General features: G+C 43.2%; 7 protein-coding genes, 2 long non-coding RNA genes and 1 pseudogene across 13 annotated transcripts; 4 read left to right on the top strand and 6 right to left on the bottom strand.

Moving 5' to 3' along the window:
• Window positions 1–34,481: 34,481 nt before the first annotated feature.
• On the top strand, window positions 34,482–40,839 carry EIF2B2 (eukaryotic translation initiation factor 2B subunit beta). The gene is made up of 8 exons (XM_090271174.1): window positions 34,482–34,713; window positions 34,834–34,954; window positions 35,104–35,252; window positions 36,141–36,304; window positions 36,944–37,039; window positions 37,625–37,762; window positions 38,947–39,013; window positions 40,261–40,839. Exons 1-8 carry the CDS (start codon window positions 34,551–34,553, stop codon window positions 40,416–40,418), a joined length of 1,056 nt encoding a protein of 351 aa, XP_090127300.1. The 5' UTR covers window positions 34,482–34,550; the 3' UTR covers window positions 40,419–40,839.
• Window positions 40,840–41,896: 1,057 nt separating this feature from the next.
• LOC150017057 (uncharacterized) lies at window positions 41,897–44,023 on the bottom strand. The gene is made up of 2 exons (XR_016510089.1): window positions 43,201–44,023; window positions 41,897–42,254 (listed from the first exon to the last, which is right to left on the bottom strand). It is a non-coding gene; the product is annotated as an uncharacterized LOC150017057 (long non-coding RNA).
• A 2,383-nt stretch (window positions 44,024–46,406) lies between these two features.
• On the bottom strand, window positions 46,407–72,733 carry MLH3 (mutL homolog 3). The gene is made up of 9 exons (XM_090271175.1): window positions 72,025–72,733; window positions 69,472–70,242; window positions 58,809–58,880; window positions 57,482–57,593; window positions 56,298–56,457; window positions 50,360–50,383; window positions 50,194–50,272; window positions 47,785–47,936; window positions 46,407–46,801 (listed from the first exon to the last, which is right to left on the bottom strand). Exons 1-9 carry the CDS (start codon window positions 72,674–72,676, stop codon window positions 46,679–46,681), a joined length of 2,145 nt encoding a protein of 714 aa, XP_090127301.1. The 5' UTR covers window positions 72,677–72,733; the 3' UTR covers window positions 46,407–46,678.
• Window positions 72,734–76,709: 3,976 nt separating this feature from the next.
• Window positions 76,710–82,047, bottom strand: ACYP1 (acylphosphatase 1). Of its 5 annotated transcripts, XM_090271181.1 has the most exons (4): window positions 81,922–81,987; window positions 81,655–81,770; window positions 81,448–81,545; window positions 76,710–77,131 (listed from the first exon to the last, which is right to left on the bottom strand). In XM_090271181.1, the coding sequence occupies exons 3-4, from the start codon at window positions 81,529–81,531 to the stop codon at window positions 76,916–76,918; spliced, it is 300 nt and encodes a 99-aa protein (XP_090127307.1). In that variant the 5' UTR covers window positions 81,532–81,545; window positions 81,655–81,770; window positions 81,922–81,987; the 3' UTR covers window positions 76,710–76,915. The 5 variants fall into 5 exon arrangements, with proteins under 5 accessions (XP_090127307.1, XP_090127304.1, XP_090127305.1 ...); XM_090271178.1 differs by lacking the exon at window positions 81,655–81,770 and having other exon boundaries at window positions 81,892–82,047; XM_090271179.1 differs by lacking the exon at window positions 81,655–81,770 and having other exon boundaries at window positions 81,922–82,046.
• A 4,265-nt stretch (window positions 82,048–86,312) lies between these two features.
• On the top strand, window positions 86,313–90,764 carry ZC2HC1C (zinc finger C2HC-type containing 1C). Its single transcript, XM_090272098.1, has 3 exons — window positions 86,313–86,555; window positions 87,246–88,593; window positions 90,198–90,764. Exons 2-3 carry the CDS (start codon window positions 87,265–87,267, stop codon window positions 90,459–90,461), a joined length of 1,593 nt encoding a protein of 530 aa, XP_090128224.1. The 5' UTR covers window positions 86,313–86,555; window positions 87,246–87,264; the 3' UTR covers window positions 90,462–90,764.
• A 3,026-nt stretch (window positions 90,765–93,790) lies between these two features.
• Window positions 93,791–130,291, bottom strand: NEK9 (NIMA related kinase 9). The gene is made up of 22 exons (XM_090271182.1): window positions 129,955–130,291; window positions 127,162–127,339; window positions 122,933–122,988; window positions 122,321–122,391; window positions 120,988–121,093; window positions 119,227–119,358; window positions 117,562–117,672; window positions 116,723–116,787; window positions 114,525–114,575; window positions 113,885–114,077; window positions 111,874–112,018; window positions 111,029–111,229; window positions 110,793–110,839; window positions 109,468–109,623; window positions 108,052–108,160; window positions 106,933–107,094; window positions 103,928–104,098; window positions 102,881–102,940; window positions 100,323–100,531; window positions 99,040–99,207; window positions 97,676–97,888; window positions 93,791–96,282 (listed from the first exon to the last, which is right to left on the bottom strand). The coding sequence occupies exons 1-22, from the start codon at window positions 130,171–130,173 to the stop codon at window positions 96,160–96,162; spliced, it is 2,946 nt and encodes a 981-aa protein (XP_090127308.1). The 5' UTR covers window positions 130,174–130,291; the 3' UTR covers window positions 93,791–96,159.
• Window positions 130,292–137,611: 7,320 nt separating this feature from the next.
• On the bottom strand, window positions 137,612–183,763 carry TMED10 (transmembrane p24 trafficking protein 10). Its single transcript, XM_090271183.1, has 5 exons — window positions 183,491–183,763; window positions 163,353–163,464; window positions 156,903–156,976; window positions 138,806–138,932; window positions 137,612–138,372 (listed from the first exon to the last, which is right to left on the bottom strand). Exons 1-5 carry the CDS (start codon window positions 183,713–183,715, stop codon window positions 138,251–138,253), a joined length of 660 nt encoding a protein of 219 aa, XP_090127309.1. The 5' UTR covers window positions 183,716–183,763; the 3' UTR covers window positions 137,612–138,250.
• On the bottom strand, window positions 152,644–155,168 carry LOC150017063 (eukaryotic translation initiation factor 1 pseudogene; annotated as a pseudogene).
• On the top strand, window positions 183,276–210,531 carry LOC150017064 (uncharacterized). Its single transcript, XR_016509863.1, has 2 exons — window positions 183,276–183,844; window positions 210,398–210,531. It is a non-coding gene; the product is annotated as an uncharacterized LOC150017064 (long non-coding RNA).
• Window positions 210,532–257,633: 47,102 nt separating this feature from the next.
• FOS (Fos proto-oncogene, AP-1 transcription factor subunit) lies at window positions 257,634–261,067 on the top strand. Its single transcript, XM_090271184.1, has 4 exons — window positions 257,634–257,938; window positions 258,705–258,956; window positions 259,381–259,488; window positions 259,619–261,067. The coding sequence occupies exons 1-4, from the start codon at window positions 257,798–257,800 to the stop codon at window positions 260,258–260,260; spliced, it is 1,143 nt and encodes a 380-aa protein (XP_090127310.1). The 5' UTR covers window positions 257,634–257,797; the 3' UTR covers window positions 260,261–261,067.
• Window positions 261,068–288,358: the final 27,291 nt, after the last annotated feature.

Consider the following 288,358-nt stretch of genomic DNA (forward strand, 5'->3'; position numbering starts at 1 on the left):
CTTTATGAGCCTACTACAGGCAAATTGGAGAGTGGCCTAGAGCAACATTTCCTCCTGGTCCCAGGAGGAGGAAGAAATGCTCCAACTCCGCACGGGTGTGCTGACAGCATTCCTCATGTGTTTTGTGTGGGCCGTTAAGTGTGACTGTCAGGAGCCACCTGTGCTATGAGTTTCTGTGTGGTCTGGGTGTCTGTGTGTGTCTGCTGTGTGTGCAACTGTCACTCATGTGGGGATCTGATCTCTCGGTCTCTGCTTGTGTGATTATGTGTGTGTATGTGTCCACTGTGTCTCTAGGTGTGTTTGGATATGTGTCCAAATGTGCATTTCAGTGGGATTGTAAATTTGCATGTCTTCCTGTGTCTTTGTGTGTGTGTCTTGCTCCCTGTGTGAATGTTTGCACCAGCTTCTGTGTGACATGGTGTCTCTCCCTGTGCATTTGTGGGTGCCTTCCCCTGGTCCTCAAGTATTCACCACCCTCTGTGCACAGCCCCCTGACTACAAGAACCCGGAAGCATTTGAGGTCATGGGTTGGCCCAGGCCTGGGGCTGGTGGGCAGCTGTGGGAGAGGAGGGAGGCCTGAGAGGCAGACACTATGGTGCACATTCCAGTGGGAAGCAGGGAGGCCAGGGCAGCCCCAGCTCTCACCCCAGTGACCTCTGCGTCCGCTGCCTGCCCGCCCACCCACGAGAGGCTGCTAGCGATGCTGCCCCACTGCCTGGCCATCCCTAAGGCCAGAGGTCCAGGAACCAGGGGCCATTTACAAGTTAGCTAAGCATGAGCTGTAAAGACCTTACTGACAAGCTCCAACACGCTAGGATTCATGAGGCAGACACACTCCTTCCTGGGCTTGGGATCATGATGGAGGGTGTCTGGGAATCACTGTGCATGTGTGTGGAGGTGAGTAGTTGTATGTTTGGATCATATGTATTTGCCCATAACATCTGTGCATACATAAGCGTGTTCATGTGTGTCTTTGTTTTGGATTTGGATTTGTGTATGGGGGCATGGGCATGTACATGAGTGTGTGTATTGAAGTATCTGTTGTATATACTTGTCTATAACCGAATGTTTTGACCATTTTTTATAGGGCATATTTGCCTATAACTGTGTAGTGATGCATTCATTTTTTCAATTGGCACATATTGCTTCAGCCCTACTGTGCTCCAGGCACTGCCCAAGTTGCTGGGCATGTAGTATGGAGGTTCCCTTAAAGTTTACGTTCATGGGAGGTGGGGGGTACAGGTGGCTGGGGGTGCCGCAGCTCTCCCTTTTACACTCTGAAGTGGACTCAGAGTCTGGGCAATGTCTGCAATCCCTGCAGTGCACGTCAGTGTTTTTGTCACTAAACTGGGTACCATATCCTTCCAAACATGGCTTCTTGAGTTTTGAAATGAATTAGGTAGGGTAAATGGGAGAAGCCAATACGACCCCCAAATGTAAATGGATTTGATAGAATTTTCCTCTTGTCCACATCCAGTCTAGGGTAAGTGTGCTGGTGGCTCTGCTTCCCTGAACTCTGGCTTCAGTCCTTACCAGCCGTGTAAGCTCAGATAGCTTCCTCTGCTTCTCAGAGCCCCAGCTGCCTCCATCTAAAGTGGAAATAATAACAGTACTTACCTCATAGGTGAAGACTGCTAAAGCACCCGGAGTGTGGGAAATGGCAGTTGTTAGGCATGATTTCTAATGAACTTTTGATTCTTATTAGAGATACAGAAACACTGTAGTTACAGAGCAGAGTCTTTGTCATCATGGGATGAAACAGAAAAGAAAGAATCTCTTGCTTCTGCCAACTGCAGAGGAGCAAAAGGATGGGGGCAGGATTTGCGTGTGTGTGCATGCACATACGCATATTCTCACTGTCACCGTCCAGGCAATCAGGCATCAACTGTCATTGAAGCTTCTGAGTGAAGTCAGGTGCTGAGTCTATCTACTGACCAAGTCAGTGTTCACAACTCAACATTTAACTATTTGTCATCACAATCATTTTTTGTTGTTTTGGGGAGAGAACTAATATTTATTGAGCACTTATTATGCGCCAAGCAGTGTGCTTGGTGCTTTAAACACCAACTCATTGAATTCTCACAACAAACCTATGAGGTAGGTTTTAATTATTCCCATTTTGAAGATGGGAATAATGGAGGCCCAGGGAGTGTAAGTAATTTGCCCATAGTCACTTAGTTACTAAGGAAAGACAGGGATGGATATCAACCTAGTCTTTCTCCAAAGCTCTTTCCAGTGAGCATAAGCTCTCTCTACCGTCCAGATTGCAAACACCTTGAAAGTAGGGCCAATGTCTCAAAACTTTACTGGATCTTCCCCTTGCTGGAACAGGCTGGCTGTTTGACAAACTCTGACATGTTGATATGTGGGAGTGAGAAGCCATCATCCCAAGCGTGGAGCTGACCATGTCACAAGGAGCAAATGCAGGTAAACACTAGGGTCTAAGCTATAGAAACAGTTTGGTCCATGACAGTTGTCATCCTGAGCAGCCTTGAGTTCTAGTCCTGCAGACTAAGCTGCCAGGCCAGTCCCAGCCTCCCAAGGCTGCCCCGAAACACAGTGCTTCCCACACCTTGCATTAGTCATGGACTTAAACTGAAATATGTGCCTGAACCCATCTCAATTTATTGGGTTTTGATTTTGACTCGTTTTCCCATTTTGGCTTAGCCTCTTCATGTCTGGATCCCCTGAACGATTTCCCAACTATGATTTTGCCTTCTCCTTTGATGACAGTTTGGTATCTGGTGCTAGAACAGTGTCTCAGGTGACCCTGGGTTAGCTATTCTCTCTGACCCTGTCCCTGAGCCCCAGACCTGGCTGGCAGGGAAAGCGGCGGTGGGCAGTGGGGGCTGAGGGCCTTGCCACTCTATAGGCTAGACATACTGTAGCCACCTGCTACCCAACGTCACTGGCAAGAAGATGCTTGGTGGATCTTCTCAGCCTTTTCCTGCTTCCTGGGCCCCACAGATCCTCAACCCTGAGCGCCTCTCTTTCTCTTCATGCACTTCATCCAGGCAGGTTCCAGGGGCCACCTTGACCACCACCACTGGGTGAGACGCTCCTCGTGCAGGTTCCCGCAGCACCTTGAATTGTCCCTTCATCCTGGGAGCTGGCTGCCAGTCTCATCATTACCCAGCTGCTTGTCTATCTTCCTGAGGACTGTAAGCTCCGAGAAGACACTTGTTCAGCCTTGGGTCCCCATCACCTTGTGCAGTGCCTGGCACATAGTAGGGGCTTAAATAGTGTTTGTTAAATTGGGCCAATCCTCAGAGCACTGTCTCCTCTCCCCACAGAAACGCTGACCCAAGGCTGCCCTTTCTTACCCAAATGCCCTTCTACCTTCAGAAGCAGGCCTTCTAGATCCTACGCGTGAGACAACTTGGGTGGGCTTCTCTGGTGGGGCAAGAATGTGGGCGGACAACTTCCCGTTACTGTGTAATCATGCCCTGGGCTGGTCACCGCAGCCCCACCAATCCCCAGGGGGCAAGGCTCATGCCTTGGGCTGGAGACCAGAAGCCGATGGGAGGCCTGGGGTGTGTCCGAGTTGGAAGGGAGATAAGAGCCAAGGCCCCAGGATGACCAAGTGGTTCCCAGGGACAGGAAACAAGATGGCACCTACCACGAAGGCTACAGACAAGGGAAGCTAGGCAAGGGGCTGCAGCCTTGTCTCAGGCCTTTGGGAACTTGGCAGCCAGGGCCGGGTTCTTCGTGTTTTCTGTAATTATTTCCCTTTTGTTCTCCCTTAGTATTTAGTAAATCCCTTTGTGAAAATGCCAGCTGGTCTCAGCTGTGCTAAGAGGAATGACAAAGGGGTGCTCTGTGCATTCTTGTCCCTTTGCTTTAGTGGAGGGATCTAGCTTAGTGGTGGCAGCAAAGTCAAGGACCTTCAGGGGCAAAGGGAGGCTCTGGGGCCACAGCTAGCACCTCGTGTCCAGGAGCCTCCCTTCCTTCAGGATCTACCGTTCTCTGGCCCAGGCTGGATTGAAACCACAGGGGCTGGAAGGCCGGCCAGTCGAGGCTGCTTTGAGGGAGGGCATTTGTTCAGGTTCCAGTGGAATCCAAATCCAGAGGCCAGACACCTGCTGTGCTCCGGCTACCTGCCCTCCCCAGCTGGGGGCTCCTCGGCTCGCTGCTGTCGCTGTTGTCGAGGAATCAGGCTCATGAGCTGGGGCCACAACTGCTTCCCCTTCCCGCCCTCACAACTCAGGTCCCTTGCTAAACCGTGGTCCCCGCCTGCCCTCTGCCCACTGGGAGTGGACACTCAGCTGGTCCTTTCCCAACTGCAGGGACCCTTCACGTCCTCATTTCCTGTGAGCATGCCCCCCGCCCCTTTCTCCTCCCAGACCCTCCTCTCCATTGCCTCTCTCAGCTGCCCTGGTGAGAGGGGCCGGGGAGACCTTCCTCCTCGGGAACAATCGCCCCTTTCTCTCGGTTGTGTAAGTGATACGCGAGGAGAGGAAGCTATTTGTAACTAATCGCCTGTGATGTGGAACGGAGCTTTCTGAGAACTGGAGAGCCTGCCGACAGGACAGCTCAGGGCTGTCCCTCCTCTGTGACAGCTGGGTGGTTGGGGACGGCAGGTCACCCGTCTCCTCCCCCACTCTGCTGGGGCAGCCTGAGGGAGGGTGGCGGTGGTAGCTCCTGACCGTGTTTCACTTCCTACGTGCTAGGCTCTGTGCTTGACACACTCAGTACATGGGAATCTCCCATCCTCCTGCAAGGGAAGTATTGCTGCCTCATGTCTCAGGTGAGGAAACGGAGGTTCCGCGACAGGAAGTGACTCAAGCAAGTTCCCTCAGCCAGCAAGCAGCAGAAGGGAGAGGGGTGGGCAAGGAGGTGGTGCCAGGCAGGGATTACGAGCTGCCCTTCATAGCTGTGTGATCTTGGCCAAGTCTTTTTGTTTTTGTAACCGTTGGTATGGATTAAATGAGAAAGCAGAACTTAATCAGTACCCCTGTGCCTGGTACGCTGTAAATGCTTAATACTCCAGCTATTACGATCATTTCCTAGAGAGAAGGGAAAGAAGGGGACACATTACTCCCACCAAGCTTCAAGCAGACCCTGCTATGGTCACCAGGACAGTGGTCATCGTGGTCACCATGGATGGCAGGAAAGCCATCCCAGAGGAAGCAAGAGTTCCATGTTACTCCTGTGCCCTCTGAGGGGTGGAGCCAACCTTGGAGACCTCTTTCTCCATAGAGTGGGAAATGGAGAGAAGGTGGGAGAGAATAGGGTACCCACATCCATGGGACCCCTTCTCTGTGGTAGTCCCAGTCACACAAGAGACAGAAATACTTCAGTTCAAAGGCAACCACAGATAAGGACGAATTGGCATCTGAGGGACCACAGTCAAGATGCAAAGTACTACAGGAGCATAAAGGGTAGTGAAGATGCTAGAGTGTGTTGTATGTGTGTGTGTGAGTGATCAAAATAAATGTTGAATCTCCCTGGCCTGGGAACCCTGACCGTCCCAGGGAAGAGACCCACCCAAAACTGGGGAAATTCTGTGAAAGGGGGAAGGTGATGGGCCCTAGAACCAGGGCCTGAGGTTTCTTGGAAAAGTTCTTAATGCCCCAGCCATGTCAAGGTGCCAGTGTGACAAATGTTCTCTCTAGCTACTCTCCCAAAAAGAACAAAGAGCAATGTTTGTTTTCTGGGTGGCCACTGAAGGATTTCCCTGAGCACCTGGAGATGGACTTGTGGGGAAGTGGAGGAAAACAGTAACTGAAAGATCTGTCCCCACCCCCACCCCCGCCTCAGGACACTGTGCCCAGAAGCTATAGAGTCCAGGGAAGCAGCCAGTCTCGTCCAATGGCCTTCGCTCGGGGTCGCAGAACTCAGGGTCACAGAGCCCAGGGGTGGCGAGGGGCTTCTGCTCTTGTCGGAAATGATCTTGTCTCTGTCATGGGTTGAAAGGTCAGTGGAGACAGTACAGACTAAACATTTCCTAATTGGAACAGTGTGACTCTGGGTGAGGATCCCTGCGAGGGCTTGTATCTGGTCCATTTTAATGTCATCCCTTAGAGTGTTAGCTCATGGTCAAGTTGTCATTCCGTACTTCACAGGGAGAAGTCCAGGCCTCATGAATCAGCAGGACTCAGAGCTGAGGAGAGGAGAGAGCTGCGTCTCCTGTGGGTCCGTCAGTCAGTGCTAGCCCCTGGGCTCTCTGCTGGGGACACCAAGATGATGCTGGCCCTCGAGGAGCTTCCAGTCCAGTGGGAAAGGCTTACTGTTCTCTTAAATAATACAATACCCAGCCTGTGCCAAACAAAGCCCTTCAGAGCCTCTGCTGCAGACTCCTGATTGCCGGCAGGTGAGTGGCTCTGATGCTCAGACAGCCTGCACTCTCGAGGACCTTCGGGCATGTGACGGACAGAGCATTCCAGAGACTTCCACGGAGTTTCCACAGAAGGGGCAAGAAAGGCTTCCCACGGAGGTGGGAAGGCTTGGGCAGCATCTCGCAGGATGAATCGAAGTTTATCAGGAATCAAAGGGCAGAAAGAGCATTGTTGTCAAGGGGAGTAGTTCAGTGAGATAGGAACTATTTGGGGGACATTGAGTATCCTGGAGGGGCTGGACTGTGTGCAGGGTCGGGGAGGGGCTGTGCCTGGAGATGAAGCTAGAAGGTTGGGGTGAGATTGTGAGGGGCTTTGAAGACCATGCTGAGAGTTCATAGTTTATTTCACTAGGTCCAGAGAGCAAGTTCTTGAGCAGGGGAGTAACATGGCCAGATGTGCATTTGGAAAAACAACTCAGAGCAGGTGGAGGATTTGGCCTGGAGTCAGGAAGACCAGATCTGTTGTTGTTGTAGAGCTGAGAGTGCTCTGAATCAGGACAGTGGCTATAGGACGAGATGGGATTGGGCTCAATGCCACACAGATACAAGAGTTCATGTCCAGACTTCTTTGGAACTGGCTATGACCTATGACTAAATTCTGGCCAGTCCCTGCCCCTTAGGGCTTCTTAGGATTCTGGTTGTAAATGGAGGTGTTGGGTTTGACCTCTGGGAAATCTCTTTAAAGGGAAGAGCATGTCTGACTTCTCTCTCTGCCAAGCTTTTGCCTGCAACTCAATTATGATGGTAGGAACTCTTGCAGTCATCTTGGACCATGAGGATGAATTATAAAGAAACTGGATCCCTGAAAAGTTTACAGGATTGCCCTACCAGCCCTGGCCTACTTTCATCCATAATTATTTTATGTGTGGGGGATATCAGCTTCTATCTTGTTTATGTCACTGTTATTTTGGAGTTTACTGTGAACATAGTGCTGCTCCATATTTTACCTTGTAAAGGTGAGAAAGTGAGTTCCACAGCTCTATAAGAGTTTTATTTAAAAATGAATAAATAAAAGATTGCATTCTTCCATGGCTTATCCTGGGGAGTGAGTCATATCACTGTTTCCTGGGGAGAATCAGGGCTCTCCCATCCCCTCTCAGTTCGAAGCTGGACTGAAGAGGCCACTGTTAAGGACACAGATGTTGTGGCCCAGCAGGGCTGGACCTGCCTCCCCAGTCGCATCCCCCTCTTCCCAGCTCTCATCTTCTCCCAGAGAGCACAGGAAGGAAACTGGGTTGGGGGCGCGGGGTGCAGAGGGGAGCCAGATCAGTTCCTCTTATGGTTGGATTCCCAGGGGTGGAGGAGACAGAAAGTCTAGTGGAGACTTCGGCAGACAGACAGCGGACCTCCAGCTGGTCCCTCAGGCCTCAGGCTCTCCTATGAGTCAAAGAACACTTGGCTGCTTCTCCAAAGATCCTCCCCTGACTCCAGCTCTTCTCATTTGGGGAACAGAGGCCTCGAGTCTATAGTCCAGGAGATCCTCAAGGCCAGGACTGTCCTCAGCCTTGGGAATAAGGGGCTGGGGTGGGGGTTGGAGGTACAGTTGGGTCTGGAAGCTGACATCTGCAATTCCACTCTCTAACCTTTCAGCTCTTTTTAACTTTTTGTCAGAAAAGCTTTGGGAAAGTTCAATTCTCCCGGATTATGAATCAAACACTCTAGATTACATCATGCATCCTGAATCACTTCCATATCTTTCTTCTGGGAACCTATTATTTCCCCCAGAATCTTCATTCACTGTCCACAAGATCCCCAGGTAACTTTCCTCTCTATTACAGCTGAGAGAGCTCAGGTGAGAAGGTTAAAGGACCTACCCAAGGCATTCAGCAGGTTACTCCATAAAACACTGAGCAAATGCTCACTGGTCCTCTCTAGAGTCCCCATGTCCTCAAGTAGGAGAACGCAGCATCCGCTTTGTACAGGAAACCTGTCTCCCATCAAAGCAAGCCTAGACCCTTGGAGGTTGGTCCTGGAGGAAGAGCTCCTGGAAGAGCTGCTGGAAGTCCGGTCTCTGCCCTTAGAACCAGATTCACCTTCCTTTGGGGTGTCTCTGTCTTCCTGATGCCCATGCTCCCACCCTGCTGGCCCCTGCTGGTCTTGGAAGAAAGGAGGAAAAAGACACAAACACCTAGGGAACGGGAATGGGACACTGTCCAGAGCCTGAGATGTCTGCCCTTCAGGGTCAAGAGCTCTATTTCTGGCCTGCACTTGCCTCCACGTGGACAGCTCACTTGCTAGCCCGCTACCTGGGGCTCCTCTTCCATTCTGCAGCCTCTTCAGGGTCCAAGTCCAAAGAACACTGTTGCCAGGCCCCTGCCTGGTTGGGCCTTTCAGCTTAAGGCTGGCTCTTGTGCCAAGAGACCCACTTTCCAGAGCTGGTCTCAGCAATGCTTACCCCTCCAGGGAGACCCACCTCTTACACCTGGGGTGTGGCCCAACAGTATAAACCCAGCCGTTTTGTTTAAATGATATACATCTACTGTAGAAAATACAAATTAGCATAAAAAACAAGATAAAAACCACCCAATTTTCGCAGTTACAAAACAGTCACAGGGATGTGAAGTATGGCACAGGAAATAGTAATATCGTCATGACCATGTATGGTGCCAGATGGGTACTGGAAATATCAGGGGAACACTTTGTAAAGTATATAATCGTCTAACCACTATGCTGTACACGTGAACCTAGTACAAAATAATATCGAATATAAACTGTAATTGAAAAAATAAATAAAGCCCTGGCTGCTGTGGCTCAGTGGATTGAGCGTCGGCCTGCGAGCCAAGTGTCGCTGGTTCGATTCCCAGTCAGGGCACATGACTAGGTTGCACGTCAGGTCCTCAGTTGGGGGCGTGAGTGAGAGGCAACCACACGGTGATGTTTCTCTCCCTCTCTTTCTCCTTTCCCCTCTCTCTAAAAAAATTAAAACAAACAAACAAACAAACAAATAAATAAATATTTTTTTAAAAAGAAAGGAAAAATAAATAAATAAATAAATCACCCATTTTGTTACCCAGAAAAAAACCCCTGTTATTATTTTGTTGTATATTTTCAACTTTCTTTCTATGCCTGTATATCTTTTTTGTATAAAAAGGAAATCCTATTGTTTTGTAGCATGCTTCTTTTCATTTAACCATATTTTGGTAATGCTTTTATTAAAAAAAAAGATGTTATTTATTTATTTTCAGTGAGTGGGAAAAGGAGAAAGAATGAGAGGGAGAGAAACATCAGATGGCTGCCTTGAGCGCTCCCCCAACTGGGGACCTGGCCAGCAACCCAGGCATGTGCTCTGATGGGGAATTGAACCGACGACCTTCCGTTTCACAGGCCAGTGCTTAATCCACTGAGCCACACCAGTCAGGGCAATAAAGCCTTTTCATATCAGTAGGAAAAATTCTACAGTCTTGCTGCTGAAAGTGTGGTCTGGGGGCTAGCAGCATCAACCTCCCCTGGGAGCTTGTTAGCCCATTCAGAATTTCAGATCTCACCAGACCTATTGAATGAAAATCTTCATTTTAACAAGACCCCCCCTGGTAATTCTTATGCACCTTACATTTGAGAGTGTAGCTATTTGGCACCATTTTTAATGGTTGTACTCATAGGGAATACTTATCACTGGGTGACTGTTTTTGTTCAAATCCTCCTATCATTGGACATTTAGGTCATATCTAATGTTTTCTCCATTATTAACAATGCTGCAATGAGCACCTTTCTACAGATTTGTTGCTTTTGTCCCTTAACTTTCTAGAAGTAGAATTTCTGGGTCAGGAGCTTTTGATGTCATTGTCAAGTTGCCCTCCAGGAAGGCTGCTTCTGTTTCCACTCTGCCCTGAAATGTCCAAGAGTGCTGAGACCCCTGCACCCTGGTGGTCCTTGGCGTTACCATGCTTTTATACCGTTGCTGTTAGAGCTATGAAAATCATATCTCAGGGGCGGCTCTGGATACATGTCCTTGACTGCTAGGCCATCGAGTTACACATTTCTCCATATTAATACTGGCCATTTGCCTTTCTTTTGATTGTGTCTGCTGAGGTCTTTTCTACCCCAAGCTCATCGAGATTGTAAAAGACGTTGCCAGCGAGGCTGCCGGACGGGTGGCCTGAGCCCCGTTCTGGTGTTAGAGCCCCGCACACCCTGGACGCTTGAGTTACTGCCTGCCTGAGGGCACAGTGGGCTTGGGTCCAACTCAGACTCAGCCTGTCCTTCTCCTGGGCCCCAACCTTGTGCTGGGTCCAGACACTGAATCGAGGGCCCTGCCAAGCCCCTGCCTCCTGGCCTGGTGAGGGCTGAGTGCTGGTGGCCACCCAGGATGGTGCTGTCAGGCCTGGAGGGGCCCTCCACCGTTCTCCAGGCAGGCCGGCAGGCCAGGTGTGCTGGGGGGAGCTGATGGCTAGGACAATTCAGGGAAGTGACCCTGCGCAGTCCCAGAGCTCCTGCCCCAGCAAACATTGTGAGCACCCACTGGTCACTGTTGCTGAGGCTGCTGATGACTGCGGCAGGAAGCCGGGCTTACTCAGCCCCGGCTGCAATGCTGCACGTGGCTGTGTTTGCTGCCTCCCTCCGCCCAGCTTTCCGCTCAGGCACAGCTTGGCCAGCCAGCAGCTGGGGGAAGTGGTGCCTGGGGAGGAAACAGTGGGACCGCCCCACATCCCCTGCGAGGCTGCACCTGTGCTTTGCTGGCCCTGCCACCTGTTGCTTGAGTGGGCACGCGGCCTGCCTGGGCCCTTGGCCCAAGGCAGAGAGAGAGGTGGGGCTGGGAGATGGCAGGGGTCCTGGCCCCATGGGCAGGCAAACTTGGAGTGAGACTCTGCTTTGACATCTACTGAATGAACTGCTACTCTCCACAGCTGCTGGGATGTATATATTATTATCTCCCTCTGACAAACAAGGGAATCAAAGCTCAAAGTAAGAGTAGCAATGGCCTAACCCAAGGATGCCTTACATGGTTCCAGGAACTGTGCCGAACACTCTGCAAATGTCAACTTATTCAAGTCCCAAGAACAGTGGGTATAGCAGCAGACACATTTTTGCTGAGGAAACTGAGTCACAGAGAGATGAAGACACAGGTTAAGTTCACACAGCCTGTGAAGGACAGACCTACGTGTCCGATTCCGAAGCTCACATCCTTAACTACCTCCACCCCCACCACCCACCAAGTGGCCCTTCCAGAGCCCCAGACTTGGCTGAGAGTAGCAGTGGAGGAAGTAGAAGAGGCCAGCCCCCTGCCCTGATGGGATTGTTTCTGTGCCGGCCACTGTCCCCACAGGAGCATCTAAGCTGTCCCTCCTGTGGCCCTGCTCCGTGGAAGTCACCTGACCTCGGGCCTCTGTCTTGCCATTTTCTTCTGTGTCTCCTTCCCCCTACCAGGTGTCCTTGGGGACAATCTCAATGCTGTGTCCTCTGGCTGTCTATCCTGCTCTTTGATGCCCTGACTCTAGGTCTTTTCAGCTCTTCCCTCTGGTAGGCAAAGGGGAGCAAAGAGAGAATTTGCATGAAATGTGGCAAACAAATCAGGCACCCAGTTCCCATGGACAACAGAAAAGGGGCTCCCGGCTGGGAGCTGAATGGGTAGAGGACATAGCAGAAAAAAGGGAGGGAAGAACATGTTCAGGGGCTGGTGGCCCATGGGACTGGGGTCTGGACGATAAGAGCTGCCTGTTCCCCAGAACAACGGAGGGCACAGCAGCTGTGAGCCCCAGGCTCTCAGCCTCCTTTCCTTGTGCACAGTGGCAGTGGAAGCCCCAGGCTGCCCGGGGGCTCAGCAGCTGTTCCTGCTGATGCAAGCTGTTGGCTTCAGGCGGATGGAGGGTCAGAGGGAGGGGGGAGCTGTTCTCAGAGTGAGGGTCTCTGTGTAAGCCTGTTGACAAGCTTTCAAGTCTGCAAGATGTGACTCCAGGTTCTTAACCAGATTAATTTCCGTCCCAACTGGGTCTCAAGGCCAGGTGTCTAGGCTTTTGGTAATCAGGATGGAGTCCAACTACCAGCTATTCTGGCAACCTGTACCTCTTCAGGACCACACTGAGTGGCTTAGAGCCTAAAGCCCAGGGGACCAGGGGCTCAGAAGTACGCGGCGATCAGCAAGCTGCTCCCGCAGAGACCCTACAGGGCAGAGCCCAGAAAGGGACCCAACTTTGGCCCAGCCGCTTCCTCCTAGTCCTTGCCTCTTCCCGGCAGTGTCTCCTGGGTCTGGCCTAACTAAGCTGGGCTTCAGCCAAGCTGGCTGGCCTCCAGGTGGATTTGGGACAGACAGCTGGGATGTGGTGTTTCCCGCTCTAAAGAGATAGAGGCTGAAGATGAGGCCAAGGTGGAGACAGAGCCTGGAGTGCTGAGCCCGCAGCTATGGGTCTCAGCAGGACAGTGGGGTCACGGGTGGATGGGTGCTGGCTGAAATGTCTTCAGTCAGGTCTCCCAGGGAGGACATGTACCAGAGAGTCAAGGCTGAGTGGCCCTCATTCTTTATCCTGCTGCCCCTGAGACCTGAGTGGATCCCTCTGGAAGGTCTGCTAGCTGGCCCTGATGCCCTTCTGTGAGCTTACCCAGTGGCTCTCACTCCTCTCTGGGGTCAGCCTGCCCCAGATAGCATCAGGCACTGTCACTTGCACATTTTTGCACATCCCAGTGGACTTCGTCATAGCTGCCTAGACTCCTGCTTCCGGTGTAGACACTGTGTTCAGCATCACAAGACAACCTGTTCTTGACTCTAGGGAGCACGCATGAAAGACGACACAGCCCTTCTCTCTGCCCCCAGCTGCCAGGTTCCACTTTGGCCCTTCTTCCTGTTCTTTCTCATCTGGTCAATTCCTATTCATCCTTTGAGGCCCATGTCAGAAGTAAAGATGTTCCTGCTCTTCCCCATCTGTTCCAGGCAGAATCGTTCATTTCCCCTCTGTACTTCCTTAGCATGAAGCTCTGAGTGAACGAAGCCTCCAGAAGCGCTGATCTGAGTTCACTCTCCTGCTCAAACATTTTCCCTGCCTCCCATTACAGAAAGGCCTTTTGTACTTTTCAGCTTCATCATCCATCTCTTAGGCTGTGCCGGAGAGCCCTCCACTCTCATCAAAAGGTCCCCTAGCTCTCCCCCAGACTTGGCCTGAACCTTTTCCTCTCTGCTGCCCTGCTCAGGCCATCCCCTCTTCCTGGAAAGCACTACCACCATGCTTACCTATTGAAATGCTACCCACTGTGCATGGCCTGGGTCTCCTGGTTCCCTTGGAAGGTTGATGCTCCCGAAAGGACAGGAGAGAAACCTCCCTTGGGATCCCAGGTTTCCTTCTCCACCCCTTCCTCTGCTGCCCAGAGCCAATGGCTTGTGAACAACTCCTATCATATATTCCATTATTGGAACCATGCAGCAACTGACAACCTTCCATTAATATCTCATGTGAGTGCACACGAAGCATGTCATGGTGTGTGGATGAGTATATATGTGCTCATAGGAAGATACAAGCAAGCATGTCCATGAGGAGTTATGTGCATTTGGCCATGTGTGGGAATGTGTGGAAGTGGGTGTGTGCATGTAAGCCTGTGCAGGTGAACTTGTGCCATGTGCCAACATGTGCATGCAATGTGAACCTGTATGGGTGTTTGGGTGTGTGGAAGGTGTGTGCTCAGATACCCAGGTGGATCTACGTGAGCACGTGGGTGGACGTGTCCTTGCATGCTTCCTTCTGCCCAGCCCGGGGCACAGGGAAGGCCAAGGCCAGTCTGCCTTTTATATACCCCCAACCTCCAGGGCAGCGAGGTGGGGCTGCCCACTGCATCCCAACTTCTGGCAGGGATAAATGAAGTATTTCTGTGAGGTTTCCGTGCATGGTGAACAGCAGCTGTGAGTGGCAGGAGTCTGGCCCCGTGGTGACCTAGTCCCTGGCCTCCAGCTTTCAGCACCCTTGTCCCCCATTGAGCTGGCAACCAGGACTAGGAGGGCTTAGGAGGGAGTCCAGCAAGAGATAATGACTCTTCTCTGGTCCCCAGGCAACAGAAGCCCTCCCTGGGCCTGTGAGGAGCTGCATATCTTGGGTCCTGACAGTGGGGATGGTGACAGTGACAGGGTACCTGGAGAATGCCAGGACTCTGGCCTTCTTTCCTCTGGGGAGTGAACTCTGAAGGAACAAAGCAACAGGTTAATGTTGAGGGATGGCCCCTTTCTGTGAACTCACTTTAGATAGAATAAGGAGACACAGGTTTAAGGTACAGCCATGGAAGTTAGGCTAGCCCTAGGGGAGGCACGTCCTTCACTGACAAAGGCCACATAATTTCCATCCACAAAGACCCCCACAACAGCATCCATTTCCACCCGCAGGGCTGGTGGAGGGGGTCAGAGGCAGGAGACTGGCCTGGATGACCTTGAGAAGCCCCTCCCCGACACTGTCCTGGCTCTGTCCTCTGCAGCCGCAAGGGGTCCCAGAGGGGTGTCTAGGGAGAGAACTAGTCAGGTGCCCTTCTGTGCACTGCTCCCAAGATCCTTCTCCCCACTCCTCCCTCTGGAACCTTCTTTTCCTCCATTTCCTGCTGTCCTCCTCCCATCTCTAAGTGGCTGCCCCAGCCTTGCCCCCAAAGTGGCCTCCTTACCCTCTCCCTACTGCTCCAAAATTCAGGAAAGAAGCCACAATTTCTTCCTAAAGACTATCCCCAAAGACCCAGCCCAGCCCTGCTTGGTCCCTGCAGACCAGCCCTGGGCCTCCCACCCACAACCCAAAGAAGGGGTGGTAGAGGTCCAAACCAGGAGGGGCACCCAGGGAGACAAGGAAGATGGCAGATTCGGTGGGCATGGAGGTCCTCAGGGAGTCGAGGCTGCTAAGTGTGAGAGTACGCCCTGGCTTGGGTCAGAGGGGCCTAGGACCCTCCACCTCCATGCTGGGGTCCCCCTTAATGAGGGGATTTGGGACCCTGCCTTGCCTTTCCTGGTGGCTTCCTCTTGCTTCCTAGTAAGTGACCATGGAAAGGACACACAGAGGGTGGATGTGGAGGGAGGATGGGTGCCCCTCCACACTCTGGGCTCCCTTCCTCCTCCTACTGAAGCTCCTGTGCCTTCCCTGGGAGGTCTGACCCAGGCAAGCCCAGGGGTGAGAGGAGGAGGGGGTCATTCGTCGTCGTCGGCAGCCGTCCGTCTCGAGAGACGATGGCGTAGCTTCCTGAGAGTCTATCTGCACCGCCGAGAATGACTGTGCAGTCCGATTCGGGAGTGACAATCCCTGCCACACATGTTACAGGTGAAGGCAGATGGCTGTTGTTGCTGCTGCTGACGCTGCTTCCGCCTCGATCTTTTCTGGACCGCCTCCTCGTTGCGCGCAGCCTCCGCGCGTGACGTACCTTGCCTGACCGCGAGCCTCCAGGCTAGGCGGTCGTCTGCTTGTACTTCCCATGTGTTGAGATTGATGGAGCATTGTGTCATGTCCTTTTTGCAGATGTCTTTGAACCGCAGTTTTGGGCGCCCTGTCATCCTCTTGCCTTCTGCTAGCTCGCCGTAGAGGAGGTCTTTGGGGATACGGCCTGCATCCATTCTTTTGACATGGCCGAGCCACCTGAGGCGTCTCTCGCTAAGAACTGCATGCAAACTGCACATATTGGCTCGCTTCAGCACCTCGGTGTTGGGGACCTTATCCTGCCAGGCGACATGCAGGACGCGTCGCAGGCACCTCATGTGGAAGCTGTTGAGTTTCCTTTCGTGCCTTGCGTAGGTGGTCCACGTCTCGCTGCCATAGAGGAGAGTGCTGAGTACGCAGGCTTGGTAGATGCGCAGTCTGGTTTTCTCAGTGAGGCTGGAATTGTTCCACGCTCGCCGGTTCAGTCTGGCCATAACTGTGGCTGCCCTGGCGATTCTCCGGTTGACCTCCAAGTCGACTGACAGAGAGCTCGAGATGGTGGACCCGAGGTAAGTGAAGTCGTTGACAACCTCCAGGGTGTATCCGTCGATGGTGATGCATGGGGGAGTCCCCGTGCCTTGAGCCATAACATTCGTCTTCGTCAGGCTGATGGCTAGTCCGAACTCCTTGCATGCATGGGAAAGGCAAGTGACTAGCTGTTGGAGTCCCTCTTCGGAGTGTGATGTCAAAGCTGCGTCGTCGGCGAAGAGCATCTCACGGATGAGCACCTCTTTGACTTTGGTCTTGGCTCGTAGACGGGCCAGGTTGTAGAGCTTGCCATCGGATCTGGTGTGAATGAAGACACCCTCGCTGCAGTCCTTAAAGGCGTATTGGAGGAGCATGGAGAAGAAGATTCCGAACAGCGTAGGCGCGAGGACGCAGCCCTGCTTTACTCCGCTGCTGACTGGGAAGGCCTCAGAGGTTGCGCCGTTGTAGGACACCGTGCTGTGCATGTTGTCGTGAAAGGACATGACCACAGCAAGCAGATGTGGTGGACAGCCAATCTTCCGTAGCAAGCTGAAGAGTCCGCTTCGACTGACCAGATCAAACGCCTTCGTGAGGTCAATAAAGGCGAGGTAGAGTGGTTTATGCTGCTCGTGACACTTCTCCTGCAGCTGGCGTAGGGAGAAGATCATGTCCACTGTTGAGCGGCCAGCTCTGAAGCCACACTGGGACTCTGGGTAGACGCGGGAAGCAAGGGTCTGCAGGCGGGCAAGAGCGACCCGGGCGAATACTTTGCCGACGACGCTGAGGAGAGAGATGCCCCGGTAGTTGTTGCAGTCGCTGCGGTCTCCTTTGTTCTTGTACATGGTGATAATGTTGGCGTCTCTCATATCCTGGGGGATGTAACCCTCCTTCCAGCAGAGACAGAGTAGATGGTGGAGCGGCTGTAGCAGGACTGGTTTCCCGCTCTTTAGGATTTCTGGAGGGATTCCGTCGCTTCCTGGTGCTTTCCCGCAAGCGAGGCGGTCGATGGCTTTGCCGAGCTCTGCCGCAGTAGGTGGGGTGTCTAGCTCCTCCATGACTGGTAGGTCTGGGATGGCGTTAAGAGCAGTGTCTGTTACGGTGTTCCTCGTTGCGTACAGCTCGAGGTAGTGCTCGGTCCACCGCCGCATTTGCTGTTCCTGGTCAGTGATGACCTCACCTGTCTTGGACTTAAGGGGGGCGATCTTGGAGGGGATTGGGCCTGTTGCCTTCTTGATACCCTCATACATTCCTCGTGCATTGCCTATATCGGCGGCTTCCTGAATGCTTCTGCACAGGTTTAGCCAATAGGTGTTGGCACAGTGGCGGGCGGTCTTCTGGACTTTGTTCCTGGCAGCCCGTAGAGCTTGAAGTGTACTGGGAGTGGGCGTGACCTTGTAAGCCAGTAGGGCCTTCCTCTTAGCCTCGATCACGGGTTCCATTTCTTCCCAGTGAGCCTCGTACCAGTCAGCGTTCTTCCGCTCTTTCTTCCCGTAAGCAATAATGGCGGAGTTGTATATGGCATCGCGGAGACGTGGCCAATTGGATTCGATAATGTCATCTGCCGCCACTCCCTCGCCGAGTGCATCTTCCATCTTGTTGATGAATTGCTGGGTCTTAACTGGGTTGCTGGCACAACTGGTGTTGATGCGTGGGCGACCCTTCATCTTGGAGTGGTGCAACCTCTTCGGCATTATGCGCACCTTGCTTACCACGAGGGCATGGTCCGTGTCGCAGTCTGCACTGTGGTAGCTGCGGGTGAGGAGGGTGCTGCCAATATCCGTTCTTCTGGTGATGACGAGGTCAAGCTGGTGCCAATGACGGGAGCGGGGGTGCCTCCATGACACCTGGTGGATCTCTTTGCACTTGAAGAATGTGTTTGTCACGCACAGGCCGTGGTGACACAAAAGCTCAAGCAGTCGCTGACCATTCTCATTGATCTTTCCTCTCCCAAAGTTTCCGAGGCAGGTGGGCCAGGCCATGTGGTCGGCTCCTACTCTTGCGTTGAAGTCTCCAAGGAGATAGAGAGCGTTACTTCTGGGAATCTTGGATAACGCTTCGTCCAGTGCATGGTAGAACTGTTCTTTCTCTTCGGTGGTGGCGCAGAGGGTTGGGGCATACGCGCTAAGAATGCTGACTGGGCCGAAAGTTGTTGACAATCGGAGGGTAAGTAATCTCTCTGTGCCTCCTGTGGGTGGCTCTATGGAGTTAACAAGCGTGTTCTTCACAGCGAACCCAACACCGTGCTGTCTTGGTTGGTCCGGAGACTTCCCTTGCCAGTAGAAGGTGTAGTTGGTTTCTCTGATAGTTCCGTTGTCGGCCAACCGGGTCTCCTGTAGAGCCGCAATGTCGATGTTTAGTCGTGCCAGTTCCCTATCGATGACAGCGGTTTTCCTGGCACCCTTGATCCACGGAAGGTCTGCAGTAAGTCCGGGGCACATGGTCCTGATGTTCCAGCTAGCGAGGCGAAGAGCCGGAGGCTTCTTTCTTGTTGTTTGCTTGGAATTAACTGGTGCGGGTGTTTTGTGGCCCACTTTTCGAGAGGCGCCTCTCTGATCCCCACGCACCCAGTGGGGCAGGCGAGCCATGGCGAGACGGTAGCTGTCCAGTGAGGTGCGATGACCTCTCCCACCGTCAGAGGAGACCCCTGGCGCTCGTTTCCTTCGCCAATCGGATGAGCTTATAACCGGTATCTGTCTCCTCCCGTGTTGAGTCGACATCTTGCGATGACGCTGGAGTGTCCTCTCAAGTGAAACTGAAGCTACAGAGCCTGGGCAGGATGATATGGAGGGTCTGCTGTTGCCCATGCAGCAGACCCCCCCTCTCTTCGCAGCTGAAGGGTCCAAGGGAAAGACAAAGTCAATACAGCTTGGCTTCAGGTGCGCCGCAGGAGTTGCCGGTGTTGACTACAATGTCAAACCGCCTTAGGGACTCCGGCTCCGGATTTTCTGTCGGGGTTTACTCCCTTAGCCTTTCCCCTGAAGAGGTATGCCGCAAGGCAGCGGAGGTTTTTTGGGGTCAGAGTTTTCCTTCTCTGATTTTAGAGATGTCCTTCCTCTTTCCTCCTTTACAGTCTTGAGGGCAGCATTTACAGGCTAAAATAGAAAACTGGAGGGGGTCATTAATCACCATTATTTATTATTTCTTACATAACGGGTGTTATGAAACATGGAACCTTGTACCAGGCACGACTGGGAATACGTGAAAGTTGGTCCCTGCCACTCAGAGCTTCCCATGGGACAATGAGGTCAGCTCAGAGTCATCCAGAGACGTGCAGACCAACCTGGACAGAGGAGTGCAGGCCAGACTGGGCTCTGGCTGGAGGTGCGTCAGCCTTACTGTAGCTGCCCCCCTCTACCTCTGGAAGCCCCGAGGTAGGAAGGAAGCTGAGTTTGGGGCCCCCTGCACCATAACAGGCCCAGATCAGCTCTGGCTCCAGGGTGGCCTGGGTCACAGCTGGAGTTGTCACAATATTGACCCAGGAGGAGATAACATCCAAAGGGCTTGGAGTCCCAGTCGGACAAGGAGGGGAATGTCGCCAGAAAAGATCCCTGGCCCCCAAGGGGATCAAACTAAATGGGGCTATAATAGGTCTCTTCCAGCTCAGATTTCATGGGTAATTGGAAGCAGGTCCTGAGTTGCGCTGAGTGGGCTGGCCCTAGTGGCCTGCCAGGGACTGAGGCTGGCAGGGGATGCTGCCTCCTTGCCACCAGGGCTTCTGGATTCTCTTACTCTGCTTTGGAAGTGCTGCTATTTTAACCCCTTCAGGGAAAGAACGTGGATAAGGGAGTGGAGAAAACTTGAGCCAGAGTTAGCTTACAGGGGAAAAGAGAAGCAAGTACTGAGTTGGTCATGCACTAGGCCTTCATTCATTCATTCATTCATTCACTCAACAACCCTGTATTAACATTTAAATCTGGCAACAACCCTTTAAGATAGAACCCTTACATTATTAATCACAAAAGAAGTGCATTCTTATTGAAGTAAAATTCAAAAACTATCAAGGGATAGTAAGTAAAAAAGTGAAAATTATCCTCGCTTCTACCCATTACTCTGTCCCTCACTCACCGCTCCTGCAGTTTTCATTCAACAATACGTCATTAATATCCTTCCAAGGCAGCGAGTTGAGAGGATACTTCTCACTCCCATTTTAAAGATGAGAAAACTGAGGTACAGAAAGTTTTCATGGCTGTCCCAGGCCTCATTCCCACCTTGACACAATTTCCAGCCTCTTTGCTGGGAGGGCGGATACGATGGTGCAGAAAAGCTGGAAAAATTCTGAGGGAGAGTTGAGATGGAAGAAGAGGGATGAAGAATGAGAAAGAAGCTGCTGGCAAAGGAGGGGGTACAGGGTCTGCCTGGAGTGCAGTGGTGCCCTCCGCCAGTGCTCCCCAGGAGCTGTATATTCAGGGGCAGGGACCAGGGGCACCGACCAGGGGCCTAGGGCCCTGGAGGCCTGGGCTGGGCAGGACTGGGCAGCTGACAGTGGAGGGGTTTTCAAACCAAACTTGGCAAGAGGGAAGGAAGAATTGCATTTCAATTGCCAACATGCCTGGAGTCCATATATGCCCTGCTTGCCCTCTCCCTCGGTCTCAAGGGACACTTGTTGCCTAACACCATTGGTGGATGCTGGCCAGTACCCCTGCCTGCTAATGCTGACCAGATGGGCCTGTGTTCTCTCTCTAGGGCTATCGTCCTACATTCCCCTACAGCCTCCAGCTACCTGGTCTCCAGCATGTCCACCGCTAGAGAGGAGCATTCCTTATGCAGCCAAAGTCCTGAGTGGCCAGGACCAGCTCTTATGCACAGAGAGTTCAGGGCACTCCCTTGAAGGAGGTAAATGAAGTGAAAATCAGGTGGGAGGCAAGCCCAGCCTGTGCCCCAGCCTGCAGTGTAAACAACACAGGCTCTGAAAAGGTCGTGACCCCGGGTCCCCCACACTAGACTCCTAGCCCTCCTCCTGCTTGCCTGGGACCTCCAAGGAAGGCCACTGAAAGAACATAGAGGATGGGTGGGGAAGAAAATATCCCATGTTCCTTCTGAGCGGGCACACGCATGCACGGGCACACTCACAAGCACGTGTGCTAATGCAGGAAGGGAGAGTGCAGCCACGCATAGCACCGCCGCCCATCACAGGTAGGGTAAGGGATGCCACCAGTACACGTGGGGGCATGGACCGGGGGGCTCTGGAGAGCTGTCTATTGCTGAGACTGGAAAAATGCTCCAACAAGTACCACCCGGACCTTGGAGGGGACCACAGAGATTCTCCCATGAGGCACTCAGACCAGTTGGGGAAGAGGAGACTGATCTTTGCCTGTCAGCATCTTTGGCAAACCTCCTTTGTGCCAGGCACCATGCTGGGCCTGGAAGTACACAGTGCACCTGTGAGGCTTGACTTGTAGCAACCATCACTGGGTATGTGGGAAAGAGGGCCCTACCCCCAAGAAATGGGCCAGTTCCTTCACCTGGGGTTGGCTGAGCAGTCACTGAGGGGCCTCGGAATGGCCTTTGGCCAAGCTGAGGCCATGCCTAAGATATAGACCATCACCCGCTCTAGCTAGTGCCCAGCTTACAAAGGGCCTGGGAAGGCCTAGGTCTCTTCCCCATCCCACCTCCACAATTCTGGCCCTGGCTGGAGCCCCAGAAAGGAAACCACTAAGGAGGATTGAGTGTTGATTCACAAAATAATCCGATCAGCGCAAACAGTTACAGCACACGTTGTTCCCCATGCGGCCCCCTTTCCTGCTCCAAGACCCTAGTGACTGTGGGCTGGCAGGCTGGGCCCCTGCCAGGCTGTGAGGCCAATTACAGTGACTTAATCACCACGGTGGCGGTGGCGACACAGCGTGTTAACAACTGTCTGCCTATCAGGCTCCTTCCTGGGGAGCCCGGGAGGGGATGACCCCTCACAGCTCTCTTCCAAGAAGCAGGAGCATGGAACTGGATCCCAACAGTCCACCGTGGCCGCCAGCCAGGGTAACGCCTGGCTCCTCTCACTGCCTGCTGGCCTCATGTGTGTTTGCCCCTGCTCCTCCTGCCTGGGCTGAGGGCCCACGAGGACAGGCCTGGGGACTGCACATCCCAGGGCACTAACGCCATTGCTCCCTCCCAGCCAACACTGCTGCCTACAGCTGAGCCTGGGGAGGCAGGGCTCCCTGGCAGCCAGAATAAATTAGGTGCCCGGACATTGAGGTCTACTAGGCATTTCCTGTGTTGGCTTTGGCTGGTGAGGCCAGGCCAGTGGGCCGCCCTCTTGACCCCAGCAGAGTCAAACAGGCACGTCCCAGACTCTGGAGCCCACTGACTTCTGCTCTGCGCCCCACAGGGAATCCTGTTCCGGAAAAAAAGATCACCCCTCCCTGCCTGGGTTCCCACTGAGCTGCCTTCCTTTGCCTTGTAGGGTGCTCTGACTGCCTAGGGCCTGGTGAACCCACAACCTGGCTCCTCTCAATGCCTGTTCCTCAGGCTCCGGAATGGAGCCCATGGAATTTGCAGATCTCTGAGCCTCCCAGCACCTCCTGGATGTGTGAGAGCCTGCAGCATTCAGGCCCCTAAAAGTGGGGTTTAGCTGGCGGCTCTAAATGCCTCTGATCTCCTGCTCCCATTTGTCTGTGGAATAACTTCTCCAGCCCAAGGCTGTCCTTTGCCAGGACCCCAAGGAGCCATGGACAAGGAGGCCGCGCTGAAGATTGATGTCTGGGCTTCAGCTTGTGAGCTCCCATGCCCGACCCTGGAAGGGCCGGCTTCACCTGCAGGCTTCAGCATTGCTGGCTCGGGTTCCTCAGCCCATGTTTTCTTTGGCTTCAGGTCTCGGGGACACCAGATTTTCCAAAACAAGATGACATCGTGGTACTTATTTCCCCCCCAAACAGAGCCTGTAACATAATCAGGCTCTGTGTGCGCAGCATGGTCCCCAGCTGCCCCCTCCCTGGTTGCCTCCATCCCTGCCTGTCCCAGCCAGGTCCCCTTGGGGCATGAAACGCACTCTTCATTCCCAGTGGCCAAGGATCTCTAGCCTAAGATTTGGCAAAGCCGGGCAGAAAGGGCAGTGCCGAATCCCAGCCCCACTGACCATCCATAGCCCATAGCTCATTCTCTCACTCAGCCCAGGGGGCCAGCAGAGCCCCTGTAAGAAGAAGCAGGAAATGAGAGTAGTCTTCAGTGCAAGTTCTGGAATCTCAAACACCTGAATAAGAACCCCAGCTCTACTGCCCACCGGCTGTGTGCCTTAAACAAGGTATCAATGGTTGTGAAACTCAGTTGCTCTGTCAGTGCAATGGGGACAGTAGGAACATCTATGGCACAGGGTTTGGGCAATCAGTCAGTGTGTCTAACCTACAGGAAGCCCTCAGTAAACTGGTACCATTGCCACAGCCATCTCTGTGCACGGGGTTGGGTGAGCAGCCACTAAGGGGTCAGAGAGTGGTCCCGGGCCAAGCCTACGCCACACTTAGGACGGAGGCCCCGCAGCCCTACTGCACCAGCTGCTTCCTTGCACCAAGCTGGCTCTGCGCTGCCATCTCTCTGAGTAGGCTCCAGGCCCAGCTGGGTCTCTCTTGAGCCACTGTGCCCCACAGTCATCAGGAACTTGCCATCTTGATTAGACAGGCCAGCCCACCAGGACAGAGCAGCCCCAGGGGCATGGGAGGATGGTTGGGTACCTTGAATCTCTGCTTGTGGAGGTCTCTACCTTTCTCCAGAGAGAGTGCTCAGAAATTGGCTGAATGTGTGTGTGAAAGAAAGAAAAGGCGCTTCACTGGCTACATGGAAGATCAATAGGCATAATTTTCCTAGAAATGGGGGTGATATTTATCAAGACTGAGGAGTGTTTATCACCTTGATGAACAATTCCACTTTTGGTACACTTCCTTGGGAAATCATCTGAAATGCTAGAAGTTAGGCAGGACTGCAGGAGGGTCCATAAAAACTTCTACGGTGTCATTTATAATTGAAAAAAAAAAAAAGATACCTTAGCATCCAATGACAGGAGACTGGTCAAGTATATTATGCTATATCCATTCACATCAGGAAGCAAAGAGTAAGCACTAAAGTTTGTGTTTAGGAAAAAATTTTAATGATATGGCAGCATCTGAGTAAAAATAATTAAGATATCTAACTGCTGACATAGTATAATCTTTTAAAAAAATGTTTATTTATTTATTTATTTTAGAGAGAGGTGAAGGGAAGGAGAAACAGAAGGAGAGAAACATCAATGTGCAAGAGAAACCTCAATGGATTGCCCCTCTCTAACACCCTGACCAGGGACCAAACCCGTAACCCAGTCATGTACCCTGACCAGGAATCAAACTGAGCACCTTTCTCTTTGTGGGATGACACCCAACCAACTGAGCCACACCGGTCAGGGCAGTATAATCTTAATTATATGGAAAAATAGTTTATGAATGGATAAACAAAATGTGACATACATACAGCTTTAAAGAGGAATGAATTCTGACACATGCTACAATATGGATGAGCTTTGAGGACACTATGCTAAGTGAAAGAAGCCAGGCAGAAAAGGGCAAATACTGTATGATTCCACTTATACAAGGTACCTAAAGTTGTCACATTCATAGACACAGGAAGTAGAACCATGATTTTCAGGGGCTGGGGGGATGGGGGATTAGTGTTTAATGAGCACTGAGTTTTAGTCTGGGAAGATGAAAAGTTCTGGAGCTGGATGGTGGTGATGGTTGCCCAACACTGTGAATGTCCTTAAGGCCACTGAACTGCACACTTAAAAGTGGTTAAAATGGTCAATTTATGTCATGTATATTTTAACACAATAAAAAAGAGGTCATAGGGAAATACATCAAAATGTTCTCAATGAATAGTTTTGAGTGAAGGGATGATGGGTGATCGTTATTCTTTTTAGTTTCCAACATTTTGCCCATAGTGAATGAGAATTTTTTGTTTTGTTTATTGTTTGCTTTAAGGATATTTGCTCCAGGATCTCCCAGGTGTGTGCAGGGCGTTGGGGAGGGGAGAGGCTCTGTCAAGCTGCAGCTGGAAATGGCACAGCCTGCTGGGGGAGCGCTGGCGCAGAGAAAGCCTGGGGTCTCCTCTGAACTCTCCTCTCCTATTCGATGGACTCTTCCTCTGACTTCTCTCCATACTCTAGGCCTGGCCTGGGGGCCTCTCCCCAGGAACAGGACAGTCACTAGCTTGAAGGAGCTGCCCCAGTCCTAGTGGGAATTCGGACTCAGGGCTTTCTCAGACGGTCAGTACCCGAGACGCCTTCCTGCTGCTGCTCCGCCCCAGCCCAGCTGCAAAAACAACAGCCCGGACCCGAAGCCCTGTGATTGCAGCCCAGAGCCGAGCCTCAGTGTGCAGTGGAGTGGAGATGGGGCCTGCCAGCCCTCAACAGACCTAGGACAGCGGTGCTCTTGGGAGGCTGGAGGGTTTCCTCCCCTGGGGAAACGTGGCTCCAAGGTGTGCAGAGAGGAGATAGGCTTGGGGAGGCCTGAGGGACTGAGGCCCGGCTTTGCCCAGGGCCTCCCTAACTCCCTGGGGACTTTGGAGGCTGAAGATAGAGGGGGAGGAATACAAACCACTTGGGAACCCTCTGAGCCAAGCCGTGGGCAGGAGGCGGCACCACCGTGGCTCCCAGGCAGGCCAGGGCCAAGGCTTTCCCACGGGGTGCAGCTGGTCCCTGGGCTCCAGGAAGCATCCACTCCAGGGCAGGGCCTGTGAGCCTGGGGAGGTTCTGGGCAGTCTTCCCTTCCGAGGGTTGAGGCTGGCAGGAACGGTCAGAACCCACCAGGACTCTTCTCTGTTCACCCTCGGCACCATCAGACGTGCGCTGGGCATCCTAGCAAGGCCAGGGCTCAGCTCTCAGAAACCTGCCTCTCAGCTTTCTCAGCTGCCGCCTCCTTACTTGTGTGACAGGGGAGAGCCAACAGAACTGATGTCACCAACGTCCATCAGGTCTTACACGGGTGGAAGCCTGGCCCTTGTTTGACCCCTGAAGGTCATTCCTCCCACTCTAACATGAAGGGTGTGGATGCCGTGGAATTAGGAAAGTCTCTGGACACATCCCTGGGTGAGAATCAAAGCTCTGCCCCACCAGTTCTATAGCTGGGCACATCACCTAACCTCTCTGATCCTCAGCCTCCTCCACTGTAAAACGAAGAAGTTAACGTTGACCCTGCCACGTTTTGGAAGGTTTGGATGTAGGTGCTCACTAATGGGAGGATACAGTGATTCTTAGTCAAGCTCTCCAAAGTGCAAGAAGCTGAGATCTGAAAGACCTCTCTGAGGTCAGGTTGCAGCTTCTCCTCCCGTGCTGCATCATGCACAACATAGAGGGCACACTTGAGCATCCCCGCTTCCACTCTGGCGGGGAACCAGTTAAGCGAACTACACTCTGAAGTAAGACAATAACTGTTGTTAGGGATGTTTCTGGCCACAGGCATCAGGCCAGAGATAGGCACCCTTCGGGGGACGGAAGGGAGCCAGGTGGGAGAGGGCCAGCCTTGGGCCTGTGGGAGCCACCAGCAGCCTCTGTCTGCAGGTTAGTTGCTGTGTCACTTTCATGCTAAGAGTGGCAGGAAGATGCTCAGACCCAGGGCACAGGCCTCCTGATGGAGACATCCTATCATGCAAGGTCTGTAGCACCCTCAGGTAGTTCCAATAACTGATTTATTCTTGAAAGAGAGGAGTTACAGAAATAAAAGCTGACATTGTTTTTCTCTGGATTATCCAGTCTTCAAAATTACAACCAGCTCTTTATTAACTACACTCAAATCACCTTTTATAGAGATTTAAAAAAAATTGTTTCAATTATATAATGGGTATCCAGACCTACTGTTATAAAGCTCACTGGCAGTACATCTCTAAATCTCTGCGATGATTCCCACTTTCAAATGTTACTGTTATCATCATCTCCATTGACAGACAGGTTAGGAGGCGTAAACCTAAGGTCTGAACTGAGATCCCTAAGACTTCCAAACCCAAAATTCCCAACAGTTTAACATGCAACCACACTTCTACCATAGCCAAGAGGTTAACTGGCTAGCGGGCCATGGTCTCCACACTTTTTACCCCCAGAATCCCAGACAATGTGTTTGTTTGTTTGTTTGTTTTTTGTCTACCTATGTGTTTGGCCAATTCTCACTTAGGATGGACCTATCAGTTGTGGAATAACTAATCTCTTGACCAGAACCAGCCAACTTCATAGGGGTGTTTAGAAACCAAAAGAGGTAAGGAATATGAAAGTTTTTAATGAAAAGGCAAAATACTCTAAGTGTAAGGGATGAGTTTCCCCTAGTACAGGGGCTGTTTTCCAATATGCAATGTGGTGCTTGGTATAAAGATGCTCTGACTATTGATTACATATTGAATATGTTGATCTATAAAGAACAATTGTTAATCTGCAATTCTAATAACAATAGGGGAGTAGTTTTTCTAATCACATGCCCTGTACCGCTACCTGCATCTGTCATTAGAAAAATTTCCCTCCAAATTCCTAGCAGTTGACTATGTTCAAGTGGCTGGGAATCTCAAGAACAGAGACAGAGTCTACCAAAATATAAATTCACATATAGGTCAAGATTAGCTTCTAGTCTAGCAGAATCAATCAAATCATAATGAACTCCTACCTTGGCTGAAAATAGAGTTGGGTTCCCAGGAAGACTAAAGAAAGGCTTAAGTGAAGCCTCCAGCAACTCAAAAAGTTAAACCAAAGCGAATTTGTTGAGAAGTCCAAGGGTAGCTCTATCTTCAGTCCTGGCTAAGTCTAAGGGCTTACATCAGCTCATTTCAAATAAACAACTTATTTGTTCTTTCTCTCTCACTCTAAAACTTGACTCTGCTTGCTTCTGCTTGTCCTGGAGAAGATGCCTGACTTTCTTTTGCAGACAAGCTTTCTCCATGAGGCAGGAAAGTTGGCCACTGAGTCTCAAGTCGACCTCCTTACAGCAGATAATCTCAAGGAGAAAAAACTGCTTTCTTCTGAGGTCTGTATAGCAAATCGCAGGGAAGGACTGAATGGCTTGGCACAGCCAATCAGCTTGGAAGTAGGGTGACTGACCAGACCTGAGTGGTGTGCCATCCTTGTGGCTAGGGGCTGCTTGAGGTATCAGGTGGCCCTGGGATTGACAGTTCCACCTGAATGACATGGGATGAGGAGGGGAAGTTCCCAAAGGAAAAGGGGTGTTCAAGACAGACAAAAACAACAGGTGTCCGCGACAATAGCACTTGTTCTCAGGTTGCGTAGAGACATGACTTATTCACCAAAACAATCAGATAAGGATAAAAACAGTAGTGCGTTCACATGCCCGAGTGTTAAGTCAAAGCTCTTCAGGAAAAGGAAGTGATCCGATGGCCTTAAAGGAGATTCTTTAGAACAGGAGGAGAAAGACACAAATATTTTTGTCGATCTTCCTTCCCCCAGTTGAGAATTATCATAATAATCAACTTATTCTCCACATTAAATTTGGAAACTTTGATTTGATAATTATGAAATTGGGACACTTTGGAAAAATGAACAAAATCATGTTCCTGGTTGAAAAATGGGCCTGATGAAAGATTTATTTTTCTTCTTTTTCTTACAGGTAATTTTTCTTTCTGATTAAAAATGGGACATTTTTGTTGTAGAAATTTTGGAAAACACAGAACAGTACATAAATGAAAAGAAAAATTACTGTTGTATTTGTTAGGATTGGGTGTGTCTGCAAGTGACAGAAACCCCAAGATAGCAGTGGCTGTAAACAAGACTGAAGTTTATTGCAGCTACATGAAATCCAAATGTCCATGCTGGTATGGTCGTTCTACTCCACAGAGGCCGCAGGAGGAGAAGGAGATCTACTCCTTCCAGCTCACTACTCTGCTGTTCCTGCACTGTGGCCTGCATTCTCATCATCTAAGCTGGCAGAGCAAAGAGAAAGGGATACAGAGGTCAGGGACTCATGGCAGCTATTTCCTAGGGAAGGTTTTCAGAAGCAGCAATACGACACTTTCCATTGGTAAGGACAGAGTTATGTGGCCACATCTACCTGCTGGGGAGATTGGGAAATGTCTTTATTCTGGATGGCTATGTGCCAAGTTCAAACTCTATTACTATAGAAGAATGAATTTTGAAGTAATTAAGGGTTTCTAATAAACCTGTAACACACTACCTAGAGGTAATGTGTATGTCTTGGTATATATCATTTATATACACACATATCTACCTCCTACCCATACCTAGATAGATAGACAGATAAGGAGATATATGTAGATAGAAGAGACTAAGTAGTCTGTTTTTGTTAAGAACAGAAAACCTTTCTAGGAACCCCCAAACAGACCTCATTCATATCCCACTAGCTAGAAAATGGGTTACCCTACACCAGTCTGTAAAAAACGAGAAAGAAATTACTATAATTGGCTTAGGCAAACCAGGATCTATCCATAAGCTAAAGCCACTTACTATCTTGACATAAATGAAACAAAATCAGTTATTTTAATAAGGAAGAAAGAAATGAATATTGGTTGGACAACCAGAATGTGTATCATACATCACATAAGAAAAATGGGTAAACCATATATACCAGCAATTCATAAGAGAAGAAATACAAATGATAAATAAACATTAAAAAATGTTCATTATGGTCAATGATTAATGAGAAATGCAAATTAAAACTAATTAAAAATTTTTCTCTATCAATTTGGCAATGATGAAAAGAATGATAATCACTTACAATAGCAAAAAATATATAAGGTGTGTAGAAATAAGTCTTACACAAGATGTGCAAGACCTATATAAAGAAAATTATAAATTTTTACTGAACCATATTAAAAAAGACCTAAGTAAATGGAGTTATATACCATGTTTATGGATTGGAGGTTTTGGTATCTTAAAAATGTCAATTTCTCCTCAAACTGATTTAGAGAATTAAAATTAAAAGTTCAATAGCGTTTTTTTTGAGGAATAGACAAGTTGTTTATAAAATATGTATGGAAGAGAAAAGACTCCAAAATTAGTCAAGACACTCTTTTTATTTACTTATTTTTTATCCTCACCCAAGAACATGGGGTTTTTTGTATTTGTTTTTTATTCCTTTTAGAGAGAGAGGGAGAAAGGAAGTGAGAGGAAGCAACATCAATGTTGGAGATGTTGGTTGCCTACTGTACACAGCCCAGACCAATTTCATGGGCACCTAGATTGGGGATTGAACTCACAATCTAGGAATGTTGTCTGACTGGGAATCGAACCTGCAATCCTTTGGTTACTGGACAACACTCCAACCAACTAAGCCACACCCGCCAAGGCTAGTCAAGATACACTTAAGGAAAGGAATATAGCCCTGGCGGGTGTGGCTCAGTGGGTTGAGCACCAGACCGTGCAAGGAAGGGTCACTGGTTTGATTCCCTTTCAAGGCACACGCCTGGGTTGTGGGCCAGGTATGGGGCAACCAACCAATGTTTCTCCTGCACATGGATATTCTTCTGTTTTTCTTTCTCCCTCCTATTCCCTCTCTCTAAAAAATAAGTAAAATCTTTAAACACTTATATATATACATATATATATATATATATATATATGTATATATATATGGTACTGGATTTTTTTTACCAGATAAACAAAACTTAAAAAAAAAAAAAAAGACAATAGTAATTAATGTGACATTGGTTTAGTGACAAATTGAGTAATTTTTATGGATACTTTTGTGGATTAAAATTTTTGTGGATAATTTTGTGATAATACTTAAATGATCACACCTCCTCCGCACCTCCCTCTTTTGGTCTTGTTGCCTCCATACACTCCATAAACACAATAATAAAAACTATCAGCAAGAATTCTTACTCTTGACAAAATAGAGGGCCCTAAAACAGACTCACATTATAGAAACTTGACATACTACAGTGGTAGTACTTAAAGTCACTGTAGAAAAATAAAAAATGAAAATAAAATTGGATCCTCACCTCATACTTTATATAGAAAGTAATTCCAAATAATGTGTAAAGACAAAATTTAAAAATATTTATAGGAAATAGAGATTATGTTTATGACTTTGGATTAGAAAGGAATTTTCTCAATAAAACACAAAAGGCATTAACTATAAAGGACATTAACTATGAAAGACAACATTGATACATTTGACCATATTAAAACCAAAGAAAATAAAAAAACAAGCCATAAACTGAGGGAAGATATTTATAAGACAAATAACTGGAAAAATATATGAAAAATTCTACAAATATATTAGAAAATTATATTTTTTAAAGCCAAAAGAGGGACTTCTGGTCAAGATGTAAGTGTAGGTAAACACAGCTTACCTCCTAGCACAACCACATCAAAGTTACAACTAAATTATGAAAAACTGTCACTCAGAACCATCGGAAATCAAGTTGAATGGAAGTCCAATAACTACAGAATTAAATAAATCACATCCATCCAGAATGGTAGGAAGGATGGGGATGTAGAGACACAGAACAGGCTGTTCCCACACCCGCATGTGATGGATAAAAATTTGGGAGGGATATCTCAGGACGGAGGGGTCCCAGTCCACACCAGGTCCCCCAGCCTAGGGTTCCACTCCCAGGAAGATAAGTCCCCATAACTCCTGGCTGTAAAAACCAGTGGAGATTGGGTCAGTGGAAGAAACTTCTGGATTCCCAAGCAGTTCTTCTAAAAAGACCCACACACAGACTTACTCAGACTCACTCCCTAGAGCTCCAGCACTGGCGTAGCAGCTTGAAAGTCACCAGTGGCATACAGGGAGGAACTGAAGTTTCTGGCATCAGGGTGAGAGCTGGGAAACAGCTTTCTCCCAGACAGAAAGGTGGGGAGAGACCATTGTTCCTCTTCTGAATCTTCTTCCCACAGAGCCACAAAGCCAGTAGGTGGGTGCAATAGCTGAAACTCCATCAACCTGGCTCACACTTCTTGCCCTGCCCTTGTGATTCTCTGAGGATTTGCCCCGCCCAATTTACAGGCCCACCCAAGCTGTTAACAGTGGCTTTTCCATATGAATGGCTTGTCTTGGCTCATGTTTCACATTTTCCTAAATTCTCTCAAACAAGCAACAGCCAGCCTCAGCGAGCCCCCAGCACTGGTACCTCTTTCTAAGTAGCTCCAGTCCCAGCACTAGCAACAGCCAGTAGGTTTACAGATGTAATACAAATAAATAATACAATGATTAATACCTAATAATACAAGAATAAACTCTGTTTCATGTACTCACAACTGTAAACCTACCTTTGCCTCCCCCTGTATTTATTTAAATTGTGGTAAAATATACACAACATGAAATTTACCATTTTAACTTTTATTGAAGTGTATGGGTCAGTGGCATTAAGTACATTTATGTTGTTGTGTGATGTAAATACACATCTGTCATCCACCTTCCATCTCTAGGACTCTTTTCATCTTGTAAAACCAAAACTTCATATCCATTAAACAATAATTCACCCCTTCCTCCAAACTCTGACAATCATCATTCTTCTTTCTGTGTCTATAAATTTCAGAATTTTAGTTTTTAACTTGTAAGATGGGTCACAGGTGCTCATTTTATTGTTATACTTCATAATGTATATATATATATATATATACAAATACACACACACACAAATATATATATATCTCACACATATATGTACATATTTTTATATTTATAAATAGTATGTGCCTAAAAGAATAAATGACAACAATATCCAAAATTGGCCAGGTCATGGTAAGTGCTAACAAGCATGTAAACTGATGTAATTTTAAAGACATTTAAAATTAAACATGCAGTACAATTAAAAAATATTTTATGGCTGTTGGGAGCTATTGTGTTTTCATTTTGGTTTCTGGTTATTCATTGCTAGTGTAGAGAAATATAATTGATTTTTGTCTGATGGCCTTACATCCTTGCTAAATTCACTTATTAGTCCTAGGAAATTTTTCTTGTTCTTATTGATCCTCTGGGATTTTCTGTGTAGTTGATAATGTCTTCCATGAACAGGGAGTTTTTTCTTTTTTCAATTCCCTCTGTATATTTTTAATTTTTTTCTTCCCTTGTTGCAATGGCTAGGACTTTAAGTATGATATTGAATAGGAATGATGGGAGTAAACATCCTTGCTTTGTTCCTGATCTTAGGAAGAAAGCAGTCTTTCACCATAAGTTTGATGTTAGGTGTAGGGTTTTGTAGATGCCTTTTATCAAGTTGAAGAAGTTCCCTTCTATTTCTAGTGTGTGAGTTTTTAAACATTAACTGGCTGTTCAATTTTGTCAAATTCTTCTTGCATCAATTGATATGAACATGTGGTTCTAATTTTTAGGTTGTTAATGTGGTTTATTAAATTGATTGATTTTCAAATATGAAACAGCTTTGCATTCCAGGTTTAAATTCTCCTTGGTAATTATGTATTAATATTTTTATGTATTGCTGGATTTGATTTGCAAATAATTTGTTGCAGAATTTTGCATCTGCTGTTCATGAGGGATACTTGTCTGTAGTGTTTTTTTCTTGAACTATCTTCTGATTTTGGTATTGTATATCTTTTCAGAGGGCAACCTGTCAATTGTAACAAGTCTTAAAAATGTATGTGTGCAAGGATTCCACTTCTAATAATTTACCTTAGGGAAATAATTAGAGATTCTCATTACACACAGATTTTGTGTTCAGCTAGCCCTGGATTTAAATAGAAATGCATCCCCTGCAAAGTGCTTAGATTCTGTGGCTCTGTTTTCTAATCCATAAAGTAAGGGTAAGAGGACATACCTCAGAGTTGCATTAGATGAGACAATTCACAAACTGTAAGCTTTCAATAAATGGCAGCTCTTGGTATTGTATTATACTGTACAGCCTCTGTAGTCTGTCCAAATGACAGGACATAATCTTTGCTCCCATATTAGCTCATACTTTGAATCTCCTTATTTTTGATCTTGTTCCTGATCCCTCTGTCTTATACTAGGTATGCTAGGCGCTGGGAACACAAAGGCAAAAAAGGTACAGTCCCTGACCTCAGGAAGCTGAATCTGTTAAGACAAACACAGCATTTTAAAGGGGGTGGGGAGGGTCTGCCCATGGGACAGTGGGCCCCTGACGCGCCCACCGCAGCTAGGGGACCAGGAAAGAAGGCCGCAGCTTCTCCAGCGTAGCCTCGGGTAGTATCGTCAGCTGAAAACACAGGCTGTTCCCATATCAATGAGACTAGCCACTCTCCTGAGGACTCTCGAGTCTCCTCTTCAGTGTCTGAAGAGCCAACACAGACCAGCTCCGCTTCTGTCCAGAGACAGATGCTCAGTTGTACCCAAGTGGAGCTCCACGTCTCTGATTGGCTCAGGCAGCGAGGGGCGTGGCCTTCCCGCTCCCAAACTGAAGTTTTTCCCTCGGAGCGGAAGCGACCTGATCCGCTCCGGAAGTGCAAGCCCCGTGCTCTTGCTGGAGTGGATTCTGCCGTTTTAGTAGCTTTTTTCAAGATGCCAGGAACCACAGCGAAGGTCTCGGAGTTGTCCGAGAAGATCGAGAGTTTCGTTGAGGCTCTGAAGCGGGACGGCGGGCGGCGCAGCTCCGAGGACATGGCTCGGGAGACCTTGGGGCTGCTGCGCCGGATCATCACGGACCACCGTTGGAGCAACGCAGGTAAGGCAGGCCTAGCTCCATCGTGTCCCTCGCCAGTTTCCGTTCCCTATTGCCAGGCGGAAAGGCACACAGGCCTCACTGCGTGCTTTTTCTGCTCACCCTCTGTGGCTTGGACTACAGGGGAGCTGATGGAACTGATTCGCAGAGAGGGCCGGAGGATGACGGCCGCGCAGCCCTCAGAGACCACGGTGGGCAATATGGTGCGGAGAGTGCTCAGGATCATCCGGGAGGAGTATGGCAGGTCAGGTCGACGTCCGGGGCTCCGGTTTGGATCTAGTGACGCTTTTTCGAACGATCCTCTATCTCCGCTTGGAGCCTTTATTGGAGCCGATCAGGCCTTGTTACACATCACACCGCCTTCACACCTTCTGCGTTGTGTTGCCTCCACAGACTCCACGGACGCAGCGACGAGAACGACCAGCAAGAGTCCCTGCACAAACTCTTGACATCGGGAGGCCTGAGTGAGGATTTCAGCCTCCCTTACGCCCAACTCCAACCCAACATCATTGAGGCAATTAATGAGCTGCTTGTGGAACTGGGTAAGAGTCCTGATCCCTGGCTGGACAGGACAAGTTGCAGAAAAATGAGAGAACAACTGAAGACCCTCGGAGTTGTTCATCAGCAGAGTTGGGAATAATTAACACTCTGGTTCTCAGAGGTTTCCCCTCCATCCTCGTTAGGAAAGGGTGGAACAGGTGGTAGAGCTAAGATAACCCTCTCTACATTTCCTTACAGACCAACCCGTTGTAGACTGCTAATCCACCGTGGCACAGACTCCATTAGGACAGGGATTTATTTTCATTTTAAAGAAGATGAGCCCCCCCCTAAAACCATGGCTAGTAGACCATCCCTAAACTTCCTCTTTAATTTTTGTGCCTGCTCACACCACCTCCGTTCCCCTTGTCTTTGTGATCAAGGAGATGTACTGATACTTCAGGGGAGGAAGAAGCTGGGACTGTGTGCACTGAGCTGCTGCTTCCAAATTCCTCCATTTTTCTTCTGCACTCCCTCTCAGGTGGAAGTGTTGTGGCCACCTTTTGGAGGGTTGCTTTTTTTTTTAGGGGGTAGTTCTGTTTACCCCACTGTCAGCCCTTTAGGATTTCCCAGATTGGGCCATTTCTTGCCTGAAGTCACAGTCTTTAAAATCAGTTGTAAAGGAGCGGGTGTCATGGCAGGGCAGAGGGCTAAGTTGATGCAAGGGTACTGCTGGGAAAGGGGGCAGCCTAAGAACTTGGGAGACAGAAGATCTCAGAGGAGCAGGGTGTTTACGAAGTGTGACATTTTGTATTAAGTTTGTAAACCCTGTGCTACGAGGGTCAGCTGGGTGGGCAGACTTATGGGCATACATTCCATTTTGTGCTCTGTCATGTCTATATATTTGGCATGGCAGTTTCATGTTTTCCTTGGAAAACTGACTGTTCTTGCAGAAGGGACAACGGAGAACATTGCAGCCCAAGCTCTGGAGCACATCCACTCTAATGAGGTGATCATGACCATCGGCTTCTCCCGAACAGTAGAGGCCTTCCTCAAAGAGGCTGCCCGGAGGAGGAAATTCCATGTTATTGTGGCAGAGTGTGCTCCTTTCTGCCAGGTAGGGGGATTGCGGGAGTTGCTTAGGAAAATGAAAAAATGAGGAGAGAATAAAGGAGTGATAGATGGGATCCATGTCAACTTTGAGTTGATAAGCAAGACATTAAGAAGATAAAGTAAAACAGTAAGGGAATTTTCAAGTTGTTCATCCTGTGAACATTCTTAAACATTGGTTTAAGAAAGTTAGATGAACTGCTGAGTCCATGAAAAGGTAAACATTGGTTTTTTTCAGGTACCAAAATAGGGTAAATTACCTTGGGGATGACTGAGTCTTGGTCTGACCTCAATCCCTAGGTAAATAATAGGTTTCAAAAAAGGAAGTATGTCAAGAAGTGGAATGTTGTAAATAAGGAGCCAGGACTCGCCTGACAGCGATGGCTGATTATGCAAACAAGTAGTATTTCCAGTTTTTGTGGCTGCTCCGGGGCTGCAGTGGAGCATTAAATATTTATTGGCTTCCCCTGGGCTTCCTTGCAGCTTACCAGAGAACACCCACCACAGGCAGAAAAATGAGTTATGTGTTCAGATTTGTGTGTTGCATATGCCCAGTATCACAGAATTCCCCAGATCCAGTCATGTTTGAGAGGTCTTTCCCTGTCTCACACTTTGTCCCAGCATCAGCCTTTCTCTCCTGCTGCAGGGTCATGAGATGGCAGTCAATTTGTCTAAAGCAGACATTGAGACAACTGTCATGACTGATGCTGCCATTTTTGCTGTGATGTCAAGAGTCAATAAGGTAGGTGTATTTGGAGTTACATTGAATCAATGAGGATTATATCTCTGAAATATTGATTTTTATTCTCCTTTTTGTAATATCCATCAGAAGACTCTCTAGCACCTTTAGAAAGTACATACATGGGCCTTTTTGATCTATTAACTAAATTCTTTTCCCTTTCTATCTTTGTTCTTCATTTGGAATAACCTCATTTTGGTTAAAGCATTGAAAGAATGAAGTGGGACTACTCTAAGCAGGTCAGCTACTAGGGATCCATTAAGAGGGCTCCCCCCTTATGCTCAGAAAGCTTGGTGGTGATGGGTGGAAAATGAGAACAGCTCCCTGCTTCTCAGGAGGTGTGGCATATAGATTTTTAGAAGACAAAGCTAAAAGCAGCCAAAATTGCAGTTTCCTGTCCTGTATTATGTTCACACTTTCCTTGGGAACCCACTTTTAAGCTAGTATGTGTGGTCCTGAGCCTAGAATCTCTTACTCTCTACTGCTATGGATGCCAAGACCCAGGCCTAAGCATTTAGGCTCTTGTGCCCAGTGGTCCTTTTAAGGCTTTACCCCCAGATGGCTCACATTTTTCTTCCTGTCTCAAAGGTGATCATTGGCACAAAGACCATCCTGGCCAACGGGGCCCTGAGAGCTGTGGCAGGAACTCACACTCTAGCATTGGCAGCAAAACACCATTCTACCCCGCTCATCGTCTGTGCCCCTATGTTCAAGCTTTCCCCACAGGTATGTCTGTCTGCCTTTAACCAACAGAGAAAAGAAAGCCAAAGTGTAGGCTTGCTCTCTGGGCCTTCAACCTACTCACTCTGGGGCTTCTTTTTATCTGCATTTATTCAGTGGATTAGATCCAGAAGAGGCTGGAAAAAGCCAAAGGAGTCTTGATCCAGGAAAAATAATTGATATTTATAACCTGTCAGCTTTAAGAAGTCAAAATTGTAAGGTCAGGACAATACATAGTTGGGGATGGCCCATTGTTTACATTGCCACCACTCCTCATCACCCTGACCACTTTTCAAAGTGCCAAACAGGTTACTGTTAGGAACATACAATTTGTTTTGTTTGTCTTAGTTCCAGGTTCTGTCCTCTGAAGCCTGAATACAAGCAGTTACTAAGTGAAGAGTCATTTCATTAGTGAAAAATATTATTTGCTTTGAAAATATCAGTCTATTTATAGGTCTCTTTAAAAAATGCGTATTTATTTATTTTTAGAGAGAGGGGGAAGGGAGGGATAAAGAGAGGGAGAGAAACATCAATGTGTGGTTGCCTCTTGTATGCCCCTAGCTGGGGACCTGGCCTGCAACCCAGGCATGTGCCCTAACTGGGAATTGAACAGGTAACCCTTTTGTCCACACCAGCCATGGTGGTCTCTTATTTTTTTAATTGAGGTATAATTCACATAACATACAATTAACCATTTTTAAAAGTTCAGTTCAGTGACTTTACTGCATTTACAGCATTGTGCAATGATCACTCTAGTTTTAAAACTTCTTCATCATCCCAGAAAAACACTCTGTACTCATTAAATAATTTTCTCCCTCTCATCTCCTCATAATCACTAATCTGCATTCTGTCTCTATGGGTTTGCGTATTTTGGATATTTTATATAAAAGGAGTACAATGTGTGCCCTTTTGTTTATGACTTCTTTCACTTAGCGTGATGTTTTCCCGGTTCATCTGAGTTGTAGCACAGTACTTTGTTTCTTCTTATGGCTGAATAATATTCCTATGTATGGATATACCACCGTTTGTCTATTCTTTTGTTGATGGGCATTTGGGTTATTTCTACCCTTTGACCTTTGTGTACACATGTGTACATGTTTCTATGGGGACATGTGTTTTTTATTTCTCTTGGGTCTATACCTAGAAATAGAATTGCTGGGTCTATTTTTTAAAAATATTTTCTTTTCCAGTTTCCCAATGAAGAAGATTCATTTCACAAGTTTGTGGCTCCTGAAGAAGTCCTGCCTTTCACTGAAGGTACAGAAGAGTGTGTGTGTGTGTGTGTGTGTGTGCGCGCGTACATGCACGCAAGCACATGGTGTGTGTTTTGGTCTTTTGGTTTTGGTTTAGTGGTCAGTGGGATTGTATGATGCCAGGTTGTGCTTTTTATCATACTTGTGGGGACTGTTCTCTTTAACAGCTTAGACTGCCTAGAGACCTGATCTAGTTTAGGTTCATTTTGTTCTGAAACTAATATATTTTAGCTGAGTTATGGGGGCCACGGTGGGTTGGATCACCCAGCATTGATTGGGTTCGGCTTTGCACATTGTTTGGCACAGGCAACAACCCAGTGAGAAAGGTACTTGTTTTTAGTCGCTGTCAGGAATCATTTTGGTGACGTGGCTGACAGAGGAAGCAGGCTCTGAAATGTTCCTACTTATAAAACTTGCCTAGAACTTGGATACCTTTGTGTGTTGAGGTCCTTCTATCTGACTTCTGAAGGCAGCATCTGTGTTTAGTGAGCCTCATCTACAGTTAACATTGTCATAAACACCCTCTGGGAGCAAAGCATAGTATTTGGGGTGGTAATTCTTAAGTTGAATAACTTTATCTATTTATTTAAACATTCTTGCTTTTTAGAAATATTTGTATCTGTTGAGCAGCCACTGTGTACCTGGCACTATTCTAGACACTAGGGATATAACAGTGAATACTATGGGTAGGTCCTGCTCCCATAGAGCTTACATTCTGTTGCAGCAGATGGACAAGAAAATGTCAGTTCATGGGATGTTTTAGGAAAAAAATAAGAATGATGAGGTGGAAAGTGGCTAGGAGACCACCTTAGATGGGGGGGTCTTAATGAGATGACTTTTCACCTGAGTTCTGCATGCATAGGGCCCCACATGAAGATCAAGTCTTTGGTGCCGAGGGCTTGGGTTGGGTGCCTACTTAGCCAGTTGGGAAAAGATGGCCATATGGCTAGAGAAGAATGAGCAAGAAGTAGAGTGGTACGATTTGTAATTAGTGGAGTGTGGTGGGGAGTGGCCAGATCTTGAAGGCTGAGATCCCAAGTTTGAATTCTAAGGGCTAAGAAAAGGCATTGAAGAGTTTTAATCAGGGAGGATTGTGATCTGAAGTTGTCTGTCGTTGTCTGCATTTTGCTACAGCTTCCTTTCCTTGGGATAGCAAGTATGTCTGCATTATTGCGCCTAGAATCTATATTCTGCTTCACCATTAGAGCAGGATCCTCAGTTTTATCTTTATCACATGTGATTGCCTTTCAGGGGACATTCTGGAGAAAGTCAGCGTTCATTGCCCTGTATTTGACTATGTCCCCCCAGAGCTCATTACCCTCTTTATCTCCAACATTGGTGGGAATGCACCTTCCTACATCTACCGTCTGATGAGTGAACTCTACCATCCTGATGATTATGTCCTGTGACACCACTCGTCCTAAGCAGAAGCTGCTTAGGCCAACACACAGTGGAGAGGACACTTCAGTGCCACCGCCGGAACTCATTTTCCTTGTAATGGGGGAGTGAACTGGAGTCATCCTAAAAGACTGGATACTGTTTCCTGCTGTTTTAGTCATCCCATTAACAAGGATGCCCATCCAGGACTGGTTTTTTATTTTTTCTATTTTTATTTTATTTTTCCCTTTCAGGTCTTAACAGCAGCAGGGTTTGACCTATTGATTTTGGAGTTTCTTAGTGACCTGGGGTATCTGTTTCAGGAAGTTAAACTTTCTGGTTCACTAGTGTGTTAAACATAACACTGAATAGCTTGCTGGGATACAGGTTTTTGCTCAGAAATGGCGACCACACCTTTTCGTGGACTGTGCCAATAAAAGCTGCTCGAAGGTTCCTGAGTTGGTTTATTTATTGTTCTGCTCTGAATGAACTGCCTGAAACAGCAGCAGCAGAGCCCTTTTCTTGTTTTCATAGAGGGCTGTAATTAGAAGTAACAGGCTAAAACAGAGAAATACAAATGGAAGTATTTACAGTTTCCTTTATAATTTACTGGAAATGGCCCCAAACAACTTGTTAGTAATATAAGATGGTGGTTCCAAAACCTCTCTGATCCTCAGAACCATCTGGGAGCTTAAATAAACAAACATTCTTGGGGCTCCATCCCAGACCCACTACATCTGATCTCTGGGGTGGCACCTGGGGATCTGTTTAAAGCTCCCCAGAAGAGGACCCTCTCATGTAGTGTTCACAGGACTGTAAACTGGTACAGTGTTTTCTAGGGCAGTTTTGAAACTGCACTTCTAGAATTATTTGTACAAGCACACAAGTATAGACGAGACTGTCCATTGTAGCAGCTGTAATGTCAACAGCCTAAGTGTTCAGCAATAACATTTTGTATTCTGTTTGTTAAAAGCAAGAAAGGCTTTAAAATAACTATGACATATCATGGAGCATTATGTGTAATAGAGGTTTCAAAACAGTGGCTTGAGGGCCGTTTCTGGATTGAAAACAGTTTTGGCTGCTGTTTCACCCAGTATTTAATTTGAATTAGTTATAACTATTTAAATATCTGGAGATTGCACATTACACAAATTTAGATTTCTTGATTCACTTGAGAACTGAGAAGATTTGGCAATTCTGGATCCACATTCCCAAGTGACAGCAGTTGGCTAGAGTTGGGAAGCTTCTGATTCCATTAGATGGAAACCCTCCAGTTTTCTGCAGTTCCTCCTGGGTCCATTTAACTTATTTATGTTATCTGCCTAACCCCTGTAGGCACTTGATATGTAAGCCTTGTGTTAATATGACAGATTTGTAAGGAAGTCCATTTCATATTGTTAGTTACAAACAAGCTGCAGAGCGATATGCATAATACCCTTCATTAAAATGAAACATAACATGTACTCACATAGGATAGAAGTCTGGAAGAATAACACCAAACAGTGGCAAGCAGGAAGACATCTAATTTTATTGAGTATGTTTATATATTGTTTCCATATTTTATGTGTACTCCTTGAGTAATGATATTTTTTAGAAGTCTCTGCAGGTAAACCAAGTGATCTGTGTGTTGGGCAGTACTGGTCTCAGGCAGGCGTCCAAGGCAGACTTGCGTGTGCAGGGAAACCCCCTGGAGTGCTTGTCACAAAAGCTGGCCTCCTGCCTCTTGGAGTGTGGGTGAGGTGGAGCGAGCACCCAAGGGATTTTAACAGGTGATTTGGTAACCACACTTGGGTTAACACTGGCCAGAAATACTCTATTCTTTTGATATCTACTTCAGATAGATCTTTGCCATAGGGCTTTTGTCTTTCCTGAAGGAGGAAGAAAACAAGATCTGAGTCAGTCTAAAAGACTGATCTAAAAGTCCTATGACTCAGAAAAGCCTGACTCACTTGGGTCTCAGTCTGTCAATTATTTCTCACAGCATCTAAGACCCCAGGCTTTCTCAGTGAAGTGGCTTATAGCTGCCAATTACCAGCAATTGTCTCTGAAGGCACCAATTCTGACAGCAATTCACTTGGGTATAATTGTGTGGTCTGGAGTAGGAGCAGCAGTGAGTCAAGGAACTAAAATCTGTTTCTGGCTCCAAAAATGCTTTATGATACTTGTTCTTTGTGCATCTTAGTCTCTGGGTTTAAAATTAGCACCAACATCCTTCCCAGGCATAACTGAGGTGGATGAAGGGTAGAGGCTCTCTCTCTTGGGCAGCTCCTACAGTGCCTAGAACAGAACTACATAAATGCATATTCTTTAGAATCTTTAGGACCTCAAGAAAATCCCACAAAGCTATTTATATGCCTCACTTATTTTCTATTTCCCTCTCTCCCTTTTCCTTTTTGAGGAAGCATAAATATTGGAAAGGGAGAGCCTGATCTGAACAGGGAGAAACTGGGTGTTCTGTGTTGACTTATTCCCTATCAGCCTTTGTGCCCACCTCACATCCCACCTTTGCCGGCAGTACCCAGAGACTCGTAAAACAAAACCAAACAAAAAAGCTTTTAGCTTAGAGATAATTAATAGAAAGAGGATTCCATGGATGGGAAAGGCTTCCTATGCCAAATAAGCCCAGTTAGATAACTTACTTAATACAGTTTATAAAGACACTTTTCCCACGGTTCACATCTTCCAGTTTGGGCGGAGGGCAGGAAAGGCACAATTCTTGGAACTCAAATAAGGAACAAAAATTCCTAATTTAGCCTCAGAAGAGAAGTCTCTGAAAAATACTCTACCAAGAAAAACTTAAGTGTAAAGTGATACCTCAAAAAATGCCAGTACCCACAGGATTGTGTTTCACAGATGTGCTTCAAAGCCATTTCTCAAAGCCATCTGGTGCATCAGTGCGTGGGTTAACGAAGGCTGCCAGACGTCCAGTTCCACCGTTGAGCTAGACGGCTCTCTAATACCCATATGTAGAACTTGGCACATCAGGACTGCTCTGCCATAAAGACGGTACCAGATGGTGATGTGATTACTGTGAAGGCCCCATACTATCCACCTGTCCTCGAAAAACTCCCTCTGCAGATGTGCACCTCTGACACAAAGGAGCTATTTTGAAATGTGCCTTGGAAGTGTTTTACATCTGGACCGCTTTGCTTTGAATTATTCTTTTCATTCACCAAATAGCTGTTCCAGGACACTGAGCAAGTGGCTAAGCAATTATTAATGAAAAGCTACAGTCTAAGCTTTCAGTCTTCTTCACAACACTCCCACAGTGGAGGGCAGCCTTTGAGCCCAACCACATTTGAAATGATGATTGCTTGATGCTTATATAAATACTGGGCTGAAGAGAAGGAGCCTTTCAGTAGTTTTTTTTTTTTTTTTCCCCAGGCATGTTCCATATAGAATTAAGGCCTGCCTAGAAAAAACTTGACCAAGATTCCTAAAATTCATAATTTATGTTAAATTCTGCAATTTACTACTACAAAAGAGTGGTGATGAGATACCTTGAATAATGATAAACTAGTAACGGTAGCTAACTAAACCACTTTTTTATGGGATAGTGTTGTAAGGATTGAAATAAGATATACCGTGATACCTCAGCTAACAAGTGACCTTGCTAACGAATTTTTCGGCTAACGAATGTTTTAGTGGATGCGCGCACTAACATAAAGCGGCAAACATGAACAGTCGGGCCATTCCAGGACCTTAGCTTTTCCATCTGTACGTGTGTGACAAAGAAATGAGCCGACCACATCCCACAGGGGAGACACACCGACCCGACTTGGTTGTTTATGTTCGAGGCAGTGAGCAGTGAGACGCCTGATGACATAAGCTGCTTCGGGTTTGAAGGCGATGCACTGTGACAGTGTAAAGATCATCAGGTTTTCATTCTACTTTCCATTCCCCTTCATCCATTTGGGTGGCTGCTCATCTCAACCTTTGGTGAGTTTTTGCCCTTTTATAGTGTGCTTTTTACTATTTTATAAAACTTATCTTTAAATAGTGGGCAGCATCCAGAACGAATTAAATGATTTCCTATAGAAACCTACGGGAAATCACGTTTTGATTAATGAAGATTTCAGCTAATGAATGTGATTCCAGAATGAATTATCTTCATTAGCTGAGGTATCACTGTACATGGTAACTATTATTCTTGTTATTGGAGCTAGAAAATTTGGATATCACTCTCAGCTTACTACCTATGTGATCTTAAGACAAATAACAATATTTTTCAGCCTTAGTATCCACCCTCTGTAAAATGGGAGAATAATAGCACCTTATCTCATGGGTTACCAAAAAATTCAAATAAGAGGTATGTAAAAATTATTTTGTAAACCTTAAAAATTCTGAAAAAGATGTTGCAATGAGAATTTCCACTTTTGTATTTCCTAAACAAGACAGAGCAAAACCCTAACAGGCAATAATAAAAGTAATGTTAGTTTTCTTGGCTATTAGGTTGGTTTTATACTGAGTTTATAAATTATTAAAATAGGATAATTATCTCATACCGATTGATTCAGGCTAGCTAGGAAAATTGGTTACATAATTTATGGAGAACTTTTTCTAATCTCTTATTCTCCAGAAAACAGTGGTTTGGGACTATAGTAAAATCTTTTGAAATTACATCCGATCATCCTAATAGAAGAAGTATTGTAATACTTTTTTTAATCCCATAAATTGGTCTGACCTAAAAAGATCTTTAAAACTCCCAGGACAGCTGGCCTCCATGTAGCTCTGGAGAGTGGAGACAGAGGTCCAGAGGCCACCACACCCAACTGGGCATGCAGGCAGAGCCCCTGATGGCCTTGTAAATCCCCTCTAAACACTCCTTTCTAAGGTCATCCTTCCTGACTATGAAACCATTTATGCATATTTAGGAGAATAAAGACCATTTCTAGACAGTGGTGCCTATTCTTCAGGGTTCCAATTATATAATTCTGCAAGAATCCTCTTGAACACCAGGTCCGGGCTTTTCCCGAGCCTTCTCTGATGAACACACTAATGACACTTCATTGCTCCTGTAAGATGCAATGCAGGGCTGCTGGCAAACAAACTTCTTCCATGAGCACAAATTTGTTTCCTGTATTTAAAAATGAAGAAAATAATTCCGCTGATACAACGGCCAATTTGGGCAGGCTGGTCAGGAAATATAAAAGTGGAAATTCTCACTGCAACATTTGTTTTCATTGTATAACATCCCAGTTGCAATAAACATCGCCAGCTGGGTTTCTTTCTTTCTTTCTTTTTCTTTTTTTTGCCTTTTCTCTCTTCTATAGGACTTTAGTCTATTTAGTTTTATTAACCAGAAATCAGGTCATCTAAATAGGTGGGGGACATACAAATTAAAAGTGGCATAACAAGCATTTGCAAAAAGATCCCAAATGAAATTATGAGGCCATTAGCTACGTATACTATAATAAAACCAAGATATAATTTGAAAGGGACCAAAATAACCCTTGTCTCCTGAACAAATGTAGAGAATACATCTGGTTAGGTTGAAAGGATAAATGCTGCATTTTGATATGAAAATGACTTTCACACAGATACTTTATAAAGTACAAAAAATCATATTTTTAAAAAATACAAGCTCATAGTACTTTCATCATTTTTCTGGTCTGGGATATGAACAACAGCAAAAACAAAAGAAAAGAAAAGGACTTTAATTTTCTCTATTCTTCTATCCCTGTCCTTATTTCTCCTTATCAATAGTTTTTTATCCCTGAAGCAATCTAGCTATAGGTCTGATGAAAGACTACAGAAGGCGTCTTTATTGGCTGTAGAGACACTCTAAGTCTGAGATTTAGAACATAAGGAAGCAGCAGAGGGACATGAAGGAGACTGAAGGAAGGGAGGGGACAGTGGAGCATAACCCTGGGCAGTCTAGGAGGGTGGACCTGATTCCTGGGAGTTCAGCATCAGGTAAATAAACATTAACACAAATTATGAGGCTGGAAAAAATTCCGCACACCCAAACCAAAAAAACCCCACATCTCACCCCAAGAAAACCACAAACTAACCAACCAGACAATTAATCATTACATTTTATCCCTAAATAAGTTACAAAAAGTAGATAATAAAGGGCAACCTCCTGTGTCCATGGATACAAATGAATGAAGTGTTTTTAGGCTTGAGTTTCATCTGGCTACCCAACTAGATGGATCATCTGCTCAGGGAAGACAGATATGCTTCTCCGGCTGGCTTGGCCAAGACCCTGCGGTACCTGCTGCTTATGCTCTCTGCTCAGAAGCATATAGTTAGCATCCCTTTGGTTCCTTAGAGGTCAATAATTCTGTTCTCATGGTGGCTCACAAGGAGGCATGGATGCGTGCAGACTTTGCCTTCTTTCACAGCCTTCTGCTTTTCCAAAGAGGTGCCAGGCCTGGGCCATTTTACGAAGTTTTGCAAGATTGGGTTTAATCTATGGGAAGAAAGAGAATAACTCCAATTACCAGTATGAAGAGCCAGGTAGCATATATATACTTCTTAATTATGGCTATTCAAACCTTTTTATAGATTTCTAATTTCTGGATTCAGAAAAGATGATAGATTTCCTAGGATAAGAGGGACTGAAAAGTCTAGATTCCCATCTCTTCAGGAATAAGGACAAAACTTTTCATTGTCATGTGAAGCAAAAAGGCTTTAATGGTGTCAAATCTACTGGATGAGTCAGAACACATCAGCACCTGAAAACTCCATGCAAGAAAAGACTTTCTAGCCCTCACAGGAAAGGTAAGCAAAAGGAAAGGTTTTGGAAAGCAGCAGCACGGACAGTCCTATCATGCTCTCATGTTGTTCTATTTAATATTGTAACAAGGACAGGAAATGTTCTTTAATTTAATTCACTCGGTCTTTATTGGATTAACATCATTGTTTGTGGGGTGCTGAGTAATCAGGGCCAAAGCCTGATGTGGAAATCTCCTAAGCTTGGTTCCCCCGCACTTGATGATCCCCAAATCTTAACTCTGGAGGTACTTGGAGATGGCTACCATTTCCAGCAAGATCACCATTTCCAGAAAGTACCATCAAGCAACTGGCTGTTAGGTTGCATTTGCCAGCAGTGAATTTTGTTTTTTGTACCAACTTTCTGTAACCCCAAGGAACTTCTGCATCTATCAAACCTAAAGCCAGTAGGCAACAGATGTTCAGAATATGTCAAGTCTGTACATGTGTTAAGCTTAAAAAATACTACGGTATCATGTGTATAATCTGACAGTTCAGCCTAAGCTCTATTTTGCATTTGAGCTGGAAGCTGAAATGGTGAGACTTGACATAAAACTCCCAATGTGTAATTTTTTTTTATCTCCCCTTTTGCAAAGGATTAAGACAGATTATATTTGAATAGGATCTGAAAAAGCAGCAGCAGCTAAACTTTGCTTTTTCTTCTGTTAGCCATTATGGTACCTGTATTTCCTGCTCCAAGTGGTCCATGTCAGCCAGTGGCAGCATAGATGGTCTGCCATGAGCACACTGGAATGGCAGATGGCACTGGGACAGAGCTTCAATGAGACGGTAGCTCTCCTCTAAGCTCAGGCCATCATTAAACTTAATGGCCCCTAAATGAAAGACGGAAACAAGAAGGTAATGGTGTATGTGGTGGGAAACCAGTGCTGACTCTGGGTCAGAGCCAAGTATCTAGGAAAAGTAAAATATTTCTGAGGCTTCGTTCATGTGACTTCAATACTTACTAGGATTTCATTTTCAGAGTTTTTCTCAAAGAGCAATATAGTCACCTATTTCTTACAGGTGTATGAAATCAAGGTCATCTTCTGTCCATAACCTATCTGTCACGAAGATCTGATTGTTTCCTACAAGGTCTATTTCATTTGCTTCTTTTTCCTATTTCCATAATAATCTTCTCAATCTAAACTCATGCATACATTAACTTAGTCAACAAATATTTATAAGTGTACACTTTGTATTAGGAGCTATGCCAGGTAGTGAATGATATAAGGATCTCCACCCTCATGAAGTTTATGATCTAACGGGTCTAACAGGTAAGACAAACATTCAACAAATAATTAACAATAATTTAAATGATATATAAACAAAATATTTATATATAAATATATAAAATATTTTATAGTATATATTTATATTATAAATAATAAGTACTGTAAAATGTAGGGTATGAAATAATATGTAATAGAAAAACCAAACCCAGTTTGGGAGATCAGGGAAGGCTTCCCTGGCAAAAGGACATTTAATCTGAGAATAAGAAAGACCAGAAGGAATTGCAAAGGCATTTCAGACAGAAGAGGCAAGTGCAAAAGTGCAGGAACAGAATAACAAGGCCAAGGAAGCAGGCTAGAATGTAAAGGCGAGGTGGAGAGTGAGGAAACTAAAAAGGTAGGCGCCAGAAGCCCTTTGCAGACCATGGTGAACATGGAAGAATTTTTTAAAATTTTATTTATTTCTTAGAGAGAGGGGAAGGGAGGAAGAGAAGAAGAGAAACATGGATCGGTTGCCTCTGGCGCCTGGCTCACAACCCAGGCATGTGCCCTGACCAGGAATCAAGCTGGCAACCCTTCATTTTGCAGGCCAGTGCTCCGCCCCTGGAGCAACACCAGCCAGGGCTGAAGAGTAAAATTTTTATCCTAAGAGCAATGAATAGTTTTTCTTTTTTAAACCCTTACCTGAGGACATATTTATTGACTTGACAGAGAGAGAGAGAAACACTGATCAGCTGCCTCCTGCACAGGACCTAGGTATGTGCCCTGACTGGGGATCAAACTTGCCACTTTTTGATGTATGGGACTATGCTCCAACTGAGCCACTCAACTAGGGCAAGCAATGTGTAGTCTTGACACATTTTAGTTAAGAGAATGACACACTAAGAGGGATATTTCAAAAAGATCCCTCCGGGTGCTGAGGGAAGAGTAGCTGGAAGCAGAGCCAGAAAGGACATGGGAGACTAAGTAAGAGGGCCTGAGTGGTAAGAACTGGGGAGGTGGCAGTGGAAACATCACATCAGACAGATTTAAGACACACTCTGAAGGCAGAGGTGATAAAATTTGGTGATCGGGTACATATAAGAAGACGGGATAAAGGGGGAAGGAGTTTAGGATATTTACAGGAGACAATGAGTGACTGGTTACTAAGCTAGGAAAGACAGGAAGTGAAGAGAGAAGGCTGATGGAGAGAGAGCAAACGGACGGAGGGTGTCAGTAGGCTGGACACCCCTTTGTGGTCAAATGATAGTTGCAGGGGGTTTTGCAGCTGTCAGGATCCCTAAAGTAAGTTCCTCTGAAACCACATTCTATATTTTATCGTATTACCCTTCTCCTTAAGAATCCTCAGTGATCCTAATGCCTTCTGTAGGAAATCGAAAGGTTTTATTGTGACCTTCTAGGCTTCTTTCTCACCAGCCTGATTTATTGATACACTTTGCTGCACCTCATATAACTAATTTGTGCCTTTGGGTCTCTGCACAGGTTATTTCTTCCCCCTGTAGTGAACTTTCCCTCTCAGCCTATGAATCCATGTCCCTCTGTTCATTCAAAACTTGACTCCAAATGTACCTCTTCTAGGAGCAACTCTTCGACTCATATAAAACTATAATCAATTAATAATACAAGAATAAACTTTGGCATACTCACAACTGTAAACCTGCTTTTGTCCCACACTGTATATGTGTTGGTATTTTACTTCGTAGCAGTAATTTTTTAGTGTTCATTTTGAGTGCATTCAGTTTCTTGATCTAAACTGTACCCTCCCAAAGGCAAGTAGTGAACGTGGCTTCCACTTTCACACTCGCTGAACCCCTGCCGGCGCTTAGCATGCAGAGGCGCCCATAGCTGTGCTGAGTCTCACCGTGGCAGGCTTGAGATGCCAGCACCTTCTGGACAGTCAGGGGCAGTGTCCCTTGGATGCCTCCTGTGGTCTGGAGCAGCTAATGCATAAACATATTCTTTATTAATGGGCAAAGGAAATGGGACAATGGTGTCTTTTGTGTGAGGAACCCCAAATGAAAGTTTACCTCTACTTGTTCTCGAAGAAATTCCTACAAAACAAAAAGGAAAACAGGCATTAATCAACTGTTATGTTATACTTGCCCTTTGACAGTTTACAAAATATCCCAATTTTCTTCTCTAAAATATGCCTCCTGAAGGAGAGTTCCAGCAATACAGCACTTAGGTGCAAATAATTTATTTGTTGTAAAGCATTTTAAATTTGAAATACCAAGACAAGTGACTAGAACTCTTATTGAACAGAGAATATATTTAGCTTCTGAAACTTTCTCCAGAGGTAGCACATCAACTTGTGAGGTTATGTAACTGGCCTTGATGATTCAACTGATTAAAAATATCAGGGAGGCATCTCACTAAGAGCTGGTCTGTTTGTATTCACAGTCTCCACCAGAATCAGTGTAATATTACACAGAAACAGAATAAATATACAAGAATGATCATCACAACTGTGCACTCAGTATAACACTTGCCTAAATGTCATAAACATAAGTAGTCACTTGAGTTTCCACAGGCTTTTCTTTTCTTTCTTCTTCTTTTTTTTTTTTACAATTCCCTTCAGGTCAAAAAGCTTACTTTCTGAGACTTTTTGTTGAGAAGTTTCTCCTCACTACTATGTCTCTGTCCCAAGGTGGCCTTTTTTAAAAAAAAATTATTTACTTATTTTTAGAGAGGGGGGAAGGGAGAGAGAAAGAGAGGCAGCGAGACAACAATGTGTGAGAGAAACATCAATGTGTGGTTGTCTCTCAGATGCCCCCAACTGGGGACCTGGCCCGCAACCCAGGTATGTGCCCTGACTGGGAATCAAACCTGCTACCCTTTGGTTCACAGGCTGGTGCCCAACCCACTGAGTCACACCAATCAGGGCCAAGGGTGGTCTTTTTCACAGTTATATCCCTGCAGGTATTAATATTTACAAAAGGACTTTAAAGAAATTTAAAGCAGACACTATTTCATGCTAACAATTTGATTAACCTCTGGATGTAAGATATGGCACATTTAATAATTTTTTTGTAAGAAAACACAGGATTTCTTTACTCCTAGAAATGCCTATGTATAAGTCAGCTTCCTAAGATTACAACATGGTAGATTTTCTTTTTAAATCAGACTTGGAAAATTCTCTCCCCTCCCTCATGTACACTCTAGTCCACCATGTTTATAAATGAGCATAGTTACAAAGAGCTGGGTGGCAGATATTATGCATTTTTTAAAAGCCATGTATTTTTCCAAACCTAAACAGATCAAACCTAACTTCTTTGCTATTCTCTTTTGTGCCTGTATATCTGGGACTTGTAAAACAAGTTTGTAAGCCTTGTGAGGGGGAGCTAGATCTTAGTCTCTGTTCATTTCATATTTCAGGGGTTCAATTAATGCTAGCTAATTTAAATAATATTAAAATGGCTCATTCATCAGGCTAGAGGCTGGACCTTTACAGAAAAATGTATTAGTGATCTTTCAACTGCTAGGGTCCAAGTAGCTACCATTTTCTTAAAGACTCCCAAGACTATTCCAGCTTCTTCCAGAATCAACAGAATCTCTCCTGATCAGCCTGACTTAACATAATCAAGATTTTCTGAAACCTTAAGCCTTGTTTCAATTTGAAGTAAAATCCTTATCAGCAGTCTTTGAAAGTCACTTTAGGAGAAATTTTTATTGTAATTTTCTGGTTACATACTTAGGGACTGAATTACAATAAAAGATTCTAACTAACAGATCTTATCTTTCAGATTTAAGACAATTTAGAGGGGGAGCCTTGGAAAACAGCTATGCTGGGAGAAAAGAGCGATGCTGAAGACAAAGCAAAGGTTGTCTGATCAAAGGGCGATTTTGGAAAGGGTAAAATCAAGGCACTCCAAAAGCTAGCTCTTTTTCTGTATGCAGCCCAAGCTGTTGAAAGACTAGTGTACTTAGCTCCACTTCCCCTCTTCACTCATTCCGACCCAGAGCGATCTGTCTGCTGCCCCACCCCACTCCCAGGAAATAATTCCACAACGTAGCCAAAGTCCTCATGAGAGCCACATCCACTTGCTATTGTTGACCATTCCCTTCTTGCTTAAAACTTCCCTTGGCTTGGCAATATTACTTTTCCCCAATTTTCCTCCTCCCTCACCGACCAAATATATTCAATGATCCTTTACAGTTTCTTCTTTTCAGCAGTAGCTTTCTAGACTTCAGTTAAAAATATACACCCTGAATGCTGGTGTCCCACGCACTCCACCCTTTGTTCTTTTCTCTTTTTATTCTTCACACATTCCCCGGACAATCCCACTTCCCTTAGACCCTTTGCCAGCTTCTGATATTATCAAAATATTTATACTATTAACTCCCAAAGAGAGATGGGTAGCCCAGACTTCTTTGCCAAGTGCTAGATCTATACATCTGCCTATCTACTGGACAGACCCACATGACGGCACATTCAGTGTATCTGAACCTAGACTTAGACCAACTCCTCAGACAGGTGTACTGCTGCTCCTCTTCCTCCTCTGCTATATTTCTTTTTTCTGTCAAGGGCACCACCCTCCTCCAGTCACGCAAGTTAGAACCCTCAGAATCATTACTCATGTGTTCTCCTTTATCCCTTTTATATTCTATTGCTTACCAGGTCCTCTTGATTCTACCTTCCAAATTATGTTTCAAGTATGTTCCTCCTCTGCATTACCAATGCTATTGACTTAGTCCAGTTCTCATCCTCTCCCATTTGAACCAGTTTGCAACAACCTCCCCACTGCCCTCCCTGTCTCAGATCCTTCCCCTATCAATTGATCCCACAATTTATTCAGTAAATGTATCTTCTAATTTTTATATTACTAAAGTAATTCAGATTTCTATAAAAATGGTACACTAAATTGATGTGAATTTGCCTGTGCTCCAAACAGAGAGAGCTAGAGATGAAGGAGTAAGAAACCATAATGAATAAAATGGGACATCGTGAAAAAAGAACTGATAAATCTGAAAAAGTACCAAAATTCTGGGAATAAAAAACACAGTGAATGAAACTAAAAAACAAACAAACAAAACTCAATGGACAAGTTAAACATCTAATTAAACAGTAGGTGACCTGGCTGCTGTGGCTCAGTGGATTGAGCATCAGCCTGCGAGCCAAGTGTCACTGGTTCGATTCCCAGTCAGGGCACATGACTAGGTTGCACGTCAGGTCCCCAGTTGGCGCGACTGAGAGGCAGCCACACAGTGATGCTTCTCTCCCTCTCTCCTTTCCCCTCTCTCTAAAAATAATTAATTAATTAATTAAACAACAACAACAACAACAACAGTAGGTGAAAAAGAATTTAATTCACTGGAAGATAAATGAAATTTCCCAGAATACATCACAGAGAGATAAAACAATAGGGAACAGAAAACAAAGCTTAAAAGACATGGAAAAGAAAAAGATAAGGTTGAGTACACATCTCACAGGGTTTCTAGGAGACCAGAAATGAGGGAAGAAGCAATGTTTGAAGTGATAATAACTACATTTTCTAAATTGAAGAATTATGATTAATCTCAAGAAGGAAATGAAAATAAATCTATGCAAAGACACACACATCATAGGACCCTGGCTGGTGTGGCTTAGAAGTTGAGCACCGGCCTGCAAACCAAAAGGTAGTCGGTTTTATTCCTAGTCAGGGCATGTGCCTGGGTTGTGGGCCAGGTCCCTGGTTGGGGGTGTGTGAGAGGCAATTGATCAATGTTTCTCTCCCTCTCTTAAAATAAAATAAAAATCTTAAAAAAAAAGATACATCATAATGAAATTGCAGAACACCAAAAACAAAGAGATAATCAGATTACCTAAAAAGTAATGATGATTAGATTGACAATGGACTTTAATGGCAAAAATAAATAGAATGTCAAAAGTAATGGATACTATATTTGAGTTGGTGGGGGAAGGATTGGTTTTTGTTTTTAATTAAATATTTTATTTCTTTAATATTTAATGTTGAGATTAGTGGCCTCTGATGTAGATTATGATCCTGAAGGATAAGTCATTCCTTCAATAAACTAAACAATCCCCTTGCCACCCCCCCCCAAAAAGTAATGGAATATTTTCAAAATGCTTAGGGGATAATTGGCAATATGGAATTCTATTTTTATCAAGGCAGTCATGCAAGTGTGAAGGCAAAATAAAGATATTTTCAAATACAGTTTACCATGAATGGACTCTTAAAAAAAGAACTTTTAGAAGATTTACTTCAATAAAAAGAAACTGAACACAAAGTAGGATGCAAGAAGCAACAGTGAACAAAGACTGTTAAACATTTTGATTAATGCAAGTAAATACTGACTGTAGCCCTAGCTGGTGTGGCTCAGTTGGTTGGAACGTCTTTCTGTAAACCAAAAAGGTCGTGGGTTCGATTTCTGGTCAGGGCATATGCCTAGGTTGCAGGTTTGGTCTCTGGTCAGGGCATGTACTAGAGGCAACCAATCAATGTTTCCCTCTCTCTCTCTCTCTCCCCCCCACCTTCCTCACTCTCTCTAAAATAAATAAATAAATACAAGTACATCCTCAAGTGAGGCTTAAAAATTAATGATTACCAGGGGAATTAAAATAGGCAACAACATGGAGAGATGGGAGATTTTTGTGCAGTTTAGGAAGAAAAAGAAACAAATTACTTTTAAACTTTGTTAGATATACAAACTCAACTTCTAAGCCAGTAGAGGGGAAAAATAAAAGAGAGAGAGAGAGAGAGAGAGAAATGAAGAAAATGCTGCCCTGGCCAGGTGGCTCACTTGGTTGGAGCATCGTCCCATGCACCAAAAGGCTGCAGGTTTGAATCCCAATCAGGGCACATACTTAGGTTGCAGGTTCCATCCCCAACCAGGGCACGTATGGGAGGCAATCGATTGATGTTTCTCTCTCTTTCTTTCTCTCTCAAGTTAATAAACGTCTCCTCGGGTGAGGATTTAAAAAAAAAGAAGAAAACACTAATAGAAAACAGAAAAGGAGAAAAGAAAAGGTAACAAAGACAAAATAAATCATGTTTGTTGTAAAAAATATATATATATACCTTGTTTCCCCGAAAATAAGACATCCCCTGAAAATAAGACCTAGTACAATTTTTTTCAAGCTTAGAAATATAAGGCCTCCCCTGAAAATAAGACCTAGCAGCAGTCATTGCTACAGCTCCCCTCAAATTCTTGATGGAATTCACAGTTTGGCTGGTTATGCTGATGTCTGTGATGACATGACTACAGTATATTAATAAATGTTGATTTTTTTGTTCAACAATAAATGTGAATTGTTATGCATGAAAAAATAAGACATCCCCTGAAAATAAGACCTAGCATGTCTTTAGGAGCAAAAATTAATATAAGACACTTCCTTATTTTCAGGGAAACATGGTATATATAAGGTAAGAAGTAATGGTCCTCTTCAATACCCATAATGCCACATCCCAGCAGCAGCTTTCTAGACCTTTACCAAAACATAGACGTGTAGTCATATTGAAAATGCCTACTACTTAGCAGAATATGCTAAATTCCTTTATGATTTGGTCTTGACAACCTATCTAGCCCCATCTAGTCCCACTGCTACCCCATATATATCCTAATTTGAACCATTTGGTAGCTCCCTAAACACAGGATCTGCATTAAGTCTCTAGTTAATTTGTTGCTCTGTCTAGAATGTCCTTCTCCCCTCCTCTGTATTTCACAGGCTCCTGCTGTTTTACAAGACATTTTCTAAAAACAAAAACCAGCTTTTCTGTGGCAGTTTCCTTGTCTTCCACCCTCCTCCATAGCACTTTTGAACATACTTCTATAACATTTCATTGTGATATAAACACTTAAATATCCTTCTTCCTCACCTTAAGCTAATTCATCTTTGACTCTCTGGGACCTGGCACACAGCAGGTGTTTCATAAATGCTTATGGAATACAAGATGACTATAGAGAGTTTCTAAACAAAATAGGAGGTTACTATCACTAATTTCAGCATCTGGAGCTATGCCTTACCTCCACAATACTCTTGGTCACAGTAGGTCTTCCTCTTCGAAGTTCATTGGCTTCTCTTTCTACAAAACAGAGTGGTACTTTTCCTACAAGGACCAGAGAATCACTAGTGTCTGGAAATATGATTCCAAGGCCCAGATCTTCCAGATTTTTGTGGTAACACCTAAAGGGATAACCTCCAATGTAAAAATATTCCAACTTCACATAGGAAAGCAATACTTCATTCACATTTCAGTACTGGTTCCAAACACCCAACAGTCTCTCAAGAGTTGCCACAAGCTTTGTACGTTATAGTGCTTTTCTCACATTTATGAGTATTTGTTTAGAATTTTATTATTAAATTTCCTTTTTGAATTACAGTAACTTTCTTTTTTCCCCCTCTTTTTCATTGAGAGAATCAATTTAGTTCTAAATCTTGTTCCTAAGTTTTTATTCTTCACTGAACAATTGCTAACTTTTCGTGCAGGCACTTGAAGCAGTTTGGCACAAATAAAAGGCCTGAGTGTGTTTTGAATCACCATTAAAGCAAGGAGGTAATTAATAGCTCCAGGAACTAAGACGTCCTGATTAAGGGGATGTAAATAAATGGATCTGCCTCTAATATAAATTATGCCCCAGGGGAAAACATTTATTGGCAGTGGCATATTCCCAAACCTGAAATAAATGCAGAGACAATTCCTTTTTTTTCATTTCCACTAATCTGTGCTGTTCAAAACTTGGAAAATGTCCTATCTTGTTATTCATTATATGATTTGCCCCTTCCTTGCGGCCCACTGTTTTACTTTCTTCCTAGTATGATTATAATGAAAACTAAGAATCTAGAATGCACCAAGGCAAAGCATAATGGAAGCAATTACTGCAGTAACTTTGCTTTCAGAAACAGCGCAGCATAAACACTGACTGTTCCAAGAAATGATAAGAGTATTCTAAGCCAACTGCTGGAAAAAATTATCAGGGAAACTCTGTCCTATTCTCAACAGCTGTGATATAGTAGAAAGAACAGCATTTGGAGTCAGAAAACCTGCATCTGAGTGCCTGCTCCACCACTTAATCATTGTTATGACCTTGAACAAGTCATATAACCTCTCTTAGTCTCAGGAAAAAAGGAACTATAACTATGCTTATACCTCACAAAATTGTTGTGAATATTTACACGATCAACAGCACATCCTCGTGGTGGTACTAACCGTAAGAGTCTCCTTTGCTCCTCTGTTACTTTTATTTCCAGCGGAGGATTTATCGTGGAAGCCAGTAATTTCTTCCTACCAGAGCCTTGTAGCTGTTGCTTCTCATAGGACTCTATAGGGAGAAAGACGAATGGATTAAGAGCAGGAAGTGGAGTCTTCCAGATTCAGATAAAAATGAAGCATGGTAAGGCACAGCCCTGTGACTACTATAGTGCTTAGCAGGGTGTTCAATGTACAGTTTTAGTTAAGCCTTGAGATTCAGTCAAACTACTGAATATCCAGACTCTTTATTCATATTAGCAGTATTTTCAAAAATAAAAACTATAAGACAATCTTTTATTCAAATGAACAATGTGTTCCTATAGATAGTCAATAAATGTGCTTTTAATAATGCGGGTTGCTGAGGAAACAAAATGGGTTTACTATACAGTCCTGGAGCTCAAGAAGGCCTCCCCATTCCTTCAGAAGGGTTTCCCAGTATTTGAAGAGACTTAGTATTACTGTTCTCAAATGGTCCAGGGACTATAGCAAGGAAGTTCTTACTTTATCTTTTCCAACAATTAGGTTTTCATTTTACAAGAAAAGTGAACATGGAAGTAACGTCATTGCCATTCTAGTTGATAAAATATCTCCGCAGGTCCTCACCTAACTCTTTGACATTAGGCTTTTCATTACTTGACCACAGGAGTAAAGATTTTCCTTGTATTTTACCTCTTGGGAACATATTGCTTTATGATGAGAAAAAATGATTCCAAAGTTAAAAAGCACATATTGACTTTGGAAGAATATATAACAAGTTAGAGATACTGGCTGCCTCTGGGAAGAGAAACTAGGTGGGGTGAGGGACAAAGGTAGAGAGAGGCCTTTATTATATTTCCTTTTGTACCTTTCAGACTTAAACCTATTTGATTATACTACCTATTCAATCACAAAATTTAAAATAAAAACAATTTATCAGGCCTTCTGAGCTGCTGGTGGTCCTGCCTGATGAACTGTGAGGAAAGTATTCCAAGATCACGTGGGCACATGGCATATATTTGTGCTGGGTGTCATAATGAAGTAGCCTAGTGCTTAGACACCCAGTCCTTAGGGTTGATGATAAATATTCAGCAAATATATCTTTGATGATGTAAGATCCACATATTTGAATTAGTAAAGTGAACTACTACATTCTTTCAGTTATAAAAGAAGCCAAACCAGAGGACTTCAGCTTAAGTTTTTAAACATATAATTCATTTTCCTCACAACAGTCAGTTAGAAAAACTTTCAGGTATACTAATTCTGCTGAGGAGTCTCAAATCTCTTCTAGCCCCAAACAAATCCTTACCAGTAATAAGCTGCTCCAAACGGACACGCTCATGGGCAGCATGCTGATCCACCAAGACTAGCAAATTTCCACCTAGAAGATTATTAAGGATTTTCAAATTAGCAGATCAAGACTAAAATAATCATGTGTTGAGGGAGAAAAAGGTTAATTCAAACTACTTAATGAGGTGAGCATAAGAAAAACATATTGAGTAGTAACAACTGTCCTTTTATTTCCTAAAAACGTGAAATTATGGGGAAAAAATACAACAAATTTATCTCTGATAAAAAACTCTTTAGTTCATTAGTATTTCATTTATAAAACAAGGTAAAAGCCCTACATTTTAATCTTTAAATACTAGTTTTGTTTCATTAATTCAAATTTGATACAATGAAGGATCATTAAACAATACATTATTATAATCAGCTGACCTTGATTTGCAAGCTACTCTGGAACCCATGAAGAATATAACCCTACCGTGCTTTAGATCAGAGGTCAGAAAATTTTTTTCTGTGAAGGACCAGAGAGTAAACATTTTAGGCTTTTGGGACACATGGCTTCTGTCACAATTACTCAACTATTATTCATTTTGAACCAAAGCAGCCACAGACAACATGTGAATATTGTAGCTGTGTTCCCATAAAACTTTATTTATGTATAATTTTAATGTATCAAGAAATATTCTTTTGCTTTTTTTCCAACCACTTAAAAATGTAAAAACCATTGTTATATACCTGGCAGTAAAAAAATAGGTGATGCCTGGACCTGGCCCATTGGCCACAGTTTGCCTTGATTTAGAATGAGGCTTCTCAAACCTCGATGGGCACACAAAGCACCTAGAGATCTAATTAAAATGCAGATTCTGATTCAGTAAGTTAGGGTGGCACACAAACTGCTGCAATTCTAATAAACTCGCAGGTAACGACTATTTACAGACTTTGACTAGCAAGGTGTTAGGCGGCTAGTGTAAGAGAGGAGGCAGGATGTCCTGGCCCCAAAAGTCAAAACTAATCTTTTTCTTATCGACAGGAGGGCTGATTCTCGCTTAGATTACTACATCTTGTTAGCTTGTAATTGTAATTCTTTTGGCCAAAGAGTTGAGGTTTATTGCTACTGATTAAATTGAAATAAAAGTTCTCCTCTTGAATTTGATTAACATAGATAATACTTGTTTTCCCTGTTTCTACTAAAAAACTGTTTCTATGACACTATCAAATTCATGGCATGAGAGCTTAAGACTTAAAGAAAAAGGAAATAATTTTTCGGACAGCATGTTCAACCACAGGAACAGGCCCCCAAATGCTGAATTTTGAACTCCTCTGAGGATAGGAGGAGTTGCAGCTGGTTGTGATGAATACTGAACATCCTGTATTGGGCAAGACAATGGAATAAATAATAAATCGTGAGGGAGTAACCTCAAATTTGAAACTAGAGCCTAAGTGAATTACCAAGAGTCAGTGACCCTAAACGAATCAATCTTGTCTGTACCTGACTCTGGAGGGATGGTTTATAGTTTTAAATAGTGTTCACAAGCTTTTTCATTCCTTGAATGAAGCAGAATATATGAAGGTAATTCACTAATGCTGGAAGCTGTATTTTTAATATTCCAACACAACAGAATACAAGTTTCATATGGGCAAGGATTTCTGTCTATTTCCAGCATGTGTAACAGTAACCAGGTACATAATGGGCACGCGATAACTATTTACAGAATAAATAAATGAATCCTTATTCTTTAGGGTATCATAACTGAACAACTTATTTTACTGTAGGTGGAAACATTCAATAAAAACTGCCAATATATAACAATAATTTCACTATAACTTAAAACAATAATATATTTGTCCTTTACAAAAATATGTGCAGATATTAAAATATAAGTCAGTCCACTATAGAAATAGGTTGCTTTTGATACTCATGAGCAACAGTAAAAACACATTTTGATTTAGAAAAATTTATTTATCTAAGAGCACTCTTCGGTGGCAGCTAACCAATACAATGATAATATAGAATCTTAACAGAAATTTCAATAGGTTCCTTTTATTTCTTTGAACATCTATAGATTTTGTAGCTACACCCACCTCAGACACCATTAGTTGAGATTTGAGTATGTTTACAGAATTCCAGATAATCAAAACTTAAGAATAAAATCTATTCATTTTCTAGAAACAGTAATATTATAATTTGACCTTCACTAATTCCATATTTATGATAATTATGACAAAATTTTGGTTAACTGGCTTTTGATCTATCATGGCATTTATTAGGAAAGCCTACATAGTAAACAGGACAAAGCGGAATATTCTGAAATACAAAGAAAATGAACTGCTTTCAAACTTCAGAAGCACTTGCCTGCAAGTCTCCCCATCTGGAGCCAACTCCTCCACCTGTGCTCGGGGCTCTCAGCCACCCAGGCCTTTCCTGGAACCTTACAGTATCAGGCATTGCAAACATGCTCAAGAATCTCCCGGTTTAAAGGAAAAAGAAAAAAGCCTTCTCTCACCCTCTTTCAGTCTCCCTCTGTCATGGCAGAGGTTTGGCGGTCTCTCCTTAGAGAGTCTGTCAGCATCCCTGCCTCTTCTCGGAGACAGTTCTCACTTGAAGGCCCTGACTTCCACTGTCACAAAATTGCAGATCATTTTGGTCCTCATCTTATTTAACCCCTTGGCAGCATTTACATGAAGTCTCGGCTTTGCAACGCAACCTTCGTCTGTTTTCTTCCTATTTCTGTAGCTGTTCCTTCACAACATCTTTTGCTGGTTCACCCTTTTTTGACTATCTATTAAATGCTGAAATTATGCTGGATCCGGAATCTCTTCTCCTTACCCTTCACTCTTTTTTAGGTAAAGTTACACCTGTAATTTCAATGACCAACTTTATGCTGACAACTCAGACTGGTCTCTCCATATCAGAATGCTTTTCTAGTCCCAAACCTGTAATAAATATCCAACCACATTCTTGCCATCTCTTCTTGAACACTGCAAACAGATTTCAGACTGAACTCATGATTTTCACTCTCTGCCTGCTTGCCATCCAGCCTCATGATGTCCTGCAACATCTACTGAGGTAAGAGATCAGAAAACCAGGAGTCGTCTTTGATATATATACCTTCCCCATATCCGAACCATGACCAAATCCTGTCGACTTGATCTCTGAAATATCTTTCCAATGCATCCACTTCTCTCTAGTCCACCCTGGTCCCAGCCACATGGCAATATTCTCCTGACAGGCTCTCTGCAGTTACTGGGCCTGCAGCCCCTCACACCCAATCCACTCTCCACATTGCAACCAGAGCGTCGTCGTCGGCAGCCGTCCGTCTCGAGAGACGATGGTGTAACTTCTTAAGAGTCTATCTGCACCACCGAGAATGGCTGTGCAGTCCGACTCGGGAGTGACATGGTATCTGTCTCCTCCCGTGTTGAATCGACATCTTGCGATGACGCTGAAGCTACAGAGCCTGGGCAGGGTGATATGGAGGGTCTGCTGTTGCCCATGCAGCAGACCCCCCCTCTCTTCGCAGCTGAAGGGTCCAAGGGAAAGACGGAGTCGATACAGCTTGGCTTCAGGTGCGCCGCAGGAGTTGCCGGTGTTGACTACAACGTCAAACCGCCTTAGGGACTCCGGCTCCGGATTTTCTGTCGGGGTTTACTCCCTTAGCCTTTCCCCTGAAGAGGTATGCCGCAAGGCAGCGGAGGTTTTTTTTTTTGGAATCAGAGTTTTCCTTCTCTGATGTACCCTGACTGGAAGATCGAACCAGCGACACTTAGCTTGCAGGCCGACGCTCAATCCACTGAGCTAAACCAGCCAGGGCAACCAGAGCAATATTTGCAAAATGCAAATATGATGTAACATGTGCCACCCAGAGGCAGATTAAGATCGGTTGAGGCCCCAAGAGCAGAAGAAAATATTGGGCCCCTTAAAAAAAAGAGACAGGGAAAATAAAAATATTTATTTATATGCACAGAAAACTATTTTTAAAACCGTAAATGAAACAAGTACATATCCACAAACTAATTTGCAGGGCCCTTCAGAAGTCGGGGCCCAGGGCATGTGCCTGGTGCGCCTGCCATTAAATCCACCTTTGGTGCCACCACAAAAATAACATCAGAAAACCAGTAAAAAAAGAAAAGAGAAAGCTTTCAATTGCTTCCAGCTGGTGTTAGGACAAAGACAAACTTGAAACTGGCATTTCAGATCTGGCATTCTCATCTTCTTGCTCTCACTCCAGTTGCACTTGCCCTACTGCCCCTCACAAAGGAGAGGAAATCACAGGTCGCAAGTTACTCCCTGGGCCAAGAATACTCCTCCCTTTCTTCTTTTCCTACTTAACTCATACTCATACTCCCAATCTCACCTTACCAAGACAGCCTTCCCTGACCTCCCTGACTAAATCAGATCTCCCAATACTTGTTCTTAGAGCATCTTGTTTCTCTGCTCCGTAACACTAGCCAGAGATATTTAATCTAATTATCTGCTTCTCTTCCATGTATCTTTTTCCCACCATTGTATCCCTAGGGCCTAATACATTCCTAGGTATACAATAGGCTCTGAATATTTGTTGAATGAGGTAATATTATTTATAAACTATTATTGTTTTATCAAAGCAGGTCACCAAGAAATTGTATTTAGCCTTTGATAAACATAGTACAGTTCATTATATAAGCTTTCTATTATAAAGGGAATGCATAAAAACAATATTTAAAAGTCAAACAATACAAAATATTTTAAAGTAAAACATGAAATTCCCCCTTTGCCTACTTCCATTCTCACTCCCAAAGTAACTACTGTTTAATAGCTTAACATGTATCTTAGATATGTATATCTTATATATGTGCATGTTTATAAAACTAAATGTGCTTTAAAACTATCATTTCATAGTATTAATTTAGATTGGTTTCCCCTAATCTTTCCAAATTATTGCAATGGTGTTATATATTTAAAAAAAACCTTAAAGGGAGGCTGTCAGAAGAGTAGCTGGTTATTAGTCAAGGCTAACCTCCATTCTTACCTGCCTCACCATTCTCTTCAGTCTTAGTGCTCATTAAACAGGCAATAAACTTTTTATCCACTTGCTGGAGAACCTGCCATACATTAAAATAAGTGGTACAACATTAAATAAAAATTAACAAAGGCTTATCTGTATAGAAAGAGAGAAACTGTATTTAATTTAGAGTTGTTTGCATTATAATTTTTGTAGGTGCTGATGAACCTGAGGCAATCATCAGGAAGGATAAGGGAACAGGCAAGCAGAGCGATGGGAAGACATGAAAGGATACATACTGGGGCATCTAAGAAGGATGTGCTAACAAAACTTTAGAGTCGACCTCAAATGTTCCCAACAGAGGACTCTTTTTAATGTGTAATATAACCTGAGCATTTTTAATATGACCAGAGATTGCTAACAAACAGAGCTGAAATAAACTTTAAAAATTTATACAAAAGCAAGGAAAAGCATTTTGGAAGAGCTACTCCATTAAAGCAGTAAATTAAAAAGCCACCTGTGGCTTTAGGCCTTGGTGGCTCCTCTCTGTCCAGGTACTGATAAGGCTCCCCTCACACCCCCCAACCCACACCACTACCCCAGGGCCCATTTTTGGATCAAGTGACTACGAGTTTACTTAACCCCTGCTTTGTCTAACCTCCTAATTTGTTCCTGTACTGAAAACAAGGACACGGAGATGTCCTGAGTGGTACAGAGAGAGGGCAATCTAGAAAAGCACATGAGACAAGAGGTCCTTTTTAAAATAGAACTCCTCAATCTAGGGCATCTCCTAAGCCACGTCATTTATAGCCTCACAAAATACAGGGTTGTTTAAAAAGGGACATTGTTGCACATTTAAGGACAATGTCTTTGCAGTACTTCGTTGATTTATAAATTATTATCAGAGTATAAAGTCAATATATAAACCTTGAAACTGTGAGCCTGAATCCATAATTCATCCCTCCAAACCTGCTCACACTACTAAGGACATTTTTTTCTTTGTAATTAATTTTAGTCCTTTTCTTTTTCTCCTGATGATGAAGTTTCAGTAAGATTTTAAAAAACACACGTGCCTCAACCAGGGTGGTCTGTATCATTCAATAAATTCAATTTCACAAGAGTTAGTCTAGCTTAGGCCTTATATATATATTTCTTATGAGGTTTCAAAGTCAATCTTTTACCTGCATTGAATGAATCATGTCTTTGGTGAAACGATAAGGATACAAGATGTTGTGAATTTTAACTGCTAGGCTTTCAGCCTGACCACTGCTTACATCGACAGCCACCTAGAAAGACCCAGCACAAGTACCATTTAGATTTAAATTTTTATGTCTGCAGAACTGTTTTACCAAAGGCTCAAAGTGTTTTAAAAACATTCATTTTCACAGAACCTACTAGAGGTGGGTTGAAGTCAGAGAACTTAAAGAAATTCAAAAGGTTCTGTGAACAAAATGACTAACAAAAACGGATAGTATTTCAGAATAACAATTTGTCTAGGCTCTGTGATCAAGTCCTTAAGAATCAATAATTAAATGCTCATCTATTCCTCATCCTCATTACAACACAGTACATTCTGTGATAACCCACTGAAGAGAGAACATACACTCAGTTCTAATGATGAACTGTTCCTCCAGTAGAAGATTCACTACTTTATTTAATAACAGTTTTTATTATCACCACCCTAAATACTCTGCCAGAGGTTTTTAAGAGTGGTAAACACTTTCACTATTCCCACACTGATTGCATGTTGAATCCAAAGTTACAGCTGAGCTCCCAAAATGCTACAAATTCTGATTCCTCCTTTCTACATTAAACATTAATTTCCAAATAAATTCTTTGGAAACATACCCACTTTCCATTCATAATTACAAGTTAGTATAGTCAGTCATGCCCATATCCAACATAAATGAAATCCAAACTTTAAAATAACAAGCAAAGAAAAACTGCTACAGACCCACCTCTGGATAACGGGCAAATACTGGGTTGTCCCATTCTGAGAACAAAGACTGAAGCGACTCTCTACCAACAGCGTCACCCACAGCATCTAGTGCAAAAGGGGACAGGTAAAGTTGGCATCGACAGCCTTGGGGAAAAAGGTGAATGGCTGCTCATATTTGGTGTGGTACAGTCTAAAGACCACAGATCAGACACATTGTTCCAATATACTACAAAGGCTCAGATAAAATCATTTTGATCTGTTACTTTTAACTGGAGTTGATGACTGTATCTTCTGGCAAAATAGCTTTTTCTCTAAGCTCTTTTCAAGAGATATTTCAGAATACAAGTCCAGAAGAAACTGGTTCAAATTAGTAGCCTCACTTCCTTTAGTGAAAAATATACCTTATCTATTTTTAGGAACAAAGAAAAGAAAATAAATGTCTAGCTTTTTTTCAAATATAAGAGTATTGCTTACATGAAACTACTGCAATATGGAGCACAACTCCAATCTTTAACAGTAAGAAACAATTTCTCAATCACAAGACACCACAGACTGCATAATCACCCAGGACTGACTTGAAGTCTGGGAAAGTAATTTCTGATCTAAATGCATGCACAGAATCACTTAGTTCTGCTGTTAAATAGGACCGTGGGGTGTTCCTGGTTCCAGTAAGGCACAGCTGGCACTGATCAAGCTTAATAATACAATCCTGCTTTGCTTTTTCTTTCTTATTTATTTTTTTAGTTAGGTGGTACACTATGTACTAGCTGTTCCAGCCATCTCTGTTATTGCCCCTACCTCTGTTAGTCTGTCTCATCACAGTCCTCTCTTCCAGAGCTCTAGGAAGGAAAGGAAGAACAAGGTCGCTTCTAAAAGGATGACACCTGTACTGAGATCCTAAATGTAAAAAAGAAAAACCTAGACATTTGAATTCGAAATTTAAATAAACTATTAAAAATTAAAATATCTTTCTGTACAAACTGAATCAAGACCTAAGGCAGACTACTAAACACTAGACTGAGAGTGAAAACTTCGTTAATGAAGTTGCTCTGCTGAGTTAGGAATCTACATTAATGCTTAGTCCCATTATCCATTTGTACCTGTCAGAATGAGGACTTAAATTTTGTACCTGATTCTCAGTGGGGGCAATTTTGCATGGGGGACATATGGCAATATCTTGAGACACGTTTGGTTGTCACAACTTGGGTGAGGGGTGCTACTGGCATCTCGCAGAGAGAGGCTACGAATGCTGCTAATATACTACAATGTATGTACAAAGAATTATCTAGTCCATAATGTCAAGAGTGCCACAATTGAGAAACACTGTGTTGAGCATAGAGTGGTACATAACTGTCATCCTTCACTATGGAGTACAACCTTCACAAATCCCTGATTTATATGTCTTTTATCCCAATACATGTATCTATTATAACATTTATCTCATCATGTTATAATTATATTTAGATGGCTATCTTCTATCGCTTCTCAGCCTTTTGGCTAAGATCAAGTGTAGATACTTACCTTCTCTAATAGACTATAAACTCCTAAAAGCAAATTCAATTAATCTGCAGTGTGGCAGGGCCTAGCACTGTGTGAACAATCAATAAATGAATAGGCAAATGAATAAAAAGTTCTCAATTTAAACTCCAAAGTCCAGTAAGATCTGGCCCAAAATGTACCCTCAGATTTGTGTTTTAGAAACAATGCTGAATTTGACAGTTTTTTGAACAGGGCAAAACATAATGAGACTATTGTTGCAAAAAGATAAATCTGTTGGACAAAAACTGGAGAGAGATTAGTTCAGAATGATAAAATTACAGTAGGAAGTTAGAGAAACAGAGAATCAGAGAAACATCAATATGAAAGAAGCATCGACAGGTGGCCTCCCGTACATGCCCTGACTGGAGATTGAACCTGCAACCTAGATATGTGCCCTGACAGGGGATCAAACCCACAACCTTTTCGGTGCATGCGATGATGCTCCAACCAACTGAACCACCCAGCCAGAGGCATCTTATGTTTTTATGTGTGGTTCAACAATGTCTTAATCTCCTGCTATACGTCAGCCATTTCCAGAAAGGTAACATTACATGGGAATGGAAGGTACTTAGGAGCCATCATTTCATGGAACTTGTTTCTATATCCAAAATATTTCATTTTTCATTATGAAACTGAGTCAACATGACCCTCAAAAGTTAATTACAAGACTTGCTAATCCAGAAAGTTAAGTAGGCTGAAGTTTTTTAAACATCTCGATTTATTTAACAGGAGCAGATGTTTATGTTGAGTATGGCAGACAACCAAGATTTTCACCTTTGTTTAGCAAGAGCCATCTCAGTTAAATGTAATCCAGTTGCACTTCAGGAAGGTGAGGTGCCAGTTCTTCAGATTTACCTCTCATAAGCACTCCATATAAATCAGGACATAAAATTACATAGATTGAAACACATGGGTCTTTAAGAGCAACCTGATAGTCTCAGGGGCACATTGAAAGAAGAGGGTTTTCTCCTATTTAATACTCTGAAATTTACTACAGTGATTATTTTTTTTCACAAGGAAATAAAAAACTGGAACCCATTGAAAAATAAAGGTCTTATTTAATCTTAAATCAGAACCTCCTGCCAGAGACATTAATCCTAAAGAGAAATTATAAGTTAATTTGCAATTACAATCATGTAATTTACATTCTTTGACAACATTCAAGACTTTGAATATGGATGCACACTTAATGTTTATCTTTCTGGTACAAAACCAAGATTATAGCCAGATGGAAATCAGCTTTACCATCTCCCAACATCTGGCTCTAAACACACTGCCAAAACAATGTCACTTTTAATGTTGACTTGGATCTGAGAACTCAATCGAGTCCTAGCTTAGGTTCTGATGTAGCCTTGTGGTATGATCTAAAAGTCACACTATTGTCTTCCTGAATAATAGCTACTTACACAATAAATAGATCAAGTGGATTAGGATATGGATTATAATCAAATACATTTGGAAAGTATAGTTATGAAAGTACATATTTGATCTATATTCCACAAAAATTATGATGAAGTCTTATTTCCTAAAAAAACAAACAATAACAAAAACATACCTATAGTACTGTACTGAGCCTTAGGTTTTACTGGGAAACCTAGGATGATTACAGGATCATTCTGGCTATTTACCTGGGAGCTGCAGAGAGCAACTTCCATAAAAATACTACACTGGCATTGCAGGTGCCTTTAAATTCCTAGCAAAGTTGTCTGTTTGGGAGAGAGGGGAAAGTGGGCTAGGGAAGCACAGTGGATCTTCTGTTCTATTAATAGTACCATTTCATTCAAAACTAGCTCGCCCTGACTGGATGGCTCAGTTGGTTGGAGCGTTGTCCCATAAACCAAAAAAGTTTCAGCGTCAATCCCCAGTCAGGGCACATACCGAGGTTGCAGGTTTGATTCCCCGTTGGGGTGGGTATGGAAGGCACCAATTGATGTTTCTCACATCAATGTTTCTCTCTCTCTCTCTCTCCCTGAAATCAATAAAAAAATATCCTTGGTTGAGGATTAAGAAAATAAATAAAAACTGTCTCACATATATACACCATAGACACATCTATGTACACTTCCATTCTATAAGACTTTCATTGTATTTCTGCATTTAAATAGTATTAGACCTAGAGAATCTTCATATATCATATGACACATTTTATAATTAAACTTCAAAATGTTCTATCTGCTGAGATAATCTTCAAAAGCATTTCATGCCAGTGAACACCACGTACTTACCATTCTCAAGTACGACATCCACAGCCACAGTTGTCAGGTCCTTAGTACAAGTAGTCCGAACATCCTCAGTAGGAGCAATGAAGGTGCTAAGTCCAGTTATTTTGTTGATGTAAACCATTCTTCCAAGGGCTATATCAAAATGCTGCTGCCAATCCAAAGAACACGTGCTTGACTCCTCATTTTCCGAACAAGTTCTTACTGTAGATTCCTCATTCTGAAAATAAGTTCCATTTGGATTGGCTATGGAATTGTCTATGTGATTCATTAACACTCCACTGGAAAAGTTAGGACTTCCCACCTGTTGTTCTGAAGCTGTAAGAACATCTGAATCTTTACTATTAACTGCAGGATTATTATAGGGTAATAGCAAATTTGTTTCAGGCATCACAGAATTCTCCACTGTACTGTTATTAGAACATGTTTCACTGTCTTTATTGAAGGAATTATCCTGTGTGACAGAGTCTGATATTGGGATAATGACGCTCTCTGTTCTTTTATGTTCATTTTTAAACAACATACAAGAATCTAAGGATGACCCATTGTACAAGTCACTGTCTTCCCTACTGGAATCTGATTGTGGACGTTCAATAAAATGACTCATCATCTCCACTGTTTCAGTCTCTCTTTCAGAACCTTTCATTCTGGATAACTTAGAGGCTAGTGATTCAGGTGACTTCTCAACATCTAAAGGTTTTCTGCTAAAATGAGATAGATCCTTCAGCGTTATAGAATTTTCTTTGAAGCAAGGCATCTGTTGTTCTAAACAGTCTTCTTTCTTGGAGAATAGAGAGTTATCTGAATAAAGGATGTGACTTTCTGGTTGACAACTACTATTTGAATCATTATGTTTCATAGTAGGTATTTTACACATATCAAAGTTGTCTAAATGGTTTTTGTCTCTCTGTGTAATGTCAGGTTCAACTTGAGGACAGAGATTAACAGTGATTTCAAAATTATTATTTTCCTCCACTTCTGTATTCAGGGGATTCTTAACCTTCCCATACTGCCTCTTGAACTTTTCTAAAGATCCTAATTGTGAATTTAAGCTTAGCTTTTTAGGGGCTATGGGTCTGGAGGAATCAATCAACTTATTTTTTCTCTCACTATCATTATACCAAGAATATGGAGTTTTTGGTATAGGTTTGTTCTCTAGCCTATAACTTATGTTTGATCTGCACGATCTTTTGTTGGACAGTTGAGCAAATTCTTTAGTTAAAGTGCTGGTTAAGTCTTTAATATTTGAAGTCTCATTCGAATGGTGTGTTCTATTTCCAAATGTTTCTTTGGCACTCACAGGACCGGGATGAACACAATTTTTAAATAAATGTTCTGTTTCAGTTGGTGTAGTTTGCTCACTCTGTACCACATAAGTTATAAAGCCAGTGGAACATAGCTTAATTTGCCCATAACTAAAAACGTTTATTCTTCCACAATTACTAGGTTCTTTTTTAATTTTCTCTTTCTCCCACTGAGCACCATGTACTCTCAGTAATGTTGTCTCAAAAGGCAGAGATTGGCATCCAATTTCAGTATCACCTTTAAATGTCTCTAGTTGATTCTGAATTCTATTATTTTTCAGGATGTCAGCAGCTATGCCATTAACAGTAGTGCCTACTTTCTGTATTTCTAGATCTTCTCCACTCTCCTCAAAGTGATCTGTCTGAAAAGGGCTTGCAAACATTTCTGAACTGGTTCTACATGGATTTTCTGAAGAGTGAAGTTCCAAGCAAGATTTTTTATGTTTCTCATTTTCTCCCAACTCTGAAGCTTCAGCTCTCTCTTGTTCTAAGATGCTTGATTCTGAGCAAGAGCTATCTTTGTTTTGTAAAGTTGACTCTGACATTTTACTCTGACCTGGGCCCTCTGATTCATACATATTCAAAAATGAATCATTTGTCCTTTTTCTGATAGTTTCTGAATCCCCAGGATTCTGTATGTTTATGTTTTCTATAGCTTTTCTTTTTACAGCTTTTGATTGCAAATTAAATATTTCATAGGAATCCAAAATATTATTACATGCTTCTTGGAAAGTGACCTGGTCACACTTCTCATCAGAGGACACATGCTTCTGAAGAGTAGCACTAAATAAACTAAAATCATTTTCTTCACTGAATTCCTTAATGTCCTCACCTGATAATTCCACAAATAATTTTTCTTTCTTTAAAAACTTCTTCATTCCTTCCTGAATGCAAACCAAAACAGTATCCCAGTTCTGAAACTCAATCAGAGTTTTTGCTGGCTCTATGCATACATCATATTCACAGAACTGGCACTGCACATTGATTACATATATCCCATGGAGTTCTGAGTTAGACCGATGCCGAGGACTTGAACTCATTTGCCTACTGGCAGAGCCATTTTTTGGCTTGCATATAATACTTTCTTTCCTTAATAAAAAGTCAATGAGTTTATGCAACTTCGTCCTTAAAATCAGCCTTTTGTTTACAAACAAAAACTGCATATTCTTATTATAATGGGCTTCAGAGCTGATATAGCCACTAAGTTCAAATTCCTTATATTTAAATTTTATTTCTCTTAACTTTTGGGACTTACCTAGTCCATAAATTTGACAAAATCGGGAACATATGTCTTTGGTTTTAGGGAGTTGAAGAACCATGGAACCAGAAACATCATTTCTCAAAGAGAAGGAAATGGAAGGGTGCATGAGTGAGAGGGCTTCAATCCTCTGCCTAATCTTCTCAAACTCTAATCTAGGATCCATGCATTTCCTCCTCACAGGTAACTGATAAAACAGGTTATACACTGTTACTGTTGTCCCAGCACTTGGCCTAATCAAGGCAGCTTCACAAGCTTTCAGGGCTTTTCCATTCTGAAACAGTTTCATAAAAGTTTTCATTGTCCTGTTTTTCTTGGATGAAATTTCCACCGCACTGGCCATGTCAGCTATACTGGCCAAGGCCTCCCCTCGGAAACCATAAAACCTCGGGTTCTCCAAGTCCCATAGAGAGTTGCATTTACTAGTAAAATAACGATTTCCCACCTTGTCTATATCATCGCTCCCTATCCCAAATCCATTATCTACCACTTGAACTTGGAAGGTTTCCATATTCACCCTCACAGCCACACATTTTGCTTCAGCATCAATACTGTTGAGGGCAAGCTCCTCCACACATTGGCCTAAGGAGCATATAGCCAAACCAGAACGCAATTTGGCTTGTACTTCATCTGACAAGCACTTGATCATGGCAGGTAGAAAGCTGGTGAGAATGCCAGGCTGTGATTTTCTTCTCTGACTGTAAATAATTGCCTATGGGAGAAAAATAAAACACACATGCACACTCTCAAAGCTTCAGAGTTACACAGCATTACCCATTTCTCTGAAGCATTATGAAAAAATATCATCTGACGTAAATGAAATCTCTTATTAAACCATGTAACACACAACAAAACAAAAAACAAATTACAGCTCTGATCTCTAGGCAGATCACACAGCTCGTGTTTGATGCAATGGATTTAACATCCAAAGTGGCACTCATAATTTCGTAATTTTCACCGACTCCTTCTAAATTCCACATGCCCAAGAGTGAAATCATAATCACATCCGAAGTTAATCCATGAAGACAGTGTTTGAAATTCTAATCACTTTACCAAACACAGATGCCTAAATTCTCCTAAAAAACATCTAGAAATTATTCGCACACAAAAAAATCCAAGCTAGTTTCATAAGTTATACATTACACAATAACCATAACTGTTACAACTCATAATAAGGTATTAAAACACTGTAATAAGAAGATGAAGGAATAGGAAATAAAGTCAAATTATTGTATCAAGAAGAGATGGGCATGAAGAGATTATTATTACTAATAACTATTATTATTATGATTAAGTGTAGTTACCTCAGGGGAAAATGACTGGGAATGGGAAAGGATAAGGCAGGAAATTTTCTTTTCATTATAAGCCTTTCGCTGTCGTTTGATTTTTAAATCTTGTTTGTGTATTGACTTTGATAAAGTTTTCAGAAAGTTATCACTAATATCCTTTTCCTTTTGGTCTTTGCAATAGCTACAAACGACCTTGGCAATAACCATGATGGTAAGGGACTGTCTAACCTTGACTTTTAAGTCTTCTCCCAAGTAAAAAAAAAAAAAAAAGAAGAAAAAAGAATTAAGATTATAGTGCCATTAAAGGTCCCCTCCCTTCTTCAGAGGTGAGAGCGGCATGGGCTAGACCTCTCGCAGGTGGTAGGGCTAGTTTTTTCAAACCCAGGAAACTCAGCTGTAATTGCAGATTTGACGATTTCTAACGAAACATAAAGCTTTGGGGGGGGGGGGGGACAGGGCAGGCCGCCCCCCCAAACTCCGTGCCGGACTCAGACTCCACCCCGGCCCCTCCCCTGACTCACAACCTTAAACCCGGCCCGCCCCGAGGAGGGCGCCCGCGGGGGAAGGCAGGCTAGAGGCCTCCCGGAGCCCCAGCGCAGCCGGGCCCAAAAAGCACACCCGCAGCGGCCGCCACGACGCTTCTCGTGTTAGCAGAGCTCCCGGAACCATGTAGCGTCGCGTGCTTTCCCCCACGTCACCTCAAATCGCGCTTCACCAACTCCAAATACCAACCGCAACGGACGCCGGCCGCGCGCTCCTCGCCTCCCGAGGCTCGTGCACGCGCAAGCTCAGAGCATGCGCTTCTGAGATGCGCCGAGAAGTCCCTTTCGTCCGTGACAGCTCAAGGCGCACGCGCACTCATCGAGTCCCTAGGTCTTTTCACACCGGTACCTCAAATTTCCAATCCTTATCCCTTTTTAGTATGGTGAGAAATTCCTAGCAGTTTTTATTTTGTTTCCTCTTTCCTGTTTCTCCTTTGCACGTATTACTATTTAATTCAGTATATTATTTTATTTGTTTATTTTCTATCTTCTCTCACTAGCAAGGTAGGGATTTTGTCTATTTCGTTTACTGCTGTATCCCCATGGCCAAGAACAGTGCCTGGCTTATGTTAGGCACTCAATGAATGAATAAATCCAGAGCCTTCCATCTTACCAAATTACCATATATATCGTTTAAGAGCCCGGAAGACTGAGAAACTATCTCCTGCAATAGTCTCAATTTATAGATGAGAACACCAAGACTCACTTCATTGCCTTTTTGGGTGTCTTCCCAATACCACCACAGCTTCCTTTCTAACAGAATGAGAGTGGAACTCTAAGAACACTGTGAAAATAGGTGTTTTGAGAATCATTAACCAATTTTTTTTTTGTCTCATTTTTATTGAAACCTTATATTTTTAAAAATTGGAATTTTTGACAAATTTGTCAAACCCAGTAAGCATTTGATGTACCTGTATACCTGCTTAATGGTTGACCAAACCAATCGAGAGATTCCTAGGGCTAATGAAGCAAATCCTGATTATTGCTTGTATTACTTTGCCACAATGAAGCACCACTGTGGCTTAAACTACAGATATGCTTTTGTCATAGTTCTGGAAGCTAGAAGTTGAGATCAAGGTATAAGATATGGTTGATTTCTTTTGCAGACTCTCCTTGTCTTGTAGAAGGCTGTCTTCTCCCTCTGTCTTTACATGCTCTTTCCACTGTGCATGCCTGTCAGGGTCCAAATTTCCTCTCTATAAGAACACTGGGACATACTGGGTAGGGCCCACACTAACAACTCCATTTAACCTTAATTACCTCTTTAAAGGTGCTATCTCCAAATAGTTACCTCCTGAGGTACTGGGGGGTTAAAACTTTAACATGTGAATGGGGGAGGAGGTAACATAATTAAGCCCATAACATTGCTTTTTGTGAATTCCTTACACACAGAAAAGGAATGACAGCAGAAACTCAAGAAAACTGTAATTAGTCCAAAACATCATTTGAGCAGCTAACAAATTGAACTTGTGGTATTTGTTCTTATTAGGTGTGCAATTTCCTGGAGAAAACGTCATAGAAACTGTAACAGAGCAGGAGGAGGCAATCCCCAAATTCCCCACAGCCCGTGGTTTTGGGGATGGGCAAAGGAAATAATACAGCTTTTAAGGTACTTCGCATATACATGGCTGGTAGCTAGTTTCTTAGTCATGCAAATAGTTGTGGCCACTGCCTGGGCCAGGGAGATGGGAGGAACTTTGACCAGAGTGATGACATACAGCTTATGGGGCCTATGCAAGATTTCTGCAGGTGGCCACGATTGGCCACCCTACCCACTGCATCACAGGCTGAGGTTAAGATTTAAATGAAAAGCAGCAGCCATTTTGGTGCACTGGGCCATGCGGTTTGAAAGACTGCAGAGGGACCCCACCAGGCCACCATGAAGTTGGACGGGAAGAAGGGCTCCGTCTGCCACGAGAAGCAGCACAATGGAAGCAGCATGTTAGAGGAGCATGATGGAGCAGCAGGTTGTAGCAGCCGTGTGAAAAGAAGTAGCTACTCGGTTTACTGTCAGGATCCGGCCACGTGGCTGAGGCTAGTAAGAAAGCAGGCATGCTGCTGCTTTGATTGTGCCTGCTCCAGCTGACTCCGAAGTCACAAGGACTCCACCTTGCAGACCTGGACTCTCTGGACTCTTGGAACTCAGGACATGTGGAAAGGACACTCTTTTAGGACATGTGCCTTTTCTGGACTTCACCATGATCCAGTGTAACATGGTACATGCTTTCCTGGACTATTATATGGAGGCTGATGACACCATATCCCAGACCCTGAAGGAGAGAGCTGACAGATAAGGAATGGGAAACTATTGGGTTCGGTTTGGGCTTATACCCTTTTGGGGAGCAAGGGAAGTGCTAGGTCTCTTGGGAGAACATGGCTCTGAGCAGAAGTGCTCACAGCCCCCCAAAGGTTGGAATACTGTAAATAAAGACCTGTTTTTCTCAACACTAATTGTTGGGTCTTACACCGAGGAGTCATGTGAACAAGCCCCACTTTGCTCAGTAACAAAACCATTTAAAGAAATGATTCAAAGTAACTGCTAACTATTTCTTTCAGACCTCTTTATTTAAAAATTTGTTTTTATTTTTAGAGAGAATGGAAGGGAGAAAGAGAGAAAGAGAGACTTCGATATGAACGAGAAGCATTGATCAGTTGCCTCTCATACAACCCAGGCATGTGCCCTGATGGGGAATCAAACCAGCAACCTTTCACTTTGCAGGATGACACCCAACCAACTAAGCACAATGGTCAGGGCTGGACCTATTTAAATTACCACAAAATTATCTTCCCACAGATGTTTACTGATTAAACATCTGTTATTTTGCCCCAAATGAAGTTCACCCTACACAAATGGTTCTGATGTGTTTTTATTAGAATTGTATACAGTTGTAACCCTTCCTACCATCATACATATTATATATACAGTAATCTTCAAGTGTCTGATACTAAAATAACTTACTAACAAATTCTAATATTGGACTCAGAATGATTCTATCTCTATTAACAATAGAAAACAAAATGACTTGAGTTTCTCCTAGAAAATTTAAATTCAGGCCATTATTTTATAATTTGGAAATCTGAGTAATCCAACTTTAAGATGACTTTCTCATTGTTGAAGCTTGCTCTGTCGATGTGCGATTTCGGACTTCCTTTTGTCTCAAGCCATTCCTGCATATGACGCACTTTGGAGATGGGACCTTGCAATCGTCCTTGCACTGTGCCCTGGTCAGTGTTCTGGACCCATCCTACCAATCCCAGCTTTTTACCCTCAGCCTAAAGGAAAGGAAAAAAAAAAAAAAGGGAGAGAGAGAGAGAAATCCAGTGAGATTAAACAAAACAGACTACAATCTGTTGCCAGAATCTTGGCCTAGAATCAAGCCACTGAAACTAATTTGATATTGTCCAGCAGAGTCAAAACAGAACAGCAAGAAGAATTTCATTGCTGATTTTAATAGGAAGTGTTGGCCACTTCACTTCATTTCCTTCTTCTACCCTGTAAAACCCAGGCACTAGAATTGTTTCACTATGTAGTACTAATGACTTAAGACCAAATCAGATGCTTTCAATATGATTCCCTAAGGCTAAATGTTGTTAGGGTACTGGGCTGTATCTTGTACATTTTCCCTTCTCCTAATCAAGAATCTATTGGGTATATTAAATAGAAAAAGCATGAAGTTATCTGAGCCTGCTCTTTGTCTTTAACCAGGGCCACACCTAAACAAATCCAGATGAATAAACGTTCATTATCTCTTTAAAGATCATTAGAGAGTATTTCACAATTTCCTGGGCAACTCGTTCCATTGTTCTCCCTGTAGAGAAACTGTCTAACCCACTCTCTTTATGTTGCATCCAAAGCCCACTTTCTGTCATTCTCCTAGAGAAGGAAAAAGCAACTGGTGATCAGCCTCTGAAAACCAAAGTTTCGTGAGATTATATAACTATTAGGTTTGTACTTTACTTTCTTTTCTTCTGTCTAAATAATCATGCCTTTAAAGTTGGGTAAGTTTATGAAGACCATCTAATCATTGTAGTTGCGCTTTTCTTAGCCTTTCCAGTGTTTTTTCCTTTAAGCCATTAAACTGTGAAATCACTGAACATTTGGAAAGTTACTAATGTTTTAGAGGTAATTTTATTTTTGTAAAATTTCCAAGTAAGGATATCACAGAACTTATTGTTAAAGTAACCTATCTAAATAGAAGGGACTGGATTCCAAAAGAAAATGGATTTAACATGATTGCATGCCCAAATGCCAGAGTAGTGACCTAGTAATTATGGAAAATTGCTGGAGTTGGCCAAATAAAATGTTATGCATGGCAAAACCATGTTTGATGAGGAACTGAAGTATCCATCGAATCGTATGTTCAAAGCACAGACATAATGCAAAATGAAAGAGACTGCAGCCAGATACATAACAACTTATGGGATACAGAAGAAATTGAGGAACGAAGAAAAATAGGAGATACGTATAGCAGGCATTAAGTGTGGAAGATGTCAACATAAAAATACAGAAAATGGATTTTGAGGAAGACTCCACAACCAACTGACTTGGTATAACAACTGCACCCTTGCTTCAGATTAACCTAGGGGAGCTGGCTAGCCCTAATTCTTAGAGTTACCTTATATGGAAACTAGCTATAAGAATGATTATGTTGAGTTTTGAGCATGAGGTTGTAACAGTCAAATAGATCTTTAAATTGCAATGTGATTTATCTGAACTCCTGAAAGTGAATAAAACACTTCCAGCTTCGACTGGTATTGAGAATGGGAATTTCCTACAGGTTTTATTTGGGTACTTGCTTCTCTTCTTATGTTTTAAAAGATGGCATAATGTTGCTGACTTATTTTCAGTTTTGAATATTTCTCTAAACAAGTAAAGAGCTTTTTTTTTCCTATGAAAATTCCAAAAAAAGCTAATTCTCCCTCATAACCGTATTTTGGAAACATTTTAAGGAATATACTCAGCAACTCTATTCTCAATCTAAAAAAAAAAGTCACCTCAAATCAATAATCTAGCTAGACCTCTACCTTAGAAGACTAGAAAAATAAGAGCAAACCAAACTCAAAAAAGCAAAAGAAGAAAATAATACACTTGGAGTAGGAGTTAATAAAATAGAGACTAGAAAAATGAGAAAGTCAATTAAACCAAAAGTTGGTTCTTTAAGAAGATGAACAGCCCTGGCTGGCTGGTGTGGCTCAGTGGATTGAGCACTGGCCTGTGAACCAGAAGGTTGCTGGTTTAATTCCCACTCAGGGCACATGCCTGGGTTGCCAGCCAGGTTCCCAGTTGGGGGCATGGGAGAGGTAACTGATCAGTATTTCCCTCCTGCATCTGCTTCTCTCCCTGTCTCCCTCCCTTCCCTCTCTCTAAAAATAAATAAAATTTAAAATATTAAAACTAGAGCTACCATGGGATCTTGCAAGCCTACTTCTGGGTATACGTCCAAAGGAAATAACCATTGTGAAGCTCACTGCAGCATTATTCACAGTAGCCAAGACATGGAAAAAACCTAAGTATCCATTGATGAATGAATGAATAAAGAAATTGTGACAGATATATATAATGGAATATTATTCAGCTACGAAAAAGGAGGTCATGTCATTTTAAAATAATAATCATGTCATTTAAAAATAATAATAATAAAAAAATAAAAAGATCAACACAATTGCCCTGGCAGGTGTTGCTCAGTTGGTTGGAGCATCATCCCATAAACTAAAAGGCTGTGAGTTCGATTCCTGGTTAGGGCACATGTCTGGGTTGTGGGCAAGGTCAAGGCAACTGATTGAAGTTTCTCTATCACATTGATGTTTCTCTCCTCCTTCCCCTCTCTCTAAAAATAAATAAATAAAATTAGAAATAAAAGAGGGGACATTACCAGCAACTTTACAAAAATAAAAAGGATTACTATGAACAACTGTATGCCAACAAATTAGATAACTTAGATGAACACAGCAGACTCCTAGAAAGATTCAAACTACAGAAACTGGATCAAGAAGAAACAGAAAATATGAACAGATTTACAAGTAAAGAGATTGAGTTAGTCATCAAAAACTTTCCACAAAGAAAAACCCAGGACTGGATGGCTTCACAGGTAAATTCTACCATATGTTTAAACAAGAATCCTTCACTAATCCTACACAAGGTCTTTGAAAAAACAGAAGAGGAGAAATCATTCCATTAAACCAGTGTATCCTCATATCAAAGTGTACAACTTTGTGAATATACTAAAACCCACTGAATTATATACACTTTAAAAAGGTGAGTTTTATGGGATGTGAATTATATTCCAACTTAAAGTCCCTTCAAGTGTTCTCATCACTCATTCTAGGAGTGATGGAATTTAATTAAGAGGCTAGATGATATCAACATGCAAACAGACTGAGGCAAAAAAAAAAAAAACCCTGTTAAGTGATTGTAAGTAGTAAATAATAAGCTACGAGTCTAATTAAGGGGGAAAACAGAGGGCATTTTCCTTAAAGTTTTCCAAATAAATCAATTTTTTTTCTAAATTCTTTTATTGTCTCTAAGTGGGGGGTGGGGGGAGGAAATGGCAGTTCTAGTCCCTCAAAGGCTTTAATTAATCTTTGAAACTGACACCTCCATTTACTATATCACAGAACTGTACCCTGCATAAATAGTAGCAAAGCTAACTGGAACATAGCTCTTTTGCTATGACTTTCAACAATTCTTTTTCTTCAACCAGTACTTCTTTCTTATATGCGTGTGAACAGGGGAAATGATTTGCAAGTAATTGGAAAAAGAGGCAGTGACATTTAACATTCATATTTCAAAGATTCAGATTGAATTTTAAGTGCTACAGTCCCAGGAATGTGACACGTGGGAAGTTCTGCAGTCTTAACTCATTATCTTGGGGCAGGCAATAGCCTGATACCACCCTCCCAAGCCCCAGAAGACAGAAGGGAAATTGAGATTGCATTTCTGTGTGCACATTAAGGGGAGATTAATGACATTAAGGCAGAGGTAGCAGCTGTCAATGGTTTGTTCATCCCCTGAATTACTCTGTAATACTCTAGTAGGAATATCAGACTCCATGTTCAGTGTTACTATTACTTATCCTAAAATGGATTAAGTATTTTAATTAGAAAAGCTTCAGTTGGAAAGGGCAATTCTTTCAATGCCAAAATGAGTAGAAATGAATTAAGTGGGAGAATGGGGAAAGGTTGATGTGAAAGAGATCTGGAGAAAATGCGGCAGCTACAGAAGAAGCTATTACATAAATTACATAAATGTCATGAATTCATCTAAATGTCACCTTGATCAACATTAGCTTTCCTACAAGAATTGAGATTGGTTTGATGATGCCACAACACAGAGAACTGGGGAAGACCTCTAATCCCCTTTGGAAGAGGGCAGCTCATTAATATGCGTTGGGGGAAGGAGGGCAGATGAACCTTCCATTTACATTCTATTTTACCCATTGCAAAGCATTTTCATACCCATTGCTCTACAAACCACCTCTGCCATGCAGCTACTAAATAGATAGCTTCTCCTAATGCACTTTGTCAGGAACATGTCCCTTGTTTCCATGCACATAACCTAGGCAAGTTCCAAAAGCCTGTAGGCCACATACCTGAGTGTACTTGCGGAAAAATACCCCTTGTACCTTCCCAAAAATTTCATAATCCACTGATATCAGGGTGTCCCCTTCTGCCATGTTCCTGCTCAAACCTGTCAGAAACCAGGAAAACAAAAGTAAACAGGACTTACTTATCTTATTCCAGGACCCCCAATCCTGAGGCAGAAAGGGCGACACCCACACTTCCGACCTCTCTCGGACCTGAAGGTCCCCGAACTTCAGAGTATGTCAGCCGATACGTGTACGCGCAAGTGTGCGAAGTAACAGGAAGACACCTGGGCAATGGAACTTCGGGTCGCAATTGCCCACAGAGGCTTCTGTGGGGACAATTACTTTTTTATCCAATGACCTCCCCACACCGGTCCTGCTCCCTCTCCATCCCTTCCTCTTCCCACAGACTTCGCTTCCACATGGCCACCAGAATCCCCTTTTACTAACATTTAAGGCTAATCGAACTGATGGGCACACCTCGGGCCTGGTTCCAGGCTCAGCCTCCAGGTCCTCCTCTGAAGAGGACGCGACAACACCTGCGACCACTACACCGACGGTTCCCCCAAGTCCTGTAACCGCCGCGCCCGGAAGCTCAGAGCGCAGCTCTTCCTTCGTTGTTTCGCATGCCCATCACATCCTCCAACCAATCAGGACAGCATTCCCTCACAGAGCCCGCCCAGAAGGTGGGGTTTTGGGACCCCGTTATCCTGGATAGCTCACGAGCCTGGGGTTGGGGAATCTGCCCAGGGAGTCAGCTCGGAAGGTACAGCCTTAGCCCTCACCCCTTCTCAATCACTAACCGCATCCCTTTTCTCATTTTTGTCGTGGGAAGAAGTACATAACGAAGAAACACTTGAGATAAATTCCATCATTCAATAAATATTTACTGAGTGCTTTCTGTGTGTCAGGCACAGTTCTAGGTAGTTGACATATCAATGCATTAGTGAACAAAAAGGATTTCTAGAGGAGCTTAAATTCTGGAGATGGGAGCCAGACAAAAAACATTAAACACCATAAATAAATTGAATAGGACACATGAAACCTTTCTTCCCTGACTTTTTCTTTCAGTTCTCAAATATTAAGTCATGCCTAAGTCTGGAATTGGGAGCAGGGGAGATCAATGTATGAGTCCTAGTGCTGGTTATTTCTTCTTCTGTGCTACTTGGAAGCTGCTCACCAGAGTATTCCTTTGGACTGCTTGTATACATTTCATCCCTTCAAACATAAGACTCTAAAGGTAAATATGCAACGCTGGCAGACTTGGCAAGGAGAGATGGCTTTGCAATGGAAGCCACGGCTATTTATTATTTCATTAGTTCCCCACTACAAAGTGAAGCTCTGGATCCTAAAGAATCATATACCTTTAGCTCTAGCAGGAGGTTGGGGTGGGGTGGGAAGCTGGATTTCATGCTATGCTTGGCACTATTTGAAAATAATGCTAAACAGAGTACATGGCTGATGTTATTTCTTTCTCAAAAATTTATTTAAAAACTAGTTTCTCCCTAGAATTAAAAACCAACTGAGTGTCTACTATATATGGGACATTGTAGGATATATAAAGATGAATGAGATATAATCATTATCCTCAAAGAGTTTTTAAACTTATTGCAAGGAACAAATATGCATGCAAATAATGACAATACAATGTAGAACGTGCTAATTCAATTCCATGAACATCTATTGAGAGTTCATCATGAGCCAGCCTTGTGCTGTAACAAGAACAGAAAATATCACAAGAGCACAAAGGAGCAAAGAGATTCATTCTTAGTAGAAAGATTGGGAAAACATTCATGGTGGAAACAGCATATTATCCTACCACAACCAGTAAGTGATGGAGCTGGGATTTAGTTCCAAGCAGTCTAAATACACAGCCCAGTCCCATAAATGCTGTGTTCTATCACCTCCCAGTCTGTGGAGCTTGGGGTAAGGTAGTACCACAGAGGTCAGAAAGTGCAAGTAGTCAGGTATGGCTGGACCAGGGGTTCTCAATCCTGGCTGCACATTGGAGGAGCTTTTTAAAATGCTGATACTCAGGCCTCATCCCCCAAAACTGCTTTTCGGGTAATATTAAAGAACAAGCAGGGTCAAAATTCACTGGACTAGACTCTGGGGACAAAGGGGTTGAAAGGTAGGCTAGAGGTTGAAATATCAGGTTAAAATTACACATCTCAACTGTATTCTATAGGTAAAGTAGAAGCCACTGGGTAGAATGATAGGATCAGGCATATTTAGGATAATTGTTCTGGCAGCAGCATGCAGGACTGGCATAGAGAGCAGATGTTGTAGACAAGAACAGTAGTTAGAACATACATGCTGCCCCAATATGAAGTGAAGAAGAATTCGCTACAGCCAGTAGAAATGTAAAGGAAGAGTCCTATGTAAGAAACTTTGCACAATAAATTCAACAGAGCCTACTGACCAGTTGGAGAGAAGGAGTGACAAAGAAGGAGTAGAAGGTGACCGATGCTTTCAGCATGAGAGGGAATACCGGAGAAAAAGTGGATTGAGAGAATGGGGAGATGATCATGAGCTTGTTTTCTGTCATAATGAGTTTGAGGTTTCTGAGGAACTAAATGGAGAGTTGGAAATTTGAGTCTGTAACAGAGCTAAGCCAGATATCGTTTAAACACAGGTGATACCTGAAATTTCAGCATTTTGTTGAAACCATTAAGGAAGAGCATGTGTGGACCTGCATATATATGAGAAATAAGAGGGCTTGGGAGAACACCTAAACTCAGCAGGCAGGTGAGGAAAAGACAAATGCCAGAGGCCTAGAAGAAGATGGGGCAAGGACATGAAAGAAGAAACCAAGAAGGCAGAGGAGCAGGTGAGAAGAGTTCCAAGGGAGTGAAAAATCAAGACTATCAAATAAGTAGGCTGAAGAAGTAGCAGTTTTTGTCTTTGGTCATAGGAAGGTCACCAGTAGCCTGGCAGTTAAATGAAGTGAAAAGAGTGGAAGCCTCAACACAACGGACTGGACAGCGAGGAGGAGATAAGGAAGTGGGGGGCAGCAAATGTAAAGTTTTCTACCAAGAATTCTTGTGGGGAAGAGGAGTAATGAATGGGACCCTAAGATAAGAGGCGGCAGGTCAAGGAAAATAAAGTTAGCTTTGTAGGGGAAATAAAGCATACAGGAGTGGGCAAAAGTAAGTTCACAGTTGTGAGTACGTGAAACAGAGTTTATTCCTATGTTATTTGTTAATTGTTGTATTACTTATTTGTATTACAAATATAAACCTACTTTTTTGGCTCACCCTTGCATTTTAAAACCAAAGAGAAGGAGTATATTGACAGATACAACTTGAAGTTAAGAACAGGGAGTCCATTCCTGAAAGGGACTAATTCACGAGAACTCATGGAAAGGGAAAGATTCTTCTTCCTCGAAAACAAGAAGGAAGGGCCTTGGCCGGTGTGGCTCCGTTGGTTGAGCATCCTCCTGTACACATGTCGCAGGTTAGATTTCCGGTCAGGACACAAACCAAGTTGCCCATTCAATTCCCCGCCCTATGGGACACCGGCGAAGAGGCAGCCCATCAGTGTTTCTATCTCACATCGGTGTTTCTGTCTCACTCTCTTGCTCTCGATCTCTCTCAGAAAACAAAGGAAAAAAGCGAAGAAAAAAAAAACCTACTCAGGTGAGAATTAAATAAATACATAAATTGATTAAAAAAACACAAATAAAAAGAAAAAAACAACAACAAGAAGAATAAAGGAAGCCAAGATGGAGGGAGACACCCTAGGAAATTCTTCCAGACTGGAAGAGAGCTATGGGAGTTGATGACAAGCAGGCGATTGCTGAGATGATTGGAACCTTAAGAGGAGGAAATGTCTGGAACTGCCTATAATACAGAGAAGGCAGCAGAAAGTCAACTAGGAAAGAAAACAAGGAATTTAAAAAAAAAAAAAAAAAAAAAAAGCCCTGGAGTACTCACCAAGGAATTCCTTTGTAATATGGAAAGGCTGTAATATGAGATGTTGAAGTATTAACACCGACTACTGCTGTCCATATTATTTTCCATGTGCATGAGTCTTTTAAGTAGATACACGGAAAATAATCAGTTGCCTGTTCCAAACGGCTTACACAAATGAACTGAAGCATGAGGCAAATAAACTCTTCTGATGTTAGCAAGTCATAGAATACCATTTAGTGTTGCAACCAAGTTATACTGATTATTTCCCATCTAATAGTTAACTTTATCATCATTATATTTGGTTGAGTCCTTCTTGGGCCCTAGGAGGAGACGGACAGAGTTACCACATGAGAGTAAAACACTAAATCAAAATAATTAGATTGGCTACAAAACTACCCCAGAAAGACACCGAGTAGCAAAACCTAGCCGAGTTGCTAAAATCTGAGCGCAAAGTCCAAACTGTCGGCGAGGAAATATATTACATAGCCACACCTGGGGCCTGTACCACGTAGCCGAGCAGGCTAAGAACGGCTACCCATAGACCCACTCCCGCTAAGTGGGCGGACCTCCGAGTCCCGCCGCACAAAGACTCGAGGGCAGAGTTAAGGGGCTCCTTTTCTGCTAGAGAAGGGCCTGCCCCAGGTCTCGGCTTATTGTTCTCCCCAAAACACAAGTTCTTTGATGAAGCCCCAGAAAAGCCTCCCCGTCCCCTCCCCCTTTCCCCAAGGGCAGGGTTGGACGGAGATGCAGGGTTGGCGGGAAACCGGATCAAGTAACGCTGAGGCCGACCGCAGCCCCTCCCGGGCCGCTCCCATTTGAGTTAGGACTGCGCTTGTGCGTGATTCCCCCGAGGCTTTCGCGGCGGGAGGCGGGGCTGGGCGCGCGCGCGCGCGCTTCCGTCTCCAGGCAACGGGAATAACCCAGGCCAGCAGAGAGCGCCTGCGCAGCCGTCGGTTAAGTGGAGGGGGTTTGGTCCTTAAAACTAAGTCCTGGGGTTTTTCCTGAGCCGTTGTCCCAGAGAACCTCAAGTACGCGGAAGAGCGGGGAGACATGCGGTCAGCACCTCGACCTCCCAAGGGCCCGATGGACGAAAGAGTGAAGGCTTGTCTCCAAGGCGCAGTCCCCAGTGGGGGCGCCCAGCTGACCCTCCAGGACAGAATGTGACTTCCGTGTTCCGGATCTAAAACGCACGGCAGTGAGGTCAGGTGGCCCCCTCTTGTCAGGTTACAAACCTCCCGCCGTCTTGCCGCGGGGACTTCTAGTCCGTGGGTGAGGGTTTGACAGCCAGGCACCTGCTGCAGGCCCTGAGCGGCCTCTTTGCTCCTTGGAGTCCAGCGGGGATCCAGCAGGAGGGAAGCCCTGAGAGCTCTTGGTGCCAGTCGCTTACCTCTGGGCTGCAGTTTTCTCACCTGTAAAATGATGGGGCTGGACTCGGAGTCCTAAGCTCCCTAAATTACAGTCATGTAACTCTGAGCGGACCCCTCAGTTTATGGGAGAAGAAACTGGAGCCCCAAGGGCAAGTTGCTTGTCCTGTGTCACAGGACTAAAACCGGACTTTCAATCCAACAGGTCTTTTCTGTAGCTCTTTCCACCCATTACGGAGTACACTGTATATGGCAGGAGCATCGCTGCGAAGGGTCGGTACTGGTTTAGGAAAGGAACACCTGTATCACATTCGTTTTTCTAACCTCAGTACCTAATAAGAACTCACAGAACAAAATAAGCACTCACCTAATGCATATTGAAGGAAAGCTCTAGCAGACCCAGCACCAATGTCCCTAAAAAGTTTAAAGGAAAATGTGGCTAGGAAAAATGTAGACACAGTTTGCTTTAGCGACCAGTGAATCTCAGGCAAACTTCTCACATATATCTGGTTTAAATCTCCCCTAGGCTTCAGTCCAGGCCCTGAATGGCTGGTCTCCACTTGGCGCCACCTCTGCCTGTGGACGTTATGCTCCCATATAAAAAAACGGAGGCTCCAGGATTCCACTCAACTAAGCAAAACCCTTATGAAAAAGCTGACTCTTCCCAGCTGTCCTCGATGGAGAACCTGAGGAACAATTCCCAGGAGAGGCTTTTGAGCAACGGAGAGCCAATGCTGAATAACCTTCACACTCAGTCCAAATGGAATACCTGCACAAAAGCCCGGAGCTACGTCTATCCCCACTGTGCTGGAATCAGCCAGCAAGATCCAAGAAGCAATCTCCAAAGTCAAGCAAAGGGTTTGTTTTACTCATTGGGCCCTCAATCCTGGTATCCCAAAGCAAATAACCAGGAATTCATCCCTTTCACAAAGAAGCTAGTTGGAGTGGACCGGGCGTACCCACTGAAACCCGTGTTCCATCGGAAGTCTCGTAGTACAGGTGGGACTGGCATGGATGGGGACCAGAATGTCTCTCCAAGACCCCCTGAGCCACGGGAGTTGTCATACAGCAGCTTTGGTTTGAGGAACCGGGCAAACTCATCTGTGGTTGGTACCGTTGCTGCCACGCAGGAAGAGAGGGCCATGGGAACTTCCCAAAGGATTGACTGGTTGCAGCTACAAAGACTAGAAGCTGCAGGGGAGAGTTTAGGGGAGGAAATCCGAAGAAAAGAGAGCCTCCTGAGGGAAAAGCTGAAGAAGATGGAGGAGGAACTCAGAAGGATCCAGAAAGAAAAGGAACAGGCTGAGGAAAGTGAAAAAAGAGAGCTACAGAGACTAACACTCCCCAGGAGGAGAGTTAAAGGTAATAGCAACACTTCGTACAAATCTATGTTCTTCCAGGAATACAAGTTGAAGGAGGTCTTCAGTAGAGACAGTGGAGAGGATGAAACTTGGGAACAGTCTCTGGAAAATTCTAGTCCATTCCAGTTCTCTGATTATTGGATAGAGAAGCTCAAAAGGGAAAGACTAGTGGCAAGCAAGAAGAAAATCAGAGACCGAGTCTCAGAGCAGGGGAAAGAGAAGTTTTCTCAGTCTTCAGAAGCACCAGGTAGTGCTTTGTCGGGGTCCACCAGCAACTCTAACTGGCCCAGGGCACCAGACTCCTCAGCTTCCAGCTGTTCCATGGAAGAGCCAGAACTCGGCGAATGCAGTCACTGTGGACGCAAGTTTCTCTTGCTCAGGCTAGAAAGACACTCCAACGTCTGCAGCAGGATGCAGGGTTCCAAGAGGAAAGTGTTTGACTCCTCCAGGGCGCGTGCCAAGGGCACGGAACTAGAACAGTACTTGAACTGGAAGGGACCAGCCTCGGTCAAGGTAACAAGGGCCTTATGGATTTGACTTTGAGCAGGGATCATTCTAAGGGCCTGTTTTTCCTCATAAGGTTTTCTTTTCTTTTTTTAAGAAAAAATTCAAGTGTCATAAAGGGAGAAAGTGTAAACATTTATTATTACTGCGACGGGAGCTTTTCATATGACCCTTACCACAACCATGTGAGGATTTCATTATTTCTTATCAATTCCAAAATCAAGCCTCACACAGATTTCCTTGAGATCACAAACAGCTTTAAATGGCAGAATCAGTATATAAATCTGGATTGGAATGACTCCAAAATCTAGACTGAAAAATATGTCCTTTTGGTTATAAAAATAATAAACATCTACTGTAAAAAGTATTTTAAAATTAAAAACTACGTATTCTGCATTTCAGTACCTCAAGAGAATCACTTTCACTTTGCAATATACTTTGCCACTTCCCAAGATTAGAATCTGTTATCACTTTGGTAACCATGTCCACTTTTTCAAGATTAGCTCAATTTTGATATACTTTCTAAGTAAATACATGAAACAATTAAGTTTGGAATTCTTCTCTCCATTTAGAGTATAAACACCTTAAAGGTAAAGGACCTTATTTTTGATTCACATTCCTACCTTCAGAAAAACTAGGTTGTTCTCTTACTGGTATGGCTCAGTGGGGTGGGCACCATCCCATGAACCCAAAGGTCGCTGGTTCGATTCTGGTCAGGGCACATGCCTGGGTTGTGGGCCAGGTCCCTGGTTAGGGGTTTGGAGGTGTGCGAGAGGCAACTGATCGATGTTTCTCTCCCTCTCTTTCTCCCTTCTTTCACCTCTCTCTAAAAATACATTTTAAAAAATGTTTTCTTCTGCTGCCTGCCTTGTTGCTGCTTTGTAAGTGTGTATGTTTGCTCGTGTACTTGTTTTGGTCTCTCAATTTAGAACTTAATCAAATATCTGTTAATACTTGGCTGTCCATTTATATTTAAGCTTAAGTGGTGCTTCTTGACTAAGGACCTTCACGTTAGGGTTATCAAATAGTGAGCCTTCGAATTGGAGTCCTCCAGAGCCAGTGTCTGTCTGGTGAATTTTCTGTCACCTGCTCGGCGCATCCTGAAAACGCTTTAGTCTCCTAAAGTGTTTAGTGTCGGTGCCCATGTGCCTGGTAATCTGGGAGCCGAGTGGGGGAAGGAGGCTGACAGTTCTACACTTGCACTTATTCCCTATTTTCAGCCCCAGATTAGCCCTTTTCTCCCCTGTGCCTGGGTTTCCTGAGTCTGACACCTGTCTGTTGAATTTCTCCAGAGAATAAACCCCTGTTCTTCTGTGAGGGTGCTGGGTGTGCAAGGTGAGCTATCAGCCCTGGGGGCCTGGCACTTCCAAGCGCTGAGGCTCTTTGAGGTCTCTGTTGGCGAACAGGGCCTGCCCCTCAGAACTCATCCCTCTTCGCAGGCCTTTAGTTTAAGCACCTCCATTCAGGCAAGCCAGTTTTCCCTGTTGCTCCTTCCCTGTTCTCTTTGACCTAGCAGATTAACACCGTTTTTATTTCCTTACTGTCATTCTAGTGGAGACTCAAGAGACAAGATAACTGCCAAGTTGAATGACGGGTCTTCCTTTTCCTTATAGGCTGAACCTCCTCAGAAGAGCAACTGGAGACAGAAGCATGAATCTTTCATCCGTACCCTCCGTCAGGCTCGAGAGGTCCAGCAGGTAATTGCCAAAGGTGGAAAGCCCTCAGACTTGCCTCCCATCCCACCTGCAGAAAATCCAGACTATATTCAGTGTCCTCACTGTAGCCGTCACTTTGCTCCCAAAGTGGCAGAGCGGCACATTCCCAAGTGTAAGACCATTAAGAACCGTCCTCCACCCCCAAGAAAGAATTACAGTTGAGCAGACAACAGTGGAAACCTCCTTTATAGCTCAAGAAAACTCTACCTCTTCAGCAGTAAGTGGGAGAATAATTTGATGCAAAGCAGGAAGAACAAAAACTTTTACATCTCCCAGATCTGCCTGAAGAGCTGAAATCAGGGTGAAGAAAGCCATTGCTAAGAAGCAGAAGGCTGAAGGGAGCCTCAGCGCCCCACTAAATCACCACCTCAGGCTGGTGTGCCTTATGATCTTGCCCTAAGAACTGATGGCTGAAGACACTTAAGAGCAATGAGCGGGCTACATTAAAGGTCTCTCACAGGCTCACTTGTGGTTTGTGCTAAGTGCCTGCACTTGTTCTGCCTTCTTGCCACTGCCTCTGCATGTTTGTGGTTTCTGTTAACTCCTCTTGCTCTTGCAAGAAGTTGGCTCATTACGATGAGTTGGAATCAGAGGATCGTGGTCACCCAGGTTGTATCTCTTGTAAAAGATATGCTTTTGTTGTAAGGCAAATGGAAGTCTATCCTTGACCTCCTGGTGCAGTCCTGGCTAAAAGCCAATACAAGTGTGTAAGGTTAGAGTGCCAATGTATCCTAACCCCTCCCTATGGCATACTGTGTAATAAAGGGAACCTTACCTTTATCTACTTCAAAGGGTAGGGATGGGGGAAAGCACATGATGTCTCTGTAGTTGTTCTTTGCTAATGTCAAAAAAGGGGAAGAAACTTGTTTCAGCTGTTGCTAGCACTCTGCTTTCAATTTAGGTTGGCTGAGTTGGATGGTGTTTTAAATGAGGCAGCACAATGTACCATCAAAGCAAACTGGAACATTGCTGTCACATGTCCATGCTCATTGTACCAGTAAACTTCTATTTTAGAAAGTAAACTTTGAAGGAAAAGGTACCAGATCTTTTTAATTTCCTCTATGCAGAATCATGCCTAGTGAAAGTAGCCTTTATAATTAGGCCCTCAGTAAATGGGTTTTGGAGGTTTAAAATTAACCAAATAAATGAGTCTGACTTGTCGAGTGGGAGCAGTGATAAGGTAATGTCTGACCGGGGTAGTATCAGTTCTGATAGGATGCAGCTAGTATAACAGATGTGAAATACTAGTAGGATTATTGTCCTAAGTGCATTACTCAAATTGTTAGTTTAAAATACTGGAAAATAAATCACCCAACCTGACCTGGGCAAAGGGAATTGGACAGACAACAAAACCGTATTTTACTGAACAGACGGCCACTCACTCCTGTTTCATTTCCTCTGCAGCTTCTGCTGAGTGGCTGGGCTGACAGATCAAATCAATTTGAAATGTGAGTTTAAGGCTTTAGCTGTGAAGCTACAGGACACTAGGCTGAAAAAAATATGTATTTAAATTTTTTTATTGATTGATTTTAGAGAGAGGAATGGCAGGAAGAGAGGGAGACAGAGAGAGAGCAAGCGAGTGAGATAAGAGATTGATTTGATTTGTTGTTACACTTATGCGTTCATTGGTTGATTCTTGCATGTGTCCTGACTGGAGATTGAACCCACAACCCTGGCACATCGGGAGGACCTTCTAACCAACTGACTACTTGGCCTGGACTCAAATTTATATATTTTAAAGACAGCATATGTTGAATTGCTTTATGCTCTTAATTGTTGCAAAGAAAATGAATATGACATGACAGGGCTTTTGGTTGGCCACTTACAGAAACCTCACATAGACACACTGGATATTTGAGTGCAGGCAAGTTTAATAAGGTACACACTGCTTCACACATGATGGTAAAAACAACAGATGGCAAGAACGAGCTGTGGTCAGCGTTACCGAGAGGTAGCCTGTGGACTGCCTTGCTCTACAGATATGTTTTATTTGGCTGGCACAGCACTAAAAATATGACATGGCATTTTAAAATTGGGATATAGAGCATCTGTTAAATAACTGAAGCTCTGGAAACACCAGGCCAGCAACCCTGCACTGCACTAATTGAACGAGGTTCAGCAGCAGCTGCGCCCTGAGGGAGAGAGCATTCAGGTCACTGCGGCCCCACCTGGCCTGCCTCACTTCCTTGCCTTATCTGCCTGGCCCCACAGGCACTGGGTTTGGGGTCCTTGGATGATGTTGTTAAGGACACATATCAGGACTCTCCAGGGAGAACTACTCTGTGTGGGGGGTGGGGGTGTGGGCAGGCAGGCAGGGAGTGCTTTCTATAGACACAGGAAGCAGTTATTCATTCTTATGTTGCTAGAGAAATAAAACAATGTCTTAGTGTTCCCTTCAATCCCAGCATGCTCAGGCCTTGATTTTATTAGTAACATCTATTAGTCTTTTAAATTTAGCTTGATCTGATCTTTGGGAAGAGGTTAAAAACATTTTTCTATCTAAGTCTCTTCCTGGATAGCAAAGGATGATTGTGGAGAAATGAATGTTGCTTGTTAGTCCATCTATTATACTACTTTATCCAAGAACCTTTAGAGAAAGTAAATGCTGAAGTTCAACAGGTTAAGCAGTGGGGAAAATCTCACGGTAACTCACTCCATGTAAGTGTGTACAGACATGCTGATAGCACTTCCTAACAGAAGTACTTCTTTTGGCCAACATTTTTTTTTTTCCTGTCATTATTTAACATAGGAGGTAGCAGAGATGTGATATAGTGTTTACTCCCTAATGTTATGATTCTGTGAGGCTTAGTGATCAATATATTTATGTCCATAGTTAATTATTGCAGCAATAACTGATTTTTGGCTTTGCAGCAGGAAAGAACATGTTTTGTAGCCTGGATTACAGCCTAACACTGTCATGAACAATACTTCTTTGTAGGCCCAGGGATACTCATTTGAAGGAATTTATTTATAATATGTTTTCACGTGAGTTGTTCTATTATATTTGCAAATATATGGTAAACCAAATGAAACGTGAGCACAAGGCTGCTTTTGCTTTAAACTGTAGTGAAGTGCTCAGCCAAAAGAAGTTGTAACTTGGTTGTGCTATGCCAGGGAGACCAAAATACAGTTCTGACTCTTTGAGGGAAAAGTTTTATAACCATAAACAGGCACTATCATTTGAAAAAGCCCACTGTGACTGGGGAGGCAAGGACCAGAGCTGATCCTTCCTCTTTTAATGGCTCATTTTGCCCCCTCTCTTTGTATTTTAAGCACTGTATTTCAGAAGTTTAGGGTGGAAAAGCTGCAACAGCAGAAATGATTCTGAAAGCAAGAAAAAGAAATTGGAAAGAGGCAGCTATTTCTGTGCAATCTCCCTTGCATTGTTTCTGTTATAGACCTTTAAATAAGACTCAGGAAGGCCTAGAATCTGAGTGTTCTATCCCCAGTGACTAGGGTCCATGCACAGACTTACTGAGGCACAGCACTGATTGGAAGTTTAAATGTTTATTTAAAACAGAAATGCCAAACCACTCCACCCTCAACCCTTCAAACATCTGGCTAACACAAGCTAGTTCTTCAGCAACAATGTCTGAGCAGGAGTGACTCAGGTTATACTGTAACTCAAAAGCAATACTACTGGAAAACTTAAAACACCTAGCATTGCATAGAGAAGAAAAGTAGAGACTTAGCTACAGAAAACCATCCAAAGGCATTTCTGCTGCCTCACCTTTCACTTTTTATCGAATGCATGGCTACCACCTTTAAACTGGTTTCTGTTTGCATAGCTGTTTGGTGGGAAAAATGATATGGCTATCCCAGGCACAATTTGGGAAAGTGCAAACTGTTTCTAAGGCACAGAACTTAGATTCTCAGCCAGATTCACAGCAAACCTAGGTTTCCCAAGGGAACATGTTAGAGAAAATGACCCCAGCATTCCACGGCTGGAGAATAACGCCGCTCCAGAACAAGGGCAGGGCTCTCACCCTCCCTTCCACACTCACTTCCATCCCACGTCTCAGCAATGTCCCACGCTCCTCAGACCCGCAGCAGAAGCAACACTCATGATTAACACCCAAACGGACCCTGCCTCTCAAGCCTGCTGAAATGGTAAGCATGAGGGATACAGGAACCCGAAAGGCCAGTCAGTCCTTTAAAAAATCAAAGTTGCATTTACATGATGAACCAAAACCCATTGTTAGGGTTTATAGCAAACCCCCAAGTCCCCAGAATTTGTAGCTAAATCCAGGGACGGCCCCTTCCCTTATTTTAAGAAAAAGGCTTCAGTGATTAATTAGTACTGTTGTACTAGGCTTCCCAGAATTGAGACAACAGTGGAAACATCAAACCAAAGATTCCACTGAATAGAGCTGCCCATCCCCAGCCACAGGGTTTTCCCGGAGCATCAGCCTTTGCATCACCAGTTTTAGGGAAATGACAAAATTTCCACAGCACAGATCCTTACAAAATATTAGACACCAAGCATTCATTTTTTGGTTAAGGGAAAATGAAACAAAAATAATGTAGCTGTTTCTAGGAAGGTAGATGTGAAACTCATCAAGGCGGCTCCTGTGACCCAAAATACTGCAGGAACCTTTCATAAGCCTAGGTAGGAACACAAAGCTCACACCCTTAAGTAAAATCATCAACCGCTTCTAGGACACTTTCTTTGGGAAAGCTAGCTTGCTCCTGTCTACAAGGACATGACTACGGGATTAGTAGAGAGCCGATTCCTTTCACTTGGCAGGTTCTACCTGTTCTGTTTGGCTTCAGGGACTACCAGGTTTGGGGGCTGGCTTTGGGCCACTCAAGCAGGAAGGATGATACAGATTCACTGATATGGCTTCATAAAACACCAAAGGGGAAAAAATACTGACTAGACATACAGAAAGGGAATGGCTGGGGTTGATGATGTCAAGATCAGAACCCTAAGAGCCATGAAAGAAGAGGCATAAGAAACCTTTTTATGGGCAGAAGACTCCGAGTCCCTCCAGGCCCTCTCAGACATACCAAGAGGCAGCTAAAGGAGGACTTCCTCTCCCTCACGGTTTTCTCTTAAGGCCCTTCCTACTGCCCCACTGACTCAATTCTCTATAAGACACCTCATCTCTGAGAGGTATCTGCCAAAGCCAGGAAAGACCACCCTGCATTGGTCACAGCCTGACCCTCCAGCTGTGTGATGAGGAGGGCCCTGCCCTTCTTTCTCTACTCCTCCCTGAAGAAATTCCAATCAACCTCAGAGGAAAAGCAGCCTAAACCCACTTTTCCTCCTAAAGCACTGAGCTGCACAATGTAACTGAACTTTCTGAAAACAAGCCCTAAAGACTGACGCCACCAGTTTCCTGGACTCAGGGCCCCTGCGAGGGCTCAGAGCACTTCACCATTCTCCAGATGACCCTGGACGGGCCAAGCCTGGTTCCAGCCCACTCTGGCTTCACACTTTTCCCTCCTCCACCCAGAGGTGCAATGCCTGGTGTTGAATTCCCAAGGCAGCTTCCAATTAATGGTGAAAATGATAAACGAGATGTAAGCTGCTACCAGCAAAATTAAGGTGAGCATTGTGTCTCCTCTTCAGAGGTGGGATCACCAGTTGAGGTACAGAGCTGCTGTTGCTACGGCAGTCACTGAGGACAAAGCCAGGGCCAGGGGGCCCTTCCATTCTCCAAAACAAAACCACTCCTAGATCCTATCTAATAGGCAACGCCACTCTCCAAGTGTATGTGGACAGTGCTTCAGAGCCTCCGCCTTGCGCTCCTTGTCTGCAAGTGAACAAAGCCAGGAAAGCGCTCTCTGCATTCAGTAAGTGTGCTATGAGGTTCTTTGGATCCCAGTTTCCTGGAGGCTGTACCAGCTCAGGAGACTATAGGCTGGGTCGACAGGAATCTGTTCCCAGGAGGCACCAGGAATCTGAATCTACGTCAGGCTTTGGATCCATTTCCATCTCTTCCTTTGCCGTCTGAGTCCCTTTGGAATGCATCCCCATCTGTCCAGATAAAACACAGTTCCACATTACTATTACTGCTGCCTATCACAGCAGTTCCGGACTAGATTTTCAATGTCAAACTCTAAGAGTTGTGGCCACAGTCTTGTAAGAAGTTCATAACACTACCTTAGGTAAAGTCTATGCTTTTACATTTGCTGCAGGTAGGATGAGCAACTGTCCAGGTTTGTCCAGGACTGTAGGATTTTCTGGGATTCAGAACTATCAGTTTTAAAATTGAGACAGCCCTAAGCAAAACAACCCTCCTGCCGGCTATAGCTGCCAACTCGCCCTGCTGACCTCAAGTGTGTACCTTACTTTCCAAAGTACTTTCATAAATATGATTTCATTTAATCCTCAAACAGCCATACAAAGTGGGTGGTATTATTTTCTTTATTTTAGGTGAGAAGCCAGGGCTCATTGAAAAAAGTAATTTCTCCAAACACATGAAGCTGGAAAATGGCAAAGCCACAGGTGAAGAATATTTCCCTATCCTAGTTCACTCTATCTATAGCTCTTTAAAAACAATGCAAGAAGTATCACCTGTGAAGTATTTTTATAAAAAATGTTTAACTTAAATCTAATTGAGCCTATGTCTAACTTACAGTTACAGAAATGACAGGGTGACAAAAGAACAAATTAAGCAATGTCCCAAGAAAACAAGACAAATCTAGAAATGTAGGACATTCCGTTAAACAACTGATCTTATTTCTTTAAGTCAATGCCATGAAAGTTAAAAAAAAAAAAAAAAGATAGTGGTGGAGGAAACTGTTCTAGATTAAGAGAAACAAGAGACTTAACAATGTAATGTGGGATTCTTGACTGGATTCTGGCCTGAGAAAAACAAGGACATTTTTGTGGGAAAACTGGAAAAATTAAAGTATCAACTGGATACTGGATAAGAATTGATATTATTAGTGTTAATTTTGTTAAGTGTGAAAATAGTGTTGTGGTTGTCCAGGAGAATGAATGTCTTTGTTTTTGGATATGTGTAATAAAGTATTTAGGCTATGTAAGGACTTCTATAATTTACTTAAAAATGGTTTAGCAAAATAAATACACACAGGTATATATTCACACATAATTCTAAACACATATGGTAACATGTTAACAATTGTTGAATCTAGACAGTGGATATATGGGTGTTGAACTGCAATGTTTAAAGTTTTTCATAATAAGAAGAAAAAGAAAAAACAAAGAGTAACAAAACACAATGGAAATTAGATGATAAAAATAATTGAATCCAGGTGCCTGAGCAAGGCCCAGAGCTTTTGGGATTAATTTAAAAAGTTACATCATTAAAAGGTAAGTACAAAAGGAGTAAGTATTGGTGTTTTGTTTCTGTGATTTTTCAAAACAGAATTTGAAATTGAATTATTTTTTTTAATGCTCTCACCTGTTGCCCTCCTTCTAACTTCTTGTTCAGCTTCTGTAGTTGGGTAAAAATCTGGAGGTTTTCTTGCTGTAGCTTCTGTTGTTCAGCCAGACACTTTAACACCAGACCCTGCAACCTTTCAACCTCCACCTGCAGAGTGCTGCAGGCACAGCTGGGAGGAATCGAAGGTGATCCCTTCCCAGCACACGGTCCTGCAGGATTCGGCTGAGGTGGCTAAAGAGGGAAGAAAAAGAGCTCAGAAGAGGTTCTGCCTGGATGCCTCAGCTCCCCAATCCAAATCTCCTCTCGTCCTATCAGATTTTACTTTTGAAATAACGAGATAAGACATATATACATATGAAGTAAATGTGAGAGAAACAGAACACAGCCAGGATTACAAGAGCACATAATAGGGTAAGAGAACTCTGCCTCAGCCTCCATTATGCTAAGGTAGAAGAACAATTATCTATTTTGGAGGACTTTGTGAAAAAAATTTAAAGTGTACTGATATCTTTCTACTTAAAATGCTAAAGTGGGGAAAGCATAATTTAGACTGGAAGAAGTCTTTCTGATTACAGTGAGAAAACTGTGATCCAATGGGTCATCAGTCATGAAATGTAGTAGATCACACTTTAGAAGAGATTTGAGAGGTGTTCAGTAAACAGGATTGCCAAAACAATTCAAGAAGGCTGAGAGAGGAATTAAAGAGTTCACTTTGACAATGCAAAGGCTGTATTACCTCTTCTGGGAAGCTTTTCAATTTTTAGTCTGAACTTTTCTCCTTTCTTCTATTGTACACTGTTTATAGCAAGGGTAAGCATAAGACAATAAACAGGCCAAATTTTGACCCCTGATTTCTAGCAAGGTTAGGTATATATGTATTGCTCCCTCACTGGATTACAAGCATTTCTTACTGATACATGGTTAAGCAAAAGTAGGTTTATAGTAGTTAGTATGAAAAATAATATAATAAGTACTAAATAATAACACAAGAATAAACTCTCTGTTTCATGTACTCACAACTGTAAACCTACTTTTGCTCCACCCAGTATTTAAAACCTCTAACTCACCCTAGCAGTGCCATGAAAAACTGGATTTGAATTTTGGAATTTCCATTTTTGTACTTCTGAGAGAGAGAGAAAAGATAGTTCTTTGCTGTGGAAAAGTGTTAGCCTGTCAGCAATGTGAAAGGGTGAATATTTTCCAAGACAACTCAGTTTATCCTTCAGGTGAGACTTTATGCACTACCAAACAGAATAATGAATTGACACTGGGCAGTTAGGAGACCAATGAAGCTACAGAAGGACAGTGAGGCCAAGAGAACTGGGTGGAGCTCGCAGACACTGTTTATGTAGTTGAGATTCAAAGGCAAAATGCTCAGTTACCCAGCATAAGGCTCCTTCTGGGGGATTGTGCTCTGAAGGCGCTTCAGAGGCCACTTTGAGTCCTTGTAGTTCTTCATAGGGCAGGGTATCTTTCTCAGATTCTGAAAAAGCTGCACTTAGGGGAGATGGGCTGTCAGGCATGGGAATGAATTCTGCATTTTCCAGCTCCTGCGTATAACAGAAAGAATCTCATCAGTTCTGTTTGAGTCATTTACTTTCTCCCAAATTTCCTTCTTGCTATAGCTTTCACTGTTGAGACATCAGCACCCTCTAGTGGGGCAGGACAGTTCTGGTTACAACATAGCTCACCCTGCCTGTCCACAACCTGCCAGCCCCTCCCTCAGAGGAGTGGCAGTGGTAAGAATTCAAATTCAAGAACAGTTTGGAGTATCTGGCATGTTTCCTCAACAGCGCTTACTCACTCTACATCAGCTACTCAGTAAGTTGGGAAGATCCAGAGTGATGTTAGTGAGGCTGACTGCCAGGCTTCTAAAGGCGGAGGCTGAGGCTTTAGATAGTACAGTGTGCTGTTTCCTCCATTCTTACTCCTACTACTCAGCTAGCAAGTTTGGTTATCAAGTTATTATATAGGGAGCTGTAAATGATACAGATGCTTTTTTTGGGTAAAAATTTCAAATTTCACAGACTATAAATGTTCACTGTAGAAATGAGAAAATACGGATGGGCAAAGAGAGGTGATGAAAATCACCAGCAATTCCACCACTCATAGATAACCACTGTTAAAATAATATATAGTCTTCATAGTAGATGTTCTTCTATGCATTACATATTTGCTACAAGAATGGGATCATAGTGCATAGGTATTATTACATCCTTTAATGCACAGCTATATGCTAAAACCAACTTTCCGTATAAAAAACATACTCCAACATTTTTACTGTCTGCACTTCAACTCTCATAATCCACTTCTCTATTGTAAGGCATTCCAATGGCCCCAATAGTCCACTTCTACCATCCACAGTACAAAATCGTAAGCTTAATCTTTGTACACATGTATTGCAAAACCTGCCTTCAAGGAAGGCTGTATTAATTTACACTCATTTAAGTAATACAACTATGAAAACATTTTGTATCTCCTGTTGTCAGGAAGAAAAAAGGAACTGATATTTGGTTATTTTGTTCCAGGTAGAAATCAGAAACCTAGGTGCCTGCTGCAAAACACGTGAATAGGACATGGGAGACTGAAGGGTTCTGACAACTCCTTTCCAATCCCTGCAAAGGACCAGACATTTTATCTAAGGCACCTCTACCAAAGGAATTACCTTTCGAAGCCAGCCAGGACAGGAGCTGCTGGCCCCACTACTGATCCCCATGGCCTCCGTGGGACTGACTAAACCTTCCATTCCTCGGTCTGCTTCCATTGTTCCTCGGAAGCCTCCACTCGGATCAGGGGTTTCAGGTTCCTGCTGACTGTCCTCCTCTTCTCCCCCACCGCCGCCTCCGCCTCCTCCCGGGCTAGAGCTCTGAACCCCTGACAGATAACAGCACAGAAACACACAACTTCGCTATGCAGCAAGGAAGGGTTACCACCGAACAGCCCCACTGACCCTGAGTGACGTTAGTAAGTTGCATGAAGTGGAACAGTAACAGTGTAAGCCAAATATTTGGAACTATATTTTTTAGTTTTTACACAAGGTATTATATATCAGTATCTTCCCCATGATAATTCACTTGCTTCTCCCTGTGTTCATAGCAGATGATCAATGTTCTAGAGCACAGCTGATCAATCACCCCGACAGCTCACCAAATCTAGCACCCACCCTTTAATAAACACATCCAGACACCGGCATCCCCCACAGAGGGTCAGCTTATATACAAATCTCTTTCACATTTGAGCCAAAAACCACTTCAAGTTGCCATATAAACTCACCACCAGCTCCCTTTCTGGGGGAACATCTGAATGGAGAAGTTATCAACCATTAAATTCTTTGATAACTGTTTGTAAGAATTTAAAAAATATGATGGCTGGCTCTTTCATATCATGAACATATTCCAAGTTACCTTAATGAACACTAGCTGATGTACCGTCAATAAATGAAACTGCATTTTATGATGGGCCAAAGGAAGATATAATTTAAAAGGTGAATTTGCCAAAGCTAAAAAGAACATAATTGCACACTGTACTCTGAAGTTAAATGTAAAGGACTGTTTATGATCGCCAGCTATCCTGGCGGACTGATGGTGCCAGAGTGCGATCCCACTGATGCAGCAGAACTGCAGAGGCCAAAATAAGTCTGAAGCTTGCTGTTTGTTGTAAATGGCTTTTAAAAATTATGTTACACTTGAGATATACACGAGACTATTTTTATCATATGTGTAAGTTTTGATGCCTAACACACATGAATCTACCACCTGAAGAACTAGAATGGTTCTTTCCAATATGGTAGGCATATATAGGTACTGAGCCACTTTTCAAGTACTCAACAGCCACATGTGGCTAGTGGCTATTACACGGGAGAGCACAGACACAGCGCACTTCCACTGCTGCAGAAAGAGCAGAGGGACAGTGCTGAACCAGAACATTACCTACATGGCTCAATCTGCTTTGTGAATTCCTTCTTTCTTTGGCCTCCAACCCAGATGTAACCACTGTTTAATTTTGTATTTATCATTTCCTCCTTAAAAAATAGAAACTATCACATGTTTATGTATCCTAAAGCAATATATTATTTATTCTGCTGGGTTCTGAACTTTATAAAAGGCATGTAGTCTGCTGTAACTTGCTTATTATGTTTTACATTATGGAAATATTTGTAAATGTTCATTTTCACTCTTGTATAACATTCCATTGGAGGGTCATAACACATTCAACTAACAAATATTGAGTATCTACCATTCCCTAGGCATTCTTCTAGGCAATGTGGATAAAATTAATGAATAAAAAAAAGACAAAAATCCCTACCTTATGGAGTTTACATTTTCTAGCCAAAGGACATGTGTTTTTAATTTTATGTTTTTCCCTTTAAATATTGTTCCAGTACAACAAAGCTCTAATAGAACAGCTGTGCTTTAGCAAAAAGATATTTTATCATTTATGACAGGTATTAATATGAACAAATGGATGCTGAGCAATAAATTTATAAAGGGAACTAGTAAGAGGTATATTGTGTGTGTGTGTGTAAACTAAAGTTCAACAACTCTAGAACAGATTTTCAACTATTTCTTTCTGGAGGCTTAATCTGCTTTTATTCTGGGTTTTTATCTGTTTCATTCCACGAAATATCAGAATCCAGGTTCCGAGACATCAAAGACCACAGGTACTCTATCAAATAGTAAACCAAAAGAGGAACACAGATCCCATTTCTTGGCATGGTCCCAGATAACAGCACCAAGAAGAAAAAACCCAAGGAAAACTACCAGAGAGCTTTGGGTTAATTTTCCTAACTACTTGGAAGTTTGGCCAACTTTTGAGAGCCTGTTTTGAAGAACTATTTCTATACACTAGAATACCCCTAGGAATACCATGACAATATAGGGTGGACAGAATCCATAGCCCCTAAACATAGTAAGGAAAAGAACAATAGCCCCTAAACATAGTAAGGAAAAGAACAATACACAAGTCACATTACAATGTTGGGCAAGTCACTTAATTACTTCCATATGCGTGGTGGCAAATGCGTACTCTCACTCTGACCACAATGTAAAAGTCCTAACTTATTGTGAAATCCACCAAAATATGATTCTCCCTCTTAATCACTGTATTTCTCATTTCCAAGAGATATTTCCTATTTCCTTTTTTTGGCGGGGGAGATTACATGGAATCCAACCCCAAGTTCCACACCTCACAAAACCCACTGGTACTTCAGACATTGCTACTTACCAGTTCCAATGGATAAGCCGCTGCTATTGGAACGGATGGTCTTAGAATTCAAAACTTTCTCTAAGGAAAAATATTCAGTAGTTAAGTATTATATACAGCTATAGGAAGTAAAAGAGAGGAGGATAGGGAGTTAAACTAGGAAATAACTGCTATCACTCACTCTACATAAATTAAAATTAGTTTTAGTTATTAATATCATAAGCCAAGCACCAGTAGCTACTCTAACTATATTCACTATTAAAGTAGTGAATTCTCCTTAACTGTTCTTTTGAATCATTTAGAAAGCTTTAGAAAGTAACAATGCCTAGGTCCAGACCTAGAGATTCGGACTTAAATGGGCAGAGATTCCTAAAAGCTCCTCAGGGAACCCTAATGTGCAGCCAAGGTTGTGAACCACTAATCTAAAAGAATGAACCTGTAAATCCTCACAGTAGGCCTTTATGCAGAAAGCAGTTAACATTCAGTTTCTTTTTATTTTTTTAAAGTCACCCTTCTATTTATTTATTTTTAAAGATTTTATTTATTTAGAGAGAGAGGAAGGGAGGGAGAAAGAGAGGGAGAGAAACATTGAGCGGTTGCCTCTCACAAGACCTGAACCAGGGGCCCAGCCTGCAACCCAGGCATGTGCCCCAACCGGGATTTGAACCAGCAACTTTTTAGTTTGCAGGCCAGCACTCAATCCACTGAGCCACACCAGCCAGGGCTGGTTCAGTCTCTTTTTAAAGATGTACTAAATGTTTCTCACAACAGCATGAACACAGACAACTAATTAATTAGTAGAGGACTGGAAGTGACAAATTCAATGGCAAGAGAGGCCTAGACAAAGTCATGTTAAAAAAATAATCCAAGAGGTGGCAAATGACAAAGCTCAGGAAATGACAATGTTCTTTTCCTACCACAAGGCATGGCATCACTGACATAAGACTTAACAGAAGTAGCCTCCTTTCTTCAGGACACTTCTGTTTCCAAGAGTGTAGCCATCAGTACCTTAGGTACAGGCCTATCCTCTGTCAAAGCCACCTCCACTCACACATATGAAACCCTTACCAACAATGAGAATGGTGTGCCAGCCACGGCAAGACAGATCCGGGACATGATGCAGAGATCCAAAAATAGGCCGAGGCCATGAGGTACAGATATCAGAGCCATGAGTTCTCTCAGTGGGAGTCATTGCCAGGCGACCATTACCACCATTGCCCCAGGCAAAAATGTGGTTATCTAGGGGAAAAAACATTAAACAGTTTTTAACAGAACAATGGCATCTCAACTCTTTGGGTTCCCCATCTTTATGCCCTAGAGCTAGAAAGATTTCCCCCTATGTACAAAACAAGGGAAAACTGTTTATTCCCCTATAAAAGCCTGAACAATCCCTGATACCACCCAGGTAAAGATGACCACTGCTTCTGCATACTGCCATCCAGGCATTTATTCATTCATTCAACAACTTTTTTTGGTCATTCACTCAAATGTTTACTGGGCATCTATTTCATGAAAAGCACTGCTTGAGATGCTGGGGCTAGAGCAGTGAACAAAACAGTCACTGCCCCATGAAACTGACATTCTAGTGGGGGAGACTGATAAATAAAAAATATCTAATATTTCAGAAGTAGTAAGTGCTATGAAAGAAGGTAAATGGTAAAGTATTAGAAATAAAAAAATAGTGGGGTTTTATCAGACAGGGTAGTCAGAGGAATACTTGTCGGTACTTGGCAGAGACCTAATTGAAATAAGACAGAGTGCCATGTGGATATCTACGGGAAGAGCTTTCCAGGCAGAAGAAACAGCAAGTGCAAAGGTGCTGCAGGTAAAGCAAGTATCACAAACAAGAAACAAGAAGGCCCCTGAAACTGAAGCAAAGTAAGAGAGGGGATAGTGGTCAGAGAAGAGGTCAGGAGGTAGCTGCACTCCTGGTTATGTAGTGCCTATGCAGGCTCCATTGTAATAACTTTTTTATTGATTAAGATAGGAAACTATTAGAGGTTCTGAACAGCAGGTACTTTAAAAAATCCCAGATACCATGAGGAGAAATGATTGCAGGGGACCAAGGGTGGAAGCAGAGACCAGCTGTAGCAGCAGATGCTGAGAAGTAGTTGAATCCATTCTGAAGATAATCAATGGGTCTGCTGACCTATGAGGTACATATATCAGGGATATAGGATGGAGCTGCCATTAACTGAGATGGAAAGGCTGCGGGCAGAACAGGTCTGCACAGAAAATCAAAAGTTTGACTTTGAATATAGTAAGTTTGTTTGAGATGCCTGTAACTTCTTACCCAAATAAGGACATTTCTGAATGAAAAGGAGGAGGGGTGCTATTAATGATTAAGCCAGGACAACAGACATGAATCAGGACTGACCTGGGCAAACTGGACTAGTACAGAGCCACCCTATCTTTAGACATCTAAGTTGAAGGACTGGTGAGTGAGTATGGGAGTCAGTGGCAGTACATAAAGTCATCATTGTATGGGGAAGGGGGTAGGATTTAAGATAATGAGCTTGCTTAGGAAGTAAAGGGAGACCCTGAAGAGATAGAAGGATTGAGCCCTGGGCACTCCAGGGCTTAGAGGAGTTCAATACTGCCATCACAGCACCTGACCTACCTGTCCATACTGCTCTGTTTATATGTACATCTCTTCTACACTACCAGACTGTGAGTTCCTTGAGGGGGCCTTTCTGAGACTCACTTCTATATTCCCAAAGCCTAAAGAGAACCTGGAGCATAGCAGGCACTGTTTGTTGTGTGAATGAGGCTATCGACTATAGTTTAGAAGAGTCCAGGAACATTGATCAAGAAATATTATGTCCAGCCATAGAATCCAATTCTACACTCCTCATTCTGAAGTTTAACTTGTGAAATACACAGACTAAAGACACGTTACCTCTTTGAGGTTGTGTCAGAAAGTGCTACTAAACTAAATTTAATCCTTAGTGACACCCTGACCCTGTCTTTCTAGTTAACATTTCCATTTACCTAGCCCAACATAAACAGTTTGCTTCCTAAAACCTCTTGTTTTGGGACAAGCAGAGGAGGTTAATGTACTACACTGAGAGCTGTTCACTTAACTCAATACAGTAACAGATAACTTACCTAACATTATCCCTGGATTCTTCAGGTGTATATAATAGACAAGAGAAAACAAAGACATCTCAGAGCATGCGCAACAGTCAAAAGACCAGAAGATGCAGTGTGATATTTTGTTCACCAGTCACAAGCAGTAGCTACACAAATCAAAAATGTTCAGGTGGTACAGGAAGAGAGAAAAAAGAAAAAGAAAGCAGAAGAAAGAGGGAAGGAAATGAAGACTAGCAGATGTGACAGTATTAAAGAAAAGTGGTAACAGGAGCAAGAAGATGCTGCAAAGGAGAAATAGGTGTGAGAAGAAAGAGAAGAAAATTCAGTTAGAGCAATTTAGAAGGCTGAGAGACACAGTATACAACCCTTCAAGCCTCAGCATTTCCTAAGGACATCGCTGCAGTGCAGCTGACCCTCATCAAGGAGCAAGGTTAAATTATGTTGTTCTTTTCTCCAGCCACCTTAGCCAACATTTATGGAAACACACATGGTGCTGAATGAGGGGAGGGGGTTAGGGTGGGGGGTGGTGTGTGTGTGTGTAATTAGTAATTCTTTTTAAAATTTTTATTTATTGATTTTAGAGAGAGACAAAAACATTGGTTGCTTCCATATGTGCCCTGATGGGAGACTGAACCCGTAACCCTGGCATATGGGGACAACATTCTAACCAACTGATCTACCTGGTCACAACTAGTACTTAATAATTCTTAAAACATTTTACCAAAAACTTTAAAGTAAAAAAAGTAGGAACTTGGAAATTAACCAGCCATTATCAAGAAATCTGACCTTTTAAAATCACTATGCTGAACACATGAAAGTTAATGAAACTCCACATGCACAACACTTGGCCACCAATTTAACACAAAAGGTAAACAAACATATGATCCAGTTACACAAATAATCAGTCCACCTCTTTCCCAACCAAAAATTAAAACATAGCCATTTGTCCAAAAAGCTTGGAAGGATGTGTACAGACTCACCATCAGTGGCAGCAATGGTAAACTCATCACCACAGGAGACCCTGATCACTTGCTTCCCACCTAGGGGTCCCCCCAACAGGTTGATTCCTAGACGTTTTTTATAATTCCCAACACCCAGCTGTCCACACTTGTTGCAGCCAAAGGTGAGCAGCCGGCCTCGCTCTAAGAGAGAAGCAAAAACAAATAACCAGGCACAAATGGGTCATGGAACAGAGAAAAAGCAGGCAATGGACTAGCTTCTAGTTGTTAGAGTACATATACAAATATGAAGCTAGCCACATGATCCTGGACCTAGCGCAGTGAGAGTATAAAGTATGATGACCAATCAGAGCCTGGACGTGACTTGACATTATATTTTCTCTCTAGTATTGTATTTTATTTTATTTTTATTTTTAAAAATATTTTTTTAATTTACTTTTAGAGAGGGGAAGGGAGAAATAGAGGGAGAAGAACATCAATGTGCGGTTGCCTCTTGCATGCCTCTGTCCGGGGACCCGGCCCCACAACCCAGGCATGTGCCCTGATTGCGAATCAAATGGGCGAGACCCCTTTGGTTTGCAGGCCAGTGCTCAATCTGCTGAGACACACCAGCCAGGGTTCTAATATTGTATTTTAAATGTAGAAAATTGGTACTACTTAATTTAAAAAACTTATAGAAGGTGCTAATTAAAAACAGTAGTTGTCTGGAATTATAGGTGTAGGATTCTCATTAAGGCATGTATTAATTATGCATTTATAATGATTATCAACAAACATCTACTTGAATGCCTTTCTTTTTAAAGATTTTATTTATTTATTTTTAGAGAGAGGGGAAGGGAGGGAGAAAGGGAGGAAGAGAAACATTGATGTGTGGTTGCCTCTCCAGTGACCCCAAATGGGGACCTGGCCTGCAACCCAGGCATGTGCCCTGACTGGGAACAGAATGGGTGACCCTTTGGCTTGAAGGCTCAATCCACTAAGCCACATCAGCCAGGGTGAATGCCTTAATTTGTTAATCAGATAATACTGGATGCTAGGGGGAAATCAGAAGAATGTATATATTGTTTTAAAAAGCTTATACTTGATAAATAAAGAACCTGAGCTACTAAGGCCTGTGTATACAGCTGTAAATCAACTCACCATCAATAGCAGCTGTGTGAGTCTTGCCTGGGGCAATTGTACGGATCTTATAAAAGGACAACTGTTTGGCCAATGTAAAGGAGGTTGTATAGGGAACTTCGTGGTAGGCCTGGAAAAAGGTAAAACAAAAGTGGAGACTCATGAGGTTAAAAATGGCAGGGTAACAGGCTGAGAATGTTGTCATGGTGACGAAAAGGCCTTTCAAGCAAATTGTGGGAAAACATGCGATTTCTTCATCCTACTCAGAAGAGTGAGCAATTTGAAATTTATGAACTGTTTATTTCTGGAATTTTTCACTTAATAATTTTGGACTGTGGCTGACTGTGGGTAAACCAAAACCTCGGAAAGCGAAACCTCAGATAAAGGGGAACTACTGTAACCATAATTTTGAATATGCCTTTTCAAACCACAAACTCACTCTCCCAGACTTGCCTTGAAGTTGAGAATCACTACTTCAGAGACTGCTTTTAAAAATTAATTTTTATATTTTCCATTGAATCAGGAAACTTTTGTCTCTTATTTAGATTCTTTTTTAAAAAAAAGATTTTATTTATTTTTAGAGAGAGGAGAAGGGAGGAAGAAAGGGAGAGAAACATTGATGTGTGAGAGAAGCATTGATCGGTTGCCTCTCACATGCCCCCAACTGGGAATCTGGCCTGCAACCCAGGTATGTGCCCGGAGTGGGAATCAAACAGGTGACCTTTTGGTTCTTAGGCTGGTGCTCAACCCAATGACCCACACTAGCCAGGGCTTGAGTTTTTAGAAAGTGATAAAAACTCATCATACTAACACAAAGAGGAGACTAAAACTTAGAATCAGTAGTGAATTTCATGACATCCTTGAAGGGGGTGAATGGTAATTACATTTAATAACCCTGTACAGGATTGGTGATTTGGGAGCAATAAATCTACAACACTCTCCAGAGAGGTGATAAACAGAAATATGGTTCTTTCATAATGTTAATTTTCTTATACCTATTTCAGTGATAAGGTTAAACCTGAATTCCATCACTTGATTCTTTGTAATCAATTTATTTATTGAGGTATAAGAAACTATAAATTACACAGCTTGATACATTTTTCTGTATGTATACAAATGTAAACTACCATGCTAATCAAGTTATACACCATTCCCCTCACCCTAGCATTCCCTCTTGCACCCCTTCTGTTAATACAACATTCCTCTTAAAAGTCCCACTATTTTAACTTTTGCCATCATAAGTTACATTTGCCTATTCTTAAACTTCATGTAATTGGAATAATACAGTATGTACACTTTAGTGGCCGGCTTCTTTTGCCAAACATGTCTTTGAGATCATCACTTTATTCTTAAGTCAAATTGCACGGTCACTAACCAATAACGGCATTCCCAAAGAGATTCTGACAATGTGGGTAGGACACCAAAGGAGGTACTCACTTCATGGTTGATGATGCCAGACATACACTGATTCAGACCCAGTTTGTTGGACTCATTGAGTCCACAGGCCAGCACTTTGCCTGACTGGGTCAGCAGAAATGTCCCATCACAGCCACATTGAACTGCAACAATAATCAAGGCCTTAGGAACATCCACCTGTGGAAAAAAAACAATCCCCCAAACATAACTGGTATTAGGAAAAAATCCTCAGATTAAAAAAAATAATAATAAAGTCCTACATTTAACAGAATGACTACAGGGAAGTACAGATGGCCCTATGCTCTTCGGATTTGCACAGCACTGCAGACACTACTGTTTTCATCAAGGAGCTCAACTTTTATGATGCAGTAAGAAAGGGCAGTCCAGGTCAGCCAAACAGACAGCCCCTGTCAAAGTTTGTTTTAGCGACAAGTCCTCCTCTGGAAAACTTCTCATCAAGCACTGGGAAAGGAGAAGCTAATGCTGTCCTCTGAGACAGAAGGCCCAGGACAGTTAGAAGAGAAACTCAGTAGCCCTGTGGGGTGCCAGTCTGGTCATCTTAATAATAAGTGGGGAGACAGAGTACTGAGGTACCAGCCAGGACTTCTGGAGAATGCTCACATCCCTCCACAGCTAGCCAGAGAGCTAACCGGCCAGGGCTGCAGCACATGCTGACTGTCTGTGAAACCTGAAAACTCAAACCTCAGTTTCTACTACAGCCTTTTCAGGAGAGGAACAGTGACAAACCTGCTGAGAATGGCCCCACAAATACATAAATTAATATTTAAAATGTAAATAAACATTGTTAACAGTGAGTGGTATAGCTAATTGTAGCCGAACCTCTGAGTGGGCAAGCCTGTGCCCCAGGGTGGATGTGAGAGATGTGCTTGCTCTTGTAGCGATGAGAGTAAGCAGATACTATGTTTCATATAACATGACCCCTAAATACAAATAGCTATTGCACCTGGTGTCAACTGTGGCAACAGGAGGGGAAAATGGCTGTGTTGGCGTAAGACAGTATGTTGTTTCCCAATACCTTTCCAAGGAGTTTTCCATGGTACATTTGGGTCGATGTGACTTTTTCACTGTACAAGCTAATTTTAGCTCTCATCTCTGAGTAAGACGTGACTCCAGAATGTCCACAGTGGCTATCTCCTCTTTCTCAACTTTTTATGATTTAGTCAGATGATAAGACTAGATAGGGCTAAATCCTGGATTGTCAGTATCCCAGATAGGAAATATTTCAGAAATAAACACCATGATATGAGGAGTCAGGGAAAAAGGACATATTACTGCAGTCTGTATGACCTAGATAGGCTTTAGGAAGAAGCTGTTTCTGATTTTACCTTTTGTGGCGTATAATAATCCTCTTCTGAATCCAAACCCAGTCGTCCTGAGACATAGGCAAGAAAGAAAATCATTAACATGAGGGCCTCCTCCCCAATGAAAATGTTCCATAACATTCCCCTTTACTGGACTAACACTTCTCAAGTAGAGGCTACAGGATGTGTTTAGATGAACACAAGCTGGAAGATAGGTTGTGTGCCTGGGAATTATTGGACAGAGACAAGGCTACACTTACCATATTCGCCACAGCCCCAAGAATAGACTTCTTTGTTTCGTGTCAAAACCACCACATGATTATCTCCACAGGAGACCTGCTCCACTGGATTGTTCAGGAAGAAGTTCAGCTGCAGGGGTTCTAGCACTTCGGGGCCAGCAGCCTTGTCCACCCCTATGCAGCCATAGTAATCAGATCCAAAGGCATAGAGCTGACCCTCATCTGCAAAAGGGAGGAAAGCAGAACCCACCAAAGGAATGATTTATTTTGTCCAATCAGAAAGCTGGACAGGGCTAGAATGAAGACTATCCCAGCCAATGATCTCACATGAGATGATCATATCAGGGAAATCCAAAGGATAGACTATGTAAATCTAGGGTTGTCTGTGTATGGGGAGATTGGGGCGGCGGGGGGGGGGGTCACGTGTACTGTTACAATAAGTTTTAAAAAGTGGTAGTACTGTCATGTTAAAAGGCTTATAATTTTATTGGGGCCAGCGCTATTTTATACAGAAAAAGGGAAGTACTAAGGAGTCATAAAGTGAGTACTGGCAAGACCAAAATTAAATTTTAGTTCCTGATTTGTGATTTAATGTTATCCATACCCAACTAGGTGGTGAGGTTATTTTTCCCCACACCTGGAACCTGCCACATCCCACCTCTTCTCTGTCATCCACTTGCCTTCTCCTTGCTCCCCATCCCCGTAATATTATAGCAAATCAGGCATGTTATTAATGTAAATATTTGCTCACTGTCTTTCGTTCTGTGAACACTGTCTTTTGTTATAAAATTCCAACTGCAACTGCCCAGTATTAAGTACAATACCCCACATTAAATACACCTGGATGCTTTCTGCTGCTGGCTTACCTGTCACACAGACAGTGAAGTCACCGCCACAGGACACCAGACGGATAGCTCTGCCTTGCAGCTTTTCCACGTGCTTCGGTTGTCGGTAGGAGGCTCTGTCTCCATGGCCCAGCTGACCATGGAGTTTAGTGCCTCCCTGCATGTTCTGTGAAATAAAAAGGTCTTGTGAAGTTTTAATTTTTCATGCCAAAAGCTAATCTTCAATATAACTTCTTATCAAGAAAAACAGTAGGAAAAAATCAGCTGCAAATTTAGAAATTAAAAAAAAGAATGGGTAAGGAGATTGAACCTTCGATGGTAGGAACTTAAAACCCCTGCCAGCAGGTGAGGATTTAAAAAGTATCCAGATTTATATCCACCAGGCTCTCGAAGGCCACAGTTCCAATTTTATCTTTTTCTTTCAAGTCTAGGATACACTATACATTTATTTACGGGTGATGGTGAAAAAATTATTTTATATAGTCTCATTTATTTTCTATAGGAGTATATCCTCTTGAAAATCTTTACTAGAAATAGTTTCCCTGAAATATGGAGCAGTTATAGAATCTGGCTACATCAAAGAGGCTGTTATACAGCACTGAGAATAGTCCTAAATGACTTTGCAACATTTTTATAGAAATAAATAATTCTTTTCATTCATTAATTCAACTCTAAGTCCTTATATAAATGTTTTTTAAGGTGCTAATTTCATGCTATTTCTGGCAGCACACCCAGGAGCTAGTTCTTTAAGGGATAGTGTTTTATGAAATAACAAGTCAGCACTCTGTACAACAGAGGCCATATCATACATTCATCCCTTCTGTCAATCAATAGTTGAGTTTCTCTACTCTGTCACACACTGGGGATAAAGTCTGTCCTCGTGGAGAAGTTATCGGAAATTACTGGGAAAAGTGAGTTCCTTTCAGAAGAGAAGGAAGAGTGAGAACTAAGGGCCTAACATAAGATCGGGTAAAGGAAAAACAGCTGAAAATGAGCCTGAGAAGGCACAGGTGAAGGAATATGACCAAAGTCCAGGGAACATGCTCTCCTGGAAGCCAAGGGAGCACAAAGCTTCAAGGAGAGTGGTCCACTGTATCAAATGCTGCTGGGAGATCAAGCAAGATAAGGACTTGCTTGTAAAAAGTACCTGTTTTTTTAAAAAACATCTTTATTATATTTTTTAAAAGATTATTTATTTTTAGAGAGAGGGGAAAGGAGGGAGAGGAAGAGTCATGATGTATGAGAGATTGGTTGCCTCTCTCACGCCCCCAACTGGAGACCTGGCCCACAACCCAGGTGTGTGCCCTGACCAGGAATTGAACCAGCAACCTTTTGGTCTGCAGGCCAGCGCTCAATCCACTGAGCCACACTAGCCAGAGAAAAAGTATCTGCTTTGTTTTCACAATTTATAAGCCATTTTGTCAGGAGTAGTTTCAATCAAATGACAAAGATGAAAGTTGCATTGCAGGTCAATGAAGAATTGAGGGGGAGGTAAAGAAACAGCAATACAGGTGATCTGTTCGAGAAGGAGCTAGGGTGTAACCTAGAGGGGAACAAAGGAAAATCCTACTCAAGATACACCTAGCCATCTTCAGTTACTGATGGAGGCCTTGAAATTTTCCTGACATGGTACACTGCTTCATTTGTTTACAAAGCTATCTCACAGATACTAGTTGCTCTGAACTCATGATAATAGAAGAGTAATTAAGTGACTTTCTGAGATCACCCAGCTGTAAATGAGGGTCCAGTTTCTGAAGTCCAGACTTAGGGCTCTTTTAATTCTTTCCCTCATTAATTAATTAATTAATTAATTAAAATAACATTTAAAAGAGACCTAATATGTTCTAGGCTTTGGGCATATATCAGTGAATTCTAAAAAGACAAAATCGTTGCTCCCAAAGAAGCTTCTACTCCATCATCCCATGCTGCTACTCCAGTAGCATGTGTTCAACCAACGAACTACTAAGATCTCCTGGGTCCAGTAAACAGTTACGCTCACATCACTGTTCTAAAGTACTTAGCTTTCACTTACCATCCAGGTGTACAGTTCCTTCTCCACTGTGACCACAGCAAAGTGGGTATTCCCTGCACACACCTGCCGAGCACTACAGCCACTCTTGATGACATCCAGTTTCTGGGGGGTGGATTTCCCACCACCCCAAACATAGACTTCACTGGTTCGCGATGTTACCACAGCAATGGGTGCTTCCGTCACAGTGCTTGACCTGCCCACAACCCCCAGAACAAAGGCATATTTAACATAAAAACTGCATCACAGAAAAATGCTTCCAGTCTGTTCCCTGAGAAGAACTGCCAATTATGGTATGAGAAAATATGTTCTTTCTCGACAACCTATTTCAACCCTCTTATCACAGCAGGTTTTGCAATTCCTGCCTCAGGGCTTCACCACAGCTTGGCCAGATCAGATTCCAGTCTGATCCATAACATCTACACTTTTCAACTTTTCCACATTCATCATGGTAATGGTGTCCATTTTCACATGAGGGAGAAATTACAGCATTCTCTTTCTCAGAAATGACTGACATTTGGCTTCTGAAAGGAGGCCAAAGGCCAATGACTGAGATCAAACAATGCACAGACCCAACAAACAAAGACCCCCCCTGGTGGTAATTTAAGATATATTACTTTTCAGGAGTCTCTTGAGCATTTACCTTGGTCTCTTTGTAGGTGCATTAAGCAGTGTGACTTTTTCCTCCATCTCTCTACCAAAAGAAAGGCAAAGATGGATGAGTGAAATTATAGGACCTATATAGCACCAGTGTCTTTTTAATACATTTCGCAGATTGAATCCTCTATAAATTGTATACTTCCTACAACATAACAGTACTTTTCAGAAATCACCTTGATAAAACTCAAACAGTCACATAGGCCTGGCTTTAGGCAATTCATTAAATACAAGGGGACCATCTGTCTTCTCTGAGAGATGTTCCACGCTGGAACAGAGAGCCTTGAGACCTCTGACACACATTTTTAAGTATCTGCCAACATCTCCATCTATTCTGCCCATTGACTCCCCAAATTCAACATCTCTAAATCTCAGCTCATTATCTTTCTCCCATATAGCTTTCCTTCTGATTCTCCTATTTCTGTAACTGCCACCCACTTCCCCCATTCTCCCAGTCAACAAGTTCTACAGGTTCTACCTATACAATGCCCTATAGACTCACCTCTCCTTTCCAGTCTCACCAACTTAGTTCTGGCGGCTTTACTTTCCACCTAATTGGCTTCACCATAGTTCCAATCCACTTTACCCAGTCCTATACTAATATAACACTGATATTAGTATTGTTACAAACTCTTAGGTACAACTCTCATCACATGAACTGTCTTCTCATAGACATCCCATACTTACGTACTATAGATTTTTTAAAAGATTTTTTAAAATTTATTTTAAGAGAGATGGGAAGGGAGGGAGAAAGAAAGGGAGAGAAACATTGATGTGTGAGAGATACATCGACCGGCTGCCTCTTGCACACCCCCAACTGCGGACCTGGCCCACACTGGGAAACAAACCAGCAACCCTTTGGTTTGCAGGCTGGTGCTCAATCCACTGGTCCACACCAGCCTGGGCACTATATCTTGAATTAAGCACAAATTCCTTTTGCACTCAAAATTCTCTACCCATCTTTCCAGCCTTCCTTCCCTCTATTATTGCCCATGTTTTAGCCCAGGGTTTTCATTCTGCCTCAATCAATTACAGCTGAATTCCCGGGGTGGTGCTTGGGCACCAGTATCTTTTGAAAGCTTCTGGAGTATTGATCTTGACAGCCCTGCAACTTGAACCACTAATCTAGCCAAACAGGACTGAAGTGTTTCCTGAATATTTCCCACAACTTCCTGTGTCTGTGCTATATCTGGAAAGCTCTTTGTCTTACATTTTTCCATCAACGTACAAAGTTCTATATAACCTATGCATGTAAATCTACAATTACCTTGATAAAAACTGCAATTAAAAAATAATGGAAATGTTTAAAAAAGAGATTAAAATAGTGACCAAACAGAAAAGATTGTGGAATTAGGTGTATACTTAATGTTTCTAAAGGGCAAGACTTGAGAAAGAGCATAATAAATATTTGAATATTGGGAAGATACAGAAACAAAGAACTGGTATGGGAGGAAAAAGGGTTGTAAGGCAAAAACAGTATGAAGTACAGACTAGAACATTTAAGAAGGATAAAGAACACCTCTTCCTTTAAGTTAGGGTTTGAAGCCTTCTGTAGGAAGTGAGGGATAAAGGACCTCCTTTCTACCTCTGGAGCCCAACAGAGTACATCTCAGAAAACAACCATTCAGGAATCAATCAAGCCTGACTTTGGGAAATGGGCAAAAGGTATCTGAAGAGGACCTCTCCAACTTTAACCTACCATCTAAAGGGATGCACTTAAAAATGGGGCGTGTGTGTGTGAGCGTGCTGGTCCAAATCCACACTACTATCCAACAATTATTGGGCACCTTTGTGACAGGCTCTCCTTTAGTCCCTACCCTCCCTCACTTTACAGAGGAGAAAACTAAGGAACCGAGAGGTTAGATCACTTGACGAATACAATGACAGAACTCAGATAAAAACCTAAAGATGTCCTCTCTTAGTCACCAAACTCTCATGCCCCAACTCTAGATCACAAATGGGGGGAACACAGGGCTCTAGGGTCTAAATTTAGAACAAAATGGCACAGGCTAAGCAGGTGAAAGTAGGGAGCTACTCTCAAACAATGAAAGCAGAGATGTCGGTAGAAAATAGGACCAGAGCAGCCAAGTCAGGAAACACCACCCTCTTTGCGGTCCTCTGATCAGACCTCCAACAGTCAAACCACCTACGGAAACACAACAGAGTGATTTTTTTGTACTTTACCTCCTGCCTTTCCTCAGAAGGGGGCGATCTAGCAGTTCATCTGCAGTGGGTCTCTGCTCAGGATCCTAAAAAGTACAAATGGGGCTAGTTTTGATTTAGAGAGAATGGGCAAAATGGGATCTGAAGAGACATTTTACTTCCTCTTAGAAGTCTGCTGGTTAATTATTCAAAGACCACTGTATACTATCATCCTTTTGTTTAAAAAAAGAAAGCAATTTCTATGTCACATGCCATGCTTCACGTTTATCTCATTAAAATCAACACTTGCATATGAGTGAAAATGCGCCTTCCTCACTAGCTCAGCTGGGCAGTGGCTCTCAAATTCCAATATATATAGAATCTCACGGAGAGCTTGTGACAAATACAGATCTCTGAGCTTTAGCCAAGAGATCCTGATCCAGTTGGTCTGGGGTAGGGCCCAGGAATCTTCATATTTTGCTTATAAGCCACCCCCATGCCTGTGGTTCATGGACCATATTTTGAGTAATATTGATGAGTTACACTGCAAGGCAAATTGTGAGACATTAGAACTATATACATCATGTACATTAAAAACTCTAAATTACCCCTGACTATACATACTTCTATAAAATCAACTTACAAAAATCTTGATCATAAAAAATGGTGCACAATTTCACAAATTAATAAAGAACAAAGCAGAATAATGTAAGAATTTGATGGCTGATGTTAATTGCCAATGCCTTTTCTGGATATAGTTACAAATACATCCTGCTTGAGGAAGTGGATGTGGTTTGTGCAGGTTCACCTATTTTATACCCCAAACACTAAAGCTCAAAGGGAAAACACTAAATTGATATCAATTTGTAAGTCACACTTACCTGGTCAAGGCATTCATGGACCATTTGGATCAGTTCCAGAGAGTACTGACTAGAATCAACTTCCATGGCCCGGATTCCTTGTACAATCTTAACACACAAGTTGAGTGGATTCTATAAGAAAAAGATGATTGCACTATTGTTGGTTTTATAAAGATGGTATTATAAGATACCAATAGGGGCTCTGAGATGTCTATGACTATTATTTCAAGGAGTGGCGATAGTTCTGCAGTAGGTCTGATGCCTCTTTATAACTATTAGCATGCATCAACAAGAAACTGTTAGGGACGCATTGCTGCTATCAGATGGAATGAGGCCAAGTAGCCAACAAAGAGATGATTGTGTGGCCAATTGTGTAATACTCAGAGTATATTATAATTTGACCCTTCAACTGAATCCTCTCAAAAAGGAAAGCAAGGTTAGCCATGGTTCCTGGCTTTAACTATCTCCTTTGCCAATTAATTTGCCTCCTAATTTATATATCCTAATAATGATTATATGCTCCAACAGACAAGGTAGTGAATACTACTAATAATAAGCTAATAATATTATTATTATTATTATTATACCGTCGCCACCTTTATAGAGACCAGAAGGTATTAGGCATGCATGTTATGTATTTGATCTTCTTTAACCCTTGCAAACACCACACAAGGAGGTTATTATTACTAATTCAGAGATATAACTTTCCCAAGACTACAGATAGTAAAATACAGAGCCATACTTCCAACCACAGTCTCTGAGAGTCCAAAACTCATTTTCCTTCTACTATAATATTTAGGAGAATTAAATGACATACCAGAATAAACCAGAATTTAGAAAAATAAATAGGTCTCATAAAAGGCCAATGAATTTGCATTATTTTAACATTTGCATTTTTTATGTACATTATCAGAGTATCTCTCTGAGAGAAATATATATTTTTTCTTTGTTATAGATAATAAAATAGAGGATCAAAGAGATGAAGTGATTTGCCTAAGTCTTCACAACTGATTTGTAAAGGAGATTGGACGTGAATTCACTTTTGTTACTCAAATTGTGACCGATAAACTAGTAGCATCAACATCAGCTGGAAGCTGTCAGCTCTGCCCCAGACTTACTCAAACAGAGCCTGTATTTTAACAAGATGCCCAGGTGATTTCCTATGTGTGTTAGCGTTTGAGTAGCACTGCTTTACACTGGGCTTTACTTAGAAGAAAAGAAAAACACTTAAAGGAGTTTGTTATCCATAAAACAATAACAACCTTTAATAAAAGTAGGTAATTTTTGATAAAAAAAGATCAAAACACTTTAAAGAGTATTATGTAATTTGCCTTAACTTAAAAAAAAAAAAGTAGTTGAAGCCTAAGAAATGAAATGGCTTATCTAGTCTGTAGCATGACATAGCAGATCCTAGGGCCAGTTTTAAAATTATAGTTAACAAATTCAAGCACAGTGCTCAAATGACTGCACCTGATTATGATTATTCAATGGGGGATTCAATTTGGAGATAAATCTGGTCTGTAGTGTTCTAGTAATTCACTACAAAGCCAGTGCAGGATATTGGTAGTTATTTTTGCCTACAGTTGATTTCTGTTCAAGAAATCAGAAGCTCGGGGATAAATGAAGTTGATTACCTCTGAAGCTGTACCATTTGCAAGGACAATGTGGGGAAACACATCGACTTACCGTAGCATCAAATGTTCTCTTTAACGTAAGCAGTTCAAAAATGACGCAGCCTACTGCCCAGATATCAGACTTGAAATTGTATTTTACTCCTTGGCAGAGCTCTGGAGACATGTAATATGGAGTTCCCACAAGCTGAACAGTGAAAAAAACAATCAAAGAATAACTTTTTTCTGAGGTAATCATATTAATATTTTGACAATTAAATTAAATTTCCCAGGAACTAGTGATAACAACCGTAAAACATTCATCAGTATATCCCATATTGGTTTTTACGAGATGATGTCACTATGGGGAGAAATCTTATTCATATCAAATCTCTCGGGCCAATTATAAAGGAACAGTCTCTGGGGTAAAGGCACTGTGGTCAATTTGGGAGCCATGACAGCTCTGTGATTCATGGGTCACAGAGGCTGTAGGCATTCAAGGCCCACTGAAGGCTTCATACAGATAAAGACATACTTAGTAAAAGTTCACCAAGGAAAAAAACAAAACAAAAAACAAAAACAACTGGCAATGGGGAGAAAGTAATTGAATAAAAGGGTTAGAAGTTCTAACTGAAATGCACAGAAATGAAGCTTTTAAAATGACTCAATTTGACATCTCCAATACTAAAACAGATAGTGAATTTTTCAAATTTTGAAAAGATTTCTTGAATTCAAGAGTGAATTTGGAAATAAAAATGTCCTGAATGAAGGTCATACCTTTCCCAGTATGAGAGACAATAAGTGCCCCAGAAATTCTAATAAAACTGACAGCCATCTTTAATCAGAAAAGCAATTTTCAGACAGTTTACATGGCATTTATAAATTTTTGTATCATTCCTTCTTTGCATTTAATTAGCTAACAAAAGTCAAATCTTGGTTTTATCAGATTATTACCAATGAGAAAAATCCACATAAACTATGACTGCTCCCTCACAAACTCAATATGCCACCACCATACAAGCAGCCTGAGACCCTGAAACAGAGAATTCCAACTCTGGCTAACAGCATCCTTGATTGTCTCTATATTGCTTGCAGGCATATCTCAACGTTATCAAAATACATCAGAACAAAATTAATTCTTATTAAACTTTAATTTTCAAGTTCTTTTAAGGACAGAGCATTCATTATTGAAACCAGAAAAGTAATAACTGGGTTTTACAATTCCTAAAAGGATGAGATCCCGGTCTTTAAAGGTCAACTTATGTCCACTCTTTAACTAATGCTCTTTCTTAGGATCAGGTGAGAAGGGAGCCCTGAAGTTCAGGCTGTGAATAATATGCAAGATCAAATTGTTCTCTGGGCATCAGCCTTTGTTTGTAATATATGGCTTCTGAACCAGAAAAATACAAAGGAAGCAAAAACAGAAATGTCTAACATAAGCAAACGTTAAATAAGAGATAAAGTGAAATCTCTACTTAAGAGTCTAGGCTGGAAAAAAACAGCAAAGCATTTTGTTGCTTTTAGAAAAGTCTCTAGTAAGTGTCAGAAAGGGCTTTGAGGTCGGAGCTGTAATGTGGATAATGACTCTTAAAAGAACACCTAAGTAACAGCATAATCAATAAAGGATATTAAAAAACAACCAAACAAAAAACACCTAAGTATGTAAATGACTGTTAGTAAGCCCAGGAAAACAGACTCCTGAAGATTTGCTTTGTAAGTATGGAGAACTCGTAAGAATATTGAGAAAAGGGTGCAAGATTGAGGGGGTCTAGTTATATCTCATGGTGCTGGAAAGGAAAAGGAAAAAAGTAATAAGACAAAGGCAACACATACTTACTGTCTCAGCCATGGAATATTCAGAATTAAGTTTCTTTGCTAGACCATAATCTCCAAGTTTTATCAGGTTTGCCTTGGTCAAAAAAATATTTAATGTCTTTATATCTCTGAAAAAAAAAAGAAGATGCTGCATAGTAAGGTCATGTAGTCAATTGTTTCATCTCATCTCCCACTGCACCCAGGATTGGTAAAGAATAAAACCGAGTGTGTCACCACTGCTCAGACAGTTATGAATCCAAACAGTGGTCATCACTTTCACATGTACTTTAACGCTGAAAAGGGACTTGGGGCAGTGGAGGCAGAAAATTCACTTCATCCTGCAGGGCTTCACGGCACTGGCATGCCTCCCATACCACTGAAGCGGAGAGAAAAAGCTGAGAGGGTCAGACCAAAAAAAGGTGCCCCAGGTAATTATAATTCCTATAATGTACACTGACTCTTCAATTACCTCTTATGCACTGAATGAAGTGATAGCAAGGCAATTTTAATACTTGGTTGGTGTCAAAATTTCAAATCCGTTAAGGGAAGAGAATAGGCTACTTGTCCCAGCAGCAACATGATTAGGTTTTGTAGAGCACACAAACAAAATCACTGGCTATTTTTCTAAAGATGAATTGATCATATGTAAAACAAACTGCTTGGTTTATAATCTGGCTTCCTTTACTAAAAGATGTGAAAAAATCAGAATAATGATCTTTGTAACTTTTGAAAAGAAAGTAATATGTAACAGTAGACATTAAACAGCTATCAAGAAATACATGTTGATAATTAACAAGCCAACAAAAAAAGAAATACTGGTGTATTAACATTAATCTCTAGCAATGAATAGTCAATGACTTAAGAAGGATGTAATGAGGCAGAAATGTTCATAATGGTTCTCTTCTATACCTTGACATGAATAGAAAACTGTTCTCCCACCCAAAGATCTAATAAATTGTACAATTAATTACACAAAATAGGCTTTTTATTCAAATTAAAAGAACTATGATTAATTGCCAATTATTATTGCTCAGAGAAAATATTTACTGTGAATTCCAACCAATCTAACACCACTTCTTAGTGGCTTCCAGGCTTTACTGATGAACTAATGAAGTGAACTCTAAAATATCTTTTAAAGAAATGATTGAGCAATACTTAGCTGTTGATCACAAACATGGTTTAACTTCAGGAGGAAAAGATAACACCCCTTGTTATTTATGCTTTCCTTTCTAAAACATATCAATGTAAGAACCTTGACTGCTTAATCAAGGAAATAACAGTGCTGATGGGAGGAGGTCCCCAAGGTGGGGGTTGGATTGGCAGGGAAGAATCAATCCTATAGTCTCACTCATTACCTATGAAGGATCCCAGCTTTATGGATACAGCTCACTGCTGAAACAATCTGAAACAGGTACCATACCACCATCTGCAGAGAAACAAAAAATTATATTTGGACTGAAAAAAAAAAAGCACCAGAAACTCAATTTAAATATTTTCTCTCTCAAACAAATAAAACAAAGGAAGCTGCAATCAGAGGTTATGATTCAACATGACTTGACATCTCTTGCTTGTAGGTTGAACAGGCAAAGAAAAATAATAGGGGTAAAAAGAAAAAGCAGGTCATCGTAGAATAGTACCAAGCTCATTATAAAATATAGTATAGTGAAGCAGACTTGTAGAGAGAAATCCAGGAAGAATGCAAAGGTATAGAAAACTGGGCATACCAGTATGCAGTAACAGAACCGGAAAGAAAGCCCATAGAGAATCATGATGTGGAAGTAAACCATTCAGGAAGCAGCTATAGACAGCTTCCTTGTTAGAGGTTTCCTTTCTCATGAATATCAATCAAAGCCTGGCAGGAGTCTGAACAAAATAAATAAATACTCTTCATTGTTGGAAGAGTCAATATAGAACCAGAATGCCAACACATTACAACTCTAGCTTCCTACCATAGTAATATGCATTACCTCTTCCTCAAACAACTTGTCCTTCTGACGAAGGATTTTGTCATACAGGTTCCCTCCTGCAATTGAACAAGAGACAGGTTTGAAATGCTTAACAAGAGACCAATGCTTGGCTCCTGCATCTACAGGGGTTGTAACAGGTAACACAATGAAATGAAAGGATTCTGCTTCTTCTCCAAAGGAAACCCCTTCTTCCCTTTTGGCTCTTCCCATGGTCACAAAACTTTTCCCATCTCTCAAGGATTGTATAAAAAATATTCTTCAAAGATTCCTCTTCCTAATGGAAGAGGCTCAATACAAAAATAGGAAGTAAGACATTGTTGAAAAGACGATAGAGTCAAGGCCATTCCTGTAGTACCCTAATTAGTGAAATTACCTTGAGTGTCTTCAAAATAAGGCGATTTTCTTTTCTAGAACTCCTTTTAAAAGAATCTGCAACATTTTTGTAACAATTCTCTCAATGGGACTATCAGAACATTTGGGTTACTTCAGTGGTAAGTGTTTTGTAGATAGAGATGTATATCAACTTCTTTTTTTTTTCCACTGAAGAAGTTTCCCAAAGGTCAGGAAACACCCTAGGCCAGTGATTTTCAAACAATGCGCTGAGGCAGGCACACTGCTGTGCCTCAAGCATTTTGAAAACATGCAATACCTTACTATTTAGTCAGGGGCACTGAGCTATTTTCTCTTAAGACTGTCAAATTTAAAAAAAGAAAAAAATGACAACAGCCAACTCAACAATAGCCATCTGGTGTAAATGAATCAAAATTATACCTATTTTTTTGTCAGATTGGCCAAAAATATATTTTTTGGTGTGCTGCAGAATTTAGTAATTAGTTTATGTGTGCCATGAGATGAAAAAGGTTGAAAACTGCTGCCCTAGACTGTTTCCAATCTTTCCTAATTCATTCCTGTGGAATAAGTCTGAATTTGCTTCTCCCTTGCCTTTATCAAGTAATACAGGCTATAAATGATCATGGGTCATTTTACTTCCTACCTGCAACTATAACTTACACTTCAGCCCTGGCTAGGTTTCACCCCCCACCATAATTTTGTAACTTGAAGTTTCAATAAATGTACCATTTGTTCTACATCCTCCTAACCACAAAGGAAGTTAACTACTTGAGGATTCTGCTACTTCAGAAAACTCTTAATTTTATACATTTAGGGTTGATCAGCACTAGGAACAATCATGACACACAGGAGTCTAGACAATAAAGTTAGAATCTAGGAGCTTTCTCTTACAGATTTAAGTGAAAAATGCACTGGGACCACTTTAGCATGCAGCTCAAGAAAGGAATTTGGAGACTCTCTTATAAGAAGGATAATAGCTGTACAGTATATATCAAACATTAGCTATATACCAAGTATGATGCTAGGGGCTTTACAGTCATTTGATACAATAACTCTAGGAGGTAAGTTATCAACAAACGCATATTAAAATAAGGAAGCTGAGTCACAGAAAAAGAAAGTTGTGCAAGGTTACAGGACAAAATAGTTGTGAAGCTTGGGATGTGGATTCAGTCTATTTTCTTAAGAACTAGACCATGTTGCTATCTTACAAGCAAAATGGTCCAAAGAAATCAGAGACCAGATAAATAAGGCCATGTTTTACTATGTTATCATTTTCATTCAGTTAGATCTTTGGACCACTTTTTAACACAACAGCTTTTGCTGAAGTCAATATAAATTAATATCATGTGGAAGAGTTTATTAAACATTTGAACTTCCGGTCAAGATGGAGGCATAGGTAAACATGCTACGCCTCCTCATACTCAACCATAGAAAGAATTACAACCAGATCTCAAATACAAATACTACCAGAACTATCAGAAAATCAAGCTGTATGGAAGTCCAACAACCCAGGATTTAAAGAAGCCACATTCTTCCAGGGGGTAGAAGGGCAGAGGCGCAGAGACAGGGCGGAGAGGTGGTGGAGCGCAGAGGAGGCAGTGGGCAGAATGGACAATCCCACATTCGCATGTGGTGGATAAAAATCAGGAGGGATACCCTAGTAGCAAGTGATCCCAGCCCCAGGCCAGACCATGCAGCCCAGGGTTCCAGCACCAGGAAGATAAACACCCATTACCCTAGCTATAAAAACCAGCAGGGGTTGGAGTGGCAGGAGAAACTGCCAGGTTTTCGCTGCTTAAAGGGCCCACGTGGGCTTAGAACTTACACAAATCCCATGGCAGCACTTGGAAGGGCGCCAATAACATATGGGAGGTGGGTGAGGTGACTGGAAGTGGGACGAGTGCCAAGTAGGCCTCCAGAAGCCAGGCAGTGGCACTGTCCCCTTTCTGAGTGCACCCCCACTAAACACAGATCCATAAAGCGGTGGAGCAGGTTGTCCTGCCTGGCAGCTACCTAAGACACAAACAATTTACAGGTGCCTTTACTACACAGACCATGCTACTAAGACAGGAAGTAAAAGCAGCTCTACCTAATACACAGAAGTAAACACAGGGAGGCTGCCAAATTGAGGGGGCAAAGAAATACGACTCAAAATGAAAGAAGAGAACAAAACCCTATAAAAAGAACTAACTGTAATGGAGAGAGCCAACCTATCAGATGTAGAGTTCAAAACACTGGTAATCAGGATACTCAGAGAACTCATTGAGTATGGCCACAAAATAAAGAAATGGAGGATACACTAAGTGAGATAAAGAAAAATATACAGGGAACCAACAGTGATGGGAAGGAAGCCAGGATTCAAATCAACGATTTGGAATGAAAGAAACAAATATTCAGCCAGAACAGAAAGAAACAAGAATTGAAAATAACAAAGAGAGGCTTAGGAATCCCTGGGACAACTTTAAAAATACCAACATCCGAATCATAGGGGTGCAAGAAGGAGAAGAGGAAGAGCAAGAAATTAAAAACTTAGTTGAAAAAATAATGAAAGAAAACTTTCCTAATTTGGTGAAGGAAATAGACATACAAGTCCAGGAAGCACAGAGTCCAAAACCAGTTGGACCCAAAGAGGACTACACCAAGACACATCATAATTAAATTGCCAAAGGTTAAAGATAAAGAGAGAATCTTGAAAGCAATGAGAGAAGAGTTACCTACAAAGGAGTTCCAATTAAGACTGTCAGCTGATTTCTCAAAAGAAACTGTAGGCAAGAAGGGGTTGGCAAGAAGTATTCAAAGTAATAAAAAGCAAGGACCTAAACCAAGATTACTCTATCCAGCAAAGCTATCATTTAGGATGGAAGGGCAGATAAAGTGCTTCCCAGACAAGGTAAAGCTAAAGGAGTCCATCATCACCAAGCTCTTATTATATGAAATGTTAAAGAGACTTATTTAAGAAAAAGAAGATCAAAATCATGAACATGAAAATGACAACAGCCCTGGCTGGTGTGGCTCAGTGGATTAAATGCCAGCCTGCAAACCAAAGGGCCGCCAATTTGATTCCCAGTTAGGGCACATGCCTGGGTTGCCAGCCAGGTCCTCAGCTGGGGACATGTGAGAGGCAACCACACGCTGGTGTTTCTCTCCCTCTCTTCCCCTCTCTAAAAATAAATCAATAAAATCTTTTTTAAAAATTGCAACAAACTAAGCAAACAACCAGAACAAAAACAGAATTATAGATATGGAGATCATCTGGAGGGTTAGCTGGGAGTTGGGAGGAGGTGATGGGGGGGTACAGGGATAAAAAAGCATAATTGGTAGGTACAAAATAGCCATTGGGATGTTAAGAATAATATAGGAAATGGAGAAGCCAAAGAACTTACATGCATGACCCATGGACATGAACTAAGAGGAGGGGGGACTGTTGGAAGTAAGGGATGTACCAGGCAGAGGGGGACACAGGGGGAAAAACTGGGACAAGTGTAATAGCATAATCAATAAGATATACTTAAAAAAAGGTCAATAAAATATAAATTAAATAAGGGTTTCATTATTTTATCAAGCCACACTATGTGTTCTCTAATGAATAATTCATGTCACTTAATGAGGAAAACATTGAAAAATGAATGTAAGATCCAACTGAACAAGTAATTTGAAGATGGAACTATAATCACAAGGCAGAATTTGAGTATGTGGGGGAAAATCCCTCCTTTATTTTGTACATCACTTCAAAACTCTCTAGGGCCTGATAATTCTCTAAATTCAAGAAATTCATTTAAAGCTTTTATCACAGTGTATGCCTTTTCTTTTTACTCCCCTTCAAGTAAGTGTGAGCACAAGGCTTGCTTGCTGGAGGAGTCCCACTGAATCCTACTTACCATTACAATATTCCAGCTCAATCAGCAGGGTGGTATCGTCCATGAAGTGATTGTAGTAGGCAATAATGTTGTCATGCTGCAGCAGTGCCAGAATAACAATCTCATTCAAGGCATCACGACGTTCCTTCTCTGACAGTCGGGTCAGATCAACTTCCTTCCACACAACCAATGAGTCATCCTACAACACAGCAACAGAGGTACAGTGCTTTCCTCTTGCTTGGCAGCGAATGAATCCCCACATGGATCTGTAACCCTAGAAAGAAAACTTCCTAGAGGGGTAGAGACTGACTGCTTTTATTTTTCCCTTTAAACAAAACAAGAACATACAGTTGAACACCATAATTCAGTGCAGGACATTAAGATGCTGTTACATTGCTGCTACACTTAATTTGCATGACATCCATTCCAGGTATAAATATGGGATAGAAGTATATCTCAAAGATTCTGTTGAGGGACTTTATGACAGACTATTTATTAGTCATGATGAGAACTGAACTAGGGCTAGAATACTGGAGAAACAGAGAACTGGAGAGTAGTTACCTACGGGTGACCATAGTTTCTTGCAAAATGGAAACCTTAAACTTGCTTCTAATTTTATAAATTTAGATTTCTCTGGTGATTTTTGCTTACCCTTTCTGAATAAGAATAAGTCATGACTAAGGGCTCTAAGTTCACTTAATTCATGCTTCCCATTTTGCAACTCTATCTCCTGTCAATTTTATGTTACATTTTTCTGTTCATGAAAACTCACCTGCAGCTCCCAATACCCACTCCTTTTTGTAGTATCTCTAATCCTTTCCTGACACTGCACCGCAGCCCAGGAACATCCCCGTCTAAATAACCCTCCTCTCCTTTAGAATGGCTCTGCTAGGCCTTAAAACTTTTTTTTGGAAGGTCCTGATGAACTTCCTGCTGTACATTTATTCAGCGCAACCACTCCCTTAATTTTCAGAGTTCATACACTGAAATTTTCTTTTCTTTTCTTTTCTTTCTATACACACACAACTTAAATGCTATTTGTTTACTAATTTGTCTTCCCATTGAAATATAAGCTTTTTGAGGGAAAGGGCTGCTTCTGATTAAACCTTTGTAAACTCACAGCTTTAATAAATATTTGGTGGCATGGATAATGTTTCAGTTTGGAATGTGATCAAATTTAACTTAAAACAACCTCAGTAGTTAAGTTCAACATGATAATGATGGAAAGGCATGTGCAAAGTGGTGTAAAAACTCTGTTCTAGTCAAAGATTTACTTCTAATTTCAGTGAGCAAATCACCTAAATGTACTCTTAGTATCTTTAACTATAAAATAGGAACACTAATGCTCATCTGCTTTTTCTCATATTGTGAGTACACATACGAAAACAGAACACTAACAGTAACTCTAACATCCTACATTAATGTGTCTTTAGGGTAAAAAAAGAACACTTAGGCCTGTCTCAGCTGGTTAGAGCATCCCCCCCCCCCAAATACACCAAGGATGTGGGTTTGACCCCCCAGTCAGGGCACATATAAGAATCAACCAATGAATGTATACAGAAGTGGAGCAACAGATCAGTGTCTTTCTCTCTTCCTTTCTCTATTAAAATCAATTTTTTAAAATTAAATTATAAAAAATGAACAAAGATATTCCCTTACAAGCACCTCTCTCCTTCTCTTTCAGCCTGAAAACTATGTTAGCTTGGAACACACAATTCCAGATGGATCACTGATGGATGAATCACCTTAACCTTTAAGGCTTTAGTGATAAAGATCAGTTTATGTTTAGTTTTTGGAAGTAGAGTCACCACTACAGGCTTTTAGATTTGCATACATTGTGAACTTAGGCATCAGAGATCCATGAATCTCTTCAAAGAATACTGTATGTGTGTATGCAAATGTAATGAGGCATTTATGTTTACATTAGATTCTCGAAGTTCTTGTGCCTCCCCCCACCCCAAATTAAGAATTAATGGCTTAGGCCCTGGCAGGTGTGGCTCAGTTGGTTAGAGCACAGATGCCTAAACTGAAAGGTCACAGGTTGCTTCCTGCTGGTGGCACACACCTAGGTTATGGGTTCAGTCCCCCACCGGGTGCGTGTGGGAGGTGGCCCCTGGGTGTTGATGTTTCTCTCCCTCTCTTTCTGCCCCCCTCCCCCCTCTCTTTAAAATCAATAAGCATGGCCTTGGGTTAAAAAAAAAAAAAAGGCTTAGGATATACCAAAAATGTATTCCCCAGACATAAATGCTGCTAAACACTGATGATGAAACCAACACATGACGATCGCTCCATTATCTTCAAGAAAAATCTCCAACTGAGTGTTCACATCTAAACTTAAAGACAATGGCAAAAAATCAGAGCTGCCACTGCCCTGGGAATTTTGAAGCTAGGCCGGTCCTCCCACCAACCTTGGGGAGTTATATGGTGCGAAAGGAAGTAAGCGCTGACAACACCTCACATTCATATGCCACTTTATACTTTGCAAAGCACTTTTACTTGATTCTTAAAATAACCTTTAAAACAAAGATTACACTAAAGGTAGGAATTACTAATCCCATCTGGTAGATGGGGAAACTAAGGCTAAAAGAAGGTTCAATGGCTTGCTCCGTTCCCCAAGTTAAAAAACAAACAAATGACCAGTTAGTAAAACCACTTAGCTAACGAATCCTAGTGTGGGTGACTTGGAAGAGGGGTGGAGTGGACCCTGACACGTACACCCCGCGGGCGCCCAAGCACGCAGTGAGGACCCTGCGCAAGACCCGGGGAAAGCGGGGCCGCGGAGGGGCTGGGGCGACGGGGGCCAGAAGCCACTACCTCGGTGCGGCGGTACAGCGTGGCCTCCCCGAAGGCTCCGCGGCCCAGGACGCGAATGGGGATGTAGTGCAGCTCCTCCTGCTCCGGTGCGCCGCCACCGGCTCGTGGCCCGGGACTGGCGCTGGGCCCCGGGCCCGAGTCTCCGCCACCCCCGGACTCACTCCCAAAGTCTGAAATGATGGAATCGCAGTGTCGCTCGTACTCGCCCAGCACCGACATGGCGGCGGCCGCCGGACCAGTCTGCGTGTCACCAGTGGCGCTCGCCGTGCTGCACTTCTGTAGCTTCAGAAACCAGCCAGTGTTTCCGTCGGCCCCGCAACCCCGCGACGTTCCCCGGTGGCTCCTTCCCCCTGACCCGGAAGCACTTGCGAGTGCTTCCGGCCCAGCGGGGTTTCCTGCGTCTTAGCTGCCCACTGGTTCTAGACCCCCTGGTCACGGTTTGCCTCCCTCTTGGTTGGCGGGTTTAGTAAGGCCTCGCGGGGGTGTGAGAGCACATGGTAGGGACCGCGTGGAACCGAAGGGCTCCCGGAGGAGTAAGGGCATCACTTCCCTGATCCCTGGCCAGGTCCCAAGGCAGTTTTGAAGTCTGGAGTTTGTCCAGTCTCATTTTGGCGTCAGGCTTATCTCAGGGGCAGAGATTGGGGAAGCAGTCCTTCCCAACGTTGCACAGAGCTTGTTGTTTAGAGATATTGCGGTTAAGTGGAAATATTTGTCTTCTGTCATCTCAAGACTTAGTGGGCCCAGTTATTTCTCCCAGGACCACCTACGTCCCTACCGCTTACACCCAACTACAAAAAAAATTTAAGCCAATTCTGACACTTGTTCTCATATTTCGCATTTTTGTGGCTTTCCAAATCTTTGACGGTCTGATCCCATGCAATATTCTTTCTGAGACAGGTGCCACTATATTTGGGGGTGGGAATCTGCAATAACATTCTCCTGGCCTTACGCCACTGAGAGAATTGCAATACCATGGAAAACCCGTGTTCCATGAGGTATGTGGCCTTGGGCAACTTCCCGTCTCCAAACTTGTTTTTTAATCTGTGAAACTGGGAATGTGATCTACTTCAGAGATAACCAACACTCGTAGAGTGTTGTGTTCTTAGCACCATTCTAAGGGTTTTCCTTTGTTATCCCCCTTAATCCTATTATTCCCATGCTACAGAAGGAACTGAACTACAGAGAGGTTAAGTAACCTGCCCAGTGTTACACAGCTACTAAGGGGAGCCCCCTTTTCAGGCCCTCTTTGCTACAGTTGGCTGGACCCCATAAAGCATGACTGACCCTAATTGTTTTATGAGCCTTTAATGGAAGTGCCCTGAAGGCGCAGAGTGTAGGAAACAGGACATACCAGACCACAACGACGCCACCGGACCTTGTACCTAGGACCCCACACCTAAAGATAACATCGAAACAAGTTGCAGCCTAACTGAAACATCCTGCTCTTCAACCACCCCATTACCCAATAAAAGCACAAAGCCCTAACCCGTCAGGGCTGGTGCATTTCTCCACACCTAGCCCTTTCCCTTTCTTTGGCAAGTAAAAAAAAAAAAAAAGTTCCTTTCTACGCTTTCTCCACTTTGTGAATTCTTTCACCGACCACCCTAACAGGAGCCAAATACAGCAGTTTGGCTCCAGATCTCTTTTCATAGAGCAGTATGTGTTGAGGCTAAGCAAAGATCACGTGACTGGAGGTGAGGGTGCATGTGCGATAAAAGGAAACATGGCCTCAAATATAGTTTTACAGAGTTTGGCTTTTCCTGTGGGCAATGGATAATTATTGGAGATTTTTAAGCAGGGAGTACTGTATATGATTCGTAGGCAGCCGTCCGTCTGGAGAGACGATGGTGTGGCTTCTTAAGAGTCTATCTGCACTGCCGAGAATGGCTGTGCAGTCCAACTCGGGAGTGACACAGCATCTGTCTCCTCCCGTGTTGAATCGACATCTTGCGATGACGCTGGAGTGTCCTCTCCAGTGAAGCTGAAGCTACAGAGCCTGGGCAGGGTGATATGGAGGGTCTGCTGTTGCCCATGCAGCAGACCCCCCCTCTCTTCGCAGCTGAAGGGTCCAAGGGAAAGACGGAGTCAATACAGCTTGGCTTCAGGTGCGCCGCAGGAGTTGCCGGTGTTGACTACAACGTCAAACCGCCTTAGGGACTCCGGCTCCGGATTTTCTGTCGGGGTTTACTCCCTTAGCCTTTCCCCTTAAGAGGTATGCCGCAAGGCAGCGGAGGTTTTTTGGAGTCAGAGTTTTCCTTCTCTGATGTGCCCTGACTGGAAGATCGAACCAGCGACACTTAGCTCGCAGGCCGACGCTCAATCCACTGAGCCAAACCAGCCAGGGTGTATATGATTAGTGTGATTGTTATGTCCCTATCTGCTAGTTAAGTCCCAATTTACACCTCTCCCCCCTCAGAATAGAGCCTTCTTTTGCTCAAGTGCGCAGCTCACACAATAAACAATGTGACCTTACATAAGATCAGATATTTTTTAAAAAAATCTGATGACAATGTGGAAGACAAAGACTGGAGGCAGGGAGACGAGTTAAGAGGCAACTTGTATGCTAAGAAAAGAAGAGTCACTAAAGTACTATCAGTGTGAGTGGAGAGAAGGTCCAGATTGAAGAAATCCAGCCAAAGAAAACTTAAAACTCTGAGATCAGTTAGGATACAGTTAGTTAGGTAAATGTGAGTCCAGGAGACACTTCCAGGTTTTTAACTAGGTGGATAGTGATAGCAAATTAGAGGAAGAGAATTTGTAGAATGGGGTGAGGGGTGTGAGAGCTAACTAATGCTTTCACATTCGTCTGACCTGTTTACAGTTCATCAGCATTCCTTTCAAAGTATCCTACACTTTGCATAACATCAGGCCTGAATGGGAGAGTTAAAGGTCTTCTGTCCCCTTTGACTCACATCCATTATTTCTATTAGTGTACCAGCCTTGATAATGGTGGTCTGCTTGCCTACACAGTGCTTTTACAATGCTTTACCTTTTTCACATCCAATCCAAAGTAACATAGCCCTGCCACCAGACTACATCACTCTGTATTTTCTTCACAATGCTTATCCATAAAATATTGCCTTACTATGTTTACTTTATTGGCTGTCTCCATTTATTAGAAGCTCCATGAGAGGATTTTGTGCTCTTGTTCACAGCTATATGTATCATCAGCACCTCAAATAGACTTAAAAATGATTTGTTGAGTATCATGTAGTTATCTTGTATGTATATAACTTTTAAGACCTAAATGCAAGACTGATAACCCATTATTTTGTTGGTTTCATTCCAGAGTTCTACACTGTATAGATATTTTTGAGTTTTCAATTTACTCCTTCAATAAACACTGAGTATCAACTTCTGCCAGATGCTGGCTTACAAGAGGAAAACGAAGTAAGCATGGTTCCTACTCTCATAGAGCTCACAGTCCACATAACAGATAATGAGGTAATTATAAAGATAATTGTATATGTTATAGTGTTATTATAAAGAAAGAACAGCCTTCTACAAAGGTATTTAGGAAGGGCATCTTCCCAAGAGAAACTTGCTGGATAAGTGAAGGTTTCCTGGAGGAATATCCAAAATGTTAAATCAGTAATGGCTAAAAAAAGTAGAAAGATCATTCCAGATAGAGGCCATTCCACTACCTCCTCCTATTAATTAGAAGGCACTTTGAGGACAGACACTGCTTCTTATTTACTGGGTCTACTCCAGAGTTTTAACTCAACACATTAAACAGAATGGACAGTCAATAAATGTTAATTCTTGAGTTAAGAGAAAAAACAATTACTTAAAATTATTAGTGTTGACTTTAATTCAGAGAAATTGAACAGGTTTCAAAGCTTAAAGATTAATTTTTCTGGCACCTTTGCAATGAAGAACTAGATAGATTCTATAACTTGGTTATCCTGATAGTGTGAATTGTTCTATTTAAATGCATTGATATAAGCTTAACAAATGTCCCGTTCCATCTTAGACAATATAGAACAGAAACACTGATACTGAGTTCTTTATAATGGATATAAATAAAACTAAGTATCTGGCCTTTGAATATTTATAAGTCCAGAAATACTCAATATTCCAAAGGTGTAACTGATTTTAAAATGCCTTTGGTCAAAAAAGAGTGTATTTCCATGTTCTATTTTAACAAGTGAATAGTAAGGATGTTATACAGCAAAAGTTCCCACTTATGAATGGCAGATCCCCAGGGGTTACAGTTACTGTAAAGATTAAAGGATCTACCGAAGTACCCAGCAAAATCTATACTTTCATGGTCTGATATGGAAATCACTAGCTACATGCAGCTATTGAACACATAAGTTATGGCTAGTCTGAAAGATGTGCTGTAGCTGTAAAATGTATACTGGATTTCAAAGACTTTATATGAAAAAAAAATCTCATTTATTTTTACACTGACTACAAATTTTGGATATATTAAACTAAAAATTAAAATTAATTTTATTTTTTAACGGGGTACTACAAATTTAAAATTATACATGGGGCTCATATTATATGGGACACCACTGGAACAGACTAATTTGCAAAATGTACTACCATTTAACAAGTATATGATACTGCAGAAACTCTAAGTTTTGCTGTACTTATCAATATTACTTATGTTCTCTAAAAGTAAAACTTGAGAAATAGGACATTTTCGATGTTAAAATATATTGAAATACTGGGAACCACGACTTTATATAAATTCACTGATAAATTACCTGTCTTTCTGGGGACTGGAGGTGGAGGGCAAAGAAAGCTCTTCAGGTTGCTCTTGGAAAGCAGCTTTATGAAAAATGTTCAGCTACAAATAAAAGGAAAGGAGAGAATGGCCTTTACTTGCTGGGGTGACATTTTGCATAAGTGTGATGGGCCAAAAAAGCAAGTCCTGAGGGGTTCTGTATTGGGAGGGGTATTTTAAGAAAGGAGGACAAGGGAGAAGATACTCTGTAGGAATAATTCCAATAGCCGTTTCCAAGAAAGGTTACAGAATGCCTGGCTTACAGAACCCTATTTGGTCTTACTAAAGATGCATAATTATTTTTATATACACTTATAATTTATTTATTTTACATATAAAATATAATAAACTTTGCTAGCTCACATAAATTTTATCTATCTGGACAATTATTGGCAATCATATTTTTTCTTTACTTCATCACATGTAATTTGCCATATGTTAAAACTGAGGAATATGAAGGAATTACTGCCAATCCAAAGAGATACTCAAGAATAACAAAGATACACCTAAAATGGTTTCTGCGAGCCTTTATTTGAGAAAAATTTACACAAAAATCCCCATCTAACATAAGTAAATCTGTATAAATCCCACATACCTCCTTCCATTAAACAAGCAGAAAAATGGCTTATGACAGGGGTTTATGACAATGGTATAACAAAGCTTACTTAAACGGCATCATTCTCATCCATATTATATAGATTGTGTTGAATAATAGGCTCAAAAACAGAGGAAACTAGATAACACCTTCATTTTTAAAGCTGATTTGCTCTTGCACTAGCCTTTTATCAAAGATAAATAAATTTACTTTTTAGATAACATCAAGGTGTCATTTCAATGAACTTTAAACCAAAAGCACAAATGTCTGAGTTGGTAGTTTTGGCATGAATAAAAAGGATATGAAAGAATTTTAGTTTCATAAAGTCACATTTGGGAACAAAATTATCAGCAAAATAAAATACTCTTCTATTTTCTTCTTTGACATTTTGTCAGAACAGAGTATTATAACCAACTGAGTAGCTTTCATTGTTTCAAAAAAGGGGAAAGGCACCAGTCAGAAATATGAGATTATCTTATGGGTCAGAATTATGAGAGTATCTTATTAGGCTAATGGTACAAAATTTCACCTTTAAACATCTAAGGATTGATCTTAACCCACAAATTTGGTCATTCTCTTCCCTACTTCGATGCATCTTCTGTCATTTAGTATAGGTAATAACACAGATCTTCTCAACATCTGCTGCCTTTATGGCCAGGCTTCAGCTGCCAGGTTCTCAGTAGTACCTTTCAATTTTCAACAGCAGATGGCAATGTTGCACAAATTAATGAAAGAACCACTTTTATGCCACACCAGAGAAATTCATACAGGAGTCAAAAGAAGGGAGGAAAAAAGGCTTTTGGGTTCACAATAGCTGGAACATTAACAGAACAGCCTGAGAATTTGATGACATAACTCACTCTCTCGTCCACCTTTGTACTTCATCCAGGTCATCACAATGGGGTTCTCTTGTTAATTCCAATATGCTGCTTAACTGCAAGCTGCATGGCCCTAAGTCCTGCAATTCTTGATGCTGCAATTACACAAGCCCTGTGACAGTCAGGAGGGTTAAAAAAGATATTACAGAATGGACACACTCCTGTCTCCCTTCCTGGGAGAAGTGGGTAAAATTTCACATGATAGTATCTTTCATAATTGTATACAAACATGGTTCATTTGTATCCACATTCTCTTATTTATATTAGCATTAGCTTTTAGGCACCTCGTATTCTTATAGCGACTCTTGCCTTTGCTTTCATAACATATATTCTCAAGTATTTACTCTAGTCATGATGATCCTCCCAGTGTGTGTGTGTGTGTGTGTGTGTGTGTGTGTGTGTGTGTGTTTATACCTCATATGTCTCAGGGGGACACATAAGGACAGGAATTAAGTCCATGACTGACCATGTAAAAAATACTTGGTAAATTTTACTGATTTTTTTCCCCTTGGTAAATGTTAAGTTAAAAATTCAAGCAACCACATATCTGACAAAGGACTTGTATCTAGGATATATATGGAACTCTCAAAACTCATTAGTATGAAGAATAATCTAATTAAGAAAATGGGCAAAGGACATTAGCAGATATTTCACAGAGAAAGATATAAAAATGGCAAATAAGCTCATGAAAAGATGTTCAACATTATTATCCTTCAGGAAAATGCAATTAAAAGTCATAATGAAGTCTCATTACGTACATCAGAATGACTGAAATTAAAAATAACAACAGCAAATACCAGAAAGGACACAGAGAAACCTGACTGGTCATACTGTGCTGGTGGGAACATAAATAAAATGGCACACTTACTCTGGAAAGAGCAGGGCAGTTTCTTAAAAAAATTAACATGAGCCCACCAAACAACCCAGCAATTGCCCTGTTTAGTATTTATCCTTGCAAAATGAAAATTTATGTTCACATAAAAACCGGTACATGAATATTCACAGAAGCTTTTTTAGTAATGGCCAAAACCTAAAAAACACTCAATATCCTTCAACAGGTGAATGATTAAACGAACTGTGGTACATCCACACCATGAAATACCACTAAGCAATAAAAAGGAACAAACTAGTAATACATGCAACAACTTGGATGGACTTCAAGGGAATTATGTTAAGTGGAAAAAGTTAATCTCAAAAAGTTACATACTATATGATTCCATGTATATGACATTCTTGAAATGACAAAATCAGAGAGGTGAAGAATAGATTAGTGGTTGCCAGAGGTTGGGACTTGGGGACAAGGAAGGGAGGTAACTGTGGCTCTAAAAGGATAGCACAAGGGATCTGTGTGATGGAACTGTTTTGCATTTTGTGGTGGTTACATGAATCTACACATGTAATAAAACTGCACAGAACTAAGTACACGTAAATACACGGAAAAAATTCAAGCAGTTGTGCACAAATATTTTAATTCTCTAAAATGAAATTTTCTTTAAGAGTTATCTGTAGTTCATAGCTCATTTCTATGAGGTGTCACATCCATCACCCTTTTAAGAGACACAAAATTGTGAAAGGATATCACCAGAAGCTACCTAAACACTTCAGCTAAGGGTTAAGGTAAAGTTAGTTCTGTGTGTTTTAACATAGAAATCCAAAAGAGGACAATCAGAATGAAGCAAGTTCCACATGTTTGTTCAAATCTTAGTAAAGGAACTAGAATAGAAGCCCAAGCTGGTGAGTAAGGGGGAGAAGAAAAGAAAACATGGTTCAACCAGATCACATGAGGAAACCCAGTACAAAGGCTGGCTTTGGCATTATCTAGGTAACCCCTATATTTTTTGTCCTAGGTGACTCAAATAATAGTCCTATTGTTACAAAACCAGTCCAAATCCTATCAAGTTAAAAAGAAGTCCCTCAATGACTTGTTGGGTGTAAGTGGTAACCCATGTCCTCCCACACTGAGAGATCAGTTCTGGCAAGAAAGTTCCAACATGCCTTGATGGTGCTGTTGGTAGGCTGCCATAGGCCAGGCATGTCCCAGTGATGTTCTGCTGGCTCAGATACAAGGTGGGAGGAGAGCAGGCCTTATTACTCAATCAACTTCTTGGCCTTGAAAAAGCGACGAAGGTAGAAGACTTGCCAAGTGGCTAGTCCAATGAGGCAGAACATTGAAAAGATGCTGAAGTATAGAACCCGAGTGTTTGTTGACTCTAAAAAAACAAAACAAAACAAAAGTGTAAATGTAGTGAAGTGAGGCTCAGCAGGCTGAACAATGGCCAGGGAACAAAGGCAATTAATTAGCTTCACTCAGTCCCTAGGCCTAACAGTAGAATTTCTTCTTAAATATTTGTTGTTCTATATATAAATGCTAAAAATTACAAAGATTAGTACTATCATTTTGATACACAATAAGCTAACTGAGAATATGGTCAACTGTGTATCATAAAGAAATTTCTATTCCCTTGAAAAATCTAACAAAGTTTGTTTAGCAGCAACAATGAAATAAGCAATTAGCTTTCCTGACACCTCCGCACCCCCACCATCCTTGGCAAAACTAAGAAAAGGGACACCAGACTGTGAAACGTGGGGCCGGATTACTTTATGGTTCACTTGTTGAGAAATGAGAGCGGCCTCCCCCCTCACCGTTGGTGTCACGCATCTCCTCCTCTCGCTTCTTCATGTAGGCAAAATCATTAACGATAGATTCTGAGAGGTCTTCTAGGCGGCGTAGTTCCACCTCTAAAGGTTTGAGCTTCTCAACTTTTGCAATCTGGAAAAGAGAGGAATTATGAACACACTCCCTGGAAAAATTGCTCTGGTCAAGAACACAAGGCAACGAAGTCTTTTAAAAAGTGTCATCCAACTTAAAATCTCTTCTGTCATCATTCTAACATATTCTAACATTTTAAATTTAAGGCTTATTCCCTTCCTTACAAATGTTTGTGTTTCCATCTCAGACATTTTTACATTTTAATTTTGATTAAAACCTCCTTAGAAGTACTATAATGTAGTAGGCTATAAAGTAAGATAAACTATTTTCCCAAGATTCCTGACTTAAATAAAGAACTTCATTTTTCCACTCATGTCTACGAAATAAACAATATTATTAAGTATAGTAAGTGTGAGAGTCAAAACATGAGTCAGATGTGGTTTCAGAAGAAAAAACACCAAATTCCCAATAGGGAATGCACAGGAATGAGAGAGTCTGTATAACTATAGCATTAAGACAATTAACTCAGACTACAAAAGTCCAGATGAATCCTAGATCTGCTAAGAAACAGAAACAAAAAACTACACCGTATTTTTAGAATGACACTACTAGTTATCTAAAGAAATCTCCAGGGACTTCCAGGTGTGCTAAGAAATGAGGGATGTGAGGAAGTAATGAACTGCCATCCTTTCTCAACCTAGATATCTGTGAAACCCTCAAGATAGGACAAGAGCAAGGATTTTGTAATCTAATTGTTTTTCTTATCAATCTTAGATTATCATTTGCTTTAAAATGGGGATATACCACCAGAGCTATTCAGGCCCTATACCTCATATACCAGCTGCTCTTACATTTTTCTATATAGACTTGCTGAAAAACTTTTTCTACATTTGCTTCTTTACTCCTTCACCATGTTATATATAATAACTCCCTACTTAAAAAAATATTTTAAATTTAATCTTGTATTTTTTCCATTACCATTTATTCCCCTTATGCATCCCTCCTCCCTGCAATCACCACTGTTGTCCATGTACATGAGTCCTTATTCCTTTTTGCTCAGTCCCTCCATCCCCTAACCACCCCCTCCCCCACTAGATGTCATTTGCTCTCCATCTATGAGTCTGTCTCTGTTTTGCTTGTTAGTTCAGTTTGTTCATTAGATTCTACATGAGTGAAATCATATGGTATTTGTCTTTGACTGGTTAATTTCAGTTAACATAATGTTCTCCAGGTCCAACCATACTGTTTCAAAAGGTAAAATTTTCTTCTTTTTTAGGGCCAAGTAGTATTCCATTAGAGAAGGAAAACTCTGACTCCAAAAAACCTCCGCTGCCTTGCGGCATACCTCTTCAGGGGAAAGGCTAAGGGAGTAAACCCCGACAGAAAATCGGGAGCCGGAGTCCCTAAGGCGGTTTGACGTTGTAGTCAACACCGGCAACTCCTGCGGCGCACCTGAAGCCAAGCTGTATTGACTCCGTCTTTCCCTTGGACCCTTCAGCTGCGAAGAGAGGGGGGGTCTGCTGCATGGGCAACAGCAGACCCTCCATATCACCCTGCCCAGGCTCTGTAGCTTCAGCTTCACTGGAGAGGACACTCCAGCGTCATTACAAGATGTTGATTCAACACGGGAGGAGACAGATACCGTGTCACTCCCGAGTTGGACTGCACAGCCATTCTCGGCAGTGCAGATAGACTCTTAAGAAGCTACACCATCGTCTCTCGAGACGGACGGCTGCCGACGACGAGTATTCCATTGTGTGAGTGTCCCATAGTTGTTTTATCCACTCATCTACTGATGGACGCTTAGGCTGCTTTCATATTTTAGTAACTGTAAATAACATTGCAATGAACATAGGGGTGCTTATGTTCGTCTGAATTAGTGTTTTGGGTTCCTTTGGATACATTCCCAGAAGTGGGATCACTGGGTCAAAAGTCAGGTTTATTTATTTTTAGAGAGAGGGGAAGGGGGGGAGAAAGAGAGGGAGAGAAACATCTATGTGTGAGGGATACATTTATCAGTTGCCGCTCACACACCCCCAACTGGTGACCTGTCATGTGCCCTGACTGGGAATCGAACCAGTGACCTGTTGATTTGCGGGCCAGCATTCAATCCACTGAGTCACACCAGCCAGGGTCTTTTTTTTTTTTTTTTTTTTTTTGAGGTCTCTCCATACTGCTTTCCACAGTGGCTGCACCAGTATGCATCCCCACCAACAGAGCACTAGGGTTGCCTTTTCTCCACATCCTCACCAGCACTTGTTGTTTATTGATTTATTGATGACGGCCATTCTGACAGGTGTGAGATGGTTCTCACTGTAGTTTTATTGCATTTCTCTGATGATCAGTGACACTGAGCATTTTTTTCATGTCTATTGGCCATCTGTATGTCCTCTTTGGAGAAGTGTCTATTCAAGACCTTTGCCCATTTTTAAATTGTGTGTGTGTGTGTGTTTTGATAATCCCCTACTTTTCCTTTTCTCTTGCCCAATTCGCCTCCCTGTCCAATTTTTTTTCTGTTAAATATTAACAGCAGTTAACATGGAATGAATGGGAAGAGTTTAAGGGTGTTCTAATGCTCCCTTTGCTTATCTGTAATCTTCACTGAACTTGTAAAGAACAAAACTTATTAAAAATAAAAATAGAAAGTGCTGATAAGGATATAAATATTAAGTACCTTAACACTTAAGGTACTCAAAATGTAGTGATCCACCTAAGTTTTCTTTCATTGGATATACATTTTCTTATATTTATAAAATGTTTGCTAGAGTTAATGGTGTGACTGACAGCTGCAGAACAGAATTAGGCTAACTGGATATAATATTTAGCCAATGGTTGATGCATTGAGTTAACTCTCCCGGCTGAAATCCCAAACACCAAGTTTTGCCATTAATGTAGAATAGATGTCTGCTGACTGATTTCCTACAGAACTACAGAGGAAGGAAATAACTCAGGAAAAAGATACCAATCCAAGAGATATGTAATAAGCTGAATCTTAGTTTGTTTAACATTTTCTCTCCTGGTCTATACTTCCCTCTCCAAAGCTTCCTTAATGAGATAGTATAAAAGCAATGGCGACTTCTGGCCAAGATGGAGGCCTAGACTGACACGTTCTGTCTCCCTCCACAAATAAGAAGGACTACAACACCTGCAAAACCAGAAATAACCAGAAGTTCCAGAAAATAAAGCTACATGGAAGTCCAATGTATAAAGTTATAAACAAGTGGTGCTCATTTGGACGGGTAGGAGGGGCGAAGCTGGGGTGGAGAGATCAAGCTGTGCTGGTGACAGCAGCTGCAGCAATGGAGGCAGGACCGCGGTAAGCACAAACACCCATTTTTAGGGAGAGGCGAGAAGTGCCTGGGGAGCACCCCTGGTTGCAGACAACACCCATCAGCTTGTGATTACAACGCTGGAGAAGGCAGACCCTCATTGCCTTGGACTGTAAGGCCCAGAGGGCGTCGGGACCGAGGAGGAGGATCCAGGTCTCTCAACGGAGAGTGAACGGCAGGAATCCATCTTAGACCCCTGCCCCCATACAAAGCACCACAGTGTAGTGAGAAGGGTTGCCAGGCAGTGATGAGTGCACAGGGCTCTGCCCCCCCATAGCATAGAGTTGTAACAGCCCCGCCCAGAAAACAAAGGTAAACAAAAACTGTCAGGATGGCAGGGATCATGATAGAGATCCCAATCACGCAGCTGACCAGACAGCAAATATATGACTTATCGGACCAGCAGAGAGATAATCTTTCTGAGGCACAGTGCAGAGCTTTGGTTATAAGAATGCTCACAGACCTAAAAGCAGATCTTAAACAAGACGAGGAAGGAGTGAAGGCTAGTCCTGCTGAAACGACAAAAACACAAACGAAACTAGTGGTGAAGGAAAGAAAACCAGGGATCAAATCAACAAATCAGAACATAGGGAAGGAACAGTCAACCAGTGCAGAAAGAGGAAATGAAAAGTGAGGAAAATGAGGAGGCTCAGAAATCTCTGGGACAGCTATAAGCAGGCCAACATCTGAATCACAGAGTTGCCAGAAGGTGAAGAAGAAGAACTAGAAACTGAAAAATTATGTGAAAAAATAATGAAGCAGAACTTCCCTAACTTGGGGAAGGAAATAGACTTACAGGTCCAGGAAGCACAGAGAGTTCCAAAAAAACTGGACCCAGGGAGAACCACACCAAGACACATTATAATCAAAATGTCAAAATTTAAGGATAAAGACAGAATCTTAAAAGCAGCAAGAGAGAAGAAGATAATTATGTACAAATGGTGCCAATAAGACTATCAGCTAATTTCTCAAAGGAGACTCTGCAGGCAAGAAGGGACTGGCAAGAAATATTCAAAGTAATGAAAAGCAAAACCTACAACCACGATTACTCTATCCAGCGAAGCTGTCATTCAGAATAGAAGGGCAGAGAAAGTGCTTCCAAAGCACAAAGTAAGACTGAAGGAGTTCATCAGATCTAAACCACTGTTACGTGAGATGTTAAAGGGACTTGTTTAGGAGAAGGAGGATCAAATTGATGAACATTAAAATGAAAACTGTATCACAACAACCAACAACAGAAGCTAGGGAATCAAAAGAAAGGCAAACTAAGTAGGCAACAAGAGTGGCAAAAGAATTATAGGTATGGGGAGCATTTTGGGGGGAAGATCAGCAGGGAGGGGGAAGGGGAGAAAGGGAGGGAGATGGTGCAGGAATTAAGAAGCACAGTAGGAGGGAGTGGAGCAGACAGGTAGATGTTGAGAAGAACTATATGCACAACCAATGGGCATGGACTAAGTGGGGGGGACAAATGGAGCAGGGGGTCACTGGGTGGAGGAGAACAAAGGGAAAAGAAATTGGGACAACTGTAAAAGCATAATCAATAAAACATAAAATTAAAAAAACAAAAAAACTGCAATGGCATGATACTTCTTGAGAGAAAATGATTTAAGGTTCCCTAAACAGGAACTTGCAAAAGGAACTGGAAGTGAAACTATGGCTGTGCCTCTGTCAGTGAAAATAATACTATAAAAATTACTCTAGAGACTACTTCTAACCCTCTCCCCTACTTTTATTTTTTAATTGTTAAATGACAATAGCCAAAAAGCCTTAAACCTGAAAATGGATGATGAAATTAAAATAAATTTGGTACTGAGGTTGTTTTTGTAGTTTAGAGCCTAAAAAATTCTGTTCCCAATGCTGTTCCTTTCTGGTGTTTCATTTCTTTTTTAGTTGTATAAGCAACACATAAACATGTTCTCCTGCTACAGAATTTAAACTATTCAGAAGCTAATGGAACAAAAACAGAAAGCCCACCTTCATAGTTCCTCACTTCTCACACCCACACATTCCTTCTCAGAGGTAACATGGTTATGAACTTGGTGTATCTTTCCAGATCTTGTTAGAAGATACACGCTATTTATGCTTTTGTATGACTATAAATGTACAAAGAAAAATATTAAAACCTATTTGTAAATGGGATCATGGCTTGCTGTTTTTTTTTTTCCATTTAATAAGATCTTTCAAAAAATTTCAGTGCTTGCAGATTCACCCCTTCTTCACTGCTGCACAGTACTGCATATGGCATACAGACCACTGTCTACTTAATCATCCAATTCCCCAACCCCTTTTCTAGTACAGGTCCTGAGAAATACTCTATTCCTAACCAAACAGCCCGTTTCTTATCATCCAAGTTGATTTTGTTACCTCAATGAAATCCCTACTCAATCCTGTCCTTAATTAAGTAAATCATGAGTAGGATGAAGGTCTCTTGTCCTGAAAAACATCTCTGCCTAATAACTATTTTTATTCTTGATATTTATTTAAGATCTAGGAAACTGAATCACCAAGACATTAAAACAATATTGAAAACCAATTTGCTATTTCACCATCTAACATATGGATAATAAATGGTAAAAACCAACAATAATGAATATATTTCTATGCTTAATCTAAATCTAGGAATCAAAACAAATGTAAAGTTTTGTTTTTGTGTTTTTTACACTGAAAACAATAACAATCCTTTTCTGTGTGCTTACTATGTGCAAGGCACCAAGATAAACTACGATGTCTGCTCCTAAGAAGCTCACAGTCTGACGGAAAGACTCACATAAAAATCTATAACCATATATAAGGCATTATATATTAACTTTTACAACAAAGGCACACATTAAAAGTGAAATGAAAAGAAAGTAGCATGAAATTAATTACAGCTGAAAGGATAAAGAAAAGCTTAACAGGAAGTGGGGACTTGGGTCTCACAGGTTGTGTAGGATTTTGAAAGAGACGAGAGAGAAAGACATTTAAGGCGAAGGGGAACCTGCAAATCAAAACATAGAGGGAACTTCCGACCAAGCTGGAGGCCTAGACTGACACACTCTGTCTCCCTCCACAAATAAGAAGGACTACAACTACTGCAAAACCAGAAATAACCAGAAGTTCCAGAAAATAAAGCTACATGGAAGTCCAACATATGAAGTTATAAACAAGTGGTGCTCATTTGGACGGGTAGGAGGGGTGAAGCTGGGGCACAGAGGTCAAGCAGTGCTGGTGGCAGCAGCTGCAGTGGTGGCAGCGGGACCACAGTAAGCACAGACACCTGTATTTAAGGGGAGGTGAGAAGCACCTGGGGAGCACCCCTGGCTGCAGACCAGACCCGTCAGCTCGAAATTCCAACACCGAGAAAGGCAGACCCTCATTGCCTTGGACTGTGAGGCCCAGAGGGCATGGGGACAGAGGAGGAGGATCCCAGTCTCTCAGCAGAGAGTGAACAGCAGGAATCCATCTTGGACCCCCACCCCCACACAAAACACCACAGCGTGGTGAGAAAGGTCTCCTGGTTGTGACTAGTGCATAGGGCTCCGCCTCCTATAGCGTAGGAAGTGTGACAGCCCGCCCAGGAGGCAAAGGTAAACACAAAACTGTCAGGATGGCAGGGATCATGATAGAGATCCCAATCACGCAGCTGACCAGACAGCAAATATATGATTTATCAGACCAGCAGAGAGATAATCTTTCTGAGGCACAGTGCAGAGCTTTGGTTATAAGAATGCTCACAGACCTAAAAGCAGATCTTAAACAACACGGGGAAGGAATGAAGGCTAGTCCTGCTAAAATGAATGAAAACACATACGAAACTAGTGGTAAGGGAAAGAAAACCAGGGATCAAAACAACAAATTGGAACAGAGGGAAGGAACAAACAGTTGACCAGTGCAGAAAGAGGAAACGAAAAGTGAGGAAAATGAGGAGAGGCTCAGAAATCCCTGGAACAGCTATAAGCAGGCCAACATCTGAATCACAGGGTTGCCAGAAGGTAAAGAACTAGAAACTGAAAAATTATGTGAAAAAATAATGAAGCAGAACTTCCCTAACTTGGGGAAGGAAATAGACTTACAGGTCCAGGAAGCACAGAGAGTTCCAAAAAAACTGGACCCAGGGAGAACCACACCAAGACACATTATAATCAAAATGTCAAAATTTAAGATAAAGACAGAATCTTAAAAGCAGCAAGAGAGAAGAAGAGAATTACATACAAAGGGGTCCCAATAAGACTATCAGCTGATTTCTCAACGGAGACTCTGCAGGCAAGAAGGGACTGGCAAAAAATATTCAAAGTAATGATAAACAAAAACCTACGGCCACGATTACTCTATCCAGCAAAGCTGTCATTCAGAATAGAAGGGCAGAGAAAGTGTTTCCAGGACAAAGCAACACTGAAGGAGTTCATCACATCCAAACCACTGTCATATGAAATGTTAAAGGGACTTATTTAGAAGAAAGAAGATCAAAACAATGAACATTAAAATGAAAACTGTATCACAACAACCAACAACAGAAGCTAGGGAATCAAAAGAAAGGCAAACTAAGTAGGCAACAAGAGTGGGAAAAGAATTATAGGTATGGGGAACATTTTGGGGGGGAGATCAGCACAGAGGGGCAGGGGGAAAAGGGAAGGAGATGGTACAGGAATTAAGAAGCAAAGTAGGAGGGAATGGAGTAGACAGGAAGATGTTGAGAAGAACTATATGCACAACCAATGGGCATGGACTAAGGCAGAGGGACAACTGGAGGGAAGGGGGTCACTGGGTGGAGGAGAACAAAGGGAAAAGAAATTGGGACAACTGTAACAGCAAAATCAATAAAGCGTATTTAAAAAGAAATGGAGGGAGGAAACTGCAGGCTTTGTTTAGAAGACCATGAGTAGTCTAATTGTAAGTAGTCTGATGTGCATGTATTTGATGTGCATGCATGCACTCATGTGTGAACAACACATACATGTGCTTGGAGGAGGGTGGCAGGTAATAGCAAATATAAGGCTCAGCAGTTAGGCTGGAGCTAAACTGAGCAAGAGGATGAAGAAGATAGTATACTGAATTAAACCTATTAATATATATTCAGAATGTGATATATGTATTTTATAGCTTGTAATCTCACTTAATCCTCATATCCTATATAAGGTGAATATTAGTACCTGTAAATTTTTCAGGTGAAAAAATTAAGGCTCAGAGTGTGAAGTTCTCAGAGCTTGGTGGAACTGGGATTGGAATCCAAGTCTGAGTATATATTTTATTCTGTAGGTACTAAAAATTTGATGAAGAAAACCAGATGATGACATTAACTGTTTTAGGGATAAAAGGTAAAGTGAATGAGCTATATTAGGTCACAAGAATCTGGGTAAGGTTTCCAATTTATTAGTCAAATATCCTAGGTTCTGCACTGTTATTCTAATTTTTACAGACTAAGAGAATAAAATTTTAAAACAAATTATTGTTAAGTATTCTCAGGAAAACCCTCTTTGCCTTCCCAGGACTAAGTAATCAATGAGTATCATCAAGACTTTATATCATAGTGCCCTGAAGGGCAGACTGAAGGTCATCCTAAAAGTTCCTTGTGTAAGTTCCAACAAAGCAGACTTAAAGATCATATGTGATCATTTGCTGCTCTTGTTGTGTTTATGAAAACGAACAGGATAAATTAAAATTGGACTTAATGCAGTCCCTTTAATGACAAGGAGGGTAATCTTAATGAGAAAAATCGCGATTCAGGGAAAACCACAATGCTCAGTGGTAGACTATAAACTAGTGCAGCTAACTGTCTTTAAAGTTAATTTTCATTTAAAGTTTGTTTTCATTTGAAAGTTAAACTAGGTCTGTGACATTATCAAAGATGCTTAATTTACAGGGAAGAAGAATGTCAAATGCCTTGCAATTGGATGTCTTCCCAATAAGACAGTCTTGTAGATTTAGAGACTGGTTTGTGGGTTATGTTATATAAATTAACATAAAAAAAGACTTTATATCATAGTCAGTACAAAAAGCTAACAAGAAAACCTCCACCAAAATCCCCTCTGACTGTTGTGCTCTTCTAAACAACTGATTTCTGTTCAAAGTGTCTGGAAAAATGACTTGTTTCATGAAGGCAGGCCATCATTCTTCCAGTCTGTCTTCTCTCTTCCACTGCTGGAAGGATGATGTGTGTTTTGCCAGTAGCTTGATAAAAGCAAAGCCTATTTGTCATTGTGGACAATAGGTTTTCCACTAGGGGGTAGCATTCCCCTTGCAGGCTGCACTTAATTGTTAAAAATTAGTATAGGGACTTAATTTTACAAATGAGAAAACTGAAGATATTCACTCCTTTAGGGGTAAGACCAAGGCTAGCAGACCCATGGTTTTTTGACTCTCTACCCAGGGTCATGAAAGCATTCATTCAGCATCAAAACTTCAAAGCTCTGCTGTAAAATGCAAGCAAAATCTGACTTGCAAAAGCACACACACTTAATGTATCCATCCCTACCTATCTTTCAAACCTTAAAACCATGAAGCTTCCTTTAGCCACTCTGGTCCACACTGATTCCCTCTTCCTTAAAGCCCTACAGAACTTACACTAGTCACACAATTAAGAATCACTCATACATTGTCATATTCACATTGTTTTCATTTTTATCCTTTCCCATTCTCATTTGGCCCACAACTCAAGGAAATATAAAGTGTATACTTTGTATAGTCCCACACACCTGATCCATGGCAAACACTTGCAAATGATTGGTTCTGACCATTTTACACAATCTTCAAAGGAGCCAACTTTCTCACAGCATAAGCTCTGCTGATTCCCTGAAGCATGCACTTCCTGCATGCTAAGAGCATTCTACATGTACTTTCACCGGCATTCCTTTTTGGAAGCCCACTGCCCAGGAGAAAGTTCTCTCTACTGTGACATCAATCACTCTCATCATCAGTAGTGGCAGGTACTGTTTGGAAAAGCTAAAAGTTATGAAGTCTTTCCCTGAATATCTACACCTCTAAGATAACTGTAAAATTACTTTTCTAAAACCATGTCCAAATCTGGCACTCTTCTAATGATGATTTGAATCTAAAGTGTACAGCCCTGGCTGGTGTGGCTCAGTGTATTGAGTGCCAGCCTGTGAACCGAAAGGTCGCTGGTTCGATTCCCAGTCAGGGCACATGCCTGGGTTGCAGGCCAAGTCCCCAGTTTGGGGTGTGCAAGAGGCAACCTCTTGCACATCAATGCTGCTGCTGCTCTCCCTCTCTTTTTCCCTCCCTTCCCCTCTCTCTAAAAAATAAAATCTTTAAAGTTATTTTTTAAAAAAAAGAGTACAGTTATATGTAATTGTACCAAAGAAAGGCGTTAGCTATGACAAATTGCTTCTTAAAACACACATGACACCAGCCTCTAGAGAATCACTAGATTTTTTTCCTTGGTGGAGCACTGAGACTCAAGAGAAAAGCTTCTGTGGTAAGCCAAATTCAGTCAAATTACTTCGTCACTGTACCTCCACGCTCTCTGCCATAGCCCCTGAAAATCTGAGCAGCACCAGCAACAAATGTGGAGACTATCTAGTCTAACACAATGAAGATCAAGACAGAACTACATCCAAGGACAAGTCTACTTGCACGTGCAGTATGTGAATCACAAGCCTCTTCATAGAAGCTGAAAAGGACAATGTGGCTAAATAAGTCCATATGATACTGCCAATCTTAGGGCTAAATGAAATTTAGTAAGAGCCTATTGACTGTCATAGCCATTTGGCAGTTTCCAAAAAGGGCAGAAGCAGCACTGAAAGGCTAAAACCTACTGAACTGACCAACTATGTGTCAGGTGCCTTACCCATGTTATTTCATTTAACTTATGTCAACAAAGGGGTTTTGGATCAAGTACACAGAACCAGAGTTCCTCTTTCCTGAGGGCATTCGGAGAAACAGATATTTTAGAAAGTCTTCAGCTGCTGCTCCAATGAGGGAAACTGTTTTTGGTATATCTGTTTATAGCAAATTACTGACTAAAAGAACCACTAGACAAAACAGGATTTTAGTTGTGGTAAAAATGCTGACATAGCAAGAAGGGTCATATAAGGGGACCCCCCAAAACTGGAATTTATAAAAAATTGTGTATTTATTCTTACATGTTTAAATTTCAGTCACCTTCAAAGTACTCTCCATCTGATGCAATATACCTATTAAGACATTTTTTCCACTGCTAAGAAAAGTTTTTGATCTCGTTAATTTTTATGGCTTTTAGTGCTTTTGCTGTTTTTTTGTTTCACCTCTTCCACATCAGTAAAATGTTTCCCTTTGAGGACTTTTTTCATCTGGGAAACAAACAAACAAAAAAGACTGCTCAGGGTAGGATTGGGTAAATAGGGAGGGTAGGGCAAAGGAGTCTTGCTGTTTCTGGTCAAAAACTGCTGAATACTCAGCGAGGTGTGGGTAGGTGTGCTCGTAAATCAGCCATCATGAAATGGGCAAATGTGTTGAGTCTTCCAAAAAAATTTTCACTGAAGCCAAATGCAGTCTCTCACAATGCCAGCTGGTGCTCTGACACAGATGGGTTTCTGAGACACTAACCTAGTGGGGTAAGCCTGTACTACACAGGGCCCACCCTCCAGAAGATAATTTTATTTTGGGGGGAGTCCCCCCCTTGTACACAGCCCAAGAGTCAGAGAACATGTCAGATGACTTCTTTGTGGGACAGTAGTTCCCTTCATTCCCACAACTGCACAATTAGACAGGAAGGCCCTGCACAGCTGCGCTAGTTCAGACCTCAAATTAAAAGAAATAACTTGCCCTTGCTGGATGGCTCAGTTGTCGGGAGTGCTGTCTGATACACCCAAAGGTTGTGGGTTCCATCCCCAGTTGGGACATGTACGGGAGGCAACCGATCAATGTTTCTCACATAAATGTCTCTCTCCCTCTCTCTCTCTCTCAAATCTATGGACATATCCTCCAGTGAGGATTTAAAAAAAAAGAAAGAAAGAAATGGCTCAACTGACATACTGATCTACAAAGATGACCCCCCCCCAAAGCAAGAGAGAGTGGTGAGAGGTCCTTAAAAGACAACTGAGGGAACCAAAAATGTTCTATTTCTGAAGACACACCATTCTTTCTCTTTAAAAGAATTCATATTACAAGACTATATGCTTCCTTACAGTATGTCAACCATTCTGTCTTCCAAGTAATATCTTCACGTTGGTATTGTGTTTACTGATTACAAGTACTACTGAATTTTACAGGACCACATGGGATGTCGGAATTATAAAGTCTGCAAATGTGAGGGAGACATGTTGGATGTGATGAAAATCAAAAGAAATGTGCCACCTTCCTGAATCAAAGTACTGATGCCGAAGGGCCCAACTCCTCTGGAGACAAAGGCTCTCCATTCTCTCAAGAGCCTGAAGTTAAACGCCTCAAAAGCTCTAGATGTGCTCAGTGCTCCCTCGTAATGTGGTTCTGTTACCCATTTTCTTGTCACAGGCTTTAGCCCAGAGACAACTAACAGCTATTTCTAATTAGGCAAGGTTCAAGGGAGCCAAGCCATAAATTGAGAAAAGGACTGTCTTCGGCCTGTGCCATAACCACTTCTCCTCCTGTCTCAATGTGGTCTGCTTTTTGGGAGAGAAGGTTGCCAAAGAAATAAATGGGAGGAGTTTCTTGATTAAGAAACAGAATTTAGAGCTGTGTTGTAACCATGTGCGTAAAGAAAGGCTTAGGACGCGCACCAACTTCCACAGCAGGAAACAGCGCAAAGGAAGTGCTGTGGTTTGCTTTCTGCTAGGGGTTCCCCTCTTGGGTTAAGCAAAAGGTCAGGAAAGATAATGGCTCTTTCCTGGTGTCGACAAAGTCCAAGGATAATGGAAATTACAGAATGTATAGGGGTTCTAAAATGCTATGTGCTAGTGATGTCCACATTACTCTAGAAGTAAACTCACTACAACACCATCAGTTTTAGAGGTGAACAAGCTATGTCTGATGTCTAATCAAGAGGCCTGTTATTTAACATATACCACCTAATGACAGCCATCACATTAGGCAGGAAAAGTTACAACAGGTAAAATTCCATATAGTAGGAATTCAGTGAGTGCTTGCTTCGAGAATGGTCTGAGGTTTAGGCTATAGCAGCAGTAACCCAAACCTGAAAATCATTTTACCTATTTTTCTATCTCATAATAAATAACTACAGCAACATTTTTTCTTAGTGTTTTATACCTTACAACAGCACTTTAATATCTTATTTAAATATAATTAAGATTCCTCTAAATCATAAAAGTTTAAAAGGATTTTTCGCTCACTTTACCTTTTTAAGTTTTTTGCATGGCTCTTTTCAGTTTACTACATGAAAGAATTACACTAGCCCATTTAAAAGCAGACCCCAAATGGTAACATTATATAATTTAAACTTGTGACAAGGGACAGAAGAAAAATTCTACTTATTGCCAGGACCTCCTCACTTAAACTTCAACGAGCCAAAAGCACTTAAAACCCGTGAACCTTCAGCTTGCCTTCTTTGCTAGTCCAATCTCTATGAGACTGGCTATGTTCTCGTGCTGGTGACCCTGCAGCTGAATTACTTATTCTGGGTGCTCAATTACAGTACCATCACAGGCAAATTCCTTGTTCTTTTTTTTTTTCTTTATCCTTACCTGAGGACAACTTTTTTTTTTTTTTTTTTCCCAGATTTAATGTGTTTTATTGATTAAAATATTACATTTGTGCCAATTTCCCTTCCCTCTGCTCCCCTCCACCCGGTGGCCCCCCTCCCTCCAGTTGTCCCCCCCTTTTAGATTATGTCCATTAGTTGTGCATACAGTTCCTCCCAACCTCTCTCCGTCTATTCCATTCCCTCCTACCTTGATCCCCAATTCCTATATCATCTCCATCCCTTTCCCCATTCCCCCTCCCTGTTGACCTCCCCCCAATATGCTTCCCGTACCCACAGTTCCTTTTCCACTCTCGTTGCCTATTTAGTTTGCCTTTGTTTCATCTCCCTAGCTTCTGTTTTTTTAAATCAGTCCCTTTAACATCTCATATAACAGTGGTTTGGATCTAATGAACTCTTTCAGTTTTATTTTGTCCTGGAAACACTTTCTCTGTCCTTCTATTCTGAATGACAATTTCGCTGGATAGAGTATTCGTGGTTGTAGGTTTTGGATTTTCATTACTTTGAATATTTCTTGCCAGTCCCTTCTTGCCTGTAGGGTCTCCCTTGAGAAGTCAGCTGATAGTCTAATTGGGACCCCTTTGTACATAATTCTTTTCTTCTCTCTTGCTGCTTTTAAGATTCTCTCTTTATCTTTAATTTTTGACATTTTGATTATAATGTGTCTTGGAGTGGTTCTCCCTGGGTCCAGTCTCTTGGGAACTCTCCTTGCTTCCTGGACCTGCAAGTCTATTCCCTTCCCCAAGTCTGGGAAGTTCTCCTTTATTATATTTTCACTCAATTTTTCAAGTTCTAGTTCATCTTCCTCATTCTCTGGCAAACCAATGATTCTTATGTTGGGCCTTTTATAGCTGTCCCAGAGGTTTCTGATCCTCTCATTGTTGCTTCCCATTTCCTCTCGCTGCATTGGTTGACTGCTTGTTCCTTCTCCATATTCCAGTTTGTTGAAATGAACTCTGGATTTTTTCTCACCTTCTATCTCGTATGCGGTTTTGTTCCTTTCGTTATGAAATTTTTTCGCTTCTTTCTTATCTTTTTCCTGCTCTTTTGTGAATTCTGTAAGCCACCTGATAACAATGGCCCAGAACTGAGCCTCTGACAGGTTTCTTATCTGTTCATCTGTCAGGTTCTCTATCTGCTGTCTGGTGAGTTGTGTCACCGGGATTTCTATAGTTGTCTGCCTCATTTTGACAGATGCGTTTTGTTTTCTTGGGCCGGCTGTCCGGGGCAGTGCCTGTGTACTCGTAATGACCCAGCGACCGGCGCCGTTTGGCGTCACAAATCAGCGACCGGCGCCTGCCTGTCCGCGACCTATTTCGCAGCCCTGTGGTGCTTTCTTTGGGGGCGGGGGTCCAAGATGGATTCACACAGTTATTCAGCTAGGAGACCGGGATCCGTCCTCCCGCCCCCCTGGGCCTCACTGTTCAAGGCGATGTGGCGGCCGCTCTCCCCAGCGCCGGAGTCGCGCACCGCCAGGGGCTTGCGTAGCCGGGATTCCTCGCTGCCCGCCGCTCCGGGTGCGACCGCAAACAGCACTGCCCTCTTTAACTCTTACCTGCCCAAATGGCATCGCTGGTTTATAACTTCATATGTTGGACTTCCGTGTAGTTTTATTTTCTGGAATTTCTAGTTATCCTTTGTTTTGAAGTAGTTGTATTCCTCTCTAGTTGTAGAGGGAGACCTAGCGTGTCCGTCTAAGCCTCCATCTTGGCCGGAAGTCTGAGGACAACTTTTTAAAAAAAGATTTTATTTATTTATATATTTTTAGAGAGAGGGGAAGGGTGAAAGAGAGGGAGAGAAACATCAATGTATGTGCCTCTTGCATGCTCCCAAATGGGACCATGGCCCGCAACCCAGACATGTACCCCGAACGGGAATTGAACCAGTGACCCTTTGATTTGCAGGCTGGTGCTCAATCCACTGAGCCATACCAGACAGGAATAAGGACAATTTTTCATTGCTTTTTAGAGAGAGAGAGAGAGAGAGAGAGAGAGAGAGAGAGAGAGAGAGAAACAGCAATGTGAGAAACATTGAGTGGTTGCCTCCTGTATGCGCCCAGACCAGGGATCCTAAGCACCTGGACCAGGGATCGAACCCACAACTTTTAGGTTATGGAATGACGCTCCAACTACCTGAGCCACACTGGGCAGGGCAGGCAAGTTTCTTCTTAAACACCTTCACTAGTTTCTTCTTATCATCATCATCAGTGATTCCTCGGACAGTAATGGGGGTCTTCCTGCCATTCCTCTGTTGAATTCTTATATGGATATAATCCTCAGAGCCAGCAGGAAGCAGATCATTAGCCTTACTTGCATCAGCAAAGGCATCAAAAGAGTGGAGATTATGAATAACAGACATACAATATGGTTCCTTTTCCTCCGTGGAAACAGCCTGTGGAAGGCCGTGGTGGGAGAAGGGGAAGGAGGACAGGAACAAAGCATGGGGAAGCAAGGAGGGCTCAAGAGGAGGTTGCTGAATCCTCGGTGGCAGCTCAGTGACTGGGGCCTCACTTTACTCTTTAATTCATCAAATAGTCTCTCTAACTTTGTTTCTTTTCATTCAACTAGCCTGGAGACAGAAACAAACAAATCAAAGTCTCTATTCATTACTGCATATTTGCTGTTTACTGCTTACAAATAACTCAATCTAGTTTTATTCAATTGAACACTTGACTAGGAAGAAGAGGAAAGACCTGAAGAGTTGCAATTGTATTACTAGTTCCTGTTGCAGAATTAGTCACTCCCACTCTTCTTCCATTTTAGGGTATTCCGTTCTAAACCCTGACCAAACCTAGAGCAATTTCTCTAGCTTGTTGCCCCCCACCCCTAGAAAATTCTCTTAAATCACTTAAAACAACTTTCCTTGTTTACTTAGTTTACACTCTTCAAAAGCCATTTACATTTCCTGTACCCCACCTCTTCTTCATGCCCACCAGTACTGTTTGTAAAGACTCTGATCTGGGTAAAAACACTCTTATCTTACTGTAAAGATCAACCCACCAGTCTTAAATTGTTCTTGTGGTTTTTCAAAGGTGCTCATGATTTGAAGAACCATTTTGTGCTGCCCCCGAAGTGTCTTATAATAGAGATGAAAAAGACTCAGTTACCTTTCCCCTTATTTAATGCATACCTCTACTCTACTTTCCTACCACCCAAATAAATGTCAGTTTTTAATTTTATTTTTATTTATTTTTAGAGGGGAACGGAGAAAGAAAGGGAGAGAAACATCAATGTGTGCTTGCCTCTCGTGCACCCCTAACTGCAGACCTGGCCCACAACCCAGGCATGTGCCCTGACCAGGAATCGAACCGGCAACACTTTGGTTCGCAGGCTAGTGCTCAATCCACTAATCCACACCAGCCAGGGCTAGTTTTTATTCTCTATAATACTACTCCCCACCAGCAAAAATTTCTACTCGCTATCATTAACCCTAGTCTCCTGCAGTTTTTTCTTCCACCTTGCTCTTCCTTAGTTTGAAATTATTCTGACTAAAAGCTACTCTGGCTATTGTTGTTTCTCAAAGGTAGCAGAGATGGTCAAGTTTAAATAGCACTGAATTTGTGCCGTAGATATATACAGGGTGGTGCTAATGCAGATTTACCCATGGTAGTATGGAAATTAATAGATAGCAATACAAGAAGAAAACTGTGTTTTGTTTACTCATGACTGTAAACCTACTTCCCCCCACCCTGTTTGGAGCTGTCAGTCTGGGAATAAAAGCCTCAGAAATGAAAAACAAACCACTTTTCTTAACTATGGACATTAACACTTAAATGAGTTCCAGCTTTTAAAAATTATAAATACATAACTGCTGGCTATCTCAAGAGTGCTAATGGCATAAGTTTGAGTGTTTTATCACACTAAAATTTCTGTGGGACAGTTAGTTTAGTCATTTGGTTGACAACACAGCCATAATTATTGTCCGGAACTATTAATACAACTTTTTATATCAATGAAATTGCAGCTGGCTGTCACATGACTGCTGAGAAAACACAGCCTTCTGGGCAAAGCGCAGCGTGTTGGCCTGAGCAGGTCACCGAAACCTCACGGCACACTGCACACTGGCTCTTCCAGCTGTCAGAGCAGGACGTACCTCTTCATAATTTTTTGCCTCCACTCCATGCTTCATGTCTAGGATCACGAGTTGGTCAGGTATCCGCCCTGTTCCTGAAAAAGAAATCAAAGGATTCATTGTGCAGAATATTTAAAATTCCGGGAAATCACCCACCCAGCCTCCCTTTCCCTAACCCCTCCCCTCTCAATATTGAGAGAAACAGACAAAACTCCTCTCCATTCTCAGCTGCAGAAAATTCTTGGCTCTGGCTAAAATCACAAGCATTCCAGACAAAGCCTCTGTCTGTAGGGGGTACCGGAAAGCAAAGAGAACATGTTGCTGCCAAACATCTTAGAGTGGGCGGGACCCAAGATACTGCAGCTGATACTACAGAGTAATAGGAGAGAATACATGCAGGCTCAGTGGAATAGGAAATAAACCTCAAAAGTCAAAACAGTATAAAACAGAGTGGCCTAGAGACCAGTAGGTAGCAGGCACCAACTTAGTTGAAAAGATATATTTCCACATCTGAAAAGGTTGTCCTGTCAAATTTTAAGAAAAGGTTTGTTGGGCAGATAAAGCTTGGATTTATACTTAATACAAACATGAGTACTGAAAAGAACACAGGATTTATCTTCTATTTCATTTTAATTCAAACATTTGGTCAATGTAAGGCCATTTCACGATGAAAACAAAACATTATAGAACTATTACCACAAAGCCCTTAATAGGGAACAGCCCAAGAAAAAACTTGACAGTAAGAGTACAATTCTCAGGGATGCTTCTTAGAAAGAGAAGTGTCAATTTGGTATAGTAGGGCCAACAGAGCACTATTCAGATTAAAAAAACAATAATCTCATTCAGTTTGATCAAAAAGGAATTCTAATCTTATATCACCAAGTAAGAGAAAGGGAAAGACTCAAAGAGCCCCAGAAAATTGCTCAGCCCCCCATCCCCTGGAATTCACCTCATTATTTATAAAATAAGAAAATTGCCTACACGGAAAACAGCGCCACTTAAGCACTGTGGCTCCTAATCCCACACACGGAAGAGACTGGTACTGTACCTTCTGCTGCCTGAGAGGCACTGGATGTTTTCTGAAATAAACTGAAGTTAATTTATTAACTATTCATTGAGAACTCACAGGGTGCTAGAACTGTGCTGGAGATTATAACCTCTGCCCTCAAATAATCTTATGGGGATCTAAGACATGCACATGAATAACAGCTACAGTGAAAATGCAAAGCAGTATAAAACATCAAGAGAGAGAAAAAAAAAAAAACTGGTTCGGATCATTCTAGCTACAGAGCAAAGATTAAAGGAGAAAAGAGGGACTTCCAGCCAAGATGGAGACCTAGACAGACACGTTGCATCTCCATCCACAACTAAGAAGGAACACAACTACCTCAAAACTAGAGACAACCATAAGTTCCAGAAAATCGAGCTGCATGGAAGTCCGACAAACAAAGATATAAAGAAGAAATGTTCATTCAGACAGGTAGAAGGGGTGGAGCAGGGTGGGGAGAGGACGTGGTGTGGTGGCGGCAACACCAGTGGTAGCAGTGGCAGGCCGGCAGAAAGTGCAGTGACACATTTTTAAGACAGGGGAGGGACACCTGAGGAGTGTTCCCAGCATCAGACCAGACCATGCAGCTCATGGTCCCAGTGCCAGGGAAAATAAAGCTTCATTGCTTTTGACTGTGCAAACTAATGGGGGTTGGGGCGGAAGAAGAAACTGCCGCTCTCTCAGCAGAGTCTGCTTCTTTAAAGGGCCTCCACGGTCCTACAATATCCACAGACCCACCCAGTCTGGGAACAACAGCTGGGGCAATAGCTAGAGAGGTGCCAGTTCCATACAAAGTGAGAGAAGTGCCTGGAAAAGGGGCGAGTGCTAGGCAGGCAGCATTGTTCCCTTTCAGACCCCTCCGCCACAAACAGCGCCACAACATGGTGAAATGGGTGCCCCTCTACTGATGGATCCCTAAGGCTCTGCCCCTTACAACATAACAGGAGTGACAGCTCTACCTAAGACACAGAGACAAACAAACACAGGAGCCCGTCAGAATGAGGAGACAGAGAAGTATGGCCCAAAAAAGGGAACAGATCAAGGTTCCAGTAGGAGAACTAAGCAACAAGATAGCCAACCTAACAAATGCAGAGAGAACCAACCTAAAAGATGCAGAGTTCAGAACACTGGTGATAAAATTGCTCACAGACTTGACAGATATGCTTAAGTATGGCAGATGCATAAGGGAAGAAGTGAAGGCTATGCTAAATGAAATGAAGAAAAATCCACACAAAACCAATGGTGAAGAGAAGGAAACCAGGGCTCAAATCAATGATTTGGAATATAAGGATGAAAAAAACAGTCAACCAGTACAGAATGAGGAAACAAGGGCTGAAAAAAATGAGGAGAGGCGTAGGAACCTCTGGGACAACTTTAAACGTTTCAACACCCAAACCACAGTGGTGTCAGAAGGAGAAGAGGAAAAGCAAGAAATTGAAAACTTATGTGAGAAAATAATAATGAAGGAAAACTCTCCAAATTTGGGGAAGGAAATAGACATACAAGTCCAGGAAGCAGAGAGTCCCAAACAAGCTAGACCCAAAGGGGACCACACCAAGACACATCATAATTAAAATGTCAAAGGTTAAAGATAATGAGAGAATTCTAAAACCAGCAAGAGAAAAGCAGAGAGTTTCCTACAAAGGGGTGCCTATAAGACTATCAGCTGATTTCTCAAAAGGAACTTTGCAGGCAAGAAGGGACTGGCAGGAACTATTCAAAGTGATGAAAAGCAAGGACTTACAACCAAGATTACTCTATCCAGCAAAGCTATCATTTAGAATGGAAAGGCAAATGAAGTGCTTCCCAGCCATGGGAAAGCTAAAGGAGTTCATCATCACAAAGCTATTATTATATGAAATGTCAAAGGGACTTACTTAAGAAAAAGATAAAAATTATGAACACTAAAGTGACAACAAACTCACATCTATCAACAACTCAATCTGAAAAATAAAAACAAAATCCAACTAAGTAAACCAGAATAGGAATAGAATCATAGGTATGGGGATCATTTGGAGGGTTATCAGCTGGGAGGGGGAACTGGGAGAAATGGGGAAAAGGTGCAGGTATTAAGAAGCATAATTGTTTGTTACAAAATAGACAGGGGGATATTAAGAATAATAGAGGAAAGGGTGAAGCCAAAGAACTTATATGCACGGCCCATGGACATGAAGTAAGGGAGGTGGGACTGCTGGAGGGAAGGGGGCTACTGGGAACAGGGGAGCAAAGGGGGAAAAATTGGGACTACTGTAACAAAATAATCAATAAAATATACTTTAAGAAAAAAAGCGATTAGTTGTGGATGGGCTTCACTAAAGTGGGAGCACCTGAAGGCAGGACAAAGCATTCTAAGAAGAAGCTAAGCATGGGCAAAGCTCAGGTAATAAAATGAGTATGACATGTTTAAAAGACAGTAAAGAAGTTCTTTTGGCTACACTAGAAAAATCAATTTAAAATTAATAGACTTAAGACTGAATACGTAGGATTAAGAAAGGAAACTATGAAAAGCCACAAATGTCTTCAGAGCATTTAAACCAGTTAAGTCTTCAAAACAAAACAAAACAAAACAAAACTGGCACCCAGAGAGGTCTCTTCTCAATCCAACGTGAAATCCCTAATACAGTATTGCCCATAGAGATGCAATGCAAATTTTTGCTTCCCCTTCCTCATTTAAAAAGTTGTGAAATCCAAGCAGTTCGCAGCTCTGCCTGGTCCAAATGATCACGGTATTCTCCTCCTAAGAGACTCTTCCCACGTTCCATTTGCCACATCAGAACACTTGCATTGTTCAAACACAAGTGAAACTACAAAACCATTTAGGCTGGTCTGAGTCCATACCATACAATCTCTTGTACAGAACAGCCAGCTTATCCCCTAAGCTAACATCATGGCCATAAAGTGTCTCCTTTGTAAAAAGACCTTCAGTAATTTTTCTTTATGTTTGCCTTGCAAAAAGACAATCTTTTAAAAGGTGCTCCCAAGACTAAATGGTATGTGGTCTCCAGATCAGAATTAACAGAGAATATAAATGAAACTAGAAACTGAGTGTGTACTGTAATGTGTCAAAGTGCATGCATGTGTGTGAAAGCTCGACCTAAAACACAGAGGAAAACACAGAAGGCTGTCAAGTTGAGGCAGAAGTATGGCCCAAAGGAAGGAACAGATCAAGGTTCCAGTGGGAGAACTGAGCAACTAGAAGATAGCCAACCTAAGAGATGCACAGTTCAAAACACTGGTGATAATGATGCTCACAGACTTGACAGACAAGATTAAGTACAACAGGGAAGAAGTGAAGGCTATGCTAAGTGAAACAAAGAAAAACCCACACAAAACCAGTGGTGAAGGGAAGGAAACCGGGATTCAAATCAATGATTTGGAACATAAGGAAGAAAAAAACAGTCAACTAAGTACAGAAAGAGAAAACAAGAATTGAAAAAAACAAGGAGAGGCTTAGGAACCTCTGGGACAACTTTAAATATGCCAACATCCAAATCATAGGGGTGCCAGAAGGAGAAGAGGAAGAGCAAGAAATTGAAAACTTACGTGAAAAAATAATAAAGGAAAACTTCCCTAATTTGGTGAAGGAAATAGACATAAGTCCAGGAAGCACAGAGAGTCCCAAACAAGCTAGACCCAAAGGGGACCACAGCAAGACACATCATAATTAAAATGCCAAAGGTTAAAGATAAAGAGAATCTTAAAAGCAGCAAGAGAAAAGCAGAGTTACCTACAAAAGGGTTCCTATAAGGCTATCAGCTGATTTCTCAAAAGAAACTTTGCAGGCAAGAAGGGACTGGCAAGAAGTATTCAAGGTGATGAAAAGCAAAGATCTACAACCAAGATTATTCTATCCAGCAAAGCTTTAATTTAGAATGGAAGGGCAGATAAAATGCTTCCGAGACCAGGTAGAGCTAAAGGAGTTAATCATCACCAAGCCATTATTATATGAAATGTTAAAGGGACTTATTTAAGAAAAAGAAGATCAAAACTATGAACATTATGATGACAACAAACTCACAACTATCAACAACAGAATCTAAAAAATAAAAACAAAAACAAACAAACAACCAGAACAGGAACAGAATCATAGGTATGGGGATCATTTGGAGGGTTATCAGCTGGGAGGGGAAAGGGGAGAAATGGTGCAGGGATTAAGAAACATAATTGCTAGAAACAAAATAAGACAGCGAGATGTTAAGAATAAGTATAGGCAAGTATCTGAAAGGGTGAAGCCAAAGAACTTACATACACAACTTGTGGACATGATTGCTGGAGGGAAGGGCATTACCAGGCAGAGGGGGACAAAGGGAAAATAATCGGGACAATTGTAACAGCATAATAAAATATACTTAAAAAAAAAAAAAGTCAAATGGAGGCAAGGAAAGGAAGTGCTAAAGGATAGGTAGAATTCCAAAAATCCTATTAAAATCCCAGCTGGGCCTGAGGTTAGCAGACACTGAAGACTCCCCAGTTCAGACAAATGGTCTTTCTCTTCTTTCTGTTTAAGCCATTTTGAGTTAGGTTTTGTGTCTTATAGTCCAAAGGGGTCCCAATTAATATAACAAGTATGCATATATATACAGCTTTTAGAATCTAGTGTCCTTGAAGTGAAAAAAAAAAGGAAGTAAAGGGGAATCTGCTTCTTCACCTACCACTGATCATAGAAACCATCAGGTAATCAGCCCTAAAAGGTACTATGGAATCTTGGCCTTGAGATGCACAGAAAAATTCCGAGCAAGAAGTAAGTGCTCTGACAACCAAAACTGCTTCTGGCTTTGCAGGCTGTTGAATAATGTTTTACTCAATGTTATTGTGTTGTAACATTGATGAGATGCCATAGAACTTAACTCTTATTTATACCAATTAGTCTATGATAAAACTGATTTCATTATATGTCATTTTGTTTAAAGTTGCAGAACCTACCAACAATATTAAGTACGGACTTACTGTATTTTCTAGCATTTATCCCAAATTAAACTCTTATTATTCAAGCCAAGCGTGCCACAGCATTTAAGAAATGCCTACTCCTGCACATGAAGAATGCTTCCACTTTTATGTGTGTGAATCCCAGCAAATGTAGTTTTCATTTCCTCTTTCTGTTGGCCTAAGAAAGTTCATGCTTGCCCTGGCTGGTGTAGCTCAGTGGATTGGGCACTGGCCTGCGAACCAATGGGTCACCTGTTCGATCCCCAGTCAGGGCACATTCCTTGGATGAGGGCCATGTCCCCAGCTGGGGGTGTGTGAGAGGCAACCACACATTGATGTTTCTCTCCCTCTCTTTCTAGAAATAAATATAAAAATCTTAAAAAAAAAAAAACAAAAAAAGAAAGAAAGAAAGGAAGGGAGGAAAGAAAGAAAAAGGAAGTTCATGCTCTAACTTGAGAAGATGCTTAATTCAGGGACAGACAACACTGATTACTTACCCTTGCTCTCAAAACACACTTCGAACATGTCATAATCTTCAGTGGTAAAGGCAAATTTCCCCTTGGTTGCATCTTCCTTGGAGTACAGGATATGGCCAGCAGAATCTGTGATCTAAAATAAAAAAATAAGTAAGAATAGGCAGCAAGTACACTCAGGAAGAAAACTGAGAAACCGGAGAAATGGAAAGAAACACTTTCTATAAAAAAATTGACACTTCTCATTATGATGACTATGTTCCAACCATTCCCAAAGACAGGAGTTGGATTAGAAGATAACCCAAGTACAGCAAATTTCATTCATTCAGACAGCCTATCCACACCAGATGTTAACATCAGTTGCCTCTGGGGGATGACAGTTGAGCTATAAGTCGAGTTTAGTAACAAAGGTTCTGATCTCTGCATAGGACAGGAAGAAAACTGACTAAAATCACATAAAGAACTGCTGGGAAGCCCTGAGGTCTCAGCTGAGATCATGAATCATGGATTTCTAGTGGCAACACCTAGCAGCCAGGATGCAGGAGCACAGAAAAGCATTAAGTGACTTAGGCTTCGAGTTCTGCAACTGGGTGGTTTGGGAGGCTAAGGGGATTAAGGAGTTATGCTATAAACTTTATATACATAATCTTCAATCCTCACAACAACCCCATAGAAGCCAGTCTTAGTACCCCCATTTAACTGATGAAGAAACTTAGAAACCTGTCCATTACCACAGAGGTAATAAACTGTGTCTGAGTATTTGAAGAGGTCTAAAACCCATGCTCTTTTCACATTCCACGTTGGTGTATACACACAAAAGGAATATCTGAAAGAAGTGGTACGCACAGAAGCCAAGAAAGACTGACAGAATCTGCCTTGACTGGCGTGACTTGATTGGGTTTTGTCCCAAAAAGCAAAAGGTCACCGGTTTGATTCCCACTCAGGGCACATGCCCGGGTTATAGGTTTGGACAGGGACACTTACGAGAGGCAACCAATTGACGTTTCTCTCTCACACTGATGTTTCTCTCCCTCTCTTTCCCACCTCCCTTCCCTGCTCTTGAAATTAATTAATTAATTAATTTGGGGAAAAAGTCTAATAGAATCTGATGGATTCTTTGGGTCAGTGCACGTCTGAGAACCTGACAACCCTTCCAGGTGGGACACAGCACCTTGCAGTCTGCATTCTCCACCTTAGAGAGATTAGTCCTTGATGTCAGCAATAACTAGGAGATAATCTGCAAGCTAATACATAGCCCTGAAGATTCCTAAAGGCCTCTTGTTTATGTAATGCTGTTTCTGAATCATCAACTAAAAGAAAAATCATAACAAAGGACTACTTTAGAACCTTGGATACACATATTATAGGACAAAAAGGTCTGGGAGTTAATGAAATCCCAAAGTGATGTGTAGTCACCAGTATGGTGCCACGCTTCCTTTCTTCAGAATCTGTTCACCAATCAGATACACCTCCCCACTTTCCAGCCTCCAAAAACACAACGATAATTCTTAAGAGCAAAGAGGAAGCTCAAAAAAATAGACTGCAAGAATAACAGATTTTCACATTCCAAGCTGATCTAAAAACTCTGATTTGGATTTGGCTTCTCCAAGGCATATCTGGATAAAAATAAGCTTCCAGATTTGCTCAGTGTACGAGGAAGGGACCCCCCAAAAAACCCATAATTACCTTCAGGCCCTTTGTACTACAGGCTTCCCCCACTAGGAAGAGTGTTCTAGAAACCCATCTGTGTCAGTGTAACAGCTACTGTTGTTGTGAGAGGCTGAGTTTGACTTCTGTGAATTTTTTAAAGTTCTTATTTATTTTTAGAGGGGTATAGAGGGAGAAAGAGAGGGAGAGAAACATCAACGTGTGGTTCCCTCTTGTGCATCCCCAACTGAGGACCTGGCCCACAACCCAGGCATGTGCCCTGTGACCCTTTGGTTTGCAGGCTGGCACTCAATCCACTGAGCCACACCAGCAAGGGCTCAGTGAAATTTTTTTTAAGACTCAACACACTTGCTTATTTCATGATGGGTGATTTATGAGTGCACCTGCCCACACCATGCTGAATGTTCATCAGTTTTTGACCAAAAATGGCATGGCCCCTGTGGTCCACCCTCCCTATTCCCCCAATCTTACCCCAAGCAACTTTTTTTTTTTTTGTTTCTCTGGATGAAAAATGTCCTCAAAGGGAAACATTTTGCCAAAGTAGAAGAGGTAAAACAAAAAATGGCAGAAGCACTAAAAAAGGAATCAAAATCGATGAGTTCAAAAATTGTTTTGAACAGTGGAAAAAACATCTTGATAAGTGTATTGCATCAAATGGAGAGTACTTTGAAGGTGACTAACATTTAAACATGTAAAAATAAACAAATTTTAATAAATAAATTCCAGGTTTTAGAGGGTCCCCCTCGTACTAGCTTAATTCTTAAGGGAAAAAGAAAGGAATACAGGTTGCTAGAAATGTTTAAATGTAATAAAACCCATGGAGGACAGCAGGGAATAAACATCAAGGGTATAGTACTGAACAGTCATCACAGATGCCATCATCTCCATAGTCAGGCAAGGAAGGAGGCCAGGTCGCTGGCCTCAAACAAGCAACCCAACTTGAATTGGGTTTACAAGATTTGGCACACATTTGCCATTTATTTCCTAGAATAATAGCTTATGAATTCTTTGTATTCTCCTAAGATATCAAAAGGGTTCTTCAAAAACAGTTTAATTTAAGGAGACTCTCTAGATGATAAAGGAGCCTTGATGCAGGTCACAAGTAATTTGCAAAATGAATTAAGAAGTCTGCCATGTTTTTTCTGAAAGTTTTGGTATAATTCATACCTCCAGCTGGTACTCAGAAGGGGTAAAAACTGTTTAAATTTTCCTCTTCTGCATGTACTGAGGAACTATAATCATAGTAGAACTTCTTGCTTTGTTGGTTCTTTCTATAACATCTTAAAATGTATTACAATTCACTCTAGGGCAAAAACTCAAATGCTTTACAAGAGGCTGAAGGCAAAGGACATATCACTCACTGCCTGTACCTTTTATCAGCCTGAAATTTACTGTACCTCTTAGAAATAGTGTGTGATAATGGTCACAAGTTTCTTGGAGCCTCTACATTTCGACACAACCTAAGACCTTGAATTAACAGAACTACAGATGAGGTTATTTACCTAGAAATTTGGAAAGCCATGCAGGCAACTTGACAACTTAACCTTCATGTCATGCTCTTACAGATCATTGGGCATTCTAACAGAACTTAGAATTTTTTGAAAATCAGATTTCCCAGGCAGTTCATAACTTTGCAGCTATTTAGGAGCCAAGCCACCGATATTAAGGGGAAAAAAATCACATTCTCTAACCCCAACATAATTACATAAATCAGTAGGTAGCTAAAATTAGGGAATAGAAAACTGGGCCAAGCTCAGTGACTAGCCAGAGCTGTCAAAGTCTAATAGGCTGAAATGACGGTTTTAAATTTCCTTGAATTAAAATGTTCTGATTATAGATCACCTGAAAAGATCATCTGGTTTCTCAAGAATTGAGATTTTATTTTTTCCTTCTTAAATTGTATTAGGAAACATCTTAGGTAATGACAAATAACTGTCACACCTACTATAACAGCAGGCCCTTTTAAAAGAATTCCTTTCCTCCCTTTTAACAATAAAAAATATTTATAATATTTATTTTAAAGTTTTAAATTAAACAAGGGTCATATTAAGCCATAAAATTTGCTCATATAACATTAAGGAATAGGAAGTAATAAAGATTTGTTTTTCGATAACATCTCCTGAAGAAAAGCAAACCAAAGGTCACAACTTAAAAAATAGGGGAAAAAGTGTTAATTTTATGTGCAGAGTAGCCCTCGTGGTAAGCAAGGTGCGCATAATGCGAAGAGGTTGCACCACTCCAAGATGAAGGGTTGCCCACGCATCAACACCAGTTGTGCCAGCAACCCAGTTAAGACTCAGCAATTCATCAACAGGATGGAAGATGCACTCGGCGAGGGAATGGCGGCAGATGACATTATCGAATCCAATTGGTCACGTCTCCGCGACGCCATATACAACTCCGCCATTATTGCTTACGGGAAGAAAGAGCGGAAGAACGCTGACTGGTACGAGGCTCACTGGGAAGAAATGGAACCCGTGATCGAGGCTAAGAGGAAGGCCCTACTGGTTTACAAGGCCACGCCCACTCCCAGTACACTTCAAGCTCTACGGGCTGCCAGGAACAAAGTCCAGAAGACCGCCCGCCACTGTGCCAACACCTATTGGCTAAACCTGTGCAGAAGCATCCAGGAAGCCGCCGATATAGGCAATGCACGAGGAATGTATGAGGGTATCAAGAAGGCAACAGGCCCAATCCCCTCCAAGATCGCCCCCCTTAAGTCCAAGACAGATGAGGTCATCACTGACCAGGAACAGCAAATGCGGCGGTGGACCGAGCACTACCTCGAGCTGTACGCGACGAGGAACACCGTAACAGACACTGCTCTTAACGCCATCCCAGACCTACCAGTCATGGAGGAGCTAGACACCCCACCTACTGCGGCAGAGCTCGGCAAAGCCATCGACCGCCTTGCTTGCGGGAAAGCACCAGGAAGCGACGGAATCCCTCCAGAAATCCTAAAGAGCAGGAAACCAGTCCTGCTACAGCCGCTCCACCATCTACTCTGTCTCTGCTGGAAGGAGGGTTACATCCCCCAGGATATGAGAGACGCCAACATTATCACCATGTACAAGAACAAAGGAGACCGCAGCGACTGCAACAACTACCGGGGCATCTCTCTCCTCAGCGTCGTCGGCAAAGTATTCGCCCGGGTCGCTCTTGCCCGCCTGCAGACCCTTGCTTCCCGCGTCTACCCAGAGTCCCAGTGTGGCTTCAGAGCTGGCCGATCAACAGTGGACATGATCTTCTCCCTACGCCAGCTGCAGGAGAAGCGTCACGAGCAGCATAAACCACTCTACCTCGCCTTTATCGACCTCACGAAGGCGTTTGATCTGGTCAGTCGAAGCGGGCTCTTCAGCTTGCTACGGAAGATTGGCTGTCCACCACATCTGCTTGCTGTGGTCATGTCCTTTCACGACAACATGCACAGCACGGTGTCCTACAACGGTGCAACCTCTGAGGCCTTCCCAGTCAGCAGCAGAGTAAAGCAGGGCTGCGTCCTCGCGCCTACGCTGTTCGGAATCTTCTTCTCCATGCTCCTCCAATACGCCTTTAAGGACTGCAGCGAGGGTGTCTTCATTCACACCAGATCCGATGGCAAGCTCTACAACCTGGCCCGTCTACGAGCCAAGACCAAAGTCAAAGAGGTGCTCATCTGTGAGATGCTCTTCGCCGACGACGCAGCCTTGACATCACACTCCGAAGAGGGACTCCAGCAGTTAGTCACTTGCCTTTCCCACGCATGCAAGGAGTTCGGACTAGCCATCAGCCTGACGAAGACGAACGTTATGGCTCAAGGCACGGGGACTCCCCCATGCATCACCATCGACGGATACACCCTGGAGGTTGTCAACGATTTCACTTACCTCGGGTCCACCATCTCGAGCTCTCCGTCAGTCGACTTGGAGGTCAATCGGAGAATCACCAGGGCAGCCACAGTTATGGCCAGACTGAACCGGCGAGCGTGGAACAATTCCAGCCTCACTGAGAAAACCAGACTGCGCATCTACCAAGCCTGCGTACTCAGCACTCTCCTCTATGGCAGCGAGACGTGGACCACCTACGCAAGGCACGAAAGGAAACTCAACAGCTTCCACATGAGGTGCCTGCGACGCGTCCTGCATGTCACCTGGCAGGATAAGGTCCCCAACACCGAGGTGCTGAAGCGAGCCAACACGAGCAGTTTGCATGCAGTTCTTAGTGAGAGACGCCTCAGGTGGCTCGGCCATGTCAAAAGAATGGATGCAGGCCGTATTCCCAAAGACCTTCTCTACGGCGAGCTAGCAGAAGGCCAGAGGATGACAGGGCGCCCAAAACTGCGGTTCAAAGACATCTGCAAAAAGGACATGACACAATGCTCCATCAATCTCAACACATGGGAAGTTCAAGCAGACGACCGCCTAGCCTGGAGGCTCGCGGTCAGGCAAGGTACGTCACGTGCAGAGGCTGCGCGCAACGAGGAGGCGGTCCAGAAAAGATCGAGGCGGAAGCAGCGTCAGCAGCAGCAACAACGGCCATCTGCCTTCACCTGTAACAAGTGCGGCAGGGATTGTCACTCCCGAGTCGGACTGCACAGCCATTCTCGGCGGTGCAGATAGACTCTCAAGAAGCTACGCCATCGTCTCTCTAGACGGACGGCTGCCGACGACGTAGCTAATGTTAAGAATATGTGAATATTCTCACACTGAAACTGTCAAATACGTGAGAATACAGGTCACTGGAAATATAAACTCATTTAGAAGTGAATTTTCTTGGACCATTCTTGGTTGGCAGTAGCTGGAAAACAGGTTCTTGAGAAGCTCCTGCTTCTGAAGCCTTTACTAAATATTCAGGATAATACCCTGCCTACTTTAAAAGGATCTTAAAGCAGCTTAGGCCCAAACTTTAGGCAAATAAGCAATTAGAAATAAAAGTTCTCCTGGAGGAGAAACAAATAGGCGCTATCAAGAACCCGAATCGAGTAAATGATATTGACTCTTAAGTTTTCTGGAAGCCAAAATTAAAAGACTAAGAAACGAACTGAGTTACACATAATTTGTTTTCTTATAAAAACTCACAAATTTATCTTCAGAGATCATTCTCCTGGAACTGAATACCAAAAACAATTTATCAGAGAGGTCCTTGTGAAAAGACTGTGACCAATAGACTCTGAGTTCAATCACCCCAGTATGATCTGCCTGAGCTAGTAAGGCAGAGGTGGGACTTAAAGGAACTAGGCAAATGCTCCCATGCTCTGGTTCTCTGCCCTTTAGCACTACCACTTCTCTCCCCATTCTAGCTCCTCTTGCAGCGCACAAAACTCCCAGCCTTACTCTAAAGTTGCAAGAAGGCAGAGACTACTTTTGGCTACTTGCTGCCACCACAGTTTGTTTGGGGGCGGGAAACGTGCCAGGAAATAATGTCTTAAAAATAATACTATCCACCCAGGTCTCAGGTCCTAATGTTGGAGAAGTGGCTGATCCCAGGACTGAGGCAGGAAATACACAAGACGAGCCCGGAGCATCTTGTAGTGCCAAAAAGTAAGGAAGTGCTCAAAAGCAAAACAAAACAGAATAACAATGAAGATACGTCAAAGGGACACAGGAGCCATGTGAAACCACTTCCAATAGTCAAAGCTGAAATAATTGAGCAATAAAATAAAGCAGCATTGGATTATCATCCAAAGTATAAAGTAAATATCCATGAATCCATACTATTATAAATTAAACAAACAAACAAGGGAGAAGAGACAAATCTCGTGCAGAAGATTCTCAAATAACTTATGTAGAAACAGAACCTTCAAGGAAGTCAAGAATAATTCCCCACTCCTTAAGTGTGGGCTGCTCATAGTGACTTCCTTGCAAAGAGCACAGTATAGAAAGAGGAAGAAAGTAACCTTACAGTGGAGAAACCTGACAAACACAGCCTCAGCCATGGGTTGAGATCATGATCAATATCAACAGTGATGAATCATGTATAGAAAGCTCCCTTGATATGATGTGGTGAAAAAGACATTTTACCTCTATAATCTTCCTCCCCCAAATACATAATCTCAACTTTTTTCATGAGGAAAAACATAAGACAAATCCCAACAGAGGGGCTTCCTATAAAATACTCAACCAATATGCCTCAAAACTTACAAAGTGGTCAAAAACAAGTTAATTCTGAGAATATCTCATAGCCTAGAGGAGCCTAGAGAGATAACTAAATGTAATATATCAAGGATGGGACTTTGGAAGAGAAAAAAGGACATTAGGCACAAACTATGGAAATCTGAATAAAGGTTTCTTTATCTGAACAAGGAACTCTTTAGATAATAATGTGTCAATACTGGTTCATTCAGTGTGACAAATGTACCACACTAATATAAGATGTTAACAATAGGGGAAGCCGGATGCAGGGTATATGGGAACGGTACTATCTTCACTGTTTTTCTGTAAATCTAAGACTGTCCTAAAATAAAACATTGATTAAAAAAATACTCTCCAAAAAAATAAAGCATGTGTATGTGCATATATACACACACTATCTTCAGATTATCAAGAAATTTTTAGTCTACTAAGAGCCAACCAACAAACTAGTGTTTTTCAATGCTTTTTATGAGGTAAATTACAAACAGTTAATTTATACAAGTCTAACCTACTCCTATAAAATGACATATGATCCATGAAGGAGGTGGCAAGTCTGTATTTTTATTGGTACAGGTCACATATTGCTTTCATTTGTTCAATCAGCTCCATATCCTACCAGTCTAAGAATAGGCTTAAAAAAAAAAAATTCTTTTCCTGGAGTGCTACCATGGCAGCAGAGGTCAATCAGCTGTGGCTTTGGTGTAGTTGGTGAAAATCTGAAGATGTAATCTCATTCAATAGGCTCCTATCTGCACTCTGTCTCAGGTTCATGATCAGTCTGTATTATAACACTGAATATACAATGTGTACATATTATTTTAAGGATAACCATCAACCTTACAGCTCCATAATGACAAACTCGGGCATTTATAAACAGAAAGTCCCTAGTAGAAGCTCTATGCATTGAATAAAAATGAACTGAAACATCCTCAAAAAACTAAAAATGGAACTGCCTTTTGAACCAGCAATTCCATTGCTAGGATTATATCCAAAAAATCCTGAAACACCAATTCAAAAGAACCTATGCACCCCTATGTTCACAGCAGCACTATTTACAATAGCCAAGTGCTGGAAACAACCTAAGTGCTCATCTGTAGATGAGTGGATCAAAAAACTGTGGTACAGCTAGGGATTTCTGGACCCAAGGGTAGGTAGGACGACAACCATGTCCAGCTTGAAGCAGCTAAAGGAGCTTGAGACCTTGGCCCATTGTTCTTTATAAGATTATAAAGGGTCTTAATATCTGAGAGGGAGGGATTGTTATTTTTTATTATTAAAATAATTAATCATTTATTTATTATAAAAAAAGAAGAATATATGAAAGGGTGAAGCAGGAGAGCTTGTATGTACAAACCATGGGCATGGATTTGGGGGGGGGAGTTGCTGGGGGAGGGCGGGTGCTGGGTGGAGGGTAGCAAAGGGGAAAAATTGGAACTATTATAACAATATAATCAATAAAATATACTTAAAAAAAAAACAACTGTGGTACATTTACACAATGGAGTACTATGTAGCAGAAAGAAAGAAGGAACTTCTACCATTTGCAACAACATGGATGGAACTAGAGAGAATTATGCTAGCGAAATAAGCCAGGCAATGAAAGACAAATACCTTATGCTGTCACCTATTACAGGAAACTAATGAATAACACAAACAAATGAGCAAAATTGAACGAGAGGTATGTAAACAAGGAGCAGACTAACAGTGACCAGGGGGGAGGCAGGAGGGAGAGAAGGGGGTAAGAAGGGGAAGGGTCTAGTCAAAGAACATGTATAAATGACCGAGAACATGGACAACTGAGTGGGGACTAAATGTTGGAGAAGGAGGGGACAGGGTGCAAGGAAGCAAGAGGGGGAAAAAAAGTGGGACAACTGTAATGGAAAAACAAACAAATTTTTAGTGGGGGAAAAATGAAAATATGAAGAATGGAAATGCCAGTTCAGTGAATATTAGAAGGACAAGGATTTTCCTTCACACTGTATATTTTTCTCCCTATCTGATCCCTCCAGAGTTTGGCATTATTAAGAAGTAAGTAATGACATAAGTTTCTTTGCATAAAACTAATAAAACCAGCTGTTAATAGAGGATTTTTTTTTTTGACCAAAACGTTGACTGGAATGTCATGCCTAAAGGAGACTTGCTTGGGCTCTGGTTGTTACCAAAAAGCCCTGAGGAACTGAGAATGACTTTCGAAGGTAATAAAAGCCCACGAGATAAAAGGCCTGGTACCTTGGTTGGTTGTGAGGTCCACAGCAATCTTTCCAGGGAAGGAATGAAGGTTGCTTTCCTGAAAGATGGCTAGAAGGGATCTTAAGGCACAATGGAAAACCAGAAGGATTTGGAAAAGACAGGTCTGTACAGGCAAGGCTGAATGACAGGTATGTGGCCCAGCTTCTGTGCCCTGAAGGGCAGACTGAAGGTCACCTTAAATGTTCCTTGCGTAAGTTCCAGCAAAGCAGAACTAAAGATCATAAGTGATCATTTTCTGCTCTTGTTGTGTTTATGCAAATGAACAGGATAAATTAAAAATGGACTTAATGCAGTCCCTTTAATGACAAGGAGGGTAATCTTAGGGAGAAAAATCATTATCCAAGGAAAATCACAATGATCAGTGGTAGACTATAAAGTAGTGCAGCTAACCGTCTTTAAAGTTTCTTTTCATTTAAAATATGTTTTCACTTGAAAGTTGAACTATGTCTGTGGTATCATCAAAGATGTTTAATTTACAGGCAAGAAGAAGAATGTCAAATGCCTTGCAACTGGATGTCTTTCCAATAAGACAGTCTTACAGATTTAGAGACTTGTTTGTGGGTTATGTTACAGAAATTAACATGTGTTTTCTGTTTTCATAGAACATAAGTCTATGATCTCATTACCTGAGTGATTGTCTGTACGTATAGGCCTCACTTAATCCTGTCTGCATCGCTGCTCCTGAGACTCAATGGTTTGGCTGAACTAAGTGGCTGGGTTGGTGAAGTATGGGGTGGTCTGTGGGCTTCACTTTAAAACTGGTTTCTCTTTTCTATCCTAATGGCTTGGACAGAAAGGGCCCAGAGGTCTGAGAGGGGGGAAATCTAAAATATTTCCCTCAGCCCAAACTAAGTATAATGGGCAAAAGGGTTTTGGACAGGTGAGATGTGCCTGGAACACCTTCCTCCAAAGAAGCCCTTTTATCCCCTAATGTGGGACATTGAAAAATTAATCCCTGCCTTTTGTTATCTAGTAGTTATGGATTGAATGATGTCTTTTAACCCTGTTGCCAAATCTGTTGCCCCCAGAACACAACAAGGATGCCTGCCTGTTAAACCAAGCACACCATTGTCCGGGGACAGCCAACTGACCTGGAGTCTGCATGATCCTTCCCCATGTGGGAAGGCCACCATCCCCTCCACACCCCCACTCTTATTAGGGATTTCTGGACCCAAGGGTAGGTAGGATGATGACCATGTCCAGCTTGAAGCAGCTAGAGGAGCTCAAGACCTTCACCCATTGTCTTTTATAAGATTATAAAGGATCTGAAGTCTGAGAGGGAGGGGCTGTTATTTTTTATTGTTAAAATAATTAATCATTTATTTATTTAAAAGAAAAAGAAAAAGAATATATGAAAGGGTGAAGCAGGAGAGCTTGTATGTATGACCCATGGGCATGGACTTGGGGGGGTGATTGCTGGGGGAGAGGGGGTGCTAGGTGGAGGGGAGCAAAGGGGAAAAAAGAGAAAAAAAACTGAAACAGAAACACCTAACTATTTCTCCCTTCGAGACAGTACAGCATAGTAGTTAGACTAAAGGTTTTAGAGTCAGAGCTCAGGTCCCTGTTCAAATAACACTGTAAGGCCTTGGGTTCCTTAACTTCTCTGTGTCTCAAATGTAAAACAGGGACAACATTCCGAACTTCATGAGGCTATGGTGAGGATTAAATTTAATACAGATAAAGGGCCTGCAACAGTGTCTGGCGCATAGCAAGCACTCAATAAATGTTGCTATTGTCATTGTTAGCATTATTATTGTAACTGTTAGTGATAACTCAGAACTCCATAAACATTTAAATCACTAACCATACTTCCAACCTAACAGTGGCAAACTAGATAAAGTCTGCTACACTGACTATACTGGGGGATAGTCAGGGCACAAATGGTTATAGCAAGGAAACAGAGAAAAAGACACAGGTAAACTCTCAGGGAAGCAGCCAGCAAGTGTTACAAGCTGAAGGGGTACCAAAATGCCTAAGAGAATAGGTATTCAATGAAACCTTTAGCTAACAAGGAATAGCAAGAACTACAAGATGACTCCAGCATTTCCTGCACATTTTTTTAAACCTGATAAGCAATAAACTACATGGAGGAGGGGAAGAGAGAATGCTGTGTGCATTCATATATACCCTCCACTTGGTTAAGAATTCACAAATGAATCAATCTTGTGCCATGGGGTTTCTCTAAGATATAAAAAAGCAGAACGAACATCCAATTATTGAAGATGTAGTTTTAAACTAGGAAAGTACTCAATAGTATTAGAAATACCTTCAAAGACTACCACAAGTCACCACTGTTCTTAAATATGAGGAACATGGACAACTCCAAGCCTATTAGCTATATTTAACTGGCATAGAATGAATTTACTCCGATCTTTCAAACAAGAGCAAATGCCAACTCCAAGTCCGTCAATTGCATCCCTGAAGTCAAAGGACCACATCTAGCTCTAACCCAAAACAAAGTCAAACTCAGGCCACAAACAGCATTTAGCAGTATCAAATTCTTCAAAATTTCCAACACAGGCCAGTGATGGCATAGCACTGCACAGAACTATTGCTTCAGGAGGCTTGTAGAAGTGTTGAAAACTAGAAACGAAAAATTTCCAGGCACTGGTATGATTATGGACAGATGATCTCCTCCTGTCTCTATCAGCATTTGCTACATTAACTCAACATAGGTGATGCGTCATGCTTGACAGGGTAGGCGGGGGTGGAGAGGGTGGGGGGGTGTGGGGCTGGGGAGGGAGAACTAAAGACCAGTTGCTGCCCTAACAATATCACTGTGGGGGTGAAGCCAGATCAAATGTTTTTTTTCATACTGTTCCAAAGTTATTTACGGTAAAAACCTCCCCGGGTGACCCTTTTAGGCACAAACAAAGCCTTGTTCTTTCTCAACAACTAGTCCCTTGATTTCCCACACGTTAGGCAGAACAATGAGGTAGGGCACAGGACAAAGTAGATGACATCAACCTCCCTCCAGTCAGAGGCTTGTTTGGGAGCCCAATTTCTGGTTTGTGGCCAGCTGGCTGATTTCATAGAGGGCTCTACTGTCCAAGCTGCCAGGCTGAGTATGCGTATGGGGGCAATGGCTCCGGATCAGCCACCAGTCAGCGATTCACAGAAGAAACAGCATAGAAGTCACTGCACCCCACTAGGTTACCTCTATTAAGTCCGTTCCATTTTCCAGGAAACTGGACTCAGTCTTCAGAAGTCATCCGAGTGCACAATTTCAAATTCTAAGCAGCCCCCTTTCTCTACATCAGTTCAAAACAGATGACTGTGGACAACTGTTCACTGAAGAGGAGTGATTTAAATGATGTATCATATTGTTTAGTTTTTATGGAGAAGGAAACACAAGGTCAGGTTTTAATTTAAAGCTAGAAATGTTGGATATAATATGGAAAAAGAAACTAGATTTCAATACCATTAAATGTTAATTTACCAATTACCCTTCTGTATTAAACCACCTATTTATTGACCTGTTTCTAACCCATTGGACATTAGTCACATCAAATATAAATTTAAAGATATTTTTCCCAACAGAAGATCAGCCCTCAATAGAGACACCAGTAATAAGCTGAAATACAACTGTTCCAAATGAAGTCATTTCAAAACTATAGCTACACACACACACACATTTCATCTTTTCATACAGCTTTTAGCACTCTTGAAAAATGATAATGAAAATAATTAATTACTTGGAAGAGGATGAAAAATTATAAATGACTTAAATTATTAGCACTGGGCTTTTCTTTCCTTTCTGGTGATGATTATGACAACTTCTCACAGTTGCTTTTTCTCTTTCTGTAATCTATTTCCAAAGTATAAATCACTCTTAAACATCAACTCATCTCATCCCCTAAAATTAATTCATCCTCTAATTTTCACTATTAACAAACATTCTAAATAATAAATGGTATGGGAGCCTATTACACTATTATGGTATGTGGTTTTCAATTCAAAATCAACAGCTGAGGTTGAGTCCCTACAACAGACTTTTATTCCGAACCAGTGGTGAAGAGGAAATGTCTATATTCACTATGAATTGATACATCCTACTTCAATTTTGTGCAACAAAGTCTTAAAATATGATACTATTTAGCTTGGTTTAGCCTCATTTCCTGAAGGGTGTATGGGATAAACTCAATTGGAATTCTCAACACAAAACACGTCTCAGTATAGGCCTGAGGAAGAAATCTCTAAAGCAGTCCCTCCCACCCACCATTTCAATCCATTGCTCTCTCCGTATAGAGAGGCTGTCTCTGACCACACAAACACTCTTTATGCCTACTGTTTGATTTTTCATTATAGTACTTATCACTACCTAAAATTGTGTATTTAACTTGTTTTTTGTCTGTTCTCCACCAGAGTTCAAGAACCTTGTCTGCTGTTCATTTCCACATACCCAGTTAGGTCTGGCATATACTAAGTATTAAATAATTCTTTTATTTTTAAAATTTTAAGTATATTTTATTATGTTGTTACAGTAGTTCCAATTTTTCGCCCTTTGCTCCCCTCTGCCTAGTACCCCCTTCCCTCCAGCAATGCCACCCCCCCTTAGTTCATGTCCATAGGTCATGCATGTAAGTTCTTTGGCTTCACCCTTTCCTATATTATTCTTAACTTCCTCCTGTCTATTTTGTACCAGCCAATTATGCTTCTTAATCCCTGTACCATTTCCCCATTTCTCCCCCTCCCTCCTCCCAGCTGATAACCCTCCAAATGATCCCCATACCTATGATTCTGTTCCTATTCTGGTTTGTTTAGTTGGATTTTGTTTTTATTTTTTAGATTCAGTTGTTGATAGTTGTGAGTTTGTTGTCATTTTTAAAATAATTCTTTATTAAATGAATGGAAGAATTACAAACAAAATACTCAGAATTCTTCCCATTAAAATATTCTTTACCTGGTCACTGCAATGATATATGACAGTCAGATTAGCAATTCAATTTTCACTCAACAGAGAGGAAAGAGTACTAATATCTATGGCCCACAACAATGGGCCTGACACAATAAAGAACCCATCTCAATTAATCCTTCTAGCAATTCTATGAGATCTATCATCCTCATCTTACAGATAAGGGACCCGAGGAAAAAGGTTAAGTAATTCTCCTAAGACTATGCACCTTGTAAGTGGTGGAGCTGCTGGGACTTGAACCCAGAAGTGTCTGACTCCAGGCCCAGGCTAGTCCAGGCTCTTTCCGCTATACCTCAGGGCTTCTCAATAACACTAAGAATATTTAACTTAGTTGCACAATGATGCATACATAGTACAACGAACTAAGGTCACAAAGATGAATACGACATTAAGGAGTTCACAAAGCAAGCACCAAACTACATCAAACAGGATGTAATGGAAGCAGACAGAAGGGGAGTACAGGCAAGGTCTGGCCCAGGTTAAGAGAACGTTGTATTCAAAGAACTGCAAGATGTTCGGGATGGCTGGAGTAGGGAGAAGGAGGAAAGAAATGAAGAGGAAGGGAGAGGGACAGATCAGAGATGAGGCTAGGATAGTGGCAATTCATTTGTTCACATATCCTGCTATGTGCCAGGCACTGTATTAGACACAGGCATTTCAATGATGAATGAGACAGTCTCTGCTCAAAGAGCTTTTCGTCTATCTGAGCAGATGGCTGAACACACGCTATATAACACGAGATAATATATATGATAACACTGATGTATTTATTGGACATTAAGGTGCTTTTTGACAGGAAAAAGGTTAAGTCAGACAGCTCAATCAAGGCACTGCGTTCACAAAGATCCTTCTAAGAGAGGCTGCTCATGCAGATAAACAACTAAGTGCCAAACACAGTTGGCCTGGTTTTTCACTACACATCGCCTCCAGTTCTTCTACCCTCAACCCAAACTACGGCTGCTTGAATGAGAAGTGGACAGATGACCAAAGAGAAGACGGAGAATGTGGCCTGCATAAGAGAATCTGAACCAATTAGATTCTTGCACTCAGGAGTTAACACTTCAGAAGCTGAAATGATGCACAGAGAGAATCCCGGAGGCAAAGTCTGGACCACAAGTGGTGAACATTCAAGAAAAAGCAGAATTGAGTGAACAGATACTATGAAAAGGGTTGCAAATCATAAGGAGCTGGATCAAGCCCACAAATGTATTTTGTGGCATGCACCGTACATTAAAATTTTTAAAATGACACTCTGCTTGTCACTCCTCACAAAAAGGAACCAGAACTCCTTGGAGGAATAGCTGCTTCCAGATTAGGGGTTGGACATAGAGAAGATGAACCTCGGACACCTTATTGTTCCACAAAACAGGGAGGCTGTCAAAGCCTAACAGGGTTGTGTCCAAAGGATATGGGAGCCAGAGACATGTGAGCCTAAGAAATGAATGCAACTGACTAAAATTATGACTCTATAAACTGAAACAAACAACGAAAATGATTTCAGAAAAAGTTAACCCTCTGGGATACACTGGAAATGACAAGAGCAATAATTCCTTACTCTGAAAAATGTCAATTTAAAGTAATAAATTCTGCATTTTTCTTGCCTTTCCTATATGAATTATAAATTTTAGAGTAATCAAATGATCGTAATTGATAAACTCCTTAAGAATAATTCCAGTTTATAAATATGGAAGGAATTAGAAAATCATTTCATAACCTTCATGAAACAATAAATTTACACATCGTCATTAATGCACTCGTAAGAGAAAAATGAACAGGAAGCTCTGTAATGAAGGCTTTAGGGTGCTAACACCTTAGTAGGCATAATAAGGGCACCCTCCGCCTGCCACACACCATCCAAAATGTCCACATCCTTATTCTTAGAACCTGTGATTGTTGTCTTACATGGCAAAATAAGTTTTGAAGGCATGATTAAATTAAGGGTCTTGAGATAAAAAGGTTATCACAAGGAAGCTTATAAGGGAAAGAGGAAAGCAAGAGAGTCTGAGGAGATGAGATGATGGAAGCAAAAGAGGGAGAGAAAAATTTGGAGATACCATGCTACTGACTTTGAATATGGAAGAAGGGGTCATCGCCAAAGAATGCAGGTGATCTCTACAAGCTGGAAAAGGCAAGAAAATGAATTCTTCCTTAGAGCCTCCTCACACCACCCTGATGACACCTTGATTTTAGGACTTCTAAGGTCTAGAACTGTAAGATAAATGTGTGCTGTTTTAAGCCACTAAGTTCCTGGAATTTGTTACAGCAGCAGTAAGACACTAATACACGCCTGAACACACTGATCAATCTTAGCAGCACTACCAGGCACAAAAAGTACTGTATGCTCTGCCGTGATGCCCCATCAAGTACATGACAGCACCCATGAAGTACACTCACCAAAAAGATAAAATTGAATTTAATTACATCTTTACATCTGATTCCTTTTATAAGAAATATGGGGGACAGGACTGGTTAGATGACACCTCAAGGAAGCAAAAGGAAAAATCTAAATTGTGGGATGTTCTTTAAAGACAACCGACTCCAACAATATAACTGCAAGCATAAAATAAAGGGAGGGCCAGTGGATGGCTTTAGATTAAAGAAACTTGAGAGCTAACAAATTAATTTTAAATAGATATTTTTGAGACAAGTGGAGAAATCTGAATATAAACCTGAACATAATCTTGTGAGGTATGATTACAGCTGCCTAATATTGTGATTATGTTCATAATTTTAAGAGATTCATGCAGTAGTATGCAGGACTGAAATGCCATGATATCTGGGATTTATTTAAAAACAATTCACTATAAAATGAGGAGGGAGAAGCAGTTAAGATGAAAGAAGTGTGGCAAGACCGTAGTAGGTTGAATCCGGGTATTGGGTATATAGTCAATTTACTTTGCTCTTCTCCACAGAACTGAAAACAAACCAATGCCTACACCAATTTTAGTTAGTTGGTGACATTTAAAAACCATAAGCTTTCGCATACTCAGATGAGTACTGGCCACTCCAAATGAGTTTGCAATACACCCAATTATCTTCCATTTATCATCACTGCTGCCGTTTTTCTTATACCTGGCTCAGTTCATGCACTTATGTTACCTGCCTGACAACTGGGTTTAGGACCACAGGAGTAGTGTGTTTAAGTGGGTTAGTAGCAAGAGAACACAGCAGACATGAGTAATGGCAAAATGCTATCATGTAGATATACACTCCTGCTGTCAAGTTTTAGCAGCTTCAGATACAGATTTAATTCCCATAAGGCCATGCTGCACTATGCTTCCTATATTAAGTGCTTACTAGTATGCCTGACATTCCGGAAAATACAAACATAACAATAATTCCCGCCCTCAGGATACTGACAGTCTAATAAGGAAGACAAGCTATAAACGTAAGTGGTTACAATATAAGGTGAAAATAAGCAGGTTTAGGGTACTGTGCAGGGTGGCTCACATGTAAAATGAAAAGTGAAGAGTGACAAAGTATATAAAGCTTCAGGAACAGATCATGAAGTGCACTACAGGGCATGTTGGGAAATTTAAACTTTATCAGCTGAGCAACAGTAAGCCGCTGAAAGGTTTTAAAACTGTAAGTACAAATTGGAGGGGGCAACACTGAGATAATACTGAAGTCTCTTTCATTGTTCAAATTCTTTGACTCCATGCACCACACCCTTTGAAGAGCCAGAAGCATGACCCCCCAAATGTTGTATTTAAGCCTCTAATATTATGCCATCGTGGCATTCTTGGTCAGACATTAGTTTGGTATCTGAAGAGACTAATAAAAGGATAGGTCACTGAACAATAGTTCTGAAAAGTTTCTCTATTACTACTATTGGCTTCCAAAACCTTAAACAGAAACTGCGATGCTCTTATACCTAAGTACTATTAAAAAGTAAAAGTATTTCTTCCTATTTAGTCTAAGACCCAGCCTGTTAAAAATAAAAACAAGACTATGAGCTTACTGTGAATGAACAAAATTACCTAAAACGCAATCAATCTTGACTAATATCAAATATATTAACGTTTCAAAGAACAATCTGGTCACCCTAATGACAAAATGGGACCAAACTGGCATTATGATAGTAGTTGTCACCACTAGAATATCGCTGAAATTTACTTAAAACCTGGCCAAGTCCAGACTCCGGGGTACCAGATAGGAAAGGACTAGAGACTGAGACCATTTGTGACCAATAATCAATTTTAGTCAATTACAGGAGTTACAAATAAAAAGCAAGGAGAGAACAAAGTTCCAGCATCAGTTCATTCTGCTCTCTCTCTGAGCCTTGGTTTCCTTATGCATAAAATGAAGCCAGTAAGTACAGTAGTCCCTCTCTATATCATGGTTCATTTATCGCGGCCTCACTGTATAGTGGGATTTTAAAAAATATATTTAATTATTTATCGCGGATTTTTTGCTATATCGCGGGATTTTGCAGTGATGTATACATATGTTGTTAAAGTTATGTAGGTTTAAGAGTGCAAAATATGTTTAAGAACATAAATAGTGTTTATAAACGTGTGGAAAAGGTTAATAAGGGAGTGAGAAAGGTTAATAAGGGACTGAGAATGGTTTACAAGTATGTGGGAAGGGTTTATAAAGCCTTAAAATACTAAAATAAATGTAAGCTTCCCACTTTGCAGATTTTCACCTACCACGGGGGGTGAGGGGGGTTAGAACATAATACCGCCATAAGTGAGGGCATACTGCATCTACTTCATAGGGGAGTGCACGAACTAAATGGAAATGTATGCCAAGCAGCACAAAAGCTGGCACACAGCTAGTCTCAATAAATAACAGGTTTCACTATTCACAGTAAGCTTCAATGCCTCCATTAATCATCTTCCTGCAGGTTTCAATGTATCTTATAGATGCCAACTGCAACAAATACTCTACGTCCAAAGACTTCTTTGAAGAACCAAGCTACAGTGCCAAGTACCTAAGACCAAAACAAATACAGGGTCGCCCCGGCTCAGCTGTCACATCCGCCAAGGCCTCGCGGTTCCCCAGCACTGGCGCGCAGCCCCGCCCCGCGAACGCCAACCAGCAGTGTGCGGGGGCTGTTTCCACCCCAGGCCGTTTGGGCTCGGGGGGAGGCCAGGCCACCCTCCAGGCCTCCCGAGGCCTGACACCCCCACCACCATCCTCACCCACCCTCACCCCTAGTCCTCAGCCTCCCCTCACCGACGCCTAAGGTCTTCCAGCCCCGCCCCGCGCCGCACCTTGAGGTGGGTGCGCAGGCCGCCAACGCCTCCAGACTGGTCGGAGATTTCGTACGCGCCGGTCACCGGCAGGTCCTTGTGGATCTCCTCGCGGAGGCACTTGCGGGAGTTAACAGGCAGATGGAAGGAAATGGCGAGAACCGACCTGGAGCCGACCAGGAGTAACAGCAGCAACGCGAACCGGCAAGGGCCACGCTGGGCTTGTGGACTACACACACCAGACATGGTGCCTGAGACTGCTCACCACTCAGGCCTCTACTGCACCGGAATCGGGAGGGCCCACGTGACTCACCCCTGACCTACAAATGGCGCCAGCGCCATTTTTGAGACTGGCAAGTGGACGAAGAATACATGGTAAATCTTTTAAAAGGGAAGAAAGGCTATGATACCACGTCTCACCCACAAGTTAAAGTGGTTAAATAATATTTTCTAAAAATTTCCCATAAAATTGTTATTTTTGTTGAATTCGGTGACTGCTCTGTCAGCCATAGCAAGCAAGGGCAGACCTGGAAGTAATTCTTCTTTAACCTACGGAAGTAGTGTCCCCAGTTTTAGAGGTTGCTGGTATCATAGCAACCAAGCCCCAATAAGAAACAGCCACAAGGCCCTTTGCTGGGCCGGCCAGGCAGCTACCAACTAGGCTCGCGTGCGGTGGTGGAGGTGGAGGTTGCGCAGTCGCCGTGCCTTGCTGCTTTGAATGACAAATGATACACCGACCACTTGAGAGTAAAATTTAGGGAGGTTGCGCGGGAAGATGGTACGGCTATGAGGCGAGCGCGGGCCAGTACCTCAGAGAAGGTGCAGAGGTCCCCTGGTGAATGTGAACTGGACAGGAGGCCAATTCATGCTCCTGAGCGGGATCTTTGGGCTAGAGTAACTGCTGTCTGAATGTGCATTTTATTTAGCAAACTTTGAGCGCCTTACTATGCTAGATAATGTTCAAACTACCTTTGGATTTTGTATTTCAATGGAATAAAACACCATGTTTTAGTTCAGTCTCAGGGATGGACCTAATTCGGTTTACTCGGTGAACATGTCAAGGGAAGCCAAGTATTTGTTTTAAATGCACAAACATTTTAGGGATGAAATTGGCTAGTCTATAGTAAGCAAATTTACACTGTAATCAAACTTTCTTTTAACAAATATTTATTGAGTACCTACTATGTGCCAGACACTGTACCATGTGTGTATACCATTCGTCGTCGTCGGCAGCCGTCCGTCTCGAGAGACGATGGTGTAGCTTCTTAAGAGTCTATCTGCACTGCCGAGAATGGCTGTGCAGTTCGACTCGGGAGTGACATGGTATCTGTCTCCTCTCGTGTTGAATCGACATCTTGCGATGACGCTGGAGTGTCCTCTCCAGTGAAGCTGAAGCTACAGAGCCTGGGCAGGGTGATATGGAGGGTCTGCTGTTGCCCATGCAGCAGACCCACCCTCTCTTCGCAGCTGAAGGGTCCAAGGGAAAGACGGAGTCAATACAGCTTGGCTTCAGGTGCGCCGCAGGAGTTGCCGGTGTTGACTACAACGTCAAAGCGCCTTAGGGACTCCGGCTCCGGATTTTCTGTCGGGGTTTACTCCCTTAGCCTTTCCCCTGAAGAGGTATGCCGCAAGGCAGCGGAGGTTTTTTGGAGTCAGAGTTTTCCTTCTCTGGTATACCATTATGTTTATTGATTGAACAAACAACTGCTGGGATGTTATCAAATATTCACGGCTGAAGAAAATATGAAGATGAAAACGGAATACATAACAGCCTATGTTTGGAATCATCTACTTTGGTTAATGTTTATTGAACGTCTACAGAAATATCCAGAGGATGGACTACCTGCCTTTGGTAATTAACATGAATGCTTTATATTTATAACTCCTTTCAATCCATCTAGTTCTTTTCTTGGAGCTGAAGTCCTGCAAACAAAACAAAGACAAACAAAGGAGCTGTAAAGCATTAAAAAATTGACAAATATCATGTTTTAACTATTTTATTGTGTCCACTTAGGAACATTTGATTATTTTATCCCTGCTCTAAGAAAAGATTTCTAGCCTATTGGTACATCCTGATCATTTTTGTTGACCTTTTCCCTACAGTATAGGGAATCAGTACCGAGCAGTTATGTAATTCATGCATATTCTCAGTCCTGAGGCTCTGCTGACCATCAGCAAGAGATTTGCAATCCATAACCTAGTTGTGTGGGTTTTTTCTTTAAATTTCTAGCTTACATTTATATAATACTGTCTACATTTTTACCTATTTTCACATATCTCATCTGACATTTTCAAAAATCATGTGACATAGTCTGGGCAAGTCAGTTCATGTCACAGATAAGGAAACAGGTTTTGAGAGGCCCAAAGCCCCATAGTTTAAAAGTGACAAAGTTAGCCTACGGGCCTCAGCCTTCTTCAGGAAGGCACTATGGTTCATTACTTTACAGATGGAGAAATTGAGACTTAGAGAAATTGTTCCTTTCCTAAATCAAAGCTCTCAGATCCCTACTTGTCCCTTACTCTCACTTATCCCAGCCCCTAACACTTTCTTGTTCACCTTCCTTTATGTTTTTCTCCTTAGTACTCACCACTATCTAATGTAATACATTTTATATATCTTGTTTATGAATCTGTTTCCCTAGCTAAGTTATCTTCTGTGAGGGGCAGGGATTTTTACCTATTTTGTTCACTGCTTCATCTTCTGAATCTAAAATAGTGCCTAGTACTTAGAAAGCAAAATAAATAATGGTTCAATGAAAGCCTAGCAGAAGGCCTAACAGCAAATTCCTTACATTATTCCTTATCTGTTTTCACACAAATCCATAATGTATCTAAAGTGTAGGTATGGCTCTGGCTGGTTTGGCTCAGTGGATTGAGCACCGGCCTGTGAATCAAAAGGTCGCCGGTTCAAATCCCAGTCAGGGCACATGCCTGGGTTGCAGGCCAGGTCCCCAGCTGGGGGCATGTGAGAGGCAACCAACTGATGTTTCTTTCTCCCTCCCTTCTCTCTCTAAAATAAATAAGGTCTAAAAAAAAAAAGTAGGTATGATTTCAGTTTCATCAACAACATGCATATCTTGTTATCTGAGTTGGAAAATGTGTTCTTGTTTCCATATAAAGACAAAAATAATTCTCCCCTCTATGCTGTGGAGCTAGAAGGCAAAGTATATAGATACTCATAGGGAACCCAAACTTTTAAATTACATCTGCACAAGAAAAGGTACCATTTTACATCGGTGAGGGGAAAAGGCCTTATTCTGAATTGGAGAGCAAATGGAACATGTCCCCAAACTAGAGAAAATGTTTCTTCCTGGCCTAAGAGTTCTCTGTCATCCCTTCATTCTGAAACTTCCCCAGCCAGACCCGCCTAAGATTCTGAAGCCCCATGAGCCTCTGGAGGTGAAGAAATGTAATGAGGACATGCCCTCTATCCAGTCTATCCCTAAGCCACAAATTTCTCAACCTTTTGTTTGTATGAGAGAGAGCATGTTTAAAACACACCTCACCCCAGACACTGAGTCTGAGGCTCTCAGCTCCAATGCAAAAACAGCAAAGGATTCCTAATTCCAGTGCTCCTGTCCATTCATGTGTACAGCCCCACTCACAGTGTGTAAATAGCTAAAACAAGAAGAGTTCTGTGAAGATACAAAAGACCCCTTTGGAAAGCAATTGGACAATATTTGTCACGTGTCATACTTTTTGACTCAGAGAGTGATTCCAGGACCTCTCTTATGGGTCTTTCAAGTTCCAGAGTCCCCAGATCCTGGTTCTGGAACCTCGGCACTGTACTCTAGGTGATCTCATCCAGGCCCATGACTTTAAATGCACCCATGGATGATAACTCCCAAATGTGGATCTCCAGCTTTGATCTCCCCACTAAACTCCAGCATCTGTATCAGGTTCCCTATTGGACATCTCCACTTGGATGACTCACCGGCAACTCATACTTAACTCTTAATTTCCCCTTTCTCCCCCAACTCCCAAATCTACTTCTTCCCTATCTCAGTAAATTACACCACCTTCTGCTTCTTCACTGAAGCCATCCTTGTTTCCTCTTTCAGCAAACCCTACCAGTTCTGTGTCCTAATTTATGGCAATCAGTTTCTACTTCTCTCTAAACTGGCGGTCAGCAAACTACTGCCCTGCTAGGCAGGCCAAATCCAGCATGCAACCTTCTGTTTTTGTAACATCCAAGAGCTAAGAAGGCTTTTTACATTTTTAGAGGGTTGTTAAAAAGAAGGAGGAGGAGGAGCCATAGAGAGTTTATGTGGCTCACCAAACCTAAAATATTTATTATCTGACCCCTCACAAGAAAAGCTTGCTTCTCTCACCTAAACAAGACAACTTTCCTACTGTTGTCTTGGCTTCCATCTGTGCCCCTACTGTAATCATGCGCCTTAATATACCATGACTGATTTAAAAAATAAATAAATCAGATCAATCAGTATAAAGCCCCAATACCTTACCACAGCCCAAAAGGCCACTGTGGTCTGCCTCCTGCCTACCTCTCTATTCTCATTTTCCCCAGTGCTCACTTCCTCCCACCATAACCACCCATGTACTCTCCCAGTCTTCCAAACAGCCTAAACTCCTGCTTGCATCAGGGCCTTTGCATTTACTGTCTACCTGGACTTCTCTTGCCCAGCTCTTGTCCAATAGACTCCGGACTCTGCAGGCTGCTCCTCAACATTCAGGTTCCAACTCTAGTCACCCCCGAGGGAGCCCATCCTGTATTAGTAACCCTGTTCCCAGGTTACTTTCTTTTTTCTTTTTAAGCTCCTTATTTTTAAAATTATTTTAAAGTCATTTTTATTTTCAATTATAGTTGTCATATAATATTAGTTTGAGGTGTACACCTCAGTGATTAGACGTTATATTACTGATTAAGTGATCATCCCAATAAATCTCATACCCATCTGACATGGTTCATAGTTATCAGAATATTATTGACTATATTCCCTGTGCTGTACTTTACAGCCTCATGACTATTCCATAACTACCTGTTTGTACTTCTATATCACTTCACCTTTTTCACCCATTCCCCCAACACCCCTCCCATCTGGTAACCTTCAAAAGGTTCTCTATATCTCTGAGTCTGTTTCTGTTCTGCTTGTTTTTTTTATTTTGATTTTTAGATTCAATTCTTGATATGTACATATTTATTGTCATTTTCTTGTTCATATTTTTAAAAGACTTATATTGATTTATTTTTAGAGAGAGAGGAAGGGAGGGAGAAAGAGAGGGAGACAAACATCAATGTGCAAGAGATACATTGATCTGTTGCCTCTTGTACACACCTAGCTGGGGACCTGGCCTGCAACCCAGGCATGTGTCCTATTGGGAATTGAACCAGTGACCCTTTGGTTTGCAGGCTGGCACTCAATCCACTGAGCCACACCAGCCAGGGCTATTTGCTCATATTTTTAATCTTTTCTTTTTCTTTCTTAAAGAAGGCCATTTAACATTTCATGTAATACTGGTTTCATGGTGAGGAACTCTTTTGGCTTTTCCTAGTTTGGGAAGCTCCCAAGGTTACTTTCTATCACATGATCTGGTTTTGTTATCTATATAGCACTTGTCACTATTTGAGAGTATCTTGTTAATTCTTTTCTTGTTTATTACCACCCAGCCCTACTGGAATTTAATCTCTAAGAGAGCAAGGTCTTTGTTTTGTGCCTGATAGGTCCCTGAGACCAGGCACAATAGCCTATGCATAGTGGGTGTTCAAAAAATATTTGCTGGGTGAATGAATGAAATAATATAACATACCATAAACCACTTAGCACATCAACATAGAACAGTTGCTCAATAAATGCCAGTTCCTCTATCTAGCATTTTAATTGTCATTTTTCATGTGGAGAAGCTGAGGTCCAAAGTTGTTAAGTGACTTGCCTCAATCTATACATACTATGAGTCAGTGCTAGAGCTGAGAATAGAAATGAGAGCTCCTAACTGCAGATTAGTTTTCAGACATAATTGTCCTTATATGGGCTAAAACATGATACTTACTTTTTAGTTCCCATTCTACTAAAAAGTTTGAGATTCCAGGGTAGTCTTTTTCTACCCTTACTCATATTCATAATTCAACTTTCATGGGTTTTAAGTGAGTTTAAGCCTTTTAGAACATCCATGAAGATGTTAATAGTTAATATAAAACTTGTAGAATCCACTTGTATCTCCCCTGAATTCACTTTTCTTGAAAAAACAAGATTTATCTTCCTCTCAGATTCTCATGGTGCTAAATTTTTATGTTCCTGGTGGGAAACATGAACTCCAGTACCAATTCTCATGACAATTAATGTCCTCCACCAATGTTGTCAAGATAAACTATCAAGAACCTGCCTTATATACTGTAGCCTATAAGTCCTGATTGTCAGGATCAAAGTTCTAGGGATATAGATGAGCTGAGAGGACTAAGGAGTCTGAATTTAACAAAAATTTTTATTAGGAAGAGATTTGAAGATGATGCAAGCAAAAGATACAAAATGTGTCCGAACAGAATAAGTTTCAGAAAATGTAAGAAGCATCACATGACCTGTCACCACTACCCACATACTTTGAGAACAAAACAAAGTTGAAAAGGACAGGACGAGAAGGGAGGTGTCTCCTCTGCCCCATAACACTATTTGCTTTTGGAGAACACCAGTCCTAGATCCCAGTGCAGAGAGAGAAAGTCCTGGAGTCCAGGAAGGCACAATCCCAAGGCAGAAATGAAATGGAAAAACAACAACAGCAACAACATTGGACCAGACAAAGTGGAGGAACCAAGGGACAAAAAAGAGTTGCAAAAATGGGACTCCAGGGGAGAAGAAAGTAGGGTCAGGTAGGTAAGATGGGAACACTTTACCTTATGTCTGTGCCCACTTATGCTACGAAGAAGAGACAAAGTATTGAGAAAGGAAGGAAGGGAGGGAGGGACGGAGGGAGGAAGGAAGGAAGAAAGGAAGGGAGGAAGGAAGGAAGGAAGGAAGGAAGGAAGGAAGGAAGGAAGGAAGGAAGGAAGGAAGGAAGGAAGGGAGGGAGGGAGGGAGGAAGGATGGAAGGAAGGAAGGAAGGAAGGATGGAAAGAAGGAGAGAAGGATGGAAGGAAGGAAGGATGGAAGGGAGGGAGGAAGGAAGAAATCGTCTAGTATTTTGTGAAGTAGCCCCAGAGTTGAGGCCTTTTAAAGGAGAATTTAATAGAGTCAAATGACATCTACCCCCAAACATATTATACTCTACACCTGGACACAGCTGTGCCTGAAGATTGTACACACGCAGATCTTCAATAGAGATTTAGATTATTTCAAAAGCATGTGGAGATCATAAAATGTGCTAGAGCAGAAGACTACACTATTGTTGGCCTTCGATCCTAGTTCTGAGAAAGTTTTGGATTTCCTCTCCAATACTCCCCCCCCCCCCTTGATAGGCCACTAAGCAGTATCTGGTCTCTGAGATCCACCCAAACTCATTCTCTTTCAAGAAAAGCTCCACCTTGTGAGAGATATGGACCATACAGATGGAAAAGAGCACCCACTGCAGGCACCTTGATGATGCCAAAGCATTCTTCCCTTTATTATTTACATGAACCACCTCTGCACACTGGAATCCTCTGAGCAGCTTTAAAAGAACTGCCAATGCCTAGATACCCCCCTAGGACCCAACCCAGACCACTGAAAATAAAATATCTGGGCAAGGTCCATAGGAATATCATATTTCAGTGATTCCCTAACTTTGCTGCCCATTGGAATCATCTGGCAATCTTTTAAAAAGTGCTGATGCCAGAATGCCCCCAAGACATTTTGATGTGAATGGTATGGGCTACAACCAAGGCATCCGAATCTTTAAAATCCTTCCTGTGATCCAACATGCATCCAGGGTTGAAAACTAATGCTCCAACCTGTCCCTTGCCATTTCTAGTTTAGCACCCAATCTTTCAATGCCTTTCCAGTGGCATGTGCCCAATAAATATTTCTCAGTTTGATCTGCATCCCTGTTTCTCCTGCTGAAACTCTGCTGCCCTTTCTCCTAGAACCTGGTATGAAATTTTTCCTCTAGTAGCTAGAGTACTTGGAACACCAGCTTGGGGACAAGGTCCATTCCTCTGCTGGCTATGCGCTCAGTTCCAGTGTTAGCCAAGAGGCAGGAATGGGAAGCGAGAGCTTCAGATGAGGAGGAAGCTCTCTCCGCAGGCACATGAGGGAGCCTTTTCTTCTCCCTTGCAGAAAGCCATTGTGGCACACGGACAAAGGAAGTATTAATAAGCTTTTCTAAAGAGGTACTTCTCTAAGATTTGGTGTTTCACAGACCACAACCAGCACTGTCAGTTCTACAGATGGCCAACTTCTGCATTTTGGAGAGCGGCTTCTGAAGATAGATCCACTTGCATCCCTAAAGCAGAACATGCAGATTTGGGGAAGGGAATCATCAGAGTCTCTAAGCCAGAGGTCAAAAGCCACTACCCACAGGTTGGTCAGGGACAAGAAGCTCAACCACCACGCAGTCATTAGAAGTAATCGACTCTTTTGGAGTGAAATTAAAGTGACAGCATTACAGCATTATAATAACCAGGGTTTCAGGGCAAACCCACAGTGAAAGCCAGGGACAGGGCATTCCACTGATGTGTGCTCTAGAGAGCGGTCCTGGCTCTGCCCTGCCACCCACTTATGGGTGACTTTGAGCTGGAAATAACGCTTTCTAGGTGCTGATATCTCCTTTGTAAAATGCAAATCCAGAGACTGAGGACAGAACCTATCTTTGACTTCTTACAAGTCTGCATCCAAAGAGAGGTGGGGAAGTCGCAAGTTGGCAAACGTGGGGCCACTACCTCATTACCAGCTGTGCTCCACCACCTCCTTTAGGGCCTGCTGTCCTGGCAGGGGACTTGGCAGTCACAGCTAAGCTGTCTGCAGGCTGTGACCTCCACAACTCAGTGTCTAATTGCAAAGACCCTCCCAGGGCAAATGGTGTGAGTAGGATAATAACCTCTGTATTAGTGTCCAAGTGCTGCCATTATAAATGAGCACAAACTTGGTGGCTTAAAACAACAGAAGTATATTTCATCACACTTTTGGAGGCCAGAAATCTGAAATGAAGGTGTCAGCAGAGATGTGCTTTACGTGTAGGTTCTAGGGTAGAATCTCTCCTTGCCTCTTCCTGCTCCATGTGGCTTCATGCACTCCTTGGCTTGTGGCTACATAATGCCAATTTTTGCCTCTGTCTGTCTTCAAGTGGACTTCTCCTTTCCTCTCTGTCTCTCTCATCTGCCTCTTATAAGGGCACTTGTCATTGAATTTAGGTCCCACCCAGATAATCCGGGATGATTTCATGTCAAGATCCTTAACCTACTCACAACTACAAAGATTCTTCTTCCAAATAATGCCACATTCACAGGTTCTGGCATATTTTCTGGGGGGACACAGTTCAACCCAGAACAGCCTCCAAATAGGGAAGAGTAGAGGGATGCACAAAATCCTATCCATCCTTAAACTCAAGTCAAATGCCACCTTGTTTAGGAGACATTGCCATTTCACATCACCTAGATATTATCTACACTGGGCCATCTAGTTCTCCCCTTACTTCTAGACCACCTGCATGAGGATTCCCTAAGGATCTTGTTAAAAATATAAATTTCTGAGGCCCTTTGGGAGCCAGGGGCTTCGGTGTACACATGGCCAAATTCAGACCGCACCACACACAACCTGTCCCGAAAAGGCACATAAGTGGTATCAAAGACACCTGATCACAAAGATATGAATCTCTTAAGGGGGTAGACCTCAGGTTCCTGAGGAACACGTGCTTTGCCAAAAAGGACTACAAGAAGGGCCTGAAGAAGAAGCAGGCCAACAATGCCAAGGCCATGGGCGCACGTGCTGAGGCTCTCAAGGTACTTGTAAAGCCCATGGAGGCCAAGCTTAAGATCGCAAAGAACGGCAGTCACTAGCTCAATTCAGTTGTTTACATCACTCATCCTAAGCTTGGGGAAAACATCCATGCTTGCATTACCAAGGGTCCCAGGCTCTGCTGGCCAAAGGCCAAGGCCAAGGCTCAAACCAAGACCCAGGCTGCGGCTGCAGCTGTTTCAGTGGCTACAACTCCAGCTCAGGCTCAGGCTCAGGCTCCCAAATGTGTGCAGGCCCCTATGAAGTCTTCCAGAGTCGAGGGCTCTGTCTGCTGATGTGAGGGTAGAAGAACTGGTGTGATCCCTGGGCCGCTGCCTGCATGGGCTGGGGTCCTCCTGTGCCGTTTGAACAAATAAACCTGAGGCACGATCTGTCAGTAAAAAAAAAAAAAAAAAGGGAACAAAACCGTACAAATTGCTGTCCTCCATGCTGCAGCTCCTACCACTGTCACTGCTGCCAGAGTCAGGTTCTCTGGGCGTGGGGCCCTGGATCGGGCATTTTAGATCACCTCCCTGGGAGATTCTGAAGGACCAGAGGTTTTGGAGGCCCCGTGCCAGGCTGTGAGCTCCATGACCAGCTCTCTCACGTACCCCTAGATGTCTTCCATTTATTTCAGCGGATGAGTGGCAGCATGTGAGTGTGTGGCCCTGGAGCCAGAGGCCTGAGTTCTGCTTCCCACTAACTGTAACTTCTGGTTCATTCCCTACTCTGTCTGTGCCTTTGCTTCCTTGTGTAGATGAGAATAATTATAGTGTCTACGTCATAAGGTGGTGGTTAAGATTCAGTGAAATAAAACATGTAAAACACCTAGAACAGTGTCTGGCACATAGTATGCCCTCAGTGACTTTAAGCTGTTACGAAGTAGAATAGATTGGCAGTTGCTTATTTTCTCACTATATTCCTAGAACCCTCCCTCCCTCCTAGGAACATACCTTGATCTTTCCACCATCATCAGCCTTTGCTTTCTGCACATGTATTGAAAACTTTTTTATTATCTGACTACTGTGCTAAGCGCCGAATGTACTTTATTTCATTTTGCCCTCACACCAATGGTACAAGACAAATAATATAATCTCCCATTTTATGGATAAGAAAACGGAGGGTCAGACAGGTTAAGTAACTGGCCCAAAGTCGCTCAGCCAGTGACTGGTGAGGCGGGGATGTGAAGTATCGGCTTGGGTCCCCACTGTCACTGCTCCCCTGCACTTCCACTATCACTGTTACCAGGCCCAGCCCTCTCTCCAAACCAGCGTCTGAAACCTCCCCTCACACAGCTTCCCCACATCAAGCTCCATCTTTTCTGAACCTTTCAAACCATGCTTTCTCTGCTTTCCCTTCTTGGTCTGGGGCCCTCCAAGAAGATGTCCTCTTCTCAGAGGCACTGCATCAAACTGCATTTCCCTTCCATCTTCCTGGGGGGCTCCTTCAAATCCTACACCTGCCCCCACGGTGTCCCAAACCCAAATCCCCGCCTCACACGCAGGGCTTCTCCCACCACGTCCAGGTGGCCCTTGTGCCCGCTGAGAACCTGCCTTCCCCTCCCTTCAGGTCTGCAGCTCTTCGGGCGAGGGCACCTGGAGGCCTGGAGGCCGGGGATGCCAACGACCAGTCGGCCCTTAGGTGCTGCTGCCCTCCCCTAGCCCTTCTCTCACCCTGAGCCATTCTGCTGTCCGCCCTCCCACTTCACGTGGGACCCAGGGCATGGAGCCACCAACAGGCACAGGGGCCTTATCACTGCACAAACACTTCCTCTTTCCTCCGGACTGGTTCTCACACAATAGGTAATCAGGGCAAACTTCCTCTGACTTCCACTGAGCAAACACAGTGCCTCTGCCACAGGCTAAGGCCTGTGGGGAACCCAAACCTGGACTCTACCTGAGGAACCTGGAATCTGGTGGAGATGAAGCACAGAAATGAGTACCAGAGGCCCTGATGTTTTGTGGCCCAGCAACCTGCTCTTCACTAGTTGTCTGTACCTTGGACCAAATTACCCTTTTTGATCCTGAGTTTCATGGGCTGTATTAGGAATAATGCTGCCTAACTCGTGAGAATTAACCAATATCTGAAAAGAGCATGATACAGCACCTGAGTTCTTGGGGGGGAGGGCGGGGGAGGAGGAGGAAGGGTCTTCCAGGAGCTGGAGGAAGCTTCATTCAGGTGGAAGAGGAGCTTCCTCCAGGGACTGAATTTTGCCTTGAAAGCAAAATGCCTTAAGTAATGGCTTCTTTGTCTATTCCCTGTTCTTTTCAGGTCTAGGAGTAGGTATGGTGCCACCTTTTGAGTATAAATTGAGTGGTCCCTGCATAGGACAGGGTCAGCCAATCAGTTAGGGTGTTGAGGAATGCAAATGTGGGGTGGTGGCTGTAGTTAGTCATAACATGTCCATATGCAACAGCAAGAGAACATCACATGTAGACACAGCCCACAAAGCAGAGATCACTGAAGGCCTGGAGTAGTTGGGAAAATGCCTCTGTTGAGGAACCAGTGTGCGAAATTACAGCAACCCAGGCAAAGCTATCATCTGTAAAAACAGTTCTTTCCCTCCCTCTGCCCCTTCATCTAAACATGCAAGTTAAAAGGACAGCCTTCCAACTTCCATGTTTGGTTCTTTCTTAGTACATTAGTGCTGCTTTGTGCTCTGGCTTGGGTTTGTAGGAAACATGAAGGAGGGGGAGGAGAGAGGGGCCAGAGGGGCTGGGTACTGGGAAGGACACTTGGCAGAGGAAGGGGAGACAGAGTGACGGGCAAGGAGTAGCAAAAATTAGAAAGCAGCCTCAGGTACCTTCCTGATCTCAAATGGGGTGACATGGGGAAAGTATGATGCTGACCATCCCTCCACTGAAGGAAGAGTCTAGAAAAGGACACCAAGGGGACACAGTGCCATGGTGGACAGAGCCTGGGCTTTAGTGCAAGCACAATACAGATTTCATGAGGTCTCAGCAGGACCTTGACAAAGTTACTTTACCTCTCCGAACCTCAGTTGCCTAATCTCTAAATAAGAATAATAACATATTTTTTATGGCGCTTTTGTGGGGCCTGTGAACTACATACAGAACACAGAGCCTGCCAGAATGTGGGTGTTAAGTTCTCGTCCCCACTCTCAAGCTTCTAGGAATGCCTTAGAAACACCAGATTAACTATATTTAGTGCCTGGCTCCCTCCCTTGCCAACCCATGGTTAAGTTAGAATGAAACTACTGATGCTAAAGCTTCTTCCAATTCTCGAATTCTCTGTGTGGACTGGGTAGGAGAGGACAGTCATTGAATAAGCTCCTGGGCAAATGAGCTCCTGGGGACTTACTGCCAATTCTGAGCAGCACACGCAGTACCCTGGGTGCAAGAGCCTTTTCGATGGCACCCTGCAGGAGGACAGAGGAATTCCCAGAAGCCTGATGATTCCTTTACTACCTAAGTTTCCTTCACTCCCTTTGGCTGAGCTTTGCCTTGGGTGTGGCAATGAGGGAGGAGGAAGGGGTAACTTTAGTAGAAAAAGAGAGCTGCTGGTTGGCCCGGCTAGAGTGGGTATGCAGGGAGGCCACCCAAGTGGCTGATTTCTGCTCACCCTGAAAAAGAATGTTATAACAGGATGCCGGACTCTGGAAAGGTGTCTCAGGCAGCAGGGAGAGCTTGGGTCCTGAAGAGGTCACCCACCCACGATGATTCTCAGCTCCGAATGCATATGAAATATCCTAGAGAGTTTGGATCCTTGGAATTTTGCTAACGGTGCCCCCAGGTGACTGCCCTCTGCAGGTGGGGACAGGCCCAGTGTTCCCCAGGCTCCACTGTGCTTTCTAACTCTGGGAGTCCACATGTCTGGTAGGACGTGTGGGTGGTAGTCACGAAGACTTGCTTCCATCCTGGCTCCTCACAATCCACACGGCAGCCAAAGTGATGCTTTTACAACATAAATCGGATCGCTATCCCTTCCTCGCTTCAGCATCTGCAGTGCCACATTTCAATCCCACACCTCCCAGCAGCCAGCAGGGGCCCGCCATTCCCTCTCACCCCCATTCCTCCTGGCACTAGTTGCTTTCTGTTCCTCAAACACACCACACTCTTCTGTCCTGGGGCTCTGCACTTGCTGTGGCCTCTGCCTGGGGTGCTCGTCCCCAGCCTGCATTGTGGCTGACTCTTCCTATCCTCTGGGTCACACAGGCCCCCCTTTCAGGGAGGCTTCCCGCACCTGCCTAGTCCACGTGACACCCCCCCTCCACCCTCGGGCCTCCTTATCGCACAACCGGGAATACTCCCCTGCTGGGAGGTAAGAGCCAGGAGAACAGGGAACCTGCCTAACTGGTTTATCGCAGTGCTAGTAGCACAAATGGATTCTCAGTAACTGTTTGTTGAACAAATGAGTGAATGTGTATACAGTGTATGTTTATATATTAAAATTGTATGTTTTTATGTACATATACCTGTATAGAATATGATTTCAGGTCTGGCATGGAAATGGACAGATGGTATCAGGGAAGAGGGTATCAGAACTGAAGGGAAAGGAACATGTTTTGAGCACTGACGCAATGCCAGACACCATTCTAGGGCTTTTCAGGCACTTGGTCCTCACAACAACTCACTGTTTACAAAATTCCAATGATCTGCAGCCACCATGGTCCAACAGAATGAGAATCTTGGAGCTGGGGTTCTACGTTATTATCCCATTCTACAGATAAAGAAGCTAAGCCTAGAGAAGGGAAATAACTTGCTTGAAGTTAAACTGCAAACAAATGCCAGAGCAGGGCATAAACCCAAATGTATTGGACTCTCAGGCTGCCTTGTTCATTGAATCATTCTTGAAGGAGAAATTACCTTAATCATTACCTTTCTCCACTATCAGGCAATAAAAAAATTATCTGATGAATGGGACCCCAGATAGCAATGGCTGATTGATGACTAGAGCTAATAACAGAGGAAGGAGGACAGGTAAGGAAGGGAAAGAGAACTTACTAATAGTGTTACCAGATTCATTTAAAATCAGCATTGTTTCTTAATTTTATTGTGATCAGTTAAGAATTTGCACTCTTCTACTTGACTTAAGTTCCCAGAACTCCATACTTATGAGTAAGATTTTCCAAGTTATCAAGATGTCCTGAGGGTACAAATAATCTTTCTGGATACTAACATGCATAACCTAGAGGGTTACAGTATATAAACACAGAGGAGTTCGGTTTCATTGACCATCATCGAGCTAGTTCATTTGGGCCTCCTGTCTTAAACTTTGAAATCTAATTTCTAGCCAAAGGAATAGAACACACCCTTAGTAATATACCGTATTTTTCACTCCACAACACGCACTTTTTTCCCCCAAAAGTGGGGGGGGGGGCAATGTCTGTGTGTCTTATGGAGCAAATATTGCATCACAGATCGTGATGTGTATTACCTGACCTGTCAGTGGTGGTGACAGCTGTTAGAAGAGGAAGCAGTGGGCCCATGCAAAACTCCTGGGGATGCTTAAATGTCCTACTTTACTACTGAATCGCAGGGCGTCTGGTCAGTATGAAGATAGCGAGGAAAGTAATATCACTGATTGTGAGCAACTGAGCTTCATAAATTCTGACACTAGTGATGATGAGTTCTTGGGGTTGCCAGAAAACTAGAAGAGTACTTGAACCTTAAAGTCTCTCCTCAATTGTTAATGAGAGTGATGACTGCTCTTCATACTGCATTGACTGCTGTTCACTTTACTTGGTTGAAATATTATTGTTATATTTTATTAAATATCTTAGTACATCATTTGGTTCAGAATTTTTTTTTCTTCTTGTTTTCCTCCTCTAAACCTAGGTGCATCTATGGTCAGGTGCACCTTATAGTGAGAAAAATATGGTACTTTAAAAAATATCCCCAGAACTTGCTTTATACCCCCAGATTCTTTGTAATCCTAGTCTCTGGGTAGCATTTCTGCTCTGAGCCACAGAATGTCTTCTCTTCTTGTAAATGTCAGAGCAAGCTGGTTCTTAATTAAATCTGATCAAAATATATTAAGCTGTCTAGCATGGGACAGAGATGAGTTAGACACCATCCTTGCCATAAATGCAGTCTAATAACTGGCTCTCATGAGATTGTTACACAAGGGATTCAGCTTACTTAGGGAGCTACCATTAAGTGAGATATAAACACAATGCGGAAAATCTGTACAAGATGAGTTTATATGCTTCGTTTCATAGACAACGGGGAGCTGTATCAGTTAGGGCTTTTTGGTTTTAGAAAACAGGAATCAATTCTGGGTTAACTGAAAAGAAAAAGGGGGCAATTTGTTAAAAGGATATTGGGGAGTTTACAGAATTAAAAGAAGAACTGACCAGTCAAGAGGGAATCTCCAGAGGATGAACTCATGACTCAACTTCAAACCTCTCAAAAGATAAAGAAAGAAGGCACAGAATAATTAATAAACTAGTTGTAAAATTAAAAAAATACAAAAAACACAAAACTTTCAACCTTTCAACCCAGGATCCCCACTCAACATTCAAATTCCCATGAGAGAGTCTGATTGGCTTAGCTTAGGTCATGTGCCCACCTCAGAGAATCTGCAATTGACGGTTATCCAGAATCTTGCAGAACAGGGGAAGGGAGACAGTTTCCAAAGGAAGAGATGCTGTCTAGACGGACAAGACATGTCTGCTCTAATAGCTGTGGATGCTTCTGAGCATAGAAGTGATGTGATTAACTTAGATTACATGTCACAGGTGTTTGATCAATAGTTTTGTTCCACCCTTTCACCAATCCAGTAATGTGGGCATATTTATTAAGGATGAGGAAAACCGCATTTTTGAGAAATTTTGTGACTTCTTCCTCAAGAGATAAGGCTCTTTATGGACACTATATGATTTTCTGTCCTTTAGAGTCATGGTTTGGCTCTAAAGTGTTTAAAGAAAGAAAGAGGCAGGAAGGAGATGGGTTAGCAAGCTGTTAAGAGTAAACCAACACGGAAGGAATGAATTAGGTCGGGCCAGTGGGGACTGAGAGGAAGCAACTAGATACAAGGCACAAGGGTTCAACAAATAGTTTGCAGACTAGACTATTAACAACCACTAGTGCAACCTGTTAAAAACACTGATTCTGAGTGTCCATTTCTGACTTGAACTGGAATTCTCCCTGGTTGGTGACTGGTAATCTGTAATTTTGAAACACACACCGATCCTATGGTAGTAATCATTTTACAATATACAAGCATATCCACATGTTGTACACCTTAAACTTACACAATGTTATATATCAACTGTATCTCAATAAAGCTGGAAGACATTTAAAAAACCCCTAGAAAGATGATTATTCTGTAGCCAGCTGGACACTGCTCTGTGGATGGGCATTTGGAAATCATTAGACCATTTAGACCCTTTTTTTCTAAATGTCCTGTAGTCCAGTTTCTTGTCTTATCTCTCTGCTGTCACAGTTAAGCATTATCAAGGTATAGATTTTCAGTAGTTACATTACATTTAGAGTCATTACATTTAGAGTCATATATCTGCAGTATCTTCAGGTCTGAGGGATGTAAACAAGGACAGGGAGGTAGGGTGGCTCCTTGTTGTCCTCTGATTTTGTTAGTGTGTCTGGGCTTGTGGATTCTTGGGAGATGACTTTGCCGGCTTTCCCTGTGAGAAGAATAACCCTGGATTCTTATCTTCTTTTTCGCTGTAGTACTAAGTCTCCCATAACAAACACACCCAAGTCTGCTATTTCTAAACTTATGGCTCTGTGTTGAACACATGCCGTTCCTGGAGCCAGACTCATTTTGCAGTTTCTCCTCCCTACCCCACCCTCAGGCCCTGCTGATGAGCTGATCCAGCCTTGGCACGTGATAACCCACAGGTTCGGGGTGTTCTCTCCACGACCTTGCAGAGCTGTGTAGACTTTCAGTAATATCTAGAGTTAAAAAGAATGGTGATCTTTGGGAGTGGGGTCTGGTACAGAGTGGAACAGAATTTATGGTCTTGAATTTCTCTCCTCCATTTGTACAGTGAGGGGACACATAAGAATGAGTAACTAAGAAAGGGTTTCCCTAACCTCAGTCATTTGAATACCATCCTTGTGGGTTTTTGCCAGATCTGTGTGCCATCAACTGTTATTTACTTAACATTTTTCATTAGATTAATTAACATGTTTTGCTGGTATACTCACTACCCACGCTAGCCTTGCCATAAAGAATAACATTTATGAAGTCGCTGATTCATGAAATCAGATCTGATATGCTACCTCTAAATTTTCTTCTAGTACACATTAAAATAAATACACACTTATCAAAACTGTGTAAATGTTCACCATGTACTATCTAAAATCTTCCCACAGAGGGAGGAATAGATATCATTGGAGATATACAAGTATGTATCACACTTTGGGAACATTATCTTAGAAAAACCCACATGCTAAGGGGCATGTGGTTCCAGACCCTTCAATTATTCACAGTTTGGATGTCAACTGTAAGAATTTTTTTTGAGAGTCTATTTACTGAAAAACTATGCTTTAAAACCTCTTGCTGCAGAAGTTAAAGTTCCGAGCCACAAACAAAGGCCACCCTAGATATTGTAATCAATAAGGAAATTAATGATTTTATAATTATCAGAATGGCTGGAGGACTGAACTCCCTTTGGAATGAGTACCCCAGCACTGCAGAACTGATCTGTGGGGGGGAACTGCAACTCCTCCATAATTAGGAGGCTGCAATGAGAAGGCTCAGTTTAAGAATTCACCATCATGGCTGTCATCTGAGAAGCAGATGCCACCTCCATCTTCTCTCCCTCCAGTCCCACTTGACACTCATGGATCTGGAGATTGAACACTGGACTTCTGCTGTAGATGCCCACATGGCCTTAATGTTGCTCATCAGCAGAACATTACCAAAGCATCAGGAAGGTGACCCCTGACTCTCTTTTGCCTTTTATCTCTCATAACCACATCTAACTGATGAACTCTACTCTGCACCATCCAGAAACCTAGCTGCAAAGGAGTCTGAGGAACACAGGTTATAGCTCTAGCTTTTAAGAAGGCCCAGTAAAAATGGAACTGGGTGCTGAGAGGTGATTAATAGTATTCAACACATTGCCTGTCAGTGGCAGCTCTGCTGCTGATTCCCTGTGAACCAAGGAATGACTAAGACAAAGGAAGAAAACAGATCAATGCAGGTTCTTATATTACCAACCAGTCACTCTTTTGTGAATCGGAGGGGTGTGTGTGTGTGTGCAAAGGTAGGTTTTGTGTAATCTGAAGGTATATATTTGCAAACATACCAGCTAAGAGAATAAAGTAATCTTGGTAGTACAAATTGCCATGCCATGCCATGCCAAAGCCTCAGTGGCTCCTCACTGCCTGTAGAAGGGAAATCCAGGAATACCCTTGCATCCTATGCCTTTCAGAAGTTGGCCTTAACACCCAGCATGTTCTGTGGCAGGCCTCCACTCCAGTCAAAGAGTTCTAGTAACGGATAAGAAGCAGCCAAACATCCTCCTCCCTGCCTTTCCTATCAATAGGGCCTTGCCTGAAAAGCTGTTTTCTCTTTTCCTCTTACTTATATTTTAATATTCCTTTAAGGTCCGATTCTGTGCTCCTTCTTTACTTCCTAAAGAAGGCTTTGTGCTCTCACTCTCTGCTCCCTTATTAGTAAAACCTGTTCTTTTCAGGTGGGATCTGGTTTCCACCCTCCTAGTCACCCTTTCAGATCTTTGCTTCCCGTAACCTGCTTGGAGAGGAGCTCCAACCCTACACTCCCGTTTTCCTCTTCACTCAGCACTTGCAAGCATGGCACGTGAGACTGGAAGAAGAAAACCACTTTCACCCTTACTCCCACGGAAGGACAAAGACTTGGAAGGAGGGTGGTCTTTTTTCTTTTTAAAAAATATATTTTATTTATTTATTTTTAGAGAGAAGGGAAGAGAGGGAGAAAGAGAGGGAGAGAAACATCAATGTGTGGTTGCCTCATGCCAGCCCCCAACCAGGCAACCCGACCTGCAACCCAGGCATGTGCCTCCTGCAGGAATCGAACCGGTGACCCTTTGGTTCACAGGCCAGCACCCAATCCACTGAGCCACACCAGCCAGGGAGGGAGAAAGGTCTTGACTCAAGGATTGAATCTGGTAGTGGTGATGCCAATGGTTTAGCTAAGTCATCAGCTGTGCAAAAGAAAGTCTGGAGCTGAGGACTGAACTTGTTTTGCATGTGATAAAGGGAGAAATGGGCTGGCTTCTGAGAGTGAGGAAAAGGTAAAGCAGAATGAGAAGAGAAGTTGGAGAGGAGACAGATGAGTGAGAAATAAGCATCATGAGGACCGCTAAAGAGAGGGATGCTTGCTCTGGTCGGTGTGGCTCAGTTGATTGGAGCGTCTTCTGTACCCTAAAAGATTGGGGGTTTGATTGGTTTTGATTCCCTATCAAGTAACATACATAGGTTGAGGGTTCGATCCCCAGTTGGGGCACATATGAAAGGTAACCAACTGATGTTTCTCACCTTGATGTTTCTCTCTCACTCTCCCTCCCTCTCTCTCTCTAAAATCAATAAACATATTTTTAAAAATTTAAAAAAAAGAGAGAGATATTTGGTGCTATGGGGGTAGGGAGAACGATAGGGTGCATGTCTCAAGCCTCAGTGAGGTCTGTTGCTCCCACAGTGAGCGATTATTTTTTGTTTTTTGCCAAGACTGGAATGGGACTGAATTCCAGATCTGGCCTGCTGTGAAACGGAACCGACACCCTTCATAGTGATGGTGAGAAGATTCATAGACTGACCTAATTCAGGAGAAGGAGGAGTCTTACCCCAGAAGTAACTGTGATCTCCAGAATCCCACAAGAGATCAGATAAATCATGGAGTGGGTACGAGACCTTCTCTGACCGTTTGCAATCAGAATAGTGCAAAGACACACCTCCTAGGCAGCCATCAGAATACAGACTCCACGTCCATCCTCATCAAGGCCAGCCAATCAGGATTCCAAATCCCCATTTTGATCCCTCATTCTTGTAGTAAACAGAATTTCTAAAGTGGTCTTCCACTGCCACCCCCAAAGATGTCCTAATCCCAGAAACCTCTGAATATATCATTCCTGTGATTGAGTTACATTGTTTAGCACAGCTGACCTTAAGATAGGGAGATTATACAGGCAGGCCGAATCTAATCACATGCGCCCTTGGCACCTGAGAGCTTTCTCTAGCAGTTGGAGCTGTAGAGCATGAGGGGGATTCGATGCACTGTTGTGGGCTTTGATGATGGAGGAGCTCACTGGAGGATTGGGGAGAGCATCTAGGAGCAGAGAGCAGACCCTGGACGGCAGCCAGCAAGGACACAGGGACCACAGTCCTACAACCACACAGAACTGGATTTTGGCAACATCTGAATGAATTTAGAAGTGGGTTCTCCCACAGGGCCTCCAGATGAAAGCCCAGCCTGGTTAATAATACCTTAACTTCAGCCTCATGAGAACCTAAGTAGAGAGACCAAACTAAGCTTGCTGGACTCCTGACCCACAGAACTGTCACTTACTGTGGGTGTTTTTTAAGCTACTAAGTTTGGGGTGATTTGTTACGTAGCAGTAGAAAACTATACCTCCCATCCCCTGCACAGTGTTGACCTTGGCATCACCTCATGGCTCTATGGGACTCATGTACCCTTTCATTACAGGCTGCTTTAGCTAGGACCCCTTTCCTTAGCCCCTCAATAATTGTCACACTCTACTGACCTTATCCGAACCCAGGCCTGGCCCCCCTTGGACTGTCCCATCTGGGGGATCCTCAGATGTATCGTGTACATTTTCTCTCAAGTTGTTAAGGTAATTACAACATTTAACTGACTGGAACATTTATTATCCCCAACCACTAGCATGGTGCCTAGCATATGGTGCTCAATAATATGTGCTAGACTTCTGGCCAAGATGGAGTCCTAGACAGACACTCTGGGTTTTCCTCCACAACTAAGAAGGAATACAACTACCTCGAAACTAGAGACAACTAGGAGTTCCAGAAAATCAAGCTGCATGGAAGTCCAACAAACAAAGATATAAAGAAGAACTACTCATCCAGGTAGGCAGGAGGGGCAGAGCCGGGCGGCAAAGAAGTGGTGTGGTGGCGGCGGCAGCAGCAGGTTGGCAGAAAGCATAGTTACACGTTTTAAAAAGTGGGGAGGGACACCTGGGGAGTGTTCCCAGCTCCTGACCAAACCAAGCAGCTCACGGTCCCAGTGCCAGGGAAAATTAAGCTTCATTGCTTCTGACTGTGCAGACCAGTGGGGGTTGGTGTGGAGGAAGAAATTGCCGGTCTCTCAGCAGAGTCCGCTAGCTTAAAGGGCCCCCACAGTCCTAGAACGTTCGCAGACCCACCCACTCTGGGAACAACAGCCAGGGCAACAACTAGAGAGATGCCAGTTCCATATAGAAGTGGGAGAAGTGTCTGCAACAGGGGCGAGTTCTGAGCAAGAGGGTATGGTTCCCTCTCAGAGCCCTCCCCCCCACACAACACCACAACGTGGTAAAATGGGTTGCCCTGTATTGATGAATTCCTAAGGCTCCACCCTTAAACGTAATAGGAGTGACAGTTCTACCTAAGACACAGAGACAAACAAACACAGGAGCCTGTCAAGATGAGGAGACAGAGAAGTATGGCCCTAAAGGGGGAATAGATCAAGGTTCCAGTGGGAGAACTAAGTGATAAGGAGATAACCAACCAAACAGATGCAGAGTTCAAAACGCTGGTGATAAAGATGCTCACAGGCTTGACAGATATGCTTAATTATGGCAAATGCATAAGGGAAGAAGTGAAGGCTATGCTAAGTGAAACGAAGGAAAATCCATACAAAACCAATGGCGAAGGGAAGGAAACCAGGGTTCATATCAATGATTTGGAACATAAGGAAGAAAAAAACAGTCAACCAGTACAGAATGAGGAAACAAGAATTGAAAAAAATGATGAGAGGCTTAGGAACCTCTGGGACAACTTTAAACGTGTCAACATCCTAATCATAGGGATGCCAGAAGGAGAAAAGGAAGAGCAAGAAATTGAAAATTTATGTGAAAAAATAATGAAGAAAAACTTCCCAAATTTGGCAAAGGAAATAGACATACAAGTCCAAGAAGCACAGAGAATCCCAAACAAGCTAAACCCAAAGAGGACCACACCAAGACACATCATAAGTAAAATGTCAAAGGTTAAAGATAAAGAGAGAATCTTAAAAGCAGCAAGAGAAAAGCAGAGTTACCTACAGAAGGGTTCCTATAAGGCTATCAGCTGATTTCTCAAAAGAAACTTTGCAGGCAAGAAGTATTCAATGTGATGAAAAACAAGGACCTACAACCAAGATTACTCTATCCAGAAAAGCTATCATTCAGAATGGAAGGGCAGATGAAGTGCTTCCCAGACAAGGTAAAGCTAAAAGAGTTCATTATCACCAAGCCATTATATGAAATGTTAAAGGGACTTGTTTAAGAAAAAGATCAAAACTATGAATACTAAAATGACAACAAACTCACAACTATCAACAACTGAATCTAAAAAATAACAAAATCCAACTAAACAAACCAGAATAGGAACAGATTCATAGGTACAGGGATCATCTGGAGGGTTATCAGCTGGGAGGGGGAAGGGTGAGAAATGGGGAAATGGTGCAGGGATTAAGAAGCATAACTGTTTGGTACAAAATAGACAGGGGGAAGTTAAGAATAATATAGGAAAGGGTGAAGCCTAAGAACTTATATGCATGACCCATGGACATGAACTAAGCGGGGTGGGATTGCTGGGGGACAGGGGGTACAGGGCAGAGTGGAGCAAAGGGGAAAAATTGGGACTGCTGTAACAACATAATCAATAAGATATACTTTAAAAAATGTGTTGATGATGCTGTTGAATACAGAGAGAAGAAACTCTATGGATCATCCCCAGTGTTGGCATTGAATGTTCTAGCTATGTTGTATTATGTGCAGTTCCTAGGGGACACCATACTGTCTTACCTCTGAGTTCCTTCACCCTTAGCCTGCTTTTCCTCTTCCCTCACCCCTTGTGTCTTCCTCCCTTTCAACTGGCTAAATCTTATTTTTCAGGTCTCAGCTCAAACACAACATTCTCTGAAAAGTCTTCTTTCATCCCCCAGTTGAAGATTAGGCTCATTTTCATTCTCTGGCAGGACCCCATCATCACAACTGCCTTTGTTTTCTTTTCTTAATTAAAGTTATTGGGGGTTACATTGGTTAATAAGCTTATATATATTTCAAGTATACAATTCTATAACACATCATCTGTATATTGCATCGTGTGCTGACCACCCAAAGTTTAGTCTCCTTCTGTCATGTATTTGACCCCCTTTATCCTCTTCAACCTCGTGTCACCCCCTTCTCCTCTGGTAACCACCACACTGTTGTTTGTGTACCTGTGAGTTCTTTTTGTTTGTTTCTTTCTTTGTTGCTTTCTGTTTTATATACCATATATAAGTGAAATCATATAGTTCTTGTCCTTTTCTGTATGACTCATTTTGCTTAGCATGATATTCTCAAGATCCATCCATGTTGTCTCAGAGCGCAGTATTTCATCTTTTCTTATGGCTGACTAGAATTCTAGTGTATTCATGCACCATATCTTCACAGTTGCCTTTGCCATTGTCATTTTGCTTATCTAGAATCTCTATTAGACAGATGCTATGTTCTATGATGGCAAAATATGATTCTTTTTTTCTTGGGAAACTCCAGCACCTCAGACAGGGTAGGTCTCAATAATGTTTTGGTGAATTGCTGTGCTTTTTAATCACCTAACAGATTCTGATTCTTCAATTTGGGTGGGACTTGCAATTCTGCATTTCTAACAAGATCTAGATGATGCTGATGCCACTGGTCCATGAACCACACTCTGAGTAGTGAGGTAATAGGGTAGGCACTCCCACTATTACCCCCATGTAGCAAAAAAAGTTTGCATTTAAGAAAAGCTGGACAAGATTTAGGGTGCAAATAATGACCACATGAGGAGATTTCCCCTGTCATTGCTGAGCTAGCTGACTCATTTATAGAGATGAAGCCAGTAACCTTGGCCTTATTAGCAACTGAGCTAACTTCCACAAACTAATAAATAACAACATTTGGCTAATTAACATTTCAAAAGTGTTTCCTTCCCTTGCTCACACTCTAGAACAGGTGCTAATGAACCATGAAATGTCTAAAGCATTGGCAAGAAGGAGGAAAAAAGGCCGAGTTGACCCACGCCTGAAGAAAAACATCCTTAAAAATCAAGAGCTATAAAATGCAATGTGGTATCCTGGATTGGATCCTGGAATAAAAAAGGACATTAGTAGCAAAACTGGTGAAATTAGAATAAAGTAGGGAGTTTAGTTAATAGTAATGCACCGATGTTGCTTTCTTAGTTTTGACAAATGTACTATTAGGAGAAACTGAATAAGGAGTATATGGGAACTATCTGTGTTACTCTTTGCAACTTTTCTGTAAATCTAAAATCTTCCCCAAATAAAAAGTTTATGAAAAGAATCCAGAGCTAGACTGTATAGGTTTTCTTCAGTTTATGTAATAGTATTACAAGTTGTTGAACATGTAAAACAATTGTCATTGACAATAAAAAATGGGTAATGTGTGTTCATGGGGAAAATCCGCAAAGAAAACTCAGTAGCACTCAAGGAAGCCATCAGAGGATGCTGGTCCCAGTGGCACGCTGGCCAGGTAGCACACCAGTGATACCTCCACTCTGAGGTCCTTTGTTAGGCATCATGAGTTTGCTCCTGATTCTTACCTTCATTTCTTCAGCACATCAGTAATTTCTTCCATTCTTGACAATCTCTTGTTTGTTTGTGTAACAATAATACCTTAAAGACTTTGTCCTGGTATCACTTTTTGCCTCAACTGTGTTTCCTTATATACTAGCAACTCTAAGCTTGGTGAGGCCATGGACTTGAACTTATCCATCACTGTATGTTGCAGTATCTGACTGCAAACTGGGCACATCACAGATTCTTAATAATTACCTGTTACATGGATGAATAAAGGAGATACTTCAGCATTTGAAGTAAATTCCTGCCTGAGAAACATGAATTTTTCAGTAATTTTTCATTATGTAACTATATCACTTTCACAGAACTTAAAGATGTTCAGGTCTTACAAAAAACTTATCGAGAGACATTTTCCAACTCTGGTGAATTCATGGAAAGTCATGAAGGTCCTGTTAATTTTCATGGACACCATGGCTGTAACTATACAGTGCACATAGTGAGCGTGCCCTTGTCTCAGTAGGCTGCTCCCTGGGAGTCGCACTGAGGCACAGGTCTGGGCCACAGAGGTAAGGTCAGAGGCTGCGTCAATCAGTTGTGTACGCATTGTCCTGTCTATCCTCCAGTGCCTGCCTTCCTAAGGCAGCTGCTCCTCGCCCACTCCAATGTGCTGGTTTCCCTCCCTGGTAGAACTATGACCCCTGCCAGGCCAGTCAGAGGCTTTTGTGGAGTTTTTAAAGCTTGGAGCTGGAGGAGATGGGGCTTTCTCTTTTTAGAGCATGAAATTAGGAGGATGGGATGTGAGGGCAGCTGCCGGCCACTTTTCCTGTCCTCTGGAGAAAATCTGCAGGAGAGAGGGCTTGAGTCAAGCTATGGAAATGGAGAAAGAGAGACCTGGCACCCGTGGTTAAGTTTCTGGACCCAAGCGAACTTTAGGTCACCTCATCCCCTGAGCTTCTCAGTTATTAGAGGCAACAAATGCCTTTTTACCCCTTAGGTTGATGTGGGTTTCTGTCCATTGCCACAGAGAGTTCTGCCAGGGAGAGTTCTATAATGCTGGAGAGAAATGTGCTGTTTTTTATCCACACCTAATGGGGACTAGTATCAACTCAGCAGGGAACCAGCAATGTGAGCTGCTGCTTGAATGGGTGCTGTGGCAGGGACATCAGCTCTCTTCCCCAACCTCAGGCTCTCTCTTCCATTGCATGGCACTGTCACTGGGGATGGCACCTCACCCACAAACTGCATTTCCCATCTGCTCTTACATTTAGGTGGGAACACATGGTTAGTTCTCACCGAGGGAATGTGAGTGGAAGTGATAGACTGGAAGGCAGTTAGGAAGCAGGGGTGCCTTTGTAACTCTCTCCTTTTTCCTACCCATTAGCTGGACGAAGAGGATTCTGAGGCTCTCAAGGATCACAGAACCACAACTGGAGGGAGCTTGGGTCCTGCCTTCAGGCCAGGAAAACTCCCATTTGACTCTCACGTGAGTGAGAAATAAACTTTTATTATCTTAAACCACTGAAATGTTGAGAATTTATTTGTTATAGCAGCTAGCATTACTCTAAGAGCTGGAGCTGAAGTGAGTTGAAGATTTTCTAAGTAGGAAGACAAACAAAGCTTACGAGAGAGAGGCCCAGATTCAAACAGGAGCTGAACTCTATGGTTAAGTCCAAGGGGTGATTTCAAGGATGGAAACAGGAGACCTAGTGGAAGGATCAGCAACCAGGCCCTGGAGGAAGTGGCGAGTTAGGGACTAAGAGTTAGGGACAGTTACAAAGTGAGAGTAAACCACATGGGGATGCCTGTGGCCTGGTTTTGTGGCAGCCAGCAGCATGGAACATGGGGCGGGTCTGCCTGATTTAGAGGGGCAGAGGCAGGAAGCACAGGTAACCTGGGGGAATGGTGCCAGGTGTTTGGCCAAGGGGACGAGCGGAATTCACAAACAGGAAATGAGTTATGAGGTCAGAACCTCCAAGGGTTGGGAACATGCTGGGATGTAGAACAGGAAACAGGTCAAGGCAAGTGGCTTAGAACTAACGACTGAGGTATTATGGGAGCCTCATTCTCTATGGAGTCTTGGGATGGGCCTAGCAGGTAAAGGAAGCTAGCAGCTCAGGTGGGGATGGGCCAAAGGAAGGGCATATACCCCATCCAAAGAGGAGACAGCTCTGCTCAGCTCCTGTGGGTTACTGCCATGTGTACATGCAGCTCCAATGACCTCAGATCTTCCAGTTTTTCAAGAAAAGCAGGAAATCTGGAGTGTGTGTGTGTGTGTCTGTGTGTGTGTGTGTGTGTGTAAAATCTCCTGGTTTTTAAATGCTGGCAACTAATTCAAAATTTTAAAAAACACCACTTTGGCCAAACAAAACATATTCCCAGGCTGAGCTGACCCACTGGCTGCCAGCTTTTGGCCTCCAGCTTGAAGGAAATGGGCAGAACCAGAAGCATGTAAAAAACAAAAACAAAAAACATGAAAATCATTCACAGTTTCCTCTGACTCCCAAGCAGCACAGGATACTCTTGGAAAAAGAGCTTTGCAACACCACTCACAGAAACACAATACATTTGCTTTTTCAGAAAAGCTATGGGTTTCTGCAAGTTCCCAGAGGCATATAACCTTGTAGGTCCATAAATTTGTTTGTCTCCTCCAAACTGGATCTACTGTTTTGATAGAGGGAGTTAATTTTCATTAAACTTTCTATCAGTTGCATCGGATTTTAGACTTTCTTTGCACAAAGGCCATCAACTCTATCTCGACGGTTGAGTTTCCAGTAAAAGCAATCACTTGAGTGAAGGCAATTTAGAGAAGCAGTACTTGAGCCAAAAAAGAGTTTGGCTAACTATATTTTATGATAGGAAATGCTTCCAGGCCAAAAACCTCAAAAAGTGATCAAAGGTTTTCAAAGACTGGCTCTAACTAGTTCAGTTTATTAACCTTGGCCTGTGTTGAGCCAGAGCCATGCTCAGAGGATGTGGCAAACGCAGAATCTAAATTTTTAAAAAAACGTTATCTCTGAGAGGGTAGGCATTGACACGACTGGCTGCTGAGTATTCATTTTTGGTGCTCCAACTTCGTGTCTAGCACAAGGCTTTGCACATCCTAACCGTCATGTTTGTCCAGGACGGAGATGTTTATGGGATGTGGGACTTCCAGTCCTAAAACCGGAGCATTCTTGAGCAAACTAGAACAGCTGGTCAACCTACATTCCAGGGCTCTTTCCTCAGGTTCATGCTATGAAGCTTTGGCTTTTTTTAAACTAAATGTATTGGGGTGATGTTGGTTTATAGGATCATCTAGGTTTCAGGTGTACATTTCTGTGATATGTGGTCTATATATTGCATTGTGTGCCTACCACCCAAAGACTTTTTTTTGACTGTCCCTTGAAAAACAACAACAAAAAAACTCCCTCTTCAACTGCAACAGGACCACGCTTTCTTGGTTTTCTCCCTGTTCCTCTAACTGTTCTTAGTTTTCTTCTTTGTTGCATTCTCTTCCCCCTCCTACTCCTCAGCTATGAATTGCACCTCAAGGTCCAGTCCTTGGGCTTCTGTTCTATTTTCTACCCACCTCAATGGACTCATTATTCTGGGGAAGAATTTAGATCCTGAGCTCATGTTCTCACCTGAGACCTAAGCTTCCGGTTCCAACAACTCCATGGGCTTTTTCCACTGGGATGTCTGTGATCATCTCAAGCCCTGAGTCATTTTCTTCCAGCCCTATCCAGCTCTCACTCACTCACTCATCTGGTGTCCTCCTCCAACAGAAGCAACACGTTCTTTTGTAGCTTTAAGTCCCCAAGTCCTAGACTAATCCCAAATTAGCATCCGTGTGCTATGTTTGTATCCACAGCAGCCACCATACTGTTGGGCCCATTGGCACAGCATAGTAAATGCTTGTTGAATCAAATTAGATCTTGGGAAAGGAGTCCAAGGAGGAGGACATATAACATCATCCTGCCAGAGGCTTAAGATATTCAAGTAAGCACCAAGGATGTGTAGGGAGAAACAAAATAAAGATTGGCAGATATGATCATTGTAGACATAAGTGATTCAAATCTTCATTGATGCAGCTTCAACCACAGATGCTTGATCACCTACTAGTTAAATGAACTCAATTGTTACTAGATTTCCAGTTCAATTTATATTGTATTGATATACTTTCAGGCATGGTCAAAGGTATTTCCAAGGTTCCAGACAATTTATAAAGGTCAATAAGACAAGTATGGATTTCACTCTTTTGCTTTATTTGCTGGGTTCTTGACAAGAGTCTGCCTTTAATCACTAAATGCTTAAAATCAGAGCAAAACTAGTGGCCAGAATCCAAGCCTTTCTCTTTCTGTCCTCTACCTTTTCCCACATTCTTTTTTTTTCTTTCTTTCTTAAGTAAAAGTACTTATAAGACAATTACTTAAAAATACTTTTGAAATAGAGTTATGCCATGTTTTGGTGGGGGCTGGCAGCTTGGAAACATTGCTCTTACCTTTAGGAAAATCCTCCTCCCAGTGGGTCTTCCTCTGCAGAGATCCCCAAGCTGGGGATTTCCCCAGATCCCCTTTCTTTGCATCTGTTGAGCACAGAACACACCTTAGAGCAAGGGCTTCACAACCTCAGCACTATTGACATTTGGGGCTGGATAATTCTTTGACAAGGGAGGGTGCTATCCTGTGTATTGTGGGATCTTTAGTATCACCCCAGGCCTTTATCTACCTCCTAAATGCCAGAAGCACACAAACACCCCCTCCAGCTGTGACAACCAAAAATATCATCGGACATCACCAAATGTTTCCTGGGGGGCACATAGCTCACAGTGAAAATCCCTGCCTGTGACTCTTTTCCTCAGAAACAAAAATAGGGCCTGTTTACCTGCATCCTTGAAATGTCTCTTTGTTCTTTGAGTCCCTTCAGGTCACTCCAGCCATTTAAAAAAAAAATTCCCAGCCTAGCAGGAGAGAATTATCTCCAGGCAGGGCCCAAGGCTGGACTTGACAGGCCATCAATCAAGGAGGCTGTCATTGAACCTATTACCTTATCAGAGCAAACTCTCCTTCGAGAGGCCACTCTGCACCAATTGGCTCTGGGATAATTTGCCTTTCCTTAGGGAAGGATGGCTGGGGTCTAAGGCACCATCAGGATGGGTGGCCTGAGTCAGCAGGGCCTGGGGATTTCCAAGGGGAACTGTGTGGACAGAATTCCCCCTGGATGACGGTCTAGACAGGGCTCACCCTTCCCTCTGCTCACCAGGGGCTTCTGCTTCCCCTTTAGGAAGAGGAAACACTCCGGGTGTTTATTTTTGGGGCTGAGGATCTGTTGTGAACAAGCCCCAGGATGGGCAGCAGGAAAAGTCGTCCCACGTGAGGGACATTTTAGGAAGCAGACAGCGCTAGCCGCCATTCTTCCCCGTGGTGCTCCGAGGGGCCATTGGATTGAGCAGGAATATAAAGGCAGGGCAGTACCAGTGATTAATTCCAGTAAACAAATTTAAAAAAAATTAATTTAAAAGCAGATTAGAGCCCTGGCTGGTGTGGCTCAGAGAACCGAGCTCCAGCCTGCAAATCCAAAGGTCTCTGGTTCGATTCCCAGCCAGGGCACATGCCCGGGCGACAGGCCAGGTCCCCAGTCAGGGGCGTGTGAGAGGCAACTGATCAATGGATCTCTTGCATGCTTCTCTCCCTCTCTTTCTCCCTCACTTCCTCTCTCTCTAAAAGGAAATAAATAAAATCGTAAAAAAAAAAAAAAAAAAGCAGATTAGAATTTTTGCAAATTTTCACAATATTAAAAAACATCTATTGTTAAAATTATAATCCCATAGCCATTGATAGCGATCGATCGTTGAAGTGCTTTCTATGTCCAGCTTAACAAAGAGCAGGGTTCATATTACGTGTACTGGTACATAATTTTCTCCACTTAAAAATACATCTTCTAAACACTATTTCATGTTAATAATTACATATGCTCTTTCTCTTTTTTAAGGGTTAAAAAGTTTCTCTATGGTCTGAATATGCCATAATTATTTTAATGAAAAGCTATACCTAAACATTTCAGATGTTCCCATTTTAACCATTATAAACTATGCCTGCAAACAAACATTTTTTGTATATACCTGTGCTCTTCCCAGTTGTGTTCTCTAAAACTTTCTTCTTTCACCACCTTCCTGCTTTATTTCATGCACCGTTCTCCACCCAAACAAATGTTGACAGCAGGGTATATACTTTCGACACCTTTTTCTATACCCAGCAGTGATGTGCAGCCTATGGACAGACACATGAAGGGCTGATTGGTTTGTGTGATCGTCTGTTCGAGTGTAACAGAATGCAGCTCCATATTCCTAGTAACCTGCCTTTCTCCATTGATGAGAAGCCCTCTGTCTCTATCCACAGGTTCTTTCTCAGGTGTGAACACCCATAGGGGCAGATCTGAGAACTTTCTCTTTCCGTGTCTCCCACTGCTACTGGGAGGCCTTGGATAGAAGTCATTGTCCCTTCAGACGTTTACTTCCCATTCCTGTGAAATGAGAGCATGGTACTGCCCCATCTACTTTACCGCATTATTCTGAGCAAATTCTCGAGTGAGTGTATGTATATTTATATTTATACATAATGAACCTTGTTAGCCATGGCAGCCAGAGACAGTGTCTTTTATTTGCTATTGTCCATACCCCCCTGGTATTTGCTATTGCCCATACCCCCCTGGTATTTCTCTGCCTCTGTGCCTTTGCTTATGCATTTCACCTTGCCTGGATACCCTTCCGCCTGCTCCACTTATCCGCGTCCTACCCACCGCTCAAGGCCCGGTTCAAACCTCGCTTCTTACATGTAATCATCCCTGATGCTTCCAGCGGAAGTCATTTCATCTCCTCAGGACCCTTTATTTTTTGCATTACTCATTTTTTCCTTGAAGTATTCTGCTTTAATTTTTTAAATCTGGATTTAAAAGAGGTACTGTATCTTACATGTCTTGTATTACCATAAGGTCCAGCAGTAATACCCACTATGAACTCAAATATTTGTCAAATAAAGGAATGAATGAAATGAATAAGCGAGTGAACAAATGCTCTCTGCTGTCACTTGCTCACAAATGTTCCTTGTGGAGACCGTTTCAGGAACAAATTAGAATCATGGAAGATTGTGTGCGCTTAGGAAATGCTGTATTGTGGGAAATACAGAAAAGCACAAAGATAAATGAGAACCAATCATTTACAGTTTAGTCACCCAGAGAAAATTCACCTTTAACATTTTAGTGTATGTCCCTTTTGTCTTTCTATGCATATCCATACTTACAAAGCACAACATATGTGTGTATGTATGCATGCATGTATGTACACACACACATGCATGTCACTTAAAAACAAAAAAAGATTAGCACATGTGCTCCACTTGGGGAAGGGCGGGTTGGAGGAGAAACAGTTGGATGCCGGGCTCCCTGCTCCTGGGTTCTGATTCTAGGAGGTCCAGATGCATTCCCCCTAAGGGCTGGTGAAGGAGATTTCCTAGGGCCCTTTGTGCTCACTGAGTCATTGAGGAGCGGGAAGGAACCCTGAGCAGAGCAGCGGGTCCCTAGGGGTCCTGCGTCCCTGGGCCCACATGGGACAGAGGAACAGTGCCTAGTCTCCCTCTCTTCCTGCCCCCTCTCATTCCTAGCCCCTGTGGGGAAGTTCGGGTCCTCCAGGAGTTCTGAGCCTCACTCACCCAAGAAGAATTTAGCCCTGGGGCAACAATTTCCCTGTTGTCCCAGACCTTCTTGTCAGAAGCTCCAAAAATACAAGAATTACCCAACAAGTGAATGGGTGAATCAGTTCTCCCTGGGAATTGTAACATTCCCAGAGCAGGGACGGAAGTACACCCACTCCCCAGGATGAGTCCTCAGTCCACTGTGGCTGATTGATTGAGGGATGTGTTTGTGGTGGGACGATGGATAAGAACTCACATTCATTGTGTGTTGTTGACTCTGCCAGACACTGCTGGCCTTTTACACACTTTCTCACTTAACCTTCAAAAGAAAACCTCAAGATGGTCTCACCACCCCCAATGGACAGAAGAGGAAACATAGGCTGGTGTGCAGGCCTCTAAAATAAAACTATGTGAATGTAGTTGACTCCACCTGGTGCCCTGTATGGCCACACTGCTGTTCACTTGCTGGTACTTCCTGGTCACATCCTCTCCTGCCACTGATGCCTAGTGACCTTTTTTTTTTTCTCTCAGGAATCTTTCCCTCATCTCCACAGCCAGTCCCTCAGCAAGACCAAAACACCTCCTGAGTCTTCCCCATCCGTCCATCTCACCGCTTCCAAACTGGCCTAAAGCACCGCCATTCTCTCCTAAGCTGTTGTTGTGGTTTATCATCCACACCTCAGTCAAAACTGCCTTTTAAACAGATCGTATCACTTCCCTACTCAAAGCCTCTAACGGATGCCCAACAAACCTCCAACAAAACCCAAACGCCTTGCCTTGGCTTATAAAGCCCTCCAGGATGTGGCCTGCCTGCCCCTCAGGCCCCAGTTCCTCAGTCCAGCCACACTGTCCTCTGTCCCTCCAGCAGTCAAGCCTGCCCCTCCTCAGGGGCACTGCAGTTGCTCTTCTTTATGCCTGGACTGCTCTCTCCCCTCAGCTGCCATTCAGGACTCAGTTTAAAGGCTACCCCCTCATAGAGGTTCTAAGGCCACCTAATCTCTTGCTATCACATCATCCACTTTAACAATCTGCATAGAAATTTACTTTAAAAATGTCACCATTCATTCATTCATTCATTCATTCATTCCCTGTGTCCTCCCACTAGAATCTGTCCCCAATGCCAACAGTGTCTGGCATATATTGGCTGCCCAATAAGTCTTTGTCAAATGAATTTGTGAGTGAATGAATGAATGACATTTTCCTCTAATTAATGCATAAACATTTACATCTTTTAGGAGCCAAGTGCTAAGCTAAGGGTTATGCAAAACGTAAAGATGAACAGGACTCATCAACCCTCAATAAGTCTTCAATTGACGATGTCCGAGATGTGCTTTGACATAATCTAGAAAAGGGAGAATGGGTGAAAGAAGGCTCGCCAACTGTTGATGACTGTCGAGGCAGCATGATGAGAAAAGGGGGGTTATTATATTATTCTCTTGACTTTGGTGTATCTTTGAAAATGTCCAAAATAAAGGGGTTGCTTTCTTTATTTAAAGGAGCTAATGACCAAAATGGGGAGAAATGTACAAAGGTAACTACTTTGCTGCAGACTGCTGAGAATGCTGTAAATGAGGGAGCTTGTCAGTGAATGAACACACAGATATTACAATGACTGAGCATCTGGTGTGCGCCAGGCACTGGCTCACTGCCAGGGCTATAATGATACATGAGACACACACAGGGCCTGCTTTCATGCAGTGTACAGTCTAGCCTATCTATATAGGGAGAGTCACTGAACGAAAGGACAAACACAGGGTGCCAGTAGAGTGTGTCACAGAAAGCACGCACTTGGTCTGGGGTTCAGGAAAATGAGGGGGGCAAAGGGACAGCAGCAGCAGCCTTCGGCCAGAGGGAAGAGTTTGTACAATGGCTCAGCAGTGTGAAAGTGCATGACACATCCCAGGAGCCAGAGAAGACCAGCAGCCTAGAGCAGACAGAGGGAGGAGGAAAGTAAAAGAGAGAAGGCTGGACCAATGAGCAGGAGGGCGAGACCCCACAAGAATGTGAAAGTCCTGTTATGCATTTGGACTTTATTCTCCACCACTGAAGAAGGATGCAGGAAGGTTTCTTGAAGTAGGCAACCTATGAACTAGGCTTTGAAGGTTGGGGAGAATTGCAGCAGGCACAGGAAGCCCCAAGAGGTATTTCTGGTGAAAGTAACAGAGTGAACTCTGATCCGGAGGGAGAGAGTCCAAGGTATTGAGGAAATAGTGGGCGGCTCATCATGGGAGGGGCTCGTGGTACACGAAGGTGTGTAAAGGGCAATAAGCCAAGATAGGAAGGTCAGAAACAAGCGCCAGGCATGGTATGCTAAGGAGTTTGGACTTTATTCCTCAGACAATGGGGAGCCACTGAATATTTTTTGATCTTTGGACAGATATGATCAGAGCTGCCCTGAGGAAGAATGGATTTGATGGGGAAAGCAGGGGTAGGGGGTTGTGGGTGTGGTGGTGGTGGTGGTGGTGGTGGTGTTATTATTTACAAGAGAGGCAATGGGGGGTCTAACTTTAACAGTAAACGATTTATTGAGCACATACTATGTGCCAAGCATTATGCTGAAAGCTGGAGATGCAAAGGGGATAAAGGGACTGCTCTGTCTTGTCCCATGGAGCTGATAGATGGTTAAAAGGACAAGGACAATAAAGTGTGATGACAAGCCCAGGATGTATGGTAGCCCTTAAGAGGGAGTAGGGGTGGGGAACGACACTGAGCTCTGCCCGAAATTGGGGCAGTGGTCAGGAAAGCCTTTCCGAATGAGACGAAGCCTCACTGAGCCTTTCTTGAGGGATGAGTTACTGGAAAAGGGTGGAGAGCAGCTTTTCGGATGGTGGCAGCACAAGTAGAGAAGCTTGGAGGATTGAAAGCAGAACGGCTGTGGACTTGGGGGGAAGATGGGGAAGGTGGGGAAGCTGATACTGGGTCTGCAGAGAAGGCTGGAGGAATCAACAGGAGACAGAGGGGACTCTGCATATTAAATAGCTTGCTTCCTTATCACTGAGACAATGGAGACTAATTACCCCAACTCCTTCCCTCTGTGCCCTGAGGGTGGGTGGTAGATCCTTTCTATAGTGCTACCTCAGTGATACCTTAGCATTCTCTTTGTCTTTTCACTTTCCTACTTGACAGCTTTAGACTTAGTAAATAATTGATCTGAAATTAATCTTAAAATTTAAATGAGCTCCAGGAGAATAGCTGGTGTGATTTCAGTTCCCTGGCTGGACCCTGACTGATAGAAAGGGCTTGAGGGATTTTAAGAGGAGGTTTACATCTAGAAAGCTCCCCTCCGGGGCAATTATGGAGAATGCCGTGAGAGCCAGGGAGTCCAGCTGGGCAGGGGCTGCGGTATTCCAGGGGAGGTCAGATAGGAGTGTGCATGCAGAACGTGGAATGGAGATGGAAAGGAGGGGCTAGATCAAGAGAGACTCAGGAAATAGAATTCACAGAAGATAGAGACCCCTTAGGTTTGCTTAGGCTTCTGGGTTTGCTTGGTGGTGGTGTTAAGGAGACTGAGTCTGAGGGGCTGTGAAACCTCCAGGTAGAAACGTTCCAGAGGCAGCTGTATAAACAAATCTGGAGTCAGGAGTGTAAATCAAGCAGATGGATTAATTAGGAAATCAACAGAGAATGGCTGTGGTTGAGGTTCTGGATGAGCACGTATACCTGTGGGTGGAACCCTGGAATCCCAACCCATAGGACATGGGCTGAGGAAGAGGAACCCATAGAAAATCCTGAAGAGAATCCCAGGAACCCCAAAAATGTTGAGGGAAGGAGCAGGCAGGGCATTCATAGGGAGGGTGGAGCCAGGGCATCCTAAAGAGGTAGGGATGTGTGTTATAGGCTCAGAGATACATATACATTTTCAAAGTAATTCCTTCCCATACATTTGGAATATTAAGCAGAAGTTTTTTCAAATAAATTCTTCATTTAAAAATCCTCGCCTGAGTATACATTTACTGATTTTAGAGAGAAAGGAAGAGAGAGAGAGAGAGAGAGAGAGAGAGAGAGAGAGAGAGAGATTGATCAGTTGGTTGCCTCCTGTATGTGCCCTGACAGGGGACCAAAGCCATAACCCAGGTATGTGCCCTGACAAGGAATCTAAAAGTTGACCTTTTGGTGCATAGGACAATGCTCCAACCACCTGAGCCATACTCACCAGGGCTCAGATCAATTCTGGCTCCACCAGGCGACCTGGCCCAACCCTTCATCATTGTCCAAGTGCATCAGGAGAAAGCACGTGGCAGGAAGGAGCCAGGTGGAGAAGAGAGCAGCCGGTCTTAGAGTCAATAACCAGTGATAAGAGCAGATATGTGGCAATATCAAATAATCAAGAACCAACGTCATCTCAGACATCATAGTCAACTGTCTTTAGCTGGGAGACAAGGAAGGGGTGGAGGTGTGTCTCAGACACCTGGGAGGGAAAGAGGGAAGGGCACACATTTATGGAATGAGCCAGGTGCTGTGCTAGGCTCTTTGCATGTTATCCCAATTAACACTCCCAACAGCCCCGGCCCTTTCAAAGATAAAGAAGCTGAAGCTCAGAAAGGTTGGGTAATGCACCCAAGGTCACATAGTAACTGGGTGACCAAGGATTTGAGCCCAGAAGGCCAAAGGCTGTGCTAGCTCAAACGAGTCCGTGGTCTCCAGTCCATTTCCCTGGTGACCCTAAGGGCTACGCTCTTTACTTTTTGGGCACTGATACAAACCTCCCCATTGAAGCTCGAACTGAGTGATGGCTCAGCACCCAATCAGCAGCCTGACTTAGGTGTTCTGCATGAGTGGTTCACTTCTGGAGCTTGCTTCCAAACCAGGCTTCCTGTTTCCTCACTCACACCTATTGTTTCACTCCTGGGTTTCTTGCCAAATGCCTTCCTTGCCACTCCCGGGGTGGGGGTGAAGAGACGGGGAACAGGCTGGAATGAGGAGTCTGTCAGACCTGCTTACCTCCCAGAGTCCCTAAGACTTGATGAGAAACTAGCAACACTGGGGGTGGGCCAATTTCCACCCAATTTCTGAGACCCTAGAAGTCCCCTTTGGAGCCTGATTTTAGGTCAAATTATGATAATAGCTAAAGGGTACTGAGTGGCTTTTCGTATGCCAAGCTTTGAGCTGTCTGCATCACATGCATTGTCTCATATAATCCTTAAAACAATGCCATGATGTCAGTATGGTTATTATGCCCATTTTGCATGAAAGGGAATAGGCTCAAAGAAAGGTGTCTACTACACCTAGCGAGCACCAAGAATGTCTGAATCAAAGGCACAGAGAAGTGCCTGCCTTGCTACCCTCACTTCCTCTTCTGTCCCTGCCCACAAGTGCCTTGGCTTAGACTCCCTGATCTATGAGAAGTCCCTCCTCCCTTTTGACTAAGACCAAAGGAAATTCTGACCTGGACTGCAAAATGGTGGCAAAGGAAATGTGTGCCTTGGGTATACCCAGAGCCCCAACTGGAAGCTTTTATTACATAATTATTTTTTACACAGAGAGAAATAGAAAGCTCTGTCCCCTGTTACAGGTATTTATATTATCAGTGGAGCCAGTAAAGAAGGGTTGTGTCTGTGTGCATGCGTATACCCGTGTAGGTGTGCACACGTGCATATGAAGGGGGGATAAGAATTAGGCAAACCAACCTCATAGACCTGTCCCCTGTTTTTAAGGTCACATGTGACTGCATTTTCTAAACCAAAAGTCAGGCCACATGGACTGGCCAGAACAACTGTCTTTGAGGGGTCAGTCGTCGTCGTCGGCAGCCGTCCGTCTCGAGAGACGATGGTGTAGCTTCTTAAGAGTCTATCTGCACCGCCGAGAATGGCTGTGCAGTCCGACTCGGGAGTGACATGGTATCTGTCTCCTCCCGTGTTGAATCGACATCATGCGATGACGCTGAAGCTACAGAGCCTGGGCAGGGTAATATGGAGGGTCTGCTGTTGCCCATGCAGCAGACCCCCCCTCTCTTCGCAGCTGAAGGGTCCAAGGGAAAGACGGAGTCGATACAGCTTGGGTTCAGGTGCGCCGCAGGAGTTGCCGGTGTTGACTACAACGTCAAACCGCCTTAGGGACTCCGGCTCCGGATTTTCTGTCGGGGTTTACTCCCTTAGCCTTTCCCCTGAAGAGGTATGCCGCAAGGCAGCGGAGGTTTTTTGGAGTCAGAGTTTTCCTTCTCTGATGTACCCTGACTGGAAGATCGAACCAGCGACACTTAGCTCGCAGGCCGACGCTCAATCCACTGAGCTAAACCAGCCAGGGGTCAGTATAGCAATAATAAAACTGATACCATCCACATGAGATATGGAGGCTATTGGCTAACAGTTCTGCAGAGATGCTCTGGTGTGCTTGGGGGGATGTCTGAGAAGCCTCTGGGAGAGACAATATTTGGTTAAGAGTTGAGGCCTGGATGTGTAAGTATAGATTTGCAAGCTGCTCACGGCCCACTAAGGATCAACATTATTTTATGTCATTTTGCAGGTGCTGTTATAGCCCTGGCTGGGGTGGCTCAGTGGATTGAATGCCGGCCTGCGAACCAAAGGGTTGTCAGTCCAATTCTCAGTCAGGGCACATGCCTGGGTTGCACGTCAGGTCCCCAGTGGGGGGTGTATGAGAGGCAACCACACATTGATGTTTCTCTCCCTCTCTTTCTTCCTCCCTTCCCCTCTCTCTAAAAACAAATAAATAAAAATCTTTTAAAAAAATTAAAGTTGCTGTTATAGAGGATCTTATAGTCCCAGAATGTTCAAGAGAAATGTTATATGCTATAGCTAGAGGAAAGATCTGAAACAATATATCACTTTAGGGGCTATTATGGAATACATTATATTAATAACTGAATGAATATATATACAGAATGTCATGGAGAATTGAGCTAGCCCTGCCCACATATGAGGTCAAAAAGATAACCTCTGCTTAAAATTCTCAGGAAGTGAAGTTAAAAGTGATTTTTGTTTCGTGTGATAAGAATTCAAAAAACATGTGTTATTTCCTCCTATTACTACCTGCTAGCTTCCAGATACTGGGGGGTCAGGCCCAAAGAAGACTGAGACTAGGATTGCAGTGATAATGGGGGTGACAGATGTGCAGGGGATAGTTATGACATGGTGTGAATTAGCAAGTACAATATATTGTGGAGTCCAGAGGATGATAACCTCATCCTTGGGAAGGGTTGGTATGAGTTTTCTATTGCTGCATAACAAATTCCCACACACTTGGTGGCTTAAAACAACAAACATTTATTATCTCCTAGTTCTTGTATGTCCAGGCATGGCTTATTGAGTCTTCTGCTTGGGGACTCACCAGGCTGCAACCTAGGTGCCTGTTCGTCTGCCTTTAGGTCCTCTTCCAAGCTCACATGGTTAGTTCCTTCATTCTGTATTACTGATGTTCCTATTTTCCTTCTAGCTGTCAGTGGGGACTATTCTCCAAATCCTCTGCTGCTCTCAAGTCCTTGTCACATGGCCCTTTCCATAGGCTCTCTCACCACATGGCACTTCACTCCTTCAAGGCCAGCAGGAGAATCTAATGTCTGCAGGGCGGGAGTGGGGGTAAGGGTAGTCCCAATTTCTCTTTTGAAGATCTCACCTGATTAGCTCAGATACACCCTGGCTGGTTTGGCTCAGTGGATTGAGCGTCGGCCTGCGAGCTAAGTGTCGCTGGTTCGATCTTCCAGTCAGGGCACATCAGAGAAGGAAAACTCTGACTCCAAAAAACCTCCGCTGCCTTGCGGCATACCTCTTCAGGGGAAAGGCTAAGGGAGTAAACCCCGACAGAAAATCCGGAGCCGGAGTCCCTAAGGCGGTTTGACGTTGTAGTCAACACCGGCAACTCCTGAGGCGCACCTGAAGCCAAGCTGTATTGACTCCGTCTTTCCCTTGGACCCTTCAGCTGCGAAGAGAGGGGGGGTCTGCTGCATGGGCAACAGCAGACCCTCCATATCACCCTGCCCAGGCTCTGTAGCTTCAGCTTCACTGGAGAGGACACTCCAGCGTCATCGCAAGATGTCGATTCAACATGGGAGGAGACAGATACTGTGTCACTCCCGAGTCGGACTGCACAACCATTCTTGGCGGTGCAGATAGACTCTTAGGAAGCTACACCATCGTCTCTCGAGACGGACGGCTGCCGACGACGACCCAGGATAATATTTCCCTGCATTAACTCAAAATCAACAGATTAGGGCCTTTAATTACATCAGTCAAATCCCTTTTGCCATAATCAAGAGAGTGATATCACATCATATTCACAGATCTGACCCACACTCAAGGGTATACAAGGGTATATGAGACACACACACCAGAGGGCAGGGATCTGGGGCCCATTTTAGAATTCTGCCTACCAAAGGTGGGGGAGCAGAAGGAAGAGGAACGTGCCAGGCTAGGTAACCTTTGAGCTGAGTATTGAAGAATGAATTTAAATGCTCTAGGCTTCCAAGGAAGAGAGGCATTTGGGTAGGGAAAGGACATTGTGGAAAAACAGAAGACCACAAACAAAGGTACAAGAGCATGAGGAAACCTGGTCGGTGGCAATGGAGTTGTCCAGTGTGGCCATAGGTTGGTGTGGAATTGAGAAAAGAGAGACATATGTCATGAGCACGATGTTCTTTCAATGAGTTCTTAGCCTGGTGATGGCAAAGAATAGTCCAGAGACAAAAACTGTCAAATAATAGTAATTTCACTTTAAAGCTCCCTCCACTTGCATTTCTCCATTCCTCCATCCCATTTTCCTTTAGAAAGGTCCTTTCCCGGGAAGCCTCTCTCCAGAGATCCCTGACCTCACCCATCAGTGCATCACAGATCTGCAGGTCTTATACGATGAATATCCACACAGTTCCTGAACCCTTATGCCCAGGTTTCTGAGGGGGAACAAATTCTTGCTTACTGAGTTATCTTCTGGATGCTCTTTGTGTGTGTGTGTGTGTGTGTGTGTGTGTGTGTGTGTGTGTGTGTAGAGGAATCAAAGAAACCAGAGAGCTAATCTAGCTACACAAAAATAAAAAGCTAAGAGAGGAGAGGTAGGAAGAGAGAGGGAAATATTCACAAGGGCTGGGTGTCTGGAAGTTTTAGGGGGAACGGAGCAGCTGTAAGGTTTAGAGAAGAGAGGAAAGGGGAGGCTGAGAAGTGTGGGTGTGTTTACTGACTAGATCCTTCTTTTTAGTGTTATTTTTCATAAGGATAGAAATTTAAATGAGTTTTTAATTACTATATATTATTTCTCCTGTGTATGTATGGTTTTGTTTTGTTTTGGAAGATGATACTGTGCAGATCCTGGGCCACAAGGGAGCTCCAGGATTTATTCAGGTTACTTTAAAAGGAAAAGGATTTGATAAATCACTGATACTTCTATGTAAAATCATTTAATATATTACCAACCTCGCTCTGAAGTTTTTACTTAAAAGAGAGCTCCAAGGATGGAAACACCTTCTCCACCTCCAGAAATTAATATGTGCTAGTAGAATTTCAGAAGTTATAGTAGAGCATGATGAATCTTTCTTAAAAAAACAAACAAAACACAACCCAGTTTCACTCTATCTTGTCTGCTATTCATGTAATTTCTCTGGTCTCTGTTTCCTGGGGCCAGCCATGCTTCCTCCCTTGGAATGTATATCTGGTACATCAAGATAACAAAGCTTTAACTACATATTTTTTTTGGGGGGGGGATATTTTGCCCTGCCTACCTTCAAGCAGAAAAAGAACAGATCACCCCGCTGCCTTGGCTGGATAGCATTTCTGCCCATTGATACCTGTGAGCAGTGATCCTGGCTTCCAAACAAGGTCAAGGTCCTGAGGCCTGCAGAGCAGTCATCCAAATTCACCCAGCCTGGTCCCTCCTGCTGTTCTGGCACAGCCTTTTTACATCCACATTGTGCGTGTTTGGTCAGACTGAAGTAAACACAGTAGGGTTTTGCTTCGTTTTGCAGGATGGGATTCTAAAGGACGGGCATTACAGCCAAACTTGACCCCATATAGGCCAGAGAGAAGTGGTGTGGTGGGTAGTGAAGAAGAACTGAGAGACAAAATGGGGGCTGGTATGGAAATTGACTTCCTCCCCAAAAAGCCTGGAACATTCTTCTCAAAGCCCCAAACAGCCAGGCTCCTTACACCAGCTCCGGGCTATTCTCTTGAAATGTTCTCCTCAGAGCAGGGCTCCACACGGTGCACATGTACAGCTCATGTACACACATACACACACACACACACACCTCTCTGTCTGGTGACAGATTGGGCCTGAGGAATCTGGCAGTCTGCATGGCCGATGGCAGAGTGTTGAGCCTGTTCTCACTGTCTCCCTGGAGTCCCACTTCAGACGCAGGTGCGCGTCAGTGCCTGCTCTAATTTTATCCCTGCTTGATGGAGGAGACTAACTGAGCAGCAGGGAGGCTGCTATTTTGGGTCCTTCCATGGTTCTGAGTTATATATATAAAGACTATTGCCGTGACCCGCATTGCTTTATGGCCATGCCTCACTCTTGCACATTCTGTCACAATATGTCATCAGTTCAGACATTCACACACACATCCCCGGGGCTCTTGGGGAATGAGAAGAAAGGTGTGTGCTGGAGGGCTGTGTGTGTGCGAGTGCATGTATGCATGACCTTCTGCCAGCTCGCTGTGGGAGGAGGCCAGCATATACTACTGGGAGGGGGAAGGGTGTGTGAGAGATCTTTCTGATGGAGGAACGTGAGTGTACGTGCTTTGCTGAAGGACAGAGCATGTTTGTGAGATGATGTTGTGGGTCTGCTGTTGGCATGGTGATAAGAATAACTTCTATTTCAATAACTCTTTTCATTTTGAAGGAACCCAAGAGTTTCATAAATTATACACAAACAGCTCTGCCTCTGAATGGCAGGAATATTTCATCTGGAATTAGGAGCAGCAGCTAGATGAACAAACGTAAAAGCCTGAATTTAGGGATGAGTTGATGACAGAAGATGGCATTACCCAGATCACTGGGGACAAATCTTACTTGGAAATTTTTTCTTACAGATCAAAAACCCTATGGTGTTGGTATTGTGACTATTGTATAGAGATGGGGGCTTGCTAGATTTAGTCACATCTAATATCTAATTTATCTTTGTACCTCTTAGTATTAAATCTTACTAAATACTTTTGGATATGTAAATTTTGATGGATGAACACAGCAGAATTCGAATATAATATAGCTCATTAGTTTATGAATGTGAAAGAACCAAGTTTCCCCAAATATACATTGTTCATGCAGAACAAGCCTAAAGGAGCTTGATGAGCTTACCACACAGGTATTTATTTGCCTTCTCCCCCAATATAAGCAGGGGAGAGGGGATGTTCTGTACTCAGTGAGCTACGTGTCACCCAGGGTACATTTTGGCTGACATGATGGAGCCCATAAGGCATTACCCAGGGGAGCGAGAACTTGGCAGGCACACAGCTTGACTCTTGGATCTTGACAGAATGCAAGGCCTGAGGCTGGTGCTCCTGTTTCTGATTTGGGTTTCTGTCCTTGGCAGCTCCCCCAACAGTGGGGCTCCCATTACTAGTCACTTCACCAAGGCACTGTTTCTTAGCTGTTCTTTGAAAGGCATTGGAGACCCTTCTCTTGCACTGGCCAAAGCACTTATAAGGGATTTTAGAGAGAAAAAGTCGGGAGCTTTCCATGAAGAGAACGGCAAGAAGCTGGCAGCCTGCCACAGAGGGCTGAAGAGAACTGGACCAGATTCAAAGACAGGACTTGTAGGGACCGGATGGGGAAATGAAGCTAGGAATGGGGAAGGTATAAATGAATCACTGTGTCTAGTTTATTAATAATTGACTTAAACAGGATCTCGCCACTCATGCCTCTCCCCTCTGCCCCTGGCTGGGGACAGGCACTCACCACTCTGGCTTCTCATTGGTCTCCCTCGAGCTCCCCTACCCACTGCCAAGGTGATCTTTCTAAAACACAAATCTGGTTACCCCACTGGATAAACTTCAAAGTTTCTTCACTTCTCTCTCCACGGAAAACCCAAATGCTTTAGCAGGTGCACAAGGCGCTCTGTGATCTGGGGCCTGCTTCTCTCCCTGGCACAGCTTACATAGCAACGTTCTCAACCCTCCCCAAAGCAGGCCACCTCCCTCTTCTCCTCAGTCCACTCCCTGATACCTTAAAGCTTGCTGAACCAGTTGCAAGTCCCTGGATGCGCTAAACTCTCTTGTCCTCTGGGTGTTGAATGGACCCTTCCTTCCATCTCTTCGGAATGCCCTTCCATCTCTCTGGAATTCCCTTCCATTATTTTCCCTGAGTTTCCTTTAGGCCTCAACTCAATATCACCTTCTCTAGGAAGTTGTGTTAACCCCTCCAGGCCTGGATCAGGTATAGATGAAATTGAAGAGGCAAGGCCAGGTCCCAGGAAATCTGACCCTGAACAGTACCAGTGGGCCCGTATGTCTCCAAAGCCTAAGGCAGAGGAACCCATCCTGCCTCACTGCTGTGTCAGCACAGGCAGAGCTGCTGCTTGGGGTGGTATAGCTTGTGTGACACCCATGCCATCACAATGATCAGCCATCACCGAGTAGCATATTTCCTATAGTTTATGCAGGGTGTGCCTTTTTTTGCACTTCACTCTACCATTCATCCATGCAGTGAGGGAGAGGACTTGCATATGGACCTCAGTGTCCTTCAGGAGGACCTCAGACTTCTATCCATGTTGTCCCTGTGGTGCCATCAAGGAATTGCTGAGGCAGCTGTGATTCTGCTACCCAACCCCCCCCCCCCCCAACCTGACAGCTCCACCCCACTGGGCTGACATACCCAGGAGGGAAGCCTGTGTGCTGAGCACCTCATACTTAACCAATTTAGGTAAGGCCACTTTGGGTCCAGGTGTTAGTTAACACTGGTATTTTTGCGAACATGAAGATAAGATTAGAGGAAGCCTTTATTCTATAAATCAGATTTCAAATGTACGGAGAAAGGCTCTTTAATTAAATCTCCGATACAGCCTTTATATAGGAAATAACTTTTTAAAAAAAGATGGTTACATCTTTTTAATTAATTAATCTGTTTTAATATTTGCACTTTCATTTATTGGCCGTTATTAAAGTAGGGTCTATCTTTTCAATACTCTCAAGGCATCACTGCCCCAAACATTTTCACTTAATACTGTGTTGGAAGCTGCCTGCTGATTCTGCAAAGACAACTCCGCGTGTGCGCACGCACACAGGTATGCTGTCTTAAGTTCCTTGTCCCTGTTCTCAGAGTTGCCCTATGACAGTAGAAAAATAATGATATTAACCCAGGAATAAACTGGCTGTGGGGGAGGTGGCACTATAACGGGCATTTCCTGGGAAATTTTCAGAATTTTAAACAGTGCCTTTTTTAGGCTCATAAATCCTGACAGCCATTCACCCTGCTGTGACAGAGAGGGAACAGGAGAGAGCCTGCGTGCATGGGAGCCTTGGGGAGTGGAGGGAAAAAGAGAGTGGCAATTGGCATGCTCACAGTTTTAGAACAGCTGCAGTGGTTAGCGGAGCTCCCCCTGAATGAGATGACGCTGGGTCACTTAGGGGAAAGGGAGAGAAGATCCTGCAGTAGATGACGAGGAAGAGGACTAGGTTTACACAGTGGGTGGCTATGAAAGGGATTATGTGTATTAGGCACTATTGCCATCATTTAGAAAAACATGTGCTTGAACTGCCAGGAAACTAATCATGAATTGGGATCTCTTCCAGGGGTGAGGACAAGTTAAAACAATATACTCTGTGCTCAGGATGTAAGGTATTTCAAAATCAGTAGCAAATTTGGCTTATGGGTCATGATGACAGAGAAATTATAGAGGCTCTCCTATTTGTCATTTTTTAATTTTGGTTTCTTTCTAAGTCTCATAACAGGGCTCTCAATAGTGAGGATACTAGCTAATGTTTATCAACTGCTAACTGTACGAGTGTTGCTCTTCTAAACATTCTACATCCATCAACTAATGTAATCTTCACAACTTTAGAGGTGGATACTCTTAATATTCTTATTTTACAGATAGGGAAATGAAGCCACAGAAATATTAAGTAACATGCCCAGGGCCACACAGCTGGTGAATAGATGAGCTAAGATTTGAACCTCAGCAGTCTGGCTCCAGATCCCAAACTTGTAATCACTCTTCTATACCACCTTTGTTGGAGCTCACGTGCCCTTTAAAAACTATCTGTTGATGGTATGCAAGGTGTGTACTTTATCTCAATGCATATGAATTAGAGAAACTAGTGGTGGCAGGGTAGCTCAGTTGGTTAGAGCGTTGTCCTGATACACCAAGGTTGTGAGTTTGATCTCAGTCAGGGCACTTATAAGAATCGACCAATGAATGAACAAATAAGTGGAAAAGCAAATCTCACTCTCTCTCTCTCTCTCTCTCTCTCTCTCTCTCTCTCTCTCTCTTTCTCTCCCTTTCCTTCTTCTCTCTATCTAAAATCAATTAAAAAAAAAAAAGGAATAGAGAAACTATGTGGAAATCCTATATGAACATCAGCATGACATCATCATTAAACAATACTTATGAATCCAGGTCAGTCGTGCACCTTCAGGACTGAGCAGCAACTCCACAGACGACTCAAAGCGAGTCTCATTTCTAGATGCCCTGACCCAAAGGATTCAACAAGTGATCTCTTTGTCCCTTCACTCATCAATGTTTATGGCGCACTTACTCTGTGCCTGCAGGCCAGGCACACTGTGGTACTAGGCACTTGCCCTCAGGGAGACAACTCACAGCCAACCGGTTAAAACACAGCAGCAGCCCAACTACACTCATTTGCTTTACCTGCCTGCTCCCAGGACATTTGAGATACCAGGCTTATGCTCTGTGTATCTAAAAGGCAATTATAGCTTTGTGACTGCACCAACCAAAGATATGTGTCCACTTAAAGGGGCCAGCTGTCACCTACTATCGCCACACGCACCTCAAAGAGAGGCCATAAGTCAATAGTGGATTTGCATGTGCACCATAAGCAAAATCTCTTCATTTTTAAATCTTGGCAAGGAAGCAAATTTTAAAATACATTATATAAACTGGAACAAGAAAACCTGTCAGTGGGTCAGCATTTGCCTGTGGACTCCCCAGTTTGTGACATCTAATAGAGCCATATTGTCATACAGCAAATGAAACTCCCTTCTCCATTTGTACAATATCAAATCTGTGTTAATCTATGCTCAAATCAACAAATACCCGATGACAGCCCACTGCCCAAAGTTCAGCCCTTTCATCTACACTATCTAACTAAAATCTGAAAAACACTGTGTGGGTCACAAAAGGAGAGGGAACATCACTGTGAGAACTGTACTTTCATTTCCTGGCGGGGGTGTGGTTAAATTCACAACTTTGGTGTGACACTAACCGTTGGAGGGTTTTACATTGATTTCCTGTTTCCTTTTCTTAATAAAGAAAGGAAAAGCAGGCCCCCGCAGCAACGGTATGCTGAGTTCCATAGGAAGACACCATGGGGTTCCCACTTGACCACAGACTTGGCCACAAGCAAAAACAAACCGTAACCCTGAAACCTGGTAAATAGCACTATGAAGAAGACTGTGGGTCATATGGTTGCTTAGGATTGTTTTGATCATCTCATGTAGCAATGTTCTGCCTCTCACTCATTATACTAATGACCCAAGTCCCCTATAGTTGAGTGGCTGCAAGTATTTCCCACGAAAGGTTCAGAAAATAATAATGGTGATAATGATAATTATGGTAGCTATCATATGCCAAGGACTGTGAGCATCTACTATGTCTACAGTTCTAGGCTGAATGCTGGGGAAATACACTGATCCTGACTTTTGGAAGCTTGTAGTTTATGCAATAAAACATTTGAATAAAAATACAAAATAATGCACAATTAAGTACCAAAAAGAAATGGTCCAGATGAAAAAGTTCAGAGGGGTGAGAGATTACTTTGTGCCTGAATGGTTGGAACAGTGGAACAGCAGAACAGGGGAGAAGGTCTTTGAGGGGTGGGTAGAGTGGAGATGATATTCTCAGTAGATGTGAGGGAGAGGGCAAAGTGCAGCATAGGCAAACGTGTGGAGGGAGAAGACAACACGGGATGGTGTGTAATGCGGGGCATAAATACTCAGTTTTGGTGGTCACATGGTATGGTCTTGGGTATGAATTCAACCTTGATACCTCTCTACTTGTGAGATTCTGGATCAATTATTTGACTTGCATTAAGTCAATGTCCTAACCTGTGAAGCAGACATCACGAATGAAATGAGGCAGATAACTGGCTCTTGGCAACCCCTCAGCAGCAGCTACTATTATTATGAACATGGTCTCTTTGTCGGGGGTACCTGGTAGCTGTTCCATGTGAATAGTGGAGAGAGATGTGTGGCCAACCTGAAACCATAACGTAAGAGCTTAAAGGAGGACTGGAAACTCTACAGCCATGAACTAAAGGCAACATGCTTCAGCCTCGGAATTGGATAACACAACCAAACCACAAATGTGCTGCTCAGGTCTTTCAAGTTCTACGGCAGGGTAAGACCCAATGTAACTAATTTGTGTGATAGAGTCAAACCACATTTTTTTTTCCCTCATCAGACTTCACAGGAAATATACTCCTTTGTTCAGATTTGAGATAAGGTACCTCTTCTCTTTGACTCTCCTGTGCAGCACCAGCTCACCCATTCAGTCGCTCACTTTCTATCCTCAGCCCATATCATCATCAGCTTATATTTAGTAGGCACGTGGCTTTGTATGGCCCTTACGGTAGAACAGAAGTCAAATAGAAGTCAAAATCTATGAAGACATGGTTTGCAGTCAGACTGAGATGATAATCTAAGAACAGGAGGTGAGAGTCTCCAAGAGAACACAGCCAAGGCGGGGAGGTGTGGATTTTTTTTTTTTTTTTTTTTTTACAATTTGTTTATTTTGCCATAAGTAATGCCCTACATTGCTGTTGCTCAATAATTCTTTCAGATTTCATGACTTTTTACCTAACCTCTGTGTCCAATGGAGAGGATCCATACCGAGGTATTGACAACAATTTCTCAGCAGCTGTTATGAATTAATAACTTTGGCTGCCTTTCCAAGTTGGCCTATTAAGTTTTTCAGGAAAATTGGCTTTAAGGAAGGAATTTCCCAAAGACCCTTGATCTAATCTAATGGGATTTCTTCCATATTCTTAGAATAGCCATTCCTGGATCTCTTCAGAAAGGACTATGGGAGGATTGACAGCAGGAGAACATGGGAGGAGGAGTATGAACAATAGCCCAGAAAATGATAGCTTAGAGCCAGATTTCAACAAACTTATCTCATATCCTGAGAAAGAAGGATGCAAAGAAATAATAAACCACTACCACAATAATAATTAATGCCTAACATTTATTGAGCATTTGCCATACACATACATTATTTCATTGTCTTCCTAGTAACACTATAAGGAAGGGACTATTGTTAGTCCCATTTTATGGATAGGAAACTGAGACAAAGATAGAGTGAATAATTTGGGAGATAAATACTTTGCATATGAGTGGCAGAACTAGGATTAAAACCAAGGAGGTATGGCTCCAGGGCTGGTAGTGTTAAATACCACCAAGGTGTGCTGAGAGGAGGTGGAGAGAAAGGAGGTGCTCCAAAAGGGCCAGGAATAGAAGGGAGGCTTGAGGGTTTTTACTTTGGCCTTACCTGGTGCCATCCCTGTCACAGAGCAGAACCCAAACACAGAGAGTCACAGCATATCCAGACAAACAGTCCAGTTTTAGACTTTAGTATGTGATCTAGTTAGCCTAAGGGCATCACTGAAGCCCTCTCTGGCTCCTGGATCTCCAAAGTGGCCAGTGAGAGCCTGAGAATCAGATGACACTTCTGGAGGCATAGACCTAGTGGTCTTAAGGATCCCCAGAAAACTGGACTTTGGGGCCGTGCACACTCCAGTCCAATATGATAATATCTCAAGATTCCTCCCTGATCCCATGTCTCCATTGACTCTGAGGGAAGGGCCCCCGCTTTGCTTAGATAGTTAAGAGTAGTCTTGGAAGTCATCTAGTCCGGAGTTTGAATTTCACTTATTGCCTTTGCAGACTTGGGGAAGTTAACTATGCCTCCATTTTCCTAATCTGGCAAATGAGGATAATCATAGAACCTACTTCATAGTGTTGTTTTAAGGATTAAATAAATGAATCCATATCAGCCACATAAAGTAGGCCAACCACTCAATAATGTGGGCAATGGTAATTAGCTACACCTTGCCTCCATTTCAGAAGTACTTCTAACTGTCTCAAGCCCACAGTGTACATTATCACATCCGGCAGGGAGTGGCCGGGTGAACAAAGCCTGTGGCCTTGCCAGGACCCGCAGGCCTCTCCTGAAGAGGAAATGGTTTCATCACCTGGCTGTCTAGGTCAGGGCCACTTTCTTCAGGCAAGTCCTCTGTGGCCTTGCCTGCTGGACATGCTTGGTTACTCCCAGCACTCTAGCCTGCTTCTGCTGCTCCCCAGCATGCAAAGGAATGCAGACAGACAGACGCTGGCCTGCCCATTTGAATGCTCTTTCATGACAGACCCCTGAGTGTGTCTGGGCAAGGCCTTTTTCTTGCTCCTGGGGCAGGTGAGGATCCCATGAAAGCTAATGTCTCCTGAAGGTCCTTTTTCTAGGACTTGGCTGGATGACCATGATGTCATCTTCACCTAGGATATGTCTGCATTCAAGAAAGGCTATCCCAGAGTCCAGGGCAAGAGCAGTTTCTAGGCTTCATAGAAAAGCCCTTTTCAAGTTGCTCTGAAGTAATGGGTGGGGATGACAGGGTAGGGACTGGGGACTACACATGTGTCTACTCTCTATGGTATCTCTAGCTCCTGATACAGTGTTAGCTCTCTAGGAATGGCACTTTCACATAGTGGTTAAGCACCTGGGTTCCAGGGCCAGATTACCTGCAGTGGGATCCTGGCATTGTCGTTTATTAGCTGGGTGACCTTCGGCAATTTCCTTAACTTCTCTGTGCCTCTGTTTCTCATCTGTAAAAGGGGGGTGATGATAATAGTACTCACCTACCTCCTTAGGTTGCTTGGAAGCTTAAGGGAGTTTCCATAAAAATTCTTGCTTAGAACAATGCCAGGAATGTAGTAGCATAAGTACTAGCTGTTATTTTCCACATGCCAGAGATTTTAGTTCCAGATAGAGGATCAGATAAATAAGGGGGCAAATCCAGGGTTCTAGACTAAGCCTATTTGACCCTGAAGACTATTCTCTTTGAATGTGACCACCTTGTATAAAAATAATCCCTACTTTGGATGCTTTAGGAAAGTCTAGATTTAAACTTTGGGAACATGAGTCCCCCCAAAGTAAAACACAACTGTTACCTCAGAGTTTTGTTTTAGATCCAGGAGTTAAGATGCCCAATGGGTAGTAGGGACTCAGGGCAATCCAGCTCCAAATGGACATTGTCGACCATCCCCTGGTCCTGGATCCCAGGGTGACTGGAATCTCCTAAGCCTGCCCTTTGACCTGAATCTGGGTGATGTTAGTAATACAGGAATAGGTGAAATGCCAGCCACACCTGGCTGGGCCACAAAAAGGAAATACTTCCCACACCTTGCTTTTGCACTCAGAGGGCCCTCAGGTAAAGACAACCGGTGCAAGCCGCTGGCTTCAATGCCTGGGTGTGGCTGCAAGAACCACCCAGTGCAAACCAGAGTGAACCTGCTGCCCTTTCCCCTTCCTAGCTGCCAAGTCAAACAGAACACAGGGAACACAAATAGAATCATCACAATAAACCGGTTGTTGGAGCCAGACACAGGAGAACCCACTCCCTGGCACTGCCACCCCCTTCACAGGTCCAGACATGATAAGGTACTTGAAGGGCTGAAGAAGGTGTGGCCTGTGGGCATTCCTGTCCATCAAGAATTCCTCCCGCTTGTCTGTACTCACTACCACCCACACGGATCTCTCCAGCAGCTGCTGGCCAAGACAGGGATGGAGGAAGGTCTCCCCTGCCCCCAAGCCCTGGATCACCGGGAAATGCCCTTCCTACCCACTTGACTTGACTAATGCTGCTTGCCAAGGAGGGAACTCTTTAGACACATTAAAATTCTAAAGGCATCTGAGGTTTAGAGGAATTCGTGCTGGACGTGCTTCTCCGCGGGGTCAGGCATGGGGGAGGAGAGAGGGGAAAAAGGAGGGGCCAGTGCTAAGTGACAGCTTCAGATAAATCTGGGAAGAGTTCTCCAGGTAGCCTGCGAACTCAGGTAGTGCCTCCCTAGCCTGGGGCAGGTCAGAGTCTCCCAGAACTCGCCCAGACCTTTCTGCTTCGTGTTCTCTAGGGCATGTCTCTCTTTGCCTCTTGGATCTTGGGCCAATAAGTAAATATAGGTTAGTCCCAGGGGGCAGGGATGGATCCATGTTTTTACTTTGTCATGTCAGCACCTTTTCATGATGTTCTAGCAGATTTCACAAAAGATCTTCAATCTCTCCCCTCTACCCTTTTTTCAATGCATTTGAAAAAAAGGGGCTAGGGTCTCCCCTTAGAAAGGTGAACTTGTGAACTGACCCAAGTGGACGTTTTTTGTGCATTCCACCTCACCATGGGTGGGAGGTAGAAAGAGCAAAAGCTCTGAAAATGGACACCTAGGTTGGCAGCCTGGCTCTGTACTACATCCTTGGGCAGGTTACTTAACTCCACAGTTTCTTTGGTTGTCAGAACGGGCATAAGAAGACCTCATTCACATGGGGATTGAGAGGATATGAGAGCACTCTATACAGTCCTGTCACATCAAAGACTAGATTAACCTTGTCTTCAGTTTTTCCTTCCCCAACACTCACCTTTAGTGGCTTGCTGGGTCCTTGATTGGCCTGAAGAATCAAAGGAGAGACCTAGAGAGAGATAGAATCTTACAGTAAACAAACTGTCTTATTCTAACTTATGTCTGAGTTTAAAGTAGGGACGATAAGAAGGACTGCTACTCTATTTTTTTTTCTTGATGGCAAAATAGATTATTTATGTGTCTATGGGTAAATTGAATCAATGCTTTACTTTCCCATCCATCTGAACACAAGCCACCTCATTCCCATACCAAAACTAATTCAATCTAATCTACCCTCGAGCCAGTGCTTCCTATAAACCTGGCCTTGAGGTTTCTCTCTTTTCCATCTGCCTGATGTTCTAGATGAAGTATTGGGGGGAAGAGGGAAGGGAAACTGACACTCCTATAAGGAGTCTAACTTGATTATTAGTTGACAGAAAAAAGTAGAAATTATTCCTATGTCCCGAAGATGTCAGAATTAGTAAATTGCTACCTTTCCTGTAGTCCTGTTAGTAAGCAGAATCTGCATAATGCTTGAATATGTGGCATCTCAACTATTATTTGGGGATTTTTTTCTTTTTAAATTCAGATGATGACTTTGTTCAGTTCATTGTGCCCTCCTTCCTGTGTCTGGCCTACATTTACAAAAGGCTTGGGCTTCTATTAAGAGCCAGACAGGAAAACATTATGGTGGAGATAGGTGGATGGGACAAGGGTTTGGGAGAGAGCTGATCCAGTGGGTAGAAACCTGGGAGTGGCAACTGAGAGGAAAGGGAGCAAAGGGAGAACTGTTTAGAGAAGGGTGTCAGGGAAGTGAGTAATAGGTAGGTCAGAGGATGGAGCAAGGGAATGTTGAAAGGGAACGGATGTACTCTGGGGTCAGGTGATAAAATACCTCAGTGGGAGCTTAGGGAGGGCTAGCGTGGAGTAACAGGAAGGGACCCTCAGGGGCTGATTTGTCAGAGATAGAAACTGGGATTGGATATCTGTAGGCGGAGGAATGGCGGAATCCTGACCAACCCCAGACACTATTCATTTTAATGAAATTCTTCTCTATGCTTCTGCCATCAGAAAGACATCACATACTCACCTCAACAGCCTTTGTTTTTGTTTTTTGAAAATTAATTAAAAAAATAAGTACTGATGTGAGAGAAAAACATCTATTCGTTGTTTCACCTATCCATGCATTAATTGGTTGATTTGTGTATGTGCCCTGACCAGGGACTGAACCTGCAACATTGGCGTATCAGGACAATGCTCTAACCAACTGAGCTACCTGGCCAGGGCCAGCTTATTTTTATTTCAGCAAATAATGCCCCCTCTGCTTTCCTTCAAAAATAATTTTTTAAATTTGGTTTAAATTCAACTAGGTTGGAAGATTATATTTGGAGAAAATTCAAAGTCCTGGACCCCTTAGCTGTGCCTAATCATTCAGCTGTCACGTTCTGGTCAGGGTGGTTGTTTTCATATTGTCATCTCAACTCTTTGGTCACTCCTGTTACTTGATCTGGTTTTGTTTACAATCTGTTGCTGCAACCTTCCTATAACTATTTCCAGAGTTCTGTGAAGAAAAAGGAGGCTGGCACACTGAGAGATTTCTCACACTTGCCTAGCTCATATAGTCAAGATGAAATTATCCATGTAGGGATCAAAGCTTCACTTCTCATTGGCCTAGGATTTTCAGGCCTTCCTAGTTTCAGTATCACAGTCCTCAGAGATTTGCATATTTTCTCTCCTTTTGAGAAGAACTGTTCTTGAATGGGGTTAATAGGCACCCCTCCCTCAAGTCTTCAACAAAAGTCTAAGGAATGACATGTCTAATGTGTTGCTGCTTTTAAAGTATAAAAGACAAATATAAACTTCTTTCCAATGCCTCTTGATTCTGGAATTTACTCCTGGAGTGGGAAAGTTTTCAACGCTGGGTTTTGTTCCTGTCTCATGGGCAAGGCAGTTTAGTCAGTGGTTGTTCTGTGGGTCGCAGTCTGGAGGACAAGGCGGTTCTGGGGTCACCCCGACAATTACGGCCAACTAAGGGTGGAGGGAGTGGTCTGGGTTGGGCCCTCAGTCTGGAGTCACAGGCAGCACAGCGATCTTGGCTCAGGACCTGAGGCTGAGGCGTGTTGGGACAGCCTAGGGGGTGTCCTGGCTTTCCAGGGGCTGGGGAACCCTCTCTGGCTCGGGGGCGGGAGACAACTGTTCCAGAATCGGTTTTGGCTCCACTGCCGCCTCATCACTTGCTAATTCCAGGTCCAAACAATAACAGCCACAGCTGCAGCCATAGCGACAGGCCCCGCCCACCAGGCCCTGCTCGGAGGAGGCAGCACGTGACAGAGACGCCTGCGTCGCTGCCTCCGCCCCTGGCGTGCTGGAGGGCTGCGAGGCCAGCGGGGGATGACGTTTACTCTGTCGTCTCTGTGGGTATAATGCACAGACCTCAACGTCGCCGGGTGTTTGGTGTGTAACGTTCCGCTGTCTCCAAGGCAACGTCAGATGGCCAAACACAAGGCCCCAGCAACAGGCTTCTGATTGGCCCGAGGCATCCAAAGGCGGCTCTTCGTCTCCTGCGTCCTCTCCACTGTGTTGCTGTTTTGGTTGTTTGTCTCCAACTTGTTTATTTCTCAAACAGATCTTGGAACCTGAGGTCTGGGTCCGTCGCCAAGGATGAAATCCAGGAGAAAAACGTGCTGGACGTGCAGCTTGTGCCTACCACTTACAGTTCACCAGATGACATAGTTACATCGTGACTAAGTTCATTGTGGGAGCCACGGGCCCCCAGGTCGGGCCACTGTCACGGTGCAATATGTGATGTTACACCCGTGACCGTTCCCTGCTTCAGATCTCAGAAAAGCTAGTACACTCTCAGCCTCATCCCAGAGACCAGGATTACCTCCACGGCTGCACTTGTTTACGCTCTCAAGAGCAGCGGGGGACCTTTCGTGCTATCCCCTGCGGATTTGGATCCTTTCCCACGTACGGTCCTAACTCTGTTGAATGACAACGTTTACTCGTATTCCCACCCAGAGATATCCAGATTTCTTTGGGATACCAAAGAATCCCAAAGGACATAAATTGGTACTTTTATTCGTGCCCCCTCTGCCTATTTTAATTTAAAATGAGGGGTCATTTGCCGTTCCCAAAGAAATATAAATAGAGGACAGAAGTGGGGATGGGGTGGGGGAGAATTCTGGTCTTAAAATGCCAGATTTCTTCATATGTAATAGTAATATACTGATGGAGTTAAACATTCTGAGGTGCAAGTAATGTTTCCAGAAACAATTTTAACCTTAACCTGGGCTCCCATCAGTGAAAACAAGTTAACATCTGGCAAGAGATAGTGATCTAGCAGCCTCGGGGGATTCAGACAAGCTCTGCTTAAAAAGAATGCCTTAAAATCTTTAGTTATGATGTCAAATATAATAAATCTTCACTAGCTCATGCACATACAAGCCTGAAATGTTTCATAAAAGGTTTAGATGACCCGATAATATGTTTTCAAAACCCAGGGAGAGAGAGGGAGAGAGAGAGAGAGAGAGAGACTGATGGAAACCTCAAGTCAAAAACAAGAAAGTAAAATTACTTTCATAGATGGTGGTTGATAAGGAGGGTACCTGTTCTCTCTGCTCTAATCTTAGCCTATTATCTCCTTTCCCGTTTATCTGCTCTGGTGCATATCCTTACTAACTGTCCTCCCCCTGCCCCTTGGCCAGCCTTATAGTTTATAGTTTCCTTAGGAGATGTGAGTGATAATAAATGAAATTGGGAGTCTGCTTAATGCAAATAGGACCAAAGGGCACAGCTCTTTATTGTAATGAACTTCACTCTGATTAAGTCACAGAGACTGCAAGTGCTTATTATTTACCTGGTAAATATATTAATTTGCTAGGCTAGTCTCTCTCCTGTCTTTACACTGCCAGAGAATATTTGGAAGTCTGGCATACAATAATTTTTAGACCATTAAACATCTCTTTCTAATTCTATAATCTCTCTTTACATTTCCAGGAATACAGTGTCTTGGTCTCTGAGAGCCAATATGTCTCGGTTACACCAAAAGAGGAATAATGAGGCAATATTTACACTGTACCCTGAAGATGACCTGAAAAGCTAGAAGAGGGGACTGAGGGGATTTTCTCAGCATGGTTGAGGAAGAGGGGAGGCAAATGGAAAATGGCAGTGTCTCTAAGTGCCTAGATTTGACTCCAGTGCATGAACTGGATTTTATGATTCTGTCCAAGGTCATCATTATAACTTCAAAGCTTCCCTGTTTTTCTCCATCTCCCAGACTTAGTTCTTTCTTAGTTTCTTTTTGTTTGTTTTGTTCTTTTGACCATGATCCAAACATGGTCTTGGGCTGTGTGTGTGGCCCAGGGAGTTTATAATCCAGAAAATACCAAATAGATTGTAGTTCTGATAGTACTAAAAGCAACAGTTTGTTTCATATGTGCTTGCATGCACACACACATGCACAGATCCTTTCCGCCTGAGCCACTCCATTTAGCTGACCAGGTCCACCTAATGACCTTAATATCCTGCTACGCTGCTGATTTGCTCGAACCACAGGGCGATTAATCTACCCAGCCTATTTACCTGACTATAAAATGGTTCTGGAGAACTCAGTGACTCCACATGTTTGCTAAGAGGATTGTAATGATACAGGGAATATTAGTTGGCACTTTGGAAATACCAACTGGTATATAAATGCTTGATTATTATTAATGGGTACAACTTCTCCCAACACCTCCCTGTCTTAGTGCTGAGTGGAGTCTTCTCCCACCAGGTTTCCACAGCAAAGAGGCCTTGTCCCAGGCCAGGAGGTATAGGGACAGGTACCTACCTGGCCTTCCAAGGGGCAAATGTACACTCTACCTTTTCTACATCTCAGCCATGACTGAATTCAGCTCTTTAAAAAAAAAAAATTAGAATATAGTTGACATGCAATATTATATTTGTTTCAGGTGTACAGCATAGTGATTTGATTTTTATATACCTTACAGTGTGATCACATGGTAAGTCTACTAACCACTTGACACTGCACAAAGTTATTACAATATTATTGACTATATCCCCAGTGCATTACATCCCCATGGCTTACTTATTTTATAACTGGAAGTTTGTATTTCTTATTTCCCTTCACCCGTTTCTCCTCTGGTGATAACCACCAGTTTGTGCTCTGTATCTATGAGTCTATTTCTGTTTTTTTTTTTAAGTCTCTTTCTGTCTTGTTTGATCATTTGTTTTGTTTTGTTTTAGACTCCAGATATAAGTGAAATCATATGGTATTGTTTGTCTTTCTCTGTCTGACTTAATTTTAATTTACCTAATACCCTCTAGGTTCATCCATATTGTTGGAAATGTCAAGGTTTCATTCATTTTTTAAAAAGATTTTATTTATTTATTTTTATTTTATTTTTCATTATTTTTATTTTTTAAAAGATTTTATTCATTTTTGGAGAGAGAAGAGAAGGGAGGGAAAAAGAGAAGGAGAGAGAAATATCAATGTATGGTTGCCTCTCACGTGCCCCCCAACTGGGGACCTGGCCAGCAACCCAGGCATGTGCCCTGACTGGGAATCAAACCAGCGATCCTTTGGTTCCCAGGCCAGCACTCAGTCCACTGAACCACACCAGCTAGGGCAAGATACCATTCTTTTTATTGATGATTAATATCCCATTCTATCTATATACCACACCGTATGTATCTATTCATCTGTTGATGGACACCTAGGATGCTTCCATATCTTGGCTATAGTAAACAATGCTGCAGTGAACATAGGGGTGCATATATATTTTTAAATCAGTGTTTTGATTTTCAAAAGTATAATTGTTGGGTTCTATGGTAGTTCTATTTTTAATATTTTGAGGAACATTCAGACTGTTTTCTTAGAGGCTGTACCAATTTACAATCCTACCAACAGTGCACAAGTGTTCCCTCTTCTTCACATCCTTGCCAATCCTTTTTATTTGTTGACTGAATTCATCCCTTCAACTCACACTCCACAAGTCTGGCTTTGCTCAGTTGTAAAAGTGAAGACATTGCTATCTTCCCTGCTTAAGTCTCAGAACTTTTAGGAGGGTCACACTACGTAATGCTTATGAGAGGGCTTTGAAAACCATAAAGCAGAAAGCACTTTCAGGTTTAAAAATGTTTCATAAGATGAGATGACCTGTAAATGAAGCAGTCTCAAGGTGGACTTGAGGGGTGTAATTTATAGATAGGCTGGATGAAGGCCCACCTGTGGATTTGATACGTCCTATATCATGGTGTGCTCCCTCACTGTCCCTAAAATTCTACTATCCACAATATATACCTTTGGAGTAAGCATTTGCCATTCTCTTCAGGTCCTAGGTTGAAAAGACAGATTCTTTTATGAGAAATAAGCTCCTAAAGTTTAACATACTTTAGGTTATCAGACATTTTCCTCCTCAGCAGGTGCAATGGCACCACACAGGAACAATAGACTTGTGGGTAGGTCTGAGGAAAGGATGCTGGGAGCCTAGACATGGGTATTCATTTTACTGAAAGTCAGCCCTCACAGTTGTGCCAGTTGCTGACAGAGGATGCTCAGAGGTTACCCAGCAGAGCTGTAGCTCTATGCACACACGAGAGGGGGAGACTCTTCTCTCTTTCCTCACTCAAAGCCTCCAAGGACACTATGCATACTAACCAAGGGTTCTGACACTGTTGGATTTTAGGGATCAGCCAAGTTTTTAACAAGTTGTTGAACTAATATGGGTTGCCAACTTTTAATTTTACCAAATGACAAATTTATCATCACCGTCATTTTATAAATGAGAAGACATTTGTAAAAAGTCAAGAGGATGTAATCTAAGACTAAAGAACAGGCTTTTAAAATTGAATATATGTAGCTTTATGAAAACTCTTTGTTTTGTCTTTATTTTTCCTATCTTCCTTACATAGTTCTATTCCTTCTTCCTTCTCAATGGGGTAGTTTTGACAGTGGTGAATAGAGAAATCAAGGAGAGGTACAAATCTGACTCAAGAATTGTTTAAGTTTCCTAATCAAACTGACCACTTGTTGGACTGAACATCTTTAGGTCAATTTATTTGGTAAAAGTAAGTAACATAATTTGACCAGGATGGGGTTCCTGGTGGTGGGAATATAATACTTTGATTAATTCCCTTGGAACTAATTCCACTCTGGGAAAAATCAGTTTGTTTCTCGTTAGTCTGATCCTTGCTTGGACCATGCCGACCTACCCAAACACTTCCAGTTTTACCTAGGGAAGTGAGATGATTGACTGTTCTATGCCCGGCTCAGCCAAATCAGATGGGGCTGAATGGGGGAGATTGGCATGGTTCTCAGAGGAAGGAACAACCTTGCTTTCCAACTGGTGCCCCTGGCAGGTGCAGGAGATGCTGGCAGAGCAAGTTTAACTAGCATCTTGGGCAAGATTTGGACCATACTTTTTTCCTGCTTTCAGTTTCCTCTGATAGAAGTGGAAATGCTCAGCATGTTTTGCAGTTGCATATAAACCCAATGCAACCAGTACAATATCTATCTGTCTTCTTGGATATCCATCTATCGATCTAACTATCTATCACACACACATACACACACATATATATATATATATTTTCCCTCCAGAGCCCAATTTAAATAGAAGCTGAAGCTATAATTTAATTCTAAGCAATTTAGATATAACTAAGACCCATGAGACTGCATTTTTCTCTTATCCCACTCTCTAGTAGAAACCTAGGGAAATAAACTCACTCATTTACTTGGGGCAGGTCATCAGGGCACCACTACTTACTACACTGGGAAGAGAATTTAGCCCAATTATCCACTGTAGGTTAGAGAATTATAGGGTTATTATTTTTTTTAATTTATTGAACCTATTCAACCACAATGGCATAATACTATACCTACATTGTTGAATTCTGCTGAATATTAAATAACATAACAATATCTATAAAGCACTCAGCATAATCCTTGAGCCAACACTTAATAAATATTAGCTGTTGTATTTCCATTTGCTCAGGAAATATTTTTGAGCAGATAGTATATGACCAGATACTATGTTAGGGGCTAGAAAATCAATGATGAGTGAAATAGGCAAGGTTTCTGCCTTCATGGAGTGGAGAGATTGATATCAAACAAATTCAATCAACAATTAACAGCTACTAATACCAGGCCTTCTCCAGGTGCTGGGGGGTCTGCCAATGAACAAAATAAAGATCCCTATCCTTGTGGAACCTATCTCTTGGATACTAGCCCAATTATTTTCTAAGTAAACATATATTATTACAAATGGTGGGTGTATATGCTATCAGTGCAAAGCTACAGTGGAAGGAGGGTTTCTAAAGGGTTCCTAACTCAGCCTGGGTGCTCAGAAAAGTCCTCTATGAGGATATGACATTTTAAGTTTGAGGTCTGGGTAAGAATAGGCTTCACTGAGGAGAAGAATGGGAGATGGGAGCAGAAAAGATATGTGCAATACTAGTAACTTATGTTTAATTCTTGCTTTCCCTGTTACAAGGCCTTTTCACAAATGCTGTAGAGGCTGGGACGGCCGAAGATGGGAGACAGTCCCGGCACCGGAAGTTTGCAACCAGACTGAATTTAGCCCTCAGCTCCAGAACGCAAGGCAGCAGCTGCCTACAGGTTGTTCCTTCCCCGGGAATTACTGACAATCGACAGTCACTGCCTCAGCTTCCCTTGGTCTTCACTGCTTGGAACAATTAGTACCAAATACAAGAATGACCTCTGAGAGCTGACCTAGGCTTCCTTTACTTGCTGTAATAAAAGTCACCCTTGTGCCCTCAGGACTGTGTCAGCATACATTTGCTGTTGGGTTTAAGTAATCAAGCATGGGCTGAAGAATCCATTTCTGAGGGCTGAGCTACCCTCTCCCCCGAACACACACATACAAAATCCTTTAGCCACTCTTCCCTTTGCTGCTGTGTTTTGTCTCACTTAAGTTTTAATGTTCTTCTTACGTCACTCCTATTAGCAAGTTTTCACAGCCTGGTTCATATTCCAGCTATGAAATAATTCACATAGTTCTGTGTAGACATAATATTTACGGGAACTGGAGATGGGTGGATTCTAAAAATGGCTTGTGGAGTAGTCTCCAGTACAGTCAAAATAACAAAGAATTCAAGAGACGAATACTTTGAGAGTTTAGTTCCCCATAAACGTCTGAAGTACACTTTCTTGAATCCTGCATAAGTATCAGCAGAATCCAGGGGCGTATCGCCGTGGGTAAGAACGCTGTGTTTGTGCCATGTCCCGTTGTTTTACAGCACAGATTCTAAGCTAAACTCTGTTTGTTGTCAATAGCTCTGTATCAAGAGGCAAAATGGAATGCGCCTGGTTTCAAATTCCTTTGAAAAGGGCTCTGGAAGATCTCAAAGCCGAGTTTAGGGCAATTTACATCACTATTTGTCAGTGCTTTCATTTAAGAATCTTAAACTATTGAGAGAGATCTTATTAATCACGACTTTAGTGTGGAGCCATCTATGAGAAAGATCTATATGGGTGGTTATTACATGACAGCTAAGAAAGAACTAAACTGGGAAGAGCTGGGACATTTCCAAGTTTGGTAGCATTGATCTCAAAGTTGGTGTTTACAGTCTGAAGGAGGGAGAGATGGTCTGTTGGTAATTTAGACACTGGAGCTCAAAGTGCTCCTTGCAAAGACAGAAGGGTTGCTGGGTTCAGAGATGGGAGAAATCAAGTTATGTTTCTCAGTACTTAACTTGACATTGGGAAGCATTTCTTCTGCTCAGAATGCTTTGTTCTCTGCCTTCCACGGTGTGTTTCTCCTTATCATTGAATTCTCTTGACAAATGTTACCTCTTTCCCTTCAATCCAAAGTAACAACACAGTCACTCACCACATATCCCTCCATTTTAATGACCTGCTCAGCGTATTACTAGGTACTCAATAAAGATATTTAATGCAGAAAAAAGAATAAAGTAATTGATTGTAGAATTTGAGTTAAGAATTAACTTTGTAGAGGCCATATCCCAGTACATGCAGGTAATTGTTTTTTCTGGCTCTTATGTAAGGTAATAATAATTTGAAGTATGTGAAACCTCTTTCTTGCTTGGAGGGAATTATGAAACCAATGGAAAAAATGAAAGCAGGGTAGAGATATCTGATAAGAATACAACAAAATTAATCTCACACCAGATGTGTAATTTAAACACCTCAGGGCTGCTCTTATCCAAACATACAATCTAAAATCACTTAATCTGACACTCTTTAGTTTCCTCTGTTATTCTTTATATGCACCTATCTGGTCATTTTACCATACGGGCCAGAAGTGGGTAGAAAGTGTTGAAATACTCACTGTGGCTTGGAGCTGTTGGTTGGTGAGCCCATTCCTTTGGCAGGTCAATCAGTGCAGAGCTATCTGAAGATCATCAGGTTTTCCCTGTTTCCCCAGCCTACTTTACAACTGCTTGCTTTACTCTTTTCCAAGTTCCAAGCTCAGACAGACACCAGCTGGATGAAGCCCCAGCTTCAAATAAGCCTGACTTGGCCCAGGCTGGTATGGCTCAGCGGGTTGAGGGCTGGCCTGCAAACCAAAAGGTCTCTAGTTTGATTCCCAGTCAGGGCATAAGCCTGGGTTACAGGACCAGGTCCCCAGGTGGGAGCATGAGAGAGGCAATCTTTCGCATGTTGATGTGTCTCTCCCTCTCTCTCTCTCTCCCTTCCCCTCTCTCTAGAAGTAAATAAATAAAATCAAATAAACCTGACGTGGATGGCTAAGTACCAGTAGCAAATGAAGTTCCAAATCCCCACCTACTATGAAGTTTCCTATTCATGGCCAACAGAGACTAGGGGAAAGCAGATTCTTCATGCCACAGGCACTCTCATGATTAACCTGGAGAAAGTAGTCCTGTAGGCTGATCCCCTCCCTCAGTGCTGGGCAGCACATGCAGAGCTCTGTTGTAACTTCAATCAGCTCAGTGCACATAGGGCTGGTGTGGGCACTGTATCCAGGCCTCAGATGATCTTGTGATACCCCAGTCTTCTGTCCTGTGCAAGTCAAACAATCAACAAATGCCAAGCTGGCCCCAACCACGTGACCAATCGTGGCTGGTTTGCCCAAGAAGTCAATAAGCACATTTTGGGGAGGGGAGGGGAAATTCAAGGAAGAATTAGAAAAGCTGTTTCAATTATTCTCTTTCGTGAGTGCTTGCTATTGTGCCAGGCACTGCTTTTAGTACTGGGGAAACAGCAATTTTTCTCTCCCTCATGGAACTTACATCCTGACGTTATTTCATCGTACCTGTAAGTTTTATTTTTTTAATAAATATTTGTTTTACAACTTAATACTGTGATTGCTTGGTAGAGTACCATATTCATTTTAGGACTGGGGTCATGAAAGTCTTATTATGGCCCCATTCTCAGTACTTTTAAAGATTTTATTTTTTTATCTTTAGACAGAGGGGAAAGGAAGTAAAAAGAAAGGGAGAGAAACATCAATGTGTGGTTGCCTATCCTGTGCCCCCAACTGGGGACCTGGCCCACAACCCAGGCATGTGCCCTGACTGGGAATGGAACCAGAGACCCTTTGGTTAGCAGGCTGGTGCTCAATCCACTGAGTTACACCAGCCAGGGCTCTTGGTACCTTTAAATTAAAAAGTTGGTTGGGTTTTTACTTATGTGCTCAAATATTTTATAAAGTCGCTTGTAGAATCAGGCTGAGTTTGTGGAAAAGAAAGTATCTTGGAGATAACCATTTCAGATAAAATTTGTTACTGGCTGATCACTTGTTTCTGGTCAGGGTGGTTGTGGATTTAAAACTACAGCACCCGTGACCCTGCCTGGGTAGCTCATTTGGTTAGGGAGTTGTCCCCATATACCAAGGTTATGGGTTCAATCCCCAGCAGGGCACATACAAGAATCAACCAATGGAGGCAGGGGAGTGGGGAGGAGAATCAACCAATGAATGCATAAAATAAGTGGAACAACAAATCAATGTCTCTCTCTCTATCTCTCTCTCCCTTCCTTTCTTTCTGTAAAATAAATAAATAAAACTACAGCACCAATATCCTCTTGTGTGGCAGGAGTGGAAGCATTTAGACAGCATATATGATGGGGCTAGGCAGTTCTAAGGGTGGGTACACCCCTTGGGTTTATAAGCATCTAAATTATTATGCATGATTGTTTTTTAAAGGTGCTGATCAGTATTTTGGTTCTCTTCACCTTAGGAAGGTACAGGTAAGAAGTTAACCCATCAAGCCCCTTTATCCGAAAAGGGAATCCATGATGCCTTTTTAGCCACATGGACAATAGCTGATAAGCTTTCTGTTTAACATTTATTCATTCCACAAATATTTAGGGAGTTGCTACTAATGTCCAGAAGCCAGGCACTGAGGATAGATAAGAATAAGACAGGCAAGATCCCTGCTTTTGTAGAGCTTATAGCTTAGCAGAGGAAGAGAGGTAATAAAAAGAACCTAAATAAACAGACAGGGTAATACAGTGATTAAGTACTAGATTGAAATAAAACCAGGTAGTGTGACAGAAAGTGACCAAGAGTCAAGGAGGAGGGATGCAACATTGGACAGGTGACAGCTTCTGAGAGGTGATATTTGAATAGATATTGATTATGAGGAAGAGTCAACATGTCAAGATCTGGGGGAAGAGGAAACAGTGAGTACCAGGGCCCAGCTGCAGAGCCAGTTTGGCGTATTTGAGGAACACACGGAAGGCCAGTGTGACTGGAGTGGAGTGAATAAGAAAAAGCGGCTCAGGATGAGACTAGAGGGCTAAGCAGGGCCCCAGTCAGCCAGACTTGGTAGACCCCATAAGAAGTATAGATTTTTTAATAAGTATAATTCTGTAAGTCGGCCACCGAACAGGTTTGGAGGAATTTATGATTTAGTGTTCAGTGTTAGGATTTAATTCAGAGCTCCACTGAGTGGGAGAGTAGACTTTCAATGTACAAGCTGTCCCTATATTAATCGATTACCTCACAATCTCGGGTAGGTCTGAGTCTGAAGGTGGAATTCTTCAGTAGAGTCATTCTGGGGATTTTCACAAGTGATTTTTAACTCAATGACCCTCCGGGTAAAACATCAGTGGATAAAAACAGACCTCAGCTGGGCGTTGCAACTGGAAGTTTTCTTGTGAAACACAATCAAGTGGTAAACTAATATGAAAAGTGTTCACATTTCAGGGTGAAACTATGATCTGTAGATCAGAAAGCAGCCTTACTCTGAATTCCTACAGAGTGGTCAGGATTTTCCCTGTTTAGGAAAGGGTTTTTTTGTTTTGTTTTTTTTTTTGGTTTTGTTTTTTTTGGTATTACAATTATTAATGTCTCTTTAAAAGATCTTTCTTGTTGAGTAAGGTGGTGGATAAACCAGTGTAAAGTATGCTTGAGATGTCTTAACACCCTGGAGGACGTCATGAGCCACCCTAGTTAGCTATTCCCTCCCCACCCCCTGCCCCACCCATGCTGATTGTGCTGATGGTGAGATTTTCTCGCTGGGTGGGAGACATGCAGTTGAGGTTTCTAGCCAGGGTGTGTTGTTGTCCTATAGGTTCAGTGACATAGACAGGGTTCTTTGGGAATTTCAGCAGCTAAGTCCACCAGAGCTGCAGAAGTTCAGCTCAGGACATCTGAGTTGTTGACAGCTTGGAGAAGACTTCACTTGCCGATGATGTGGGGCTCTTGTTTCTGCAGCCAAGTTCAGCATGATGGAAAGAATGAGGGTCCCATGCTGCCGGTTGTCGTGAAGATGCCACTAGTTTGGGCGGAAATGTGTCCTTCTTAGACACCATAGCTGTGCCCCAGTTTTATCAGCTCCAAATGGTGTGTGTCCCAGGGACCACACAGAGCTTTGTTTAAATGCTGGCATTAGCAGCAGGATGGGGATTCCATTGAATCATCATATCTTGTCAAAAAGCCAAGAGTTGTTCAGAATGAAAACAGTTTGTCTCAGAGGCTAAATCCCTAGTACTAATGAGTAGTGGCGGTGGTAGTAGTGGGGGTTGTGTGTGTGGTGATGGTGGTGCTAATCCTGTGTTTCCACTCTTTTAAAACAGGGGCAGTCTTTTTGCTTGCTATCTGAGCCATAGGGTGAGTAACCTTGACCCCCAAGACCCTTAATTGGGCTCACATGTGAGTGAGTCCTGCAGGAATTGTGAAATGCTTCTCCTCCTTGGGTCCAGACATTTAGAATGAATAAATTAGAGGGTGGTGGTAAGATGGTCATTGTCTTTGCAGACAATGTGGCATTTATGTATGGGGCTCACTAAACAAGAGCAAGTTTGATGTCCTATCATGAACCACTGGGGTGTTCTTTATACACAGAGGCTGTACCAGCTGAAAATAGCCCTAACATCTTGTTAATTTCTCTTTTTCCAATTTTTGCTTACTCATGCTCAAGAATGACAGACTCGGCTTGTTCAGCTTTTCCAAAGATTTAAAGAATATTATTTATTTGATCTTTAAGTATGCTTAAAGGCCAATGATATATATTTGCCTTGCTTGATGAGGGCATTCATCCATTCATGCAGCCATTCAACAGATATTTATTGAACACTTACTTTGTGCCAGGCATGGTGCTAGGTGCTCACTGAATATCAGTATACAAGAATGACAAAGACCAAAAGTACGCAGATGCTAAACAAGGCTAAGAAGCGAGTCCCTAAAGGAATGGGTTTTGCTGCATGCACCTTCCTGACTTCTGGTCCCGTGCTCTGACCACAACCCTTCACCACTAGACCACACTTCCCCAAATAAATAACTACTTCTGCATGCTGAGGATGGGCTGTGTGTGGCAGCATTTACGTAGGTGGCATGGACAGCAACCCTTCACCTAATGTTGCAATAACACCAGACTAAACAATGTTCACTGACTTCCAGAATTCTTGAACAAATGTTCGATGTGGGTCAGGTCTTTTCATTCAGATGCCAGAGAAATGCTAAGTTGGAAAAGTCTCTATCTGATAAGGAACAACTGCTGAGGAGAAATGAATTTGTTTTCAATTTGGGTTAAAATCAGATGTGGGATTCTGCCTTCCTTTTCACTTCTGGATCTCTAAATAGGAGGAACTAAGCACACAGACAACCATAAATTATGTAAATTTGGGTTTTATATGTTCAGGCTTTTCCAGAACACGGAACCCCGGCCCTGCTGTAAGAGAGAATGGTGCTCACAGTCTCCAAGTCACCCTGACCTTTGCGAATGGCCGAGATAATTTCACGTTGGTTCTGATTTCTCTTTATTTTAAGGCTACATCATGTGAGCTCCCTATTAAAAATGTGATTTTGTAGTCCTGAAATGGATACCATGAGGAGGTTGAGTTAGTGAGGCAGGAGAGGGAGCTTGAGATTGTATCATCTAATACGACTGCTTGGGGTTAAGCACTTGTTTCCCTAGATGCTCTGGCATTTCAATCTTTATCATGTTGTTTCCCAGAAGACAGTGGGCCCATTTGTGTATTGCAGTCACTCCCTCTGATACCTGTCTTACACCCTCTTCTGTGCTCCATGGCACCCTCTTCAAATAAACCACTTACTGCTTTTCTGCAATTTTCTTTCTTTCTTTTCAATATTTTACTTATTTATTTTTAGAGAGAGGGGAAGGGAGGGAGAAATAGAAGGAGAGAAACATCAATGTGTGGTTGCCTCTTGCATGCCCCCAACTGAGGACCAGGCCCACAACCCAGGGATGTGCCCTGACTAGGAATCGAACTGGTGACCCTTTGGTTCCCAGGCCAACACTCTATCCACTGAGCTACACCAGCCAGGGTGCTGCTCTGTAATTTTCTTTTTTAAAAAAATATGCCTTATTGATTATGCTGTTACAGTTGTACCAATTTCTTTTCCCTTTGTTCCCCTCCACCCAGTGACCCCCCCTCCCTCCAACTTCCCCCCCCACTTAGTCCATGTCCATTGGTTGTGCATATAGTTCTTCTCAACATCCTCCTGTCTACTCCACTCCCTCCTACTATGCTTCTTAATTCCTGTACCATCTCCCTCCCTTTCCCCCCTTCCACCTCCTTCCTGACCTCCCGCATCACGTTCCCCATACCTATAATTCTTCTTTCACTCTCATTGACTACTTAGTTTGCCTTTGTTTCAGTTCCCTAGCTTCTGTTGTTGGTCGTTGTGATAGTTTTTATTTTAATGTTCATAGTTTTGATCCTCTTTCTCCTAAACAAGTCCCTTTAACATTTCATATAACAGTGGTTTGGATCTGATGAACTCCTTCAGTTATACTTTCTGCTGGAAGCACTTTCTCTGCCTTTCCATTCTGAATGACAGCTTCGCTGGATAGAGTAATCGTGGTTGTAGGTTTTTGCTTTTCATTACTTTGAATATTTCTTGCCAGTCCCTTCTTGCCTGCAGAGTTTCTTTTGAGAAATCAGCTCAGAGTTTATTGAGACCCCTTTGTATGTAATTCTCTTCTCTCTTGCTGCATTTAAGATTCTCTCTTTATCCTTAAATTTTGACATATTGATTATAACGTGTCTTGGTGTGGTTCTCCCTGGGTCCAGTTTCTTTGGAACTCTCTGTGCTTCCTGGACCTGTAAGTCTATTTCCTTCCCCAAGTTAGGGAAGTTCTGCTTCATTATTTTTTCACATAAGTTTTCAATTTCTAGTTCTTCTTCTTCACCTTCTGGCAACCCTATGATTCAGATATTGGCCTGCTTATAGTTGTCCCATAGGTTTCTGAGCCTCTCCTCATTTTCCTCACTCTTCGTTTCCTCTTTCTGCACTGGTTGATTGATTGTTCCTTCCCTATGTTCCGATTTGTTGATTTGATCCCTGGTTTTCTTTCCCTCACCATTAGTTTCATTTGTGTTTTTGTTCATTTCAGCAGGACTAGCCTTCACTCCTTCCCCGTCTTGTTTAAGATCTGCTGTTAGGTCTGTAAGCATTCTTATAACCAAAGCTCTGAACTGTGCCTCAGAAAGATTTCCTATCTGCTGCTTCGTTAGATTAGATATTTGCTGTCTGGTCAGCTGCTATCATGATCCCTGCCATCCTTGCAGTTCTGTGTTTACCTTTGCTTCTTGGGCAGGGCTGTCACATCTCCTACGGTATAGGGGCGGAGCCCGTTCACTCCTCGTTTCTGGGAGACCTTTCTCACCACACTGTGGCTTTTTGTGTGGGGGTGGTGGTCCAAGATGGATTCCTGCTGTTCACTCTCTGCTGAGAGACCAGGAGCCTCCTCCTCCATCCCCACCCCACCGGGTCTCACAGTCCAAGGCAATGGGGGTCTGCCTTCCCCGGTGTCGGAATCGCAAGCTGGCAGGTCTGGTCTGTAGCCGGGGGTGCTCCCCAGGCACTTCTTACCTCCCCTTAAATACAGGTGTCTGCTTACCACCGTCCTGCTGCCGTTGCCGCCGCTGCCGCCAGCACTGCTTGACCTCTCTGCCTGGGCTTCACCCCTCCTACCCATCTGGATGAGCACCACTTCTTTATAACTTCATATGTTGGACTTCCAACTCATTTTCTAGAACTTCTGGTTATTTCTGGTATTGCAGTAGTTGTAGTCCTTAGTTGTGGAGGGAGATAGAGTGTGTCAGTCTAGGCCTCCATCTTGGCCAGAAGTCTCTGCTTTGTAATTTTCTATTGATTTGTTGGGCTTCCCCAGGAGCCTGGAATCTCTCTGAGGGTAAGAACAGTTTCATCTTGTTCATTTCAGTAAGTGCCAGCCCCCAGCACAGTGCCCCATCATAGGAGGCTCTCACTAGTTCTTTGTTCAATAAATACAAGAATTAATGAATTCATGGATGGATCCATGGTCCTTTTCAGAGGATAAATTCATTGTCTCCAACTCTCTGGTCATAGCAGTATCAGGAAGGACAGGGTTAAGCTATACAGAGGAGACATATTTATCCAAAGACACTTTTCCTTTTTTACTGGCATAGGCAGGATAAGTCACATATGAGATAAATCCTGGATATAAAAATTTAATGCATCCTTTAGGTGTTGACCTGAGCTGACTCAAGACTCTGGAGGGGAAGTAAATGAAATCATTTCTAGGTTTTCTCTTAAGAGGCCTGAGATCGTTATGAATGAATGGAATGCAAGGCTAGAATCAGGAATTCAAAGCTTGACCTACTTTGTCCAAAACTAATTAGGAGAGAGATGGATTTGCCTTCATAACCTTTTCTGAAAATTATATAATCAAAGATAGTGAAGTAGACTGACAGATGATAGAATTAGGAGAACCTAAGCCAGCAGACTTGCTCAGAGCAGCTCCAAGAAGTCTGTGTTTATGTATTATGTGTTTTTCTTTTTCTCTCCCCTTTTTTAAGTGAGAAAAGAAACTTCTAAATTCCCACTAACATAAACCAGTGACATACAATGATGAAATTCTGTTTTCACCTCTGCCTGTGACAGGGAATGCAAAAATAGCAAGTGGCCCAGTTCCACGAATCCCCGCCTCCCTGCCCTCTCTGCTTCTGCCGGGTGCACATCTCTAAGAATGGAGGTTAGCACACAGCCGTGCGAAAGCCGCACTCAGCCTCCGGACCTGGCCGGTGATGTCAGGCGGCGGGAGTGGCCGCAGCCCAGCCTAGGAGGCCGAGGCCCCCGGGGAGCGAGGAGGGAGGGTGGCCTAGCCTGGCCGACGGCGCGCCCGGCCAAGCGGCGTCGCCTGGAGACGGCCCTGGCGGCGCAGTGTTGCTGTAAACAGCCGCTTCCCTGTTACTATCTATAGCAGGATCACCCGGCTCCGGGCGCGGCGGCAGGAGGCAGGTCCGCGGCCTCACTCCCATTGAGTCCCGAAGGATCCACCCGCTACCGTAATCCCATCTCGACCCTCCTCAAGCGCCCACCATGACCCCCGGGCCAGAGGAGTGCGGGAGGGGGGCGGACAGGGGGGATGGGGGGTGCGCGGGAGGGTCGGGCCAAGGGCTCTGTGGGTACCTGCGGCTTCACGCCCCGAAGGTGGCCTGCGCTGGGACCGAGCCTGGGCAATGTGACCCTGGCTGTCCTTTGCAGTGGAGCAGGAGGCTGGGGGTGTCTGGGGGCGCAACGCACTCCTAAACATCTTGCCGCCCCGAAGCTCCGTTTTCCAGGCCACGGAGCCGCGCCTGACGTCCCAGCCGCCAAAGTCTTCCGCCTGGGCGCCGCTGTTCGCGGTCCTTTCAGCGACCCCAGTCCTCCCTCTTCCAAGTCCCCGCTGGAAAATTACCCGCTGCAGGCTCCCCGTAAGCTCAGCTTCCTGGGGGACCGAATCACCCCCACTTCTCCCGCTCAGACTTGCGCTCCCTCAACAGCTCACTCCATTCGGTACCCCGAACTGACGACTTCATCCACATAACGCCCCCACCCCCACCCCACGCCCCGGGCACCCGAAACCAAGGAATTGAACAATTCAGACACCCTTGCCATGGAGATTCTTCACAGTGTTTATCGGCTAGTGTCTCAGGGAGTTGCCAGTAACACCAATATGCACATATATGACTGAGGGGGAAAAATGCACCTTTTTCCTTAAAAACAAAAAGGTAAAATGAAAATACCTAGCATCGTAGACAAAATCAGTTAGCCTCTTATTTTGGATCCCCCGACTTTTTGCTTCCAAACGTAGTCCTAGTATTGTCCAAACCCGAGGGCTTGAGGCCAGGGGTGAGGGTCTGCTACCACGGTCTGCACAAAATTTGGGTATGGGGGCGGAGGCACACTCCTTCGCGGGCCGAGGCTTAAGCCCTCGGGGATTTATACCTGTTTCTCCTATACCTTTCCCCTCTACTCAGAACTGTTCCTTGGTTACGGTATACTGGTAAACAGGCGTCCCCACCCCATCCCCCCACCGCGGGAACAAGGGTCCGCATTGAACCAGGTGAGAATGTTCGCTAGCATTCTGCGCCTTTCCCGCCTCCCTTTCCCCGGCCGCAGCCCCCACCTCCCCCCGCGCTGCACCCTAGTTGTTGGCTGCTGCAGGCGAGCAGTTCCCGTCAATCCCTCCTCCCTTTTCACAGGATGTCCATATTAGGACATCTGCGTCAGCAGGTTTCCACGGCCGGTCCCTGCGGTCCGCTGAGGGGGAGCCATCCTCGCAGTCCCTAACCATAGGGGGTCTACGGGGCCCCTACGACCCCGATTGCTAAAGGCTTACACGATAAGGAAATACAACAAGACTAGGGACCCTAGAAGGAGCTGTGAGGGTGGCGGAGGCCGCAAGGAGGCCGCGGAGACACCCAGGCTCACGCGCCACCCCTCCAGCACCGCATTGGTTGCGCTGTGACGTCATTGACTCATTCATGACTGCTGATAAAAACGGTGGCTGCAGCTCCTCGTACTCCAACCGCATCTGCAGCGAGCAGCCGAGGAGTGGAGACAGAGCTAGCGGCGGCGGCGCAGCCAGAGAGCAGTGACCGCACTCCTACCCGGCTCTGCCCCACAGCTCCTACTTGCTTCCCTCCCTCAGCCTCTGCCCCGGCTTTGACTCACCTCGACCATGATGTTCTCAAGCTTCAACGCGGACTACGAGGCATCCTCCTCCCGCTGTAGTAGCGCCTCCCCGGCCGGGGACAGTCTCTCTTACTACCACTCACCGGCCGATTCCTTCTCCAGCATGGGCTCCCCTGTCAACGCGCAGGTAAGGCTGGCTTCGCGCTGCCGCTGGGACGGGGATTCGGGGTCACCGGGGAGGGAGCAGCGGGTGGGACGCTCAGGAAGACCGGTCAGGTACCCCCTTTCGGCGGGGAGGGAGGCTTCCCTGGCCAAAGCAGCCCTATTTCGGGAGCCTCAGACTTGTTGGGGACGCACACGGGCTTGTCAGAGTAAGAGCTAGTTCTCCTTTCCCCCGGCAGGCTCGTTTTGATCTGCCCCCCTGCCCGCGCTCTTGGACTGGGCTCTGGCACTAGCTGGGGCAAAAGTGTCCCAAGCAACGACTCGCTAACTAGAACCTGGCTTCCCCAGGAAGGCGGCAAAAGGGGGTAATCCCCCCTCCACGGGCAGACTGGAGCAGGGGTGGGGGGAGGAGGGCGAAGCTGGCTGGTGTGTAAGGCAGTTCATTGATAAAAAGCGAGTTCATTCAGGAGACTCCGGAGCGGCGCCTGCGTCAGCGCAGACGTCAGGGATATTTATAACAAACCCCCTTTCAAGCAAGTGATGCTGAAGGGATAACGGGAACGCAGCAGCGTGATAGAGGAAAGAGGCACCGCGCGGCGGAATTTTTGGAGGAAAGAGGGAGACCTTTCCTCCACGATGAGGGGAATATAAAAGGACATGAGCAGCCCCTGGCAGAACCGTTTCTTCTCCCTCGCTCTCCCTGCTGCATGCGGCACTGGGAGCTCTGCGCACCTCATCTGTGTCCCGAATATGCTCGCTCACGTCAACTTCCCCCTTCTTTTTTGTTCTAGGACTTTTGCACGGATCTGACCGCTTCCAGTGCCAACTTCATCCCAACTGTGACTGCCATCTCAACCAGCCCGGACCTGCAGTGGCTGGTGCAGCCCACCCTGGTCTCCTCGGTGGCTCCGTCCCAGACCAGAGCCGCCCACCCCTATGGAGTCCCCACGCCCTCGGCTGGGGCTTACTCCCGGACGGGAGTCGTGAAGACCATGACGGGAAGCAGAGCTCAGAGCATTGGCAGGAGGGGCAAAGTGGAACAGGTGAGTTCTTCGATACCTCTGTGTGGGGGGTGGGGAGATTGGGGGAGTCAGGGGTCAGCATTGGTGTAAGTGGAGAGCGCTTTGGATAGGGTGAAGTCACTGATGGGATTGACTACACATCCTGAACAGGGAATTCCAGCCCTTTCCATCAGGAGTCAGTCTCTGATGGTCCCACCCCAAGCTAATAGTTTCTTCCCTAAGAGGTTCCTATCTCATGCTTTTACACTAGGCTGTTATTCATTCTCTTGCTGAGCATCTTATTTGAAATGCAAGTCACACGCAGCCTGTAACTGCAGGTTAGACAGAAATGGCTTCACAAATGAGGCGCCTGGAAGCTGGGAAGCTGCAGGAGCCAGTGTCACAGGGTGCATGAATGGAGCTGATGGCAGACGCTGTTCCTGACCGTTGGTCTTTTTCCTTCCAGTTGTCCCCAGAAGAAGAGGAGAAAAGGAGAATCCGGAGGGAGAGGAATAAGATGGCTGCAGCCAAATGCCGGAACCGGAGGAGGGAGCTGACTGACACACTCCAAGCGGTAGGTAGATTTTGTGGGTCACTCCTGTTTAAAACTTAAGGGCAAAGTTGGAGCTTGGGCATACGGGAGCAGCAGCAATGTGCCCTTGAGCAAGGCTGTGTCTTATGCTTTGCTTCATCTCTGTATACAGGAGACAGACCAACTAGAAGACGAGAAGTCTGCTTTGCAGACTGAGATTGCCAACCTGCTGAAAGAGAAGGAAAAACTAGAGTTCATCCTGGCGGCTCACCGACCTGCCTGCAAGATCCCTGATGACCTGGGCTTCCCAGAAGAGATGTCTGTGGCTTCCCTTGATCTGAGTGGAGGCCTGCCTGAGGCTACCACCCCTGAGTCCGAGGAGGCCTTCACCCTGCCCCTCCTCAATGACCCTGAGCCCAAGCCCTCAGTGGAGCCCAACAAAAACATGAGCAACGTGGAGCTGAAGGCTGAGCCCTTTGATGACTTCCTGTTCCCGGCATCATCCCGGCCCAGTGGCTCTGAGACCGCCCGCTCTGTGCCAGACATGGACCTTTCTGGGTCCTTCTATGCAGCAGACTGGGAGCCCCTGCACAGTGGCTCCCTAGGGATGGGGCCCATGGCCACAGAGCTGGAGCCCCTGTGCACCCCGGTGGTTACCTGTACTCCCAGCTGCACTACTTACACGTCTTCCTTTGTCTTCACCTACCCGGAGGCTGACTCCTTCCCCAGCTGTGCGGCTGCCCACCGCAAGGGCAGCAGCAGCAACGAGCCCTCCTCTGACTCGCTCAGCTCACCCACGCTGCTGGCCCTGTGAGCAGGCAGGGAGGGGAGGCAGCAGGCACACACCAGTGTCACTGCCCTGAGTTGGTGCATTATGGAGAGGAGAAACACATCTTCCCTCGAGGCTTCCTGTAGACCTAGGGAGGATGTTATCTGTGCGTGAAACACACCAGGCTGTGGGCCTCAAAGGACTTGAAAGCATCCACGTGTGGACTCAAGTCTTTACCTCTTCCAGAGATGTAGCAAAACGCATGGAGTGTGTATTGTTCCCCGTGACACATCTGAGAGCTGGTAGTTAGTAGCATGTTGAGCCAGGCCTGGATCTGTGTCTCTTTTCTCTTTCTCTTTAGTCTTCTCATAGCATTAACTAATCTATTGGGTTCGTTATTGGAATTAACCTGGTGCTGGATATTTTCAAATTGTATCTAGTGCAGCTGATTTTCACAATAACTACTGTGTTCCTGGCAATAGTGTGTTCTGATTAGCAATGACCAATATTAAACTAAGAAAAGATATGACTTTATTTTCTAGTAGATAGAAATAAATAGCTATATCCATGTACTGTAGTTTTTCTTCAACATCAATGTTCATTGTAATGTTACTGATCATGCATTGTTGAGGTGGAATGATTGTTCTGACATTAACAGTTTTCCATGAAAACGTTTTATTGTGTTTTTAATTTATTTATTAAGATGGATTCTCAGATATTTATATTTTTATTTTATTTTTTTCTACCTTGAGGTCTTTTGACATGTGGAAGGTGAATTTGAATGAAAAATTTAAGCATTGTTTGCTTACTGTTCAAATACATTGTCAATAAAAGCATTTAAGTTGAATGCGACCAACCCTGTGCTCTTCTCATTTTGAAAGTTTGGTAAGATTCTGAAAGGTATCGGAGACCAGTTTGTCAAGAAGGGTAGCTCCTGGAATGGGACACACCCTTTCCTTCTATCCCTTATCAAAGATGACAAGGAAACTCTAGAGGTGATGTTGGAATATTTTATGAATACTACAAGTCTTCACAGTGCATTACTAAAATTCTCTACTTCAGTTTCTGAGGGTGGGAACCTGCTCTGAATAGGTTTTGTGGGAACACATCTTGCTTTTTTTGTTTTGAAAGTCAAAGGGGCTAATAATTAAATCTAGTTGTGCTAATATTAAATTTCATTGTCTTGATCTTAAAAGAATCCTTTTAGCAAATAGAATTAAGCTTTGCACAAACTACTTTAACTTTTTATTCCCACAAAATCATGAGAAGGGTTACCTCCACCTTTAAGGTGAACAAATTGAAGAATGGTTAGAGTGAATGACTTTCTCCATGTCTCACTATTGAGATTGGGATGTTCCTCACTTATTACCCTATCTACCAGGCAGAACTGCCTCTTAATTCTTGGTAAAAAAAAAAAAAAAGTTTTCACTTGGTTAGGGAAAACAACAACAACAACCCTTTCAGTCATTACCTCTAACATATATACATTTAGTTGAATTATTTTTATTTTCAGAAAGAAAGGAGGATTATTGTCCTACCCCTTAGTAATAAATACATTGTACTTTAAACATTTCTTTAACATCATATGCCTGACACTTAGTTTACCCTGGGGGAAGAAAAGTTGGCTCTGAGAATTTGAAAGTGATCTCAAACTGTACAAATAATGGTTGATCATTTGGTAAATAAAAAGTTACATAATAGCTCAATCAGAAGTCAACTTGACTCTGAATAAGCTTTAATGTAGAAACTTTATCATCTTAAAGAAGAACATGACCTTTGCCTGGGACACCTCTGGTAATAGGGCACTTACACGCACAAGTACAAACCACAAAGGAAGCAGGCGGTGCCCTTCCTCCCCTGTGCTCAGGTGTCATGCAGGCACCAGCTTGGAAGCCAGAGGTCATGTCTGCACACATGCTAGGTGAAAAGCAGCTTCAGTGCCAGCCTTCTAATGCTTTGGTGTTAATGAAAATCCCTGGGTGCTTCTGGGGCATCACACTTAGTCAAATTAAAAGTTTTAATTTAAGGTGACAATTCTGCCCTGGCCAGTGTGGCTCAGTTGACTGAAGTGTCGTCACATAACTGAAAGGTTGCGGGTTCGGTTCCTGGTCAGAGCACATACCTAGGTTGCAGGTTTGATACCTGGTCCAGTTGTGTACAGTGGGTAACCAATCAAGGCTTCTCTTGAATCGATGTTTCTCTTTCTCCTTTTCTCTCTCTCTAAGAAGCAATGGAAAAATGTCTTTGAGTAAGGGCTAATAAATAAATAAATAAATAACATGACAATTCCATTGAGGTTGATGTTCTTACCTATCATCTCCCTGCTTTTTGAGTAATAATTGGCATTTGAAAGCACTGATATATTGCACACCACTTGCATAATATTTTTGCCCATTTGGCAATAATGAAAGTGGCATCAGACTCCCTGTTTGCTTTTCAGAGGGTAAATTTTCTGTAGCCTTTAAATATGACCTAAACTTAATACAGAATTGCTACATTATAACTAACACCCAGATCTGAAATAACAAAGTGATGTACCCTGTAAAGAAACCAGCTGGCTCCCTTCCATGTACAATAATAACAACCCATGGAAAATTTTCCACATGGATAAAAGTGAGGCTGGATCTCTAGTGTGGACACTGAAATGCTCCTGGAGACTGACTAATGGCCTCTGTAAGCCCCATGCGGACTATGAAGAGAAACCATTGCTTTCCATTTGACAGCCCTGGTCTAGGCCTGGACACAAATCCTCCTGAAGTAACCATAGCCCAGCTGAGACCAGGCTGCTCCATCAACAAGACTGTGTTTAAGGTCCAGGGAGAGGACCCTCACACAGGAAGTCTCTGTAATAGGCTTCTCAGAGGCCTGTTATAGGGCCCCCAGTCCACCAAGCTCCATGCCAACCATCCTCATGGGATCATGAGAAGAAAAGAATTCCCTCTCTTTCCAGCCAAAGTGCTCTTTCCAGATCCTCCTTTTCTGACTCATGATTCAACAAATTCCATGGGTGATGGACACTGGGAATATCAACTTCCTGTTGAGAAAGACTCTGCTCCCTCCCTGCAAAATATGGCCTTATACTGGTTTCAAAAAACAACTATCTCAGGGCACCATCTTTCAACGCTGATGTAAAAGAGATACATATAACAGCAGGGGATGGGAATAAGAATCTGAAAGGGTCATTTCCTTATGGAGAGAATGTCCAGTTTAGCTCACTGATGGATCCCCAGACTTGTCTCAGTGACTGGCACAAGGTTACAGGATTAATGAATATTTGCCAGGCCGATGAATAAATAAATTCTGCACTATTTCCATAAACAGAAATATATTCCTCACACAGTCTCTAAATTCTCCTGTTCAAGGCCTTGTTATGATATTAAGCCCTGCCGTGATATTATGTCTGGCTTCAAACACACCGCATTTCCATCTTGGCTCCTGGAATTCCTTAACTGCCTCCCCTGGATCATATCTGCCAATTCAATTTCAAAGAGAACACATAGCCATTGTGCTTCTAGCTCCAAATTAATTTTAGATGGAAAAAGGATAGAAGAAACAAAATATTTATCTCTATGTAACAGTGGATTGTACAGTCTATATTGCCTTTGCATATCTCAGTATCTTGTGTAATTATCAAAATTAAAGGGCAGCATTTAAAAATTTGTTTTAATAACAGTAATTTTGTATCAATAGCAACTTTCCGTGTGTAAATAAAAGTAAATCAGCCAGGCTATCTTTAATTAATGGACAAAGAAGAGACTGAGACAAAGTAAAAGTTTTCAGATGAGTCCTCTAAGAAAACCATCTGAAGTTTCAATGTTTTTCAAATAAAAATAAATCTAAACCAAAAAAAAAAAAAAAAAAAAAAAATCAATCTTTAACTGTATATGGGACTTCCTCCAAACAGAGAATAATCAAAATGTCTCAAAAAAATAAAGGAGATACAAGCGTCACTTGAATACTAAATATCAGAGTGCTTTACACCGTGCTATTTTGCTCTAAACAGCGCTGGCTGGTGTGGCTCAGGGGATTCAGTGTCAGCCTGTGAACCAAAGGGTTGCCAGTTTGATGCCCAGTCAGGGTATATGCCTGGGTTGCAGGCCAGGTCCCCGATTGTGGGCGTGCGAGAGGCAATGACACATTGCTGTTTCTCTCCCTCTCTTTCTCCCTCCCTTCCCCTCTCTCTTTAAAACAAACAAACAGTCCATCTCCTGTCCTCCTCCTCCACAGGCACTCTGCTCACTGTCTTCCTTTCATTCCTGACACATAGCAGACTAGTGTTGTAGGGCCTTTGCACTTGCTGTCCCTCTGCCTCGGCCTCTTTTCCCGGGGTTGGATCCTTCCTATCATTCAGGACTCAGCTCAGAGGACATCCCTTTCAGATGGGCTTCCCAAGTCAATCTCTGCAGGAACAACTTCTGTACATACATAAAGACTCTCCATGACTCTTACTCCACTGTCCTGCTTTGTTTTTTCACAGCCCATGTCATATCTGCAACACTTAGCTTATGCTTTCTTTTCCTTTTTAAAGAAATTTCAATTGAAGAATGGATGCATATTTAAATATAGGTATATTCATCTTCAAAAAAAGAACAAAACTGTTTTTCACTCTTATTGATATAAAATGTTCAGACAATCACACTAATCCATTTGAGTTCATTGATTCTTAGCAATTGGTGTGTGAAATTATAAAACTTAAAATTCAATGTGCATTAGAATAAAACAATAAGGGTTAATTGCTGTCACTAGCATTATCAATAACAATATCATTACTATCATAATAACCACTTACCAAAAATATGCCCAGACCTGAAGAGAAGCATATGGAAATAAGGTGTATTAACTCCTGATGAGCGAGTTAAAAATCCCTGAAGGGTGCTGGCTTGATAGAGTTCCATTTCCTTTGCACAAAGGAGAAAGCCACAGAAGTTTAGTTGCAACACAATTCATTTCAGTGGTTCCACACACCCACTCATGAACTAAACTAAGCTGTCTTTCTTTTGCCCAGCAAGCATTGTTCAGTTCCCCAAGAGGCCAAAGAGCAGAAAAGCCTCTGGCCATTGTTCCAAGGAGGCTGCCTGGCCCAAAGGCCATCTACTCTTCTTAATAAGCCTTCTCATATTTTGAGCTTACACTGACATGGTGCTTGGGTATGGTTCAATCATTTGATTAGGATAAGAACCCAGAGGGGCTTGAGCACTGGTTACATTAGAAGCAGGCCCTTTGGAAAGGAGCCTGTTAATGGGTGTGGAGAAAAAGGCATGACCTTCATCACAAGGGTAGATGGCACAGGCCATTGTTGCTGCCATATTTACATTGGGGAACAATTTGTGGTCAGATCTACAGAAACAATGATTCATCTTCAGTCTTTTTAGTCAATCATGAAGCTGCCATCACAGTGAAATCTATCAAAACAATATATTTAATTAATCGGGATTTAAGGAATTGGATCCAATATAGCAGACTGATTCAGAGCACAGACTCAGCTTGGGATCTTGGCTCCTTGATCTCAGGCAACCATAGTTTCTCCATCTGTGAAGGAATAATAATTGTACTTACCTCTTAGGGTTGTCATGAGCATTAAATAGATTATTATCTATAGAGTACTAATTACAGTGCCTGGGCACACAGAAGTATTATAAAAGTGTTAGCCTTTAGGTATTATTTTCATAATTTAGGGAGGTGGAGTTTCAGGGGAGAAAATATATACCTTTTGGAACAAGGATAAGCTTCATTTCATTGAATAAAATGTTTCTGGGTGTCTACTATACATCAGGTGCTGGATTCAGATGTGAGGAAGACAAAGCCCTGTCCTCAAAGAGTTCATGGTCTAATGAAGGAGGAAGTCACATAAACATATCTGCTATAATGCACTATAACAATGAAAATTAACACGTGGTACAGGTTTGCATGGAGGAGGGAGTGGGAGGAGGGAGTGATGAACTCTGCTTGGGGGAGTCTCTAATAAGGGACCTCTGAGCTGGGCTTCAATGGTGGATGAAGAGAAGCAGATGAGAATACAGCATAGATGAGCAAGTGAGAAGTGGAAGGATTCCAAGAAACAGAGGGATAGCAACATAAACACACAGACTCAAAAAACAATGCACTGGGTTTTACCGGACTATAAAATGTGGGGGCGGGGGAAGAAAGGATGAGAGCTATAAATTAAAGAGCACCTCATAAGGACATTTGATTTCATTTGCATCAGTATATCAACATCAAAGTGGAGGGGGCCAGAGACAGGCCGAAAAGAAGGAACTGTGGCCAGATCATGAAAAGCCTGGTATTTATTTAGTTTAGTTGTGTGTAGGCTGAACCAAGGCAGTGGTGGTGGGAATATAGAGAGAACAAGAGGTAATTAGGGGGTAAGACTGTCTGGACTTGGTGATCGAGTGGATGTGGGAGGTGAGGGAGAGGGAAGAATCCAAGCTCACTCCCAGGTTGACCAGGCTTGACACACAAGGAAGCTTGTGGTTCCACCAATGAGTTTGTGGCTGTAGGAAAAAGAGCTGGTCTTGGGGACAAGATGATAAGTTCTGGGTTGGACATGCCGAGTTTGTGATGCCTGTGGAATTTCTAGGGGGGGACGTAGGCAGTTGGAATGACATGATAGAGGTTCTATGATGTGAATTTATAGAACTTGTCTGAAGGCATGTGGTTAAGAGGGAACCTGGAGCCCTGGGATATAATACTGATAATAGCTAACATTTGACATGTGCTTGCTCTGTGCCAGGCTGTGCTGTGCACTTCACAGGCAATGCTAAATCAAGGACTATAGTCTCTTTGCTGACCATTTCACCTCTGGCAACTGGCACATAATGAGCATATGATAATTTTTGTTGAATGGATGCTCTCATTTAGTCCTCACAACTAATCTATGAGGCAAATATTAGGATCCTCACTTTACAGGCAATAAAATGATCTAGGAAAGGTGTTAAATAAGTTAACCAAATTCACACAATTAATAGCAGATCTGAGATTTGAAATCAGCTTTTTGCAACTCTAAAGTCCACAGTGCTTAACTGCTCTGCTAGAATGTTAAAATCTGCCCCTAACTATGTACTTATGTGACCGAGGGTAAGACCTTAACCCCTCTGAGACTGTTCCCTCTACCAAATCAGGAATGGGTTTCAAAAATCTCAAAATCCCTTTCCAGCTTTAAAACCCTGACAACATCAGGTGACTTGTGTGGAAAGACACTGATGGGGCCCACAGCACATCATTTAGGGCAGAAGGCAGAGCGGTGTATGTGGCACTGCAGTGGTACACCAAGCCCTATGAGGTCAGAGCAGTCTGTCCCAGGAGCAGGCAAAGAGGACGGATTAGTGTTGTGGTTTCTGTCTAACAAATTACCACACATTTAGCAGCATCAGGCAACACACAGTTATTGCCTCACAGTCTCTGTGCATCAGAGTCTGAGCACGATTTAGTTCAATCCTCTCTCCAAGGTCTCACAAAGCTGCAATAAGGTGTGTTCTCACTTGGATGCTTGAATGGGAAAGAGTCTGCTTCTGAGCTCATTCTGGCTGTTGGCATATTTTATTTCCTTGTGATTGTGTAACTCAGGGCCTGAGCTTTTGCTAGCTGTTGGCCAGAGGCTGCCCTTAGGTCCTATAGGCTACTTTCTCAACATGGTTGCTCACTTTGTCAAGCCTACCAGGAGAATCCACTAGTGTGTTCAAGCAAGATGGAGGGATACACACACACACATACACACACACACAATTACAAGGGTGAAACCTCATCACCTTTGCCATATCCCATTGTTCAGAAGTCAGTCTTATGGGTTTCACCTGAACTCAAGGGGTGGGAACGACCCAAAGGTATAGACACCAGGAGGCAGGAATTATTGGGGGTCACCCTAGGGTCTGTCATCCACATGGGGTCACAACACCTGCTGAGAATTTAAAAGTAGTATTAAAACACCCTAAACTGGAAATTCCAGATATTGTCAGTGACAAAATACTTCTTCCTGAAAAAAATCTTGTTTTAGGTTCTAAACAGTTGCTGAGATTACTGTTGAATTTTCATAGTGTATATGTAAGTTTCATTTAAAAAATTACTTATCATTTAGAGCATTGTATTCTACGTGGAAGTAACTCCTAGTTACAGTAACAGTTGGTCCCCAACACATGGACTTTGCTATATACCTTCACTTTAAAAGTGTGTAATGGTTCAAAATCATGTGTGATCATTCTAAGTGAAATGTCTCTGATTCTGGCAGTACACAATACTGTGTTTAAATAGTAGATCTGAAGTAAAGATAACACAGTGACTGTAAAGACAAAGAAACTCAAGTTGAGTTAGTTACTTCAGTTCTGTTATTCCATATACCATCTGGAGTTTTTGTGTTTCAAATTTAAAACTGTGAAGCAGAGCAAACTGAGACAAGCAATGTTTTTATTTGGTAAGAGCCCGTTTCAGTTAACACATGAAATATTTTACTAAATTTCAGCATTTAAAATGGGAAATTATTTCAAAATTGTTTAAACTAAAAATGAACCAAGAAAGCAAAACATTGCATCAGCAGCATAATTTAGGAGCCGCTGAACACTAGGTAAGTCGCTGCTGTGCTGCTTAGGGCTAAAAAATAAATAGCACTAATTTTGGCTCACAATCTGTTAGACAGTATTACACATACACATCTACATGTGTTAACCCTTTGAGTGCCATGTGTAATTCGAAATTTGGATCAACATGAGAAAAAATTATATCAATATATAACCTGAGGTACAAAACAAAGAGAACAAAACATAAAATACGAATTATTCCATTGTTAGTTACATTTATGGCCATCGAAAAAAGAGTCACTGGGAGCGACGTTGGCACTTTTGGGAAAATTTGTCAGCGTCGCTCACAGCGATGTTGGCGCTCAAAAGGGTTAAAATAACTCTGCTCGTCTCCTTTTATAGATAAAATAGTCTGGGGACACAGGATTGTGATCTGCTCAAGATCATCCATCGAGAGTGGCAGAGCTAGAATTTAAGGTCCGGGTACTGTAGCTCCAATGCTTGAATGCTTAGCCACCAGTAATAAAAACCAAAGCAAAACCAATATCCCCAACACCCTTGGAGGCTGATGGCAGCCCTTCAAAAACGACAGGCAGGCTTTCAAACCAGAAGTGCTCCTTTCTATTCCTGACCTGTCCTTGCTGGGTCCTGGGTAGAGGGAGAGCAGCGACTTCCCAGAGGGCGTGCTTCCTCTGCGTCACCTCTCCACGCCCTCGGCATCCACGTCTGCCAGGCCCAGGCTTCTCCTTGCCCTTTCCAACTTCTGGCCCTTTGCTCCGGCCAGGTCGCCGGGTCAGCCCGCGCCAGGAGCTCGCGAATTCTCTATTTACTGTTTGGTTTCCATGGTGACACGTAGGCGCCGTCAGAGCCACACAATCACCAGCCCGGCAGCGCAGCCCCAACTCGGCGCCGTGACGTCTACCCGCCGCTTCCGCTTTTCCCATATTTGGCGCAGCCACCGCGCCGCCCGACGGGTGGAGGCAGCTAGCCTGACTCCCGCCCCGCCCTGTCCTGCCCCGCCCCGCCCCCTGTCCTCGGCCACGCCCCCGTGGTGTGCTGACGTTGGCTGTGTTCCACGTGCCACCTTCCCCTTCCCCGAGACCCCAGCTGGAGAGAAGGACGGGGTCGCTAAGGAACTCGGAGGGAGAACTTGGGTAGTTGGTGGGTGAATTCTGAGATCTCTTAACATTCCTTGATCGTTGAGGCCGCAGTCAAGATTTGGGGTTGTCTTGTCTGTTCTGAGTGGGTGAGCTGAGATCACGATTTTCTACCTCCGTACCCAGAAGTCTAGGAAACAGCTATCTTTCGCCTAATTCTATTATATATTTTATAGATTTGAACTTGAGATTCTCTCCCATGGCTCAGTGAAAAGCTTTGAAGGCCGAGGTTTGGGGATCAATTGTTGCCCCTTGAAGGGTAAGTGACCTTGGAAAGGTCGCTTCCCTTTAAATGGCCGGGTAAAATGGGGGTGGGGTGGAGCCTTAATAGTTGCAGCAGTGTCACCTGGTTTGTGAGGGGAGATGGTTATCACCTTCTAACCACACCCCCACCATGACAGAATTGGAACGGCAGTGAAGTTCTTTGAGGACCCCTACAATTCTGACCCGATAGTAACTAGACTTGTGTGCCTCTTTGCGCCTTTCCCATATTAGGAGCTTAATTAACTTTAGTTAACTGATGATTGAATTAATCGCAGGCAAATTACCTTCAGATTTCACCTTCATAAATCTGGATCCCCGTAATTCCTTTTACAGGCGGAAAAGGAATATTGCAATGATTAATAATCGTGTATCAAGGTTGCTGATGTAAAGCGATTTGCAGGTGTAAAGGGCAATAAGCATTCCTGGGAGGAATCCAGCGAGATTCCAGAAGCGTCTGTGGGAGCCGTGGGTGTGCGCCTCGGGGCCTGAGGGCGGGGGTGGAGCGGGAAGTGTCGCAGTGGCTACAGCTGGGGAGTCCGCCGGGGAGCTGGCAGCCGGCTTCGGGTTAACTCTTCAAGCTGTTCAAGTGGCGTGCCCCACTTCCCCCAACCCCTCAGCCCCAGTTCTTTTGGCCAAAGGAATGTGTTGTTCAGAATTTTGCAGCTGTTTTGCACATCAGAGATTATTCTCTAATTCAGCCTATATTGCACGAAAGGGGAAAAATAAGGATCGGAGAAGTTGGTTCATGCATCCAAACTTGCACAGCTAAAAAGCCTGATAAAAGCTAGGACTTTTTTTTCTTTCCTTTCCTTTCCTTTTCTTTTCTCTTTTCTTCTCTTTCCTTTTCTTTACTTTTCCTTTTTTCCTTCTTTTTTGATTTTGAGAGTATGTTTATTAAAGCTGAGGACAGTGAAACAAGGAAGGGTTTAGGATAGAAGAGTCAACAGGGGAGAGCCTAGGCTGGGCTGCTTTGGCTCACTGGAAAAGTCAGGCAAAAGGGGCCTTGGAGACAGGTCCAGGGGGTTAGCCAGGGAGGAGCTTTCGCTGCCCTTGCTCCCCTGGCTGCAAGTCTCCTGGGGTCCCTTAGAGTTTAAGGAGATGCACACCTGTGGGGGAAAACTAGGGGAGAGGGAAAGGCACAGGTGTGCTCCTGAGAAAGCCAGGATATCTGACTTCAAACTAGTGTCACCTCACCTAGATGCTTCTAACCTCCTGTTTCTGTGGCTTCAGGACCCTATTGCCTGGCTGAGCTTGTGGGGTGTCTAGTAAAAATAAGTACTGATTAGAGGTCTCCTTTAGTCCCTTGCTGCCCTACACAGCCCACAACATGACACCAGGGCTTGGGGTGATGGCCAGGAGGTGTATACTCCCAAAGCCACAAGCATTCCTCCTTAATGTCTGGAATGATCACGTTCATCCAGAGATCCTCAGTCGGTTGTCCTGAAACCAGTCTTAGAAAGTAGCGGATCACTTTCCATAGGTACCCAAATCTTGCATTAAGCTTTTCTCATCCAAGACAGTAGCAGACGGCCTGAATAGTTTCAACCCATGGCAACCCTTTTCCCGCTCTTGGGAAGGTTTTTTCCCACGGTACATAGAGTTTAGATTCTTCGGGGGAAATGCCTCTATTGTCTCTCTCTTCCCTTTTGGTCTCGTTTAACTTCCTCTTACAGTCTATATTTCTTCCCTAATTTTTAGGCTGAATATGGAGGCAGCTCAGACTGAGAAGACTGGTGCCCGCTGATGCCTCTGGCCATTCCAACTGCTGATTTGAGGAGGGGTCTGGGATCCTTCCACTTTCCTCTCTGATTGTGCTTAGACCTAAAGCAGCAGAAGCAGCAGCTCTGCCCTCTGCTGGACGTGTCCCCCAAATTCCAGAAGCAGCATCTTGGCGGTGCAGGTTGGGGGAAGAGATTCTCTTTGTTACGCTGACAGAAATAGCAAAACTTGGCAGAAAAAAATTATTTTTCTTTTTCTCAGTTTATTTCTGATGATTTAGTTGATTTGGATGCAGAAAACACTTCTGTTTTTCCTCCCCCTTGTCTGGACTGCTTTTTTCCTTCCTGCTAGCCAAACCCTGCCTCTGCTTTCAAATTCCACCTCCTTTGTAACAACTTTTCTGACTCTCCTTTCCTATTTTCCTATATATTTTTTGAAATACAGCTGTGCACGGATGTAGCACACAATGCACACTTTTATATGATGTTTCTACTGTTGTTTTCTTGAGGCTGGGCCCATAACTTGTGTATCTTTTGTGTTCACAGTGCCCAGCACAGAGCTGGGGATGAAAACTGCCCTCAGTAAGCTGATTAATTGATTGACTGATTGATTGGTTGATGAATTTCTACAAAAGCAGCTCTAGTCACTGGCTTCAGTAAACCTTCCAGACTCTAAGTTCTCTGGGGGAAATCTAGGTAGTGATCTAATCATATATTGCACAAGGCAGTTTCACAAAGCAGTTTCACAAGTGAACACCATCACTACCCAGAGAGGGATAAGGAAGTTTGAAGTGGACTCTCAGAGAAATGAGGAGGAGGGAGGTGACGTGGACAGGCCCAAGGATGAAAAGTACGAAAGGGGTCCTCTGCTCCTGGGACCAGAGAGGCAGTATAGGCTCTAGAGCCAGGGCCAGGTTTATATCCTGCCTCAGTTTTCTCATCTGTAAACATGAGTATCCCACAGTGATATGATGAGGATAAATTGAGTTTATATTTGTATGTAAAGTGTTAGTATAGTTCCTGGCACATAGTAAGTGCTATGTAACAGTTTGTAAATAAACTTTTCAGCTTTATTCTCTTATAAATGGAATAGGGGAACATTATATCGTCTGGTGGTTTCCTTCTGCACTGACCTTCCAGGGTTATGCCTGAGCTTTGGGGCCAATCAGGTCTCGGTTGGCTCCTGTCTCTGTCGGCAGTTGTGGAGCCTCAGTTTTCTTAATCTGCAAAATGGGGATACTTGTGTCTACCTCAGAAGACTGTTGTGTGCATTATATTGCTTGTCCAACACCTGGCATAGAAGGAGTGTGATAAACAGGAGCTCTAGTTATTATCAAAGAGAAGAGCCATATATTAAGAATAGGATCTTCAAAATCTTGCATGTTTCAGCAAAGATTGAACATACTGAATAGCAATGACACCAACTCTAGTCACAGAGCTTGTGAGTGGGAGGGTAGGCCCTGGGTCTGGGCTTTGATAAACTATCATGACATCTTAAGAAACCAGGAAAATGGTTTGGCTTGCACATTAGCTCTAGGAACATTTTCTGCCCAAGGGCTGTGCTGAGGGTGTGGACCCAGTGGGGCCAGGTGCCAGCAGCTCTAGGTCTTTCCTGCTTTTCTTCCCAGGACGGGGGGCTTTAGGAGGAGAGGGTGTAGTCAGGGTGGGCCTTGGAAACCTGTTGTGTGTGTGCGTGTGTGTGTGTGTGTGTGTGTGTGTGTAAATGGCCCAGATACATTCTGCCCTGGGAGTTGGATTCCCAGGCCTGGTGTGGCCTCCCTCGTGGCAGAACCTGCCTGCACAGCTCCTCAGAGCTGCCACTCCCAACCCTGATGGAGGACACCCCAGCTTGACTGTCAGCAATTATTTGAGGGGTAAGGGGAAGGAGGGTTATTACAGCCTTAGAGTCAAATTAATTCCCTTCAGCTGCTTGTATAGAAAAATACTGAACAGAAAATGCAAATGCTCTATGGAGTCCTCCGAGTTCTTCTTGAAGGGGAAGGAGCGTTGCAAAATCCAACAATGACAGGGTGTTGCAATCCCAAGTATGCTGGGAATCACTCTTACGATCCTTCCACTTGATAGCTCTTGTCCCCTGTGACCCATGAGGAGCTGTGTGCTCCCCAATAGGTCAGGGTCTGCATGATGCTGTTGATTAGGGATTCAAAACCTGGGCAGATCCTTCTGAGGAGCTGTTTGGGGATCACAGAGGAACTTGGAAGCCTAATTCCAAATACATATTTCCAGTAATGGTAACAGGGTGGGGCCCCATGAGTAGCATCTACAGCAGAACTCGAGGGTAGAACCACAGCTTAAGAGTCATGCAGGCTAATATTGGTTGTCTCTGCTGAGGGGGGAAGGTGTTTTTATTTTCTTCTTTTTGCCTGTTGTACTTCCTGATATTTTGTTTTTGGCAAATGCACGCTGCTTTTGTAATAAGAAAAAATATTTTAAAAATTTTCCCAGCAGAGTAATATTTTTATTTTTTAACAGATACTGATACTAGAATATTGTAAATGGGAAGCCTCAAACACCTCCTGACTTTTTTCTTTCTCCACTTTCCGAAATAAATAGATGTTTATGGTAAAACCTTTAAACAATTCAGATATAAAAATGAAGAAAATAAAAGTGACCTGTAACTCCATCACGAATATAGCCACTTGTCAACATTTTTGATTCTCTTTCCAATGTACACTTTAGTTTTATACTCTTTAGTTTATATATTGTAGTTTTTTTATGAAAATAGGACCATGCTGCAACACTGCTTTGTAATCTGCTTTTTCTATATAGTAGATCATGAACATAAAATATTTTTCTGTATGATCACATGTATAGCTAATCACATAGGATTCTATTTATCAACATCCAACAATTTTGCCAACTCTTTATTGGTGGACCTTTGGGTTGTTCCTAAATTTTTTGCTATTATAGACAAAGCTGCAAATACTTTTGTAGCTAAATTTTTGTTCACACCCCAGATTACTTCTTTTGAAGTGGGCCAAGGGTTTGCTCCATTTTCAGGCTTTTGAAATGTAGCCATGTAGTCAGTACAGTGTCGCATGATACAGTGTCACATGGTACAGTGTACAATCCCTGTTACAACTGGAAGCTATTGATAGTATTGGTTCAACCATTTTCTCGCTGTGTAATCTTGCAGAAATTACTCTCTCTACATTACAATTTCCTTGACTGTAAAAGTGGAATAACAGTAGTGATCCAAAAAGAGTGCAGTGAGGATTGGATGAAAACTGTGTTAAATGGTGCCTGATATAGCACTTGATCAATAAATGGTGTTTGTTTCTCATTTATGGATTGTCTTTTCGTCAGGAGAAGATGTCTTGAAATTGAGGTCTGGTTACCTGGGAAAGTTGAGGTAACTCGAGCAGGTTTAAATGGTGACTAGGGGAGACTATCTAGAGAGGGGCAGGTAGAGTGGCAGGAGAATGGGTTGATGGTGGGTAGGGTGAGGAAAGGCTAGCAGAGGAGACAGTGGGCTGTGAGGGAGTACAGGAACTCAATAGACAGGGGTGTGATGTTCCTAACGGCCATTTGGAGCAAGGACCCTTGGAAACAGAGCCATGTGCCAGTCCCTTTGTGAGTGAGGTGGAGCCTATGTCCTCTGGTCCCTGGCCCTGTCCAGGCTACTTCCTGCCTTCCTCTCACTCAGCCTCATGTTGCATCACTGCATTCTTTCAGTTTCTCCCTGTTGTGTGACCTTTGTACATTCTGTTTTCCCAGCCAGGAGCTCCTACTCTTTTCCTGGCTAACTCCTATTCACCCTTCACATCTCAAGCTTAAAGCTCAATTTCTCAGAGAGGCCTCCCTTCAGCATTTGGTATAAACCAGCCCTCCTTGCTCACGTTCCTCTCTCCTGACCCTCTGGACGTGCATAGCAATGCCAAGGCGTGTAGTTATGTGTGTTTGTGATTGTGTACCCTTGGTGTCCTCACTAGGCTGAAAGTTTCAGGACAGCAGGATCAGCATCTTTTTTTCCCCTCCTCACTCTTGGATCCTCGATGACCAGGACATAGTAGATACTTAATAAACATTTATTGAAATGGTAGAAGAATAAGCCAGTTCATTTGTGGCCTGTACAATGCTTTTACACCTCTCCTATGGCTTCAATTCCATCTTGATTGATGCTGGCTAATTGGTTGAAAGACCAGGACATTCGGGGGTTGTGAAGGATGGCTTAGCCATCTCCTCTCTGATCCCCCTTTCTCTTGAGGAAGCCAGCTTCCCTTTCCAAGACTAGACAGTTTAAATCAGTGCTTCTCAGACTTAATATGTATATAAATGACTTGGGGATATTCTTAACATGAAAATTCTGATTCTGGACGTCTATGGTAGGGTCCGAGATTCTGCATCTCTAACAAGCACCTCGTGATTCCCATGTCGTTGGTCCCAGGACCATTCTGAGCTGCAAGATGATCAAACTACAGCCTCTTTCTAGACTACAGGCAGCTGTGATTCCCACTCTTAAGCTTGAGTTGCTGCGACCTCTGTTGGCCATTGAAGGGCACGACTATCCTTGACCAAGTCAATAAAGACAGTGTGCATGATTTTTAAATTAAAACACACAATTCTTGGGGAACAAGATTGGTTAAAAACAGATGCTCACACAGATTATGGTAGTGTTAGAAAATGTGCTCTTAAGAATACACTGTAACGGATCCCTGCCATGCTGAGGCAAAAGGAACTCCTGGAGTTGAAAGATGTTAGGGTTAGTGTTGGGAGGAACATTTATACTTTTCTAGCCAGCAACGTTCTTCTTTTGCCACTGTTTGCCCTTCTTTCTTGCTCTCTCTCTCTCTCTCTCTCTCTCTTTAATATCAGAGGCTTTTTTTCATTATTATAAATTTCATGGGCTGTAGGCAGTTTGGCCTTTGTAGGACCCTTCCTCAATAAACATATTTTATTACTGCATTGGTATAAAGATGAATATATTAAAAAATACGTAAAGTCATTTTTTGACATAAGTTAATTTTTTCTTTTGATTTTTAAAATAAATTAAAACATTTCCATGGGTTCCTAAAAATACTGTGGGCTCTAGGCCCCTTGCCTCCTATATCAGCCCTATTTCCCACCTGGTGGCCAGGTTCTATCTCCCACACATGTCTAAGGCTGAACTTGATGTGTCAAGGGCCATAGTGCTTTTTAAGCAGGTGACCATATTTAACATGTTCAATGACTTAGACATATAATGTGCTGAGTGCTTTAAACAATCTTTTACGGTTCAGAATAGCCTTGTTAGGTAGGAATTACTATCATGCTGTGCCCATGAGAAAATCCTAGTTGAGGTGACATCACTTTCCTCACATCACAGGACTAATGGGTGGCATGTCTGAGATCTGAACCCAAAGGGATCTGTCTGATCTCCAAAGGCCATGCCCCTGATGGGGCAGGATACACAATGAGGTGTCTGCCTGGATGCCCATCCTCAAATGCATGTGAGAATTCAGGGCTACTCTGGAGGGCAAGATGTCAAGAAGGGCTGAACGCTCTTAAGAAAGAGGGAGACTAGAGGCAGGCTTTGAAAAGTGACTGCAGAGATGAAGTGGCAGGAAAGGCACTTGAGGCCACGATGTGGAGGTGGGGTTCTGTGGCGTAGGGGACCATAAAGAGACACCCCAAGCTGGAGGGAACTCAAGGTTAGGAAAGAGAGGGTGACAAAGTAGGGTGTGGCTATGGAGGGTGAGAAATGTGGACCCAATCAGATGTTCAGTGAGAGGTTCTTTGTTTCCTGGAGTCCGAAAATCCAGTCCTAAATGATGAATAATATAGTAAAGTTTAATCCCTGTCTCAGTTTCTTATCTAGCAAATGGGACTTATAAAGCTTACCTTACACTCTCAGAGATGTCAGGAATTTCAAATGACGGTCAGTCCCATAAGGGTAGAGAACGATGTCTGATGGCAGGCTGCACCCCCAGGGCCCAGGTGCTCGGCACACATTTGATGAAGGAATGGATGTCTCCAAAAGAGGGCGCTCTTTAGTGAAACAAGGCTTTATATAAGAACCCATGGGGATTCTGTTGCAGGATTGTGGACTGAGAATGTGCGTCCCTTGGCTCTGCATCCCTGTATTCTAAATTCTTATACGGTATCTAAACCTACCTCAACTATAGTTTCCTAACTAGAAAAAGGGGCTAAAATATAGTTTATTTTCTCTCTTCCACTCTGTCTTAATACTTTAGATACTTACTGCAGATGTAATTTATTTTGTGTGTGTAAGACAGCAACCAACTTATTAATACTCATGATTTTGTGGGTCAGATTTGAAGACAGGAATTGGCTGGGAAATTCTGCTCAGTGTGGCCGAGACTGATGTCCTCCTTGATATTCAGCTGGGGGTGAGCTGGCGTGGGGGACTTGAGGGGGCTTCACTCACGTGACACCGATATAATTTTACATATTGTGTGATTATTTGATGATTCTGTCTCCCTCACTATTTCAGAAACTACCAAAGGGCCAGAACTGTGTCTCTTTTGTCTGTCATTTTATCCCTAGTAGCCAGTGCCTGGCCCACTGAGACTTAGTGAATATTTGTTACATGAATCAATGATGTAATTCTTAAAAAGAGTGTCAGGATCCCCAGAAAAAAGGTACAGGTGGGAGTCAGAGTGATGACAACGGCTCAGGAAGTGACAGGCCTGAACTAATTTGGCTAATTGGCTCTATTTACCCCAGTTTTCCAGGTGAGGAGCTGAGGATGTCCTGACCCAGCTTTGAGGGACAACGACAAGAAGCACTTTTTACATCACCAATCAGAGAATCTGGGGTAAACTTGGGAGCCCTGGCGGCCTAGCAAGTTATTAAATGAGTTATTTGGGAGATGAAAGCCTGATAAAATGGCAAAAGGCTAGAAGGCATGCTTTCAAAATAGTCACAATTTTCCAGAGTTCTGCTTCAACAGTTATGTGAATAATAGAAGCAAAACCTCCTCAAATGTTGAAGTGAAAATTCATTTGGATATCTTTCACCACATTCTCTTAAACATCCTCAAAAGCCGCATAGTTTCTTCTTCCTAGATTTATTTATTTTTGATAGGTCTGCACAGCTGGACTGTTCTGTCAACATGTACTGTTTCTTTTGTTTTATCCAACGACAGGCTGGCCTTTCACCGTGAGTGTGGCATTGCAAATCCACTGTGTGTTAGTAATAGTGCCCTTGATTGAAATTGGCTCTGGGGTCAGAGCATTAGCTGATCGTCTGGTGTCCTGGCCTCCTGTGGGCTCTGCCTTGCCCGAAGGGCTCTTCTTGTCACTATGATGGGGAAATACCACAGAGTGCCAGGAAATTCCTGCCTGGGCAGGGAGCTGACTTCCTGGTATCCCAGGGACTCCAAGCCCAGCCCTGCAGCCAATCAGCAACAAAGCTGCCTCAAACTGACAAGCAAATCGAAGCCCAACAAAAGCAGCTGGAACCCAAACAAACAGACTTGGGTGAGGCAGGGAGGGAGTCAGGCCTGGCGTCATCCAGGCTCTGGGCCAGGTTGTTGCCATGGTGACAGCCAGTCCAGTTTACCAGCAGGCAGCAGAGCCGGTTCTCTGAGGGGCGGGGGGAGCCCAGAGAGGGGCTGGGGTGCCCGGGGGCCTGAGCTTCTCCAAGTAATAGAAACCCACAGAGAAGGCATGGCTCCTTCCACAGAGAGCAGTGCCTTCTCCCAAGAGCTGGGCAGGCGGCCTGGGGGACAGTGGGCTCAGAGAAGTTGGCCGGCCCAGGAGGGAGGAAAGTGGCCACTGAACCAGCAAAGAGGCCTTGGGAAAGCCTGGAACGCTTTCCCGGCAGAAAGAATTTGCAGCTGTGTTAGCTTGCTGGGCAAAACATGAATTGAAGTGGGCCACAGAGTTCTTTAAAGCAAAAAAACCAAAAAACAACAACACACACATACACACACACCGGCCAGTATTGTAGAGAGGGACCTTTGGGAACTATCTTATGTCCTTCTCCAGGAGCTTTTACTTATTTATTTATTGCTGATGACTACAATTCAAGTAATCACCAGGAGGGGAAGAGGAATGAACAGTATTCAGTGTAAAACAAAATATTAGAAAATATCTGCTTTTCAGGGCAGGGCCTGAAAGGTGTTCATGTCCATGGGGGCAGGTTACTTTAGGGTAAGAATAGACGTTCTTTCTGGCTAATGTGCAACATTAGCCAAAACAAATGCAGTGCAGAAACAAATCTTGGAACCTTCCTCTGAACTCTTGCTGTAAAAGCATCTGTCACTCAAAGGGACATAGATTGTAGGATTCCTCCTTTATGAGGACCCTAGAGTAGTTACATTCATAAAGACAGAGAGTAGAATGGTGGTTGCCAGGGGCAAGGAGGGGGGTGGGAGGTAGTGTTGGACGAGTACAGAGTTTCAGTTTGGGATGATGCAAAGGCTTCTGGAGATGGGTTGTGATGATGATTGCCCAACAATGTGAATGTCCTTAACGCCACTGAACTGTACACTTAACATGATTGTAAGGGTAAAACCTGTTGTATGTATTTTACCACAATTCTTTTAAAAGTATCTGTCAGTTACAGACTGTCTCCTTGTACTTGGAGACAGTGGCATTTGCTTGAAGGCTGGCACCCAGGGCCTATGGGCTCACCACTCAGAGCCTGAGCAGTGCCATCCGTAGAGCAGACTTGTACCTTCCTTCAGTCAGTCCCGAAGAATAGAAGTGAAAGCACTTAGTGAACAGAAATGTGCCCTGACCGGTGTGGCTCAGTTGGTTGGGTATCATCCAACAAAGTGAAAAGTCGTGGGTTAGATTCCCAGTCAGGGCACATGCCTGGGTTGGGGGTTTGGTCCCTAGTCAGGGTGCCTGTGAGAGGCAACCGATTGATGTTTCTCTCCCTCTTTTTCTCCCTCCCTTCCCCTCTCTCTAAGAATAAATAAATAAAATCTTTTAAAAATTGCTTTGAATAAATTGTTGACAGTTAATGGGACTCTCCGATGGTGACTTGCATTACACTCACGCATTTGGGGTCCAGATACCATAAACTTCCACCCAAATTGTGTTGTAACTGCACGTTTCCCTTCGTGAAATTTGAGAGGTGATGTTTTGACATTGTTTCATTTCATTTCATTTCCTCCTGATGGGTGGGCTTGTTTCTCAATTTTGGCGGAGCAAAAGGGAGAAGTATTTTAAATCCTTGTGATAGTCCAAGTTGGGCTTACCTTCTGACTCCTGAGAATGAGCCCAGAATTCTCTTATATTCTCCTATATTTAGGCTTTTTTCCAATTTCTCTAATTGCCAAATATAATTCTTTCCTTCCTTTCTTCCAAAGCTCCTGCTTTCTTCTTCCAACTTGCCCCGTGGCCATCAGGGTACCTTAACAATGAATTTTGAAATAATATCATAATCACATTTCATGTTCTTTATTTTTTTTAGATTTTATTTATTTATTTTTAGAGGGGAAAGGACGGAGAAACAGGGAGAGAAACATTGATGTGAGAGAGAAACATCCATAGGTTGCCTCTCGCACACCCCCAACTGGGGACCTGGCCTGCAACCCAGGCGTGTGCCCTGTCCAGGAATTGAACCGGCGACCTTTCAGTTTGTGGGATGATGCCCCACTCACTGAGTCACACCACTCAGGGTGCAACATTTTTTTCCGTTTGAAGAAATATTCTATCATCACCACCACCACTTACCCAATATACGTTATATTGGCATATATTATTAGCATATGCTAAATGAGGTCCATACCTTGTCTTTTCATTCCTTATAAGAACCATGCGAGGTAAATATTTTTCAGAGATAACAACATGAAGCTCATGTTTACCAGTTTGCTCTTTCTGGTTCTTTGTCCTCTCATTTGAGAATGATGTTCCAGCTAGAGAAGTTTAGCAGCTTTCCCCCAGTCACATAGCTGGTAAATAGTAATGTCAGGATTTGAACTTATGCCCCTCTGACTCCAGAGCTCTACACTGGAACACCACGCTGTGGTGGAGAAGACCCTATTGTCGAGAAGCTTATGAAACAAAATTGGTAATGAATATTCTGCTCTGAGAGCAATGAGAATGAGTAGGTGGTAAGTCACTTTATTATGGCATTGCCTGATGTCACAATGAATGCAATGGGGAAGAGCAATGAGCCTCATGTGTGTGTGTGAGCAGGAATTGGGTTTTAAAGTTGGCTGAAACCACCAAGTGCAGAGTATGAAACAATGCTTGGCTGTGTTATGTATGTATGTGTGTTGTGTGTCTTGTACATTTTGTTCTCTGTGTGTTGATCTTGCATGGGTTGTGGGTAATGTGTGTATTTAGTTTTGTGTGTGTGTGTTATGTGTGTATGTGAGTGGGTTGTATAAGTGAGAGAACCTTGCGTGATGACTAATTTCTTTAATGCCAAAGACCAGACATTCCAACAGCCAGTGCTTGGTGCTTATTATGAGCCAGGTTCTTCTTTCGGGGCTTCCCATGTAACAAGTCACTCACCTTCACAACAACCCTGTGCAGTAGCGAGTAATACCATCCTCATTTTATGCAGGAGGAAATGGAGGCACAGAAGATCAGTCAACGTGTCCTAGACCCCCAGACAGTAAAAGGTGAAGATGGAATTTGAACTCAGACAGATTGGTTTTGACTTCTGTGGTCTTTTGTCCTCTCCTGAAGTGGTATCCAAGATCTCCATGTGAGAAACGATAGGGTTATCCTCTTTATTCTGTGGAGGGAGAGCACATGGACAATGTGAACACATGTTAGCTAAGATGACCAGCACCTCTTAATTAAATAATAGCCAAGGTGAGCTGGCCCTTGCTGGTCTGGTGGTGCATGTGCGATTTCTATCAACTTAATGATCAGCAAGAATTAAAAAGGATTCCTGCACTTAGGAAGTCATACAGCAGTGGCATGTGTTGGGAGGAAGTTGCTGGTCAGGAGAGCACTGGGACTGTTCTGGGCAGTAGACAGGTAGCTAAAGCATCTTTCTCTTCCATGGCCTTTGGGCAACTCGATCCCCTAAGAAGGCTGCTTCCCAGAATTTCATCTGCAGCCATTTTCCTAGGACCCATCTTATAGAGTCTATGTTCCCTTAAGAGTCAGCCTTGCCCTGAAGGAGAAGGGACTGGTGTCGTATCCCCAAGAGGAAAGCGTCACTGAGCCAGGCTGGGGGTGGGTGAGGGTGGAGAGAGGTGTATTGCTGAAGGCTCTTCCTCAGCTCAGAACACCCCATAAAAAGCTCAGCAGCAGATCCAGGTTGGCTGCAGAGGGCTGATTCATGCAGGAGCTGTAGAGACGGAGCTAGCTCTAAGGGAGGTTACCTGATCCCTAAGTAATACAGAGCTTTTAATCCTCTGGTTCATATCCAAGGCCCTGTGGCCACCTGGTCAGCGTCAGGCTGAAGATTCTTGGCCCCAGACCAAGGCAGCATCCACGCAACGATTTTTCCTCAGTGCAGAGGTTTTGACCATCTATCAAAACCTCAAGGGGAGTGGTTCTAAAATTCCAGCATTCAGAAACACTACCTGGAGTGCATTATAAAAGTGCAGTTTTCTGGGCCCCACCTGCAGAGATTTGGACTCAGTAGGTCTGGGGTTGGGGTGAGAAATTTGCATTTTATTTATATATTTTTTAAATTAAATTTATCGGGGATGGCATTGGTCAATAAAATTATATAGGTTTCAAGTGTACAGTTCTACAATACATCCTCTGTATATTGCCTTGTGTGTCTGCTACCCAAACTCAAATCTCCTTCTGTCACTATATATTTGACCTCCTTGACTTTCTCCTACTTCCCACTCATCCCCCTTTCCCTCTGGCAGCCACCATGCTGTTGTCTGTGTCTATGAGTTTTTGTTTGTCTTGTTTGTTCATTTGCTGCTTTCAGTTTTATATCCCACATATGCGTGAATTCATATGCTTCTTGACTTTTTCTATCTGACTTATTTTGCTTAGCATGACGTTTCTCAAGATCCACCCATGTTGTTGCGAATAGGAGGAATTTGCATTTTGAATAAGTACGCTGGTGACTAGGAACAGGTGGTAAAAGGATCATAATTGGGGATAGGGAAAAGCCAGCATTTACTTATTCAGGAAACACAACAGCTCTGTGAGAAAGGTAATATTCTTTTCATTATTCTCAATTTATAGATAACTAACTTTAAGCTCAAAGGGTTCTACTAAACTGCCCAAATCTCAGAACTAGTAAAAAGCAGAGCTGCGATTCCAACCCACTAAACTACAAACTGTGTTACTATCTGAGTTCTGGAGGAAGAATAATAGGGGATCTAGCTCACTGCATACATACACAGGTTTGTCTCCTAGCACCCCCTATATATGCTCTCTGTTTTCGCCGGGTCAGTGGTATCAGGAAGGGGCAGGCTAGGCTATGCTGCAGTAGCAAATTGCCATTCCAGCCAGTAGGGGGCTCTATTCCTTATGGTCAGTCTGGGATACAGGCTGCTGGAAGCTCCACTATTGGAGAGGTAGGGAAGGAGGACAAGGGCTCTTGAACTGCACATTTCTGTCTGGAAATGACATGGGTGTCACTTTTGCTCCAATTTCATTGGCCAGGTAAGTCCCACAGCCATGCCAGAGTTCATCAGGGGGTAGAAGTGTAAACAAGAATATAGGTGACCCCACCAACCCCTTCGTAAGACCTGAGTGTACCTTCCTTCTCGTGTCTCTGCACATGCTGCTGCAACTGTCTGAAATGCCTGTCCCTGCTTCTCAGCCAGGCTAACTAGACTCAGTGTCTAATTCTAGAATCACCTGCCACCAGCTCTGGGCAGCCTTTCCCAACTGGATTAGCTTCTCCAGTCTCCAGAGGGCCCTGGGCTTACCTCTCCTAGGGCACATGTCATACTACACTGCAGCTGTGGGTTTACTTGTCTGCCCCCCCAGCCTGCTGGACTGTCCCGGGAGATGGGAATGGGTAGTAGGGACAGGTCTTGCAGCTCTAGGTCCTGGAAGTCAGGGGTGCAAGAGCTCAGGGGCAGAAGATCAGAGTGATTAAGAGCTGGGTTTTGGGCGCTCAGGGAGCTATCCTCCCTTTCCCCCAGGAACAGGACAGCTGGGGGCTTTAGAAAATGGGGAAGAGGAAGGCAAGAATTCTGTGACTTCAGGATGAGCCAACTGCTGATGGGGGAAGAAACCGCCTGCAGAGAGAGCGAGCTTTTTCCAAGGCTTCATTGCCCCATCATGGAAAGACACCTCAAACCCGGGTTAGTCACTGTCTGGAGCTGGCTGTGTCACCACAGGGTGAATTTCAAGAGTCCAAGGGAAGGACATTCTGCAGCTGGGGGAAAATCCTTGTTATTCTCTCTCTGGGCCTCTGATGCCCATTAAAGGTCCGTGTTAGCAAAGGGGCAGTTGTTAGTGGCCTTGTTGGAGGGAGCTTTGCCTGCATCCCATCCCACAGCTGCTGGGACGTAGGGGAGGCTACTTGGAGTTAAGAACAGGGAATTGAGGCCTGTCCAGCAGGAGAGCCCTGTCTGATGTGTGGCTCTTCATGGTCTGGGTTACCTGTTGGGTGCCCACACCTAGCATACCCACAGAAGAAAGGCGAAGAGGCCCAGAACTATGCGTGGGAATGAAGTACAAGGTGCCTTGAGCTGCACCAGGCAGGATCTGTCACTGTTGGCCAGCTGCGCTTCTGGGGCCTCCATTGCCCCCCGCCCCCCACTTCCCACCTCACACCTTGGACTCTGGGGGAAAGGCTGTTTTCAGTTCTCAGGATGCCCCATGCTCTCTCACTTCTGGGCTGATGTGTACACTAACCCCAACACAAATCTCGGCTTCCACACTGCATTTTTCCAACAAATTAAACTCTTCAAGGGTTTTGCCTCTTTGTGGTGTGGCGTTTACTTTATTTTATCTTTAAAATGGATCCAGCCCTGGCTGGTGTGGCTCAGTGGATTGAGGGCTGGTCTGCAAACCAAAAGGTAGTCGGTTTGATTCCCAGTCAGGGCACAGGCCTGGGTTGCAGGCCAGGTCCAGGTGGGCCCCTGATAAGAAGCTAGATCTGCCTTCCAGGTGGGGAGAGCTGCGGGCAGCCACTTGCTGCCGCAGCACCTGTGTCAGTGTGAGGTCTCCACCCAGGAAGGACGCACATGTCATGGTGAAGGGGTGACTGGGATTCTGGGGAGAGGCTCTGAGTCCTAGCTGGGCTTGGCCTCAGAACAACAAAAAATGAGGTTTGCGCAGTGGCCCACTGACTCCCTCAGGTGGCCACCAGATGGGCGATTGCCACTGAAAAGAATTTCCTTTCTAATCCTAAGGTCCTTGTTCTAGAACCAGGTGTCACAGCAGCTGCTGTTGAAATCAGCTGGGTTTGCTCACCTTTTCTACGAAGTAACTGCTTCTTTCCCCTTGGGGCTATTAAGCTCATGTACCTTTTTAAAGGGTTTTAAACTTTTATTGCTTCTTTTAAAAAACAGTGTTCTTCCCATTTCAAAACAAATTGCACTTCAAATGGACTTCTCAAGACTTTCTTGTTTTGATTACAAAGGCAATCCATCCATATTTTTAATAAAAAGACTTGGGAGATATATAAAGACAGAAGACATTAAAACTTCTCATGATCACTGTTAATATTTTGGTTTATGTCATTCTAGACTTGTTTTTCTGTATATTCCCAATCATTCATATTATTTATTATTATTATTAACCTACTTTTGCCCACCCCTTCTGTATCTCCCTATGTATGTATTTTCCACATATACACTCCAGAGTCTTATTATATATATTACTTTATTATACACAGCACGAGGCCTGGCAAATAGTAGGTGAGAAATAAAAATTGCCACTGCTAATAAGTATCACTAATTTGCTTACAATATGCCAGGCATGCTGTTAGGTGCTTTATATGTTCTATCTCATTTAGTCCTAATGACAATCCTATGCTAAGAAACTGTTGTATTTATGTTTTACAGATGAGAAAGTTGAGGCTCATAGAAGCTATGTTACTTGTCAAAAGTTACAAGGTAGTCAACAAGATGGACAAACCTGTTCTTCTATTTTTATATAAATGAAATGTATATTTACTGGTTTAAAAGTCTTTCAGAAATTTAAGGAGTGCCCTGCTGCCTACTCAGGTGAGAATTTTTACTGAGAATAATGTAAAAACATGTTCTGGAGGCAGAAAATCTGGCTCTGCAACTGACTTGTTGCATGATCTGGAACAAGTAACCTAACCTCCCTGTCCCTCAGTTTCCTCATTTACAAAATGGGATTTGTGTGCAGACATGGGTTAGTAAATGCCTGGCATGGAGGAGTATTTGACATGATTGACAAATGTTGATGACAATTGGGAAAGATCAAGAAACTGCAAAAGCACATAACGTGAAGCTTGTTTTAAACGTCTCACCTGCCCTGCCCAGTGTGGTTCAGTTGGTTGGGTATCACCCTGCAAACCAAACAAGGTTGCAGGTTTGTTTCCCAGTCAGGGCACATGCCTGGGTTGCGGGCCAGGTCCCCGGTTGGGGGTGTGCGAGAGTCAACCAATCTATGCTTCTCTTGCACATTGATGTTTCTCTCCCTCTCTTTCTCCCTCACTTCTCTAAAAAAAAATGTCTCACCCATGACATATCATAGCAATCTCAACCAACATGGGGCTGGCGGGTATTATGATCTTGGTCTGTAGTGAGTCCTCATGAGACTATGCTTACTTCCTAGGAAAGACTTAGAAAGCTGAGCTGCAGTAAGACCACTGATCAGTTTGTCTTCGAGAAACAGGTAATATCTAAATGTACCCAACACCTAAAGTCTTTGTGGTTCTCATAAAAATCAGGGGCAGGGAAAAATTAAAATGCATGAGATACCCAAATTTGCATTAACTTGAATTGTATTGCAGTGAGGGGTCTCCCAAATTCCTTCCTTCTTTGCGGCACCGTAACTTCTCTGAGCCTCAGTTTTTCCAAGTGTCAATTAAGAGTAGCAATACCTCCCTTTTCAGGATAGTGTGGGGGCATAAAACAATGTATGTGAAGGTTTCAGCTCAGGGTATCAGTCCTAATAAATAATACTCTTTATGCAGCTGCATACAGGAGGTGACCTAAAACACAGATTAGCTCTGCATTCAAATCCTGATTCTGCCATTTCACCAGCTCTGCCACCCTGGGGAAGCTATGTAGCCTTTCTGAGCCTACCTCATGGGATTTGGAAAGACTAAGCACTAATGTATGTGATACGTGGCCCAGAGCAGACATCCAACATCAAAAACTATAATAAGGTCCTCCTTGACTTGTCCTGGTTACGTCACTCTTTGCCTTTTTGACCCTTATAGAGCCTGGACTGCACAATGTGGCTCTCGATTATACAGTGCCATGTACTGTCCTCTTGTTTTATTCTCACATGCTTAACTCTGGCTTTCTCACAAGGCTCGGATCCTTGAAGGCACTGCCTGGGACATAGACTTCTTTAGTATTTCTTCTAGGGACTCATGCATGTGCACTCAGTAAATCTTGCTGCATTGAATTGCATCTGATGGACGGCTCTTTCCCTGCTGATTTCTCACCCAGATTGAGCTGCAACCCTTGGGGAAAATTGCAGCAGCCCA

The sequence above is a fragment of the Furipterus horrens genome, unplaced genomic scaffold (assembly GCF_987537825.1).
Source record: "Furipterus horrens unplaced genomic scaffold, mFurHor1.1.pri manual_scaffold_3, whole genome shotgun sequence".
NCBI lineage: Eukaryota > Metazoa > Chordata > Mammalia > Chiroptera > Furipteridae > Furipterus > Furipterus horrens.

Bases quoted from the DNA above. Each gene is read 5' to 3' on its own strand.
- EIF2B2 (XM_090271174.1), top strand. From the start codon at position 34,551: ATGCCAGGAACCACAGCGAAGGTCTCGGAGTTGTCCGAGAAGATCGAG. The intron at 34,955-35,103 runs GTCAGGTCGACG...TTGCCTCCACAG, and splicing joins ATCCGGGAGGAGTATGGCAG to ACTCCACGGACGCAGCGACG. The intron at 35,253-36,140 runs GTAAGAGTCCTG...CTGTTCTTGCAG, and splicing joins TGAGCTGCTTGTGGAACTGG to AAGGGACAACGGAGAACATT.
- MLH3 (XM_090271175.1), bottom strand. From the start codon at position 72,676: ATGATCAAGTGCTTGTCAGATGAAGTACAAGCCAAATTGCGTTCTGGT. The intron at 56,458-57,481 runs GTTAGTACCACC...TTATCCCTTTAG, and splicing joins GAGCAAAGGAGACTCTTACG to GTGTTACCACAAAAATCTGG. The intron at 47,937-50,193 runs GTGAGACTCAGC...TCTTTCATTTAG, and splicing joins GGCATCTCAAGCCTGCCACG to GGGCCATTAAGTTTAATGAT.
- ACYP1 (XM_090271178.1), bottom strand. From the start codon at position 81,531: ATGGCAGAAGGGGACACCCTGATATCAGTGGATTATGAAATTTTTGGG. The intron at 77,132-81,447 runs GTATGTGGCCTA...CCTTTCCTTTAG, and splicing joins TTTTCCGCAAGTACACTCAG to GCTGAGGGTAAAAAGCTGGG.
- ZC2HC1C (XM_090272098.1), top strand. From the start codon at position 87,265: ATGGCTGGTCTCCACTTGGCGCCACCTCTGCCTGTGGACGTTATGCTC. The intron at 88,594-90,197 runs GTAACAAGGGCC...TTTTCCTTATAG, and splicing joins AGGGACCAGCCTCGGTCAAG to GCTGAACCTCCTCAGAAGAG.
- NEK9 (XM_090271182.1), bottom strand. From the start codon at position 130,173: ATGTCGGTGCTGGGCGAGTACGAGCGACACTGCGATTCCATCATTTCA. The intron at 111,230-111,873 runs GTAAGCCAGCAG...TCCCTTTTGCAG, and splicing joins CTTCACTGTCTGTGTGACAG to ATGAGGGTCAGCTCTATGCC. The intron at 97,889-99,039 runs GTAACTGAGCAT...TTCCCTCTTTAG, and splicing joins CAGAAGGAGCCTTATGCTGG to CCACCTCAGCCGAATCCTGC.
- TMED10 (XM_090271183.1), bottom strand. From the start codon at position 183,715: ATGTCTGGTGTGTGTAGTCCACAAGCCCAGCGTGGCCCTTGCCGGTTC. The intron at 156,977-163,352 runs GTAAGTAATCAG...TTTCTTTTTCAG, and splicing joins AGTGTGTTTTGAGAGCAAGG to GAACAGGGCGGATACCTGAC. The intron at 138,373-138,805 runs GTGAGGGGGGAG...TTGTTTTTTTAG, and splicing joins GGAGATGCGTGACACCAACG to AGTCAACAAACACTCGGGTT.
- FOS (XM_090271184.1), top strand. From the start codon at position 257,798: ATGATGTTCTCAAGCTTCAACGCGGACTACGAGGCATCCTCCTCCCGC. The intron at 258,957-259,380 runs GTGAGTTCTTCG...TTTTCCTTCCAG, and splicing joins GGAGGGGCAAAGTGGAACAG to TTGTCCCCAGAAGAAGAGGA. The intron at 259,489-259,618 runs GTAGGTAGATTT...CTCTGTATACAG, and splicing joins TGACTGACACACTCCAAGCG to GAGACAGACCAACTAGAAGA.